This window comes from Poeciliopsis prolifica, unplaced genomic scaffold (genome assembly GCF_027474105.1).
Source record: "Poeciliopsis prolifica strain line A6 unplaced genomic scaffold, Auburn_PproV2 SCAFFOLD033, whole genome shotgun sequence".
Lineage (NCBI taxonomy): Eukaryota > Metazoa > Chordata > Actinopteri > Cyprinodontiformes > Poeciliidae > Poeciliopsis > Poeciliopsis prolifica.
In genome coordinates, this window is record NW_026562408.1 from 4,638,946 (window position 1) to 4,858,882 (window position 219,937).

The 219,937-nt window shown below is 38.6% G+C and overlaps 15 protein-coding genes, 1 long non-coding RNA gene, 4 other non-coding genes and 2 pseudogenes across 28 annotated transcripts; 14 read left to right on the plus strand and 8 right to left on the minus strand.

The window, feature by feature from the left end:
* The first annotated feature begins 2,434 nt into the window (after positions 1–2,434).
* On the plus strand, positions 2,435–8,063 carry LOC129373547 (claudin-4-like; annotated as a pseudogene).
* Positions 8,064–8,327: 264 nt separating this feature from the next.
* LOC129373384 (claudin-like protein ZF-A89) lies at positions 8,328–10,279 on the minus strand. Its single transcript, XM_055051264.1, has 2 exons — positions 10,274–10,279; positions 8,328–9,748 (listed from the first exon to the last, which is right to left on the minus strand). The coding sequence occupies exons 1-2, from the start codon at positions 10,277–10,279 to the stop codon at positions 9,053–9,055; spliced, it is 702 nt and encodes a 233-aa protein (XP_054907239.1). The 3' UTR covers positions 8,328–9,052.
* A 1,046-nt stretch (positions 10,280–11,325) lies between these two features.
* Positions 11,326–12,093, plus strand: LOC129373546 (claudin-like protein ZF-A89). Its single transcript, XM_055051539.1, is given in 2 exon segments — positions 11,326–11,706; positions 11,709–12,093. Coding segments are annotated over 2 exon segments (627 nt in total). The 5' UTR covers positions 11,326–11,408; the 3' UTR covers positions 12,038–12,093.
* A 3,139-nt stretch (positions 12,094–15,232) lies between these two features.
* On the plus strand, positions 15,233–16,025 carry LOC129373549 (claudin-4-like; annotated as a pseudogene).
* A 4,447-nt stretch (positions 16,026–20,472) lies between these two features.
* On the plus strand, positions 20,473–25,887 carry LOC129373550 (uncharacterized). The gene is made up of 2 exons (XM_055051543.1): positions 20,473–21,044; positions 24,506–25,887. The coding sequence occupies exons 1-2, from the start codon at positions 20,569–20,571 to the stop codon at positions 25,482–25,484; spliced, it is 1,455 nt and encodes a 484-aa protein (XP_054907518.1). The 5' UTR covers positions 20,473–20,568; the 3' UTR covers positions 25,485–25,887.
* A 1,591-nt stretch (positions 25,888–27,478) lies between these two features.
* Positions 27,479–30,323, minus strand: mettl27 (methyltransferase like 27). 2 transcript variants are annotated; one of them, XM_055051540.1, is made up of 6 exons: positions 30,300–30,323; positions 29,223–29,359; positions 28,356–28,484; positions 28,019–28,154; positions 27,788–27,880; positions 27,479–27,688 (listed from the first exon to the last, which is right to left on the minus strand). In XM_055051540.1, the coding sequence occupies exons 2-6, from the start codon at positions 29,340–29,342 to the stop codon at positions 27,486–27,488; spliced, it is 681 nt and encodes a 226-aa protein (XP_054907515.1). In that variant the 5' UTR covers positions 29,343–29,359; positions 30,300–30,323; the 3' UTR covers positions 27,479–27,485. The 2 variants fall into 2 exon arrangements, with proteins under 2 accessions (XP_054907515.1, XP_054907516.1); XM_055051541.1 differs by having other exon boundaries at positions 30,260–30,308.
* Positions 30,324–30,658: 335 nt separating this feature from the next.
* nf2b (NF2, moesin-ezrin-radixin like (MERLIN) tumor suppressor b) lies at positions 30,659–45,534 on the plus strand. The gene is made up of 17 exons (XM_055051548.1): positions 30,659–30,967; positions 31,151–31,267; positions 34,982–35,107; positions 35,238–35,360; positions 35,439–35,522; positions 36,760–36,828; positions 36,919–37,001; positions 37,084–37,159; positions 37,242–37,379; positions 37,832–37,906; positions 37,980–38,093; positions 38,781–38,903; positions 39,018–39,235; positions 40,395–40,497; positions 41,372–41,502; positions 41,570–41,735; positions 42,557–45,534. The coding sequence occupies exons 2-17, from the start codon at positions 31,178–31,180 to the stop codon at positions 42,602–42,604; spliced, it is 1,767 nt and encodes a 588-aa protein (XP_054907523.1). The 5' UTR covers positions 30,659–30,967; positions 31,151–31,177; the 3' UTR covers positions 42,605–45,534.
* Positions 45,535–51,396: 5,862 nt separating this feature from the next.
* Positions 51,397–64,938, minus strand: LOC129373556 (gonadotropin subunit beta-1-like). 2 transcript variants are annotated; one of them, XM_055051552.1, is made up of 4 exons: positions 58,823–58,913; positions 58,626–58,755; positions 51,943–52,117; positions 51,397–51,679 (listed from the first exon to the last, which is right to left on the minus strand). In XM_055051552.1, exons 3-4 carry the CDS (start codon positions 52,087–52,089, stop codon positions 51,479–51,481), a joined length of 348 nt encoding a protein of 115 aa, XP_054907527.1. In that variant the 5' UTR covers positions 52,090–52,117; positions 58,626–58,755; positions 58,823–58,913; the 3' UTR covers positions 51,397–51,478. The 2 variants fall into 2 exon arrangements, with proteins under 2 accessions (XP_054907527.1, XP_054907528.1); XM_055051553.1 differs by lacking the exons at positions 58,626–58,755; positions 58,823–58,913 and adding an exon at positions 64,861–64,938.
* A 27,832-nt stretch (positions 64,939–92,770) lies between these two features.
* On the plus strand, positions 92,771–127,264 carry LOC129373610 (calcium-binding protein 8-like). 2 transcript variants are annotated; one of them, XM_055051629.1, is made up of 6 exons: positions 92,771–93,551; positions 102,124–102,248; positions 109,957–110,100; positions 112,672–112,784; positions 120,032–120,185; positions 122,434–127,264. In XM_055051629.1, the coding sequence occupies exons 2-6, from the start codon at positions 102,131–102,133 to the stop codon at positions 122,559–122,561; spliced, it is 657 nt and encodes a 218-aa protein (XP_054907604.1). In that variant the 5' UTR covers positions 92,771–93,551; positions 102,124–102,130; the 3' UTR covers positions 122,562–127,264. The 2 variants fall into 2 exon arrangements, with proteins under 2 accessions (XP_054907604.1, XP_054907605.1); XM_055051630.1 differs by lacking the exon at positions 92,771–93,551 and adding an exon at positions 94,920–95,105.
* An 804-nt stretch (positions 127,265–128,068) lies between these two features.
* sdf2 (stromal cell-derived factor 2) lies at positions 128,069–132,569 on the minus strand. The gene is made up of 3 exons (XM_055051404.1): positions 132,386–132,569; positions 131,237–131,433; positions 128,069–128,932 (listed from the first exon to the last, which is right to left on the minus strand). Exons 1-3 carry the CDS (start codon positions 132,567–132,569, stop codon positions 128,633–128,635), a joined length of 681 nt encoding a protein of 226 aa, XP_054907379.1. The 3' UTR covers positions 128,069–128,632.
* supt6h (SPT6 homolog, histone chaperone and transcription elongation factor) lies at positions 132,549–148,851 on the plus strand. 3 transcript variants are annotated; one of them, XM_055051398.1, is made up of 37 exons: positions 132,549–132,704; positions 135,053–135,163; positions 135,234–135,407; positions 136,181–136,254; positions 136,369–136,546; positions 136,626–136,707; positions 136,818–137,073; positions 137,163–137,264; positions 137,564–137,677; positions 137,792–137,881; positions 138,077–138,219; positions 138,348–138,493; positions 138,582–138,689; positions 138,777–139,057; positions 139,142–139,296; positions 139,786–139,981; positions 140,122–140,261; positions 140,376–140,493; positions 140,596–140,672; positions 141,055–141,190; positions 141,302–141,439; positions 142,013–142,180; positions 142,280–142,407; positions 142,547–142,754; positions 142,859–143,006; positions 143,116–143,258; positions 143,340–143,480; positions 143,623–143,818; positions 143,896–144,041; positions 144,176–144,268; positions 144,350–144,463; positions 144,560–144,684; positions 145,016–145,128; positions 145,215–145,292; positions 146,026–146,204; positions 146,550–146,821; positions 147,232–148,851. In XM_055051398.1, exons 1-37 carry the CDS (start codon positions 132,674–132,676, stop codon positions 147,425–147,427), a joined length of 5,298 nt encoding a protein of 1,765 aa, XP_054907373.1. In that variant the 5' UTR covers positions 132,549–132,673; the 3' UTR covers positions 147,428–148,851. The 3 variants fall into 3 exon arrangements, with proteins under 3 accessions (XP_054907373.1, XP_054907375.1, XP_054907374.1); XM_055051400.1 differs by having other exon boundaries at positions 132,627–132,709; XM_055051399.1 differs by lacking the exon at positions 132,549–132,704 and adding an exon at positions 133,423–133,560.
* Positions 148,852–148,950: 99 nt separating this feature from the next.
* On the minus strand, positions 148,951–156,410 carry rab34b (RAB34, member RAS oncogene family b). Of its 2 annotated transcripts, none has more exons than XM_055051402.1 (11): positions 156,309–156,410; positions 154,930–155,018; positions 154,410–154,450; positions 153,593–153,658; positions 152,550–152,651; positions 152,269–152,333; positions 152,152–152,203; positions 151,997–152,078; positions 151,256–151,346; positions 151,075–151,182; positions 148,951–150,347 (listed from the first exon to the last, which is right to left on the minus strand). In XM_055051402.1, exons 2-11 carry the CDS (start codon positions 154,975–154,977, stop codon positions 150,292–150,294), a joined length of 711 nt encoding a protein of 236 aa, XP_054907377.1. In that variant the 5' UTR covers positions 154,978–155,018; positions 156,309–156,410; the 3' UTR covers positions 148,951–150,291. The 2 variants fall into 2 exon arrangements, with proteins under 2 accessions (XP_054907377.1, XP_054907376.1); XM_055051401.1 differs by having other exon boundaries at positions 154,410–154,501.
* Positions 156,411–156,561: 151 nt separating this feature from the next.
* On the plus strand, positions 156,562–158,588 carry LOC129373562 (uncharacterized). Its single transcript, XR_008607377.1, has 7 exons — positions 156,562–156,654; positions 156,932–156,993; positions 157,185–157,229; positions 157,439–157,517; positions 157,825–157,863; positions 158,058–158,097; positions 158,297–158,588. It is a non-coding gene; the product is annotated as an uncharacterized LOC129373562 (long non-coding RNA).
* LOC129373660 (small nucleolar RNA SNORD49) lies at positions 157,037–157,111 on the plus strand. The gene has a single exon (XR_008607388.1). It is a non-coding gene; the product is annotated as a small nucleolar RNA SNORD49 (small nucleolar RNA).
* LOC129373661 (small nucleolar RNA SNORD65) lies at positions 157,281–157,354 on the plus strand. The gene has a single exon (XR_008607389.1). It is a non-coding gene; the product is annotated as a small nucleolar RNA SNORD65 (small nucleolar RNA).
* Positions 157,670–157,755, plus strand: LOC129373663 (small nucleolar RNA SNORD49). The gene has a single exon (XR_008607391.1). It is a non-coding gene; the product is annotated as a small nucleolar RNA SNORD49 (small nucleolar RNA).
* On the plus strand, positions 157,905–157,979 carry LOC129373666 (small nucleolar RNA SNORD65). Its single transcript, XR_008607394.1, has one exon. It is a non-coding gene; the product is annotated as a small nucleolar RNA SNORD65 (small nucleolar RNA).
* A 337-nt stretch (positions 158,589–158,925) lies between the features above and the next one.
* On the minus strand, positions 158,926–166,719 carry nsrp1 (nuclear speckle splicing regulatory protein 1). 2 transcript variants are annotated; one of them, XM_055051420.1, is made up of 7 exons: positions 166,618–166,719; positions 161,714–161,804; positions 161,559–161,615; positions 161,322–161,450; positions 160,969–161,176; positions 160,508–160,610; positions 158,926–160,422 (listed from the first exon to the last, which is right to left on the minus strand). In XM_055051420.1, exons 3-7 carry the CDS (start codon positions 161,568–161,570, stop codon positions 159,609–159,611), a joined length of 1,266 nt encoding a protein of 421 aa, XP_054907395.1. In that variant the 5' UTR covers positions 161,571–161,615; positions 161,714–161,804; positions 166,618–166,719; the 3' UTR covers positions 158,926–159,608. The 2 variants fall into 2 exon arrangements, with proteins under 2 accessions (XP_054907395.1, XP_054907394.1); XM_055051419.1 differs by lacking the exon at positions 166,618–166,719 and adding an exon at positions 162,709–162,745.
* ssh2b (slingshot protein phosphatase 2b) lies at positions 166,298–187,302 on the plus strand. Of its 2 annotated transcripts, XM_055051418.1 has the most exons (15): positions 166,298–166,550; positions 170,908–170,951; positions 179,137–179,249; positions 179,341–179,405; positions 179,491–179,612; positions 179,700–179,765; positions 179,857–179,922; positions 180,052–180,246; positions 180,616–180,709; positions 180,830–180,958; positions 181,242–181,288; positions 181,473–181,619; positions 182,274–182,474; positions 182,956–183,925; positions 184,843–187,302. In XM_055051418.1, the coding sequence occupies exons 1-15, from the start codon at positions 166,488–166,490 to the stop codon at positions 186,055–186,057; spliced, it is 3,537 nt and encodes a 1,178-aa protein (XP_054907393.1). In that variant the 5' UTR covers positions 166,298–166,487; the 3' UTR covers positions 186,058–187,302. The 2 variants fall into 2 exon arrangements, with proteins under 2 accessions (XP_054907393.1, XP_054907392.1); XM_055051417.1 differs by lacking the exons at positions 166,298–166,550; positions 170,908–170,951 and adding an exon at positions 176,283–176,777.
* A 1,006-nt stretch (positions 187,303–188,308) lies between these two features.
* Positions 188,309–201,349, plus strand: coro6 (coronin 6). Its single transcript, XM_055051478.1, has 11 exons — positions 188,309–188,536; positions 192,735–192,934; positions 194,737–194,859; positions 197,193–197,322; positions 197,855–198,033; positions 198,512–198,631; positions 198,711–198,815; positions 199,051–199,196; positions 199,590–199,647; positions 199,985–200,212; positions 200,536–201,349. The coding sequence occupies exons 2-11, from the start codon at positions 192,737–192,739 to the stop codon at positions 200,656–200,658; spliced, it is 1,410 nt and encodes a 469-aa protein (XP_054907453.1). The 5' UTR covers positions 188,309–188,536; positions 192,735–192,736; the 3' UTR covers positions 200,659–201,349.
* An 84-nt stretch (positions 201,350–201,433) lies between these two features.
* LOC129373512 (von Willebrand factor A domain-containing protein 7-like) lies at positions 201,434–208,736 on the minus strand. The gene is made up of 17 exons (XM_055051475.1): positions 208,673–208,736; positions 208,533–208,587; positions 207,696–207,890; positions 207,346–207,618; positions 207,166–207,259; positions 206,948–207,082; positions 206,441–206,627; positions 206,185–206,360; positions 205,987–206,099; positions 205,774–205,890; positions 205,165–205,371; positions 204,960–205,092; positions 204,615–204,764; positions 203,624–203,716; positions 203,290–203,552; positions 202,915–203,208; positions 201,434–202,323 (listed from the first exon to the last, which is right to left on the minus strand). The coding sequence occupies exons 1-17, from the start codon at positions 208,678–208,680 to the stop codon at positions 201,937–201,939; spliced, it is 2,880 nt and encodes a 959-aa protein (XP_054907450.1). The 5' UTR covers positions 208,681–208,736; the 3' UTR covers positions 201,434–201,936.
* Positions 208,737–209,086: 350 nt separating this feature from the next.
* On the minus strand, positions 209,087–216,819 carry LOC129373513 (von Willebrand factor A domain-containing protein 7-like). The gene is made up of 15 exons (XM_055051476.1): positions 216,632–216,819; positions 216,266–216,538; positions 216,001–216,094; positions 215,783–215,914; positions 214,771–214,957; positions 214,513–214,682; positions 214,072–214,184; positions 213,879–213,995; positions 213,144–213,350; positions 212,931–213,063; positions 212,703–212,852; positions 212,523–212,615; positions 212,172–212,449; positions 211,779–212,072; positions 209,087–211,515 (listed from the first exon to the last, which is right to left on the minus strand). Exons 1-15 carry the CDS (start codon positions 216,809–216,811, stop codon positions 211,156–211,158), a joined length of 2,781 nt encoding a protein of 926 aa, XP_054907451.1. The 5' UTR covers positions 216,812–216,819; the 3' UTR covers positions 209,087–211,155.
* Between the last annotated feature and the right edge of the window lie 3,118 nt (positions 216,820–219,937).

A 219,937-nucleotide genomic window follows, 5' to 3' on the forward strand; every position in this document is an offset into this window, starting at 1 on the left:
AGAAAACTACCGGTCCCGGTTCTCTCCATTTCTTTACGGAGACGTCCTCACAATCTGGTTGTCTGTTGGAATAAAAATGAATAAACCGGAAAATCTTAGAAGTTTATCACTGAATGTCGAGATTTGAAATGTAGATTAAAGTTAAACATGAGGGACATTATAAAATCAGCAATAATTCAATAATTCATAATAATAATAATAATAATAATAATAATAATAATAATAATAATAATCCAAGAAATTACTGAAGTTAAAAAAAAGTATTTGGGAAAAAGTACTGAAAAACTGATCCAATTATCAACCATTTAATGTTTAAAAATTCATAATCAGACGGATCAAAATAGAAAGTTGATATTTTAAGAATGAAATTGACAATAGTTCATATAAGTAACAAAAAAATAAAATCAGGAAAAATAAATTTTTCCAAATCAGTAAATTTTATCATAAAACTCATGAAATGTTAACAAAAACCGCGAGTGTGTCTTTGTCTGGTGAATTTGATAGAGAATCCAGAAACGTTTTAGGTAAGAGCAGCGATACTTCATAATAAAATTAGTCAAGTAAAAGTAAAAAGTACATTCTTTTAAGTTACTCAAGTAAATGTAATGAGTTTACTGGCTAATCATGATTGGGAGCTAAATTGATTTGGTTCTTAACCCCAGTGCACAGACACAGAGGAGACAGAAATGTGAATAAAGTAGAAGATGGCGCCTCCTACTGGTCACAGTGGAGATATCCTTCATCCACAAGCTCTTTGATGTTGCTCATCATTCAAAGTAATTTCATCTGCAGTTCAAGTTGTTTTCCAGTGAAACTGTGAACAAAATATTCCTGTAGGTTCACACATCCGTGACACAATCAGCCTTCAGTTTAAACCGCACAACACACACAGAGTCTGTTTCAACTTTGACCTCCTCTTTAGATCAAACAGGCCTTTTTGTGTTCAGTTCTAAGAAATGTTAAAAATAGTCTTTTATGTGATTAAATGACATTCTGTAGGGTCAGAGTTGAATTCTTCAGGCAGTGCAATCATACTCGAAGACACTAAATCACGAACAAAGACAGTTTTTGACATGTAATGTCAAAGTTACTTGGATGTGATACACAGACTTAAAAACAGAGTCAATCATGAACTTTCTATAGTTGAAGGTACATTCAGATACATTCAGTTTGATTTTCCAGCTGGAAAAGATCTGACTTCTGAGAACATAGATAAATAGAAATAATTCAATGAAGCAGAATGTCTCCTTTATCAAATGCATTCATGAGGAACATGTAAATTATTTTGAAGTTCATAGCTCTTTTTATTAGTATTTTAGTATTAGTATTAGTATTAGTTTTGCTCTGAGTTGATTCTTCTACTTGATACCTTCAGCTCTGCATTAAGACTCAAAATGCAAACTACCCTCTAAGGATCTCAGAATAATAATTAAGTCAAAGACATTACTGATGATAACAATGATTTTCATATTTATGGTAAAGCAATGAGTTAAAATAACAACATAATAAAACAATTGTACTGAAAAATAGTGGGATTCTGTCAACAAAAACGGGTTTATCCCAAAATAGGAGAGTTAGTTAGCTTCTTGCTGTACAGCAAATTGATTTATTTTCACTCTAATGATTAAGCTTTTAAATATTTTACCAATGAAAATAAAAGCACCCAAATTGAAGTGAGAGAATACTGCTACATTAAAAGTTTTATTTATTTTAAATCCTTTTCAAATGGTTTCCAGAAGTAGAACAGTTGGAAAATGTCTAAATAAGATCATTACAACACAAACCTCATCTGTGCTTCAGGAAAAATGCATAGAAAGACACATAGCTGCTGAAATAACTTTAATAGGAAACTCACACTGTATTATGAGTGACAAACTATACATACAATTCTGAATAAAAAAGAAATTGTAAAAAACTAAAATGATCAAAAGTCTGTTACAATCCAGAAATCCATCAAAACATTCATCATTCCAGGTAAAAGGGTGACGCCATGTGATCTGATCAAAACGTCTTTCATTGTTTTTGAATGTGTAATGTGACTAAACCATGTGACCATATTTGGTCTTAGTGACGTTTCCTGTAGAAGTATTGTAACTAAAACCATCTGAATCACCTGTCGCTGAGGGTGTTGCTCCGCCCACCTGCTGTTTCAGGTGAGACTGGTTTGGGGAAGGGATGGAAAAACAACAAATAATAAAATCTTCTGTAAACGTCACTTTTTAATGGGGTGTTTAATCCCTTCTCGATGTTTTGGATTATCATTGGAAAGGGCCTTTTTTAGGAGTTTTCTAGATAAACTCTTGAAAATAGTTTAGTTTTAGAGTATAAATAGGTTGATGGTTTCCTGAGTGGGTGGAGGAGGATGTGCTGTTTTCCTCCCCAACTCCTCCCCCTTAGGCTCATGTACCAACTCTGTTGAATCGTGAGCCATTCAACAAACTCACTGGACGACAAGAGAGCAAAAAGCGTCAAACATCTTACAGAAGACACAGACAAAGACCTTTTAAAGACAGCAGCTTATTTGGAAAATAAGCAATGGTTTCTACTGGTTTCCAGATCCTGGGCTGTGCTCTGGGGATCATAGGCTGGATCGGCGCCATCATCGTGTGTGTCCTTCCCATGTGGAAGGTTTCTGCTTTCATCGGCAGCAACATTGTCACATCACAGATCAACTGGGAAGGGATCTGGATGAGCTGCGTGGTCCAGAGCACGGGCCAAATGCAGTGCAAAGTCTACGACTCCATGCTGGCCCTGTCCTCCGACCTCCAGGCGGCCCGGGCCCTCATGATCATCTCCATCTTGGTGGGCATCATGGCCATCCTGCTATGCATAGCAGGGGAAGTGCACCAACTGTGTGGAGAATGAGAATGCGAAGATCAAGGTGGGCATTGCTTCTGGCGTTATCTTCATAGTAGCTGCGGTCCTCTGCCTCGTCCCTGTCTGCTGGACGGCCCACGCCATCATCTGGGACTTTTATAACCCTTTGTTGATGGAGGCCCAGAAGAGAGAGCTGGGGGCCTCGCTCTACATCGGCTGGGGCACGTCTGCCTTGATGCTGATCGGCGGAGGAATGCTCTGCGGCAACTGCCCCCGCAATGATGCTGCCGGCCACTCCGCGCAGTACAAGGCTGGAAAATCTGAATACTCTGCCGCCAGATCCTACTACTCCAGCGTTCCAGGGAGAGTCCCTGTTTAAAATGACTCCTGCTTGTCTTAGTGGGACAGATGGACTGGTGCTGCTGGTTTGGCAGAGCTAATACGAAAAACATCATCCTGAACAGAACCACAGCTCAAGAACAAATTTAATTTTCCATATTCATTGCTTCTGTTTATGGCTATTGAATATTGTACCAACACTTTTAGGTGTTTCTTTATTAGCATATTTACACAATTATGTGTGTTTTTGACAACTTTTTAATTTAGTTCTGGTCATGTTACTGTGGGATGTTTCTTATCTACTTTTTATGACAGATGTTCTGGAAATTAACATGTTTTTGTTTATTTATGAGCAAGGCTGTGATATTTTCTTACATTTTCACTTCTCAAAAAAAAAAAACTCTTTCACTGGAAATAATAAATAAATATTTTTAGAAATCACTGAAAATTGTACTTTGTGATATTAATGTATATTTTAACACATTTATTTACTTACAGCAGAGTTTAAATCAAAACAAACTTCCATCTGAAAAGAAATATCCTCACAGTGAAGAGGTTATGGTTCGACTTTCCTGTTGATCAGGTTTGGGTGCGGCTGGAAAATCAAGCTAGGCAACAACTAATTGCCTTCACTCAAACTCTCAGCCTCTGGACAAAGAAATGTAAACTTTTGCATCAAATTCATAGACTTAAAAACTAAATTAAAACAAACCTCAAATGTTTCTGTTCACTAACAAAATGTTGACAGTTTGTGCATGCAAACCTACAGCATGCAAACCTACAGCATGCAACCTGTACCTAAAGAGATGGTCTGCATATTAAAAGTTTCTGTAAGTGTTCCCAGTGCAGTTTTGACACAATTATCTCATAGATGTCATAGAAAATTACATTTATCAATCATTTGAGTTTGTAGAAAATGAAATAAAAAATCTCAAAACCATATTAAAAAGCATCTCTGCTGTTAAATTTGAAATCAGTTTCAAATAACTATCTGACCTTAATAAGGCTCAATTGTTACAAAGGTATAAATGACTAATTTTTATAACATAGGTGATAATGATTTTAATTGATCTAAGGAGCTTTTTTGACAGAAAATAAAACAACAATTTCTCAAAAGATAGCAAAACATGTCAAATAAAAAAATAAACATTATCTAATTGTATTAATTTATGCTTTATTAAAAACTCTCATGACAAAATCATTTAGACTGCCATTAATAATCAGTGGGAACGTTTTCATTGGCATTGCAGCTGTATAATTAATTACTTATTGGTGACGAGCAACAGAAGTCATCAGGCACATCCTGGAAAGGTTGCCAGGTCATCACAAAAACGCAACTCAATTTGACCAATTAATTGAATTTGCCAGAGTATAACATGGCATAGTAATTTACCATGTTCTTACCTCATCATAATGGGAAAATTAGTCTCTGCATTTTCTCCTATGCATGTAATATTTAATCACGAGGTTAAATAGAGCAGCATTCATAAGATTCAGAAATCTTCTGATGTAACAAAATGCCACATGTGTGCTTACATTTACTGAAATGGAAGCGTGTTGCCAACCACACAGGTATGGTTTTACTTAACCAGGTGAAACCCCATCGAGATCAACATCTCATTTTCACCTGGGCAGAAAAAATACGCAACACAACAACCTGGTTACACAAAAATAAAACAACATTGAATCTACACATTGCTATTTTATAGATTACTCACTGAGACAAATAATCAGAAAAAATGCTTAAATCACAACTACATTCCCATTTATTGCACAATTATTTATTAATATTTTTGCTAAACCTTTTTTCTATGCTGCATAGGTTTAAAATTCAGTCCACGATTATTCTGTGAACAAATATTAAAAATATGTTTATTTAATTGGAAATTTCGCCCACAAAGAAACCAAGTTGAATTTAAATGGTGCAGGTGGTTAATGTAGCACCTGCACATTAACCTAGAAATGTGCAGGTATCAGCTGTGAGGCATCCACACCTGCGCATTGCAACAATTATTACAACTTTATCCAGAAGCAATAAGATAAGATTCACACTGCAGATCAATACAAGGCTTTGTATTGACTTTGCATTTGTAAGTGCACAGACACAAACACATCTGACCCAAACATCCTGGGTGAAATGTAAATACCACACATTGGTAGGGAAGTTATGGTAAGTGATCATCTATGATCTTTTTCTGAATGATGTACGTCACAGAAAATGGCCCAAATATGCGTTTGAAAAACATAATAACTTCTCCTTGTTTTGCAATAATAAAAAGAGGTTGATGTATTTGTAATTTCCCTGACTGGAAACACTTACAAGGGTTAATTGTCCACGATTGTAAAGAGAAAACAGTCTATGTTTTGTTCTCTTATCTGAAATGTTCCTACCTCATCATAATGGGAAAATAAGTCTCTGCATTTTCTCCTATGCATGTAATAGTTAATCAGGAGGTAAAATAGAACAGCATTATAGTAAGAGTGTGGCTCCAGTTGGTGTAATGTGGAGGCCAATTTGAGAAAATGGGAGGAGGGTGTGGTTTCGACACAAAGAAGTTAGATCTCTGGAGAATGTTGGTTTTAGGACATAACTCTCCTTGTTAAAACAAAAGTTAATAAAATTGCAAGACTTACAGAAGGGTGGAAAGTTTAATTACCTTCCACCTTTCCTTCTTTTTTAAAGAATCTGCCTGTTTTTAGCTAAACCTACTGCAGTAATCTTACTGTTTGTATTTGCTTGAGGCCAGAGCTGACCTATATGTGTGTGGGGGGAGGGTGCATGGACAAACACAGCTGCAAACTGCAGTCATTGTTCCCAATCTTGAAGGCTTGCTTCAAATAACAGAACGTTGTATGTCAGAGAACAATGAACAAGAGTTTGAAGGTATCAGGTCTCAGTTTTCGTCCCTGTTTTTGTCCAGTAGGACAGAAACTCCACCTCTGAACCACAACTAAGGCTATTTATTGTCAGACAACAGAAACTTTTGAAGATTCAGAGTTGAGGAACCGTGTTCATAAACAGGTGTGACTGCGGAGCATGTAAAGACCCAAAAAGAAGAATTTACGACGTGATCATCTTCGTTTCTACCAGTCATCACCTCTGGGCTCATCATGGCTTCTCAGGGGCTTCAGATCCTTGGTATCCTCCTGTCCTTTATTGGATGGCTTGGCACCATCATCACCTGCGCTCTGCCCATGTGGAGGGTCACCGCTTTCGTTGGGGCAAACATCGTCACCGCGCAGGTGATCTGGGAAGGCCTGTGGATGAGCTGCGTGGTCCAGAGCACGGGGCAGATGCAGTGCAAGGTGTACGACTCCATGCTGGCGCTATCTCAGGACCTGCAGGCCGCCAGGGCCATGGTGATCATCTCTGTGATTGTCGGCGTGTTTGGCATGCTCATGGCCATCGTTGGAGGGAAGTGCACCAACTGCATGGACGACGAGGCGTCCAAAGCCAAAGCCTGCATCGTCTCTGGAGTAATCTTCATCATAACCGCCTTGCTAATCATGACCCCGGTGTCCTGGTCAGCTCACACAGTCATCAGGATTTCTACAACCCCTTGGTGACGGCGGCACAAAGACGGGAGCTTGGCGCTGCGCTGTACATCGGTTGGGGCTCTGCAGCCCTGCTGCTTCTGGGAGGTGGTCTGCTCTGCAACAACTGCCCCCCAAAGGACAACAGACCCTACATTCCTGCAAAGTTTGGCCCAGCAAGAACCGTCTCATCAAATGTGGACTATGTGTGAGTCTCCTGTCTGCAGAGATCTTTAATTCCATTGCTAAAAGTACTTTTAATCTAGTTCCTTACTTGTAGTTTTGTAGACCTTTTGATAAATTTTGAGGTTTTAAAAAGATCTTAGCAAGACCTTTAGAGTGAATGAACTTTTAAAGTTTTCTTATAATAAATTAGCAAATAATCATTATCTGAGTAATATGATAGTTTCTCCAACCAGTAGGCGTTAAGAAGCAATCAGCTAATTTTCCCTGATTGGTCAAAATCTGATTCTCTTTTTCCATTCACAAAAGAAAAAAGAAATAATCAGAAACACAAGAGCAACAAAAAAGAGCAACTTCCTTCATTGACCTATAAATGCATCAACAATCAGCTGGTACTATGATGCTCCATTTGGGTCTAAAAACAAACAAAAAAAAACCAACAGAAATTTCTTTGTTTTCCTGTGAATTTAGAAACCAGTACTATAAAGCGATTTGATGTACATTGGATTTCTTTAATATATCTGCAAAAGGTCATAATAAAGATGTTGAAATTCTCAAAGGAAACCATGAATATTGTTTGAGAAACTGTGATTGGTGCATTTCTAATATATACTGTTGCTGTAACTTTACCTTTTCTAGACAATTATGATGTTTTACAAAGGTTAAGAAATGAGCTGCATTACATAAAGATAACAACGGATGTTTGTTATCCTTCATCTGCCCTGTCAATAAACCTGAAATTGTTTCAAGACCTTGAAACAATTTCAAGGAGAGGAATCCAGCAGGGGAACCTCGTGGGAATTTACTGTAACTGGATGAGATGTTTGCTGTGCTGTAATGGAAAGCCGTTGTGTTGAGACAGTGATTTATCGTTTCTGTCTTGAGTAAAATGGATGTCACCGGCAGAGACAACAGAGGGCTGCGTATGCTTGGATCCATGTTGCTGAGAAACCATTTTAGTTGTTCAAAGAATGGATATTTTCACCTCCCTGGGTGAAAGGACGTCTTTCAAGTCTTCTGAGGAGGACAAACCTTTAAAAATCATCTTCAGTGCTTCAGATTCAAACCTTTGAACACAAAAAAAGAAAAGTAAATGAATGTAAACCCTCAACTTTGACTGCTAGAAAATGCACATGTATAGTTGTAATGATGAAATGTGTTTGTATTTTACTTTCATTAAAAAAAACAAGCTTGACAAAAATAACATTTGCGCCGAAGTGTTTTTTTTAAGTGTCACTTTAACATTTGTCAGCTTTACCAAGAATTTAAAAGGTTACAGATTCAAACCCGCAATATTTTCTGGGACAGTGTTTCTAAGTAATGTGCCAAGTGACTGAAGGAGTTTCCTCTGGCTGTTTAGAGCATAGAGACTACCCCCCTCCCCACCTGTTGCTAAGTGTAGCTGATTAACTACCTGATAAAAGACGAAGGACTTCAGAGTTTCTGTTCACAATCAGACATTGCTTTTATTTACAAACCCAATATGAGAGTGACAACATAAAGAGTGAAAATAAAAACTAATCACAGACACTGTTAAAACCAAAAAGGTTCTTCTGAAGAAAGCAGAGTAGAAGCAAGTAAAACCCAAATACCTCATATTGACAAACATCACCAATGTAGGTAACTTATTTTTCTCAGCAGTTTTCTTGGTAAACATTTGGTCTTGATTTTTATTGACATTTTTCAGAGAACATCGCACCAGAAATAGTTCATGAAGTGTTTTCATCAGCCACTTGTGCTGCTGGAGAAACGTGTGTACCTCACTTTGAAAACCTCTCCTCTGACAATTTAATTAACAGATTTAGATTTAAGAACATTTTTCCCAATCTGAATTTTTGTGGCAGACAAATCTCCTCATTATAGTTGATACTCCAAAAACCTATTTCACTTGTGAAAAGAGCACATGCCACATTTTTGACATAAAATGTATTTATTTTAATGAAATATAGCATTGAAAAATGCATCTCAGATAATAAAAACAAAGACAAGTTAGAAAATCTTACTGATCATCACAATCCATAAGTGAGGAAATTATTGCCGAATACTGACATTTAATGAGTTAATTATCAATCTTTCTCATGCAGAAGGTCTGTTTATTTTAGTCGATGATGTTAGTCAGAATCCCCTCAGAAAGTTTGTTCTGTCTTTTGGTGAGTTCGACTCTCTGTTGCTCAGCAGCTCAGACAAACTCCTTCCCTGACGTTGCGGATTTCGGCGCAGTGTACTTTACTCCGTTGTAGTGCTCTCTTCTTGACGGGCACTGACAGCACAGCAGTGCCCCGCCGATCAGTAAAAGCCCCGCTGCCCCCCAGCCCACATACAGGCAGGCACCCAGCTCCCTCCTCTGGGCATCAGGAATCAGTGGGTTGTAAAAGTCCTTGATGATGGTGTTGGCCGGCAGAGAGACGGTCACAAGGCACAGCGCTCCGCTCAGGAGGAAGAAAACCCCAGCAGAGATGCACACTCGAGCCTTGGCTGTTTCATCCTCGATGCAGGTGGTGCATTTCCCACCGACCACAGACAGCAGCAGGCCGAAGAAGGAGAAGAGGATGGAGATGACGCTCATGGCCCGAGCCGCCTGGAGGTCTGGAGGCAGAGCCAGGAGGGAGTCGTAGACTTTGCACTGCATCTGGCCTGTGCTCTGCACCACGCAGCTCATCCACAGGCCTTCCCAGATGCTCTGAGCCACCACAATGTTGTTGCCAATGAAGGCAGAGACTCTCCATAGCGGCAGCGCGCAGATCAGGATGTTCCCCAACCATCCGATCACGGCCAGAGCGACCCCAAGAATCTGCAACCCTAAAGACGCCACGCCGTTTCTGTCAGGTTTCTTCGTCTTTCCTCTGAGCCTGGCCACCAACTGAAAGTTCGTCTGCTGCAAGAAGTTTTATGCAAGTCTGTCGGGGTGGGCTCTCGCACCAGTGTTCACATATACACATCTATTATGGTTGAGCCAAGAGGCGTTCCCCTCACATAAAGAGGCCCTTCAGTACCCCCAAAAAACAGATTGGAGAACAAAAAGAACTCACAGCCTGTGTATGAAGGACAAGCATAAAAAGACCATTTAAAACAAACCTGAGTTTTCACCTATAGGTTAGTAAAAAGAAAAATACAACAGCAAATTCTTAAAGAAAAAGTCAAAAATTGAGGCTATGTTTCCTGTTAAATGCCATCTTTATAAACGTTTACATTTTTTTACTAATAAAATCTTAACGTGTTTACAGTTATGTTCCAACTAAATTAGTAGAATCCATTTATTTGCTCTGAGAATTTGAATATTTCAGAAAATCAATAGAAAAATACTTTTAATATGAATGCTATGGCCTCAGTAAAATGCTGTACTTTGCACACTGATGGAAAGTTTAGCGGAAGGAAAAAAAATCTGGTTGAAAAGAGATGCCTCCATTCTCGAGAGGATTGTGAAGCCCTGTATTTCTAAGATTTTAGAAATACTGTGCTGTTTTCAAACACGTGATTATGAGCAGCTGGACAGCCAGGGAAAAACGAATAAACGTTTCCACATAAACCTGCTTTTCTCATTTGAAGAGCTATGAATTGATTTTTGTAAAAGGACAAAAGTTCCCCAAAGTAGAGAGAGTATAAAGTACATGAACAGAGTTCATCATGAGCTGCTTCTGCTGCAAAGAGCACTTGTTTCTGCAAATACAACTAATACAACAAAAATTGTTTGTAACACAAATGTCACTCTGATCAAACTTCAACCCAAAAAGTCTTAAATTTAGTCCAACAATTAGATAACTATGAACTTAATACCAGCTTTTTGATGCAAATTATTTCCACTATAAACTAACTGACAGTATTTGAGCTTCAACAGTCACCAAACACAAACTAAAACATTAGTGAGCCAAAATCATCCAATCAAATCTATTAAAGCTGATATTTTAAGCTGAATTACTGAAACAATATTTTGATGATATTCTACTCTATGTTATAAATCCATGATATTTCATTTGTTTGCTTGTTTTTAATTCAGTTTATATGAAACTACATGACTTCAATTCAAACTTGGCCTGTATTTTATGAATAATAATTCTCCCAACTTTAAATGGACAAAAAAAATAAAATAAAATAAATTCTTGTAAAATCTGCTGCTAACTATCTATTTGACATACATGCAGTTTAATGGAACCATATAAAGGTATTTTAAGTCCATACAAACAAGCACTTTTCCATTTCTATTCCATGTGTATCGTGAACAGAATATTTTTAAACACAGTTTAACAATCGTTAAATGCAACAATAAATCCTGATCTCATTTTAATCCCCTTTTATCTGTAGATGAAAGCAGAACCAGGTATGCTTTCATCTAAAAGCAAGCAGCCTCCAACATCTATTGAACTCAGGTGGAGCCACTCAGCTTGATTAATTCCCAGCTGTTGTCAGGCTGATCAGTTCTTGGCAGTCAGTCAGATTCACCGCTCATGCTTCCTTTACTTAAAGCTGCAGGTGAGGATTGTTTGCATTATCCATTGCTGCTGAAGAGACTTTCAACCTTTTGTGCAACTGAAGCAAAGATGGCATCTGCAAGCTTCCAGATTTTAGGCATCTTCCTTGCAAGCATTGGTTTTGTTGGTGACATCATCGCTTGTGCCCTGCCAATGTGGAAGGTGTCTGCCTTTGTTGGGAACAACATCATGACGGCGCAGATCTTCTGGGAGGGCCTGTGGATGAACTGCGTGAAGCAGAGCACCGGGCATCTGCAGTGCAAGTTCCACACCTCCATGCTGGCTCTGCCTCAAGAACTTCAAGCTGCTCGCGCTCTGGTTGTGGTCTCAATCATCATTGCTTTCCTGGGACTCCAGCTAGCCGTCGTAGGGGAAAGTGCACCAACTGTGTTGAAGATGAACTTGCTAAGAGCCGCATAGCCATCGCTGCAGGTGTGTTCTTCATTGTTGGAGGTCTACTATGTCTGATCCCAGTGTCCTGGTCTGCCAACGAGATAATCAAGACCTTCTACAACCCCAACGTGCATGATGCCAAGAAGAATGACCTTGGTGCGGCGCTCTTCGTCGGCTGGAGTTCAGCAAGCCTCCTGATCATCGGCGGGGCTCTGCTCTACTGTCGGTGCCAGCAGCAGAATGGGCGCTACTCTGTTAAGTATGCTGCACCACGCGTGGCTGGCAGCAGAGGAGCCTACGTTTAATCTGACCAGACTGTTTCCTGAAAGTCTGGTCCAGAGGAACCTGGGCTGACCTCCACTCCAGGGTTTTTATTTTAAACTTGCTGATTTTTAATAAAACCTCCTCTTTAATGCAAGTCTGTGTCTAGATATTGTTGGGTGGGGTGTCACAACTTGCAGCGGTCTACAATGGGAGCAAGTATCAGTTAAAATTGACTAATTACACAAACTCTCCAACTGTAAATAAGCTGCTGAGTTTAAGCCTGACTTGTACTGCTGCCATTGCTTGAACACTCACTAGCACCAAGCTAATGCACTTTACTGAAAGCCTGGATGCTCATCTCAACATGTGCACCTCTTGTTGTGGCGAAACCAAAATATTACTGAAACTGCAGTTTTGGTTAAATCCAAACTGGATGCTACATCAGATAGAGAAAAATAAAGCGGGTACATTGTGACTTTGAGCAGTGTAGCTAAAATATTCTGAACTGCAATTTAAAGCTCCAGCATATTAGCCTGAACATGCAGCCAGTTCAGGGTTCCTGTTGACATTTAACTCCAACTGGGTCTGTTTCTCCAACAGAAATGTTTGGAAGATAATTTATACCCAGTTTCTTCAGTGGAAATATGACAAAGTTTATCAGGAAATATCTTTTCCACACATGAGCTGGTGACTCTGCTGTTGGTGTTTCCTAATGAGCTGAGGCTAATTTATGTGCTTTGCTTCATTAGCTGAGGATTATTTACACAAAGTAGTTTGACAGTTACAAAACCGCCCAATTAAACTGGTTAAATAGCAGCCTAGACTTGTTCAGCTGTTCTCCAAAAAACAGTTTTATAAAACACTGAACACATGTATCTACCACAGACGGAAAATGTCCCAGTGTTTGTATTTTGGCTTTTGACCAAACAACCAACTGGTTAAATCCACCCAACAGTTGTTAAAACTTCTAAGTAAGTAAAGTTTAGTTCACCAGTTTTTGTTTGAGGAAACAAATGAAAGGAGTCAGAGGAAAGCCAGAGTGTATTTCACAAGAACAGAGACGTCTATTCTCTCTCCGGGCAGCAAAGGAGAAAAAACATAATTCTGTTATTGCAGCATTTTAAGAGTCATTTCCATTTGTAGAGCAGAACGTTCTTTTTGTGTGCCATCATAAAACTGTGTTGTGATTGGCTGGAAGTTTGAGGTGAATGTTGTAACTCTGAAGTTTGCTGCAGTGGGAAGGTCTTTCCTGGAACTCTGCTCCTGAATTTCTTTCTTTTTTTTTTAACTGTTCTGGCCTTAAAGAGCTTGTTCTGCCTATTGCAAACCTGAGTTTTTTCACTCAAAAGATAAAATTGTGCACACACAATTCTAAGACACCTAAAGGTTTGGCTGGCAGAGAATTTTATTCAGCTCAATCAGGAGAAAACATGAAGTAAGTGGCCCAGATGATCAGAGAGAGAAAGTTTAAATCCAGACTGTGGGAATAAACTCTTCAAATCAAGTAAAGAGTTTCCTTTATTCCTCTTCTTTTATGATCACTCTTTTCATTCTCATTGGTCATCCACTCCTCTTTGTTTCATCTTGGGGCTCCTAAGTTGGCAATTTCCTGAAGACTTCATCAACAAGTCTTTCCAATGTCATCATCCAGTGCCTCCATCCCTTCATCATGCTTCTCCACTTAACCTTAAACTCACATCATTGCAATGAAGTCCTTGATCTTGATTTGCTCTTTGATCTCTGATTGATTGTTCAACTACAAAATCACTTATTGTTGGCTGTTTTCAGGAGTGATTTTAGATTAATTTGGATCCTGCATCACTAAAACAGAAAAACTGCACTTGTATCTTCAGCTGAATTTCTCTCAAGACATTTTATGACAAACTCCAATGCAGCCTCTATTCTGAGTTGTAAGCAAATAAAAAAAACTGATTATGTTTTGGATCCCACCATTTCTATAAAAAGTGCAGAGATGCCTTTTTGCATTGGATTATCACAGTGCCTCAGTTCAGCAAAATGTATTGGGTAATTTGTTTACTTTCCAAATTCACAAGGGTCTCTGCAATCATTACAAATAAAATGTGGTCCCTATAAAACTAAATCCTTTGCTTATAGGGTTTAATTTCCAGTTTAATGATCTAAACATTGTGGGAATTATTTGGGAACAGTTCATTCCTGTTGATAAAAACTTATTAACATAGAAAAAGCATTATCTGGGGACTCAATGTCATAAAAAAATTACTCCCCAATTTCTGTTTTTATGTTATTTGCACAGGATAATCAAAGCCTTTTGTTGAAATCTACAGACATCTTCCGGATATGACACTTTGCATCGATTTGACGAATGACGTGAGTTGATGTTAATATTAACACAGGATCTCGCAGTTCAGCAAAATATAGTAGGGGAATTTTTAACTTTCCAAATACTTCCTCTTTAAAACCTTTAACCTTTTTTTTCCTTTAAAAAAAGTTTATATGCGAATTAACAAATTAAAAACAAAAATTATACTTAAATAAACACAATAGTCACATTTTTGTAAAAAGTGGATTTATGAATTGTTGTAGATGAAAACATTAAAAGGTTTTGTGCAATTGCAGTTTCTAACTTTTCTGCATTTATTGTTTTTTTATTTGGGAGTGACTTAATTTACGTTTGAATAAATGTAGGTTGATATTTGTGGTTCTAGTTTCTCCCAAGTGAAGATAAATGCAGAAACTTTGTTGTTAATGATTATTTTGTATCTCATTTTTTTAAAACAGGATGTTATTTATCTGTAGAAAGTAAAAAGTTTACATCAACATTCAATATTCACTCATACTAGAAGCAAGGATGGTGGCGGGCCGCTCAAAATCCTTCAGAGGGCCCTTAATGGCCCATGGCCGCACTTTGGTCAACTCATCTTCACTCCCAAGTTGCAGGCTGCCAGAATTTTCAGCTTTAATCAGAATCATTTAAGAAGAACCTTCAATTTTTGTACTCATATTAAATTTTCTTTTCATTTTCTTTTCCTTTTTGATGAATGATGGTTAATGTGATGGTTGCGTCCCATTTAGAGTTTTCAAATGTAATCATTGATGTTTGCGATCTCTAAGCAAGTTTTCCATGCACTACTTTTGTAAAGAGCTTTCTTCCTGAACTATTCAGGTCGAGCAGGAATCAAGACAAGCAGGAAACCTGTTTTTGTTACTTTAACCATCCAGTCCCCTCCCTCCTGCGGTTTTCATTGCTGCTACGCTGCAAAGAACAGACAGAAACACACAACCGACCGCGTTTATAACTATGTTAAAACCTGCTGAAAGAAGTATTTTTAGGTCAACACAAGGTTGAGTTTTTCCACTTTTTTAGTTTACTTAGTGGGAAACATTCGCCTCGACACAATGGGGACTCAGCTGGTTGGTTTTTGCTTGGCAATCACCGGTTTCATGGGAACGATTCTCATCTGCGCTCTGCCCATGTGGAAGGTGACGGCATTCGTTGGAGTCAACATCGTCACTGCTCAGGTGTTTTGGGAAGGCCTGTGGATGAACTGTGTGATCCAGAGCACAGGTCACCTGCAGTGCAAGGCCTATGACTCCATTCTCGCCTTGTCTCAGGACCTGCAGGGCTCTCGGGCTCTCGTCTGCGCCTCCCTTGGCGCCAGCGTTGTGGCCATCGGGCTCAGCATCGTTGGGGTTCGGTGCACCAACTTCTGCCACTACGACAGGTTGTTGAAATCCAACATTGGCATTGGTGGTGGAGTGGCGTTTATCATCGCAGGCGGGCTGTGCATCATTCCCGTCAGCTGGTCGGCTCACATCATCATCAGTGGATTTAACAGCCCACTGGCGACGGAGGCGAGGAGAGGGGTTGGGAGCCTCCATCTACATCGGCTGGGTGTCTGGAGCGCTGCTCGTCATCGGAGGAGGGCTCCTGACAGGAAGCTACAGATGCTGAAGAAGAAGAAGAAGAAGAAGAAGAATGATCTGCACTGTGCAATCCGTCGTAAACATGATGAAGGTTTTCGTGTAAAATAGCGTTTTTAATTGAAGCCCCATTTTTGTCATTTATTTCAAATCATAATTGCACTAAAATGACATCGGTTTTAAAATTATGCGTCAAGTAACTGCACAACTTCAGGACACGAAGGAAAGAATGTAATGAAATATTCTAAGCTCTCCAGATATCTGAATTTAATTTAGAAGAATTTGAGAATTATAGTTGTCTGAATGCTGAAATTATTTCTGGTATTTGTTTTTCTTTTATGAGTTTACTGGAGTTACATTAGTTTAAGTATCTGTCTTCCTTTAACTGTGAAGTCTTATTGTGACAGTTATACTTTTTAGTTTATCACTTTTGGAATTACAGAAACTTTACATGCTTTACAAATGAATGAAGGATTATGTTTTGTATGTTCTGAATAAATTTTTGGAACTTGTCTATTTTCAACACAAATCCTGCATTTAATTCTTGCTTTTAAATACAGACACACTTTTTGTACTAATTTTGACAATATAAAATAATACACAGTTTAACAGTAGAGCCTCATCTGTCATCATGGAAAAATAATATAATGATAAAATAATTTATATTACTATTTTCACCCTGTGGTTTGTACTATAAAGCACCTATTTTTCATTTAGCTTAACCAATTCTAATTATTTTTTTCTTCAAAATCGCTGAAATTTGACATTTTCCCATTCAAATGCTCGGAGGTGAGGCAGCAGCAGCCGAGCTTCACCTGGGATTGATCGACCTCTCACTGCTCTGGCTGCCATTAAATGGGAACATGCTCCTTCTCTCTGTATGTCGCCAATAAATGGCGACAAAACATTTAACGTATGAACCGATTTCCATAATTTAACTTATATAATATAATGTACAGTGTTTCTTGTCACCAACTGTGTGTGAAACGTGTTTCTTGTGCTGATGAGCGATCAGAAGGGGCAGAGAACAGATTCGAGGTGAGGCAGGCAGTTCTCCTGCCTCATGGCAGGGGGCGCTCATGATCCCAGACATTGTGACTCCACAACTGCAGAGTAAGAGACAGTAACAGCGAGCTAGCCATACAGTAAAGTGCAGCCATATATCTATAGTTTTCTCCTCTTACCACAACAATCACTTATTAATAATCACAAAATGAACATTAACTACTGTAGAGACTGAATGTTCTGCTCCTTGCGTGTCTTCTTTGTGGAGTTGTCATTTGGTGTGGCAACAAGTCTGCGAGGATACAGAGAGCGATAAAGAAGTGGCTTTGAGTTGTACTTTAACAATTTTTTCCTTTTCTTTGGATCAAAGCAAGAAAGTAATGATATCTACATGTCCAAGTTTGGTTGACTTGGAGTTATTCTACGGCAGCAGCGTGGCTATCATGACATTTCAAGAATTGTCTGTTTGCCCTCCAGCTTTGTCTGCATGCGCGAAACTTCCTTATGTAAACAATACCATGTAGGGGTCTGTATTTGTAAATCTAATTATGATTAAGTCAGTATCTCTCGTCACTGCAGTTTAATATTAGACACAAGTAAAGTTGCATCAATCCCGGCAGATCTCAAATTTTTGTGATGTTTTAAGCAAACTCTGATTTCTGAATCGTTGGCGCAAGAAAAATACCAAAGAAAAAATATCAATAGATCAATTTAGAGAGCCAAATGACTTGGTGATTTGGCACCAATCATGAATTGTGGTGAAGGGCCTCACAAAATCAATATGAGGGCCTCAAATAGACCCCGGGCCACACTTTGGACACCCAGGATCTATAGAGAATGTCCAACCCTGTGGTTTCTGAAATATCCCGTGAAAGAGGGAATGGCAGCATTGAGGCTGAACAATTTGCAGATCTTTTTGGATTTATCTGAACTCAGTGATTCGTCTCCTAACAGTAAAATTGGAGTTTCTTGAAATCAAAGGAGACATTCAAACTCAATCATAGGAGAGAAGCAGTTGTTCCAGGGTCTGGTTTAGAGTATGGTCAGGAAATTTTATCCTCCTCAATGTTAATTACACAATATTAATTAAACTAAGTTTACACAGGTATCTTAATCTGTCTCATTTTGCTATTTTACATAAACTGTCAGAAACCACGTCAGAAAGTTCACTGGAACAGATTGTAATCAGGTTTAATCAGTAGAGATGTCATCAACTACTGGATGACATCATCCAATACTTGGTGACTTGCTGTTTTGAGACTTGGGTGTGACATTTAGTGGCCATTTTGTTGTTCTGCTGAAATGTTCCTGTTGGCCATTTTTGGAGCAAAGGGTGGAGCTGGCGAGCAGGAAGCGAAACGTCACCAAGAACAAGGATTTGATTGACCCAAAGGAATGAAGCACACATGAAACGAAGACGTCATGTGTTTTGAAACTGGTTTCATTGGAACATGTAGTTTCAGGTCATGTTGTGATGACAAAATGCAACATTTTGTTGAATTTTGGTTGAAATTCTTTATTATTCTTATGTCTGTATCAGATGTTTTCCATATAAAATCCCCATTTTTGATATTTCTTGTGATTTAAATAAATTTTTCACTAACAGAAAAAGATAAACTGTGTAAAAAGCAATTAATAAAGGATGTTTTATTTTATTAAGTGAAAACGCTATCCAACTAATCCTGCTCCAGTGTGAAAAGTAATTCCCCCTTTTTTATTTTCAAGCCTCATTTTCTAGTTTATAATTTTTGCCAGACATGTCAAGAAAAAATAATTTAAATGGAACCTGCTTGGCAACATGAAGTAGGTTAAAATATCTACAAGAGGAACACATTGAGTCCCCATTCAAAAGAAATGAAAGAATAGGTAACAAAGATGAAGCAGAGAGAAAAGGGTAGAGATACAGACCTATTATCAACAAAGAAAACTAAGAACAATGGTGCATCTTCCCAGGAGAGAATCAACTGTCAAAATGACTTCAAGAGTGCCGAGATAACTCATTCAGGAGATCACAAAAGATCCAGAGCACCATCGAAAGCAAGAAAATGGCATCCAAGAGAGAAATCCCGATTTAAAAACCCCACAACAGGCCAGGAAGAACGCAAGTGAAATGATAATAATAATTTCATTTATAAAGCGTTTTGACACAAAGTGCTGATCAATTACAATTAATTGAGACAAAAATAAAACAGATTAAAAGCATAAAATACTAGAAGACAGTAAAACAGAAGTTTAAAACTAATATGACAAAGTAAACAAGTGGGTCTTAAATTTAGCTATGAAAACATCCACAGAGCTCGGCTGCCTGAAGTCCTGAGGACAGTTGATTCACTTTAGGGATTTTTAATAAGATTACAGGGAGGAAAAGTGAAAACCTGTCAGTGGAAAAGGTTAGAGATGGGAGAGAGCGCCAAAGCCTTGATGATGAGCAACAGGATCTGAAAGTCTGATTGAGCCTGACAGGCAGCCAATGACGGAACCACAGCATAGTTTTGAGTATTTCCCGGTTTTGGTCAGAACACGAGCAGCTGCATTCAGAACCGACTCTAAAGTTTTTTTTGGTAATTGTGGAAACAGACATTGCGCTAATCCAGTGATTCCCAAAGATTTTCTGGGCCGCTCTATGGATTACAATAAAAAAGAAAAACAATCAACTGGGCACACACATCGTTCAACCAGACGTAAACCTACACACATATTTTGTTTTCAAACTCCACTGAAGTTTATTTCACACTTCAGGTTGCAACAAAACACACTACAAACCATCTTTACAGTGAAACACTTTTGTGTAACTGTTTCTTTTTTGTTTTGTTTTGTTCATCCATATAATTTTTAGCCCCCACTGCAATGGCACTGCGCCCCCTGTAAGGGGGAGCGACCCACTCTTTGGGAACCACTGCAATAATCAGTGTGTGAGGACACTAACAATCTGTGATTTCCGAAGGATAAAATTTGTCTGATTTTTGCAATATTCTGAAGGTGATAAAATCTTAGTCACCTCCTTCAAATGAGGCGTGAAGTTGAGCGCAGGGTAAAACCACAATGTTACATACAGAACAGAGATTCTGCCGGAAGTTATGACGTGCAACCTTAAATACCTGCATGGCATTACACAGAGTATCGATTAGATATCCAATTAATTATGAAATATTGTGTCAGAGAGAAGATGTTTAACAGTGTTTGTGTTAAGTATCTGTATACAGCTCTCCTTTCACTAGAGGTATTAAAAATTTAGATGTCTTTTAATGAAAAAGCAGTCAACAACATTCCAGCTGACTCAATAAGGAGCTGATGATGAAACTCAGGTAGCTGTAGTTTTATGAAGTTACTGTATTTCTTCAGGTTATTGAAGATTTCAGAATTGAATTTAATCAGCAGAACAGAAACAGAAATGGCTAGTCTATCTTTATTATTGTTCTGTCAATTCCTTTCATTGTACCTTCGAAACTCTAAGCTCATTGATGTTGTGAAGAGATCCGGTTTGGGCAGAATTCTCAAAAACCAGTTTCAGCTTAGAGTCAACTCTAACTCCTCCTCTGACCTCTTGTCTCTCTTTAAAACCAGCAACTTAAACCACTACCCACAAATCTTGCAACACACAAAGCTCTTCATCTCTCAGAAGACACGACTACTTCGATTCGAAAGACAACAACAGAGCTTCAACATGGTGTCCGGCGGAAAGCAGATCCTGGGGATGGCGTTGGCCTTCATCGGTTTACTGGGGACCATCATCATCTGCGGCCTTCCAACCTGGAAAGTCACAGCCTTCATCGGTGCCAACATCGTCACCTCTCAGGTCATATGGGAGGGTTTGTGGATGAACTGTGTGACTCAAAGCACAGGCCAGATGCAGTGCAAGGTCTATGATTCTCTTCTGGAGTTGCCTCAAGACCTGCAGGCCGCCAGAGCGCTCATCATCCTGGCCATCATCATTGCAGTCGTCGGGATCCTGCTGGGCGTGGCGGGAGGCAAGTGCACCAACTTCATTCCAGACGAAAATCAAAAGACCAGAGTGGCTGTCGCTGCGGGTGTCGTCTTCATCGTCGCGGGCGTCTTGGTCCTCATCCCTGTCTGCTGGACTGCCAACACAATCATTCGGGATTTCTACAACCCAACCCTGATCAGCGCTCAGAAGAGAGAGTTGGGAGCCTCCCTCTACATTGGGTGGGGCACTGCGGCGCTGCTCTTCATCGGCGGTGGGCTCCTCTGCGCCACATGTCCCAAGAACGAGGAGGAGAAGAGCTACGACTATCGGTACTCCAAGGCTCGCTCTGTGGACACCAACAAGCAGCAATACGTCTAGAGTCGCAGAACTGAGTTGGGTAAAGATGAAACAAGATAAGATTTGCTAAAAGTCTTATATTTGGGTTAAGATACTGAATGAAACAGGGGCAGAAAGAATGAATGAAATACCGTTTTGTCGTCTTTATAGGAAACATTTATATTGTGAAAAGGGAATTAACTGTATTTATAAACACAACATTATTTAGAGATGCTTTCAGACCTTTTTTCTTGCATCCTCATCTGTTTTTTTGTTTATTTGGACAATATGTAAGATCTCTAATGTGAAATCTGATCTGGATTTTTCTGATTATATGTAATCGTCGACAATTCTGTGACTTTTTGTTGTTTTTAATTTATAATCCATAATTAAAACTATAGTCAGTTTTAATTCCTTTCTTCCTTTCTATAAATGTCACTAAGGCTCACAGTAAAGCAGAAAGTGGTGGAAAAAGTGCAGCTTGTAATGAAACGGGTGGAATCTTAACAAACAGGTTGTGGGACAATGTTCGCTTTCTGCTGAGAAACTCAGCCAAACAACAACAAGACTGAATGACAACGCTGTTTCTGTGGAGAACTCATCACTCATGGTTTATTGTCTCATAGGCCTGTGGATATCTGTAAAACAAAATTTTATATATTTTTAAAAAATGACATAAAATAAATAATTTGGTATGTTTTTATGTAATATGTGGTTTTGATTTTGCTTTTTTGGCGTATTAAACTATTTTTTGATTTACTTCTCAAAGTATGAATGGAAGTAGTAGTGAGTCTGTAAAAATTATGAATAATGTGGGGCTTAAACATAAAACTTAAAGGAAAACAATGCACAAAACAAGCAGGAGAAGATATCTATTTGTCAATGTGAATGTTTTATAGTTCATATTAGATTTTTGAGCCCAATTTTATTCCAAAACAATGTATTTTATGTATCTTAATTGAAAATACAATAAATTTTTGACATTGCATTTATTACTATTGACTCTGCATTGTAATTAAACAACAAAGTAAAAAGGGAAGGCCACTCAGAACCGGTGAGTGCTGTGGGAAGAGTGAGTTGGGTGGGCTCAAACGCTGGACACGGGCCAGCAAAGGTCAAACAAAGTGTGTTTTTTAGGAAGAACAAAAGGAGCCACACAAGCATGAATGACACACTGGTCTCAACACAAGCAGCGAACTGAAGGAACCAAAGAAACCACCAGCAACAAAGCAGCTAATCATGAATGACTAGGTGACTAAGCAAATCAGAAACTTTCAGCACATTACAGGGTGTAACAATACATCACACCCTGGATGTCCTCATTTAGGGACAATAAAGGACATCTTGCAGAAAATCTCTATGATATTCTGCTCTATTATATTCTATGAAGACATGTAAAAACCTGTTAAACAGAAAATTTGCTCCCTCTAATTAAAACACATTTTCTATGTGGTAAAAATTCCCCATTAAAAGCAGTAAAGAAGAGTTGGACTAGAAACTAAAATGAATGATTTCAGTTAGTATTAATACTGACAAAGACAACTCTAAACAGAGGGGTTTTTAACATTGATTTTAAAAAAAATGTCAGGATCTTTGCAGTCTTCTGGAAGGTTGTTCTTCTCCATGGTCACTCCAGACCGGAGTGACCTGACATGACCTGAAAGATTCATATAAGAAAGGATTTTAAATTTTTTGTGCTTTTCTTTCATCCCTGCAGCCATTCCTGAGCTTAACATCTTTAAACTTTTTAGGTTTTGAAAGCACATTTTATATTTTTGGGAGCACAATGTACTTTAATGGTTTATTTGTGTGTGTATATGTAAATAGAGCTCTGGAAAAAAAATTAAAAGACCACTTAAATTATCAGTTTTCTCTGATTTTAAGTTTGAGTAAAATGAACGTCGTTCTTTTATTCTATGAATTTAGAATAAAAGATAGACATGATTAATACCTACTGTACCTGCTATCAATTGTTAATCAGTTATTTAACTCATGCAAAACAAAATTTTTTGCATCATCGTTCATATTTTTTTAGAAAACTGACTCTCAAGATACTTTTTCAGATGTTACAAAAACTTGGCCTTTATTTTAGGTTTAATTCCATTATGCCTTATTTATCTTTCCCTTGTCACAAAATCCAGCTTGATTTTCTACAAAACTCACAAAGATCTTGTGTAAAGTACTGAGTTTCTGTCGCTACAGTCTATTTAAAGCATGGGAAATTTAAGCCGAAACCATCCAGACATGATTGAGGAAAACCACTCAAAGCTGTTGGCAATGGCAACACCAAACGAGGAAATATGATAAGAGAGAAACAAAGGAAATTTACAAATGAATTACATATGAAGACTAATCAAGAAATAAAAATAAAAGCTATCACTGACAGCATTCAAAAGATAAAAGGAATAAACATCATTTCAGGATGAATTAAAACATTTTATGTTGTTTTGTGTGTGTGTGTGTGTGTGTGTGTGTGCATGTGTGTGTGTGTGTGTGTGTGTGTGTGTGTGCGTGTGTGTGTGTGTGTGAGGGTGGAAAGGTGTTTGCATGTTTTAAACTGGTTTTTCTCCTCAGTCGATCCTGCTCCAGTTAAGCTGGTTTTGTTCCAGGAAACTCAAGTCGGCATTTCACTTGTGCTCTTCTAGAAAACATTATTTACACAGCTACTCTGAATCCCCGATAGTTTAGGGCTTTTTCTTCTTGGTTATTCAGCACAAATATGATGTGCATCATAATAAATAAGATGTTTGGTAAAATGTGAGACCATTTTACCAAAGCAAGACCAATGCTCTTAAATGGCTCTCAATCTCAATTTTGTTCATCTATAGCTAAAATGACAATTAGTTTCACCTGAACAACCTAATTCAAGGGAGACAATGGGAGCAGGGCTGCATTATGTCACTTCTTTCTGTCACCCTCCTCCTTCTTTCCCCTGTAGAAAAGGTGTGGGACATGTACGCCTGACCAGTAGCAGAGCGAGCGACGCTCAGGAGAGAAAGCAGTCGCTCAGGTGGAGGGACATGTTGAGAAGGAGGAGGACACAAAAAGGGGAGGGACACTGACAGATGGAAATATCATGTAAACAAATGAAGTACAGCTGAACTAAGACACACCTATAACTTCACAAAACGATACCAGAGGAAGCTAAACCGTCAGCAGTCTACCCTCCAGAGAAGTTCATGGTTAGAGGGGAAGGCATGTGAAAGAGGCAGCACATGTTAAGGACTGACAAAGACAGCAGAGAAGACTAATCAAAGATCGAGAGAGTGCGACACTGAAGGCAAGGATCAAGACAGGCTCTTCTTAAAGGTCTGAGAGGATTTTTTTCCAGCAGCTTCAGAGATCTTCTCATCATGGCCTCAATGGGGATGCAGCTGCTGGCCAGCGCTCTGTGCCTCCTGGGCTGGGTTGGGGTCTTCGTCAGCTGTGTGCTGCCTATGTGGAGTGTGACCGCCTTTGTGGGCAGCTCCATTGTGACCTCTCAGATTATCTGGGAGGGCATCTGGATGACTTGTGTGGTTGAAAGCACAGGAATTATGCAGTGCAAACCCTACGAGTCCCAGCTGGCTCTCAGCACAGACAGGCAGGCCGCCAGGGCGCTCATGATCCTCGCCATCGTTACAGGCAGCTTTGGCCTCCTCCTGGCCTTTGTGGGAGGAAAATGCACCCGCTTCTTGGATGGAAAAGGAAGTGGTGTGAAGGAGAAAGTGGCCATAGCAGCAGGGGTGGTGCTGATGATCACAGGGCTGCTCTGTTTGATCCCTACGGTGTGGGCGGCCGGGACGGTGATGAAGAACTTCTACAGCACAGCCATAGACGCTCAGAAGAGGGAGCTGGGAGCTTGCCTCTACATTGGCTGGGGGGCAGCGTTTCTGCTCATTCTGGGAGGGGGCCTGTTCATGAAGTCCTCTTGCCCAGGCAAAGCCCACGACACGGACAAGAGCCCCTCAGTTCGCTACGTGGTGGTCCGATCCTCTAATGGATCCTCCCGCGCTGGCTCCCATCTCACCAGGGTGCCAACGGCGCTGGGTCAACCCACCAAACCCATGTCGCCTTGGCCCCAAAGCTTTGGGGCGCCAACCGCCTATCCTCAGAAGGGATATGATGTTGAATCCCAGCAGAACATGAGAGAGGATTCAGAGAGATCCTGGGCTCCATCGACAAAGTCTCAGATGAAAAGGCCCGAGTCGAGAAAGTCCGAACACAGCGACGCACCATCAACAAAGTCCCAGTTGAAACGAGCTGAACTAGATGAAACTTTATCAGCTGCCAGTGAAAATGAAGACGCAGCAGCAAACCCTGCAACAACATACCTGTAATAGGAGCAGCAGAAGAAGGAAGACTTTAGTTTGCATTTAGTTTGCAGTTACTTAGTAGTTCCATGTTTTATAGATGATAATGTTTGATTTAGATACCATTATTTGTTGTGTTTACAATTTATTTTTTCAATATATTAGCAAAATGTGAACGAATATATTGAATATTACTTTCTTATTAGTCAGGACTTTTGTCAAAATGAAGGAGACAAAAATAAAATGTAACATTTTAAATGTGCTTGAACTGATTGTCACAAGTAAAACAAGTGAAGTATGTCCAACTTGTGATGAATGAACTTGCTTAACTTGAATTGTTGGTTTTAACTTGCCATGTTAATGTGAGATATTACAATGCATCAACTGTTTTTTAGTGTTTAAATGCACTTAATAAATATTTTATCTCAGGTTTTTGGGTTATTTATTTTTTTACCTTATTTTTCAAATACATAGCAATTTGAATGACTGTTTGATTCGTTTTTATTACTTTATAAACTTAAACGTGTGGAAATAAATGTTCTGCCTCTCACACAACAGAAGTTTCTGTAAATACTTTTCATCAAAGCATTTAATTGTGGTCATATTTTTATTTTATTTAAACGTATAGCAAAAAATGTATTGCCAATTTATTTTTCAATAGGCTGGCGAAATGTGAATGAATATATTGTATATTGCTTTCTTACTAGTCATGACTAATTAAAGAAAAAATGGCCAGGAGAATCACCTGGACTCCCGGTCTTGTTTTGATAATTAGAAGCTTCTGGACGAACTGGTTTGACAGAGATCGGAACAGAAATGTTTGGCTAAACATTGTTGATACATCAAAACAACCATTACTTTCTGTTTGTTGAAGGAGGAAGAAGCATGTTTGCAGAGGAAACTTCATTGAGTTTCAGTGAATCATGTTTGGGTTTTGCTGATTCAAATGAAAAGGATCCTACAGACAAAATGCATGTCTGTCGTCCAGAATGTCACAAATAAAGTTTGTTGTGTTCACTGTGTTATGGAGATCAATTTATAAATAACCATGTGAACTTTTAGATTGTACGGAAAAGTAAAATGACAAACTTTGAATGAACCATAACATAAACGGCCAGAGTTTATCTTTGCATTATTTATTTGTATTTATTGACTTAATTCTTTCAAAAATCCTGCTTTATGTGTTTGGTAAAGCTTGGATGTTGTCACACCTCAGGGCTTTGTTGTTTAGCCAAACATTGCTTGTACAGTGACACACTGGAGAACCATTTCTATAAAAAGGGGATGAAACAGCGACATCTGGTGGTTGGGAAACATATTGGTCTCTCTCGGATTTAAAAAAAAGTTTTGGCTTCTTAGATTGTTGATACATCAAAACAACCATTACTTTAATGATGTTAACGGTTAATATTTACAGGAAATCTGTGAAATCCGAACCTCCCAGTGTTGCTATGGTTATCTGCAAAAGTGAACCACTCGGTCAGAAACAACCAATCAGAGCCAGGAGGAGGATCTTAGTGCTGTCGATCATCCTCATGTACATGTTGTTGGATGTGAATAGTTTTTGTTATTAAAAATTATTTACAAATATTTTGATATTATTTCAATATTCAAAAATGTAACATTTAAAAATTTTTAAAGTTACAAAAATGAAAAAGTACAATTTAATAATATGTAAAAGTATAATTATATTTTACTCAAGTCTTAAGAGATTCTTAAGTAAAATAATAAACCACTCATAGTGTTTACCTGCTCATCCTTTGCTGGTTCCTATTTTCAGCTGTTTTTGGGCGACATGCGGGTCACACCCTGGACGTGTCGCCAGGAAACACCTGCACACCTCTCAGGACTATTTAAAGATACAGCCATGGTTTTGGACCGGAGTACCCATACAGAACAGCTGCAAGCACAGGGACAAACTCCATGCAGAAAGATCCTAACCTGGGATTTGAACCCACAACCTGCACCTTGCAAGGCAACAGTGATACCAACTGCACCATGCAACTCATAACCATTCAAAATAATGTGTTACAGTTTCTTATAGAGGTACACAACTCCAGATATGTAGCCGTTGTCCTTCTCTGATACAGCCCTCTCCCAGTCTTTGACCTCGGTGACCTCTAAACAAGTCCAGAGCTCCTCTTCCTCCATCTTCCTCAGCTCGCTGTCAAGGGCAGCTTTGTACTCCAAGTTATCCTGGTTACTTCTGGTTGTCATGCAAATGCAGCCACCTAGTGGAAGGATAAAACAGTGCAGTGAAAAAATTACACATTCACTACAAGACAGAAGAAATTAACTTAAAAAAGTAACAAATAAAATGATACTCTGACCTGGTTTGGTGGCATTGCACAAATCTCTGGCGATACCAATAGGGACCTGACCAACACTTAACGCTCCAACAATTACAACCACATCAAAGCTGCCTGCAGGAGGTGAAGAGAAGCTTTTTTAAAAAGCTGTCTAGAATAGTCAGAACATAAATATACAGAAGTCACTAGCAGTGAAAGTAGAAACCATCATAAAGGCCACAGAGATTAATGAGGTGATGTTGGTTTAATTACCCCACTGTACGGGGAGACGCTCCTCTCCCAGCATGCACTGCTTCAAGTCCCGGTACAAGCCGCTCTCTCTGGCCCTGCCCAGCATGGCTTCGCTTCCATCCACACCCACAAAATGTTCAAACCCGACTTTTTTCATCTGTTCAACAAAGACATATCTCTGTATCAGTCATTCTCCTGACAAAGACAGTGACTCTGTCTTTAACTAAGGAAAACAAAGACATACATATTTTTTTAAATAACATCAAGTTTTACTTATGTTAAGACTACCATAACCATACATAGTTTTTTTAAAAATAAAAATATTTACATTTTTTACCTATCTCATCAGTGTACTCACGTGTTTGGCCACCAGTCCGGTCCCACAAGCCACATCTAGCACTACGGCTGCCTCTCGCAAGCTGCTGAAATGGGACGAGATGCAGGCTGCTGCCAGACTTGGTGCACGGTAATCCAAAACGGCCACATCCTGTTTAAAAAAAATGGTAATGACTCAAAGAAAAGCCGTTTTCTTTCAGTTATTATTACATTTTTCTCATAAATGTCTTTACATTTATGAGAAAACATTGATGTAGAAAAAAAACTTAAAAGGAAAACCCAGTAGGTGTTAAACAGTGTTTTGATTGAGCTAATTATGCAACGTAAAGCTCAGAACTTCGCAAAAATTATTAAAACGGCATGCTATAAAATCAAATTATTCACCAAATATTAAATAAATTACTTTGTGAGTCTGTATCAATATGACTTAAAATGTTGGTGTTTAGCTGGCTGGTTTTCTTTTTTTCTTTTTGGCCCAAGCGGTTATTATGTGATAGCGAAGTGACAGGAAAGCGGGTTGTGAGAAACGATGAAGACATGCAGCAAAGGTCAACGAGTCGGGATTGAACCCGAGTCGAGCACTGAGGCCTCAAATGAAGGTCACCAGTGAAGCAAAGTGAAAACCTCTGTCATTTTACCAACATAGATTGGAATTTTGCACCAAATGCAAAATTAAAGTTTAGTAGGTGCAAAAGAAACTTTGGCTTACTGAGGAAATGTCTTTCACATGTAGCAAGTACCAGAAATTAACATCAAAAGAAAACCAAAAAACACTTTATTTGTCACTTTTCTTTAAATAACTGTTCATTATTTTAATTTTAGCATTTAGCTTGTCATAGCTACTAATCTTAAATAAGAAAATAAACCCACCCAATGTGTCTTTTCTCACCTGATCGTAGTTTTCTGCCCACCGGTTGTAGAAACTGATCTTTTCTTCTGATGTGGCGCTTTTATGAGCTGACAAGATAACAGCTTTTACGCTTTCAAATGTGTTACTGTCAGCAGACATTATACAAAAACGTGTCACTAATAATAAAAAAGAGAAACACAATTAATGAACATCATTAATATATTCAACATTGACACAATTTTGCAGCTTTAATTCCACTTCATCTTTAAACTAGAGATAACAATTTTCCTGATATTTACATTAATGTAAGAATTAATGTTACGATCAGCTGTTGCTGATGATGTGTAAATAAAAGAAGTGTCATAAACCACAATTAAACATGCAGTAGCAAATAATTACAGCCACATCTGCAAGGCAGCTAATGAGTTTCTGTCAGTCATTTTCAGCTTGCTATACTCCCAGCATGACCCCATTGAATATAATATATCATAACATAAATGGCAATAAATGAATAGAAATATAATTTATTATCCCACGGTGGGGTAACTCAAGTATACCAGCAGCAAGTTAAAGAAGAGTGGAAAGCTTGCACATTCACACAATGCTAAAGAATACAAAAATAAAAATAAGTGGCAAATTTACAGTAATCAATAAATTAAATAAATAACAAAACAGTTCAACTCTTCTGTATTCTAAGCAAACAAAAGCTCCTACAAAATCTCTACTACATTAATTGTTTTTATTCTGCCTTTCAAATTAACATTAGTATAACTGAAATAATCAACATTATAGAAAAATGCCTATTTGTTATTGTTTTGAAGACATAAAAACAATTGCAACAAAATGTAAATTTTCTTTGAAATGAAGGTAATAATATGTCAATATGAAACCACTGTACTTTGATTCAAGGTGATCATAAAATGGGAACTTCATATCATACTGATTTCATACACGAAAACAACTTCTCTAGACTGAGTGAAACATAACACATTTAAGCCATAATGTTGTCTTCTTTTGTGTGTAGTGATGTGCAAAGCCCGCTTCTATTTTGTATAAAAAGACACAGGTACATTTACCTAAACTCGCCTCGCTGTTTGGTTGCTGTTATTTACTTACAGGTTGCAGCGATCTGCACCAGGAAGCGAGTTGAATGGACGGTGGGTTATCTATTCCCTCAGTAAAAACTCTCAGGTTCTGAGGCGTTTAATTACAACTTGGTATTCTAAATATCCACAAGTCTTTGCTACAATCTATATTTTAAACTCTTAGAATACGTCTTTATTTCTTCATTGAGATTCCTATAGATAAACTCATTAGCAAAGTAGTTTTTTTGCTTCGGAGTTTTCTTCTACATTTCAGTGTAAAGTTGATATTTCCGATAACATTGAAGCAGACACAGGCGCAGGGCAGTGGCGTTCCTGACAGCCGAAACAGTTCATGTTCCCACCTGTAGAGCGACTGGGAGTCAAAACAAAAATCTTCTGGAAACTCCTTATGATTCTGAACAGTTTGCTAACAAGCTAAACACGTAGCACCCGACAGCTTTAGCAAGTTTTATTCTAACTTTATGAACAAATATATCAGATACATGTCCACTATGGCGGTTTCGCTAAAGCTTCGCTGTTGTTATAACTTGTTATGGACGGTGTTTGTGTCTTAACCGTTAGAAAAAGTAGCAGTTTTAGTGAGGAACGTTAGCTTAGCATTGGTCGCTGTAACACAAACACAAAGCCCATCCTCCCCTCAGGCTTGCTGGACGGGTTCAAGTTTAACTCTGCGCCCTGGTAATTAGGCCTCATCCACACGTTAATGGCTTTTATTCTCAACTCCAAGTAGCTCTTCTTCTGTGTGAAATCGACTGAAAATATCAGTTTTTGAGGCGTATTATGTGTTATTGATATGAATTGTTTTACAATTACACTGGGATTCACTTGTGCTTCCTTAAACGCAATCCATTATTTCCACAGTTCTCCAATCTGGAAACACTTATCAAAATGTCGATCCTTGGACTGAAGAAGAAACAACCCAAGACTTTCAAAGTTAAAGTCGTTACTATGGATGCTGAGATGGAGTTCAGCTGTGAGGTTAGGATTTCTTTCTACGACCTCTTTTTGTCTGTCTTTATGTTTAGTTGCACACCCCACACAAAAAGTAGTAAATTAAAAACAAGAAACAAAAACATTAGTATGAGATGAAAATGTTTGATATATAATTTCATAACTTTATCCATCTGAACAGAAACAAAACAAGTTATTATCAAAGAGGAGTGATCTTGTCGGCACACATCTTCAGTTATTACAAGTAAAACTAGTGATCAGGCCCGAAATATGTCAAAAACACATAAAGACAGTTACAAAGTCAGCCTTCTGACAAACATTTCCAAGATTAATGTACCAGAAAGATCTAGAGAAACTCATTCATATGTTTATCTGTTGTCGCATTGATAACTGGCACAGTGTCTTCACAGGTCTAAAAAGAAGCCGCATTCAGTTTCTATGCACCACAAATCTGGGACAAACTTCCAGAAAACTGCTAAACAGCCGAAACACTGAGTTCCTGTAAATCAAGACTAAAGCCCACCTGCTTTGAGTTACTTTTGAGCCATACTGAATGGAAAATTAACCAAATTATTTCATGTTTATTGATGATTTTGATGTCGGCACATATTAAAACATAATGTCTGTTACTGGGTTCACAGCTGGTGACTGTATTTATGATGTTTTTATGATTTTATTAAAAAAAAAAAAACACTATGAACCGCTAAACAAATAAATTTGATTGATGTAGAAGTGTTTTCACAATTTCTTCTTGGTCCAGCTAAGCAAAGTTTGTTTGTCTGAACACATTTTGATCAGCATTATGGTTTTAGAAAACTTACTACAGCAATTTATTTACATTTTAAACCAAAGAACAACTTTCAATGTTGGTTTTAGGTTTAATACATATTCTTCAATGGAATAATGTCAATAAAAGCAAGTACTTTGAAGCCTATTGACAAAGTATAAAGTCTTTCAAAATCAAAATATTTCTCACCATTAATGCAGTTAATGGTGAGAAAACTTAAAATGTTGTTCAATTCTTCAGTATTTTTTGGATCTAAAGAGGTCCAGGTGTCAGACTGAAGTGATAGACTAATACAAAATAGCACAAAAATAAATAGGAAGGAAAGTTATACATTGTTTAATTTTATTTATTTTTAATTAGACAATTGTTGCTCATATATGTTCTCTCTCCCCTGAGGCAATGTTTTATTGAACAATTTTTTTTGTCATAATTAGAGAGCAATTTTTCCCTGTTTTTCTTTTCACAATAGCACTAATTCCATCTGATTTGGATCTAACTTTCTGTTAGGATTTCTTGTCCATGTTTGCTGCTTCCTTCCTCAAATCTCAATATAAAACATTCAGGTTTGTGGTTCTAATGTGAAAAAGAAAAGGTTGGCATTAATCCTTTTGCACTACACAGAGTTGGTCATGAGCTGCACAGAAGTATCCACTTGAAAAGAAAATTGAAAAGAGACGAGCAATCTTGTCGTAATAAAAAATGAAGCACACCTCTCAAAACATGACTTATAATCTTCTTGGAAGTGTATTAGTCAGGTTTGGCCTCGGGAAATGGTTTTTGCAGACTTCTGTGTCTGCGCAGGTCCAGACTCATCTCGTTTTGTGATCAGTTAAAGATGGACGTTCACAGTCTGACTCTGAGCTGTTATCTGGCTGGAAGATACAAACATCTGTCTGCTGTTTGGAAAGAAATAAGGAATAAAACATTATCCACTGTTTTCCTGCTGCTTCATCACTTGAAAAAAACATTCTGTTAGTTTTTATTCATTCATCGTATTTTAAGTCGAACTTCATGTTAGGTTATTATTTACAAGTTCAGGACAACAAAACATTAGATTAGTCTGTACTAACTAAGAAATATTTTTCTTTCTACATGAAGACAAGATGAAGATAATAATCTTCAGCTGGGAGGGTTTTCTTAAGAAAAAATCTACAAAAAATGTGTGAAGCAAAACTGTAAAATAATAAAAATACATCAATCACTTAGGAATGCAAGAATAATTGGAAATGGCTAAAGAAGAGATATTTATTTAAGTGAAGAAGAACAGAGACAACATTCACATATTTTTGTGAATGTTAATAAAACTGAAACTTAAATTAATTTTACTTTATTTTTTTTTTACTGTTGTGACTTTAACACTTTAATTTTAATCAATTAATTTAATAGATTTTAACGTGTTAAATTTTTTTCATGCAGCTTATTTAATATTTTTTACACACAAACGTTCAGAGCCGGAACCTCCGTCTTGTGTTTCTGGCACGTCCAAAACTCTGAGGCACAAGCGACATCCACAAATAACATCGATGGACAACAAAGCTGCTTCTCTTGGCCCACTGGGGGTTTGCTTCGAAAAATTTTCTGACTTGAACACAGGACATGACTGTTTGTTTGTGCAAGTTGTGCTACCAGGAACTAGCCTGTCAGTGAAGCTATTGAAGCTAAAATAGCATCTCGGTGCTAAAAACGTTGCAGTAGCACAGACGTCCCAAATGCTAATAACACAGTCCACTTTTTTTGAGAAGACAAGAATGATCAGGTGGCTCTTGAAACATTTGAAAGCCGAATGGACTTTGCAGAAACTCGGGTGAACAACCTTAATGACAGAATGTCAAGTAAAAATTGTGTTATTTCTTTTAAGAATTTTATTTTAATTCTTTAGTCATTTAACGCTAGTATTGTTTAGTCTGTTAAACCATGTAGGTCAAGGAGTCTTTAAAGAATCAGTTAGATAGGTTTCCTTTTGACCTCTCCTTGGAAAAGTTTCAGTAGGTTGTCAGTAACTAAATCAGGCGCCAGTGTTTGTTAACAGATAACAATAAACAGGTTAGGTAATTGTAGTGAGATGGAATAAACCCTAAGGCTTAACAAATTCCTCCATTAATTGTCACAAGCTAAGGCTACGTGCTGAGTGCACGTACAAAGTGATAATGTTCTTGTTATGCAAAATTGTTCCATTAGTAAACCTGATTTTTGGAAATGCACCTATTTTTGAACAAAGATGTTTATCATCTGAACAATTAACTTACCCTAAGAATGGATGTTGCATTCTCTATACCCTGTTAAGAGTGACTGTGCATTAACCTGTTCGACTGGAATTGGCTCTGGGCCAGAGAGTGACCACATTGTATAGAGAGTCCTATAAATTGTGAGAGCTTGCAGCTCCAAATCAGAGCTCATTGTAGGTAGATTTTGCTCTTTGCCATTTGCCAGAGTCTCAAGCCTGATCTGTTACTACAGATTAGATATTGTTTTTTCCACAAGAAGACAATAAATATCTTTGTTGTTGAGCTCCTATGTCTATTTAGTCAATAATTTAGCAGCCAAAGGCGTTTTTGAATCACTTGCTTTATCATTTGATTCAAATGCAATTAATTAACTATTGCATTTGCAATTTGAGTGATTACACATTTTAAGCTACTTCAATTTAAGTATTTAATTTAAAGCAAGTAGGCTTTAAAAAAGTTAAAAATTAATTTTTTTAACTGAGGTGGTTGATATTTAAAGTCAGATGTACTTGATGTCTTAATGCCAAGTATTTATCTGTTTAAGTGATGATTCCACTTATTATTATACTTTTTTGCAACACATATTTTGTTAAAAGCAGAAACAAGAAAAGCTATTAATATATATTGCAGGGGGCAGAAGTACCACTGGATGCTTCTTTCTGCTTGTTCCTGAAAATCTCAGAAAGCAACAGCAGGAAAACAGTTTAAACGTCGCTCTGTTTGTCTCAGGTCAAATGGAAAGGTAAAGATTTGTTTGACCTGGTCTGTCGCACCGTCGGTTTGAGGGAGACCTGGTTCTTTGGACTCAGATACACGGTGAAGGACACCTACGCCTGGCTTAAACAGGAGAAACAGGTGAGTGAAGCGCTTCATCTGCAAGAATAAAGTCTGACAGTAGCTGCTACTTCTAATGAAAATTATTGATTGATTATTTGAGCCCAGCATTATTTAATTTTTTCCTCTTAATGTTTGTTTTTCCATCAAGGTTCTGGATCAGGAGGTTCCCAAGGATTCCCCCATAACATTTCACTTTCTCGCAAAATTCTTCCCTGAGAAAGTTGAAGAAGAACTGGTCCAAGAAATCACCCAACACCTATTTTTCTTACAGGTAGCAACAAAAATATAATGCATTTTGTGTATTTTTGTGCAAATTGCCACAAACTTGGTGTGAAACTCTTATTTTCAGGTGAAAAAACAGATACTAGATGAAGAGATATTCTGTTCCCCTGAAGCTTCAGTGCTTTTGGCCTCTTATGCTGTCCAGGCAAAGGTAGGAGGACAATGCAAAGCTGCAAGCATTACTTTTAAATTTCAAATATTTTGAGACATAAACAATAAAGGCTCAATGCTGATGATCAGTTAGCAAATTTAAAGTTCTTTGAATGTTCTGTCTTATATAAAATATACAAAATATGTACAAAATTACATGTAAATAAGGCTTAAAGGTATATAAATACTCCAACTTATTGGGTGAGTAATATTCTTTAGCAAGTTTCATTTGTAACAAATTCCCACCAAATTGGTAGATTTTATATAAAGTGTTTTTTTTAAGATTTAGCTTTTCAGCACATTGTCAGTATGGGTGAGATAAACTAAGGCAATGTCAGCATTGTGGTCACAGGGTAGAGAAATAAATATTATATATTGCTCATATTGTGATGAAGTGCAGAAATATTTTTATTGTCAACATTCTTTGAAACCAGGAGCTGGAGTTGTGAAAACTGCTTTTCTTTGTGCAGATCCTGTCTATGTCCATTTAAACAGATAAAGAATGAAATCTAAAAGCAAAAACAAAACAAAAAACAGTTGCATGCTTGATTTTTTTGTTCTAAAGGCTTACCGAAACTCTCCCAACATTTTTGTTTTCTTTGCTGCTAAATAATGCAATTAAGCTTCTGCTTAATTGTTAGCGAAGAAGCTTGTTGATGGGTAAAAAGGCAAAGCATAAGATTATAGGATAATATTAATATAAGTATAAATAGTGTAAATAAGTATAAATAATTTGTACTGTATATTTGGATTAGAAGAAACTACAGAGGAAATTTAAATGAATTTAATCAGTTCTTGTTTTAAAAATGATCTGAAGTTGTTTCTGTATCATCATTACATCCTGGAATTATTAAAAGATCAAAAATTATTGAATGAATGGTATAAGCAGCTAACCCACATATGTCAAACATAAGGCCTGGGGGCCAAATCTGGCCCTCCATAGCTTTTTATGTGGCGCTCAAGACTCCACGTCACATCAATAAGTTCTTCGAGTTTTTCACAAATCTGCAAAATTCACACAGAATTTACAATTCTCCATATTTTTTTCTGATTTCACTGCAAATCTTCTCGAAATTGATCAAAAACGTTTTAATGACTGCTGCCGCAGCCTCACTTGTTATCAGGTTATATTCTGGGACGATACAGCAATTAATTAAAAGGCAAATTATATATAGGAATATGGCTAAGAGCCACATTAATGCTTTTTATTTTTTCTTATTTCTCAATGTCCATCCCAGTACGGTGACTATGATCCAAACTTTCACAAGCCAGGTTTTCTTGCACAAGATGAACTGTTGCCAAAAAGGGTAAGCATGCTAAGCTAAGCTACGTCCAAACTTAAGTGAAAACAGGTTAATTTGTTAGATTCCTGATTGTTTTTCCTGGGAACGTTTCAGGTTCTGATGCAGTACCAAATGACTGCGGACATGTGGGAGGAGAAGATTACAGCTTGGTACGCCGAACACAGAGGCATCGCCAGGTACGGCTGACTTCCTTCAAATTAACAACAATTTACTAAAAGTCTGGGTTTTAATTTCAACGATATTCTTCTTTCTGCTCAGAGACGAAGCAGAGATGGAATACCTGAAGATCGCCCAGGACCTCGAAATGTACGGTGTTAGCTACTTTGCCATTACTGTGAGTGTTGATGACTGTACCACTATTAAAACGGTCCACAGTGCTAGAAAAGTACTTACCTTTAATACTGTTCAATGCACAGCAAAATAAGAGAGACACAGACCTTTTACTGGGTGTGGACGCTCAGGGTCTCCATATCTACAACCCCAACAACAAACTGAACCCAAACAAGTCTTTCCCCTGGAGTGGGATCCGGAATATCTCCTACAGCGAGAAGGAGGTGAGTCCTGACAGTTTTAATCAGGTTTTATAGGTTTAAAGAAACAATTTTAATTTTTAATAGATTTTGTCACATTACTATCACCACATGGCCTTTGAAGATAAACCAGACACGCCTGATGGTCAAAACGCTTTTAGTGAGAACGCAGCATTAGGAGTTTGACTTTATTCTCAGAATTTGAACCTTTTTGTTTTTCAGATTTTTTTCACTCCAGTAGAATGACTTTTGATCTTGAAAGACTAAAGTCAGAATAATTCTGGTGAATTCTGAAGAAAGAGAGAAAAAACTCTTAAGAAATAAATTCTGAATTAGTTTTTCTGCTCCTCTTCCGTTGAAAACTGCTTTTATTAAATTGATAAAGTATTATTTAACCATGCTTCAGTAAAAATTCTGAGTTTTTACTTCAAAAGCTAGGATTACTCTAGGAGAGTTTTTGTTCTCCCTTTTTGCAGTTCACAATTAAACCTCTAGATAAGAAGAAAGATGTCTTCAAGTTCTACTCGTCTCAGCTGCGTGTCAACAAGCTGGTAGGTTTTTTTTTAAAGCTAAATCATTTGTCTGTGTTGGCAGTGAGAGATCTTGCTGCTCTGTGTGTTTCAGATTCTGCAGCTGTGCATCGGGAACCACGATCTGTTCATGAGGAGGAGGAAGGTGGACTCCATCGAGGTGCAGCAGATGAAGGCTCAGGCCAAAGAGGAGAAGGCCCGCAAGAAGGTTGGAGTGGAAAAATACAAATTTTAATTTACCAGTTTTTAACAGACCGGATGGAGGATTAGGAAAAGAAATGTGTGATTCTAGATTTTATTCCTGCTTTTTCTCCTCTGTTTGATTGTCTGTCATTCTGCTTTTCCTTAATTTGGTCTTTTTTTCTTATTTCCTTTCCATCATTTGTTCCTGCCTTCCTCCTTCCCTTCCTTGTTCTTGTCATTCCTGCTGTCTTTCCTCTTGTTTTTCTGTCTTTTCCTCAGCACTACCCTTCCTATCTTCCTTCCTGTAATTTTCTCTTATGTTCACCTTTATTTTAATGCTCACTTCTTTCCTTCCTTTTTTCCTTCCTTCTTTGTCTCCTCTTCCTTGCTTGGTTCTTTCTTTCTTTGATAAATTATTTCTTTTATTTGTTGTCCTTTCCTTTAATCCCCTTTTCTCTTGTTATATTTTTATTCTCCTCTTGCTTTCTCTCCCTCTTGTGGATTTTGTCGGTTTTGTATTAAAAACTAATATCTGTTTGTGTTTTGTAATTTACAAATGGTCCAAATCACTGGTTTGAACTAATTTACTCAAATCACTGAGTAAATCTGTGATCTGAGTCCAGAATAAGCTTTGGATTTTGACTTGAAAAGTGTTTAAATTGTGACAGTCCACTTGTGGTTTTTAATTCTTTCATTTCTCTCCTTCATCTAGATGGAGCGTCAGATCCTGGCCCGGGAAAAGCAGATGAGAGAGGAAGCAGAGCGGGCGAAAGAGGAGATGGAGCGAAGACTTTTCCAGCTGCAGGACGAGGCGCGGCTCGCTAACGAGGCGCTGGTGAGAGCTCCAATGTTTCAGACTCTAACTATTCGTGACAAACCAAATGGTTAAAAATCACATTCGTGGGTCATGATTGATATTTCCTGTCTTCATTTGTTCGTCCCAATCCAGCTGCGGTCTGAGGAGACGGCAGACCTGCTGGCAGAAAAGGCCCAGATCGCTGAGGAGGAGGCTAAGCTTCTGGCTCACAAAGCTGCAGAGGCTGAGCAGGAGCGACAGAGGTTAGAGGTCACAGCCATGAAGAGCAAGGAGGAGAAACGCCTGATGGAGCAGAAGATGAGGGAGGCGGAGCAGCTGGCTGTAAAGCTGGTGGAGCAGTCTGAGAGGAGGTGTGAAATTATCTTTACTATTGCTACTCGAGTGTTTTGCTGTAATTAATGTAATTAATTATTACTTTCTCCATGGCTTTTCTGCAAATGTACCAGTTATTACATGCTTGTATCTATTTATTTACAAAAGATGAAGTGGCAGGATAAATTACCTTAACAGATTATGAACGAAACCGTCCAATCACAAATATTAGCTCGTGGTGTCTCTTTATAAGCTTCAGTTTTAAATGAAGAAGCTTTTTGAAGCCTGGAGTTGTGCTTTGTTTATATTTTTGGGGAAAATAACAATCTTTTAACACAGATTGTAGTGAATCTTTGCACCACAAACTGTTTTGTTTCCTAAAAAGTAATCTAGGACAGATTTGAGAGATACTCTGAATTGTCTGGGTGATTTTTGTACAGACAATAAGTCCACAAAGTTCTTAAGATCTTGATCAGTAGCTGCTTTAATAATCCATGATGTGTCACAAACTAACTGCACTGAAAACTAACCGCACCGCGTTTGTGTTCACGTTTTATTAAATCTGCGATTTTAGACACAAAACTACAAATATTTCGTTTTATGGCATTCATGTTTTTTTATATTATTGATATTATTTTGAGTAAAATTTTAATTTTATTTTGTTTTTCAGGATTTTAGATAAATTACTTTAACAACTCATGAAAGAAATTCTCCGTTTGTGCAGCAAAAATGTAAATTTGTGTCGCCATCATAAATATCAATACAGAAGTTTCCAGAGGTCATCAGAGGTCGACCAGCCGTCCCGCTCACATCTACAAAATCAAACAAATTTGGTCCCAATCATCTCAGCTACATGTGTGCAGCAAAAAATTTAGTTTGTGCTGCTTCTGCTTTCAAGACCTCTGCAACTTTCTCTATTAATATCTTTAAAATGATCGCAGCACAAACAAAAATCTTTGTGCTGCGATCGAATTTTGTTAGATTTGAAGAAGGTGGGAGTAGAGGCAAACAAATTTTTTCCTACTTCCTAAATATAGTCAACACTAAAATTAATAAACCATTGTACTGGAATTAATTGGAATTTTATTTTAAGGCTTTAATTTTTACGAGGGGAACCAAACAGATGTGTTTCCTGCAGATTAGCTGAGCGGTCTTAGCAATCTGTCAGTGCTTAATAAAGCCATCGTCTGTTTCCAGGCTGAAAGAAGCAGATCACCTAAAGCAGGACCTGACAGAAGCAAAGGATGCTGAGCGAAGAGCCAAGCAGAAGCTCCTGGAAATCACCAAAACAACATACCCTGTACTGCACTAATGATGCACTTCTTATGCCGTTTCCATTCTCTCTTCTCTGTTGATGTTTTTGTTTTCTTTTGAAGGTTATTACTTTGCTTTTCTGAGATATCAAAGTGCACTTCTTTTAATAGCTGATGCCTTTGAGTAGTTGTTCTGCTTTTGTGGTTATTTATGAAATTATAAAATGAAGACAGTCTGATTCATCAGAGCTGACTCGGGGATTTTAAAAACCCCAGATAGCAAATGACAGAAAGAGAGAGGAAAAAAAAAATTCTGTGAAGACTAGTAATACTTAAACGTAAACAAACAGGGTTTCTACAAAAACGCAAAATCTTATCAAGTATGTTTGTCTAGCTTCTAGTGAAAAATATGTCCACTTGAATTAATACAAAATTAACTGAAAAGTAAATTTTCAGCAAGATACAGGACATTATTTTAGGTAAATAATTCCATACTATTGATGAAAATATACTAGATTTGCATACCGTTGGCAGATCATTTCATTTATTACATGGGGAAAATGTCGTGTTAATTGACTTTATCTGCTAGTGGATCTAGTCATTTTCATCACTAAGGAATAATTTACTTAAAAGAAGCTCTTTCATCTTGCTGAAAACTTACTTGTAAGTTTGTTTTTCTTACTTCAACTGTAATAAGATACTTGCACTAAAAACTAGAAGGTAAAAAAACTTAGCAAGAGAAAGAATGAGAAGAGATAAATCAATGTTTTGAGGAAAAATATTGCATTCAGTCAGATTTTGATCTGCAGCGCAGAAATAAGAGAACTGTGTTTTCATTTGCATTCAGGATAAGTGTAGCATATGCTAGCATAATAGTTTTCACATTAAGAAAGTATGTTGCCATGTGTTTGTGTCCTTCAGCTCATAGCTGCGTACTCTTCTCCGCCTGCTCCTCCTGAAGCAGCCGACTTCAGCTATGATTCAGCGTCGTCACGCCTCGACTTCAAGGACTCGGACATGAAGAGGCTGTCCATGGAGATCGAGAGAGAACGGTGAGGCGGCGACTCAAACACAGGTGAAACGTGTTCGGCTCTGTTTGCTGATGCTGCATTCACACAGGCTGGAGTACATGGAGAAGAGCAAACACCTGCAGGACCAGCTGAAGGAGCTGAAGTCGGAGATCGAGTCTCTGAAGCTGGAGGAGCAGCAGCAGGCCAGCATGTACAGCCTCCCCGGAGAGGCCAGAGGTTACGTCCCCGAACCGGCATATGTACCTCACAGCAACGTGAGTTTACTCTGATTATCGGGGTCTGGGAGGATCGGACTGTTGGAATGTTTAGGAAAGTAAATGAGAAAAATAAACTCAAATATTCTTCCTGCCTTACTATTTTCTAAAATAGGGTTGCGCCAGTTTTTCTTAATTTTGGGACATCGGTGGTCGGTTGATACTTGCATGTGAAACCAATCATATCTATTTTTGCTATGTTTAGCAACATTTCAGACAAAACAAATTGATATCAATCAAAATTGGAATCATCAGGTCAGGCTTTTCATAGATCGGTAATCAGAGATCATTCAGAAAAATGCAATCGGTACATTCCTATTGTAAGCTTTTTTTAATGAATCTCTATGAATATAGCCAGAGTTTCTACACAGTATGGAAAATATCATTTTTCTGGAAAAAAAGAGCATTTTTACACCATGCATGTATAAACTCAGTTTTCTATTCACCAAATGAATGCAAAAAAAGTAAAGGGTTTCTCATGACCAGCAGAAGGCTAAAAGAGATTTTAGTTTTAAATTTTATTTTAAATAATATTTTATTTTAAATGATTATGCCTTATAGTTTAACATCATAACATCTAAGGTGTAAAATGCAAATAAAAATGACACTAAGAGGTTCAATCTTAGGAAAACTAATTCTAAGTTACATTAAAATATGTTTTAATATTAGTAGCAATCAACCTTTACAGCATGAAGAAGGTTATTAAAAATCTTTAGATTTAAACTTAAAACAATATATTTACATATAATAAAAACCTCCTGAATGAATGTTTTCACACAGCTTGTTTTTCTCAGATTGTTTATGTCTGTCTTGATTTGCAGCGAAACTCAGCCTACATGTCTCAGATGGCCTTCTTTGAAGAAGTGTGATCGCTGTGTTTCCAGATGAGAAAAAAGGGCATCTGCAGCTGGGAATTTGTCCTTCTGTGTTATATCGTACCTGACTGAGAGCAGCAGCAGACAGAGACCTGCCACCGCCCTGTTTGCCTTGGAAAGACTTTGAATCTGTCCTTCAGCAAACAGACACTCCTTGCTGTGCTGCAGCACCTTTACCTTTTCTCTTAAATGCAAACAACAACAGTGACACTAATGTCATTAATCCAGGATGTGGGGCTGAAGTTTTAAGTGGTTTGCTACAGCTTTAGATGATCAAATGCAGATGCCATTATGACTATCTTCCTGAGATGGAGTCTGTTGATCAGTTTGTACTTTGGAAATGTGGAAAACAGAATATGAGGGTCTTATGGTACGTAACAGCGCGACTTTAAAAAATTAGGGGAACGCTAGTAGTTTAAAAGTAATGTCTACTGTTTCAGGTAGAAGCTAACAAACACAAAGTGAAACATCAACTAGATTTTAACTGTTTTCTGTTCTGACTAGATATTTAACTACTCTTCTTATCAGAGGTGGAAGAATTAATTTAATTTGTCCTTTTAAGTGTAGCTTATTAAAGCTATAAGCGTTCTTGCAAAAACATAAAAACTTGTATTTTTGTCTAGTTTCTACTACAAATATCTTTGTCCTCTTTAAAAAAGACAAAACTAACTTAGATGCAACTTTTCAGCAAGAAAAAGGAGCTTGTTTTCATTCACTGATATTGATGAAAAAGTAGCAGTTTCATTGGCAGATTATTTCACGTATAACATAGAACAAAGTGTTTTGTTTTTTCATCAATATTAAGGAATTATTGACTTAAGGCAAACTCAAATTTTTCGCCAAAAAGTTTTAGTTTTTATTATTTGAAGTGTACTAAGATATTTTCACCAGAAATTAGAAAAAAACACTTGGCAGGATTTTGTGTTTTTGCAATGTGTCCAGTCCAAACCCAGTTTTGATTTTGGATCACAATATTCCACCACTCACCTCTATCTAAGTTTTATATATAATACTCGATCATTTAAAGGGAACTTAAAAAGAAAAAATAAAAAGAACGCACTCGAATCCTTCAAGCATATTTTTTGTACTTTGCACAAATTTTGTCTTTTCCGGTCGTTTTGACGTCCATTTTTTTTAGCTTGTTGTGTTTACACCAATGCTGCAGTTTGGGTGGCCGAACAAACCAAACCAACAAAAGGTGGTAATAAAATCCCAAAGTCAACTATAAAAGTTTTGTAGGTTGTGCTTTAATATCTGGCCAAGAAACCAGTCAATTTATTTCAGCTCTGTCTGCCAAGAATAGTTAGATCTCAAGCCAGAATTATGCCTCAGTTTTTGTTTATATTGAAAAACCCAAACTAGTGCAATTAATTTCTATTTCTGAAAGTAATTGACATTATATGCTGTATAATCAAGGCCTCCTGAAAAAAGAATTGGATAATTAAAAGTCTTAATTTCAAGTTGTAGTTCATCCCCATGACTAGTTTATGTTACAAAGGTCCAGCTGTCTTTCATATAAAGACTAAAATTTTGAAGTTTTCTAGATAGACATCACATTATGTCAAGTGTTTATAAATTATTATTGATAATGTTATGGCTTATGTTCACCACAGTGCTTTGAACATAAAGATTTGAGTCAAATTGAAGAATTTTGGTATATTTTAGATGAACAAACAGCTTTTGAATTGCAAGCTGATTTAAAAGCAAATAATATAGTAATAAGTTCACAGAGATGTCATTGAAGGTGGCATGAAACACTACAGTAATTCCCTTATTAACTGTGCCTGCATCTTCATTGCAGGCACATCATTAGGGAGAGACGATGTGTGATGGTGTTTAACTCAGCTTTTGGCCTCCATTTGGTATTTATGTTCCTCCTGAACTGTCTTTACTGATGCCACACAGGCCCCTTTTGTGTTCATAGTGCAGAGGTTTCAAGCTTATAGTGTTACATTTGGTACTGCTGATGTTATTTGAACTTTGCCTTTTTGCTATGACTGCACACACTAATGTGTTACTGAGTGTGTTGTACTTCTAGAATGAACACTGCAGAAGTCTTTGAGTGACATTGACCCAGGGTTTAATATCTTAACTTATCTACAGATTAGAAGACTGATGACATTTCCTCCTCTTTATATGCAATTCTCAGGATTAATGTTGGAGACAATCAAAGCTGTTAGAATCTCATTATTTCCCCCCTGAGTTAAACAGTGCAGTATAAAGTTCACATGGTGAATTGTAGGCAGTAAAACTGCAAAGCTGTGAAAAGTCTTAAGTATTTACATGTTTGAAAGACTTTTACCAGCTGTGGACACAATGCATCTAAACTAAACTTTTTGACGTTTTGGTTTATTAAAACATACAACCTTGTGCATCTTTCTTTGTTAGGAGCAGCCTGTCTGACTTATTTATGCAGTGAACAGTGACAGATGAGGGGTTGCTGTCGGTTCCAGAGAGCATCGCCTGCCTGGGTCCCGTGTAAATTGATTCTGTTGAAATGTGCTTCTGCTCCCAGGTTTATCAGATTTATCTGGGCTGCAGATGCACCGTCACATTTCTTGAAGTTTACAGTTTAAGAATAAATGTGTTTTGTATTGATGCTTTATTTTTCTGTATTGTGTTGTAAAATCACAGACATGGAGTGGTAAAAATTTGAGGTCAGTACTTTGTAACCTCAAGTCATGTTGTCTTTGACATTTCATTATGGTAGTAATGACTCTTGGTTGTATCCGTATTGCTTTGCTCCATGGTTGTGCACTCATTAGGCGTTGTCCTGTTAATAAGAGGATATTTCTCCCCACTTAATTTGTCGGTAAGCCGCTCGAGTGACTTCATCACTGCTACACTGTTGTCACACCAGAATGTTGCAAACATTCCTTGTATTCTGCATTTGAATATCATTAAAAAAGAAATACTGCCTGGTAGTCTCATGTGTTGGATTGTGGTGATTTGAGAAAAAAAAAGAGGACTGAGTTAATTTTATCTGTTATTTGTATGATTGAAATGCTATATATTAAAGAACATAACATGTAGAGATCCTAACCTCTCACTAAATTACTCATTTCAAAGTCTGACCTATTAAAAAAAATACTGAAATGCAGTCATACATTGCTATGAAAAAGTATAGAGTTCCTCATTTTTAGTTTCTGTCATCTAAATGTTTCTGGTTGTCAAACAAATTTCATTACCATAGTTAAACCAAATTGCACTAGATTTTATTTATGGGTGATGGAGTAAAGGGGACTAAAAAAAATGATACATGCTAAAATTTGTAGTTTTAAATTAGAAAAATATTGAAAACCAAGGATTATTCTCCTCTTTACCATTATGATCTGCTTTACACTCATACTGGTACTTTTTTGTCAATATCAAGGAATGATTTACTAAAAACAAGCTCACATATCTTGTTGAACAGTAACTTGTAAGCTAGTTTTGTCTTATTTCAAGTGTGCTAAAATATTTGCATCAGAAACTCAACCAAAAATACTTGGAGTTTGTGGTTTTAACTTGGCAAAATGTAAAAAAGTTTGAACTTTTGCAAGGTACTACTGGATAGTTGTTGCATCACTGCAACAGAAATCCTGTTACATGAGGGAGTGAGGCTCAGTTTATTATTTCATAATGTGCATCTTTACAGAAATATTTAAGCTGTTAAAGCGCCTAGACGGCAGATTTACTCTGTTTTGCCTTCGGGGTGACTCACTTTTTTCAGTGTAATGAGAGAACAAAATAATCAAGATAAAATTTGGTTGGCTGTTCTGTGTTTAAAAAATAAAGTTTCCTTATTACTGCACTGCCTTAGGGGCATGCTGCTGCACAAACTGTCTCAAAGGCAGTGATGGATGAGCTTGGATGGGATTATGGCTGCACACAAAAAAGGATTTTTAAAGAACTGAAGAAGGCAGATGCAGATAAGTGGATAAGGCTTCTTTCTCCACGTGACGTCCGGCAGCCAGGCAGTTATCGGCTTTGGGGAGAGTGAATATCATTCAGTGAGCTCAATTTGCCAGCAGATGGGTTTGCTAGCTCTTTAAGTCTGGACACCCTGATGCTGTTTCTCCCATCTGTTGTACCTGTCCCACGGCATTTGGGCACTCCGATTAGAGTAATAGGCGACAAGAGGCAGGGGCATTATTAGACTGTGAATTGCATTCTAAGCAGCACTGGGAGAGAGGGAGGAGCATGCAGGAGTGAAATCACGTCCTGCGCTGAGAGAAAGCAGCAAATGGGGCCTTTGAAGTAGTTTTGCTGTGGAGGCATTTAAATATGTGAAATAATTGGATGCTGGAGGCCTGGTATCAGCAAAAGCAAGAATGCAGACCTCATTCTTTCCCACAAGCGTGAGCTGTTCAGAGGAGGTAAATCAGCTGACAGCTGTGTCATCTAATGCAATTACATCCAAGAAATGTTAATAACTTTTTTAATTTCACTGCATTGTCCAATCAGGATAAGAAGAGTTGGAATGTTTCTTTTTAGGCCCGAGCAGCTAAGCGCTGCGAAGGCCTATTGTTTCTGTACTGTTTCTTATTATTTTAAGGTCATCGCAAAAATCCCATAAGAAATGGCTCAATAGCGCCACCTACAAATTTTCAAAGGACCCTTTGCTATTCACTTACTTCATCGTAGAGACATGAAATTTGGTACACTTGTAGAGCTCCCCAAGACGCTCAAAATTTACAATTAATGTCATAGTGCAAGTATCACAGGAAGTCGGCCATTTTGGATTGAAGGTCCAATTTTGAGGCCATTTTTGCCGTTTACAGCCTTCGTATATGATCGAACTCCTCCTAGGGATTTTGATTGATCGGCTTCAAACTCGGTCAGTCTGTTCATAAGGCATGTCCCATCTAAAGTTATCAAAACGGTGAGTTTTTGAGTATGCTGAAGGGGTCAAAGTTCAGCTACTCGCCATAAAAAAATAAACTGCTATATCTCCTACACAGAAACTCACAGAGGCACCAAAGTTTCTGTGATTGATCATCATCGGGTCTCCTACAATATTCTATGGTCAAGTGATGACATCACTTAGGCCACGCCCCCTGAGAACAGGAAGTGTCATGTTTTACTGTCAATGGTCGCTATCTGACCCCTTTGACCTCATCAACATGAAACTGTTCCCAGACACAGAAAACATGTTGGTGTATTGAGGACTCCAACCCCGACCAGCTTCAATGCAGCAGGTGGGCGTGGCGGCGTGGCGAAGTGACCTGTAACGCCATCGCCATACGTTTGGCTCTCAATTCCACATTTTCGGGCCCAGCTGCTCCAAATTCACAACGATGGATCCTCATCTACTCCCGGACAGGAATCCATCACAATATTTGGTGGGCGTGGCCTAATTTCTCTATAGCGCCCCCTAGAAAATTTTAAATGATCAGCCCCAAGCCATGCTTTAACCTACAATTACGAAACTTTGTACACGTGTGTACCTTGTCATGACTTACAAACAAGTCTCTTGGAGCCATGGTCTAAACCCCACAGGAAGTCGGCCATTTTAGATTGAAGTTTGGATTTTGACCCATTTTTGCAGTTTACAGCCTTCATATTTGATCGAACTCCTCCCAGGGATTTCGATTGATCGGCTTCAAACTCAGTCAGTCTGTTCATAAGGCATGTCCCATCTAAAGTTATCAAAACGGTGAGTTTTTGAGTATGCTGAAGGGGGGTTGGCAGGGGTCAAAGTTCACCTACTCCCCATAAAAAATAAACTGCTATATCTCCTACACAGAAATTCACAGAGGCACCAAAGTTTCTGTGATTTATCATCGGGTGTCCTACAATACCCTATGGTCGAATGATAACATCACTTAGACCACGCCACCTGAGAACAGGAAGTGTCATGTTTTACTGAGAATGGTCGCAATCTGACCCCTTTGACCTCATCAACATGAAACTGTGACCAGACACTGAAGACATGTTGGTGTATTGAGGATTTCAACCCCGACCAGCTACGATGGAGCAGGTGGGCGTGGCGGCGTGGCGAAGTGACCTGTAACGCCATCGCCATACGTTTGGCTCTCAATTCCACATTTTTGGGCCCAGCTGCTCCAAACTCACAAGGATGGATTCCCATCAACTCCCCGACAGGAATCCATCACAATATTTGATGGGCGTGGCCTAATTTCTCTATAGCGCCCCCTAGAAAACAGCAGCCCATAGGTTATGTTGTTATTAATTATTTAAATATACATTATTATAACTTTTATATATATATAAGTTTATTTTGTGGGTTAAAGTACAAACATTCATTCATTTTTGCTAGAAATAATACAAACAAAGTCATTCAGCAAAACTTATGACACAGCGAAGTAAGAACACACTTTGGTCAGTGTAGATGGAGTACCACTGGCACCTTGTGACGAAATACTGGTACTGCTAGTGCAATACCAGTATTGCGCCAGCAGGAGGCAGTGGTACTCCATCCCTGGAGTGCATATGATCGGCTCTAAATGACACGTGGATCATCGGACTGGCGACAAATTGGATACGTATGACCTTTGTTGACCTCTAAAGAGAAAAACAGCATTGAAATGTATTTTGACTACACTGCGCCCCCTACATTAATCCGCCAGCTATATTTCCTCGCTAAACCAATGAATCTATACCACATTTTTTTGCATTGTGAGGGATCGCCGCCGAACGCATAGATGCGTACCGCCTGGTGGACGGGCGCGGAGACTGCGCAACAACTTCTGTCTTAGCACGTGCGCAGCGTTGATGGAAACTGAGCAACAGCTTCCGCGGTGCGGGCGGAGGCGCTGAAAACTGCGTGAGAGCTTCTGTGGTGGCTGGCGTGAGGCGGCGGTTGCTCGTACCCCGCGGTGGCAATAGGCCGGAGCGGCGCTTGGCTGCGAGGGCCGTTCGAGGCTGCTTGCAGCTTTAATATTTCTTTTGCATTTATTTTTGCTTCCTTCAGGCTGTTTACATTGATGGAGAAACTGTTGATGTTGTTACACTAACACTGGGCAAAATAGTCCCTACCACAATTCCTTTTGGGAAACAGTCAATATCTATACCTGCTGAATTTCTCTTTGGCTTTGGTCAGCGTTTTACTTCAGGCTTTCTTCCTATAGTCTCACCTCCTTGTGTTTTCCAACTCGACACAACAAACTACAAACTTTCCAACAATTTTGTCCTGACTTGGACTCCACTTCCAAGCAAAAGCTAAATAAATTTGTTGTTGTTGTTGTTTTGTGTTTTTACAAAGAAAGTATTTCAATGTCTTAACCCTATGTCTTAGTTCACAGGTGTGACCTACCCTTTCCATTTTCAGGTGCTACTAATTATGTGACTTCTGTTAGAAATGAGTTGTACAAAATTTTATTTAGTCTTTCTGCATGTAATTCAGCTCCCTCTCTCAAGTTAAAATATTTATGTTTGGTTAGCTGGTCTCTCTAAATTTCTCTATGGTGTGTGTGTGTGCATAATTGTTTGTGTGTCTCAGTGTTGCCTTGTGACAGATACCATCCCCCTGCAACTGCATGGGGGATGAAATCCAGCTAAATGGGGAAAATGTGTGAAGTCTCAATTCACACATTTTCCTGATTTTTATTAATACAATCAGCTTAAAAGTATGTCTCATTTTCAGTGCCCTGTGTTGAAACATCAAAACCTAATAAAATGTATTGAAGTTTGTGGTTACAATGTTACAAATTGTAAAAGGTTCAAGGAGAATGGCTGCTTTTGTAAGACAGCATAGTTGTCTGACAAAATCATAGCTATCTCACAAACTGTGAGTGAGCAGGTGTTGTGAGCTGAGTGAGTACACCTGCTCATTCACAGTGAGCAGGTGTAATTGCAGGTGTAGATTTCACTCTAATCAACATGAGTGAAATCTTCCCCATCATATTAAATAAAAACAGATGATCCAACCCTTTTAGAAAACAAACATATAAAATAAGCACTAAATATGCAGCCACACTAAATAGAAGATGTTAATGGGTGTCCTTGGCTATAAATAAAAATCTGTGTTGTCAGCTGTGTTTCATATGAATATTCAGCACATCCACCAAACTTTAAATATGACCAAAGTCTCTTATTGGAAGTGAAGACTTTATCAAAAGTTTAAAAACTCAAAAGTATTTATGATGTGCCACAACGAACTAGGAACACGTTTCACAAGCAGAACAGAACATTTATTTCTTCGAAGTAAATGAAATGAACTCAATGCTGACACTTCAGAAACTCACTAATGCCTTACTATCAATTATCTAAAAAATGAAGTGGTCTACCAGACCATTCCATTTATTATATAAAGGACCATTCGCTCACATTTGCTGAAATATGATTTTTTTTTTTTTAGAGCAGTAATAACTTGCTGTACCGTTAAGTTACATGACCTGAAAAGAAGCTTTTTCTGCAAAGCATAAAAATCTACCAAAGCGGTGTTGTATTCCAGGGAAGATCCAAATTCATTACAGAAATATATGTTTAGGGCTTACTAAGCTGTTTCTGCATTTAGCGGCACCCCTGGAGAAGAGCCAGTGAGGAACAGGGACTCCAGTGGAGCTTTTAGAAATACTGCAGGCCGTATATTTTCATTTCCACCTGTCAAAAGAGGCAAGCCTTTTTTATTTTCCCTTCTGTGAACCATTTTGCCAGAATGAAAAACTGACCAGTAGAAATACGGCACTTTCAGGATTGGTCCCCTTGTTTGGGAGTAAAGGTGAAACCGATATGCGGACATTGAGTCTCTTACTTCTGATGATGATAACTTACCAGGCCAATCATTCTGGTTTAAGGCACTTTAAAACAATTGGTGTTCACAAAGAAAAAATAAACAGAAATATTAGCAGTATCTTTTTTTTATTTCAGTGTCAGACAAAAAGGTACAACAATAAGTATGCGTTTCCTGACCAAAGGAGTAGTTTAACAGTTGGGTATGTCACCATAAAAGCGGCCGCAGTCTGTGTCCTCTGTGTTACATCTGGAACAGTCGCAGTTTGTAGCCACAGGGTAAGTGATGCTTCCCGGACACCCCTCTATGTCTATGTCTTGCACCTCGTAGGACCAGTCTCCTTTGCAGATCGTTTGCACAGGCGCCACTTCAGGGTCTTCAAAGACAGGGTCCTGTTACCAAAACGAATTAAAGATTTGACTATATGAACACAATTCAGTGGAAACACTGGTGGAAGATTTTTATTACATCATATTTAATAAAACCAGTATTTGCTTGTTTTCCAATAAACATTTTCACAATGAAAACGGGAGCTGACAGAGTTGAATTCAGCACAGTTTCAAAGACAGATAAGTCTCACCTTGATATGGTTTTGTTAGTGATTACGTGCAATTGGTTATCATAAATAACTCAGACAGTTTGAATCCTTCCTCACCTGGAAGTAGCACAGCCCTTCACAGATTGTGGTGTGGATGCACACCTCCTGATCGCATCTCTTCATGAGGATGCTAACGTTTTTCAGGTTGCAGCTGAAGCATCCCTTCCCCAGGACTAGCACCACCACCAGGACAGCCAACTTCATCCTCCTCCAGGTGTAGCACAGATGTCTGCTGCAAGAGCAGTTCACTTCTTAGGTTAGATATTCAACACTTTTTAAAAACGTTTTTCAACCACTTTTATACAGCAACTTGATCAGCACAAAGCCCAAAAAAGGAAAAATAAACACCACTGGCCAGCACTATAAAACCATCTCAGCATAAGAAGCAGGAGACCGTACTCTGGTCTGGATCTTTTTCTCATTTCTCAGTGAACCAGACTGGGTCTACAGACTTGTGGTCTCACCACCAATCTTCACAAAAAGGCAATAAAAGTTTGATTAAAATTATTGTTTGACAATTTTAACAGGTATTCATGTTGTGAGTATAGGAGTGTGTTTGTCTGGCTCAGCCTGTTGGATATTTAACAGGTTTCCTACTTTGCATTACTACAAAAGTGAAGCAAACACACAAAAAATATTTTAAAGAAAATGAAAACATTGTAAGTTGGAGGAAAAGTGATACAATTATCCAGGACTGCTTTGGATATGACAAAAGCATAATAAAACTAAATTTCTGTTCCAGCATTTTGTTTTAGTGTGAAACCCTAAAATTATCTAACCACCCTCTAGAAAACTTTCAGGGCATTTCTCTGTGAATAAGATTTTTTTGTTGTTGTTTTGACTTCTTTTTCAGGTTATTTAGTGACAAATTAAAAACATGAATGGATTTAACAGAGATGATTACGTCATAAGTATCCAAGTCGTGTTTATTAACATAAAAAAAATTACAGAGCTTATTTGTTTGACTCTTTTTAAATATATTTGAAGATAGTAATTGCAGATATTTTCCTAGTGGTTTGAAGGAAAATGGTGACCAATATGTGCAAATCTGATTTCCGAATTAAAAATAAAAATTACATTTACGTGTTTTGTGTAAAATCTAATTATTTGTTAAACTTAAAACACGTAAAAATGTATTTTTTAAAATTATTTAGAACATAATAGTTATTCTTAAATATTTAATATAAATAATAGTAAAATAAGTATAAATAATATTTCTTCTACTGAAAGCAAACTGAATGTGAGAACATGTTTTTTTCTACAGATTATCCAGCAAAAACATTGTACACTTGTTGGAAAATAAAGGTTTCTAAAATGAATTGCATAATTTAACCACATAATCAATACATTTTTAAAGACATTTCATTCAATTTAAACCTCTTTAAACCAGCAGCTTACCTGTGAATCTCTTATTTGAAAATAAAAAGAAAATATCTTCTTCGTCACTCTTCATAGATCTGCAGCAGTTTGCTACTTGAAATCATCTCTGTCTTCTTAAATAGGGCTGCTCGTAATCCTTTTAACCTTCTCATTTTATCTCCTAATGCATCTTCTACCTGCTATGGCTAATCTCAAATCCACATCATTTTACCATGGAAACCATATGGTACAGGACCTTTGCTCCCACACACGGGGGGGAACAAGTCGGTAATTGAGAAGTGTTGTTTAGATTAGATTGATGGAAAGACTCAGACGGAGCACAGAAGCATTATAAGTCCTCTGCCCCCACACTGCCATGGAAAATGTTTATATGCAGTATGCTGTACTCTACATCTATTGCTTATTGTGGCATAGGTCTTGTCCATTTTCAGGATTAATGCACAATTTGTGTACCCTAAACAGACAATATGTAACCTGTGCAACAGTTTGTCCACTCTTATTTAGACTGGATGACTTATCTACCTTGATTGTTTCTATCTTGGAGCATGAACTTAAATTTTTATTTGGTCTGCAAAGTACATTTTTGTTGTCAAATTTAGCTTAAGAAAATAAATTAATGCGATTTTGGGAAATCAACCACAGCTCTGATTACTCACCAATAGGGATAAATCTCTTCAACTTGTATTATTGATTATCCTATAGATTATTTTGATGATTAACCAATGATGATAAAAAAAACCTGACACATTTTGTCAGTTTTTCATTTAACAATTTCTCAAAAAATATTACAAATAGATTTAAAAATTCAAATAAATAATTCAATCTACATGTTTCTTTTTAACAGTTTGGCTTATTATGCTCTGAGTATGTTGTTCTTTCAACAAATGGTCTTATTTTGAGTCTGAATAAGAACCATATGCTGTGGGCCATTCTCATAAATAAACTTCTAAGTTACATTATGCAGTTTGGTCTACGTTAGTGAGCCTTTTGGACAATTTCTGTAAATCTATGTTCCTTATTAATTACAGCCCTGGACACAAGGAATCAGAATACCCTATATTATACTATTTTGATGTCTGTACTTTAGTTTTGACTCATTTTAAAACTGCAGCCTGAGGTGGACAGTCCACAATGACAGTAAAGCACTTCTTTGGCAAGGCGTTATCAAAAGACCCTTTGCTTCATCCAGCAGTGCCTTAGTCTGTCTTTGCAGCCACAAGGGAGTTTATTTCTTCACCATCCTGCAGAACTGCCACACCTGTCTAACAAGACTACAAGGACTTTTAAAATGTCACCCCTGGTCCTCTGAAGTGTTGCTTTCTCTAGTTATTAGGCCCGAGCAGCTAAGCTGCGAAGGCCTATTGTTTCTGTACTGTTTCTTATTATTTAAGGTCATCGCAAAAATCCCATAAGAATGGCTCAATAGCGCCACCTACAAATTTTCAAAAGACCCTTTGCTATTCACTTACTTCATCATAGAGACATAAAATTTGGTACACTTGTAAAGCTCCCCAAGACGCTCAAAATTTACAATTAATGTCATAGTGCAAGTATCACAGGAAGTCGGCCATTTTGGATTGAAGGTCCAATTTTGAGGCCATTTTTGCCGTTTACAGCCTTCGTATTTGATCAAACTCCTCCTAGGGATTTTGATTGATCGGCTTCAAACTCGGTCAGTCTGTTCATAAGGCATGTCTCATCTAAAGTTATCAAAACCGTGAGTTTTTGAGTATGCTGAAGGGGGGTTTGCAGGGGTCAAAGTTCACCTACACGCCATAAAAAAATAAACTGCTATATCTCCTACACAGAAATTCACAGAGGCACCAAAGTTTCTGTGATTTATCATCGGGTGTCCTACAATACCCTATGGTCGAATGATGACATCACTTAGACCACGCCCCCTGAGAACAGGAAGTGTCATGTTTTACTGAGAATGGTCGCTATCTGACCCCTTTGACCTCATCAACATGAAACTGTGCCCAGACACAGAAAACATGTTGGTGTATTGAAGATTCCAACCCCGACCAGCTATGATGGAGCAGGGCGTGGCGGCGTGGCGAAGTGACCTGTAACGCCATCGCCATACGTTTGGCTCTAAATTCCACATTTTCAGGCCCAGCTGCTCCAAACTCACAAGAATGGATTCCCATCAACTCCCCGACAGGAATCCATCACAATATTTGGTGGGCGTGGCCTAATTTCTCTCTAGCGCCCCCTAGAAAACAGCAGCGCATAGGTTATGTTATTAATTATTTAAATATACATTATTATAAGTTTTTTTATATATATATAAGTTTATTTTGTGGGTTACAGTACAAACATTCATTCATTTTTGCTAGAAATAATACAAAGAAAGTCATTCAGCAAAACTTATGACAGCGAAGTAAGACACTGGGATCAGTGTAGATGGAGTACCACTGGCACCTTGTGACGAAATACTGGTACTGCTAGTGCAATACCAGTATTGCGCCAGCAGGAGGCAGGTACTCCATCCCTGGAGTGCATATGATCGGCTCTAAATGACACGTGGATCATCGGACTGCCGACAAATTGGATACGTATGACCTTTGTTGACCTCTAAAGAGAAAAACAGCATTGAAATGTATTTTGACTACACTGCGCCCCCTACATTAATGCGCCAGCTATATTTCCTCGCTAAACCAATGAATCTATACCACATTTTTTTGCATCGTGAAAGATCGCCGCCGAACGCATGGATGCGTACTGCCTGGTGGACGGGCGCGGAAACTGCGCAACAACTTCTGTCTTAGGACGTGCGCAGCGTTGATGGAAACTGAGCAACAGCTTCCGCGGTGCGGGCGGAGGCGCTGAAAACTGCGTGAGAGCTTCTGTGGTGGCTGGCGTGAGGCGGTGGTTGCTCGTACCCCGCGCGGTGGCAATAGGCCGGAGCGGCGCTTGGCTGCGAGGGCTGTTCGAGGCTGCTTGCAGCTTTAATTTTTCTTTCTTTTGCCAACAGAAAGAATAGTTTACCCAAAGGTACTGTTGTATGCTCACAGATATTGATCCATTCATTGTTAGTCTACTCCACTAGATGAAAGCCTCCCTGGGCTCATCCTGGTGGCCTGATGAAGATTGAATAAATGCCTGAGAAAGAAATGGCGGCAGAATGGCTCGGTGTGGCCTCATGACCTTTTCAGCACTGAGGGTGTAGTTAAAGGACAGAAGACCGAGAGTTTTCCTTTGGTAAATTTATTATGGCCAAAACTACAACATTACTCAAACTGATTGTTTTGAAAGTGCTATGAAGCTCTTGCAAGATATCATTTACAGCCGGATATTTAGCGCATGCGCAAAACGCTGGGCGGAAAAAAAAAATCACCAAAAAACGTTTTTATTTTTTTTACATAGCGCTGCCGTGGTATAACGATTCAGTTAACTAAGTGAAACCTGGAGATGCAGATATTATTAACTTAGTTTCCTTTTCTATTAACATAGAAAAAGAGAAAAAAATAACAGAAAAATCCTTAAAACAACTGAAAACCATTTTTTGGTGTCGGCTGCGCTGCACGCGGGCTCGTTGCCATAGCAACTGCCACAACGGTTATGTTTCAGGATCCATCGCACCTCCAGCACCACAAAAAACACGGAAACATTTCCCACTGAACAGAACATTCAGTCCGTTACAGTTTAATGTGTTGAGGCTAAACGTTTGTTCTGCGCTTATTAATAAGTGATCGGTGTGATAGGTTAGCTGCCGCTGCTATTAATTCAGCCAACACAGTTGTGGTAGATTAGGGACCGCTGCTAAGAGCTCAGCTAACACAGTCGTGGTAGTTAGCTACCACAGATGTGTGGTGGCTAACTCAGCTAACACAGTTGTGGTAGATTAGCTACTGCTGCTAATAGGTCAGCTGACACAGTTGTGGTAGATTAGCGACCGCTGCTAATAGGTCAGCTGACACATCTGTAGTAGTTAGCTACCGCTGCTAATAGCTCAGCTAACACATCTGTAGTAGTTAGCTACCGCTGCTAATAGCTCAGCTAACACAGTTGTGGTAGATTAGCTACTGCTGCTAATAGCTCAGCTAGCACAGCTGTGGTTGATTAGCTCATTTAAACACCTGCTCTTCTGTTTAGGTTGCCTTTTTCACTTTGTAACTGAACTGAAACACACCGAATTACTCATCATATAGATGTTATGGTTGTCAAAGTCAAGCAAGAATAACTGAACCACTTTCCCTCCATTTTTTTCTGAATTACCATTTCCTGACCTTGTTATCTGGTTGTAGCAGTGTTGACAATTAGTAGCAAAGTAGCACTGATTTAGGGCATTATATTGATAGCTTAGCTAAAACCAATGCTATTATTGTTGGCTAGCAGCTGATTGGGGTGGCCTACTTTGTAGAGGGTCCATTTGTTTTAAAATTTACAGCTTTTAGTTCAGTCATACAAGAACGTTTTCACTCACTTGCAAAGTAATGCTTTTAAGAACAGTTAATTGTGCCTGTTAAAAAATAGCGCCTTACAGGCACAAGACGCAAAGGCTCTTTTGCACGAGTGTCTCATTTAGATAATGCAGTAGAAGAAAAAAATTCTCATTACTCAACTCACTGATACCACGCTTCAGTAAATTCACATGCATACTTTAATCAGAATTATGATTGCGGTTTAGCTCATTTTTAGCATTGTATCAGATTTGCTACTATCAGAAACTTAATAAGACAACTAGTTTTGAACATGTTGACAGAGACTGGGGTGTGAAATATAGTTGATGTAAACGGCTTCATGGTTTTAGAAAATCAAGAAAAGTTCCTTTTAGTAAGACTGAATGCACTGACATTTCTATTTTAATGGCTTTTCATGCATGTAAAATATATTAATTATGATTAAAATAAAACTGAAGTTAAAGACTGATAATTTATTTTTAAACACACTCCTGCTGAGCACAGTTTGAGATGACAAGTTAATAAAACCATCCTCAGCTGAAATGCATTTGATTCAGGGAAGCTATTCCTGTTTATCTGTCTCATTGTGAGGATATCCACAGTTTTAAAAATGTTTTACAAGCATTTGTGACCCGACCGAGGGGCGGGGTTCCTTTTATTTATAGGACGCACCAGAACACTGATTAAAACATAATAGTTTATTAAACAATTTCTTTAAAACACCTCTCTTTTTTTAAAAACACATTTCAGGCGTACTACTTGGTCCCTGGAAGGGGAAGGGATTCTCTGAAATAAAGACAAATTAAATCATTCCAAAAGAAATAAATGAAAAACATGCCATGCAAAAAAAGAAAACAAAAGAATAATAAATCCAATAACAAATAAGCACAGACTGCAAACAAACACTTCAAACAATGGAATAATTGCTGATGTCCGATTTCAGAAGCCGCTCACAACAGGACCGAAGGAGTCACGCCCACATATCCAAAATAGCAGCAGGTTCCGTTCTGAACTGCTCACGCCACACTGACAGGACAAGACAGCAGAGCGTCCAAAGCGCTGCAATGCCCACAGCAATTGGTGCCTAAAACAGGAAATACATTACTGGATCTAGGAAAAGTAAGTAAAAATGAAAATGGCAGGTAGCTTACCCAGGAGTGGAAGCACAGTTTCCCGGAGAGGAAGCGGACCAACAAGTGAGGACTAGATGGAAGCCACACGCCGCAACAATCTCCAGCTGCAACCCAATGCCACGCCAGCAAACAATGCTGCAGAAACACGGCAGGTATAGCACCAGAACCAAACCACAATCCCAGCCAGATGGTACAAATGGCACTTACGATTTCCAGTAAGCCGATCAAAACCACAGGCCACTCAGTCAGCCAGCATGTAGCAGAGGAGACAAAGACACACGCACCTTGCAGCGGCCTGCCTGGCTATAAGGCACCTGCCCCGCCCACCAATCAACGGTGCACTTCTTGTTGCACCTGGTATGCAGAGTGAGGATGGTGAAACACCATCCCACCACATTCCACCCCCTAGTTTTGCATCGTCGCCCCGACGATGGGCTGCACACTTTAACACCAAGGACGAAAAATGGCAAACTGTGCATTGGAGACTGGCTGACCAGATCCCGCAGCCTGACCCACAGGTCGAGGAAGGTGATGGACATTCGAATGCTGTCCAGCCGTTGAACGGACAGTACGATGCGAGGGAAGGTTAACTCTCTCCAAAGTTTGAACAGGGTGACCTGAAGTGACCTGTGAAGGCAACCCTTGAGCTGCAGAGGTGGATGGTAGGGAAGCATCAGGTAGCAACAAGAACAAATCCTCCTCCAAAGAGTCATCTGACCCCCTTGTAAGCGAGGCAGGTTTTAACAGCACGGGTACAGGTGCGGGGTCTGGCCCACCCGAACCGTCAACATGTCACGATGAACATTTCGAGTTTTCCGCAAGTCATTTACAGGAGCCACAGTATAGACTGGCCCTCCAGCTGTTGGCGCTCTCACAACCTGATGAATAACCGGGTCAAAAAGGTCCTGGATTTTATGGCGACCTCCAACACTATGATCACGCAAATAAACCAACTGTCCCTCCTGTAATGGCGACTCCCTTATGCCCTGATCATGACACTCTTTTCTACGCCCTGCAGCAGCCAACAAGTGAGCCTGAGCATGATGGAAAGCCATAGTCAACCTGGTCTTATGCTCTGCTATCCAATCCTCCACCTGACCTGGTACAGGATCCTGAACACGACCCAACAAAAAGTCCACAGGCAGCTGAGGTTCGCGGCTAAACATAAGAAGAAACGGAGACGCTCCAGTACTCTGATGAGGGGTAGTGTTGTAACAAAAGAGCACTTGTGGAAGACAGGAAGCCCAATCCCTCTTCCTAGACATGGGTAAAGTGCGCAGCAGATTATGAAGTGTTCTATTAAAGCGTTCACACTGCCCATTTCCAGCAGGGTGGTAAGGGGTCGTGCGTGACTTTTTAACCCCGTACAGGTCACAGAGCTGCTGAATTAAAGCACTCTCAAAACTCCGACCCTGGTCTGAATGAATGCGGCTTGGAATTCCAAATCTAAAAAACCATTCAGTCAGTAAAACCTGAGCGACAGTAGCTGCTTTCTGATCTCGAGTCGGAACAGCAATGGTGTATTTGCTAAATACATCAGTAATTACAAGAACATTCTCCCAACCGTTTCGTGAAGGCTCTAGCAGAGTAAAATCCATGGCAACAATCTCATTAGGTTGAGAAGCCAACAGATGGCTCATGAAAGTGCCAGAACCAGAAGGTACGTTTTCAGCGACTTGGCACCTTTGACACTCTTGTACCCACTGTTTAATATCATTAGACATACCCGGCCAGTAGCAGCGCTGCCTCACCAACTCGGTGGTGCGCTCAACACCCTGGTGTCCATGTTCCTGATGTAATTGAGTCAGAACATCCTGCTTTAGAACTGATGGCAAGACAAGCTGTAAAATTTCCTCACCACCATCTGACCGATGGACTTGACGGTACACCACACCATCTCTCTCCACAAAACGACCCCACTGTTTTAAAAGAGCCAGGGATAGTTTGGGAAACTGCTTCCTTTCTTCAAAGTAGGATAAACCTGCCTCTTCCAAAAACCCAAAATGTCCTTCAAGACAGGGTCAGCTTCCTGCAAAGCACAAAGGTCAGACACAGAGTGAGATGGCAAAACAGTCACAACAGATTGAGTTACCGGTACCGGAACAGGGCATGGGGCACACTGAAGAGCCTCTGGAACAGAGGTACACAATGACTGTGCCAAGCTAGTACCCGAGGCTGGCTGACGAGAGCGCATCAGCATTGCTATTACTGCGTCCAGAACGATACTTTATCTCAAAATCAAAAGCAGCAAGTTGGGCAGCCCAGCGGTGCTCCATGGCACCAAGCTTAGCTGAATTAAGATAACTCAAGGGGTTGTTATCTGTATACACCATGCACTGGTGGCCCAAGAGATATTCCCTAAACTTCTCAGTCATGGCCCATTTTAATGCCAGCAACTCCAACTTCATAGAGCTATAATTAGTCATGTTACGCTCTGAAAGTTTAAGACCTCGACTAGCATATGCAATGGGCCTCACTCCCTCCTCTGTTTCCTGTGACAGTACTGCCCCAAGCCCACTGTGACTAGCATCCGTCTCTAAAATAAAAGGACGTGAAAAATCAGCATATGTCAACACTGGTGCAGATGTTTAATTTAGCTTTTAAAGCTTCAAAACTGTCCTCACACTCTGGTGTCCAGGCAGATTGGAAAGCTTGACTAGACCCCTTCCTGGACTTTGTGCCCCCTTGTTGTGCCACCAACCTATGGAGAGGACCCGCTAACTTAGCAAAACCCTCCGCAAAGCGCCTATAATAGCTTGCGAAGCCCAAGAATGAACGAAGCTCAGAAGTATGTGTAGGACGTGGCCATTTAGCCACTACTTCAGTCTTGGTCGGGTCTGTAGCTACACCCTTATCGGAGATGAGGTGCCCCAAGTACTTAACCTGGCACTTGAAAAATGAACATTTTTCAAGTTTTACCTTCAGACCTTCTCTCTGAAGCCGAGCGAGAACTGCTTCCAGACGCTCTATATGCTGGGAAACTGAGCCTGAAAACACAATGATATCATTTAAATACAAAAGAAGAGACTGATACTGCTGGTCCCCAAACATCCTCTGCATGAGGCGCTGGAAGGTACTTGGCTCATTACAAAGCCCAAAGGGCATTCTATTCCACTCAAAGAGTCCAAATGGAGTACAAAAAGCAGTTTAACTTATCCTGTTCCGCTACAGGAACCTGATTGTACCCACTGGCTAAATCTAGTGTGGAAAACCACTGGGCCCCTGAAAGATGGTCCAAGCTTTCCTCAATGCGAGGTAATGGGAAAGCATCTTTTCTCGTCTTGCTATTAAGCTGACGGTAATCCACACACATACGCAGGCTGCCATCTTTCTTCCTAACAAGAACAATGGGAGAGGCGTAAGGGCTGCTACTTTCCCTTATTACCTGGTTCTGTAGGAGCTGGTTGATATGTGACTTGACAGCCTCGTACTCTGAGGGGGGAATGCGCCTGTACCTCTGCCGAACCGGAACCTCATCCATCAGGGGGATGTTGTGGGAAACCAGATTAGTGCACCCCAAGTCACCTTCATGAGCTGAAAAGACAGAGCTATACTTTTGTAAAAGAGACTGAACCTGCCGTTGTTCAGTTTCAGTCAATGCAGACAAATAAGCAGATTCGATCACGCCAGCAACATGAGAAGAAACCGTATAGCGCCAGGCCTGATTTCTGTCACACCAGGGTGCAGGCTAACCACTTCCGTCCGACTCAACACACCAAGGTGAGTTCGGGGATAGAGTACAATATCAGTGGTGCCAAATTCAGAACAGGAACATAAGCAGTACCGCGCACGACCTGAATGAGACATGGGGAGGCCAACAAGCCAGCGGGTAAACCGGACTCTGAAGGCTCAAACAATAAATCTTGGCCGGCAAGTTGTTAAGGGCAGGTTGCGGCTACAAATTGCATAACCCCACCAGTTATCCTTACTGCTTGAGGGCCCCGAACCCTAACAGCGCCAGTCACTCGTACTGGGGACTTGGTTGCCGCTTGGTGACACTGCTGCAGAGCCTCCACAACCGGACCAGGAGACTGCATTACTGAAGGCAAGTCAAGAAAAGAGCCACCATGTACTCCAAAAAGTTCTTGATAAATACGATTAATTAAGTTCATTCCCAAAATACCAGGAACAGAAGAACCAGAATTAATAGTATCCTTTACAACCAGAATCCCACAGCGTGGAAGCAACTTGTCACAAAGATTGACATCCAGTTCTAAATAGCCAATGTATGGGATAGAAAGACCATTGGCTGCTCGGAGCTGCAACCAATGACATGACTGAAGGCGATCATGCCCCTGGGATGCAAAATGCTCCTGAAAACAACTCTCAGGAATAGTAGACACCATAGAGCCTGTATCCACTAAGCAAGTAATAGGAACACCACCCATAACATCAATGACTGGTCAAGATGCCAACAATTTTGACGCGGCTGCTGTTTGCGAGCCTGCTATTCCCCCACCTGAGTTGTGGCTCAACAACTCAGTGGGTGCTAGTTTTCCGCCTGGTTATCAGCTGGCCCAGCCACAGAGTTAACCCGGGCACAAACCCTCGCCATCACACTCTCTGGCAAAGTGACCTGGCTGTTGGCATCTGTGGCAGACCACCGAACCCGGACGAGGAGGCCGCGCCCGTGGTAAGGAAGTTTGCAGAGAAGCAAGGCACTGTGTAAGTTGATTAATCTGTTCCTGTTGCTGTTTTAAAAGATCCCTTAGTTCACTAAACTCAGAGCGGGCAGCAGTAGATGGAGCTAGCCGAGAGCTACCATGCACCCCATACTGCAGCCCATATGTGGATGGGAGGGAATGACTACGCTCCCTGGCACCACCTGGAAACCCCTGCCTTTCCCACCGAATCGCCTCCCCACGCACCTCCAGCAAGGTGGCAGCGGGATGACCCCGAACATACTGTTTACGTTCCCGGCGGAGAGCACTATTCAACACATGTTCCACAAACTGATCACACAGCAGAATCTCAGCATTCAGCAACCCGTCTGGAGCATTCTGCTTTACTGGTTCCATAAGGGCCATCAAAGCTAGGGAAAACTGCAACAGCGTTTCCTCCTCTCGCTGCTTCCTAGAAAAGAACGCATGCCATTTAGCCACTACTTCAGTCTTGGTCGGGTCTGTAGCTACACCCTTATCGGAGATGAGGTGCCCCAAGTACTTAACCTGGCGCTTGAAAAATGAACATTTTTCAAGTTTTACCTTCAGACCTTCTCTCTGAAGCCGAGCGAGAACTGCTTCCAGACGCTCTATATGCTGGGAAACTGAGCCTGAAAACACAATGATATCATCTAAATACAAAAGAAGAGACTGATACTGCTGGTCCCCAAACATCCTCTGCATGAGGCGCTTCACTCTGAGACAAGTGAAAGTAAGTTCAGAAAGTTTCTACAGGAGAGAAACTGACTTCCTGGTTTGACGTTCTGTCTGCTGTGGTTTCAGCTTCACTCTGAGACAAAATGGCTTCCAGATCAGACGATGATCTCTGCTGTCCGGTCTGTCTGGAGATATTTAAGGATCCGGTTCTTCTGTCATGCAGCCACAGCTTCTGTAAGGAGTGTCTGCAGAAATACTGGGGAGAGAAACCAGGAAGAGAGTGTCCAGTTTGTAAAAGGAGATTTTCTAAAGAATATCCACCTTTAAATCTGGCTCTGAAGAATCTGTGAGACTTTTTTACAGCAGAGAGCTCAATCGCAACTGAGCCAGTCCTACAACTGAACATGGGACATCGTCGGTCCCTGGGCACAACCACAAACCGCTCGGCAACTACAGCACCAGCAGGCATGGCACCACCAACCACAGCCAGGGAAGGAGCAGCGCCCGACAAACCCCCAGTCGTCACATTCTGCTGATCCACTCCATCCCCGGGTCGCTGCGCCACCCCGTCCATACCTGTAGAAAACTAAGAAAAATCTCAAAAGAAAAAAAAAATCCTAAACACACAGGTAAGTCTTCCTTTAGATAGCTACTGCTGTCTTGTCCTGTCTTACAACACCACTAATAAAAACACAAACAGTTAAAACCCTACACATTAAAACAAAAAGAATTGCAAACCTGTGTTCAATTGTGCGACCCTGCTCACAGCGCCAAATGTGACCCGACCGAGGGGCGGGGTTCCTTTTATTTATAGGACGCACCAGAACACTGATTAAAACATAATAGTTTAACAATTTCTTTAAAACACCCTCTTTTTTTAAAAACACATTTCAGGCGTACTACTTGGTCCCTGGAAGGGGAAGGGATTCTCTGAAATAAAGACAATTAAATCATTCCAAAAGAAATAAATGAAACAAAACATGCCATGCAGAAAAGAAAACAAAGAATAATAAATCCAATAACAAATAAGCACAGACTGCAAACAAACAAAACACTTCAAACAATGGAATAATTGCTGATGTCCGATTTCAGAAGCCGCTCACAACAGGACCGAAGGAGTCACGCCCACATATCCAAATAGCAGCAGGTTCCGTTCTGAACTGCTCACGCCACACTGACAGGACAAGACAGCAGAGCGTCCAAAGCGCTGCAATGCCCACAGCAATTGGTGCCTAAAACAGGAAATACATTACTGTGGATCTAGGAAAAGTAAGTAAAATGAAATGGCAGGTAGCTTACCCAGGAGTGGAAGCACAGTTTCCCGGAGAGGAAGCGGACCAACAAGTGAGGACTAGATGGAAGCCACACGCCGCAACAATCTCAGCTGCAACCGCCAATGCCACGCCAGCAAACAATGCTGCAGAAACGCACGGCAGGTATAGCACCAGAACCAAACCACAACCCCAGCCAGATGGTACAAATGGCACTTACGATTTCCAGTAAGCCGATCAAAACCACAGGCCACTCAGTCAGCCAGCATGTAGCAGAGGAGACAAAGACACACGCACCTTGCAGCGGCCTGCCTGGCTATAAAGGCACCTGCCCCGCCCACCAATCAACGGTGCACTCTTGTTGCACCTGGTATGCAGAGTGAGGAGGGTGAAACACCATCCCACCACACATTTATTAAAACTACAAACCGATAAAAACAAAAAACTTGTATTTTATAAAACTTTGCTAAAGTTGTTTGAAGACTCAATTTACATTTCTAGATTTGTTATTGTACATTTTTCAGTCAAGGCCAAATATGTATATACTTTTTGCAGCAGAGCTCAAATTACATTTTCATTTTCTGAAGATTTCCTCATTCTCTAATCTCACAAAAATACAAACTTTGTTTTATTATTTCTTTTAGTGTTTGACATATATAAAAAAAAATTGAGAAATGACTGTTAAAAATGTAACAGAGGTCTGATCTCTCCAGCTTTGAAAGTCAAGGTTTGACTGAAGGATCCACAAACCTTGAGGTCGCCTATTAGTTTCTGTAAGCCAGGCAGAAATCACTCAAGGTTGCAACACGGTGTTCAGAAGCATATTTATCAGCATATTGCATCATTCACAGAGGCAAAACGTCGGCTTCCTAATTTATCTGGGGCTGTGCATAAATGAAAACCTGCAAACTTCAATAAAATGATGCAAACTCGTGAAGAGCAGAGTTAATATTTCATCACAAGGATGAGAGACATTCCCAAGGTCAGAAACAGAACATTTTAAACTGATCCCACAAAATGTAGCTTACAAACTACTGAGACATGGAAAGTGTGTAGACATGTTTCACTTCAGCGCTGCTTCTACAGATTATTAACTGGGAGTGAAAAACTATAAAACCCATTTGGATTTGTTTTCAAACCCCAAAAGGAAATGTAAAGTATTTTCACCTTCTGTTTTTGCTTTATTGTCATGTTTAAATACTTCAGATTGTCAAACAAAAGTTAATACCAGGCAAAAAATAACCTGAGTAAAATAAAAAAAAATCAAACATTTTTTTTGCATTAAATAAAAAATGTTATTTCTCCCTAAACCTAAATATTTCTTGGACACACTTTTTGTTAACAACTGTCTTCAGTAAACAGGAGTATCTAGTTTATTTACTTTGGATCGTCATTATTAGATTTTTCTTCTTTTGCTCTTTCCTTTGGTCTCTTTCTTACTATTGAATCAACTTTCTGTAATGCTTTTGATGCTGAGTTTTGTTGTGACCTCCTGGATGAGATGCTGCTGTGTGCTCTTGGACTAATTTTGATCCAGAAAGAGATCTACACTCTTCCATGGTTTCTTTATTTTGCACAAAGCCTCTGATTTTGTCATTTTTTACTAAGCTACTAAATGTCTGTGTTTTTTTCTTATCAATTTATGAATTTCTTTAAATTTGGACATGATGTGTTGCGCTTTGTTTTTTGATTTGCTTCATGTTGTTAGACAGGTTCTGTTCAGGCAGGGAACCAAACCCAGCTTTACAGAAACAGAGAAAAGTGACAGTTAATTCATGATTTAACCAGAAATATCCACCATTTCACGTTGAGACATGTGACATTTTAGCCATAATGAAATAAATTAATTTAAAACTCCTGTTACATTTAATGATGTTAACATGAATTTCAGTAGAAGATGAAAACCATGTATACTTCTGCATGCACATACCTGTTGTGCATGTGTGTGTGAAGATGTGTGTGCGTCATTTGTCTGCCCTTGCAAGGTTAATGCTTCTCATCAATCAGCCGGGCCGATGGGAACCACTAATCTGTCAAACTCTGGCAACGGCAACCTGGATGGGACCTTCACAGAAGCAGATGGACCATCTTATATCTACAGGACACGCTGCAGTGTCATTTATATTCCTGTTATTCATACACCTGATTTGTCCAGTCAACAATGCAGCTGATGAGCCAATAAGCAATAAAACAGCAAAGTCAGACAGATTTCCTCCTAAATTGATGCACTGGGACTAATTTGAGGAATAAATGCTCTAGTTTTAGTTGTGTTGAGTTTTTACAGAGGGAGAGTTTTTTTTAAAAACTTTGTCAATGAGCAAATCCATGCGGCATGTAGAGGAGGAAAAGCCAACAGCACACAGTTACATCCACAACATTAAAGCCACGCTCTTGTCTTCAAACGCTTCCAGCACGGCAGTGTTTTAGCAGACGCTGGGCAGCGGTACACTCCTTTCTTTTGATCAGTCACTTAGCGGTTCATAAACCACCGGCGAAAGCTGCTGCACTCAGAGCTGCCAGGGCAATCCTGAGCACAAATTGAATCAAGCCAATCATCCTCACACAATTCAATCATTCTGCAACACAAATATTCCATGAGGGGCTTCATCCAATTAGAGAGAATTGCATTCCTGAGCATCATATATCCATTTCAGCTGCAGAGTTCATCACAGCCAAAGTTTTCAGCTGAGCCACTTTAAAATAAGAGATTTGCTTTGTAAATAGGATTAACGAATCAATCGCAACTGAGCAGAGAGGCTGAAGCAATTCTTATAAATTAAATCTGATCTTTTGAAAGGTAAACTTTGTTTACTTTATTTCCTTATTAAATTTGTGAGTTTTCTGCAATTTACAAACACAGTTACTGAACATTATGTGGATATTTTGAACACAGCCAGTCTTGAATTGTAAGTGAATTCAGTATTTAACATTGTTTAACATTGTCACTGTGGCAGAAAAGGATATTTCATTTTTGTGCCAGGTTGTAAATCCCAAACACACTTTGCATGAAATAAAGCAAGATTTTATTCACAAAGCACAAATGTTGGGTCATAACTAACTCTATAAAATGTGAGTGGCAGTATTTAACCTCCTGCTCCTCTTCAAGTGAGCAGAAAAGATTAGAATGGCCCATCCTGAGCCAAGTGTTTATTTATGAAATCAAACTACACTCAACACAGAAACACTGCAGAAGAAAATGACTTTTTCGTCTTTTTTCTCTCCTTTGGTCAGAGACAGAGCTCAGCGTTTGGATGAAGGTCACGCAGGGTTTCGCTTTGCTCCGCAGATCCTGTGAAGGTGACGGCTGTTTCAGATTAGATATTGATCTCGCTTGTGTGTGAAGCTTATGTGCTGGCACTCATGTCTTTTTTTTGTTTTGCCTGTAATTGATTTAGTGAAAAAGCTTTATCGGATCTATAAACTGCGGGTCATCCCATGCTTGCAAATTCTGTCGGAGAAAAGTTTGCAATTTGCCAGAAGCTTGATACACATTTGTGACCTTTTCTCTCAAAATGTGTCTGTGTGGGTCATGCATTCACAATGCAGATCAATTATTGTGGTTTGCAAAATCTGACCTTTAATTTTTCTTTTATTTGTCAATAGGATTAACGGCAGAAAATGTTGATTTGCAGATCAAAAATGAATTAAGACGACACCTCCAAAATCCCATCAGATGTTATTCTGTGATTTTTATTTAAACAACTAATAAACTTTTGTTTTTATTATTATTAACATGCATAAGTGGACGTAACAGAGGAATACATTATCCCTTTGCAAATATGTTAATAGTTAAGTATACCTGAAATTTATGTTTTTTAAATAATTTTTGTAGATATCACTTTACACCCATTAAAAAAATCACTTGAAAAGTAAAAATAAATAAAATTCAGAAGAAAAAAATTATTAAACATATTTCTAAAATACCTTAAAATACTTAAAATTTTTATTTATTTTATTTTTTAAACGTTAGAAAAATGTTACTCCATATTTTAAAAAATTACAGAAAGCAAAAAGTATTTAGAAAACCTTTTGTAATGAGCCCTAAAATATAAAATCACACAGTTTGAAAGGTATTTTTTGTGTATTTTAAGGAACTATATGAAATCATTTGAAATAGAAAAACACTTTAATTTCTCTGGCATTTAACACATAGTTTTGATCATCTTAACTTAAGTTTAGTCTGAATTCATAAAACTGTAAAGGGGAAACAAAGAGCGTATGGAAACTTCTGGTTTCAGCTGTTTGGATAATGCATAATTGGAAATTAATGCACATTTCAAATGCATTAAATTAGATATTTTTCACTTGAGTAACCCTCAGAGAATATGATTCAAACATATTATGATATGAAAGTTTAGTCAAAGTGTCTGAATTAGCAGCAGGAGCTTCAAACTGATCTGAGGAAGAATTTTACTGAAGCAGTTAATCTCCAATAATTAAAGTTTATTGTTGTGCCTCATTATTATACAAAGTGTGACTCTGTTCTCAGTTTACTGTCTGTGTTCACGCTCATTAAAATTTCACAGAGGTACACAGACTTTGGTAAACTTTGAAGCAGAATTGTCTGGGATATTTTGTTTGGATATAATTACCCAGTTTGCTGCGTCTTCACAGAGCCTTTCATGCTGCACCGTTCTTTCATTAAAATGAGAGATAACCGTGTTATATAAAGTGATATGCAGCCTTGATGCATTCTACCCCTGTGGACTGGAATTTCTTGTTTTAAATTAATAAAAACATTCATTCTCCTTCGTCGTTTCAGTGCGCCGCAGAGCCTCAGACGTGGATAACGTGTTGGACAGAGAGCGTCTTCATCAGTGTTTCTATAAAGACAATTCTTAGCCAAGAAGGAATTGCAATGAGATATGATTAAAAGTTTCATTTGTAATCCTGTACAGAAAGTATGACGGAAGATGCCAAGCTGGATGCACAAGATGTTACAAATTTTACAAGAGTGTGGGGGAATTTAATGTGAGATATATAGGAAAATATGAAAAGCCTTCAAATCAAAATCCTGCAGTTCAAGTTATTTGGATGTTTGTCTCTCCCAGTTCTGCACATCCAAAAACTCAAGATTTTGCTCATTCTTCTTCCCAAAATAACTCAGAACGGATGGAGAGTTGCTTTTATCTCATCCTCAAAGTTTTTCCTCAGATTCTTAATTCAATTTAGCTTCTGACTTTGACTGTGCCATCTAATGTAAACCTATCAGAGCTGCTATTATCGTTTTTCTGCTTCTTAAGATAATGATGCTCTATGAGACGTTCAAAGCTTAGTATGTTGTTTACTTTTTTCTATTCTCTAATAAAATTCTTTTATTTTCACATTGCAAATTCAGATTGTGGACTTGTATTTTAATCTAATTAGATTATCTGACCCCACATCAAAAGTTAAGTCATAAACGGAGCTGAATTATAGATGTTTACCTGGAAAAACAAGCTGTCACTTTGGCCTCTGCTGTTGTCAAAGGGACGACATTTCTGAAGGATTTATCTATATTTCTTTTGCCCTTATGATTCAGTGCTGCTAGAGTTTGATGACACCAATAAATGAAACACGTAGAAAAAATATAATCCAGGTGGCAGATTATCTTTAACAGATTTTGGCAGCAGATGGAAACCAGAGAAAGTGTGTTTGCACTTGTTTTATTTATCTTGTGAGAACATGTAGAGAAATTTATTCCATAATAAATACATTAAAAAAGCCCATTTGTTTTAAAATTTAGTGGCTGGCTTATGTTAAGTTTAAAATCAAATTAGAGAAGATCATTGTCCAAATTATGTCAGATTGGACGTAAATCAGTTTGAAATGTATGTGTACATATAATGTCCTAGAAAGGGATGAAAAACTATCCTCTGTGTTTGTTTGTGTTGCAGCTCAGCCGGATAAATCCTCATGCTGTTCATCTTTTCATCTGACATTTAGAAGCTTCTCCCTGTTTGGTTTGTTTGTTTTTAGGTTTTTGAAAATCACACCTTCCAAAACTTTCACCAACGATTTTGAATTTTATTGGAATTTCATGTGAGAGATCAACACAAAGTATTTTCTTTTTTTTCTTCTACAAATAAATATGTTAAATAAAATTCAGTACAACCAGTTATTTTTTAGATATAAGTTAATGATCTGAAACTCCCTCAAGTGTGACTTACTTTGGTGGAGAATATAAGTGAACGAGCAGCATCTTTAAAACCAAAGGACAAAGCAGAAGGTCAGAGAGGAAGTTGTGAAAAGCTTTAATGCTGAAAATAAAGCATTTTATAAAGCAAGTTGATTGAGAGAAGGACATGCACCTAAACTGACAGGTCATTTAAAGAGCCAAGAGAGGAAAAGAAAAAAAAAGCCATGAGAAATCACATGTTGAGGACAACACAAAAACATTTGGATGTTTTAGTTCTGCTTAGCTGTGTCAGGATCCCAGGTTGATGCAGTTTTTGTTGATGTTTATTATTCCAGATCAACCTTAATTCCTCTTTTGATTTGTCTTTTCTCATAGTGGTTTATTCATTTAGATTAGATCTGATGTTCATTGTGTTTATTTATTATGGTTAGTTTTATGTTTTCCCAGTTTCCCTGTTAGTGTTTTGCCCTTCCCAGTTCCTCTGTTCTTGCTCTCTCTCTCAGTCTGCCTTCTCCCTCTCCTCACAGCTGCACCCCGTCTCTAATTAGTCCTGATCCATTGTGTCAGAAATCAAGCTCCCAGTATTTAACCTGCTGTCCTCCAATCGCTCCTCACTGGTTCATTCCTTTCCCAGTTTTCTCTATGCATTTTGTCATGGTTTCCTGCATTTCTCATTTTTATCGAATATGACATTCGTGAGACTCCAAATGTCCCGTCTGCTCTTTCTTCCTGGTTAGCCACAAGTCAGATGGGATCAAATTTACACTTTCTGACCTGCATGCAAAACAATCTGGCAAAAACTAACATTGCACATCACCTTGAATACATCATCCTTGTTAAAAGCTGAAAACCAAAAAACACAAAGTAAAACCTGAAGAAAATATCTCAAACTTCAACAATTACTTCTAAAATCTTTTCTGTGCTGCATCACCTTTTTGTGAAAGAAATTTTAAATTGCATATCATACGTTTCACATTCCTATTGTTGCACCATTTCATTCCACTTACTAATATGTGTTGCTCCATCCTAAGATGTCAGTGAATTACTTGTGATTGTAATGTCACAAAAACTGAAAATGTTCAAGGGGCAATCATATTTCTGCAAAGCACGGTGTTTCTAAATATGCTTATGCAGCTCATTTTCTCCAGCATCTCAACTCTCCCTCTCACAGGCTGACAGTTTGTCCCTTTAATCACTTATGACCTACTTTTTTTTGATTATGTGATCAAATGGCGGAGAGGTGCAAAAGCTGCAGGTCCAAATATGCTGCAGGAACCACAGTGCAAACGGGCAACTCTCTGTTTTAATGGTCCCCAGAGAATCGGTAATTAGCCAACATTGCCTCTGGTGTGCGCGTGTGCATGTGTGTGAATGTGAGAGAGAGAGAGACAGAGTGCATGTGCGTGTGTGTGTGTGTGTGTGCTGGGATATCTGCTAAGGAAGAATTTGTGACACGCTGTTCACCCCTCTCAGTCAAAACCTTCAGTTGTTCCTCATTTACATGTTAAATACTTTAACAAGAAAGCTTCACACTCTGTCTTGTCGAGTTTGCCCTGTCTGCCATCCCCATTTGTGGCATCTTAGAGGCACACTCATTCAAATTAAAGAAGCTGAATTTCTTCCTCAAGTTAAAATAAACGCATGGCTTGTAAGGAGGCTGGTTCTTTTGTGTAAGGATTCAACTGACCTTTAAATTATGGAGCGGTTTCTGCTGGCTTTCAACGATAGCAGTCCTTCCAGAGGCCACCTACCAGGGCATTGACCAGACTTCAGCCGCAGCTTTAAAGGTGCAGGAAGAGGAAATCTTCCCTGTTGAATTAGGCCGAATGGCTGCTTGCTCAGAGCTTTTGCTTCCACTCCATTTTGTCATTGTTTTTCTCGTTTCTTTAAGTGTTATTCTTGTGCGGTTCAGTCAGCATTACTTGCACTTTATGGCTGTCTCCAAATTGTTCACTTGTTCATTCACCCACAACAAAGTGTTTGCTCTGGAGGACGAGACGACACAACTTGTTGAAACACAACTTGTTGAAACACTTCAGGCAAATGTGATTATCGCTGTTACTATGGACTAAATCATTGCAGTTATCTTTGCCACACAAACAGCGGATAATTTGCATTTTCTGTTCTTAAATAGGTTGTGATGATGTATTACTTAACCTTATTAGAATAATACTTATGAAAACAAACTAATGTGTACAGTATTTTACCTTTTTCTGGTGCATACAAGCATTTTTCCCTTAAATCTTCAATTCAATATTTTTAATGCGTATTTAACTTGTTCTGTTAACATTTATTCAAACTTCATGCTGCTTTAGTCTGATTTCATTTTTATTTGCAAACCTACACAGGCTGAATTTGAGCTAGCAATCATAAGAAAGAATTATGATATATTGCTAATGGTGAAACGGTCGTTCTCTTCTGGCTTAAAGTTACAGTATTTAACTTTTATAAATAATATATATACTTTTTTACGTATTTGTTAAAATTGTCAACACGTATGACACGGAAAATCTGTGAAAATATTGGTCTTCCTCCTGAACTGCTACTGCCGTCAGAAGAACGCAGAAACAAACGAGCAATCAGAGCCAGGAGTTTGGTCTTAGAACTGTCAGTCATCCTTGTGTACTTGCTGCTAAATGTGCTAATGACATAGAAACAACTTACTGCTACAGGGCAGCTTTTTATATGACATCATCGGTGGCCCTGCTAACATGTTTTTGGTCAAGTTTATTTTTCAAATATCTCAATTCATTTGAAATAAGAAAAAAAAACTTACAAGTAAGTTTTCAGCAAGATATGAGCTAATTGTGTTCGGTAAATAATTCCATAATATTGATGAAAATTACTAGTTCCATCACTAGTTCCACTGGCAGATAAATTCACTTATAATGAGACATTTTGCCTGTGTTATAAGCAAAAAGCAATGGGACCAACATTGTAATAAAATTTAAGGTATTATTGACTAAAAATAAGCTACTTCTGAGTTAGTTTTGTCTTATTTCAGGTTTAGTAAGATATTTACGCTAGAAACCTGACAAAAATACTTGGTAAGATTTTATGTTTTTGCAGTGCAGCACAGAGCAGTGGGGTTGGATGAGCAACATCATCCAAGATTGTGATTGACAGCGCTAACCCCGCCTCCTGGCTCTGATTGGTTGTTTGTAGAAGAGCTATTTTTTTGCAGATTATTTCTCATAACATGCTACCATCAACAAATATTTAAAAAAAATAAAAGGTAATAAAAAAGAAAATCCCAATTGTTCTAATAATACATGTGATAAGTGAGTTTAACATGAAACGCTCATTTCTTTTTTCGCTCTGCAGTTTGCTGTCAGCTCCTCTCCATATTAATATGCCCTTGATCTTCTCGCCCTTCTACTTGTATTGTTCTACATCAGCATACGAGTAAAACAAAACATGCACCACACACATGCATGAGCAGAACGATGCACAAACACACATGAAACCTTGTTCCAAATTTCCCAAACTCCAATTACCTCACACACTCCAACTCCATCATATCTGCACTCTTATCATTTCCTACTTCTTTCCCCATTATGTCGCTGACTCGTGCTCTCATTTCAAGACTCAACTAATAAGCAGGCAAAGACAGCGGATTTGGAGAAAGAAAAAACTGAGTAGACATCTCTCATTATTTTTCATTCATGGCACCAGCGGCATTGTAGGCACAGAAAAACCTCGCTGCATCTTCTTCCTACCGCACATCATCTAAGTGAAAACCCCTGGAAAGAGCAAGTGATTGATGCCTTTTTTTCTGCTCCTTCTTCAGTTTTATTCACTCCTTTTATGTTTGCGTGCATTAGCCTAACATGAAAAGGACAAATGAATATTAATCCTAAAAAGAGCTGAGGCTGCATGTACTTTTTCAAGTGACAAAACTAGCCTTTAAGTGTAAACTAGGATCTTTGTTCCGTGACTCCTCTTGTTGCTGAATCAATGCTGTGCAAATCGTCGCGCATGAATGTACATTGACAAATGAGGATACACACACGCACATTGTTGTATCAAGTCTCAGTGTTTTGACTTCTTCCTCCACTGAACAAATAGAAATCAATTCCTTCGACTTGCAGGGAACATATATCAGATGGACATCAGCTCTGAAATGTGTCACTCGATTGGATGTGTGTGAGGAGGCATGAAAATATTTTTTCTTTACTTGTTTGGCTTTTTCTTTTTTTACCATCCTTCCTCTGGTTCCTTTTAAAAAGCTGGAGCACATAAAACAGACTGACTTTGTGGTCTCAGTGAATGGAGGCGAGCTTTTTCCTGGGCATTCATCTCACATTGGTCATATTTCAGATTTAAGTAAAGTAACTCCTTTACTTAACAACAATTAGTAAAGGAGTTGTTGTGATGTTCACTCCTTTTTCTGCTATGGATTCTTCCTGGTGCTAAATGCTTAGTCTAGTTAGCTGCCAGTGATGGCAGATAAACATTTCTGTAATGATATGTTGTTTTCCCACCATTAGCACATTTAGCAGTGAGGGAATGACGTTGATTGACAGCACTAAGACCCTCCTCCTGGTTCTGATTGGTTGTTTTGGTTGGAATGTTGCAGTACTTTAGATAGTAATAATAAGTCAGGGATGAGTTGGAGTAGATTGATTATCTGTCTCATAAACGGTCATGACATGGTGACAGCTTTGACAAATATGGAGAAACAATATTTTTTTATTAAAGTTCTGTATTGCAGCTTGAATAAAATGCAACTAAATAGCATTTTTTGAGAAGTCTGGATTGCTTTATGTGTATTTTACATGTTGCCTATAACTGTTGGTCGGGGGGAGAGACACTTCAGTAAGCTAAAACTAATAGAAAAAAAATTAAGCAACCTGTATGTGGACTGTCTAATAAAAAATGATGAGGGCAGGAATTAAAAAGCCAAATATTTATTATAAAACCAGGCAGACAAACTGATAAATAAAAGGCAGGAGTTTTTTTTTTTTATTAATTTCACTGTGAATGATTTTCCTTGTCATTATAGATAGATTTGGTTTCTTGCTAATGAGTATAATATCCAGTGATTCAATAGAGCCATAAACTCTGTTGCCTCTTATTATGAATGTATTTTATTTTTAAACATTAAACTGGAAAGAAATTGAGATTCTTGAGTTTTTGTTTAAGCATCTCACTTATCTGTCATGTTTTCCATCTTTTCACATCTTTTTTTCATATTCCCTAATGAATCTAAATAAGCTTCTCTGCCTGTGTGAGCAAACACCTGCATCCTGTTAGAGATCTACTCGTTACCCATCAGTATTAATGAGTCACACACTCAATGAATCTAATTAATTACCTCTCTTCATTTTAAAGGATAGTTCTTAGTCAGCAAACATGAAACAACATGAAACACAAAACAAAGCAAATGAAAGAAACCGCTTAATATTTATGCAATCCAATTATTTTGTTAAATCACAGAGTGTGTAAAAAAACAACAACGTGGATTTAATTAGTTTTTATTAGGACAATTGGAACAAATGTTGAAAGTGCTAACTTTGTTTCAAAGGGTAAATTTTTAACACAGGCAAATATCAAACAGGTAACCAACAGAAACTATTGACGTCTGAATTTGTACAAAACAACTAACTTTCATCCTAATTTACTCTGATAATGTCATTGTGCATTTGTTATTTTAATAATCTCACTTCATCTGCTTTACTGTTTATGTTATGTAACAAAAATAAAGCATCGGATCGCTCTGGCAGTAGATGTTTTGTGAGAATTCGTCTTGCGGTCAGAAAGACGACCATCTTCCTCCTGACACGATTTGACCGCTTGACCTCTAGTTGTCTATTGATTTGGTGTGTGAGTGAGTTTATTAGTGTGACTGTTAAAAGCCTTTTGAGTGGTCAGTATAATTAGAAAAGTGCTGTATGAGTTGAGCCTATGTAACACCTAGTAACCATTTCAATCAAAGCATTAGATACAAATCTGAATGGATATTTGACCTCTACAGCATTAGGTTTATATCTCTTATTATACGTATGTGTTTGAATGTGTGCATAGAAAGTACTGCTAATAAACTTAAAATAACTGTAAGGCACAAAAAAACTAAATAAATAAGTTTACTTCAACCTATTTTTCTCAATTTCATGCAGTAGTAAATTGGTTTGTAAGCTAGCTGTTTTTAAATCACCGTCTGTGAGACCCAAGCAGGAGTGTGACGTTCAAAGACAGATTAGCTTGACTCGAACAAGAAGAAGCAGCCATGAATAAACTGATCAGAACAACTTCAGTTCAGTTCTCCAGATCCTTAGACGTCCATCATGGCGTTTCGAATGATTAAATGATGAAGTTATAAAGTTTTAATTTAGAGGACTGAAAAAAAATCAAACGAAGGAAAGCAGACATTGCACTTCCATTGTTGAAACAGGAGTTCTGATAATGTTAACATGTTTTTCACAACTGTAACTAGTTCACCACAATTTATCAAATCCCCACCTCTACTTTGCAGAATGATGGATGGATTTTCGTCTCACTATTTACCAGGGTATCTGTTGCTACTCTTGTAGTAACGGTGTTAAAAAATTATTAAGTCTGCTCTGGCTTCGGGCAGCAAAAAATACTCCATCAATTCCCACACCGTGGCAGCTCTGTTGCTGTAGCCACAAAATGTAAAACCTGTGTTGTGTGACAGAGCTGACCTCCTTTTCCACGTCTCTGGGGGTGTGTGCAGCAGGAGGCGAGATGAGAGGACTGGGTGGAACTTGAGGGAGATATGGATGATGAGGAACAGCAACTGCTGATGACAAAATTGGGTTGGAGGAGGATAATGTGATGAAACAGAAGAGAGAGATAAAATGTGAAAGAGAGAATCGGACAATTAAAGCAGGAGCGATGTGAAGGGATTGTGGTAAGAGTGACAGGTTATGGCCCATAGAAAGAGGAGCTCAGCCACTTTCGCTCTGGTTTCGGCATCCTTAGCCTCCAGCAGCAGTTGATTTAGTGCCCACTACTAAATGAAGAATCCCTCCACAGACATGTACCCCCATATTCAGTTTAGTGAAGAATCCCAAGGGGCATGTTAATACCTGACGAAACAGCTTTTTTTTTTTTACTCTGCACTGGGGGCTTTATGATGCACTTCACTCCGTGGAGGCAGAGGATTACACTGAGAAATGTATGTGGAGTTATTGTGTTTTGAAAATAGCCTCTGCTTTGCAGTAGTGGCACTCCACAGTCGTTTCAGCAGAGCATGAATAGCACAAAACAGCTTTTCTCATGATCTTGCACAACATAAAACAATTGTCTCAGACCCTTTTACTATAAAAGAAAAGCTGATGTTGCCATAAAAATGTTTTCTTCAGAAAACTGGCACGTCATCAAGAGTGCATTAGTTCAATATTTTTAGGTCAAGGAGCTGGAAGCAGATGCATGATATATTAGTGAAACAACTGTGACTGATAGAACCACATCATTTGTAGTAAATCATTATAGTTTCTATTGTTTATTTGTTGAAATGCCAAACAACTTTGAATTATTACTGGGTTATGAATTTGCAGTGGTTCTAGCTAAAGCTAATATTGGGTGAGAGCATGATTTCATTAATAGTTAAAAAAAAAAAATACTATTTTTTTATCAGGCCTTGGAATAATCAATAATATTTTATCCTGAGGGCTTAGAAAGACTATGGTGTCATGATGAGTCTGCAAACTCATTATGCACACATCGGCTAGCAAAGCTAAGCTACTTTAGAGTCAAACAGAACTTCAATCGATCAGCCAAGTTTATTTGTACGGCACATTTCAGATCAAAGTGTTTTACGTCATAAAAACACAAAGTCATAGAGAACGTGCCAAAAATTGAGACAATATACTTTTTACATTGTAACTTTAACATGGCTGATAAAAGACTGAGTTTCTGTGCTGCAGTTGGCTCAGATCAAAGTGATCAGTAATCAGGATTCGAATGATGGCTTCTGGATTCACTTGCCGGCTCTGTTCACAGAGCGCTGCTCTAGTTTAAAAGCTAATTGGCACTCTGGTTGCTACGCCGTGCTCTGTATGAGAAAAGCCTCTGATCTGCATTCGCTTTCGCTCTTGAAAAGCAGAGGAAAATGCTGATGAACTTTTCCTCTTCCACAGAAAGGTGGAAACATGATGTAAGTGCAGAAACTTCCCAAAAAAGAACAAAATTATGGATGAAACATTGTAGTTACTGTGGTGGAAAAACCTCTCAACTACTCAGAGTGACATTGGGTCAATTATAAAATTGGGTTTTCCAAATTAACCCTTTATAATCCAAGTTTCTAATCTCCTCCTGGATATTTTTGTTTATTTTAAATGCCGTGAGTAAATATATTTTCCCACTTATTCATAAAAGCTGGGTCTCTCAATATCCAGCAAGTTGTTTTTTGCAATTTGATGTCTATTGCAAGAGTGCCCCTCAGATTTATTTCACTTCCTCCTACGGTTGGGGGTGAAATTAACATAATAACTCAATAATGGCTGGAAAGCGCAGCATCTCCCCTTTCAGAAACCATTTGTAATTTTTAGATGGCGCAAAGTGACGTAGAATTACGGTACTGCAAATTTGGCTCAATCATTGGTTGAAATATGCCAGCAGATTAAACATTTTAACCTGAATGTTGCTAAACAGACTTCCCAATTGTGTTTTTCTCCTCATGGTAACAGAAATAAAGAGTGATTTTGTCTTTCTGTTTTTTTTACACACTTACACGTCTCCTTTTGTTTTCCAGAAATACAAACTGGTCAGCAACTTGCTCTGATGTGTTTGACGAGGCAAAATTGAAGCTTTATTGCCGTAAAGGAAGAATTCAGGTGTCAAAACAGCATCAGATAATGAAATCTTTACAGCTGTTCATAGCTATTGCTTGAAATAATATAGATGTTTTTGTTTGTCTTTTTACTTGTACAATACATTCAGGAGGTTAAACAGCTTTTGATCAGCATGAGCGTAATCTATACTGAAGACTTTATTCTTGTATCTTCCCTCAAAAATGGTCTCCAGAGACAGGAGTGAAATGCTGATGACTCTCTCTGCCGTCCTTATCACACTTGCAGAGATTTCCTTTCAGCTGCATTGCAGTTGCTGTTCAACGCTGTGATGTAGCTCCATAGATGGTTGGAAAATTCTGACTCTCAACCTCTTAGGGAAGTGAATCATTTCGTTTTGCTCAGGTGTTAAGACTCCTGAAGATTTGTTCAATCATCTGGATTCCTCAGAAGTCTCTATCGAACGGTCACTGATTCTCAGGGAGGTGTTTTAAACTTTTAACTCTACAATGAACTTTATTATTAAATATTATTGTCTCTTCGTCTCAGTATATATGTATTTTCTGATCTGTACAAATCCATAGGCCAGGATTAGTCCTCATTTATGGATTTTATTGTAATTAATCCATAATTTGATGTTTTATTAAAGTGCGGTGTTTTCTGTTATTTTGGCTTTAGATACAGCTTTATTTTAATCAAAATAAAAATAATTAGGTTACAATAAAAAGTCTGAAGCTTTCCCTAATTTTAAAGTTAAAGTTCCTCTGGGTGAAGTTTATTTCTTTCCTTGACTTCTCTTGTGAATTTTGCAAATGGGCAGCTGATGCTTGACATGCTGTGGGTGTTGAGAGTTTATTTTAAGTCAAGCCATGATGTTTTTCTAACCACCTACTTTTATATCCTGCTGGCCAGGTGGAGAAAGTGTCTAAAACCTAACCAAACATCACAACAATAGAAAAGAAGGAAATGTCAGGGGAAAGAAAGATTTAGTAAAAGGTAAAAGGTGTCCGAATGTTAGAATCAAAGATTTTGACTATGAAATAAACAAAGTAGAGTAAACCTGGTGTTAGCAGCTACAGAGAAAAGAAAATCAAAGGTGCAAAACATTTCAGGATGCAGATCTCTTCTATCTAAAAACAGAAAAGCAACACTCCTATTTAAATAAAATGATTAATTTCTACATGTTTTAATAGACTAAAACTTTAATCATGACATACTGTAGCTTATCAATATTAGTTTCAGTCATGTTATAATATGCAATCATCTGAATTTGAGGAATCTGGTATTTAGCAAATAGAAATAATTTTGATCATTTTAAGTAACGTAAATAAGATAAGTTTAGTTTGATTTAGTGTAATATAATGATAAAGAAATGTATAGAGTGTAATTATGTCAGTCTTATGCACACCCCTTCAAATAAAGTGATACCGAAGGATTTAAATATGCCTAAACTCATGTTTAGGTATATTAAATATGCCCAAGTAATCAATTCAATCAATTTTGAATTGAAAAAACTCTCAGCGAGGCCCAGTCTGACATTGTGTAGAACAAAATGCAGAAATCCTCAGTTGGTCTGAAATCAGTTCACATTTTAAACACATTTTACTTCTCATGCTTTCAACACAAGAAGTGAAGCATCAAATCCATTGTAAAACCTGCCAGAGTTGGTGCAGGAAGACATGCACATGGTGCTCTGGTTTCTGATTTTTTCCTGGTAATGAGCCTAACTGCAAAGTTTTGAAAGACTCCCTCCAGCCTTAAAGAATCGGGTCAGGATGTGTTTCCATGTAGACTGCAGTGCTGCTTCAGGCGTCCCGAGGAGACTCTGTGCTGAAGAGTTCGTCTTCCTCCTCATCTTCAGTCTGTGGCCACTCTCACCAACACGCTGTCAGAGCAGAGGGGAAAAATGTAGCACATACTAACTAAAATGTGTAGAAATTGCATTTACATAAATTATATTTTCATTTTTAGAGCGTTAGAAAGGTTAAAGGAGGAAAAAAATGCAGTGAAATGAGAATTATATTCAAAAACAGTTAAATAAATGTGTTATTTAAATCATTATTTAGATGAAAAACATTGAATTTGTGTTTTTTTTTTTTTTTTGACTAGCTGAATTTCACTGCTCATACTTAATCTGAATCTGATTTCGACTGGATTATCCTGGAATACATTTAGTTTATTTTTAAGTTACATTTACTGCATAATTTGGGTTTGGATTTGGATTGGCATAATTTAAATAAACTGAACTGAAAGGATAGATAAATTTTTTTCAACTGAACTAAGATATTTGCACTAGAAACTAGACTAACATACTTGGTAAGATTTGGTGTTTTTGCAGTGTGGGTAAATTTCATACTTAAGGTAAAGTTTTGAGTAAATCCAAGTAGCAAAAATATTTAAATAGCCACATCAAGCCACAGCATCCATTTTGCTCCTGTAAAGCTTCTGAATATGTAGTTTGCCACACATACAGCTCTCCACCTTTCCTCCTCACTCAACTGTTTACTCATCTCTCTTCACTCTTCTCGTAATTTACTTTCCCTTATTCCCCCTGACCTTCTCATTTCCGTCTGTCTCTATTTCCTCCTCTCTTCCACTCCACGACCTCTCTTTCACCTTAAATCCACAGAAACCGCTACCCGCCTTCCCACTTCCTCACGTCCTCCATCCCTCTGCCGTCTTTGTAAAACTCTGTCCTTTTCCTCGTCCCCCTGCTCATCAGAGATGTTTCATTTACTTTAATCTAATTGGGTGTTATTTAATTTAGAGAGCCGTGACTTGCAATGGCCCTGCAGGGATTCAGGAGTGTAGCAGCGCTCTCTCTCGCTCTCTCTCTCTTGTGTGTGTGTGTGTGTGTGTGTGTGTGTGTGTGTGTGTGTGTGTGTGTGTGTGTGTGTGTGTGTGTGTGTGTGTGTGTGTGTGTGGAAAGGCATGTGCGCGCGCTTCCAGATCTTTGCTGTGCACACACACACAGATGTGCCCACTCGGCTGAGCAGAAGTGTTTGATTTTTTGCAGTCTGGGTTTGCCTGTGAAAAAATAAACTAACTTACAATCATTGCCAAGACGGTCATCATTTATTTACACGGCTGAGGAAGAGGTGGGAGACAGCAGGAAAATCTGCAATGAACGGATAACGAGGGTTAATGTTCAGACAGCCGTAGCTGGGAAGAAATGAGGGGCGCAGGATGGGAAATAAATGATAAGAACAGGAAGAGGCTGAATAACCTTGAAGAGGCCACATAAACAGACATACTGTGATTTATAAGACTTTATGCATTATTGACAAGCGAATTATAAGCTTGAGGCAATGCTCTTCACTTGCAATCATCTCAGACTGCTTTGATTCGCTGCTATGAGGACGGGTGCAGTTCCCGCTCCACTCTGAGTCCGAAGAAAGAGATTTAAGATCAAGATAGAAGGTAATACTGTCTTTGAATTGGTCTGCAAAATAACCTGTTGACCATTAAACCTTTAGACCCTGAATGCTCTTCATGTCTATTGCCGGATATTGTTTTATTTGTACTGTGAAAATAGTTGCAATGCAGAATGTTTCACATGAAACTATTCTAAAAATACTCCCAGACAAACAATTAAAGATAAAAAAAAGTTTTTTTATCTTTAATATTTGTTTTCTGTTGCGATTCAGGCCATTTCTTTGCTACTTAATCTGTTTGTTGCTCCAGAAGCATCATGTTTGGATCTCTGTTGAAATCCTGTTAATTTAATCCCTTAAACTCTCAGTCAGTCACCAAGATGCCTGCAGCAGAATTACCATATCATGAATTAAAAGTAATTTAATTTTGCTTTAATTAGACTTCATTTGGTCTGCTAACAGCACGAGTTACAGCGTATGTGTGTGTATTTGTGAGGATGTGGACGAAGTGAATAGTTTAAATATGTGCATTTATGAGCATAATTTGCAGACTCTTAAAAGTGTACACAAGCCCTGTTAAAAAGGAAGCTTTATTTTAATAAAGCAAATAAATGTATGGAATGAAAAAAAAAAAACAAGAACTTCTTAAACTAAGATTTACTGAAGAATCTTTTGATTTTATTTGAAGATTAATTCCTATTGAGTTCACACCTGCCATCCTATTACGGTTGATGAATTTTATTAATATTTTCTCATTGCATTATTTAGCTTAAGCCATTTGTCATCCTCTGCTGTGGACAAAGGATGAAGCTGCAGGGCAGAAGTCTTTTAGTCCGAAGAAAACATCCAGACTTAGAGAAACTCAAGAGATTTTCTCACAATCTGAAACTTTTCTAAGGCAGACTGGAGAAATACCAGGTCGAGTTTTGCTGGAGGGTTTCCAGCGTCGCTACTTGCTGCAGCACCTTGATGAAAATGACAATCCTAATGGGGTGCATATAAATATGTGAGCTCGTATGTCTTCTCTTATTCTGTGCTTCTGTTGACTTCTCGTGCAGAAAAACAGGAGAACTCAACAGAAACATTTTCATTAGTTTGCTGCCGCCGTCCGCGTTCTGTGTATCGGTGTGTGCGCCTGTGTTGGAAATAAATTCAAGCTTAAACCAGACAGGATGAAAAGCAAAGTGCTGCTGCTGAACTCGCGTGTCTGGGGGGGATGATGGACTGGCAGCTGCCTGCTTCAGAGGAAAAAACAGACTCAAGCAGCTTAAACCTACCAAGGTGTGAGATTTATTCAGGCAGCGTTGTGTGTGGGCGTTTGTACGTCTGTCAGGGGGGCAGCTGATACAGGACTCTTTGTTTTTTTCAAGGCTGCTTTAGATATTTTTGCACCAAATTTTTCTAAAGCTGATATGTTCTACATTGCATCTAATCAATAGAGATTATTTCTATATATCTGCTTGATTTTTTTTATATCAGATGGACAAAACCTGACACTATTATGCCTCCCCAGCAACTCATGAAAGATTAAACTCTTCTGAGTTTTATCCTCCTGCTGAATTCTTGGGGAAACTTAGAAATCAAATGTTTTTTTTTAATTTAACAAAACGTTAAATAAATAATCGAATAGGGAGATAAAATGTGCACAGAACAGAACGATGGGTGTTTGGATCAGATGCTGACTAACAGGATCAGGACGATAAACTCAAGATATTGTGGCTACTTGTGATGTACACGCCTGCTTTTCTCGTGCATTCATAAACAGATCTATTTAAGGAAATCGATGAGTCACACAGTAATCTCCAACTACTGGTGGTATATAGACAGTGTTTCTAGGTAGCTGCACTTCAACTCTTGCTTTTTCTGTCACTCTCCTGAAGTGGGCTGTAATTCCTAATTTTATGGTCTTTGGACAGCAGGAGCGACAAAACTATGTTAAACTTAGCGTGGCTAATGTCATTACAGACCGTCAGACATATGTTATTGAGGATGTGCGACTCGGAGAACAGCAGGTAAAGCTTCATTGGCTTTCACAAAAGCACATCGTTTCCTGTTTTTCTATTACGGTTCAAATTTCATTTAACACTCCCGTACAAAGAAGATGCACACTAAATAATGAAAAGCCTCCTAATGGCCTTTGGATGGACACTATTACTGCATAATTAAGTTTTTGAAAGCATTGATTTATGAGTTCTTTTAAAACTGCTCAGGCTGAGTGTTTTAAAATTAAGAGCTGAGTTAACAGTAAGAAAAACAAAAAGAACAAAACTTTATTATTCATGTTAGAAAGCTGCAAAAATAATCCATTTATTTTTAGTTTTGCATCTACATTTTAAATAAGTTTTAAGATGTTTTACTTGCAGTATTAGTATGAATTATACACGAAATAAATGCAATTTGTTTAATCTATCTATCTATCTATCTATCTATCTATATCTATCTATCTATCTATCTATCTATCTATCTATCTATCTATATCTATCTATCTATCTATCTATCTATATCTATCTATCTATCTATCTATCTATCTATCTATCTATATCTATCTATCTATCTATCTATCTATCTATCTATCTATCTATCTATCTATCTATCTATCTATCTATCTATCTATCTATCTATCTATCTATCTATCTATCTATCTATCTATCTTATCTATCTATCTATCTATCTATCTATCTATCTATCTATCTATCTATCTATCTATCTATCTATCTATCTATCTATCTATCTATCTATCTATCTATCTATCTATCTATCTATCTATCTATCTATCTATCTATCTATCTATCTATCTATCTATCTATCTATCTATCTATCTATCTATCTATCTATCTATCTATCTATCTATCTATCTATCTATCTATCTATCTATCTATCTATCTATCTATCTATCTATCTATCTATCTATCTATCTATCTATCTATCTATCTATCTATCTATCTATCTATCTATCTATCTATCTATCTATCTATCTATCTATCTATCTATCTATCTATCTATCTATCTATCTATCTATCTATCTATCTATATCTTTTTGGTGAAATGTAATCAGGTTGTAACACCGTCAGGCATTCACAATGAAAGCAAAGGGCTTTTTGTCTTTGAACATGGCAGGATTGTTAAACCGTCCATCAAAACGAACCATCAATGCAGAGGTTAGACGAAGAAAGATCTTAAATTTGTTAAAAGATCCTGAGAGAATAAGTGAAGCAGCAGACATGAGAGAAATTCACTTTCTCTGATCTGGAGAACCTAATAAAGATGCAGGCAGATCCTCGACCCCGGCTCTTTCTGATGCCGAGCTCAGCTCAGTGACATCAACACGGCGTCTGGCAGAGAAGCTTAAAGAATGAAAGAGTTCTTCAAAAACATGATGCTGCCATCAGCCCTATTCATTACGGTCTCAGCAGCATCTTTAAAACACATATTAGGGGCCAGAAACACATTGATATGTAGCAACCTGATGTGAATCTGAATCATATGAAGGCTGGACATGGCAATCAGTTGGGGTTCAAGGTTCATTGAGCTCCTTCTGCTGCACGTCAGTCAATTAAAACACAAGCATTTATTTGTTTGTTTGCTTTCTTTTCAGCAGAAAGCAGTAGTAGCAAACAAAATGTACAGCTCTGGACCAAAATAAGAGCCACTGCACTGAAAACCTCCTGGCTGCTCCACCAAGCATCTGAACTCTGAAAACATTACTATTGTTGTTTCTAAATTAATATTTACTTGTTTTCTTTGCTTTATTTGAGGTCTGAAAGCACTGCATCGTTTTCATTATGTAGACCATTTTCATTTTCTGCAAATAAATAAAAAATGTTTGCTTGTAATTTTAGAGACATGTTGTCAACAGTTCATGGAATAAAAGAACAATGTTCATTTTACTCAGACCTATAAAAGTAAAATCAGAGAAACTGAGCATTTTAAGTGGTCTCTTAATTTTTTCCAGAGATATATTTTATTTTCTAGTTTTTGGACGCTCCTCCTTCTCATGGTGTTTTATAAACTTTTTAATGCTTTGACAAATATAAATAATTTAGTTATTACTTACTGACCCAGAGCAGGAAATCTTTAGTTCAGATCAATTCTGCTTTACAGTGAGAAAAAAAACATGCATGTGTTAAAGCAGTTTTCCGCGACCTCCTGACATTATTAGGCCGGCTGACCTTTAAACCGTGATAAATTTTTGTCACGTCCGCCTGCAGGATTCACCTGCTCTGAGCGTAATTCTCCTGATCCCTGTCTCTTTTACTCCAGCTTCACACTCCGGCACGCAGACGCAAACCCTGCATGGCTGATACTACACCTCCCTACTCACAACCCTGAGCACACAGGTGAATATGAATTAACCTGCTTACGGGTTGTTGTTTTTTTTTTTAGATTTAATTCTCGATGATGCCTATAGCGCGAAACTCTGGCTGACAGCATCCAGATTTCTCCCCACGGAAGGTCATCAAATCCTCGGGACATGAAATTACCAAGCTGGAGTGGTGGAGTGGAATGGATGATGACAAGATTTAAATGCTAATGAAAATTAGGTTGGAATGGGAGCGAGGAGGAATGTGTCACAGAGCAAGGTTATGATCTGAACGCAAAATCTTCCCCTTCAGGAGGGAAACGACATCAAGGGTTTGCTTCTGTGCAACTCTCTGCATTAGATCAAATCTTTTAAGTAGAAGAAATGTGTTTTCTACAATGTTACAGTTTCATTTCACTGCACTGAGTCCATAAATTACGTTTTTATTTCCCAACTAATGTGAAAAAACTGATCTTTTTGTGTTTATTAGCACTCAGAGGGAGAGCATTAACATGACCTTCCTGCTTGGGAGCAAAGTGCATTGATGTACCTGAACTTGAACTTTGAAATGCTAATCATCTTGTTCAGATCAATTCTGCTTTGAATTAAATTTACTTATTATGTCTATCTCGACCACAAATCAGCACAAACATGGGACAGAAATTGTATTTTGAGCCATTTTAATCTGTTTTAATGAAAAAAAAGGAACCTGGAATAAAACTTTATTTCTTTAACTCTTATGAAATGACTGTCAAATGTTGTCTGATAGCAAAGGTATTTCAACTTGATCTAAAATAAATCTACATGTTTCTGTGACTGTGAAGAGCCGGACCAAAAAAAGGGATTTATTTTGCATTTTAAAGGAAGAGATAACATCTGAAAGCATTGTAGCAAATGTCAGTTGTGTTTGAAATGCCAAGTGAAACAACTGTCCTGCAAACCAATAATCCACAAATCAGGAAAAAAGATTAGTTGCAGCAGAAAATACGTTTTGCTGAATATGAAATACGAACAGACAATTTGCAGCATATCCAGTAAAATTGTGTGAAAACCTTAAAGTAAGTTACGTCTTTTGATCTCAATCAGTAAAGTTCTTCATTTAATTTAATAAAAAGGATTAGGTTAGATTAGATTATGATTCGATTTTGCTCTATATTCGTATTTTCCTCACCAATATTTCCAGTGTTGTCTTCATTCTACATCACTACTAGCAAAAAATCAACAACACTAATCTGAAAATTCATTAATGCTTTTGAGCAACTTAATGACAAAAACATTTCCGGTCTTGTGCTCTTCTCCTTTACACAACCAGTGCCTGTGTTCCCCATTAAGCCGTCCAAGCCAGATTAGTCGGGGTTCCCATTTAAACTTTTAAGTGCATGTCATTCTGAGAAATTCTTGCCTCTCCCAGTTGTCAACAGTCTAATTAAATAACAGACAGAGTGTTGAGTCTTTCTCGCAGGCTGTGTTTTAGTCGTGGTCTCATATATGGAGTAATTAAAGCTGCAAGGCTTGGATAAAACACTATCCAAAAAAGGTCTCAGAGTCTATTAAAAAAATAAAAGTTAGACTCTGTTGACATGACTGTATTGATTTGTTGTGAGGTCAGAGTTAGTGCGCCCCACGGCTCCATTTGACAGCTCAAACTTCCTCCTGCGACTCCTCTTTTCATGCCTGCAAAACCTGATTTTTTTTTTTTTACCCAACTGGCAATTCTCTCAGGTCACCTGGCAGGTATCAATTGTGAGCATAAATCCATGTAGTACTGGGGGCAGGGGGGCGTTTCACACTGTCAGCGGGGTGGGATAGCGCTGCGGATCAACACGCTGGAAATAAGTCAACTTTATAGATTCAGTGCAAAGGTTCTTATTGTAGGAAGCACACAATAGACGCTGCTGACATTTGGTTGGGTGGTGAAGTGGTATTTGATTGAGCAACACACCGGAAACCTAATGCAGAAAATGGAATCGCTCAACCAAAGAAAAGGATTAAAATTCAGATGATCGCCCAGGCAGCCGCTCACTGCACAGGTGGGTCCTTCCCAGGAACCTAAACGAATTAATAAATCAAATAAACACAGAAATAAACCAACCATTGCAGCACATCACTTTGAGTAATAGCCTGTTATTCTGCTGCACATTTCATTATTTTATATTTTATGAAATATTGATTCAATATCAAATGCATCCTACTGATATAAAAAAACAAACCTGCAAGTGATTAAAAACCACTGGATAGTTTCAGGTGAGTGATATATGCTAAACTAAGATCAATTTGCTTCCAAGTTCATTTTTTTCCACATTTTGAATCTGAGTTTCTTCCACTGTCATCCCAAACAACACATGAGACACAAAATCAGCCTGGTTTCATCTCCAGCTCAGCCTTTAGGCTTAAATCCTGCAGGAAAGCTGCAGGCTGAGCTGAAGAGTGATGAAGAGCCCAGCAGTCTGGACAACAAGGAATGGCCAAACTTTGGAGAAGACTCATTTCTGTCTTATTGGCAAAACCAGATCTGCAGAAATATTTTGTTGATTATATTCTTTTCATATAAATTAATTAATTACATGCTAAGTTGTTCTCAGATTTTAGGAACTTATTTTCAGTGCATTTCATTAATATTTGCCCCTTACAGTGTGCCTGTAATGGGAACAGTGCATTACTAAATTCTGAAATGATAAATATTCTGTTGTCCTTGAAAATTAAAGGCGATAATTTCTAATTGATTTAATAGTCAATTTGCAAAGAAATACAAGAACAAATGGTGCAATGACAGCCATAAAAAAATCAAATTAACAAGGTGCTCATTCCTTTTCCACCCATGCAGGTAAAATCTATGAAACTAAATATTAAAGGCTCTCTTTGGAAAGTTACTAGGACTGTTTTGTTGAGTTTTTTTTTTTTTTTTTTTTTTTTTTTGCAAACATGTAGCTAAGAAACAAAAAGTTTCTTAGCTTTTGTTTTGGTTGATTGAAAGTTATTGACACACCTGTGTTTTGGTTCTCAAAAAGGTACAACTCTGATGATCATAAAGACTTTCTGCAAAATCACCTCATATCCCTGCCAATGCTGCACACCGGAGCTCTGTGTTGCATAAATAGATCTAAGTTTCAGGAAATATTCAAAATAACATCTATCTTTTCATTTTTGAGTTAAAAGCAACATTTTTCTTCCTAAGCAAATTAAATCTAGCAAAAGAAGATTTCCTTTCCATTTCCAAAGGTTCACAAATCACTAAAATGTATTTCTTTCTGACTGGGTTCCCAGAATATTACTTCATCTACTTTAGTTTAGTAGTTTATCTTCTTTAATGTTGATCAAAAAGTCAACTAAGCAATAGGTTCTTAAACAAAACAGTACAGAAGAAATCATAAAATATTATTTTGATGTATGAGAAACATAAAATTAGTGCCTCTCGATCCATGTTAACGTTTTATAAAATTAGTGTGCTGCAAGAAAACAATATTGCTTCCTTTGCTCTCACTTTGAGGACAATCTCTTTGAAGGAGCTCAGATCTTATTTGAACAACCATAAATTTATTTCAGTCAGTCTGTTTCTACAGGCTGACATGAAGCTTCACCTTCATTTGTCCTGCCTCTGCTGCGCGCCGAGAGCCTTCAGCACCACGGACAGGGCCGAAACCAGGAGAAGCAACGGTTTTCCCCCTAAAATTCACCTTTTCAGCGTGATCACTGTGAGAATGAAATCACTTTATTGATTAAGTTGGTGTAATTTGTGACTAATCTTGAGACAAATTGCTTGAAACCTTCAAGTGGCTGGTTGGATTTGCCCAGAGTGCTTTCAGGCTCACTTGTGTTGCTTCAGCTTCCAGTGAGAAACAGCAGCCTGGTGGCCCGTCACACAGTTATACCCCCCGGGGGCAAACACAACACGTTAACCCTTCACACAACAACGGCTGCTTGAATGTGCAGCACAGCTCCGTTTAATTACAACCACACAGAGGAGTGGGAAACTCGGTTTTGAACTTCAACAGCGCTGCTGCGGTCCCAGTGATGGGTATATTATGTCATTAGTATGCTGGCTGCAAATGGGATGCTGGTATGGTATGCAAATGAGGAGGCAAGAAAAGACGACAGCCAGATAAGGAGGGCAGAAGATGCTGGAGGTTGAAAAGAAGCCACAGTCCTTCCTCCCTGAGCAGACAAACCTTATTTGCATTTTATTTTTATTGTCCGAATTTGAAAAAGGAAAAGTTTAGTGCTGCAACTGTTATTTAATTATTTTTTGTTCAGGTCATCGTTCTAAATGAGATTTGAAATCTCAATTTGGTTAGATGAAGCAATAATATATGTTTATTTTATTTTTCCTCAAGTCTGTTGTATCTTCTGACAGATTTATCCCAGGATTGCTGTGTATTTAGATTCAACTCTTCAATTTTATATCAATTCTGAAGAAAAATGATCCCAATAGCATCAAAGCCACCATAATGTCCTATTAAATATAATTTTCCTTCCATTATGTTCAGCACTGTGACCTTATAAAAGCTTTATAAGATACAGTTTTGATCTTTTTGAACAAATTGATTGATTTTTCTTTCTATCTTTCACAGAGATTTGAGAATCAATATTTACATTTTTAACCAGAACATAGATTTTCATGTTTTTTAAACTTTACAGAAGCTGATCTGTCTGGTGTCTTTGGGAGAAGATTGAGATGGTTTGGTGAGAGGAAGGGAGAAGTTTTCATACTGCATGGGATCTGAAGCTGATGTCATTTCCTAATCACCATAATTGGACATCAATGCCAACGTCCAGCTGTGCAGAACGGCTGGATGAAACGCATAAGCGCAGGACTCGGTTCGGGAGAGAGGGGAGGTTCGGTCGGTGCCTCACTGATCCACTTGAAGCTTAATTGCTCGGACCTCGCAGTCTCTCGCTTTCACTCTCTCACAGACACACCTGAGATGAGCTCCCTGTGAAATCAGCTGGTTGGTTCCGATGCGGCCCCTCCTTCATCAGACTGGACCGACACATTAAATGGGTTAAGTCCGTCATCGGGAGCCGCGGGAGATCCCTTCCCTTCAATCGGCCGCTTGGACGCTCTGAGCTGCGGGCTCTCTCCTCTGGTTCAACAGTGCAGGCTGAATTTTAATCGTGGTTGTGTTTGTGGAGGGAGAACCAGCAGAACCAGCAGCAGCAGCAGCAGAGCATCTCAGACTCAGACCTGTGGGCGGCTGCGGGCGCGTCCGTCTGGGCAACACGGCTTCATCCCAACAACCCCACATCCTCAAGACATGGCGAGGAGAGGTGGGCTTTAACCTGAAACTAGATTCTGATTAATTCATGTTGGTCACCAGAGGTTTTCACCAAACCAGTTGATATTTTCCTGAACAAAAAAAAAAAAAAAAAAAAAAAAAAAAAAAAGAAAAGTGGGGGAGGCACATGACACACCGGTGGATTCCCGGAGCCACGTCCAGCACCGAGACTGAATGAGTCCATCTTCGGCTGTTGGACGGACTCCTCCAGCGGACAGGACGGATGCAAACGGACTAAACACACCTCGGCAGCTCAAATCAGCATCAGCCTCTCGGCCACCGGCGCACTAGCGGAGCGGGAGGGACTCTGACACCGGGGGAGCAGCTTCTTTGGCAGGTATGGCTGCGCTGGTTCCCTCTGAGTGAGGGGACTAAAGGTGCTGAAGGTGATTACCCACAGGTCGCTCCTCCTGATGCCCGCAGAGCCGAGCTGGTGGCTACACCTGTTGTGGATGCGTGGATGCGTGAAGCGTGCGTGTTATCACTTGCATCTGCACCTTATGCTCGTCTTAATGGCTGACAAACACGATGCGTGTGTCTGTATGTCCCACTATTTCAGCGTGTTTCTGGCCATCGCCGCACGGACGCAGGTGTGCGCAGCGCGCGTCAGTACGCGCTGCGTGGGTTTTGATCGATGTGATTAGGTGATTATAGGTCCATCACGAGCCATAAGTGTAATTACAGTGTAATTGTCTCTGCGCGCAGCGGGGTGTGAAGATCTCCATCATATGTCATGCTTGGTGGCTCTGATGTTCAGCCTGTAGCAGCTCGGCTCTGATAAATGGAGACTGACTGCAGTCCAAACCTCAACAGCATCACTGTCAACTCCACAGTCTCTGTCACATCCTGCTCAGACTCATCAATGCCAAGCAGGAGACAGACCTGAGGACAACTAGTGGACATCTGCCCACCTGGAGACCCAGTTTGTTGGTGCAAGCCAAGCCTTTTCTTTTCTTTTATCATGCGTGGGTGGGTGAGTATGAGAGAAGGACGGGTTGTTAGTTTATACACACACACACATATATTTGACATGTAGCAGCAGATTGAAGCTTCAAGCTGGGAGGCACCAGCCGTGTTCCCCTTTTCTCAAGGCCTCTGATGTCTGGTCTTTTTTCTCCCCATCTGGTGAAATCTGTCATTGTCATTTCAGACCACCTGAAAGAAGGGCAGCGATTCTCCTTTACCCAGCGCTGCTGCTTCAGCTCGTCACCAAGTTCAGTTGCAACAGAGTGAATTGTTCCACATGGTCTGATTTAAGTAGATTCTCAGTGATTACCTGTCTTGTTTTGATAACATGTTCACTCAACTTCACAGGCTAAAATAAAATTTTCATTTAATTTGTTGCACCACATTGATGGTTAAATCAAAACTGATGCCTTAACTGATCAACTGGTTTGATTGTTTTTCTCAGTCAGCATTCAGAGTTCACTACGGTGTCCCGCAAGGTTTAATTTGATGCTGTTTAGGCTTTATAATTAGAAACAACCTTAATTTCAATATCTAAACAAACAACACAAAACATGAACTAACAAGCTCTTTAACTCTGCACTGATCAGGCGTAACATTATGACCACCAAAATATCAAAAGGATGTATCTTTTGCATCTCAAATAGCCCTTACCCATAAAGCCTTGCCCCGCATTAACCCTTTCCACGTGACGTCACTCTCTTCGAAACCCCGCCCACTCCGCCATGACGGACGTCAAAATAACCTACGCGCTCCTGTTGAGCCTGTCAGAAAAGCCTGGAATCGCTTTCATTCAGTTGATTTCGCAGTAAAAATAATCACAAGTTGCTGCAAGACAGACCAGGGTGGAAAGACAAACTTGTCTGTTTATTGTAACTTTTAATGAGGAAAGATGAGGCGGCGATGGACAGCATACACGTTTTAAGTAAGTATAATTAGAAACATATCAAATATTGTGTCATGGAAACAATGCCCCAACATGATGTAGCCTAGCCTAACTGGCCTAACAGTCAAAACAACAACATTGTTATTGTTTATCGCAGTAACCTCTGGAACAATTTACTGTCCACCAAACTTTATCATGACATTTAGCCAATGTCAGCCTTGTCCTCATGTGTACTCCTAATTTCCTGCTGAATCAGCAAGTAATATGAACATTTTGGGGATTTTGCAACCCCAAAATTATTTGGGATGACCTTTTGCCTGTGAGAATGTCAACAAGAAATGACGTCAACACCTCACACATTTTATGTTTCATTCAGGGAGGATTTAAAGACCCTTTCCCCAGACTAAAGCAGAAATAGATTTATAGTTTTATTAGGCACACAGTCAGGTCTTCTGGTTCAATGTTTTAATGATGCCAAAAAAATCAGAACGAAAATCTTTTAATGAGCTCCCAGAGGGCCTGAAGGTGACTGAATGTTTCATTTTGTAGAAAACAAACTGCTGATGCATTCAAAATTTTCAGCCATCCTTTAAAATCTAAACTTTTAGCTTTTATATGGAAATACAGAATCACTGATTGTCTTGTCGATGGACTGTTGCAGCAGCTTATTTCCGCCGTTAGATTGATCCGAGTGACCGAAGCTGAAGTTGCAGCGAGGCGACTGCAGCGCCTCTCCTGAGGAAATGGTTTTATGGGTTTGATGGGTTTGGGAAAGACAGCTGAGATCACAGCTGTGCTGTGACTGCCTGGATGTGCCCAAGGTGACATCAGTATGGGACACTGACAATGTGTTGTTTTGCAGAAGGGGAAACCAAGGACACTGGGAATAATTTGATTTCCATTTATCATTTTATTATTGGTTTAAATTCTGTAAATCCAATAAAAAAGCACTTTTATTGTAGATGGTTTGTTGACGTTACACATGTCCTCCTTTGATCCATAAATTGACACTCCCTCATTTGTTTGGCTTTGTGGTTTGTGGCAAATGATAAATCACAGCGTCGGCGCTTCAACTTATGTTTCATTGTTTTCGTCACTTTGCTTGCGCTCTTATTGGTAAAGACATGCAGAGTAACATGCTGTTTTAGTCACTTGTTGCTTTAAATATTACAGGATTCAATGTAAACCTGCTTTAAACCTTCAATGTAGAAAAAGCTCAATGTAGTGCATAACTGGGATGCAGCAGAAAAATAAAAATCTGCACTGGTCTCAAGCTACTTCTAAAAGTCTTTGGAGTTTGTTTCAGTCAAATAAGATGAAGGACATTTGTGAGCAACATGTTTTTAAGCCACAAAATCTGGCTTCACTATTTTAACACATGAACATGTTTTAATCTAAACCGACCTGCAGTTTCAGAGAAAAATGTCTCTTTCACCTCTACTGAGGCTCTTAAAAGGTTTGATCCGGAGTGATACAGAAATAGAGAAAATGTCTCCTGCCACCATGTTTCCCAGGAGGAATGAAGCATTCAAAGAGATGCACAGTTATATGGCAGTTTCCAGATAGGCTAAAATATTTAATTTTGATTTCAACTAACAGGCGCACTTTCTCATTCTTGGATTTTGACAAAATTTTCTTCTTACCAGTCTTCCAAAGGCCAGATTTAAACATTTCCACAACTTTATTACTAATTTTTCTCAGAAGTTTCTTCATGTCTAAAAATTGATTGCGTATTTATGTATAATGTGGGACATATTTGGATGATACAATTGATTTATTAGTCTTCTGTTTGCCTCTTTTCAAACTGGACATGGACGTTTTCTTGTTTAGGTTCAATTATTATTATGATTTTTTTGGTTTCTTAATTACTTAGACATTTTTTATCTGAATCAGTTGCTCTGGTTTTTATTTTTGAATATCAGATAAAAAAAAGGGGGCTTCATACAAATGCATATTATAATTTTATGGTCTTTTTGTTTTTTATTCTGTCTGGGTGAGACCAACCTTTACATATTGAAGTTTGTGGTTGTGTGAAGAAAGTTTTGACAGGTATTTTTACTTTTGCAAGGTTCTGCATATCAAATGCATGTTGAGCTCAAACGCAGGTCCGGTTTGTGTTATCCTATTAGTGCTGTCTGGCTGTGATGGTCTGTGGATCTGCAGCTGAAAAAATCACAGTTCTGACCCCTTTCTGCCATTCTGGTAATGCATTTGTCTCTCTGGGGAATAATATGAGGACTGTGGAAACGGGCTGATTCTCCCCCTCAAAGCCTGTTCTCAGTCTTTTTTCCTTAATTTGAGCCTCTCCGTTGGGTGTAAATTTGTTATCACTGCAGGCTGGAAACTGGGCTCCCTGGCGTTCAGGTAACCCCACAGTTCAAACACCGTCAGCCAGCCCACTTTCGTTCGCTCTCTTCACCCCGCTCCCTCCATCCCATCCCACCTATCAACCCGCATAGCCGTCTATCTTTTCGCCGCTCTTCTTCCTAGACTCAGGCAGTGGAGGCAATGGAGCTTATCAGATGGAGGCTTTCTGCTAAAGACTGTGTCTGTCAGCTCGGATGTCCATCTCTTTGACAACGTTCAGTGATTTCACAAGTTGGTTTTAAAAAAAATACCAGAGAATAGAAAGAAAGATAACAGGCATTGACAGAGAAAGGAGAAAGGATACAAACGGGACAGATTTTGTGATTTTTGTGTGTGTGCTGGATTCTGCAGTGGCTGAGTGGGTGTTTTCTGTTCGGGGAACAATTATGAGAACAGATGGACACTGAAATACCCAAATTACTTTTATGTCATATGTCTAATTAATTTGTCTATTAATTATAATTAATTTGCACACACTGTTTAATTTAAGGTAGCTGAGTAATTTGGCAATTGCAGCACTGATGGAAATAATCCACCAATTTATGTTATTAATTTAGTGACGAGAAATGGATTCGCTACGGATGAAACATATTAAACCTTAAATGTGTAAATGAGGAGTTTTCATGCATTTATTTAATTCTTCAGTAGTTATACAGCAAAGTTATTTTCAGATGAGAAAAAAATACATGCAAAATAATGAGAAAGCAATGTACCTGGTGTGTTGTTAAATATTAATATTTTTGGTTAAATGCTATTACTAAATTAGTTGGCAATTATTTCAATAATCAAATAATCATGATTAATCTAATTAATTGTCTTTACCATATAAGAGAGTGTCATTCTTCACAGCTGTTACTTCAAAAATAACAAAAAAGTCCAGGTTATAGTTTATAAAAACACTCAGAGACAAAAAGCTTTTAATCTTTTCAGTTATATGTGAAATGTTGAAGTAATATCTTAAGAAATCAGCCAGGAAGTTTAAACTTTTTAAATATTTATGTCATTTTGAGATAAGAAAATAAACTTTGTATTATAGTTAACAGAAAGTCACAAGTTATATTAACTCAAAAGTGCAGTGTACATATAAAAAAAACCTGTGGTTTATTCATTTTTATTTCTTCTACAGTAATTGTGTGCTGTGCAAGCAGTGACTGTGACTCTTCCCTTTGAATTGATGTGTCCAAAATAAGGTTTGGACACAGTAATGCTTCTACAATTAAAGTTATATTTTTATTGAAGATTTTTGCACATCATTGCCACAGTTGTAAATGATTCTCTTTCAAATCTGTGATTTGTTTTGGAGTCCTCAGGCTTGAAAAACACTTTAGACTGCAGGTCATTTACCTTTTGACATTTTTAATATGACAAATAAAAAAACACAAAGCTTTTCTTAGGTGAAATAAACATTGCGTCCCTTGTAACCTGCTAAAACAAAGACATGCTAAAAAAAATTACCTTAAAAATATTTGAACTGTTTCTTTTTATCTTGCAACGTAGTTATTATGTTTGTTTACGCTCTTATTTTTTATTTTAGGAAGATTTTTTATCATTTTTATTTAGGTTCTGATTCCTAAATGTGCTTGGACTGTTCAGCCAAACATTATATGTCTGCAAGCACATTTACATAAACATTGAAAAGCAACTGTGACATAATTTCCTGTTTTTCTAGTTATGTAATCGTTGGTTGGTAGTGACAAACAAAGGCAGAATAGCTGTTGGCATGGATAGTAAAAAAAAAAAAATCTTACAGCTAAATTCTGCAAAACAGCAAAATGCAAAAATGCTGCACAACATAAAACTTAGTAGATAGAGAAAGTTGGAAAGATAGAGCAATAAAAACACAAAAGCAAACAGAAGCTACAAATTAAGCCTAACACAATATACTCAGAGCAAAACTTCCACATTGTTTTATAATGTTTTGAGCACTTCATTTCCTTTCAAAAACAAACATGTTGAATGAATATTTTGTAATCAAGACCTGACAGGGGTTTGAACAATTTTGGAGTCAAACGTTCTTCGTCATCTGGTTCAAACATGGAGAAAGTCGCTGCTGAAGCTAATTATGCCACACTCAGGAGGACCGCTTGGAGAGGAGTCATTAAACTCGCTCCGCAGGCGTCAGCAGATGTTTTGAAATGACAGGGAAGACAAAAAAATAAAACCTGCTTTTTTAAATTAAAATCTTTATGCTCACAAAAATACCCTGCAAGAGTCACTTTAGTGTTCATTCAATTGAACAGATGATCTTTGTAACCAGAGTGCTCACTTCATGCATTTCCTGTGTTGCTTTTTAGGTCCGTTTTAATTTTTTGCTTTTAAAAATTTACATTTTTCAACAAAATCTTCCAGCTATCATCATTGTGTCATCATCCATTGATACACTTCTTATTTTATAGGGTGACAAAATGTTTTATTTTTTTCCAGATTTCAGGAATTTTAGGTGTTTTGGGCAATTTGCCTGGATTCATAAATCATTGGGCTACAGAAAAGTTCAGTTTTCTTAATTCATGTTATTTAGGCTTTGAATTGGTAAATTTATTTAAAATGCTGCTACTTTTCCTGCATCTCATCTGCAGTTTCCAGATGAGGAACCCAGCAATAAAAAATATCAAATTCAAACTATAATGTATCCAACTGGAGGTCACTGCAGGGGGCAGCTATCGAAAAGACATTTTCTTGTGTTTCTTGTGGATTTGTATGCTATAAATGCACACAGACCACTGGAGTGGACACTGGAGCATAATGTAATACACTGCCAACTACTGGCCATCCACTGCAAATGCAATATGGCCGACCAATGGAAAAGCAACTCAAGAATATCCAGTCCCTCTTTCTGCAGTAGAAAAATATTGACATCAAGTAAACCCTAAAGGCTAATACTACTGATGTATTTTCCAAATAACAACTTTGTAGAAAACTATAACAGATTGCTTAGAAAATAAATCCTAGATTTTTTTTACAAACTTTCCCCCCCACCTTTTTTAGCTTCAAAATCACTTTGGAAAAACATCCTGACATAAAGGATCACAATTCATGAATAAAAGAGTAAATTTGTCAAGTTAAGCTTAATTGAACTACTTGTTATCATTTGAAGCAATTCCATTAAGTTGGTTAAGCTATTATAATAATAATCTGATGTTCTTTAGGTCCGTTTGAAATTTTTCTTTCAAAAAAATTTGCATTTTGTTAACAAAATCTTCTTACTGTCATTGTCGTGTCATCATCCAAGAATTCGTATTTTATGGGGTGACAAAATGTTTTTTCCAGATGACAAGAATTTTTAGGTATTCTGGTCCGTTTGCATGCATTTACAAATAACTGGGCTGCAGAAAATTTTAGTTTTATTTAATGTTGATTATTATCCTCATCGGCATTTCTGCTTCTCCAAGAGGAATCCAGCTGCTAAAGCATGGAATTGAAAGCATAAAGTATATTAGTGGATGTACTTATCTGCTTCCTGGCAGATGCTTTTGTCTTGAGAAGAGACGCATGTTGCTGTGGTGACCTGAGCGAGTTCAGTGTGCAGGTGAGGCATGTTTGACGCAGCAGCAGATGGACTGAAGAGCAAATTTCCTCTGAGTTTACGAGCTGTGTACACATTAATACCACTTCTCACACAGAGTAACACACACTGCGCTGTCTGTCACTGTCTCATTGAGACACTCAGCTTTCACACCTGGTACCCTTTACAGATCAGCAGCAGATCAGATCCCACTTTTTGTTTCGCTGCAGCTTTGATTCTGAGATCCACACCAAAATTAAGGTCAAAATCGTCTCTTGCAAGAACACAGAAGTGGTTGTTTTAGTTACCGTAGGTGTGCCCACTTCTATCCCTTACCTTTCTGTCCTGGCTCCTTCGGGATTTCTTTCTACCCCTTACCTCGAAATCTAAACTTAGGATGAATGTGACATGAAGCGTATCACCAAAACGCCAGACTGTGACACGTGGAGCAGGACAGCGCTGACAAATCAAAGAAGAGCTGCTCTGATCATGCTGCAGCTGTGGCGTCCTGCCACCAGGCCTGAGGTCTCATGTCGAGGTGTCTGGTGGTGGGATTGTCCTGCGGGACGGGGAGTCTGCGAGTTTGACAGGGAAGGTCAGAAGAAACAACAGCTGACGCGATTTTCTCCTCTGTTGAACAAGAAGCAGTAGGAGGAGAGAGGGAGCCGGAGAGACGTTTCTGAAAACGAACTCGGTGTTTGACACTAAGCTGCGACCTTTACAATCTAAGGAGCCATTTTGCTCTGAGGACGGCCAAATAAAATTCACTAAAGCTGCAAATGCCACATAACTTTTTGAAAAAATTTTTTTTTTTTAAATAGAATACTCAAAATGAGAAACATAGAAAGCACTACAATGCCTTCAAAAATTATTATTACAAATATTAAACAGTATGGGGGAATTTTCCTGCCATAATTTGAGAGAACCCATTTTCAGTCATGATTGCAGGATGCTTGAAAGCTGGACTCACTGTCTTTCTTCTCAAAACTTGTAATGCTTGTACCCAAAACTTCTGCTCTCTGTCAAATATTCACTGTTCTTTCCCAAATCATCCTGGTGCTCAAATCTTGTCTCTGCTGAGATCAAATCTCTGCTTGCAGACCTCTCTGTTCGCTTATGGCAGAAAAATGTCCCTATAATACAGTCACATGGAACATTTCTGAACAACAACGTGGATTTGCTTTGCAGGGAAAAGATGCCATTCCACCATGTGCGGGCAGGCCTGCTCTATCCGGACAACTACCTGAGCAGCTCCCTGACCGAGGGCAGCGAAGCCTTCCAGCTCACCAGCCTCTCCACTGAGGAGCTGGGAGGTGAGTGTGCCAACCCAGCAGCAGAGAGGAGGAGGAGGAGGAATGTGTGGATGCAGAACAAAGTGTGAGGTACAGACAATTAATGGGTCGCTGGTGGAACAATGCAGTTACAACGCTCCAATTCTCTAGAGGTGAAGATTTTCCATTTAGCCATTCTGTCAGAGCTTGACTAGATGCATTGGTTTCCAATTATGGAGCTTAGGAAATAAAATCAGTCAGACGACTCAGAAGGAAGTGGAGCTTGACAGAACACTAGTGTATCTATGGTGGTACCCTAATTAGTTTCCCATTCATATTTTATCTTGTGTGAAAATTGATGTTACCACTCCCCACAAAAGTTGGTTTGGATGTAATAAATATTACGGCAGAGTAACTGCGAACATCAATAATCGGCGCTAAAGTGGAGCCATTTGCTCTGTAGTTAACCAACCAAAAATGACTTCCGGGGCTTTATTTCTTATGGCTCTGCAGTGACAGTCAGTCACGGTGACGTTAAACTCAACAAAGCCAACGCAGCGTTGTCTCTAAATTTAGGTCAAATGCTGCAACAAGCACACAATGCCTCACAAAGCAGGCTGCAAACAAATTTTAAGGTTTGCTCAAAAACAGTTGAGTAAAACTAAAGCTGAGTCTGGATATAAATATCCAGCACAAAATGTAGACGGCCTCTCTGGTTCTGCTTTGATTAGCGTTTCCTGCCGGCGTTGATTGGCCTCACAGTTTGACTCTGCTTGAGCATTAAGTACAACCGCATCATTACATGACATTCAGATTAATATCACATAAAGTTGTAGCTGATGAGAAGACTTGATGGTGTTTTCTGTAATGGCTCTCTATGATTACGGTGGTGACTGGTTAATAATTATGAAAATTAATGGCCTGGTTATAACATTTTTTAAGAAAAAAACAAGCTGTAGTTTGTCTTAAAATCAGTTTGATTGGAGATTCACTGTTCATTTTGTGCTTCTTGATCAAAACAAAGAGTTGCAGCAGGCGGTGAGTGTTTCTGTTAGCGGGTTGCTCACACAGCTAATCCTGCCACAGAGTGAGGACTGAGCATGAAAGTGAGTCTGGCTGTTTGTTGTTTGTGTTCATACACGAAGCCCTGCTGCAGTTTGAATGAACGCTCTCTGCGCTTTGCTATGAAGTACTTTGTTGTACAAATCTTTTAATCCAGTGTCCCTGTTGCATGAATTGACTCAGCCCAGTCTGCAGAGACAGTTTTTCTGCACCGAAAGCCAAACTGCACCACTGACTCAAATGTGTCATCATGACTGGTGTGTTTTCAGGAGGCCTGGTCATGTGCGGAGCTTCATCTCGTTCACGTCTCTTTGAATCTTTCTGCATCTTTTCTGTTACAACCACAAACGTTTGTTTTTGCACCAAGTCCCACATACTGTGAGGTGAAAGGAAACATTTTTTTCATAAAAACCTGAAACATGTTTTTTTATTCAGCCACTATAATGACTTCAACATTTCTATGCACCAGCTTTGAATTTTTTGTCTCGTCACAGATTAGTTTAACTCAATACATATTCGTGTGTTAAAATGGCCTAGTCAAACTCCAGACGTAAAAAACTCCGTTCTAGCGCTATTATGCTGTCTCCACCATGTTTCACTGCAAATCTTGATGATGCACAAGGACAGTTTTCTGCCATACACACTATTTTGCAGGAAGTTCAAGTGTTGAAACTTAGTTACATCTAAGCACTGCACATTTAAACAGAACTTTTAATTCAACCATGACTTTCTGTTTTTTATGTTTTTATTAGCTATTTGTAGTTACACTAAATTAAACTCTGTCTGTCTGTTTGGTTTATTACTTTTAGAAATTGTGTAGCGCTCATTACCGTAGCTCAACATTTAACTTCAAACTTTTAATTTCAGAAACAAATCTAGAACAAACTTAAAAAGAACCATCTACTTTATAGAACCAAACATTTAGAACCAACATCTACTTTTATGCTTTTACCTTTTTGTATGTCTTTTGTTTTGTTGTTTTGTTTGTATTTTCTTCTAATTTTTGGAAAGCACTGTGAATTGTCTTGTTGCTGAAAATGTGCTATGTAAATAAAATTACCTTGCCTCACCTAAACTGCACACAGTATGACTTGTTACTATTTAGTAGATTTCTGAAGACATATGCTTGCACTTGTTTTAATTTAGGAGAATCAGAGTAAACGAGGCAGTGCAGATTCACGGTTATGCAACAGTTTGTGTTTGTTCACCTCACAAAGTCCCCATAAAAACATTGCAGTTCTTGGTTCTGAAGTAACAAAATGTACAAAACGAGAGGATAAAAGTTTTTTTGCAAAGACTGCATGAACTGCATTAAGTTTTTTAAACTCTAAGGTGAAGCTGCAGTGAGCCAGAGATCCTCAGTAAACAACAAGTTTGTTTGATGTGGACAAAATATCCAGGCTGGAAGCTGTTGCTGGCATAAGAAACGTCTAATCCCACTTCAGAGAGAGCCAGAAATTTCTCGTAGGTTTATCTGTTTGTATAGACAGATGAATTGTTAATAACGCCTCGAAAGAACCGCCTCAAACCTTTTCTGTAAAGCATCTCTGCTTTTCATATGCCAACATGTGCAGACCTGGGAGCTTCCTTTGCAACACCCGACCATTGGTAGAGGCAGTAGTGTAACACACACACACACACACACACACACACACACACACACACACACACACACACACACACACACCCCCACACACACACACACACACACACACACACACACACACACACACACACACACACACTGTAGAGCAACACATCAGGGACCAGCACATTTGTACCCTATTGAAAACATGGTCCCCTCTCTTGGGCTGCATACCAATGGATCGCAGCGTGTTCTGGGAGGCTGCACGCTCGGCCTCGTTCGGAGCGCCTCACCTTGCCGGTGATTCTCAAGCCAAATAAAAAATGAAAAAACGAGAGGCGGCGGAGTGGACGACAAGTCCAGTTATGAGGGGGATATTTACAGGCTGCGACTGAAATTCTGCTTAAAGCTCCAACATTCAGACTGAAAACACAGACAGACAGAGATTAGAAAGATGGATGGATGGATGGATGGATGGTTGGATGGATGGATGGATGGATGGATGGATGGATGGATGGATGGATGGATGGATGGATGATGGATGGATGGATGGATGGATGGATGGATGGATGGATGGATGGATGGATGGATGGATGGATGGATGGATGGATGGATGGATGGATGGATGGATGGATGGATGGATGGATGGATGGATGGATGGATGGATGGATGGATGGATGGATAAATGCTCTGAATTTATATTGTGCTTTTCCAGTCATTTTGACCACTCAAAGCACTTTACACTAGAGTCACATTCACACATTTATATATCAATACGCAGATCGGGAGGCAATTTGGGTTAAGTGCCTTGCCCACTGACATGTGGCAGGAGGAAGCTGGAATCGAACCTACAACCTTCCGACCACAGAGCAGTCGCCCCAGATGAATGGATGATGGATGCACATGTAGTTTTGTCTTGAAATAAGGCATAGGATCTCATTTTCAGAAAGGTATATTGATGAAAAAGTGTTTATTTCACTTGTAATAAGATATTTTTCTTCTGTCATGAGTGAAATAATCTCCCAGTGGAACAAGAACTTTTTCTTCAATACAAAAGAATTATTGACTTAAAACAAGCTCCAATATCTTCACAAAAGGTCACTTATAAGTTAGTTTTTCTTATTTAAAGTAAAAAGATATGTGCACTAGAAACTAGACCGATCACTAGTTGAGATTTTGTGTTTTTGCAGTGATTGACAGGTTAAATGTTGCAAGTTGTGGCCATTCAGTGAGAACGCTCGGAGTGTTTCTGCAGCACAAACACACTCATTCCCTCTGGGTTGTGTGCATTTAATCACAACTTCTTGTTAGGAAGAATCCTCATTTTGCGTGGGAACACGGAGTCGGAAGCGTTCTTGGCAGAGATGGCGGAGATTGTTCTTTGTGGAGGCCCCTCGAGGTTTGGAAGACATGGCGAGTATAAAAAAGATGCGAGGGAGACAAGAAAAGGGACATAGACAGGAGAGAAGGAAGGAGTTGACGCTCACTCTGATTTGTCTGTGAGAAAAGCTCCTGCACTTACAGGTAATGGGGAAGCCTGTGATCTACTCCAGGGAGTAGGTCTGCATCTCCATGCAGACCGGCTAAAATCCACCAGTCACTAATTAGATGTTTGAATTAAATGTTATAAAGGTGATAGAACATGTCATTTTTGCACAATAAGACTGGTGTTTTGGTTTGTGGGTTATTTATGGCTCATAGGTTTTCTCAACTAAAGCTTCTTTACTTCCTGTGCCGCAGTGCCACCATTTGCTTATAAATAAGGTCATTTTTGTTTAAAAGATGTTTGAGTGGCTACAGTTACACCGTGGTGGCTGTTGAACAGTTGCAGTTGAAGTTTATTTGTAATTCAACTGTCTCTAAATTTTTAATACCCACAAGCAATGTCTTTTCCTCTATTCCCAAAAAGCAGAGTTTGATTTTCTGAAAATGTTGAAAACACTAATTCAGTCTGTAGAGACTCACAGAGAAAAGCAGCAGTTAGAAAGTTTTAGTTGACCCAAAGTTCTTAGGCGCTCGGAACCGGCAGAAAACGTGCTGAGAATCGCCATGAGTTAGGATGATCGGCTCGGGGTGAAGCTCAGGGCAGCTGGCGGTGGAGAGGGAGTCTGGAAGACGCCCGGGAGGCGGGATGGAGGTGGGTCAAAGGGCGGCTGAAGCAGGTGGATCCGTGGTTGTTTGGCGTTTTGAAGGAGCTCCTGCCTGGTGATTGGCTGCAGCGGAGCGACAGTCTGGTGCTGATTGGCTGAGGCGTGGTAATTGATGCCAGTAGGCTGAAGAGAGTCTCACAGCTCATATTTATGCCTGTAGGCTACATTTGAAAACATTTGTTACAAATATTTATGTGGGTTATTGTTTTCTTTATTTTAGCTCCAGGGGTCGGGTCCCCTGGGGGTTCAGCTCTGGTCACTCACAGGGCAGCAGCTCTGCAGACGCTGCAGACCACTAAAAGTGTTTTTACACTTGAGGTTAACTGCTGCTGTGATTTAGGACTTGTTTTTCTGTCTACCAACTCCATTTCCCGCTGGAATCGGTCCCGCTCCAAAGCTAATTTGTCTGTCTGCTGTTTGGTCCCAAAGATGCTGCTGGTTGTGGGAGTTTTATCACAGAAAACGTGTTGCATCCCACAACAACCTTAAGAGCAGCGAGACTGAACCCAGAAAAATTAAATGGTGAGCTGGAACTCTGGAAAGTTACGGTATAACTTTCTGATTGGGAAATGTTTTAAGGACACAGGAATTAGGTCAGCAACCCTCACAGAAGAGTATCGATCAAAACCCATTTACGCTTTTACAGCAGCTGTAGCAACTGGGCATAAAAATATACCAGAAAGGAGGCAAATTATCTGTAATGTTTACGAGAACTGAAGTCAATAAGAACATGCAAATTATACTGTAAGACTGTTTTCTTTGTCATAATGACAATAGACTCATCATAGCATTTAAAAGCTCTTAATTGATGCGCTAAAAGTTAATGTTACCGCCTGCTGCATGATCTATATATAAAAAAATGCTTTTCATTTCCCAGATTTATTTAGCATTAATCAACAATATTTATACCTAAGTTATGGATTATGAAAAAAATCAGTGGGAGCTGGTAATTAACATAATCAAGAAGTAATGGTATTAATAACTCTGCTCAGGTCTATTTTAAAATGCTTTAATTAGATAAAAAGTTACATCAAAAATAAAAACCAAGATAATTAAATTTCTCTGGAAACTACTGCTGAGAGAGAAAATCACCTAAATAAAAAAATTATTTAGATAAATCTTAGCAACGACATAAAAAAGGATTTGACAGTCTCATAAAAACACATGACATTAAATCATTAATCTTATTGATTAGAGTAATGAGATTGGAGTACACTTATTTTACAGCAATCTTCAAAATGACACATTCAGATTGTTGTTTCTCTTGGGTTCTTCTGGTTGTTTCTCATTTTGGATTCAGAAGCTGGTATATAAATAAAACAATAATGCTCCACATTAGGCAAACGCAGCTAAAGAAAGGATGCAAAAAATAAAAACAGTTGCAACAAAAAATAAAAACAGTTACAACAACAAAAAAATAAAAAACAGTTACAACAACAAAAAAATAAAAACAGTTACAACAACAAAAAAATAAAAACAGTTACAAAACTTTTTGACTTGATTTGGTAAAACCTTTTGCTGGTTTTAATTGGATCATCCTTTTAAAAATACACTGCATGTATTTGTAAAAATGTTTATTTTAAATGTACATTTTAAATATATATACAGATGTATATAAACAATACTTTTCTGAAATTGTACTTTTGGTAATATTTTCACATAGATCCTGTGTATATTTTAGTAAACTTTAATATTTGTAAGTGCTATGTAAATACTGTCTAAGTATATAAAACACTTTCAGTTTAGGCTAATGAAGTATGCTTCAGGTTCTTAATAATCTTTTAATTAAAAGAATTAAACAATCCCTGTAGGGAAACTTGCTGTAAAGTTGTTTAACAAAGTAATAAATAACTTTCAAATTTTTTGCTGTTTTGTGTTTTTAATTTTTACTTTTTTTTTTTCTGACCAAGTCAGAACAAAGCTATTCTGTATCTGGAGATTTTGGGGAAGGAGCCATCAGGAGGTTTAGATCAGCCAATAAAATGATAGGAAAATTAATTCTGTAATATTTTTCAGACGAGAGAGAAACCAAGAATATAAAGAATCCATCTTAGAAGATAAAACTCTGGTGGATGAAAAAATGAGTAACTATTTCCAGTTTGATGCAATAATGCAATCATGGCTTATTTATGGAGTCTCAGTTGATAAATTACAAAAGTTAAATTAATTCTTTGACATGCATTTACAGATTTTCAAACAACATTATAGGTGACAGAAACATGAGCAATTGAGATGAGAATTTGTTGTTTTTGAGTTTAAAAGTAATTGGAGAATTACAGTAATTTCAAAGCCCTGCTTTTATTTCTGAGAAACAAATAACAACGGTATTCTTTGAAAATAAAACTCCTCACCAAGACGAGCTGAACATTTACTGATCTCTAAGAGAAAACAAAGACTCGCAATTGTTCAGTCTTCTGAAAATCAGTCATGCAGCACTGAGAAAGAAAAACATCTTGCACCGACAACAAGACAAAAAAAGATTTGACATTCTCATAAAAACACTTTAAAATCACAAACGAAACAAGGACATATATCAATCGAGTGCAATAAGGGATGTGCTGCAGATAATTAGAAACCAGATTAGATTTAAATTATGATAAACGGGAAAGATGTGTACCATTAATCTCCGCCACAAGAGAAACCACCAAACATATGAAAAAAGCAACGAGCAATTATTACTCATCAGAAAGAAGTGCAAAGGGGAACACCAATAAAGAAAAGATATTTTCATCCCCTGTAATAAGACGCCTTATAAAACATAGCATGCACTTAGACGTGTGAGAAAGATCAACCAGACTCTCTCACTCCAGATGCTCCATGACAGAAAAATGGCAGCATTTCACATTTTCCATATTAAATTAATAATGTGTATTTTCACAAATTCGTAGAATGAAAAGAAGCACAGACAGCGTCAGCACTTTGCGGTGACATGTTGTGTTTTTATCCTGCGCAGAGATCCGTGAGGCATTCCGGGTTTTGGACCGAGATGGGAATGGCTTCATCTCCAAGCAGGAGCTGGGCATGGCCATGCGCTCCCTGGGTTACATGCCCAGCGAAGTGGAGCTGGCCATCATTATGCAGAGACTGGACATGGATGGTGAGGCGCCACATAAGGACACACACTCCGGGGGCATTTGCAGAGCGTGCAGAACATTCTCAACCTGTTTTAATGTCTTTCTGCTTGCAGATCTTTGTTTTCTTTACTTCTGCATAGTATATGGAGGAATAATTTGCTTCATCAGAGGTATGGAGTGTTGAATAAGAATACCTCTTTCACTTGCTTTGGGTTCAAAAATTTAGATTGAACCTGTTTCCTTCAGAAATGCTTCATTGAAACACCTGATAAATGACCTCCAGTGCAGCAGATTTCAGAGACAAATTTCCCCCGAGACAATAAAGAACGAATCTATCTGCTCCTTGTACTTAAAAGTTGCGCTCTACTTGTAAATTCACAGCAGATTGCAATTACTCCAAGGCTGAACTTGCATCAGAAAAAACCCATTCAGTCTTTCAGCGGTTTCTTATCTGGCTGCTCTCGGCTCTTGATTTCACCATTTGCCATAAATATCAAAGGTCGAAGCTAAAAGCTTTTTGCTTTTGCGTCTTTGAGTAACCGGCCACCTGAAAGCAGCACTACCTTTTGTCCTGAAGTGAGATGCTATCTTTCTTAAAATCCTGTCCACCTCTGACTTTCACAGCCAACACATCACAACCTGCACTGTTTTTTATACTGATTTTATGTCATTAAATATCAGCAGCACAATTAACAGTATATCTTGAACTATCCTTCTGTAAGCCTCAATTATTTCAGATTAAATGGGCATCATTTAATCCGGCTTTGCGCTGATGAACATAATGTTAGACACTGTGCAGCAGGAGACACACAGATAGGTCTGTGATCTCTCTCCTGTCAGTTTTCATCTTTCCTGGAGCTTTCCAGTCGAGGCTGGGTAATTGGGCAACGACTCAAGGCAAAATCCAATTTCTTTGAAACCGCTGTTCAAAGTAAACCTTACCTTTTGTAGATGTGGCCAAAATAAAAGCCTCTCCAAGCTGGAGAGATCTTATGCAGAAGAAGTATTTGTTGCCAGGCTGTGTTTTGTGCAAATGGTAAAAGATTTTTTTATGCTTAGGCAAAAGATATTAGGAATTCACCTGATATAATTATTGATGACTTACTAAAGTAATAATATCCATTGAACCTAAGCCACAAAAATTTGAGTTTTATTATAAAAACATGGCATTAACCAATACAAAGTTTTACCTATTTCAAATTTTGTGTTTTTCTGCTTTATTTTACAGATAAAAAAGAAAAAAGTGTGCTTTGTAATGTATTCAGAAACCTCTTGCTTTGATATGAATATTATATTTCATATCCTTAACAGGATTACCAGGAAATCCTTAACAGGTGGATGGATGGAGCTTTGTAAACATTATTAAAAACCATTTGAACCTGGTTTTTTAAATTTTATTTCATGCTTCTTTACACGAGTAGCCCACTGCAGTGAGGTTATAAATGTTGATCCCTGAACTCTTCCTGAGTTAAAACATTAGTTTTGTTGTTTTTAAATAAATATTAACTTGTTTTCTTTGCATTAGTTGAGTTCTGAAAGCGCTGCGTCTTTTTCATTCATTATTTTTCTATTTCTCATTTTCTGCAAATAAATACATTTTTGCTTGTAATTTTGGAGACATGTTGTCAGTAGTTCATAGAATAAAAGAGCAATGTTAATTTTAGTTGGACATATACAAAGTAAAAATAAGAGAAACTGATTATTTTAAGTGCTCTCTTCGTTTTTTTCCAGAGCTGCTTGTACTTTTACATAATGGTTACTAGAGGTTATTAGAGATTATTTATTCTCAGGTCAACAACCTTATATACATACAACCAGAGTTATTTTGGAATTGCTTAAATCAAAACAAAGCGTTTTTGAATGGCCTAGTCAAAGCCAAAGATTTAGCTGTTTCCTGATTCTCACCATATATGAATGAGTTTGAGCTCCTTTTGTAGATAAAAATAAGCAAAGAATCCAGTGTATAATAGTGAAAAATTACTGTAATTATTAAGTTTGAAAACCCAGTGTTATCTTCACCATTACATTTGTTGTGTCACATAAAATCTTGCTAAAATTCTCTGCAGTTTGTATTTGCATTGTGTTAAAAGGACTTGGATACTTTTGCAAGGCAATTTACTGAACAGTTTCCAACAGTGTTGCTTTCCTGCTGAGGTTTTTTTTTTATGCTGCATAGTATAACTTAATGAACCAAAAGTTAAATAAAGCTGACAGTCGTGATCGCAGCATCTGCAGGTTAACATCTATAAATCTGGGTGAAGATGATAGTGTTTACAAGTTCCTGTAATGAAGCTGTTCAGGCTGCTGATGGGTATCATTAACTACATGCAGCAGCAGAATACATAATGCAAACATTTTTACGAGTCGTGTCTTGTGAATTTAAATTAGCCAAATATTCCCTGATCTGTCATAAGGACACCTACGCGTAAAATCTTAAAGATACACGTCTGAGTTGGCGAAAGTTTACTGTGTGTTGATAGTGTCACAAATCAAAGCATATTTAGTTATTATTCTGTCTTATTTTTTTATTGCTGTGAATATGTTCAGCCACAAGAACCATGCTGCAGGAGCCTCTCATGTGTTTCATCCTGCAGGGGACGGCCAGGTGGACTTCGAGGAGTTCATGACGATACTGGGGCCGAAGCTGCTGTCGTCCGACAACAGAGAAGGATTCCTGGGCAACACCATTGACAACATCTTCTGGCAGGTGAGAGACAAACCTTCCTCCCACCTACGGGCAGACGGTCTGCTCCTCATCACTCAGGCACCCTGTTACTTACTGACTCCATCTTTTTCACCTCATCTAGCTCACCTCTGGCTGTGCATTTCAGCATTCAGAGGAGTGCTTACATGCTTAAGCTCGGCTCTGGTTCCTGCAGGGACTCTGCACCGACACAAATAAGAAAACACACACACACACACACGCTCCAGTCCCCCCTACCTGCTCCTGCTGCCTGCCTGCCAGAAATTGTTTTTACTTAGAGACTTGAAGGAAAGGAGACCTGCAGAGAATTTACTGTGGTTTTTGTATGCGGGAGTGAGTCTGGGCTTGAGTGCGTGCGTGTGTGTATTTATCATTCACGGTGTTGAAGGAGGCATTGCCAAAATAAGGACTTTAGAGATGTAGCACTGTCTCAAAAATGTCAGAGCATGTTTGCGTTCGAGAATCCAAACTGGGCATTAGTGTTGCAGCTCGTCTACAAGCTTTTTTTACATCCTGACTTTGTTTAAGAAAGCAGCTCCAGGCAAAGAACATTCATGCATTTTGGAAATGCATGAATGTTGTGTGTACATTTGTGTTTTAAAAGCAAGGACTAGTTGAGTCTCAGGTGCTAGGAAGCTGCACTCTGCTTTCCTTAAGTTAAATGAGATGAGAAGCATTTAGAGCACAAGTGTCAAACCTTAGGGCCGTGGGCCAAATCTGGCCCACCGCAGCATTTTATGTGGGCCTCTAGACTCCAGGCAAATATGACATCAATCAGTCTCTGTAATTTTTGTAATTATGTGAAAATTCCTGCAGTTTATTGCAAATTTTCCAGAAAAATTGTCAAAAAAATTGAATTTAAGTGACGGTTAACTCCCACCTGCAGGTGGCAGTGTTTCTTACTTTTATGACTTCTGCCTCAGCCTTACTGGATGTCAAATTGTAGTCAAAAAGTCACTTTTAACGTCATATATTTTCTAAGTTAGCGCCACAAAATCTGTGATTTTAATTGCAAAAATAAAATCGCAACAAAAAACAGTCTAATTTTAAGAAGTAATTATCGACAGGTATTTATTAACGTCGTAACGGTTTAATAGGTTTAATCTGACACAACAATCCTTGACAACATTCATAATGTCTGATTTAGAGAGGAACATTTAACCACCAACGCATCTACAAAGATTTCCTTAATTCCAGATTTCATTGTGCAATCTCCTCAAGACGTATAATTTAAGAAACAACGGTGTGTTCACTCCACCAGGGAAAAATAAACTGATTTAATGCAAAAATATGCAGATTTAGAACACCTTTTGTAAATGAGACACAAAGTGGAAGAATGAAGCAGCCAGACGGGCTGGGAGAGAGAGGAGGGGTGAGAGATAAGCTGGACAATGAACAGGGATGAGAGTAGAAAGAGGTGGGAATGATGGAGGAGAGGACTGGATGCCCCACATAAAGATTTGGGAACATAAAGAAAAATCACAAAGGAGAAGAGGGGAAGAAAATTAAAGAAGTACAAGAGTCTGTGATTCATGAAGGTCGCAGACAGTGAGCATCTCTGGGGTGATTTAAAGCGCTCACCTCCCACAAAGGGAAACGGCAGACAGAAGGTAAACAGGAAGAAAAGTAGAGGAGAGCAGGAAAAGATGGAGGAAGCGTAAAATAAAAGCATAAAGCAAAAGAATATATAAGTGGAAAGGAGGCGGGAGAGGGGATGAAATGGTGGGAGGAAGAGTGTCTCTGAGGATTGTGAGAGCTGCATTTTGCAAGTGTCTGTTTATATTTCACAGAGCTCAGAGGGAGACAGGGGAGTCATTGTGTTAAAAAAGGGAGAAATGGAAGAGGCTCTCCATGATGGATACGGCACGCTGAGCCATAATGACTCAGTTCAGCGTGTTCAGATGATGCGGATCTTTGGGGAATTGGCTTGTTTTGTTCGGCGCTGGACAGAATTATCTGAATTATTAGGCGGCCATGCCTTAGAGGGTCGCTGGAAATAACAGAAAGAAATGCATTTTATTATCGTTTAAGGATACTCAACATTGTGTTGCATAAAATACAACTTTATAGTATATTTCTTGCAGAGCTACCTGTATGAGCAGCTGATACACACCTGCTATTTGTTGTCATTTTGTTTATTATGTGACATGAGATCAATAAGTTTTGACGTATGCATCATATTTCCAAACCGGTGAAAATTTCTGCTCTGGAAAAAATGAAGGGAGCATTTAAAACGATCAGTTCCTCAGATTTTACGCTTTCCAGATTTTAAGATGGAAAAAGAAAATTCACATTTAGTTAAACACAATCAACTTTTTGTTGTTTATAGGAAGTGACCGGTGGGATAAGAATTCATTTTAAATGGCTTTGGAGGAATGCAGATCTTGCAGAGCAATAAGTTTCAAATTCATATCTAATTACAGCACCTTTGTGTTGTAATCAATCCTTTTCTTTCAGCGTCTTGTGCTGGCCCACTTCTTCTCTCCCTCTTTTTAAAAGTTTTCCTGTTTGTCAAAGGCGTATTTTAACTCCCTCCAGTGGGATCTGTATTCTGGCTTGTGATTAAAAGAAACTTTTTTCTTTTTGTTCACATTTTCTGGTCTTTGTTGCTCAAACCCCCCAAGACTTTTGGCTCTTTTTAAATATTATAAATCTGGAAGCTGAGGAGTAAACAAAGTCTGTTTTAGTCAATTTGAGTGAAATTTTGGTTTAGCATCAGAAAATCAAACCCTCAGACCTGGAGATGTGCTGAAATTAAAAAGTCTGTAAACCAACAGTCTTTCACCTCCACACTGACTCCATATATAAACAAATTAAGGGCACATGAGAAGTAAAAATGCTATTTTTTCCCCTTCTGGCCCTAAGTGTCCTCTTTCACACACTATTGCAGAAAATTGCCCTTTGAGGGGCTAAACTGCACAGAAAACCTTTCCTCTAAGCTTTCCTGATCCCGACATAAACATTGAATCAAGCCTGATTCATAGAAGCTCAGTGCAAAACATCCCAGTTCATCCCTGCAGTCCGGTCCTCTGGTTCTGACTGTTCACAGTTGTTTTGGTTGGCAGTTTGTCAAATCTGATTCAGAATGGGCAAATGCCTTCCCGCCAGCCAGACTATTGATTATAGTTACTTGAGCCAATAAATTAAATGGTTTCTTTATGTCGTGTGCTCAGAGATGGATTCTGCTTTGAACTGGCACCTTGTGAATTTAGAAAACATTTCCAAAGTTAAGTCAAGGTTACAGCTTCTGGAATGATGACTTGTCTAGACAGTCTGACATTAATAACGTTGAGCTTTTAATGTATGTTTTTTTCATGGCTAAATTATTTTACAACAAAGGGCTTCAGTGACTTTTTTTAATAAAGAAAGAGTAGCTACACAAGTTTGAATGTTTTCCTGAGATATTAGAGAAGTCATGATTATTAATACACATTCAAACCATTTTAACTGGAATTAAGAGAAAAAAATGTACAAATACAACTTTTCAGCAAGATATAGGAGTTTGTTTTTAGTAAATAGTTTCTTAATATCAATGAAAAAGCACTATTTCCAAATTCACTTATAATAAGACATTTTTCCATATTGTAAGTGGAATAATTTGCCAATGGAGGAAATACTTTTTCATCATCTAATGACTTCTGAAAAAACAAACTATTTTTAAAACATCATCCAGAAGAATGAGGTTTTCTGCAGCTTTTTGTCCATTTATGTTTCATTATGTTTGAGTTTGACTCATGCAGATATGACAAAGTTCACACTTATGCATCCAATTATTTTTGAAGTTCTTTGCTGTATCGTCATTCAGCTGTGAAAGAAAAATGGTTCAGAAAAATCCATGCTGATGATCCGGGTATGCAAATTTCTGACACAAAAGTGGAAAAATAAGTAAAAAAATAAATGAAACGTGGGTGATAGAGTGAAAAGAATCTCTTCTGTTTTCATCTGTTGAAGCAATACGAAAATCTGTTTCTAATGAATCTTTTTTTAAAAACATTACATGCATGTTATATAATATCAGCCGTTTGGTGGATGCTTTGATCTGCAGTGCGGCACATTGTGTGGAAACGCTTTCAATGTGGCATCCAAACACTGTGTGGGGCTTTTTATCTTCAGGATGTTATGTTATGCTGACAAAATCTGACTTTATTCTGCAGGTTGAGATTTTTACTGCATCTGTGTGGCCTGCTGACACCACACAACATAAACTTTATATAAACTTAAGTGAGAATAGCGCAGAGAAAAACAAAAAGCATCCAGTCAGTCTTGGTGGCTTTTCGGGGTCAGCAAACAGAGCAGGTGGAGGGTCTGAGGAAACAAGCTTGTGTTGCTTGAAGGCCGGGAGGATTAGATCGGAAGGACGCCGTGTTAGCACCTGTTCCTCTGATTGATGTGTCTTGGCTCCTTCTGCATGTCGCCGAGTTCCCTGCTGGGCTCCTGGTCGTCGCTCGATCATACGCACGCACAAACACACCGCTAGGAATGACTCAGAAAAGACAAAGACAAGAAAACTCAATATTTTTTTGTCTGGCCCGTTCGTCGCTCTGTGTTTGTCCTTCAGAGACAGCAGAGGAGGAAAATAAAACATTCTGCTGGATAGCTGCAGGTAGCAGGTCTCCGCGCAGACAGACAGGAACATTGTGCGTTTTCTCTCTGCCTTCAGCTGTCATGTCATCTGTCCGGCTGCTGCTTCAAAAACTTGTTCCTCTGTTTCATTGCTTGTGTTTTGGGCTGAGACTGCTCTGACAAGAAGGAAAGCAGGAATCAAGCCGTCCCTCTAACTGCTGTTGCCACTTACTGCTCCTGTGCCCTCAGGGTAGTTTCTGAGTGCATCCTGTCCCGTGTTTTGTAAAATATCTTCTCCAGCAGAGTTGCTCTGCTGAGCAACAAGACAAATGTGAAAATCTGAGAGATCTCCTTCCCATAGAGCATCTTCTGAAAAATCAGAAGTAAAGATAATTTCATTAGTTTTGCTTAAGCTGTCATTTTGAAACCAAATTAGCAAAACTAAGATGTAATAAATTATGTTAAGTTGGTAAAAGAAACATTTCTTTCAGTGCAGAGGACATCACTGTTTTGTTTTTGCTACTAATTCTTGTTTCATGCAACAATGATTATATTTATAGAAACAAGTAGCTGAAAATCAGTCTGCAGAATGAATGTTTCTGCATTAAACCATCCATTCAGAGAAGCAAGCAGATCTTTCTGTGTTTCTCACATTAATATCTATTTGGCATAAATCAAAAATGATTACACTTCAATTAAGGAACAAAAAGCGCAAACAATTGCAACTGGTAATCAGAATTCATTTTATCATTAATCAGCCTAATGTCTCTTTGCTGATAATTCAACAGAGTAAAAAGAAACAAAAACAAATAAAATCAATCCTCCAAATACTCTGCAGCACAGATGAGAAGTTTTAGAGAAATCTGATGAAAAATTAAAAATCTTGAGCTTTCAGGAGTTTAACCCTTTAGTTATCACCCCCCAAAAATGCTTATGCCAAACAATGTTTACTGACGTTGCATTATGTTTTTTAAATTTTGTCTTTATAAAGTGTTTTGTCACAATCAAAATGAAACTGAATACCTGCCTCTTACTGAAAAGTCAAATTGTGTTTTTAAAACTGAACAGTCGTATGGTTTTCATGATGCAGATCATTCCTGGTCAAATCCTGGCTGAGATAATCATGAAGACACAGCTGCTGAAAATTACCTTGTCTTTTCTGTTTTAACCTTATTATTCTGCACAGTTCTACACTTGTTTTACGGTTGAAAACAAACTGTTTCTAGTTGTGGCTGAAGTTGATATCATCGCCTGTGTTGCTTTTTTGCAGGCTACCTCAGAAAGGGGAAATGAAGACTAGATTGTTGGAGTCTGCATTGAAATTGCTGTTTGTTAGTGACGCCTGCTGGGTTTGAAATCGATAGTATTTCTGCTTTCTTCTATTCCCATTTCTGTGTTTGTGTGGGAGTTTCCATAATTACAGAGCAAATCACTCAAAAAGGCACCAGAAACTGTAAGTTAAGACTTCTGCACAGAATGAAGCTTACATGTACATCATGATGTGAGAAAAATATCACTTTTTAACTAATATATATACATTTTCATAATGCTCACCTGGTTGATTTGATTTGTGTTCAATCAATACCTCATTTCTATTGGCTGGGCACATTTTTAAAGTCAATTGTGTTTCCAACAAAAGCACTCAAGATGATAAATTATATAAATTTCCAAGGACACAAATTATTAAACAGGAAATAATTAAATACCAAGACAAATGTTGTGCACTTATATAATCCTTTTTTAATCTAGTTGAGGTTCCACAAAGCACTTCACAATGCATTTCTCATTCACAGACAGCCTTTCTATTATGTATTTGCACTCTGGATATGTCGTCCTTTTTAATATCGTTCAGCCACTAGAGGAAGGATTTGGGAACAAATCCTCTCTCCAGTTTGGAAAACGTCCAGACGCCAAGTGATCTGTTGTGTTTGGGGACAAAGAATAATTCAGAACCATAAATTAAACTTGGAGGTTAGGTTTCCTAAAAGAAAAAAAAATCTACTTATTTTTACAGCGCAAGATGAGCAAGACTATCGTTCCCTTGCTAAAATGAGCATCTTCTCCTGTTACAACTCTTCCTCATCTCTACCACCATTGTCTGCCAGTTCTGTTTTCTCCATCTGCCTCTCACTACTTCATTCATCTGGCTTTTCTTGAACTTCGTCAGACTTTCCCTTTCTCAGCCTCCCTCTTTCCGCCATGCCTGCCTCACAGAGGCCATCTGTTGTGCTAAACCATGCGGCTGATGGTATTCCAGGTTGCCAGCGATGTAAATATTCCAGACATGCTCGCGGGTTTCAGGACGCTGGGCGGTATTAGTGGGGTCTGCTGAGAGCTTCAGAAAGCAGGTGAATTTTTTGGATCAGTGGAGGTAGAATAACAGTCTGATTTTAAAAGAGAAGCAGGTGACAGCTTCATAAATCATCTTGAACATCTACAAACAACCACGGAGACGCAAACATGTCTCTGTTTTTACTGGAATTATTGAAGCTATTAGAGGGCTTGTGCGGTTCTGCATGTTGATGTCAAATATCTAAATAACTTGCACCATTATTTAGGAACTTCTTCCTTTAAATGCAATCAGAATTTCACACAGAATTAGACTAAAAGTAGCAGCAGTGTTCCTTCACACGACCAAATATTTTCTAATTTTGCTGATGTGTCTGTGTCACTTTGTTCCCCTGCAGTTTGACATGCAGCAGCTGTCTCTGGATGAGCTCAAGCAGGTTCTGTTTCACGCCTTCCGGGACCACCTGACGATGAAGGACATAGAGAACATCATCATCACGGAGGAGGAGAGCCTCAACGAAACCTCAGGGAACTGCCCTGAGTACGAAGGAGGTGAGGAAGCAGCTCTCAGGGAAGGTTTTGGTCCTCTAATGAAGACTTGAAAAGTTTCTCAAGGGAAATATTGTGCTCTGTTGTTATTGCTGTTATTTTACAAAGTCAACACTAAGGGACTGAAACGTTTGTTATCAATTTATATGATCAGAAAACAGAGTGAAATATTGTTTTGCTCTTTTCCCAATTGGCTGATTAGAAGACTGTAAATCCTCTAAGAGAGACCACAGACCTAAAAGTGCTTCACCTAAAGAATCAGAATAAATATTTATGTTCTTCTGTTGATACTTTGCAGTCATGAACATTTTGAAAGTTAATGTTGCTGTTTGTAGAAGAAAATACAACGATCCAGCAACTGCTATTGATTTTACATCAGCAATCTGCTATTTGAATGAATACAAAGTCGTTTTCAAAAAGGGGAACAAATCAGTAATTGTTAGATGAATGTAGCACATTCTAAGAATCTGGATGTTTCACCCAAATATGAACCAAATGGGTTCAGGTTCAAAGTCTTTTATCTTGATTTATTTTGTTTTCTATGACGTCACATGAGGAAATAACGTGTTGGACGTGTTTCCTTAAAATACCTCCATTGGTGATCCTCCACACTGCAACATGCCGTATTTAATTTACAGTAAATACCCATAGCTGTGGATGCCAGAATTTTACAGCATAAATACGGATTTTCTGATAAAAATTCTGTGATTGCATGTTTGCAGAGTACAGGGTTTCCCCCAGAAAACTCGCTAAGCCTGGTGCTCAGCGTACTAGAGTGGAAGTCATCCAGGCAGCCGCCATGTTTTTGAGTTAAAAAATGTTTAAAATTGTCAGAAAAATTTAAAATATCGCCTGATAGTTATGCGTTATTGGAAGACTGGAAGATTAATACCTAAACACCAACTATAAAGTTTTTTAAAAAATGCAATAATAAATAAATGAACAATGCTAAGCCTGGTGGGGACACAAGTAAAGCCTGGGGGCCCACCAGGCTTATAATACACTGTGGGGAAGCCCTGATGCATATATATATATATATATATGAATTTTAGAAAAGTAATAAAAATCCTTTAAGAATTAATTTTCTGTGCATTTTGCATACAAAAGCAGTTCAGGGGTCTTCAGTCTTTGTCCTCTGCAGGTTTTAGATGCATGCAAAATAAAATTCTGGCATTTCCTGTTGGTCTTGGTGTGCAGACTGAGGTATTCCTCATAAAAGAGAAGGAATTAGGAATTAATGCAGAAGTGTTGGTTGAGGAGATGATAAGGGGGTAAAGGACTGGTTGTACCTTGGAGTCATTGGAAGAGTAAAATTAGGAGTTTTAAAAAGAGGAAATGAAAAATCACCCGTCTTTTTCCCCACATTAACCCTGATCTCACATCCTCCTCTTCCCTCTTTCATGCCGGCTTCTTTCCCATCCGTCCAGTGGGACCTCTGTACCTTTGACAGTTTCTCTTAGATCCAGCAGTCGGAGCTTTGACGCTGACTTATTGATGCAGTGTGTGATTCTAACAGGCTGAGACATGAGACCTGACAGAGAGGAAACTTTTGGCTTTATACTTCGACCTGTTGGAGAACACATCTGTCTCTTCTTAGCGCGCTCGTTTTAAATCTCCGGGAGGTTCTGTCTTTGGAGAACAAAAGCTCTCTCAGCCCAAACAGCAGCGGAGCAAAACTTCCTCCTCCGTCTTCCTTTCTTTGTTTTTGCTGCTGCTGTACAAGTTTGTAACCAGTCTGAGCCCGTATGTACCATTCTTTTTACATCAGAGATGATGCTCTCATAATCTGGGTCACAGACATGAGAAGCAAAACAAGGCAGCAGGAAATCTTAGCTGCTGTGTCATTTATATTTGTTTCAGTCAAAGAGCCGGTGGATCCCTGGGGAGCAAAGAAGAAATCCTAAAACCTAAAATTTTAATCTTGGTTCAACAGAAGACACAGGAATGAATTTATTACTTCGGCAGCTCTAAAATATTTTAGCATGATTATAGTTGACAGTCTCAGAAGTCTGTATTTAACATTTTATGGCTGGTGTTATGAACTCAATGGTTGTGCAACTGTGCCCAAATTAGATGAGTGAATCCTTTATAACTTTAAACACAAGTGCATAAACGTCACCATCAGATTCTCGAGTCCTGGAATCGAGTTAAATTAAGGGTATGTTTCCTATTCTCTGTTGCTAATTATGAATCACCAGGAATGACAAAACATTCTCATGTTTTTCTTTCTTATTCTTTTCATTCCTTCCAGTTCATCCTAAGAAGAAGAATCGGCAGACATGTGTCAGGAAGAGCCTGATCTGCGCCTTTGCCATGGCTTTCATCATCAGTGTCATGCTTATCGCAGCCAATCAGATGCTGCGGAACGGCATGGAGTGAAACCAGTTGCACTGTGAGCATGGGGAGCGGGACAGAAACAGCCATGACCTCACGTTTTCTCTTTGCAGCCAAAGCTGGACCAGCCACAACCCAAACACTTCTCAAAACAATCAGTTGACTTTGTTTTCCTTGTTTTTGTGTGAATTATTCGTAGAAAACGGACAGTGTGGATTAAACGTGGAGAGGTTTGATTGTTTTGCAACGAAGATGTCACCAGTTGAAGTCACTTGAATTTTAAATGCAAAACAGTTATGGTTTTCTATAAATTGTGACACTAAACAAGAATTACTTTGCTGTTTTCAAGGTGAAAACAACCCTTTAAACTTAATTTTACGATTACCAGAAATGCTTATCAGGTGCTTTGAGCCATTCTTGATTATTAAAACAATGAATACATCAGAAAGCTGCATATTTACTCTGGAAATGTGCAGGAATGTGAACTGAGTGAATGTGAGCACTCTATCCTGGCCACAGCGTTGAAATTCATACCAGTTTCCTCACATCTCATGTAGCCGTGCATCAACGTCACGTTTAGCGTGAAGCATTTGCATCTTCAGCTCAGTCTGCTGTTTGTGCTACTGCGTCAGATCTTTATGTGTATCTAGAGGAAGCACAACTCAGCTCTCAGAAAGGGACCACTGGATTCCCATCACGTCTTAGTCTGATGTTTTTGTGGTGTGGAAAAGACAATGTATATAGATAATTTACAAAAACCTCACGAGCGTTGTAAAAATAGACCAAGCCGAACTCAGTTATTATCATGTATGCGTTTGTGGGGGAAATGCCTCATATTTGCATTTCATTGTTATACAGCTCATGTGTAGGACCCCCTGACACCAGGACAGGATATATTTTGCCATTAACTGAAGATTTCCCCATAAATTTTGCTACCTAGCTTATGTAATCTTTTACTCCTCGCAATAGCAGAAAGTACACTGCAAAAACACTAAATGAGCTTTTTGGAGTCAATAATTTCTCAATATAACATGGGGGAAACATCTTGTTATAAATGAAATAATATTCCAGTGGAACTAAAACTTTTTCAACAATATTAAGGAATAATTTATTTAAAACAAGCTCATATTTCTTGCTGAAAAGTTACTTGTAAATTAGTTCTGTCTCATTTCAAGTGAACTAAGATATTTGCACTAGAAACTAGAACAAAAATACTTGCTAAGATTTTGTGTTTTTGCAGTGAACAAAGCTTTAATATTTTCCCTCTGGCCACTTTATTAGATTCCTCTGTTAACACAACAATAACATGGCAGCAAGTCGCTGCATTTTGGCGACTTTGAACCTGGCAGGATTGTTGGTCTGAATATTTCAGACACTGTGAATCTACAGTTTCATGCTCGCCCATCTCTCACAGAGAATGGCCCAAATATCCCTGGAGAAGCAGCTCTGAGGAGAAAATTTCCTGTTGATGTCAGAGGAGGATGATCAGACTGGTTTGAGATGATGTAAGACAAATGTAGCTCAAATAACATGTCTTCAGCTGCAATATTCAGCTTTTAGAAACAGAATTTGGTGTATAAAACATGAAATCACAGCACAGGCTGCTGGTGATGTAATGATGGAGAAGAGTACTTTCAATTTCGGCCCCTTGGTACTAATCTGATAATCTCCCTTCCTTTACGGGCTCAGTGGACCTATTTCCTGAAGGATACTTTCCGCAGGTTAATGGTCCGTGTGAGGAAGCTAAAAATCTTCTTAAATTGAGAAGTAGTTCAATGCAGTCCTCCAGGGGTCAATTCAACAGAGCACCTTCATATCATGGATTCACAGCTAACAAATCTAAATCAACATGTGAAGACGGACCAGAGGACCGTTTCTGACCCAAAGGTCAATCTATGCTACGGAGAATCAAGGTCCGGATCAAAACTAACAAGGTGTACCTAATAAAGTGGAAGGTGAGTCAGGACATACAGGAGGCGTGTAGTTAAGTTCTTGGAAAAGGTTTCCCTCTAGTGGTCAAAACAGAAACTAAAGCTTAATCTGAGCCTTCAGATGTGTTGTTGCGAGATTATTTTGTTGTATATCTATAAAAAATATATATATTCCCATTTTTCTATTTCTTTTTTTTTTTTTTGCTCAGGACTTAATGAAAACTGTAATATTTTCCAGGCATTTTTTTTAAAATCTGTGCCGTTTTACAAGAAAATGAACTTTGACACACTTTAAAACCACACAAGATCACCTCACACCCACAGAAATGTAACTTAAGGATGGAAATGACCAAATGAAATATCTGCTCCAGATTATAAATAATGTATTTACAAACAGATATGAAGAATATGTGGGACGTAGTAACAAAAACTTGGTTGATAGACATGGGCTGGCCTTCATTTGTACAGCAGCAGGGTATTAACACAAAAGTTTGAAATAAAATTATCTTACAGAATCTAATATATTTTAGAGTTTAGTTTTGTTCATTTAACAGAAAAGTCTCTGTTTTTCCTATACAGCAGCCTAAATGAGATTGAAGGATGCCGTTACTTTTAACTTTAACGTCATCACTGCGAAATTTTACTAACAACCAGAGATGTAGTAGCTTCATTTCAGCCAGCTGACAGCAGTGTGCAGCATCACACAGCCAGAGAAGATTCTGCTCAACCTGGATTTTTTTCTGGCAGCCCATTAACATGACTTTAATCTGGAGGAACAAAATTAAACCACATTTTTTAAAATTATGGTGCTCTGGTACTGCTAACCAGCCCATGTCTAATCAATAAATTAGTTTTTTAAAGATAATTATGTGAATATAAAGTATCTTGTATCATAAATGTCACTTCAGCTAACCTGTCCAGCCCTGTGTAGATCATTGCTCCTGACTTTGACTTCATTATATTCATGTGCAAATGAAACCAGATATCGAAATACACTGTACAAAAAAACATTACCACTTTTATCAAAATCTGACAAAAAGTCGGGCGAAAATTCTCCTGTCTTTTAAATAACAAATATGATTATGGTCAAACATTTCAGTTTAGCTTCATTCGAAGACATGAAATGTCTATAAAATCTAAGGTCTTGGTTGTTGTGTGTACAAATTATAATCTGGCATTTATGCTGCTTTTAGAGTAAATGGCTTCTTCCTCTCTGAGTGGCTTTCCTGTCCATGTCGGTCCAGGACTCATTTCCTGACTTCGGCCAGGATTTTCACATTTTTGTTTTTGATAAGCACATTTTACACCAAACCTCTGGTGCACAGAAAACATCTCTTTCCTAAACAAAACACAGATGGGCATTTCTGTTCTGGTTGGGGCGTCGGCAGTCATTTGAGTTAAACATTTTTTAAAGTTGCCAGTAAATTTGAAAACATCACTTGATAATGATGTGTTATTGTAAGATTAACTTATGAACACCAACTAAAAGTCTAAAAATGCAAACATTAAGAAAAGCTTAAATAAATAAGTAATGCTAAGCCTGGGGGAGGCACAAGTAAAGCCTGGTGGCCCGCCAGGCTTATAACACACTGGGAGAAACCCAGGCCATATAGGGAATGCTTTGTTTCACTACACAATGAACAAACTGTATCTTTTTATACAGTGTATATAAATATCTGGTTTCTACTCTGTGTGGATTCCCTAACTGCATGGTGCTCCCTTTGGGACAAACATTGGACCGGAGACTAATTGTTCCCTTTGGACAAATCTCTTACAATATTCTGCTGGGGGGTTTTTGGACTGTTGCCCATGTGGATCAAACCTGGGGCAGAACTTTCAGTCAAGCTGAAGTGCATCCATGTGGGTTTACAGGACGACTTTGTGAAAATGTAAAGAAAAAAAAATCAGCGAGAGGACGTTTTCTTTCAAAACAAGGTCAAGTATCACAGCTAAAATGTATAATACTGTAAATCAGCGAGCATGTTGTTGTCACGTCGTTAAAGGGATTCAGTTCCTCTTTCCTGTTGGTTTAAATGTAATTATGTATGTATTACTGTCACACATTTGACTTAACTATTTATACAGTAATAGCCATTTTTATAGTTTCTACCAGCTATTAATCAAATCAGAGAGCAGAAGAGGGCATTTTCATAAATATGCAAATACAAGGTCACACCGTCATCATCATCCTCATCATCATCTACGTGTCGCTTCATCTTTAGAAGAGTCTCACTGTGGATGGTTCTACTCACTGATCCAGTATGTCATGTATTTTAATAACTTGCGAGTCTAATATAATATCCTCATTGTCCTCTACAAACTTCTGCCGTTTATCTTACGTTTATTCTTGGACGTCCATTTGTCTTTGAAATTCCCGGCACATTTGACTTAATGTTTTCCTTTTCCTGTCAGCGTCACGGCCCTTTTGAAACCAGCATTACTCACTTTATCCCTGCAGTTTATGTAAATTAAAATGTTTCATTTTGAGATCATTGCATGACTGTGCAAGGGAAACCCGTTTAAGGTTCACACTATTGTACCCATGCCTCTGTAAAAGGACAAGAACCAGTTTATGGTTTCCATGTTTTTGAAGTTTGTTTTTACCAAAACATGTTTTTACCAGTTGTATATTGTACAGAGATAAAACTACACACAGATAGCTAATACAACCTCGGCATGCTGCTTATAAAAGGAGAACGAAAACAGCAATAGTTACCAACTGAATGGATATTTAAAATGCAAAGTTTAATCTGAGTATTCTAAAAATCTATATCTATATATGTTTATGCAATAAAACTTTGTTTTGATAGAAACTGATGTACATGTGTTTACTTGTCTACATTCTAAAACAAATTTGGTCCAGTTAAAGAGTTAATATCTCATGTGAAAAAGATGAATATCTGACTTATTTTCTGCTGATTTTAGATTTCTATTGCGTTGGATTTATCTTGGAAATCAGATGATGGAATGATGGAGCAGCGGTGTTCGTACTGTTCTTATTGCAAGTCAGGAAACAAATGCTAATTTCTTTGGTTCAGAAGCTGAACTTTACATATTTTCAACTGTAAACAAAAAAAATTAAACTTCCAAGTGCATATAAAATACACAACTAAAGGAAGTGGGTAGACAAAAGTTCATCTTTGGTGCCGTTTTAAATGCAAACCTGTAAAAGAGAGAAATGTTCAATAGTTCTTTCGGGGATTGAGTCATAAAGTCCATGCAGGTCATAAACTTATGTGAGTTTGAAAAGACGCAAAAAAGAACCAATTACCAAGAACTGCTGCTTAAAAAACGATGAAGTCTGTGAACTAATGCTTCACTGCACGTCCTGCATAGCAGGTTCAGCATTGGGACTCATTGTCAATGTGCAGGTCAAATACAAGTTAGATTATCCTCCTAACTGATTCCCTCATCCCCTCAAACACCATTATCTGTCAGATAATGAACCCAAACACGCCATTATCTGGACAAACAAGGCATTAGACTCGTCTAATGGTCCAGGCAGACATTAGCAGCTTGCCTCACTGGCAAAATCCTTTATTAATTAAGGGATTTATGAGGTGATGAAAACTGCTTGACATCAAATTAAAGAAAAGAAATTCACGCTGAAGACTGTTTGCATAAAAAAAATCTTTATTATGAGGTATTCATTGTCAGTTTGATGTCGTAATAAAACGTCTACGTTTGTAACACTGCACTCTCCCGAGACTTAAGAACCAATTGAACACTGACAAGTAACAACATCATTAAAAAAAAATCCTAAACTAAGTTTGTTCTGGCATGTGGAATAATTTATAAGAAAAAAGGGTAATTTTAGACAGGAACACTGTTTGAGTTTTGATCTAGCCTAAATGCCATAAAAGACTCATATATAAAATGCTTTCATTGCAATGTAAACACCTACTTCTTTTATTGGCAGATAAAGGCACAAGTGTAACTATATGTTTACCTAGAAGGCTTCCTGAGCTGCAGAGTAACAACCAGCTGCAGAGAAGAAACCTCAGTTTGGACCTAACGCAACAAAGATGGAGGGTACAAAGAAGGTTCAAATATGTCAGATTTACAAATTATTTCCAACTGAGTGTGGCTGCTGGATCTTTCATGGTTCTTATCCACAGACTAAACATGTTGGGACAGTGAAGGTGGCTGCTGGTACAGATGTAGCTGAGGACGAATAGAGGAAAGTCAGAACTCTGTGTGTGTGTGAGCAAAGTCCCGGACGCCCGCTGGGCTCTCGCTCGGCTTCATGAAGACGCCCTCCATCACCTTCCACAAGCTGTGCTGGCTGGGATTCGACATGGCGTGGACCTCCATCTGCCCGTGGATTGGCCGCCCGTACTGCTCCCCCGTCACGGACAGCAGGCCGTCGGTGGATTTATGGCGGAAGCGGACCGATTCCTCGCGCTTCCATACAGCTCCGCTGCACTGGACTGTCCACTCGTCAAGGTGGTCGCCCTCCCCTTCTTCGCCAAACGCACTCACTTCCTGCAGACACGAGCGCCACCACGAGAGGATGAGGCATGTTCATTCTGGTATTGCTTCTTGTCTTTCTTTGTTTTTTTTGCATGCAGCAAAAGTATTGAGTCGCCCTTCAATTATTTAATTTTGTGTTCAAGCAGCTAAGCTTTGTAATGTTTGATCGACATTTTCATCTGAAAATCTTTATGAGTGTTTATCCAGCGGATCCAAGATGTTACTTGGCCAAAACGTTCTGGTTCAGCCCCAAATAATCCATATTCTTCTCTTAGAGTAGTGACAACAAAATCCTATTTTAACATCCTTTATGTTACTCAAATTCAACAGGGATGAATTTGAGTAACATGTACTGAATATGTTTTGGCTGAATGATGTTGGCTGTTTCTGACTAATATTTTATTCATTTATAATTAACTCCACTTTTAGCTGTTTGGATATTCTACTTTTCAGTGTAACAGTTTTATTAGATTTTTTCCAGTATTTTTGGAGGTTCTCATTGTTTTATTGTCTTGTTTTTACCTGATTTATACATTTTACATGTATTTTTGGCTGCATTCACACTGCAGCCCGAAGTGACCCGATTCTAATTTTCTGTCAAATCGGATGAGAAGAAGAAGAGCTCAGTGTTTGTGGAAGTAAACATGGATGCTAACGGTGGAGCGTAGCTTACACATCTGAAGTTGTCCGACCAGAGCAACATATTAACATCTTAAACCTCGTTATAGTCCGTCATAGTTGTTGTTTTTCTTCCCATCTGCACCTATCAGGACGTAGAATAGTGACGTTCACATTCAGTATCAGTGACGTTCTGGTCGGATGAATGGACCTGAACTTTAGGCCACGTTTGAGTCCAATACAAATTGGATACCCAAGTGGCTGCAGTGTGAACGCAGCCATACATCACCATCTGTTTGGATTGAGATGCAGAAAGGGTAATAATAATACCAAATAACACATAAAATCAAAATATATCAAAATGAATTATTATTATTGAAGCTAGACATTTTTTAATACTTTATTGACCTGAATCTGCTTTCAGTTAAATAATATAAATTTGGCCCGGAGCATAAAGAAATTCAAAGCGCAGCTTGTTGTTATTATTATTTATTTTACATTTGCACATATTAAATTTTGACTCAGTTACTGTGATTAGTCAAGAGGCTTAAACATGACTGGTGAATTCTGGCACATTTCTGAACCACTTTATTTTCTTTAAATAAGCCTACAAATTACAGGGCTGTTTTTTTACACGTGAATGATTTTAACCAACTTCAGCAGGGAGCTTTCTGTGTAATCCTTCTCATAACTATAAATCCCCTCCGCATCACAACACACACATCTACACTCACCTGTAAACCAACACTCACTCTATTAATAATTTGGTATAAATTAATCTAAAAAATCCTCCAGTTTCACTCACTCATCAATATTTCCAACAACACTTGCATTCTAATAAATTTATAACTATAATCGTTCCATTAATTAAATCAAACTCAAGTCATTTCCATTTGCGTAAATTATTATTTTTCTCTTCCTACCAAAAACTGGATAAACTAAAGTCTTCAATTTGGTGCTTTAGTCTCAACTAGCTTTTTGTTTGAAGGACAATTTTGTTTACAGAGACTCCAATATCAATTTTTATTTGTTTTTTCTGTTGTTTTCTTCATTTTGGATATTTAAAATGTTTTCCAGTTCCAGAGTTTAAAGTTAATTAATTATTGAGAATGCGTTCTGTCATTACAATGCAAAATACAAAATCTTGCCAGGTGTTTTTTTGTGTAGTTTCTAGTGCAAATATCTTAGTTATTTTCTTGATTTTTTATTTTTTTGAAATAATAATATTAACCTTAAAGTAACTCTTCAGAAAGGTATAGGATATTTTTTAAAGTAAATAATTCATTAATATTGTTGAAAATGACCAGATCCACCATCAGATAAATTCACCAATAACAAGACATTTTCCCATGTTATAAGTGAAATCATTTGCCAATGGAACTGTTACTTTTTCATCAATATTAAGGAATTATTTACTTAAAACAAGCAGCTATGTCTTGCTGAAAGGTTACTTCTCAGTTAGTTTTGTCTTAGTTCCAGTTTACAAAGATATTTGCGCTGGAAACACAACAAAAATACTTGATAAGATTCCTGTTTGTCTACTTACAAACAGGAACTTAATATTAATTGATAATGGTCTCAAAGTCAGTATGAATATGATTGTATTTTTTTTTGTTTATATTATGATATTCTGCTGTTGTTAAAAATGAGAACTTACCTTGTGAACGTTAAATAAAAATAAACAAATGAATAAATCACCTGATTGGAGGACAGCGGCGAGGCAAAGTAGTGGCTGTGCAGGTTGCGGCCCGTGTTGACGTGAGTCAGGCGAATCGTCTGGCCGCATCTGACCGGCGTTCCCCGAGTGCAGGAGGCGCCTCTCGTTCCCCGGATGCTCCAGTAGCTGTTACTGTCCTCCACTGCAGAGACGCCCGTCACAGACTGCTGCCCACTGCCTGCCGCACAGAGTCAGAGTTTACGGCTTCAAAGACATCAAACTGACTAATTTAGGAAATAAACAGCAAGTCTATTTACATTTTAGGTGTTTCAGCATTTACTGGGAATTATAGAACAATTCTTAATAGTTTACTGTAGGTTTGTCTACTTACAAACAGGAACTTATTTGTATTTTATGTGATTTTTTATTTTTTTTTAGATAGACCAAGTCAGTCACTGCTCTCCTTATGCATTGCTATGGGCATGCCCCAACAATAATATTCTGGGTTTGAGATCATTATCAATTAATATAATAATGGCTTAATACACTTGTTTTAGATTTCTTTTTATTATTATTATAAATTCTTATAAAATATTAAAAAACATGTTTTGATTGTCTTTAATTCATAAATAATCTCGTTGTTATTTCAGACTGCCACAATAAATCCCAGTAGCAGTTACAGGCTGTAAAAAACAGAATCTAAAATCATTTAAGAGGAATTGATCTGATTACAAGGCACTGTTTACTTCTGACCTAAAAGTACACATTTGAGCACTATTTTTGTAATTTGTTTTTGACTTGAGTATTTTATTTTCAGGGTATTTTCATTTTTAACGATACAAAATGCCTGATTAAACAGTAAAACCTCATTTAAGTAAACGAAAGGTCACAACGCATTGAAGGGACAGTAAGAAACAACATAAAAAGGGTCAAAACGACACATGATCGTGGAGGAAACCTTTAAATCTGCGTTATGTTCAGTTGTGGACACAAACAACCGACAGTATGCGACATGGAGCCAATATGAAGTGAAACATGTCACACTAACCACCTTTAAACACAGAAACGGTGATATCCTATTCTGTAGAGATACGTTTACAGATGTGACTGATCAGTAAATTCGTTGCTGGTGTTTGAAAGCACGACAACATGCATTTGACACTGAATCATCCGTTGACGTTTGAACTCACCAGATCCGTAGCGAACGTCGTGCGAGTGCAGCCTGACGTTGTGCTTTACGTTTAAAAGTTTAATAACTGATCCGCACGTGACAAAGCTGAGCTCCGAGCCAACGGACAGCCCACATATGCTGGAGAGCAATAGGACAAATCTGAGTAGAAAGCCTAGAAAATGCCGACAGTTTGAGGTATCCATCCCGACAACACCACAAAATCGAGCTGTCACCGGTCGATGCCTCTTTTCAGATTTGTACCAGTTTTCGCTACGTCATTACAGTTGCACCGTATTCGTGTGAAAACATGGAAGTAGCGCCTCTAGCGACATGGAATGGTAAGGTCGGTACTTTCTGTGCATTCCGTTGTTTTTGCCTACTAACTGTCCCTTGGTAATACTTTTATGTAATTGATTAAACTGAACACATTTTCAACTTATTTCGGAATATAAGATTGCAGAGTGCAGATTATGTGTTCTGCTATCTTTTATTTCTGTATATATCTTTTCTTGTGGACTTTAAGATGAACCAGCAGGGGGCATCGTTGTTCTATCATGGAAGGCAGAATTTCCGTATGGGTGCTACAAAATATTTAGTCACCCATCTAAGTCTGTGCCTCAACTCCTGGAGGAAGTTCCTTTGCGCAATGTAATACCCATAGCCTCGGAGGTTTTCTGATTTATGTCGTTCGGTTTTGGTTACATATACATTTATTGCTGTATCTCATATGCAGATAATAGCAATAACAATAAAAAGTGCTTAAAAATAAACAGGCTACAAAAAATAACAGAAGGGATGTAAATCCTGATCAAATCAATCAATTACGATGGTGATTATTACTATTATTGTTTTTAGTGACAGTGTAAAAAAACAAAATATTTAAGTACACATCTAGTTGAATTTAATTGAATTATTGCTCATTCCCTCGAGTTAAATCGTTCGCATGTTTGTTGGTTCCAAATGAGTGTCCACTAGGTGGCGGTAATTCGCTATAGAGTTGGTGTACCACTCACACAAAAGAAGAAGATGAATCTTTTTCGGGACGCACTATTTTACATTACACCGGAATTGTCATCACGCCGCTTGTTCTCGGCCATTTTTAGTAGTGTAAGCTCAGAAACGCAAAACACAGCATTAAACAGTTTTTTTTTTTTATCAAAATCATATTCGGGCTATATCACCACACTGAGACGTGTAAGTTGAAATTCATTGTTGACTTTTCAGAAAGATGTCAACATTATGATGTATTGATAACGGTCTTTAATCTAACGCTGCTTGTTTTTGTTCAAGCTAACGCACCGCTATGCTAACGCGCTAGCTTGCTAATCGTTGCTTCCAAGGTTGGTTTCAGAAGCAACGGTTTATTTTCCGCTACCGCGAACTTGTTGCAGCTTGAGTTCTACTGTTACCTTTAGTCATTAAAATGTCAATAAAATCGTTTCGCATAAAATCGCCCCGTTGTAGAACGATTTGTCGTTAGCTAACTTGCTAACTTGGCTAGTAATGTTAGCGTAATTTAATTTTCTTGTTCTAACGGGTTGTAACCTGCCAGTTGTACTACTTATCATTCGTAAAAGGAAATATTTAATTCTCACCAGGTAACAGTATTTGCACATGTAGCTAGTTATTGTATTGGGGGCAGTTTGCATTGTGGTTAATTCCGATGTTGTATCTACGCACTGCGACATATTGGTATTACACATGTTTTTGAAGCATTGTTGTCGTTTTCTTGTTGTAATGCAGGTGTTATAATTTATTACTGAAAATAACGACTCGCAGCAATCCCAGTTTTATCCCTGTATTAATCTCTATTAATGTTAACTGTCTGTGCCAAAAATAACAATCATTTTGCAAAACTCTAAGGGCTTTGAGGGAGGAAAGGACTTTTGAATCTCAGTCCTCCATTGCAGCGAGATTATCCTCTTATTGCTGCTGCTTTCTTAGCTAAATAAATGTAATAAAAGTAATAATAATCAAGGATTCAGTTCTCTTTGTGTCCCAAGTAGTGGCATAAATATGATAGTACATTTATGGGCTGTGTTTCTTTATCATCCAAACCATAACTTTCCAAGCAGGCGATTTTCTTTCCTACATGAAAGATAAATGTGCAGAACTCTGCTGGATACAGTCAAAGAAAACTCTTCGTTACTCTGCAAGATTTTCAAAAGGATTTTAACAGTGAACATTTTAGTAGTTTTGAAACTATCTTTTTGAACCATTTTCAACATAATCAGCTGTTGCTGGCCTATCCCTGAGTCTAAGTTATTTTAATAAGACGCCAGAGAATGCCCTGTAGTAAACAGTTTCTTTGAGAGTGAATGGATTATATAATGCAAACCTTTCGCTGTCTGTAGCAACACACAACAGGTCGACTGGCTCAAAGTTGACTGATTCATTTATCTGTTATTTTCAGGCTCAAAAACATCAAAAGTCAGCCATAATAACTTCAGAGTAAAACCTCTTAAACTTTGCAAATAAATTCTGCAATTAGTTGTTATATTATCACTGTAGTAGGGATAATTGTCGCATTTCTGTTTCAAATAATAGCAGTTGGATTGTGCTACACATTAATGTTTTAAAATGTCCAAATAAAATTATTGAAAAATGACATGAGACCCTCTTGTCGACTGTTGCATGTTTAGGTGTCAGGGAAGTCATCAACGCAGAGCGTTTTGTGTTTTCCCAGGAACCGCAGCCATGTCAGATTTCATCGATAGCGAGGCCGAGGAATCAGAGGAGGAGTTTGAAGAGAGCGACCTGAAACCTAAGAAGACCCAGAGGTTCATGGAGGAAGACGGTAAGAAGTGAAAGCTTTAGCTTGAAACCCTTGAGGGTGTTCGGTTTTCTAATTTCTCATTTCACAACAGATGAAGAAGAGGATGTTGAGAACCCAGAGGAGCAGGATGAGCACGGAAATTTACGTGGACTAATTGACGATGATGATGATGAGGAGGGAGAGGGGGAAGAAGAGGTTGAGAAAAGCAACAGTGGTGGAGGAAGCGACTCAGAGGAGGAAGTAAAACATTGGCGGAAAAAGCGGAGTACGTACTGGATGTTAATTTTAATGGTGTCTACTATCACTGATTGAAGGGTGTAATTAATTGTAGATGTAATAAATGTCTTCTAACTGTGTTATTACATCGACATGAGCAGAGATGCTCTGATCAAGATTTTATGGTTCTGATTTTGACATTTGAATGGAAATATCCTTTACTTTACCGTTTAACTCTCTTTTTAATCATTGTGTTAGATTTGCTAAAATGATTAAACCACAAAGGCATTTTTGGCTATACTGTTGTAGTTTTTTTTTTTCAAAATATTGTCAGATGTATTTAGATTGAGAATGACAAATAGTAAGTGTTTGAGCAATTTGTTCTTTCCAGTTTTGACGTCCTTTTAAATTTCAGAGCTGCTACTTCTGAATATACCGCTGAAAGAAAACACAACACAAATCAGAATGCAATCATTAAAAAGACTGCTGATCCAGACTTTGGAGCTGTTTTGTAGTGGAAACATACTGCAAAAATGACTTAATAATGTGTAATTTAACAAGTCTTTCTGTTGAGAATGATCGTTATTTATTTAAAAGTGTCAAAGTCACACACCCTGCATGTAAGAGTCAAGCAGAAAGGGCTGAGCTTTTCACTTCATGTTAGAAATATTTTTTAGCTGCTGATGAATCCTCTTAGTTTGTGACTGAACAGCAAATTAAAAACATTGAAGAATCATTTGTTTATTTATTGACATAGTTCTGTAAATTCATCTCATCTCAAGTCTCTTTCCTGTTCCCAAATCTTTCTCTTTTTTTTCGTAGCTTATGATGACTGCCTGGATGACGATGATCTTGACTTGATTGAGGAAAATCTTGGTGTCAAAGTGAAAAGGAGGGTAAGAAAATGAAATATTTTCCTTCTGTGTGGTTGCGCGTTGTAGACGCGACGTTTCTGCTCATTTGTTGCCTCCTTTTTCAATCCCAAACCTGCATATCGGCTTGTTTTATAGAAGAAGAAATATGACCGTGTTAAAATGCTGGACGACGATGAAGATGATGATGAGAAAGACTTGATCGCAGATGAGATTTTTCACGTTGACGGTGAGGGAGAGCTTGAGGACGGCGAAGCTGTCGACGAACCCATTCAACAAGCAGATGAGGAAGAAGAGGGCGAAGATGAAGAGTCAGGTTGGCAAAAAGATCTAAAAGAAATCCTATTATTAATTTTATAGTTGTAACTATAAAAATGTGTGTGTTTGACCCGCAGATATAGATGATTTCATTGTGGATGATGACGGACAGCCCATCACCAAGAAGAGGGGAAAGAAGTTCTCAGGATACACAGACGCGTGAGTTCTCACAAAATTATTGTCCTAAAAATGTTTCCAGCTTTTGTATGTGAAAGGTTGACGTCAGGAATCCCTGAAAGAATGAAAACAGATTTTCTCTTTTTTTCCAGAGCCCTCCAGGAGGCCCAGGAGATTTTTGGTGGAGACTTTGACTTTGCAGACTTTGACGCAGATGCCTATGACCAGGGCGAAGAGGAAGAGGAGGATCAAGATGAAGAGGGCTGGGACCGGCCCAAGAAGCAGACCAAGAGGAGGCAGGGGAGGAAGAGCATCTTTGAGCTGTATGAGCCCAGCGAGCTGGAGAGCAGTCACATGACCGATCAGGACAACGAGATTCGCTCCACTGACATGCCAGAGAGGTTCCAGGTCTGTGCTGCTGGTTCTGTGTTTGTAAACCCGATTTTCCATGTTGAACCTGGCGCTGTTACTGGATCTGCTGCTGCTCTGTTCTGCAGTTGCGTTCAATCCCTGTTAAACCTGCTGAGGATGATGAGTTGGAGGAAGAAGCAGAGTGGATCTTCAGACACGGGTTCTCCACTCTGACCATCTCCATGCAGGTACTGGTTTCGTTCCAGGCCTCATTAAGCACAGACTGGTTATCTATCAAATTTTCTGTTAATTAAATCCAACAATTTATATAAACAGGAAAGCTGAAAGACAGTACCTACACTTTTTTGTGATAGATTTTATTTTTGCATTTTGTGTAAATACCCTGATTTTGTGGTATTTTTATTCAAGATTATCATAGAGGCAGAATCTAAAAACTTCATCCCTGTCTACTCCACTTTGTGGGTCTCATTTTTTAGCTCCTTCTTCAGATAAATTAATGTTCTTTCTTTTTTGATGACCACTAAAGGAAAGCACCGACTATCTTGATAGAGGAACGACAACAAACTTCAGCAGGAAAGGACCCAGCACCATTGCCAAAATCAAAGAGGCCCTGAACTTCATGAGAAATCAACAGTTTGAGGTGCGGTGGATTTCATTTAATCGTGAAACTTCAAATCATTAATGAGTTGTTTCCATATGTTTAGTTTGAATCTAGAACCTAACAGATTTGCTTTATATTAAAACCTTTTTTCAGGTTCCATTCATAGCTTTTTACAGAAAGGAATATGTAGAGCCAGAGCTCAACATCAACGACCTGTGGAAGGTGTGGCAGTGGGATGAAAAGGTATTGTTAGCTTCTCTCAAAGCAACTTATCACAAGTTCAACACTTCAATAATTATACTGCAAGTAAGCTAGATTATAAATATCATTTTTAATTTCCATTTGTTTATTTGTTATTGTTTTTCTCTTTCTACCAAAAACTAGATGACAAAAGTCTTCAATCTTATTGATTTATTTTTTTTTCGTTCCTCTGATCAGTGGACGCAGCTGAAAACCCGGAAGCAGAACCTGACCCGTCTGTTCCAGAAGATGCAGTCCTTCCAGTTTGAGCAGATCTCTGCAGACCCAGACAAACCGCTGGCTGACGGCATCCGTCCTCTGGACACAGCCGACATGGAGAGGTACTGCTTACTCCTGACTGGACTTCACAGAAAAACACACAGGAGTACAAAAAAGTTTATTTTTTAAATGTATTCTTGTCTACCTCTCAGTTCTGGTAAATTCAAACATCTTTCATCACATTTTCAAGGTTGAAGGATGTGCAGACTCTCGAAGAGCTGAGCGATGTTTACAATCACTTTTTGCTCTACTACGGCCGAGATCTCCCGAAGATGCAGAATGCGGCAAAATCCAAGAAGAAGAAGCTCAAGAAAGTCAAAGAAGTGTCAGAAGATGGTAAGCAGGATTACACGAGAAAACCAATTTATTGTTTCCTGGTGAGTTAAAACTTTGTTGGCCGTGTTCTGACTTTCTCTAATTTTAGGAGAGGAAGAGGAGTATGAGGTTGAAGAGGAGGAGGAGCAGAAAGGTCCTGACCTGAAGCTGGCGTCTCGTAGGGATATGTACAGCATCTGTCAAAGCGTTGGACTCGGTTAGCCACTTTGCCTGCTGCTCATACCACACACCTGTGTTGTATCAGAACAACACCGTTTTATTTCTCTTTCCATATTTCCACCAGACGGCCTGGCTAAAAAGTTTGGATTGACCCCGGAGCAGTTCGGAGAGAATCTGCGAGACAGTTACCAACGCCACGAGACGGAGCAGTTCCCCGCCGAACCGCTGGAGCTGGCCAAAGATTACATCTGCAGTCAGTTCTCGACTCCCGAGGCGGTTCTGGAAGGGACCCGGTACATGGTGGCCATGCAGATTGCCCGAGAGCCGCTGGTCAGGCACGTCCTCCGCCAGACGTTCCAGGAAAGAGCCAAGATCAACACCAAGCCTACAAAGAAAGGCAAAAAGGTACGAGAACGAGCAGAATGAGCTTTAGATGTGAACATGTGCGAAAAAATAGTTTCCTAACTCGTGTTTTTGTCTTTCCAACAGGAGGTAGATGAAGCTCATTTTGCATATTCTTTTAAATATCTGAAGAATAAACCTGTGAAAGAGCTGAATGGGGATCAGTTCCTGAAGATGTGCCTGGCAGAGGACGAGGGTCTTCTTTCCATTGATATCTGCATAGATCTAATAGGGGTCAAAGGGTAAGTTAACAATAACTTCCCCTTTACTCTGATACCCATACTTAAAATCCAGTGTAATAAATTCATTTTAGAAATCACCTAATTCGAGATAGCAAATAGTGATAGTTTTTATGTAATTTACTCTTGGTTTAAATGTGAGCGTTTTATGAAGGCATCAGAGCTGAAGAATCTGCTCAACTGAATGTTTTTAACTTTCATGTAACACATTTATGACTTCATTTGAAAAAAATAGAGAACTTTTGTTTTGCTTTTATTTTAAAAATACACACTACTTTGACATCGGTGTGTTAGCTCTACTTCAGTTTTTTTGTGCATTACTGGCAATGTTACTGAACTTATAGAGGGAAATAAAGAGATGAATAAATGATCTGAGTTTTTATGCAGCAGTTGGTTTCCTAACTCATCTCTCTTGGTAAACCTCATAGCTTTAAAGTCAATAATGATAAGTTGAAGCTCACGTTCTCTCCCGTGTTTTCATCTGTTTTGCAGGTATGCTGGAGACCAGACCTACTTTGACGAGATCAAGCAGTTTTACTACAGGGACGAGTTCAGCCACCAGGTGCAGGAGTGGAACAGGCAGCGAACTCTCGCCATAGAGAGAGCTCTCAACCAGTTCCTTTACCCCCAGATGGCCAAGGAGCTCAAGAGCAAACTGATCGCTGAGGCTAAAGAGAGCATCGTCAAGGTAACGGCTCAGAAAATCCACAATAAGCCTTTCAACATTCACTAGAGTTTTACATCAGATTACCACCAGAGCAGACTTTTTGCTGATATATTTTTCTGAAATGATTACTAAATAACTTGTTTCTCATTTGCTTTTAAAAGTCCTGCTGCCGCCGGCTGTACAACTGGCTGAAGGTGGCTCCTTACCGGCCCGACCAGCAGGTGGAGGAAGATGATGACCTGATGGATGAGAGCCAGGGGAAAGGCATCCGTGTGCTGGGTGTGGCCTACGCTCCCAGCAGGTTGGTATCCAAGTTATTTATCTTTTGTTAAAATTTATACAGTTGAGTTTGAGGGTAGGAAATCAGGTAGCGTTTGCTTTTGGAAGTCTTAAAGATTTCTGTTTCTTCTGACAGAGACACACCAGTTTTCTGTGCTTTGATCAACGGGGACGGAGAGGTGGTGGACTTCCTTCGCTTGCCGTACTTCATGAAGAGGAGGAATGCCTTCAGGGAGGATGAGAGAGAGAAAAAGGTTCAAAAGGAGAAACTTGTGTCGATTTTAGATGTTCTGATTCGGTCTCTGAGTGTGTTTTTGAAATATTCCCCTTTTTTCTGTTGTCCCCATCACTTACAGGCTTTCGATGTTGAAAATCTGAAGAAGTTTCTTTCCAGCAAGAAACCTCATGTGGTGGCTGTTGCTGGGGAGAATCGGTGAGAAATTGATTATTTTATCACATCAGTGAATATCGATACCTCCGGCATGAAGGATTTTCAATAAAGTATTAAAAATGTTTCATTTTCAACACTTAAATAACATAATTTTGTGGCCAAATAAATTGTTGTTCCTAACATTTCAGTACGTAATTTTGTCCATAACAGATTAATTTCACATCCTTTGTGTGAATCTACAGGCCATAGTTATAATTAATAGTAGGCTCCACACTCTTCTAACTGAGATCTTTATTTTACACACGCCAGCTTCCTGACAGATAAATATAACTGAACTGGAAATGCTGAGCGTACTTTAGGAAATTATCAGATTTATTAGAAGTTATGATGGATATAAGAGGCTAAAAATGAGCTTTCTGTGCAGAGATGCTCAGATGATCATGGAGGACATAAAGAGGACCATCAGTGAGCTGGAGCAGGAGTCTTCCCTGCCGGCCGTCGGAGTGGAGCTGGTGGACAACGAACTGGCCACGCTGTACATGAACAGCAAGAAGTCAGAGGTAAAGTCTTGATTAGTCCTGCAGACTGAGTTTTATGCAACATTTTAGCCATCAGTGGGGTTTTTTACAGTTGTATTGCTGGTTTTCATCAAAACCTTCTTATTTTTGCAGAATGATTTCAGGGATTACCCTCCCTTGCTGCGACAAGCTGTCTCTGTTGCCAGGAAGATCCAGGATCCTCTGATAGAATACACTCAGGTCTGCAGCACTGATGAAGACATTCTCTGCCTCAAGTTGCACCCACTGCAGGTGAGAGACCCAGGAGGCTGATTCATGAACTTTAACCCTTAAATCACATTTAAAAGGCGACTAATCAACATTTCAACTCGGTTGGACAGCACTGACTTCAAACTACTTATAAAAGTTGTTTTTATATTGATTTGTTTTTTATTTACTTCTAAATGAGACCAGATTTATGATAAATCATTTTCACCATAATTTTGTGTGCTTTTTTTTGCATTTGCTGAACATTTAGTGACCAGAAAGTGCTTGATTGCAATATGACACCTAATTTTCTTCAATGCACAACATTTCTGAAACAATCAATGAAAAGTTTTTGTCGGTGAGCTTCTCTCACGTGGTGGAGAGAGTTTGGAGACGGGAAGAGAACGGAACGCAGTGACGTTTTGGATTTTACTTGGAGTGTTTGGGATGAGTGTGTAGGACTATAATTGTGTTAGTTAATGAGTGTGTGCAGACCCACAACCTTAGAGGGCGAATGCTAATAAATAAGTTTGGATTATTTTCATGCTCATCACTTTATGCTTTGTCAAACAAACATACACATAAAGCACATATTCATGAATGATTGCTCTTTCTTAGGAACACGTGGTGAAGGAGGATTTGCTTAACGCTCTCTACTGTGAATTCATCAACCGGGTCAACGAGGTCGGTGTGGATGTGAACCGAGCGATTGCCCATCCCCATACTCAGAGCCTGATCCAGTATGTCTGCGGTCTGGGACCAAGGAAGGGAGCCCACCTCCTGAAGGTCAGGCTTTTACTGTTCATCTCAATTAAAATCAAACATTTCTTCATAATTTTTTGTCTGCAGACCATCTGAGCGCCGTGTTTGTTTTTATCTGAGCAGATCTTAAAGCAGAACAACACTCGTCTGGAGAACAGAACGCAGCTGGTCACGATGTGCCACATGGGACCCAAAGTTTTCATCAACTGCGCTGGTTTCATCAAGATTGACACGGCATCACTCGGCGACAGGTTGGTGCATTAAAATGGGATCGATAACAATAACACTGTTATTGACAAACACAAAAGCAGAAATGTTGATGTCTGGCATATTGTTGCACCAGTTTTTTAATTTTTTTAATCAACCTCTTCTCTCTGAAACTCACGACAGCACGGACTCCTACATAGAAGTGCTGGACGGTTCTCGGGTCCATCCTGAGACATACGAGTGGGCTCGCAAGATGGCCGTCGATGCCCTGGAGTACGACGAGTCTGCAGAAGATGCAAACCCTGCTGGAGCTCTGGAGGAGATCCTGGAAAACCCGGAACGCCTTAAGGATCTGGACCTGGACGCCTTCGCTGAGGAGCTGGAGAGACAGGTCAGTGAGAGAAGAGATGCTCAGACTGTGAAAACGTTGTCAGAGAGAAATAAAGCTGAGGAGGCGGGTGTGTGTCTCTTTCTGCTTTCTTCCTCTCCCTGTAGGGCTACGGCAACAAGGGAATCACACTTTATGACATCCGAGCAGAACTGAGCTGCAGGTACAAAGACCTCCGGGTTCCTTACAGAGTTCCTAACACAGAGGAGGTCTTCAATCTGCTCACCAAGGAAACCCCAGAGACCTTTTATATCGGTACACATAGACTCCCAACAATCAGCAAACCTCTTTGCAGTAGAAATCCTAAACCCCACAGGTTAAAATGTGTTCCATTGTTTACATTTCTGCACCCTTTTTCTTTAAGGTAAGCTAATAACGAGTATAGTGACCGGCATAGCTCACCGGCGGCCCCAGGGAGAGAGCTACGACCAGGCCATTCGGAACGACGCTACAGGCCTGTGGCAGTGTCCCTTCTGCCAGCAGGACAATTTCCCCGAGCTCAGTGAGGTATCAGAGCCACTAAAAGGAAACAAATGGACTCTCAGAGCCGAGAGTCGTCTTTGTTCCTGACATTTTCTCTTTGTTTAGGTGTGGAATCACTTTGACAGCGGCTCCTGTCCCGGTCAGGCCATCGGGGTTCGGAGCAGGTTAGATAACGGCGTGCAGGGATTCATTCCAACCAAATTTCTGAGCGACAAAGTGGTGAAACACCCCGAGGAGAGGGTCAAGGTGAATCCATGTTTGATGGATGGTTTGATTTGCTGACTTTTTTCTTTATGTACTTCACCTGCAAAAAAAGAACTCCACTACCAGTCCTATAAACCTTTAACTTGTGTGATTTAAAAAAAAAATTGTTTGTCTGTTGCCTCAGGTGGGCATGACGGTTCACTGCAGGATCATGAAGATCGACATCGAGAAGTTCAGCGTTGACCTCACGTGCCGCACCTCAGATCTGATGGACAAGAACAACGAGTGGAAGCTTCCCAAGGACAGCTACTACGACTTCGACACGGAGGCTGAGGACCAGAAACTGGATGAAGAGCTCAAAAAGAAACAGCAGCGCACACGTTAGTATAAACAAAAAGAGTTTATACGCACGTGCAATGGAGCTCCTTACTAATGCAGTTCTGGTTTCTCCCCTCAGCATACATAAAGCGTGTGATCGCCCACCCCAACTTCCACAATATCAGTTTCAGCCAAGCAGAGAAAATGATGGAGACGCTGGACCAGGGAGACCTGATCATCAGGCCCAGCAGCAAAGGGGAGAACCATCTGACCGTCACCTGGAAAGTAAGCGAGTCAGACGGGAACATGGGGATGGGGAAATAATTCAGCTGGTAAACAAAATAAACTATGCTTTGGATTACTTTTATTAATCATTCTTGTTTAATTTGTCTCCATTCTCCGTGTTTGTGTTTTATTAGGTGGCTGATGGCATCTACCAGCATGTGGATGTGAGGGAAGAAGGCAAAGAAAATGCTTTCAGCTTGGGCCACACACTCTGGATAAACACTGAAGTGAGTTATTTTACTTCACATTTAACGTTTAGAAATATTTTGCCACGTGTTTTAAAGACAACTTCTTGTACCGCTCTGCAGGAATTTGAAGATCTAGATGAAATTACAGCTCGGTACATTCAGCCGATGGCCTCGTTTGCACGAGATCTGTTGGGACATAAATACTTCCAGGATTGCAACGGAGGAAATAAGGAGGTATACATTGATTTTTTTTTACTATTGTCTTTAGATTGTCACTTATTTATAGTCCTCTGTCTTCTCACGCCGTTTGTTTTGTTCTGTCTTTGATAGAAAATGGAGGAACTATTGATCAGGACGAAGCGAGAGAAGCCGACTTTCATTCCTTACTTCATTTCAGCCTGCAAAGACCTGCCAGGAAAGTTTATTTTGGGCTACCAGCCTCGTGGAAAACCTCGGTAGGTTAAACTTCTTGTTGTAATAATGGCTTAGAGAAATGATTTTACAAATAACACTGAATTTTTTTTTAGACACGAACAGATTTTGATGAAAAGTTACTGTTTGAGGTAGATTCTTTGGACATAACAAACCACCATCCTCCACAGAACGTCAGGCAGAAAGCAGCTTTTAACTTTACTGAACCTCTAAAGAAAGTCATCTTTTAGTAAAAAGAAATAAAACAATAATCTGAACTATTTTAATTTAAGCAGAAGGAAAACAAAATGAAAAAAACCTTGCAAAAAATAAACTGTGTTAAAGCTAAGTGTTGTTTTTCCCTTCTGCCTGTAGGGTTGAGTATGTGACCATCACCCCAGATGGTTTCCGCTACCGTTCCCAGATCTTTCCCACAGTGAATGGACTCTTTCGATGGTTTAAGGACCACTATCAGGAGCCAGTGCCAGGTACTGAAGCAATAACTTCCACTGTAAGAGCCTCATAAATCCGTTGAAAGCATCACAGAGGTCTGACTTTTTCTCCTCCTTCAAAGGTATTACTCCCACCAACAGCAGCAGAACCAGAACCCCTGCATCTCTAAACGCAACGCCAGCCAATATTAACATTGCAGGTGAGTCCAGAGTCCGTCCACACTAAAATCCCGCTGCGTTTTTTATCGCAACATATTCCCTCCAGGGTTCATGCAGCTGCTTGAAATCCTTGAAAATGTTTTCCGGGGTTGGAAAGTGCTTGATTTCTGCGTAAAGTCCTTGAAAGTGCTTGATATTCAAACTGTACAGTTTGATTAGAATCCTAAATTTGGAAACAATATTTTCATACACCCAATAATAAAAAGTTGGATACATTTTTCATAACACTTTCTCGAGTTCAATCAGTCTTCTCTTGTTTTGACAGTTAGAACTAGCAGATTAAATAGAAGCTTGATTTTCTTTTTGTAACTTTAAATACTAAGTTCTAAGTTTTTAATTTGAGCAGGAAGGTTGTTTATTGTAACCTCATGAATATCTATTATTTCTAATGGCTCAACTGATTTGTGTAATAAAAGTTGGGTTATAGTTAAACAACGTTATTAAAATTACAGGATTTTATTGAATTAGTTCTTAATTTAGTCAGAACTAAGTTTGACTGAACTAGTAGTACTAGAAAAGTGAAATAGACTTTTCAGAACTTTTATTTATTTTTATTTACCCTAGAATGTAGAGTACTATGACAAAACAGTAATAAATAAAATCATAGTGAATAACTCAGTTGTATTTTCTCCAAAGCTGGAAAAGCTTAAAGTCCTTACAAAGTGAGTGAATTTCACAATAAGTGTCTGAACTCTGTCCCTCATCCCTCCTCAGACTTGACGCGAGCCGTCAACGCCCTCCCACGCAACATGACTTCCCAGATGTTCAATGCCATCGCCGCGGTGACGGGCCAGGGCCAGAACCCCAACGCCACCCCTGCACAGTGGGGCTCCAGCCAGTACGGCTACGGCGGCAGCACAGGAGGAGGGGGAGGCAGCTCCTCTGCTTATCATGTAACTGTTGGGGCTTAAAGCAGAACGAATAAAGCTTCATTTCATGGTTTCTAGAGGACGCAGCGGTCTATTTGTGATGATGAAAGATACAAGACGACCTGAGCTCTTGTGGTATTAGTGAACAGGAGGCTTAGAGAAAATCGCTGCAGCTCAGGATAATGTCACCTTCTGTTTATGTACAGAATTACCAAGAGTAAGTGAAACATTAGCAGCAAGACATCAGTGATCAGTTGTTGAAGCTAAGACGTTGTAACACACTGAAGCCGAGACATTTTGAGATGATTACAGCTGCACTTCAGCCATACGTATCAAAGGATTTAACTCTGAGCTATTCGTTCCTCGCAGGTGTTTGCTACACCACAGCAGCCCATGGCGACGCCCATGATGACGCCCAGTTACTCCTACACAACGCCGAGCCAGCAGCCCATCGGCACCCCTCAGTATCCGGGCTCCACCCCGCAGTCCTCACACGTACACGCCCACCCGCACCTGCCGCATCCCAGCCATCACGGCGCTCCCAGCAGCCACCACGGCCACGCCTCCGGCACGCCGTCGTCCTCCTCCTCGTCCCGCAGAGGAACGCCGCAGCAGCAACAGCCGACGCCGCCGCAGCCAAAGTGAGCTCATCTCCTGAAACACTTATTTTGTTCTCAACAGTTAATCAGTGATTGTCAATTAATGATTTGTTAGATTAAAATGAGTCCCAACTGATTAATTAATAAGTAGTCATCTAGGAGTAGCACCACTTCAACATTTGTTTACTCAAGTACAAGTAAAAAGTAGCTGTCCAAGAAATTACTCACATGTACACGCCGTCTTCGGCCGTCTTCATTCAAGAGAAAACTCAGGTTTTTTTTAGAAAATAGCTGCTTGGCGACTAATCATTAATCACTTTATATTAAATCATTAATCAATACCTTGCGCCCCTGTTCTGAACTGATGTTTTTCTGACTGTGTTGGTGTTCTGCCACTAGGTGGCGGTGGGGAACCTACAATCATGACATCCCTCTCTCTCTTCCCTCTGTAGGCCGAGCAGCAGCGCCTCCTCCTCGGCGGTCGACTGGGGCAAGATGGCCGAACAGTGGCTGAAGGAGAAAGAAGCAGAGGACAGGAAGAAGACCCAGAGGATGACGCCGCGCCCTTCGCCCAGCCCCATGATCGAGAGCACGCCCATGTCGCTCGCCGGAGACGCCACGCCCCTGCTGGACGAAATGGACCGATAGGACACAGAGGGGGGCATTGCTGCACCCCCTCACCCCCTCTACTTCATCCTTTATACTGCCTCACCTGGATAACCTTTCACCCTTTATTCCGTTCAGGTATTCATCCAGCAGTCGACATGGTGTCAACATTCATGCCACCTCTTTTCCTGCTGTCATCTCATCACAGGTGTTTTATGTCCTCTCCTTTTGCCAATCTCCTCTGGCTGCAAAGCGTTTTTGCATGTCATGCAGAAAAGTAGTACAAAGATATATATATATATATATATATATATATATATATATATAAAAAAAAGAAATACTTGAAGTTTCAGTTACATTTGGGAAATGGACCTGCACAGACACTGACAGACAAGCTGTCCTATCTTTGGTTCTGCTTTTAGTTTGATCTTTGAGCGGTTTTGGCAGAAGGGAAGCGTTGACATTTGTGGAGTTTTGAAAGCAGTTGCCAAAACAACGCTTTGCCAAGCCAATCAGGAAATTTAATATTTGTACGGAAATGCGTCAGTATGAATAAAGACTTCTTTTTTTCTTTGAATTTTAAGACTGCTCGTCACATCTGTCAAAATAAACACAAACTTAACTGTACAGGCTGATAGCGAGTTAGCGGAGTGGGGTTTCTAAAGGACAGACATGGGCTAATGCTAATTGTGTTATGATCAGCTGACTTTGGGCCCTGGCAGAAATCCCCTGATGTGAACATGAGCAACATGCCTCAATGGAAACTGGCTCCCCTTAGTTACCTTTTTGTTTTAAAAGTTGTTAATATTTTTATAGGAAACTGAGATGTTTGACAAAATCCTAGCTTTGTCAGTGACACATCTTCAAGTTTATCCAAACTCGATGCATTTTAAATGTTTCTGGTTTCACTTTACCTGGAGTTGCGTTTACCACTCTAACTTGTCATGAGAGTATCAGCAAAATGTTTCACACCTGCAGCTGTGAATTTGCCACGCTTCAGTGCATGGTTTAGTTTTTGCAACACTACTGGAAGAAGATCTGATCAGACAGAGTCCTGCCAACTCTGTTCATGTTCTGTAGTATTCCGAGCTGCACGCATTTATTTCAGTAGAATGGATATAATATAAAATAAACACATTCTGTGATCGTCTTTTTGGCATTTCAAGGCCGCTCTGCTTCCCTCTTGACTCATGTCTGTGTCCCACAGGACAAGCAAGCAGCACTGGTTTGTAATGGTGTGCTTAAATCTGCGTTGCGCAACGTATCATGGTTTCATGAGATGCATTTTCTTTTAAAATAATGTTTTTAAGTAAGCAGACTTGGTTTGAGCTGCCAGGTTACGATGCTGAACCTGAGGGACTGGTTGGTTGTCAGCAGCAGTTGGTTCTGGTAGAGAAATGTCGTCTCTGATTCTTCTGATGACCTTTTCTACCTGGTATCTCTTTAATAAAAGTGTTCATAGTAAACTCTTTGTCTTGTTCATGCCTAATTAAAAACACAGAACCTATGGAGATGGGATTAAAGTATCAATATGTTTGGTGCAACCGTTTTAACTGTAAAGTATTTGGTGATCCTTTCATGAAACCAGAAATGGAAATAAAATATCAGAAGAGCAAACACACTTGATTCTTGGGGTTTGCAAATATTAACTTATTATTGCCGTTAGTAATTCTCAGCATAAAACCAATGAGTTGAAATAAAATTGTAATGTATTTTCCAGGCACAAAGTTCCATTTTTTTCAACACAACATCAAAGTTGTCTTAAAATTGGGGTTCTGTCTCTTTAAGAAGCTCTTACTCTTTCCAATACAACAATGTTTCTCCATTAAGCCTTTAGCAATATTTTAACCTGCGTTGGATTGAGAAGTAGCTCCTATAATTAGCTCCGAGATCCATTCTTGCTGCCGCTAGTCTGGAGGGACTGACTGGGGGAAAGGATAACATAACATTTTCCCCTTTAATATCTCTGGCATAAAGAGATATTAAATATATACTTTTCCATGCCTTTATTTCTGTCAAAAACCTATAAAGCTTTAAATCTGACATTTTATTATCAAGTGATTTATTAACTTACATTTTTAAGTGTTCAATGAATTACAAAAACATTTCAATACTTTCTCCAAAGATATCCGTTTAAGCCCAAAATTATTCATACTGTGTTTTATGAGTTAATGTAATAATTTTACCTGAATGTTTCCTCTGCCTGGAAGAAATGTTAACATTGGAGGGGCTCAGTCAAAGCCTGGGTGAGAAACTTGACTTGATTAAGGTAATGGCAAGGAGGCCTTTCAACCTCTAAATCAACCAGGAGTTTGAATCATTTTGGGATTAAATGTCCAGCAGAACAGTTTATGAAGATGAAGCTGTCCTTTCCACTTTCTAGGACTCTCCCACCAAACAATCCTTCCACTCCCAGATCATATGAGCGCTTGTGTCGGACCGGAGAGAGGCATGATGGGAATGACGGTGGTCATTTGATCCGATGTATGCATCACATTAGCAAGAGCAGAGACACATGACCAGAAGTCAGCAGGGAGGAAAAGATACAGAGGATGATATTCAGACAAATCCTCTCCTAACGGGATGAAATGTAGGTTCTCACAGACGATGTTCTTGTGAAAAGCTGCTACAGTTTTGGGAAATTATCTTTATAATCCAGAATACAAAGAATTACTTGTTGCAGATCTGGTCAGCACTAAACATTCCTGAGAAACACACAGCTTGAGTCATTCTGCTAATAGGCTTATTTACAGGCTCAATTGGAGGCATTATGTTGGAGCTACTTGGATGATGGCAAATATTTTCTCAGGTGTTTTCCTGGATGCTGCAGACACAGCCCAGCTCAGGGGATCCACACCAGTTTGGCTCCAGTAACCGTGTGGCTGCACCAGTGAGATCAGGCTTTCTCAACAACAGTTGGTCTTCTTTTGTTTATGATTGGCTTCTGAGCTGTCTGTGATTCCTGTGTGCAACAGAAATACACGTCAGAAAATCTTCAGATTTCTCACAAATATCAAATGTAGCAAATCAAGAATTTGTTTTTCTGCTGCATGCATGTTAATGCCAGGTTACTGACAACAGACAGATGAAAAACAATTAGCTGCACAGGAAACAGAAAGAATAATGGATGTTATTCAATGGACCAACAGAAAGTAATGTATGACTAAAGGGGAAGAAAATGACTTCAAACCTAAAATAATACATCATTTCCAAACTGATGATTCATATTTTTTTAGCTCATTTATCATTTTATTTTAAATATTTAAAATATCTTCCACTTTAGAGTTTAAAGTTAAAGATATAAACATGCATTATAACTAAATATACAGATGTTTAATCTGACTGAGCTTAAGCAACTTTGCAAAGACAGTAAATTTATGCAAAAAGAGAGAGTTCTTCACAGGACTGATGCTGGGAGGGAAGACAGTTTTTGGGGATTTCGGTCAATAAATCTTTGAAAACAGTGAGTCCTTTTTCTTCTTCTTCAGTCACGCACCACTTTCTGCTGGTCTGTCGCATAAAACCCCAATAAAAGACACTCAGGCTTGTGATCCTGATGCGACTTTTCCCCAGTTAGGACTTCATCGGCATTAAACTAATGATTTAAATAATTTCTTTTAGCTGCATAAAAAGACATTTCTTTAAACTCTTCATGAGACGACAGGCAGACAGCAGCTAACTGAACTCACTGATTATGTCTCTGACGTGTCTCGACCCACTTCTCTCGAGCTCAGCCAAAACATTCGCCTCAAAAGTCAAAGAAGCCACACGAAGGAAAAGATCCCTGATTCCGTCTCCTGAAACAACAAAAGAAATCAAATGATTCAGATCCAGGCTTACTGGTCTGATTGGAACTACTTTATTGCCCACCTGACTTTGCAGACACGGCCCAGTACTCCGCTTTGATTTCCTCTGATAGTCTGATAGCTTCCAGTTCGGTCTCAGCCAACTGATCAGGAGACTAAAATAGAGAAATAGATTATTACTTACATCTTTCAAGACAAATAATCAATCAACTTAGGATTGGTAGAACATTTAGTGTCTTAGTTCACTTCTCTTTTTCAGCTCATGATTCCGAAAAAGTCTTTAAACGAGGCAACATTTACAGATTTACTTCAGTGCAAGAAACTTATGTTAAAATTAAAATGAAATTATAATTTAATCAATCTGGCTGTAAGTGAGAAGGTAATTCCCTGTTAACATTGCTTTAAATTGTAATAAAGAAGTTTCTACAACCGGAAATAAATCTTTGCAATTCAGACTTTAACTAGACCCCATAAAAGCATTTATCTAACCAAACTCCCACATTTGAAATACTTAACCCAGATGTAACTCCACAAGTTTTTTAAAAACAATCTTTCAACATTTTTCTAGAAAATGTGAGATGTGGGTTTGACAATTTTTTTGTGTATTCAAAGTCTCAACATTTGTCCAACTGATTATTTTATCAATAACACACATGCAATCTTTCAGACTTAGATCTGTTGCATATTGATTTTCATCAAAGACATCAAACGACATCATTTGCTCCATCTTGACTGATCTGTTAGCTAATCACATGGTTCAGCTCTAATCTCCGTTCACAGCATCTCTTTCCTTAGTTTCACCCACACTCAGGTCTTTCTTGGTCCCGACAAGGAACAGTAAAACACTGGACGGGTCATTTTCCTTCATGGCGTCCTCCAGCCACTCTCTGCACACACAAATCCACATTTTTAGATGCAGAAAGAGAAGGAAATATTTTAAAACACTGTGATGCTGCATACCTGGCATGCGCTAATGAGTTCACACTGCTCAGGTCAAACACCACCATGATGGCTGGGGACACAGTTTGATTAGATACAACTCAGCTCAGTTCAAATCAGGATTATTGCAGCACTCACCTTGTGCTCCTCTGTAATATGTTGAGGCGATGCACTTGAAGTGCTCCTGACCTGCTGTATCCCACCTGGAAAACACACTTTCAAAATAAAAGCATGCACACTGGCATCTTAAAGTCACACTAAATCAACACATTGAAGGGAATGTGGGTCAAAGTCAACAATCTAAATTGTTAGAATCTCATATTTATCCAATTATAAAATAAATTAAAAGTGAGGTCACACATTTCTTTGAGATGCATGACCACAGATGTGGCTCAATCTGTTGCCATTTCAGGACTTACAGCTGCAAACTGAAGGGAACGCCAAGCACCTCGAAGCGCTCCATCTCAAAGTCCACCCCGATGGTGGCTTTGTAGTTTCTGTCGAACGCTCCTCTGCAGAACCTGAAGAAGAAACCAGGAAAACTCAGAACTTTGCAAATAAAAGCATTAAAAACATTTGAGAATCAAAAAATAGCAATGTGTGTTTTTCTGTATCAACACGAAGGCTAATAATTTTGATGAATTAATGACACAGAGCTCACAGTAAGGAGTGAGACAACAGTGATAAAACTATCTAGAGCCAATTAAGTTATAAATGTTATGAGATTAAAGTCTCTCTTCCAGAATAATGCTTATTACAGAGAACTTGTTTTAATTTTGTTTGAAAAATTGCTTAAAATTTACCATGTTTGAGGAAAAGCCGTCTTTCAGAAGTTCCCTTTCTCACATTTTTCATTAGGATTTTATGCAACAGCCCAACACAATGTGGTCCATAATGTTGACAATTTTCCCCTTTTGTTTGAGCTAATTGGGTTTTCATTGACTGTTTTATATTTATGAAGTTTGTTACAAGAAACTTTTAGATTGACATAATTAATCCTGCTTAGTGCTTTTAAATTTAAACTAAATGTTCGTGGCCGGTTCTTTGACATGCATTTTATTTATTTGTTGTTGCGTCCTGTCTAGGACTCTATTAAAAAATAAGTTTTTTCATTCATTTATTATTTATTAAATAAATAAAAAGTACTCTGACAGTTAAGTGGAAGAAAAATGTTCAGTTTTTTTTTTAAATAAAAATCTGGAGGGTATGAATAGTGAATATAAATTAGGGCTGAAAATAATAATAATAATGCACCTTATGCAGCTTAGACATTAAAAAGCATCAGTATTTTCCTTTCCACTTCACATAAAATTTCAATATAATTCCTTGAAGTTTGCGGTTATAATGTGTGAATGGATACACAATATTTATTGCAATTTATTGCAATAAATATTGTGCACAATATTTATTGCAATTTGATTATAAACTAGTTTGTTCTGTAGCTTCGTAAACTTCGCCTCACCTGCTGATTAAACAGGTTTTCCCAACAGAAACGTCTCCCACAACAATGACTTTGGCGATATTAAAGCTGAAAGCAGAAAACCAGAAGTGTTAGAAAATACATTTAACTTTGTAAACGATCAGATTTTTGCATAAAAATTTCAACTACAGAAAATGGAAAAGTTTGTCAAATCTACAATATTTGCAATTCAATGTTAATGAGTTCAGAATGAATTTGTGAAATTGTATTTCATGCAAACCGTTCCACAGAGGGATTTATTAACACAAATTCTTTAGTTAATAGGTTTCTGAAAAACGATGCAACTGGTTTAAATATCTCAAAGGACTGACATTAAATGTGTAATTAAGTCATATTTGTCTTATTTTCAAAAAATAAAAACAAGCATCTGCAATTTTTATGACACAAGTCATAAAAATTGTTGGACATTTGTCACATTTTGGTGATGTGTTTCTACATTTATGTAAGAACATTTAATAACTGGGTGTTAACAGGAACCATGCATGGTTTGATTTTACATTATACTGGAAAATTACTCTGAAGGTTGATTTCACACAATCATCTAATCTAATGCTCCAATTACTCCTCTATCAGTGTCTTCTTTTGTATGTGGTAATTTTATTTTGCCTCTTTTTTCCTAAAAGAAATCTTCAGCCTTCTCCTGTTCTTCAGAATTATATTGTCAGATATGGAGGCTTTGCAGATGTCTATCAGCTGATCCCTGAGACACACTTTAGCGTAACTTCACGGCCCAAACCAGAGCTAATTCATTTATCTCCAACACATATCTCAGTGAAGAGACCATAAAAACGGATCTTACCTCACTCCATCCGTCTTCTGAACTTGGCACGCAGCTCTCACCTGTGGGTGGAAGCCATCTTTGGTGTGCAGAGCTGCATTTGGACTAAAACACTAAAGCGGAAGAAAAACTTAGATTGAATGAAAGTAGTTTTTCTGGCTGAAAATGAAAAGAAATGCTGATTCAATCTACACCCAAAGATTTCAGATTTGTGCTCAGATCAAGACTGAAGGCACCCTTCAACACATTGAAGATTGCGTTTGTAATGTGGTAACATTTCAAGCTACTTGTTGCAAAATGATAGATAATTACAGAGAAATGGTCAACCATAAATAATGACTTCAACCTCTGTTGTTTACTACCCCACTGTGTCTAAATTCCTTCTTAACGTATAACTACCTTTATCTAATCTGATAAAACTTCAGATTGTGTTTTTGCAGAAACGTGCAGGAAGTACATTCCCAGATTTGAGTTATCCATGAGAATTAAGGGATTTTTGAATAATTCTTGTTTTTATGGAATATTATTTGTGTTTACCAACCTTTGGAAGGTGAGTGATGATATGATCCTTCTTCACAGGAGGCAACATCCTGCCAGACTTATTTTAAAACCTGGAGAGAATCACTGCCACTTTGTAAGAGACACAAAGAGACGTATTTTAGTGCAGGTAACAGTTTCAGTTTGCTTTGTTTAGACCACAGGTGTCACACTGCAGTCCTGGCAGCCCTCTGCCCTGCAATATTTAGATGTGCCTCTGCTGCACCACACCTGAACAGAATAGTAAGATAATTAGCAGGGCTCTGGAGAACTGATCTACACAAGGAGGGGGTAATTAAGCCGTTTCATTCCAGCGCTTTGTACCTGTGGCACATCTAAAAACTGCAGGACAGCGACTCTTGAGGACTGGAGTTTGACACTCCTGGTAGACTCATAAAATGAATCCCTTTTACCTGAATTGAAGTTCAATTTAGTCTAATGTTCGTCATATTTTCTCTAAATCAATAGCTTGCAAAAAGGATCAAAATCAGCTCCTTGATCATGGGAAGCAACAAAAATCCACAGAAAGTCATATTGGGGAAAACAACTTGAGAAAACATGGAATATTAATGAAATTGGACAAACTGGGAGGCTGCCAGGAGCCTGACATTTACACTGAAGAATCTGCAGGAATTTCTGTAAAACATTGTTTTCTCCGTGTGTTTAAGGAGAAAGTTTTGGACAAAGAAACCGTCACAGGATGTTTTAAATCTCATAAAACTATCTGGAAGACCATGACATTCTCTAAATGGAGCTTTAGACCTCATTTTCTAAAAAAGGTATGCATTCAACACAAAAACAAAACGTTCTCTCCAAAATATGTTTTAACGTTGTACTTTTTGTGAAGTTTGGTGAAATCCTGAACAGCCAGTTTTGACCCAAAACTATCTGATAAAGTTCAAGAGGCATTTCTGATCGAAATCAACACAAGATTGGAATCATGAGCGAAAAGTTTTTCATGGCTTAACCAGGGTGCAGAACTGAGTCCCATGGATAATCCATGTGATTATCTGGAGAGATCTGTGACAACAGATCTCCTCAAACTCTGATAGATTTGGACAAATTTGCAAGGTGTTTCAACATATTACTACTTTAATGATGTGCAGATGGATTTAGACAGATTAATTCAATTTTTCTGTTTATAAAAACCGACATTTTTGTGGGTAATTGCTACAAGAGTGTTTTTTTCCCCTTTCAAATAAACAAATAAAGAAATAACAGCAATTTTATCCATTGTACATGCAAGAAAATTCAACACAGTCAAAACTTTCTAGCCGTTTTGTTGAATCACCAGATTGGGCAGCAAAAATCTAAATCTCTACAGAAGAAACCAAAATGATCTTTGGATTGAAATGCAATCACTAAAAGAAAAAAAAACTTTACCTGAAGCAGATTAAAAGGTGGTATTGTGAATGTGATATAACTCCAGAGATATATAGTAAAACAAAGCGCTCATAATGAAGAGGTCAGTCTCCAGAAACAACAATCCACACAGGCAAACTTTCCATATAAAGACTGAACATGCGCTCACTCTACAGGCGAGGAAGTTGTGTCAACAGCGCCCCCTAGTGGCCTTTTACTTTTTAAACGCACATCGCCTTTGGTTTCCAAGGATGACGTCATATTACAGCGACGTCTGGGTTTATAAAGCGCTCCGACTGCTGGTCCTTCCTTTCTGCTGCTGCTGCTCTCTCCGGGTGTCAGACCAGAGGAGTCTTTACTGTTTAAGGTAGAAAATTTTTCTAAATAAAATTCAAGATGCTTTATAGTCGCTGCGTGTCGCTTTAGCAGCAGGGTGTGGATAAACGTCGTGTTTTTTGTTGCTGCTGCAAAATGTAGCTTATTGGGCCTCGGAGAGCCACGTGGTGGACGACGTTAGCACGAGATTTACTGCAGTGACTTAAGATTAAATTCTTGAACTGCTCAAGTTTCCTATTCTAAATGAATTCTCAGTTTGATTGTGTCTTTTATGCTGCAGGTTATTAAAAGCTTTCTCTTCCTTTCAGGGACCATGACTCTGACTGACTCAACAACCCGCCATGTCTGGACCCAACTTTCTGTCTGAAAGGTAAATGAAAACAAAATCCTTCCAGCTGTTTTAGTTGAACTTTGTCAGTGATGAAAACTGTGAATAGGAAGTGCCGTCTGATGCGACAACTGACGATGTTTCTGTCACTGTTCTGAGCTTCAAGCCCAGATGGGTTTACATTGTGCTGTTAACTATATTCGTTCATTAAAATATTGCTTTTCCTTTACCAGATTTATCAGTTCCTGGGAGCTGAGGAGGACAGAGTTGGGATGAAGGTCCGTTCTTCTTGCGTAGCTTTAATTGGTGTAATTTAATTGTTGCTTTTGTTATGATGAAACTTGAACTAATACAGCTGGAATTACCGGCAGATTGTTCAGTGTTGATCACTTAGTTTCTGAGCGTTAATTAGCAGTAACTTATTTTATGGAGGCAGATTGACTGATTGATCACAATTTAACATTTCATTTCCATATTTTCTTTAAAGGTGCTAACATGGTGGCGAGTTAACTGAAATTGGATTTCCCTCCAAAAAACATGGAGTCTCTCATTTGAAGCAGATCTTGGTAAGTTTTAACACCTTTATAGCTATTATTCATCAGAAAATCTTTTTCTTTGTCATCAGGAGGGTTAAGACGTGCTGCGTTTTAGCTTAATGGAATTAAAGGGAGTAGAAATCGACTTTGGTTGGTCAGAGCCTAATACTGAGCATCATTTGATCAGTGATGAAAACCTGGAATAGGAAGTCAATTAGCATTAGTCAGATGCGATAACTGATGATTTTTCTGATCCAGTTTTCTGAGTTGTTTAAAATTGATCAGAATTTTCTCAGCAGGAATATTTCTGCTCTAACTCTTCTTTTCTGTCCTGCAGATGATGATGATGATGCCTCCTGAGCACATGGATCAGAAGGTAGTCATTGTGTGTAAAATGTGTTTTACTTTGCTGTATTGTTGTGATGAAAGCTAAACTGAGAAATGCTGGAATTACCGGCAGATTGTACAGTGGTGACCCTTGGTTTTCTGAACATCTTGAATAGCAGCATCAAATCTTCCTTTGAGTTTTTAGGGAGACTTAACTTCTTTTTTTTTTCTTTTCCTATTAAGGATCGGACATGCGGACTATCGCACTTTGTTCACGTCTGTGGTAAGAGATATATTTAATTCAATCACATGAAAGTGTAATGTGAGAAACAGGAAAATGTCTTGTACAGAAGGTTTCTCCTTCCAGGAATATTGAGTTTTTGCATCATAAGAATTAAAGAGGCTAAAAACAACTTCCTGTTTTGGTGCATCGGCTGTGGGATTCCTGCCTATCTGAAATTAACTGATCTCCCTTTTCTCAGGTGATGGAGCAAGTGAAGTCTGGAGAAAAATACCCGACTACCCCTATTGACATCAACCAAACCTGATTCTACAGTCTGCCATTTGGATTCTTGCTAATGCTAATTGACAGTATTGCTAATCCTTTTAGCTGTGATGTCTGAACTGTCAGGAACATCTTGAATGCTGATATTTTTAGGTAATGAATATTTGCTTCTGGGTTTCTTGATATAGGTTGCTCTTGTATGAGCCTGTTCAGTCTGGATAAAATGCTGCATAATGAATAAATATAGGTGTTTCATATTAAAGATTCAACTGACTTGTCATTGTAGTCTGTTCATAAATCCACACCTTTTTAAAAAGTATTGAAACTGGCATCTTTCCACTCTAGCTGTGATTAAATTACCACCATAACTGACACATACTTTGGATATTAAACATTTTTCAATGTTTAATGCAAAAACAAAAAAAAACTTAAGTAACTTAGGGAGTAGTTTCTAGTGCAAATATACTTGAAGATTAACTTAAAAGTAACTTCAGGAACATAAGTCTTGTTTTAAGTAAATTTTAATGAAAAAAATCTGTCATTGGATCAAGTACCTTGCCATCAATATCAAGGAATCATTCCATTAAAACAAGCCTCTATCTTGATAAAAAAATACCTTGGATGTTTTTATTTCAAGTGTGTTCAAATTTCTTGGTAAGATTAGTTTTTTTGCAGTACAATAATTGCAGAGAACTGTTTCTGCATCACATTTTCACACACGTGAACGTCAAAACACAAATAATTCAGGCAGCAGAAGGTTGAACCAGAAATTTAATTAACTCATTGCCCACTGAAGAGATGAAAAACCGAAACTTTTCCCAAGTATCCATCCAATTGCATCCTGGTAAAATATCTTAAACTTCTCTCATAGCTAATGGCGGCTGTTCTGAACCCAGGAGAATAAAACAAAACTCATAAAAAGCACTACACTTACTGGATTTTACCCAATGTGTACCGTTGGCTTTTTTTTACTGACCTGAGTTTATTTCAACCTGCATTTGGCCTGTAAACTCTTCAACAATGTGTTTTCATGTGAAGGGGGATTTTTTTCCTCTTCTGAGGGATATTTACTCATTTCTACAGTATTTTGAAAAGTTAAATAAAGTGTTTAGTTTGTGCTCAAATCTGCAGACTAGATGGTTCAAAAACTATGAGTGAAAGGAGTATTTACTGAAGTTTCAATGTTTTTTTTGTTTTTTTTTATGAAAACACTACAACCTTATTCTAAACATATGAACTCAGATGAAAGTCGAGTGAAACGCAGAGATGTTCTTGAGTTATGCATGGTGTCAGTCCTCCTCCTTCTCGATGTAGGTCTTATTTGCAGAGCGGGCCATCTGTCGGGCCATGTAGCGATCTCGCGCTGAAGTCACAGTCTGTTCGGTGCTGCGCTTTGCAAACTTGTTAGCCTTTTCCTCTGCCTCCTCACCCTCTTTTTCCTGTTTGTCATCTTTTTGCTTTGAGGCCTGCATGACTGATTCTGCATCATCGGCATCTTCCTCATTCACTCCTGCCTTTTCCCTCTCTTTCTTCCTCTCCTTCTCTTCCTCCTGATCTTTGTCCCTCCGTTTGTCTTCTTCTGAATTCCTCCTTTTATCCTTCTCACCATTCTTCTCCCTCTCTCTTGGACTTCTCTCCCTCTTCCCATGCCTTTCTTTAGGACTTCTTTCCCTCTTTCCATGTCTTTCTTCCCTCTCCGAATCCCTTCTGCCTCTGCTTCTGTCATCGTCTCTACCCCTGTCTCTGTCCCTATCCTTCCGTCTGTCCCGGTCACTTCTTCTGTCTCCATGTCTGTCGTCCCTTTCCCTTCCATGGTGTCTGTCTCTGTCTCTGTCCCTCCCTCTGTCTTTGTCTCTGTGGCTCTTCTTATGTCTGTCTCTGTCCCTCTCTGTTCCCTTCTCCTCTCCACTCCCGGATGAAGGCGACCTCTGCCTGTACTGACGATTTGAGTGACCTGAGGCTCCACCTGGTTTATTAAATCCAGTCTTTGGCTTTTGGTCCTCCTCAGAGTCGCTGCCTGAGCTGAGGATGTTCTCCTGGGCTGGAGGGGACGGAGCGGGCGAGGTCCTCTCAGCTTCCTTTGATGATTCTGAAGGTTGATTTCTATGGAGTGAAAAAATACATTAAGAGAGATTAAGATTACCAGAAGCTTTAAAAATAATAGTGCTTTAATTTAACTTAAGCTAACTTGTTAGCTGAGCGATCTGGGATCTCCTCCTCTCCAACAGTCTGATTCAGCAGGTGTCGATAGAAGCCGCTCAGATCTTTCTGCTTCCTCACGTCCAGAGCAGCTAAATGGAAAAAAACAAATATGTATAAATCATTTCATCTCTTCCATAAATATGAAAGACCCACTCACGGAAGACTGTATAGTCAGTCACTCACGCATCAGAGGGTTGACAGAAAAAAAACAGAATAGATGTTTGGGTTGTGCAACTGCAATAAAAGATTACATCAATTTAAGGCATTTAAATAACTTTTATTTATATATATTTTTACCTTTGGTCCTATTAGGTGTAGGGGCTGCTGTAATTAGCTTGTAACTCAATAAGTGAACTAAACTAAGACACAAACTTTGTTTCATTTAAACTCAGAACAATGTGATATAATAAGTGCAGTGCGAATGCAGATGGAAAGCATTATTCCAACCTTCTATCTCTGCCTGTCTTTTCTCTCTCTCCTCTTCCTCCTTCTGCTCCTCCAGCTTCTTCTTGTAGGCCGACGTTACGTAGGCCTCTTTATCAGCAAACTTCTCCCCCTCTGCCTCCCTCTCCTTCTGAATCTTCCGCTCATCTCTCCGCTCTTGTTCTTTCTTTCGCTCCTCCACCGCTTTCATTAATTGATGGATATATTTAGGCTGTAACATGACAAACAGGCAAAAAAAAAAAAAAGTGCTCTTAAGGCTTGTGGTTTGTTTTTTATTAAGCCACACCGAAATGAGACAACCGTTATAATCAGAGCAGCTACATGCATCAGACAGCGTTTAGCATAAGAGAATTTACCCTTTTGTCAGCTCCTGTCAGGACTTTCTTGCTGCTCTCGAGTTTCTGCTTTTGCATGTCATCGTAGACTGCATCGTAGTCGTAAACGGTGCTGTCCTGCTCCAGGGCCTTCTGCATCTCCAAACGAGTCTTTGAACAAAAAAAAGGGAACAAAGAAAAATGGACAGACTCCAGAAAAATAGCAAATTGCAGAGAAATGACACTTCACAAAACCAACAAATATTTTATTTCTCCCACCTGTTTCATCATCTTCTTCTTGATAGCCTCTTTCTGTAGAGTCTCTCCAACTGACGTCTGAAGAATGAAACATGACATTTGGTGTTTGGTAGAAATAAATTAAGTTTTCCCCAGCATTGGCTACTGACACATAGTAAACTCAAATGTTTACCCACTTCGTCATCTGAGTCATCTCCAAAAACTGAGTGTTTTGGCAGAATTGTGTTTTTTGAGCCTCCTTTCTTCTGGGGCAAGATTAGCCCATACCTGAAGGACAACAACAGCGTTTATTAAACTCTGTCTGGTGGTATGTGTTTACTCTAAGGGTTAATCATAAAACAACAACCGGTATTAAGAAAAGACGATGATCTTAGATGTTGTAGACAGCATACTTATTGTGAACATTGCTTTCTTCATGAAGAACTCAAACATTATAGTTAGGAGAAACTATAATGGGTTGAGTAATAGTCTATGTCTTTGTGACAATATCTTCAAGTTTTAAAGAGAAGAACGTTCAGTTTTGCAGCTATGGGCACTGTTCACGAAAAAACGTGAAGATACAATCCAAAAACAATGTGCATTTTTGTGTGTTCATATTAAGGAATTGGGAGAAACTGGCACCAGAGGAATGGATATATACACAAACTATAAATGTACACAAACAGCCCAAGCTCTTTCCTACAGTCAGATGTATTAGGAGATATTTACGTTCACTAGTTAAAACTATAAGCACTTTGCGAATTGCAAAACTAACGAAATATTCAAGCACACAATGGACATCATGCTAAACACTAACGTATCAAAGATTTGTGTTTTGCACACGATTTGTGGCTTTAGGGTATAAATGGGACTAACCCTCTCCGATTACATTCACGAGTTAGGTTACAGTTAAAAGTTACCTTTTAACTAGTTTAAAAAGAAATACACTTTTATAAAAACTGACGTTAAAAAGTCATGGTAAACGAAAGCTACCTCTCTGGTGTAGGTTAGCAGCGTAACGTTAACTGTTTTCAAACAGCAGCAATACAAATCTGCTATTTTTAATAATTCAGTGAGTCCTATATTAACATTACAAGAATAACAATATCAGAAACAACACCAAATTGATTTATTCTAAACCAGAAAAACATTCACTCGTAGCTTTAGCCTTGTTAGCTTGTTTGTAACTCACTGTTTTGTAGGGAGCGCCATCTTTACCCTGCTGTCTGCGATCGCGCACAGCAGATTCGACACACAAATGTCACGAAAGTATTTTACTGCACAAACTAATAAAAGCTATAACGCAAATATTTTGAAACATGAACACAACCACTTCAAACACGAGGTGTATTTTTAGTAATATATTTCTCTAAATAAATTAAAGGAAAATAGATTTCGGAGTACTTTGAAATTAGAAAATTCCAACAGAAATGTCCATTAGTCATTCATTTATGATTATTTGTTTATTTATTTTTTGGCTTAATGTTTTAAAAAGATCTATACGTCATATAAATTTTAGTATTGTGTAGCGTTTTAATATCTTATTAAAGGCACATGTGTTACAATTGATTCTGCCAATAGGGAGCGTTTTTGCACCAAAGTAACATGTTAATTTAAACAATATAAAGATGTTTAGATCCAAACATAATGGTAGCTCTGTGTAAGTATGACAATTTCTTTGCATTAAAAATATTTGTTCAGCATGTGAGACTTCAGGTGTTTTCTGAGGCTTTTCGTTGCTTATTGTGTGGCCACTCATACTCCTCTAAGCTGATACATGTTATCACATTCAAGGTCTAAAAGGTACTTGAGTTCATATTCAATCAATTGATGCATGTTTGTCGGATTAAAAGTACATTTTGAAAACAACATTTGAGCTGGTATTTAGCATATAATTCAATAAGGTCACATTTCTTTACTTTTTATGTTGTACAGAAGAACAAAATGTCAAGCTTTCATTGCTGTAACTGGAAAATCATCATAATTAACAGAAACTAAGACTTGAAAACATCAACTTGAGCATAATTAATCTCAGTAATCTGTTTCACTTGCTGAATTGTGTTATCAAAATAGCAAACGTTTCAATAACATTCTAATTTATTATGCATGACTCTAATGATTGGTAAGAAGAAAACAACTGCTGAAACTACAAACAGGGCTATTTGGTGCCCTATTTGTAGTTTGCCTCAACCAAATAAGGGAAACATACAGCCAGATTAGATCACAATATCTCCGTGTGGGGCCCAGTGTGAGTCCAAATCTGCATAGAGTGCACATTGTGATAAATATGATACTATTTTTATGAATTAATTTAAAATTAATTAAATTTTGCTTAAACAATTTAATTAATTTTACTTTATATTTTGGGGGACACAAATGTATTGCACAATTTATGTGCTTTTGACGATAAATTTTGTTTTTATTTTTTGTTGTGTGGTGTTGCCATTGCTTGTTCAAACATAGTGAGATTCAAACTATATCCAACAGAAATAAATGATTTAGCAAATTAAAATGATTCTAACAATCCTGCTAAATCCAGTCAAGTTTATCAAGTTAAGATGGCCACAGGTCTTACTGAACATGCATGGAGCCTGTGGTTTTTTGGTGTTTCAAATACAATAATTAATACTAACAGGAGGCCCAGGGATACAGTATATATCTGTTGAAATACTGTAAAAATTAAAAGTGATTTTTCTATCATTGTCAGAGTGGAGCAGCATGAGCAATAACAGCATCTGCGGACAGAAACTTTACACGGTTTCATTGCTGTCTCACCTGTTTCTGTAAGTGTTAAGCCATTATGTTGGGGCAGATCACAGAGCTCATGGCTCACTTGTGATTTAACCTGTGGTTTCATATTCCCACAGCTTCCTCTGAATGAGTCTAAATCCAAAGACTATTATCTCTGTCATAATCTGCATCTCATCTCCTCTCTGCACTAACTGCTAATCCCCTTGGTACAAATAGAACAAACAAAGCAGCCTGACACACGAATGAAGAGTGCTGATAGAGGGAGCTCAGATGTGAATGACTAAAACGACACGCAGGCAGTCATAAAGACAAAGGATGTTAAAAGAAGGGACAAAAATGAGATCTAAAAATTCCTTCTGATGCTTTTGAATGACGCATAAATAGAAGAGAACTGACATCAACCAGGAAATGATATGAATGGTTTGAATATTTGTTTCAGATTGGCTCCAAGTGTTGTGATTCATCGCTTTAATCTATAATTTTTTGTCATTCCTGTCTGATTATCAAAATGAAACCAGTCTGCAAACAGGTCATAGTAATAACTACAACAATTTCCTTATATGCATACTGCTGCACAGTCTGGTATCTGGGCTGTGCTGCCTCTTTCAATGACACACATACAAGTGCTTGTTACAGGCTATGCTTCCTGTTATCATCAATCTGTGCACGGCCTCAGGCGGTGAAGATAACACTGCAGCAGTACAGGTTTAGACAGACAGGCTACATCACCAGAGTTGTGAAATGTAATCCAACTTCTTATAGCCACTACACTTTGTATATGCAAATGTAAAAAATGTACGAGTTAGCAACCGTTGGGAAAACAACCATATATCTTTCAGTGAGAACTGCAATGGTTGGCTCCAGTAACACAGTTTTAAACTAAAGCACTAAAAAATAGCAGCATGCCAATGGTTATTTTTTAAAGTGATCTATTATCTGTAAATAAAGTCTTTGTGTATTATGACAATTTTCTCATAAACATTTCTCACCAGCTCTGTGGTGAACTGCAAGCTATGGTGAATCACAAATGTTTTAACTGAAGAAACGAGAAGTCACAAATGCCATCTTTGAATTTGTCACTGTTTGTACTTTCCCTGGTGCTATTGCTGTTCATTTTATTCTTTTTACGTATTTAGCAGCTGTGTCTGTTGATTTGTTTTTCAATAGTTTGCATCTCCATTGTCAGAAATCCCTGTACAGATGTTTTAATTTTTTTAAGTCTCTATAATTTCCCTAGTCATTTTTATTATTCGTGGCTTTTCTGAGCCATTTTCAGAATTTGTGTTATAATTTTGAATAAAGCTGAATCTATTGTTACCACAGATAGAAAGTGGTGGGTTTTAATACTGACCTTTGTGTGCAGTTTTTTTTTCCATGAATGCATAAGTCTTCTATTTATACAGGTAATAAGGTTTTGCCATACTTGGTTATTTAACTCCGTGGTAAATTTTGTGTTTTTGATAATTTCTCATACATTTTGTTTCAGGTACAGAAATAGGTTAAGATATTGTCACTTGCTTTGACAACTGATGATACAAATTAATTTTGCATAATATATTTAAATGTTTTCCTTCACAAAATGTCTAATTGCTTTTCGTTTGTCTGAAATGTTAGATAAGCGTATTTGTACTTCAGTTTATCAAGAATTGCATTGTGCTCCCTACTAATAGGGAGACATGCATCACTAACATTCTTCAGCCAACTGTTATTTCAGTTACCAACAATTTTCCATGACCATAAGACATAGTTAGATTGTAGGTGGACTATTAAATCCCAGACAAAGACTTATTTATTCAGTTTAATCTAGTTTTGTTCAATTATACCAGGGGTGTCTCAGGGACATATTTGTGTGTATCTAATGATTGACCGTATTTGTCAGGAAAGAAATTCAAGTTTTTCAATTGAAATTCATAACTATATTGTTAGAAGTGAGATTATTGCCAGCCTGAGGCACACGTCTCACGGCTGCTTTGTTTACACCCGGCACTCAGACGGTTAATCGAGATTGACAAGCCAGGGATAGTTGCGCATGCGCAGCTGAAATTGACAGAGGAAACAGCCGGGGAGTAGTCAAACTGTCCGCGACCAGAGAGAAAGAAGAGGAAAAACAGCCAGAGGAAACAAATAACTCGGCTTCTCCGGAGGTTTTCCCCTCTCAGGACAGCTATGCTCGTCTCGACGCCATCGCTTCCTCACAGGTGCCCCCTTCCCGGTCGCTGAATGGCGCTGGTTACCGTACAGCGTTCACCGACCCCCAGCACCAGCTCCAGCCCCTGCGTTTCGGTGAGAGCCGCTTTCATTTTTGCTCTTAATTTAATCCACCCTCCTCTTCTGTAGCTTCCACTGTCACCTTAAGCCACATGTTCCCGTCGTCGAAGGCGGCCCGCGGCTCCGTTTCCGCTGTCTTTTTTAACGGCTGCTGACTGTCTCCAAGTGCTTTGCCTTTGTACCCGTGCGCATGCGTGAAATATAGCACATCATTTTTCAGTTAGTTACTTAATGCAAAGTAAACCTGCTCAGAAATTGCCTTCTGGTCTGTGTTGGTCGATTTTAGTTTCCAAAGCATCACACTATTGGCTTCCAGAGAAATTAGGCTTTACGTAATTTCCCGTTAAAATGGCTGTTGTATGTACATTTCCAACCAGATAAAAAAGCTTATGTTCTACTCAGATCCTTAACTAAGTTCCTCTCTTTTATCTGCTCTACATGTGTGAGGCATTGTTTCGGCTCAACGAGAACAAACAAAATGCCATGGGATTTGTGCTTCCTCTTAAAGGAGTTATGTGAACTTTCTTTGTATATGGCCGAATATGGACGTGTGTCTATGTCTTTGCATGTCTGTCACCTCCCCAGACACACTCTGCACAGTCTTCCCCTCTCTTCCTGTTTCTGTGTGTGGTGTTGTGTTGTGAAGGTAGTCCCATGCAAATGAGAAAGACAGGTGTTTTTGGAGTTGTCCTTTCCTTTGGAGGTCTAAGGTCCAGAGAAACAGGAACCACCTGAAATGAGAGAGGAAGTAATCTACAAGCAAACTTGTACACACACACACACAAAATCAGGCTTGTGTGCACACTTCCTGTGTAGGTGCAGCTGTTTGTGTACTGTTTGTGACGCCTTAGGCAGTGAAGTTTACAGATTTTTTTTTTACCAGTGCATGCTTGCTCAGAAATGCGAGTGTCATTGTGTAATTTGAAAGACGCATGCAATCTGGAGAGGTTAACGTATATTTTTGCCACTTAATAAAAGTACATTAATGCACATAGTGTTAGTTATTGTAGTTATACACTTGAAGTTGTGCAAATTGTAAATTTTGAAGAATATACTGACAAAAAAAAGTTTTGTTTTTTTTTATGCTAATCACTAATCAGAGGGTCACTTGTCCGATTTTAATCTCAGGCCATTTCATTGGGTTATCTCTGCAGAAAGATTATTTTGTCTAGTGAGTGGTTGTTCTTCATTTTTTCTTAAGTTTACATAGGTAATTTGTTTGTATACCAATACTATAACTTTTCTGCTTTAAAGAAAAACAATTAGATCATCCATCCTGTGATCTGGTTCCCTTTCTCCAGCAGTCATTGGACATAAGGCAGGGTACACCTTGGACAGGTCACCAGTCCAACACAGGGCAACAAACAGGCTTGACAAACAGGTAAAACAGCCACAAGAGACAGAGATCAATGAACAGAACAGTCAAGTTTTTGGACTGTGAGTGGAAGCTGGAGTCTTAAAGAAAACCATAGGAGAGAATATACAAACACAATGCAGAAAGAGCCCAGGTAAGGATTCGAACCCGGAACTTTCTTGGTGCAAGGCAGCACTGCTGACCATTGCTTCACTGTGCTTCCTCCTGTCACATCATACCTTTGTCATTGATTTGTGGCAACACTGTGAAACTGCTGAAAGAGCCATGGCTTTCATGGTGCGAATCTCCAACACTGACCCAAACCTACGGCATCCAGTCAAACATAATTGCTAAAGTGTTTCAGAATTACAGTTTCCTTACAAGTAAACCATTATTACATCAGATTAATAATCTATTTGCTTTTCCCCTGCTATGTTCCTGAATAAGACGCTGATGATAAGTTACTTTTTAAACAGAAAGAATTTCAGTCTTAGTACAATGGCCTTGAAAATTGACCCCTTGCCTTTTGTGTTCTGAGAGGAAAACAGGTTCTGTGAGTAGGCATAGTGATAACCGCCTTGCTGTGCACACACACATTTGTCTTGTTTTCCTCAGGAATCACAAAAACAAACAGCATAGATGAGAGAATGCTGCAAATATTAGTAGCCAATCTGAGTTTTAATCTCATTTTAGAGGTTTTACTTTTGACCCAGGGAAAGAAAAGCTGCTTAAGTAATGGAGTAAATGGTAGGGAAGTGCTTTCAGGTGGAAATATGCTTTTACCTTGTGACCTATGCTCAAATACTGCAATAACAAATTGCACAGCTTCCCGTATTTGAATATATATGATGTGTGTTCTGTGAAGACGTTTAATGAAATGCCAATTAGCTGTTTGCCCTCAACATGTTTATTGTAACATTTCCTTGAACTATCCCTGAGTTAGGGGAAATCCATCGTGTGACGCACACATGCTGAAGCCATCCGTTGGCCTCTTGATAACAATCTTTTTAGTATTTTTCTAATGAAGGCAGCTAATGCAGGATGTTGTACATGAGCAGAAACTTGGGTCCAGTTTCTGTTGCCCCTTTTGCTCAGGGCTCACATTTCCATTCAGCTTGGAAAATTCTCACATTTTCATGTATGCAAAATCTTTGTTTTCTTATCCAAACAAAGCTCAGGTGGTAGCAGCATGTGACACGCCTGCATAAAAAAAACCAGAGATCCATCTTCTGACACAAAATCAAAACCTACCGTCTTTACGATAAAGTTCTTTACATTTGTGCAGTCATTCAGAGAGCTTTCTTTTTGCTGATCACTGGTATAACGGATTTTTTTCCAAAATTGTAACTTGTACAATATTTAAATGTGATCCAACCAAACGTATATGTATAAAAATTAGAGCTTTTTAGGTTTGTTCACTGATGCTTTGTTTATTTCTGTTCAAATAAGCTATGAACAGAGCAATCATGTTATTGTGCTCATGTTTCCAGCTGCTCATAGTTTACCCCAGACATGCATCTGTGCTTAGGATTTATTTTAACTGTCTCCTAGGCTGTTCTGTCTGACAGCCGACAATAGAAACCTGCGGATATGTTGGCTGAAAGAGGATGAGCACCACCCGTTGCGGTTATTTTATTAAGCTACAGCCATAGCAGTGTTGTCAGAACCGCCAATGATAGTTTAACGCGATTTTAATCTATTATTCCTAAGATGGCTTGGTCAAAATCTTTCTATCCTCTTTCTACTCTGGGATACAAAACATGCCAAGGTCATGTTTACAATTTGCATGAATGAATCAGCAAATAATACTCCATTATAGCTTTCTTCCTTGCTTCAGTCATCTTTTGTCTGTGCTCATTGTTGCCCACCATCAACCTATCCACCCTTGGCTTTTGTAAAGCTGCTGATGTTTTAGTAATGTCGTTAAGGCTAGTTAGAATAAACAAGATAAGTACCAGGCATTAGAAGATAAGCACCAAGTGTTCATCTGCTGCCAAGCCTAGGCTTTTTCATTTAACGAGGCTTCATATTACGTTTATTTACTCTTTGGCTTTCCCCATCTCCCTGCTTGTTGGTGTTTGTGTGTGTGAAAATGTTATTCTCTGCTCAGCCACACCTTAAAAACAGAATGAGATCATTTTCCTGCAGAGTGTGTAAATTGAGTTGGAGCTGAACTCTGCCCCCTTCGCATGTCTCTGCCAGGCAGCACTCTACAGATGCTACTTGTACTTTTATTCTCTTTGTGCGACTCCTGTGTGTGTGAATGTTAAAGTTGCTGTTTTTTCACCCATCATAATAGGTTATTTTTTTATGTTTGAATATAAAGTTTTTGGAATTCTGTCTCTTTTGAAACTCACTTGGTACATGACATGTATGTTTTTTTATTATTATTTTCTAAATCATTATTAAATCAGCTTAACAGTGCAATTTCATGACAGCAGTTCCAGTAGTAATTGTCTTCCTGTTTCCACCTATAAAACAGAAGCAGTGGTTCCTCATTTGGATCTGGTTTGAATGCCATTAACAACTTTGACACAATTTTTTTTATTTTTGATGTTTTCCAAACAACAAAAATTTATTACAGATCACAAATTGTGCCTTACAAAGGCTGCCTTTAGTTTAGAATAATACACTCCAGATTTGAGAATTGTGTTACACATTTTAAAATTGAACAAATGCACAAAACTGTGAAATAGTTTTTCCTTTTATCCACTGTTGAATGAAGGCCAATAATCTGTTGTTTGAATTTGAAAATGCATTCAGTTTTTAGAAAAGGACATTAATAGTTTTTGTGATTCCATATTTACCTTAAACTATAGCTTTGTAATGTTAGGAAAATGTGAAATTCCAATATCTTTGTTGTATTTTGCAATAGAAATGTAAAATCTGATGAAACCAACAAACCTCACTCTTTTTTCATTTTCACAATGATGCCATGGCTCTCCTTAGATATTAGCATGTTTAATAAAGAATGTACATTATATTTTTTAATCTGATATATTATTTGTTTGTTCCCAGGAGTCCGGTAGTGGGGAGGATGATCGCCGCTCTCAGCCGAGGAGGTAATAGTTTCAGCCCCATGTTTTTTGTCTCGGATGAAACTCATTATAAATTCTGTGTGTGTGTACAGTTTGATTTCTATGTCCTAAATCAAATGTTGTTATACCACCTTAAACTTGTGGTTGTGTGATGCGTCAGACCATCTTTCTTTGTAAATCTGATGTGACTGAGAGCTGTTGCTGCTGTTGTCACATCTCAGTCCATGGTTGCCCCTCGCTGCTGCGGAGCTAGAGAGTTGGTTTACCCGCTTTCACTCAAACACAGCTGTAACTGCTTTTGACCCAACAGTGATCAGTAATCACATCCGTTGCCAAATGTGTTTAAATGTTGAGCACTCTTACTTCTTTGTTAGATTTAATCACAAGTGAAAGCCTAAAATCCTTTGATGGTTATTTTCTGTCCGTCCTTTAGAGGGCAGCAGCGCCTGTGATGGGCTGATGTCAGTATGTGGGTCAGGGAAGCTGCCCTGCTGATCCAGGGACAGATTGGTAACCACTCCCAAATTCAGAGCATTTGCGTGTCTGTCTGGTCATCAGAGCTCTGCGCCATCCCTCTGAGAGAAATGATTGTCTGTATTTGTGCAGCTGGCATGGAAGTCTTTGCTTGCCCATAAGGGTTTATTATGTACGTGTTTACTTAGTTGAAGGTACACGATCGGATGTCATGTTAACTTTGAATCGTTTAATACATTTTACATTCAAATCCTAATAAAGACTGATATGATCTGAAAGCTAAACAATTTCTAAAAATTTGAAGATTTGTAGTAAAATAAGGCAGCATCTGGCTGATTTTATTTTTTATTTTTTTACCTCATGGTATTTGAGTTCTATATAGAGGATCTATTATCTTTTTTTATCATTTAATTTCATTCAGTTATTATAGAATGTTCAGTTTGAAGACTTGGCACTTTTCTTGACTTAAAAATGATCTCAGACCTTCAGTGATGTTTACTTCTGTTTCTGAACAGCACCATGCGATCAATAAAAATGCTTTTAGTTTAGAGAAGTAGGAGATAAAATTTCTTCTTTAAACTTGTTTAAGGGCGATGCTACAGAAGCTGATAACTGGAGGTTATCTGAAATCCAATTTTTGGTGTCTGAATCCAATAAAAATGTTCAACATGCTATTTTCCAGGTTTAATGTACTCTGATAACAGGCTTGAGAAAATGTCTGTCACTCATACATTTCAAATGTTGTTTTGAAGATATTTTTATGTTGTTTATGTCTTGGCTACTAAAATAAAAACAAAACACTGTAAAATTAAGTTTATTGAATAATCTGATGGTTATCTGTTTTATTTCTGTAAAAAGAACTGTACTGTATAAGAAATGCATACTAATTTGCTGTCAAACCAGGATTTTTATAACCAAAGGTTATAATTTCCAAATTTTCAACTCATTTACTAAACCATTGTAGATCAGTTGATCTTTCTTGGTAGTTAAACATTTGGTAAGCATCATGAAATAAATAATAACAAATTAATAATAAATGAATTAACGATCTTGATGAAGAACTTGTATTATTACACCATGTTTCCACTAATTGTGTGAATAGGCTCATATCAGATATGACCCAGGATCTAAACAAAGTAACGCGAAGCCACCTCCTGCTGATTAACAATATTGATCAGATTATAGAAAATTGTTGTAAATCACAGCAATTCAATGTGGAAATTAAGTGGCACATCATGGCTGAACAATGATGTGCCCTGGAAGATGACTCCTTTTCACACTTAAAAAAAATCAAGAATAAATTGATCAAAGGGGAAAAATAATCAAATTCTCAAAGGCTGTGATGATCACATCCACTTGTGATCTGACTTCTCTGTTTGCTGTTCATTGAATGAAAGTCTTTGAATTTAATGGGGTATTTTGGTGTGCCTGCATGCAGGTGTATATTTTTAATCGGTCTTTTCATCTTATTAAACTACCTTCGCCCAACTTGCCCTGCCCTCGGTGGGTTTTGTAAACTGGCCAGGTTGCTGTTTTGATGGTCAAGAATCCCTGACAGCTGGCATTATAATTAAAGTGCTGTCCCAACTTTTCTGCAGTCTTCATTTATAGCTCACAATAGAAACCTTTGTTTCCTCCCTGGGACTTTTGTTTTGATTTGGAGAGCCACTGTAACCAGAAGTAACTGCTGGTGGAGAACCTGAGTATTATCCTCTACCCAAAGCTGAACAACGCCAATATAAAATTCTCCAGCTGTCACCAAAATAGTGGAATCATAGTAATTATAGTCATTTAGTGGGACAAAAGTCAAAGTTTCCACATGTATGCCCATGCAGTGCAGGATTTTTAACCTGAAGTATTTCTTTTTTTTCTGTGTAAGAGTGGTTTTGTATAATATTGTTTATTCAGATAAATATAAGCATAATTTCTTAAATACACGTGTAAAGTTTTTCTCCCTGATAATTCCTAGGAGGTGGATAGACTTGTTGAAAGAGTAGCTTCACTATTTTTTTTATTTGTTAGGATGCCACAAAATAAAATATGTAACATCTGAAACATTCATCCTAAAAAAGCTGCAGGGTATCAAAGAGTTAATTTCTTTAAGAAGGCTTTTAATTTAAGTAGGGATTCATTTTGTTAATAAATAGAGCATCTTTAGAGTGCAACTGTATATCATGTTTTTTTTAAAAAATATGGCCCAGGGAAGCAAATCTAAAAAAATATCAGAATGGGTTCCGCAACATTGCGCATGATTTTGGTATAAACAGTGGGTTCATTGTGCTCATAAACAAACATAAATCTATAAAATCTAATCCCAACTATATCTTAGTCTTGGTACAACAATTCTGCAATGTTAAAAATAACACATAAATCCAATCTGACCAGAGCAGAAACAAAACCCTTGACAGGCTAGTGTTGGTCCAGCTCTGTATTTTTCCTAAATACTAATAGAAACTTTTAATTGTGTTTTTTCTTTATTCTCTTTGTCTTTTAAATCTGCATCATGATGCTCTCAGATGGGTCTTGAATCAGTCGGCATTCTGAATGAATTTTTCCAGGGATCTGAGCGAGTTTATTCCTATTGACGTTGCTGAAATGTGTGTGTCATTCAGACTCAGATGTGGTGATGCAGCGGTTGTGCCTACGTAAGCGAGGCCCTCTGCAGCGCTGCTGATTAAACCTTGTGACATCAGCACTCTATGGCGGTAGCTAAAGCAGCAGCATTCACTGGCTGACCCACAGAGGGGACATTACAAAGAGACTGAGGATTTAAAGATGATTCTCTCAAAGTTTTGATCAGTATTTGTGATCCCTTATAAGCTCACACTCTAGATGGAGAAAAAAATAGAATGAGGGTTTAATTCAGCATTTCAATTCAACCCTGTTGTAACTTGGTGTGCAGAAAGTATTTTACATCATTGATGAGACTGTTAATCTGATTTAACAGCTCCTGTGATATTCCTGCTGAATACCAATACCTAAAAGTGGTTCTGGTGCAGTAACAGAACCAAACGCTGATTCTGATTTATTTGGTCCCATAATGCTTGATTGAAGATTGGCCGTACAGGCCGTAGAGTGTGTATTCTTAAATTATATACTTAAGGCTCTTCTGTAATCAGTAAGGCCACTGTATGTATTTATACATGTGGCAACAGTTGAGTAACAGTGGAGTGTCTAGTGCCTGCTTGCACAAACCACATCCTTGCCTTTGTCGCATGTCATTGTCTGCTGTGAGTTTCAGCAGACAAACAGAGCAGTCAGGTGGAACATGAGAAGAGGCTTCAACAACACAAACACAAACATAACTCCGCTGCTGGCCTCCGACCTTTTCTAGCTCGACCTGTGATGTGTGGTACAAATAATGACATTAATACTCCCTTATCACTTGTAGAAGTGTGTAACAAAGAATCAGAGAACTATGTAAAGGCTCTTGTTTTGAGAAAAAAATAAGTATTGTTGGCCAGGTAAACAGTGTGTTTACATGTTGTTTTGGTAACTATCAAATTATGAAGGTGATTAAAGATTGCTGCAAGTATTTTGGTCTAAGCAATCTCCTCCTTGATCAAAGAAGACCTTCGAATGTCCAAAAATAAATGTCTACAGACAGACCCACTCAGTAATACATGAGCCACAGCACATAGCAGACTACTCATGTTGACTACAACTGCAGTTGTTGTTTATCCTGGGGAGTGTTTTGCTGTCAGGTGGTGACCAAGCAGTTGCCCTCAGCATGTAACGTGGCCTAAAAACTGAAACCATGTGTGATCAACAGGTAGCGTGACCCAAGTCGATGATCAGGTTTCTACTACACACATGGGAAGGCTGGACTGTCAGTTTTAATTTCTCAATCGTCTTTTTTCGTTGTTTTTGTTTTTGTTGTTGTGGAAATGCCCACGGTGTCAGGTGCAGCTGGCTAAAACGCAGACCTGCTATATGTTATGCTATTCTCCCAGTAGAAGTGATCAGGAAACACAAACATGATCAATATGTAGCTCACGCTATTCACAAGATGCTTCATGCTGAGGGAGGATGATTACTCCTTAAACAAGAGTCACAAGAATGGGATTTTCTCTTACCAGGATTGAAAACATGAGAAACATCTTAGGCAAATTTTAGAAAGTTAAAGTCGGAAGAAGCTGAAAAGTTGCAACAAGCTGTTTAAAGAAGGTAAATCTGAATATCCATCCATCCAATTATTTAAACCAGCTTATGTTTTATGTTGAGGGGCTTTATCATAATTGTGCCTGTCAACCTACCTAAAAGTTTCTTTTCCACAACAACCATGACCTGTCGAGACCTGGACTCCACTAGACCTCTGGAGGTGTGCTGTCATGGCTGACAAACTACAATCTGACATTTTAGATTTGCACTGCATTTTGTTTCCATAGTATTCCTTAGAAAAGCAGGTTTCTGCATGGCTTTTTACTGCTCTTTGGTCCAAATGTAATGCTTATATTCCCAATATTTGTCATTTTTGGTAAATGTCTGACTATTCAACCCCATTCACAAACTCTGTGATGCTCAAGATATTGAGATTTTATGGTTTGAGCTATTGTGGCTTGTTTTTTTGGGCCACTCTGCATGTGACCCTGTCACTTGTTTACCACAGTTTCTGTCGTGAACAGAAACTGTTTTAAAGAGATCCCACAAAAACAGCATTTTGTCCTTCACTCAAATCCTTACTCTTGGCCATTTTCCTGCTTTACAATACCAACTTCTTGGCCAAAATATTCATTCCCTGCCTAATATGTCCATCACCTTCAGGAGCTACGATGAAAATAGTCATATTTACATAACCTGTAAATGTTTGTTGCAATATCCTTCACAGAAGAAAAATGACCAATGGCTATGCAGCCTTTTTCAGTGTGTTGTAATATACGTTTGAAAAAGATATTTCTTAATCTAGGTCTCTTACTCAAGAGCCCCTCTGTATCATTTCTCCCCCTGATAATCCGTCATCCAGACCTCCACATGCTGCATCCCTCCCATTGGACCGTGCCGGTGTCTCCTCCCCTTTAGCGGGAGGATTTACCGCAGCTTGCCGCAGACGCATGAGAAAGGAGCCGCTGAGCAGATGGTGATGCACCTGCTTCGTCACAGTTTCTGTTAATAAACGTGTCAGCGTCTTTGCGGGATTTTTTGCGTCCTCACCGTAAAAAAAAAACGACAAAGTGTGAGTTAGCGTAGTTTTTACGTTTGCGCTAATCCTTGTGGGATTCTAGTTGGCGGTTGTCGGCAGCTAACCGCGATGCCTCCCGGAGTGGTGACCGCCCCTCGCAGCTCGTCTGCCGGCTGCTTCTGCGCCTGCTGCGGGGTCGGGATCAGACCCTATTTCACCGAGAACTCCGTCATCTCCCAGGGAGAAATCTATCGGCTGTAAGTTCTGATTGCAAATCATCAGAATGTGAGCTGCTGTAACATTTTGTACTCTCTTAAGTTGTTTTATGTATCCCACTTTAAATCTTTGTCATGCTCTTTGTGGGCTTGGATTAAAATGATTTGGAGTCATTAAAGCCATAAAGTATGCTTTCTATACTTTATAGAAAGTATGCCAGCAGCCTTGATGAAACAGTTTCTCTTGCATTTGCCTCCCTACAAACTTTCCTGCAGATGCTTCACCTGCACACATGCGCTTCCCCTCCACCCACCTCCATTTCCATGCATCTGAAGGGAGCACAGGGCAGCAAGCACACTGTGTACTGCAGACACTTCCATAGCTTATAATTAATCTGTCAGCTCTGGAGGTGAACACTCTGGATTATGCTGGCATGTATTGGTGATTTATGTGTTTGATCAACAAAGCAAGAAATATTTCCTGCACCTATTCATTATTTACACTTCCATAAGACATGTTGTGTGGGTCTGTGTGCAAACTCAGCTCTTTCACAAGACCTTGGTATGAAGATCCTGAAGGCATGCTAACGGCATTGCAGATTTATTTTTTGTTTTGAAGAGTGGCATGTGGGTATTGGCATTGCACTGTCAGTGCTGTTATTTCTGAGTGTTGCCTGTGTTTTTAGGATGTCTAATCTTTGTTGATCCTCGAAATCCTTCACAGAAAAACCAAAGTTTCTCTTAAAAAATTTTGTTTGTTTCATGAGAATACACAAAATTTTTTACAGTGGAATTTGTAGCATAAAGGTGCTTAACTGAAGCCAACATTTGTCTTTGTCACCTTTGTTTTGTAATGACTCCTCTGTCTTGATGACAGGTGGTTATATTTCCAGACTTTCTGTCTCTCCACCTCATCCTCCTCTATGTTTATGTTCTGGCTTTGAAATGAGTGACGAATACGAACATTCAGTCATCAGTGCTGACAGGATCTGCCTTCACTGTTGTCATAAAATACAAAGAGACTTGAGTTTCAGTGTTGGATTAGTCCTCAGAATGCCAACAATTCTGAGGATTGCTAAGCAAAACATATAATCACCACTATGCTGAATTTTAGTAACAATTGGCAATAAAAACACATGAGAACTTTGCAATCAGATTATTGAGTTGGGTATCTTAAGTCCATTACATAATTCAATTATTCAAAGAGGTCTTGGCTTAAGTGGCTTAGTGAGAGGTGCCAAGTTTGTGGCAGATAGCTGTTCAAGTTTGTGTGAGCAAGTAGTGATATCCCAGAAAAATTGAGAAAATTCAAAAGAAAGAAGAAACTGTTTATGTCAAAGTGCAAGTTGCTTTTATTTACTTTGTAAACCAGTTCATTTTTGTCGTGCCTCTGTCATTTTAGGGACACATAAAATCCAATGCAGCAAACATAGCTATATGTAACTGGGTTTTGTTTCACATAGCAATCTCAACTGTCTTAAGCTCATAAATCTTGCCTGCAATGGTTGTGCACAAGATTTTTTTTTTTTTAGTGAAGAACAGAAGAGGCTTGAAATCAAAACAGAACTTTTGAAGGTCAATCCCCCTTTCAGGCAAGATTTGATTTCAGAAATTTCCAGATACTGTTGAACAAATTTTTTATGGTTGCTTGATTTGGCTGGGGAATGAAAAGCCACAAAATATCTGAACTTTCAGTGAAAATTAAGGTGGCAAGTTGCAACAAACAGCTCCAGTGCTGACAACATTTAAAGACGTATATAAGAGAAAACATTTTATTACTGTAGATTTACCTCACTGTAAATAATGAAAAAAATAACCTTTTAATTCTGGTGCATTTATTCACATATAATAAAAAAAAAAAATCACTAATCGTACCATTATTCCTATCCTACATCCGGGGCTGAGCAAAAGCTGCCTAATTTTTAATAAAAATCTTTCCACATTTCAAAGAGTTCTTGACGCCATACACTCCAAGGTTCTCAGGACCTTTTGAAGGAAACACAAGCCGGTATCATCAAAGATCCTCCACCTATACCTAAAAGTGGGGAATGAGGTGCTTTTCTACATTTTCATGCTCTGCTTGTCTGCAGTGTTTTATTGCCAAAAAGCTGAATCCTTGGTCTCTCATTTGACCAAAGTAAAAAGTTTCATAAACCAAAGAATATATAAAATCAGGGATTTTTCAGCATTTTAAGCTGCAACATTGATTTCATATTTTAGGCTCTTAGCAAGTTACACCAGGGATGCTAATGAACATGGCCTCCAGTGTAAGATTTTTCTTGATCTGAATGTTTGTTGTGTAAAGTCCCTAAAATCTATAGTCCTAAAAAAGTGTTAATGTGTTTCTTTTCTAATTTAATGTTTTTTTTTTTCAACCAATTTTTATTTTGTGTCTGTGCAGCATCAGTGAAAGTTTCCTGACAGTCAAAGGAGCTGCTCTCTTCCTGCCCCGAGGAAATGGCTCTTCTCCAACTTCAGCCTCTCGCTTCACACAGCTGCGGAGTAAACATGCAGGTGAGACAAACCAAAGGTTCTGTTTTGATTAACTACCCATTTCTGTAGCATTAATTCAGTCTGATCAGACTTATTTCTTGAATCCTACCAGGAGACATCCAGCAGCATCTGCAGACCATGTTCACTCTCCTCAGGCCAGAGGACAACATCAAGCTGGTGGGTGCACAATGATGCTCAAAGCATGGTCTGCTTTAAGCACTGGTGTTTAAATTGCTTCTGACTTTAATCATTCCTCCTCCAGGCGGTTCGTTTGGAGAGCGCCAGCACTCAGGCCACGCGCTACATGGTGGTGGTCTCAACCATTGGGCGCCAGGACACGGAGGAGAGCGTGGTTTTAGGCATGGATTTTAGTCCCATCGATAGGTAAGAAAATGAAGCACCGAAGTTCTTGTTTGCAGCTTAGATGATGCCACAAAGTTGTAAAATGGTGGGTTTTTCTTCTCCTTACAGCTCATGTTCAGTTGGTATGGTTTTGCCTTTATGGAGTGACACCTTAATACACCTGGATGGAGATGGGTGAGACATTTCTAAACATGATGAAACTGAGCACAGTCTAAGCAAAGATGGCAAAATGACTGAAAGTTTGCTGTTCTTTGTTTGCTTCTAGTGGATTCAGTGTATCAACAGACAACAAAGTGCATGTATTCAAGCCTGTTTCTGTGCAAGCCATGTGGTGAGTCTAAAGAAAAACAAATGCATCCTTTTATTGCTTTAAAAGCTTTTATCCTGCCATTGTCTTTATTCCATTCTCAAAAACCCTTTCAGTGTCAGAATTGTGACACTTTCCAACTCACATCGACAGGTCGTCTTTGCAGTCTCTTCACAAGGCTTGTGAAGTGGCTCGTTGCCACAACTACTTCCCAGGCAGCTTGTTCCTCACCTGGGTCAGCTATTATCAGAGCAGGGTGTCCTCCGACCAGGCCCGCATCAACGAGTGGAACGCCATGCAGGATGTGCAGTCACACCGCGCCGACTCACCCGTCCTTTTCTCCGATGTGTAAATATTCAAATTCTATATTAGTTGACATACTCCTAATTTACACTATAATGCAAAAGTATTTTTATTTTGTATTAATATTTTCAACCTTTCTCTACCTTGTAAAGTTCTGAAGGTGTTTGTGCTGAACCCATATCACTCAGTAATTTGTAGAATTATTAGTTTTTTGCAAAATAGTTGAGCATTAAAAGCATCTGGAGAAAATGATTTTGCCGCAGATACCATGTTTCAATTACAAATGCATTCTAATTCATGTTGGAATATTATGTAAATCCTAATAACATTGAAGTTTGTGCCTTTAAAGACATTTGTTATGAATACTTTTGTAAAGCACTTTTTTGTCTAACTTAATATGTTATTTTTCTCCAGCCCCACAGAAAGAGAGCTCACAGAGCGACAAATAAAAACCAGTTTGCGGGAGATCATGATGCAGAAAGATCTTGAGAATGTCACCTGTAAAGAAGTGAGTTGCCTCAGATGCTTGGTATAAAGATCTGTCAAGCAGAAGCAGTCATTTATTTAGATGTTGCTCCAAATTGGGTTAAACTGAACAGCCTGTTCTCTGACTTAATGTGTCCCACAGATCCGGACAGAGCTGGAAATGCACATGACATGCAACCTGCGAGAGTTCAAGGAATTCATCGACAAAGAGATGATTGTTATCCTGGGCCAGATGGACAGTCCTACGGAAATCTTTGACCACGTCTTCTTGGTATTTTGGCATTTAAACATTTAAACACTACTTTTGGATGTTACTCTAGACAGAAGAAGCTTTAGCTACACTTGAACTGTTTTACTTCACTTTGTGTATTAAACCAGACCAATCTGATGCAGTCTTGTGTAATAAATTGCTTGCAATTTTAAGGTACTTGGGGCTTGTTTGGTTTGTAAAGACATACTGTACATGAGGCATAACTTGCCATGGGATTTAGGACTGATGAAAAGCTCTGAGGAAGGCCTAGAAAAACACTGAGGTTTGCTTTTGTTTCCTGTAGGGATCTGAGTGGAATGCATCTAATTTGGAAGAGCTGCAGAAGAGTGGGTAAGGAAAAGCAAAATGCAACGAAACACATTCAATGAAACATCAATAGCAGGGATCGCAATGAAAACAGTAAAGAATAAATATGCTTAAAATGAGAACATTGTAGCTTGGTGTGTTTTGAGTTAAACTGCAGTAGACAAGCAGTTGCTTATTTTCGTCTAAACTCTGTTAATTTCCTCTCCAGGGTTCAGTACATCCTGAATGTAACGAGGGAGATCGATAATTTCTTCCCCGGTGTGTTTGAGTACCACAACATCCGCGTCTATGACGAGGAAGCCACCGACCTGCTTGCTTACTGGAACGACACCTATAAGTTCATATCTAGAGCAAAGTGAGTTTCATTGGATTCCTATGCAATTTGAAAAAGTATGAAGACTGTTTTTTAAAATATGTAAAGATGTGTAACAAGAACATGGTTTCCAGACTTAATTAATTTTCCCTGTTGTAAGATGAAAATCTAAATTTCTGAAAGAGAAATAAACAAAAGTTCTTTTTAATTGGATTATTTTTAACCATCTTTGATTTGCAACATCACAACTTGGACTTTTTACAGGAAATATTTCAAAGACAAGCTGTGCTTGTCTTTGACATTAAGATGGAGGTTAATCCTGTACAGGTTTAACACATATGACTGGTGTCGATTTAAAACTTCAGCTGATCTGAGATGGTTTATAAGCAAAAACAAAACGAAATAGAATAAAGGGGAAACAAAACATTTTTTTTTGTCATGTTCAATGATTTTTGGAACTTACAGTGAATAAATTTCAACAGACAAATGTTTTGTCAGGGTGAGTGATAATTTATGATTTAGTGATTTTATTACATTTAATAAGGTAACTGATTATTTTGTATAGTTGTTAGTATTGCTCTCATCTACTTCCAAATGTTCTTGAGGTTTTTGCTTCTGAATCAGCTCATTTGTTCTACATGCCTTTTTGAAACACAAAATGGCAACGAATAACTGAATTGTTCTGGTCCGAACCAGGAAATCTGGCTCAAAGTGCCTGGTCCACTGTAAAATGGGAATAAGCCGCTCTGCAGCCACAGTGATCGCGTACGCCATGAAGGAGTACGGCTGGGATTTGAAAAACGCCTTCGATTACGTAAAGGAACGTCGGACTGTGACCAAGCCAAACCCATCCTTTATGAGGCAGCTGGAGGAGTACCAGGGTATACTGCTAGCCAGGTACACACATGCATATAACATTTTAACCACTGGATAGTTGGAACAAAACATACAAAAAGTAATTACTTAAGCAATTTAGTGAATATTATTTGGTGTATTAATATCTGTGCTGCGAAGGATTTTTACTGCTGTAATAATTTTGTCAATTCTGAACCTAAATATAATAATATATTTAGGTTTTTATAGAAGATATGTTTCTGCTTATCCAACATACAACAGAGTTTCACTAAATAAGACATTAGATGAATGCCTATTTTTTTCCTTTAATTTGATTTGCCTTTCACCAATCCTGGACTGTTGAAGGGAAAATGTTACAGTTTTACTGGTCAGTTGATGACAGAAAATCCAAATAATAATCATTTTTGCAATTTAATCATCACTGAGACGATAAGGTTGCACAAAAGGACTTAACTTTGACATGAAATTATTTGAATCAACTAATTCTGCTAAATTTTGTCTACATCTGTCATTAATTTTGTAGCAAGCAAAGGCACAACAAGTTATGGCGTTCTCACTCTGATAGCGATCTTTCTGAGCACCATGAGCCCCTGTCCAAGTCCCTCGTCCCACCCAGCAGTCTGGGTCGCGCAGACCCCCATAACCAGGCCAGCAGCATGCCGGGCCCCTCTGTGAGAGATCTGCTGGACTCACTGGGAACGTCGCAGAGCGCTGGAAAAACAACATACTCCACGAGCCAGCCTGACACCGGCACCCAGTCCAGTCGGCTCGGCTTTTCTGCCTTTGATGATGCGCCGTCTTTATCAGGTGATGCTAAAGCTAAAAGCTTGGAGGAATCTCTTCAGGCTGATACAGCTACCAGCAGGCAGCTCACCCACCCCCACCCCGACTCCACAGCTGGTTCTGTGTTATCGCCGACCCTCTCCAATGGTCTGTGTGACTCGGAGGAGCAGCCACCGTCGCCTCCCCCCTCCCAGCCAAGGGCTGCTGCAGTGGTTTCTAAACCGGAGCGGACAGACGTGGTGACTGTTGCACAAAGCGTTTTGGTGGGCCAGCCTCACCCACCTCCCTCTGTCCACCACCTCCTCCCCTCTCCAGCTCAATCAACCACAAATGAAGCCGCCAAACCGCATGTTTCCTCCTCTACCGTCCTGGTGTTGGAACCTGAGCCACCAAACACACACCAGCCTGGACCCCACTGTTTATCTGCACCAGTGCCTATTAAAGAAACGGACGATCATCAGACATGTGGCTCAGATCTGCCCTCCTCCAACGACATCAGCAGCTCTCCCACTGCGGTTCCGCAGGACAATGTTCTGCTGTTCGGCCATAGTGCAGATCACATAAACTTTTTTAGTGCCAGGGAAAAGTTCAAGGAAATGAGTCACGATGGCAAAACTCAGAGTGCTGCTGTGCAGCTCAAGAGCTGTGGCAAAGACCATCTACCACAGGAGGATGTAAACAGTGAGGGGCAAGAGGAGGAGAACAGAAAGGTAACCATTGCTTGTAAGTTTTCCTCTATACCTTCTTTCAGTCTTTGTCCTTAGTGTGAGTGAGTGAGTGAGTGAGTGAGTGTGTGTGGATTTTCTAAGAAGTTAAACTATATCTTAGAAATCCTATATTTACATATCTTTAACTTTAAACATCATTGAAAACAAGTTATTTTTCTGTAATTCGATTCAAAAAGTTTAACTCAGATTAACTCAGTAAGCACAAAGTGATACATTTCTTAATTTCTTGACGGTTGGCCATAGTTCCTCTGCGTTTAAAGTCAAATCAGTTTTCTGCCATTGATATAATAGTGACACCATGATGATTAGTCCTGGCATTGGTACTGTTAGCCATGTGGCATCAGCATCTTTCTAATGCTCATCCACAGAAGAAACATTTCTGCTCTCCATCCAGACACTGAGACCTGTAATTTCTAAGTGAAATGTAGAAAATATTTAGTCTCAAGGCGCCTTTGGACCAGTAAGCAGCCAAGTTCCCTGGTTCAGGTTAAGATGAAGAATCCTACAGCTGTGAATCTCTCCCTGCTCTTGAATAGGCTTCAGTTATCCTTGTAGCATGAATTCATTTTTCCCAACATACCTTTTTTTCTTCCACCTAACCTTATATTAGGTACTTAGAGACTCCCTGATGCATGATTTTTTTGTATAATGAACAGTATAAGTTTGACTTTTTGAATTGGATTTTTTAAATTAACGTCTCAATGATTGTTTTGTGCGTTCAAGTGTATTTTAATTTTGTATTTATGTACAAATATATAATTTAAATTATTCCGAGTAAGCGTTTAGATTATCATGATTCAAGTGTGCCCTCTAGTGGTTGTATGTAGAAAAGTTCAGACATGTTTTTATTGGTTTTACTTTATTAATATTTTTGCTTCTGAATGATCTCTGCTCTGTAGGAAATCCCAGATCCTGCGCAGGTCGCAGGAGTGAACCCGACAGAGACCCTCACCCCACCAGAACCACAAAGCTCCCACGACCAAGACGGGACAAAGTTGAATCAGGAAATGGAGAATCTAGATGCCGTCCCTCAGAAGGAGGCCAAGAGTGTAAGAGAGGAATCCAAACAGAAAGAGGATGAGGAGGCTGCACCCCCTCGCCTCTACAGCGACTGGACCAGGGGGTCTGTGCGGAGAGCTACGCAACAGCTGGAGCAGCGGATGAAACAGGAACACGAGACGCCGTTATCCTCATCCTCTGGCAGCACCTGCGGCTCCCAGCGCCATCCAAACAGAATCCACTCCATGACGACCTCAGTGCCACAGGACGCATCGGTTTCCCCGCAGGTGTCTGTGGAGGGAGGTCAGAAGGGAGAGGATGGCATGTTCAGACTGGTTGGAAGGGGGAACACGTGGAGGGTTCTGGGAAATGTTGAGAAAAGCACAAAGGGACTCAAACTCCAGCCTGCTGATACCAGATTCTTGTCTACCTCTTCTCCTTTCCAACACTCTGCACCATCTCCCTTTGCGTCCGTTAACTTCCTGTGTTTGGAAGGTGTGACGAAGCTTGAGTCGTGCGTGGACTGGGACTGTTTCGCCGAGGGACTCCACGCTGACGTCACCTTGAGAGAGACGTGGGAGACCCTGTGCGAGCTGGGTGCCTTCCTTCAACAGGTTGGCGCACCCGGAACCTGCTTCGGACAGGGCTCAGGAAGCGCTCCGAAGCAAGGCAGCAGCCTACAGAAGAGAGTCAGAGAGGTGGAAGCCAGAATCCGGCAGGCAGGCCTGACCCCGCCGTCTCTGATGAAGCGCTCGGCGTCGCTGGCCAAACTGGGCTGCCTGGAGCTCCTAGCCAACGATCTGAATGAGCTGGAGCGCAGCTGCTCCGCTGCAGCTCCGCCCTCTTCTCAAGCTCCTCTCCACGTTGCTGGTGATGAATCCAAAAAGCAGCGAGTGCACAGTTCTCCTCTATCAAGCAGCAAATATCCAGAAGCTGAGAATGTTTCTACTGCTGGAGAAGGCTTTCCATCGTCAAAAAACCTTCCAAACGCTGACCAAGACTCTCCACATTCTCCTGGGCTGAGTCTTCTGACCAACCGGCAGCAGTATGGGAAGACTCATCCGCTGAGGCAGCTTCAGAAAAGAACTGTTGGCACCCTGTACAACACCATGTGACCCTCACTGTGTGTATGCGTGTGTGTTCGTGTGCGTGCACCTCTTAAGTGGAAATCAAGTGCACATGCTGGATTTATTCAGCAAACTGAAGCCTCTTGCCTTAAAAGATAGTTTTTAGTTGTCGTTTTTGTACATTTTTTCCCTACAGATCCACCAAGAGCCTCTGTGAAATCAGCGACACCATCAGTTAAACAATAAGAACCGTCATCTGATCCGAAGCATAATCAAAACCCAAACTTGTTCCTGAGCCTGTACATCCTCCCTGTGCCCATCATTGCTCTTTTTTTTAATCGTTCTCGTATATCACAAGAAGGTGGGATGTTGCCTCTGTTGTTTCTGCCTCTTGCTAATGTTTGTCAAAACATTTTCTGGAGAGTTTCATTCATTTTGCGCCAATATTTTTGCGTAACTGTCAAAATCAGGCAGGAATCGTAATCGCCAACCGTCTCTTGAATGCAGTTTAGAAATCTGTTCCCAACGCTTCATCAGGAAGTGGAAACCCAAATTTTGGATTTTGAAATGGAAAGAGTGGAAGAATGTGTTTTTTATTTTTTGTAACACAATATCAATACCTCAACCAAATCTGACCTGCGCAGTCGTCAGGCTCTGGTTTTCTGGAATGTCCTCCTCAGTCTGAAACAATTTGAACTACACTTGATAAACTGGAGAAAATGAACTGGTGTCTTTCGTTCTCTCAGCTCTGAAGCCGCTCAGAACTGATTCCTCGTGTGTTCAGCTGTGAGGGAGGAAGGGTAGTTTTGGGGGCTTGGAGCAAAATGGCAGAGTGTATATTTATGAGTTTCCTGCTGTGATCTCTTTTGGATGTAAGTCTATATTCTGAGTGTTTAGAAACTGGGTGTTTCTTTTTTTTATAAACATCTGGAATGTGTCGGTGACTGAGTTAGTTTTATTTTGAATGGATCTCTTTAGTACAGCTTTTAGGAGTGTGCCTGTGACTGGCAAGTGAAGCTTCTCTGCAATCAGAAATATCTGTACAGGGACGTCTGTCATACATGCACTTTACTCCCTTTTTTTTACTTTTGATTGTGACTTATTTTTACATGGGTTTGCTACTTTTGGGGGAGCATGCTTAGGCTGTAGTAGGTGTTGGGTATGTGTGTGCCTGTGTGTGTGTATGTATTGTCAACCACCTTTTGGATTTTGTTTTGTTGATGTAAATATTTTGTATTGTACTTCAACTGTGACCATAAAAATGGAGATTAATAAAAGTCATGTTTTCTCTGAGTTTGTTAAAGAGACTTAAAGTCTGTTGGTAAAACGAGGGAAAAGTTTGCTTTTGATTATTTTAGCTTTTAAACGAAATAACTTTAGCCTTTACCTCCTGGGAAAAACTGGTGCAACTCAGTCAGGAAGGTCGGCCATCTTGGTCAGGCAAGCCTCATCAGCTCTGCCTCTTAATGGTCTGTCTTTGATGGTCACTCTGAAACATTGACTTTGTATTTCAGTCACTTACACAAACTTACAATGATTGTTGATTTGGAAGTTCGATTTCAGTTCAATTCCTGTTGGATTTCTTCAAATGTTGCTTTAATATTTCCAGATAACATCCTCCAGCATAATATCACTCAAAAGTTGCAAAATAGAACCATAATATATTTTGGTTATGTATATGATTTCTTAAAATGTTAAAATATCAATGTTCTTATGTTCTTTGATAAAGGCCTTTTGGTAATATAGAAACAGGAAATGTAACAAATGAATCAAAAAGTGAATGATTAGGAGAGACAAAAAATCCTTTCTTCAGTTAGATGATTTGACAATTAAATTATAAATTAAATATAAATATAGCAGAGCATTGTAAACACCAGTTAAGTTTTTCTAATGGTTGTTTCAAAAGTGTTCAACAGATAAACTAGTTCATATATAACTTTTTGTGAAGATCCTACTTATTTTTACTCATTTTATTTAAAAATACCCAAATTTACATATAATTGTTGACATTATTCAAACAATATCAAATGGATTTTTTTCTTCAATTGAGTCAAATAAATGTCACATACTTTACCTTTTCCACACACATCCAGTGCATCAGTTTTATTCATGTAATTGTAACAGTTGGTTTTAACAGTGCATCACTTATTTGGCCCCTAATAGCCAGGAGCCATCCGTGACTGACCTCTGGTCGGCAGTGTCCGCCGTGGACGCACATCCCCCCCGCCCCTCTGTCCGCGTATCGCCGTACTGACGGAGCCTGGTCTAAAATAGACGGTACCCCCCCCAGTCCCCCTCACCGTCCTGTCTTGCCTGCTCTGCCCCGGCGCTGTCTCCCCTCTTTCTCTCTCCCCCTGCCGTGGAGCGTCGCGCAGCTACCCAGTGCGTCCCCTCGCCAGGACTCCGCGCTTCAGGACAGCGGACCGCGGGACTTCATAGAACTCCTCAGCCATCAAGAGGAAGAGAAGAAGGAGGCAACACCGCAGAAGAAGTTCTCGAGGGAAGAGGGGACTCCCCAAAACCTGCGGTGAGCTGCGTGTCGGTGTTTGCTGCATTGGCGTTAGAGGTGCGTCGGGTTATTTATTGCTGTGCGTCCTGACGCATGGAGACAGAAAGGACTAAGCTCTCACAGTGACTCTGCACTGCTGCAATTTCTTTAGTGCGTTTTGCAGGTAGATCAACCGACCTCTGACGCCCTTCACCTCTAAGGGTTATGTGCGTGTTTATGCGTGTTTGCGCTGGCTGTCCGCAGCGGCTGTTTAAATTTACTGTCTGTTCATTAGCGGCAGAGCTCCACAGGGGCCGCCGCCTGCTCTCTGGGACTATTTGGGACCTTGCAGGCTGGTGGGAGGAGCGGCCCCCCGGGTGGGACGCATCAGTTTGTCATGTCTATATTAGGAAAGTGGCCGTGTCATTCTTTCGCTCTGTGCCATGCGCAGCACACACACACACACGCACACGCACACGCACACGCACACACACACACACACACACACACACACACACACACACACACACACACACACACACACACACACACACACAGGCCTTTCTCATTAACCTGTATAAGATAGAAGACAGTTTTCTGAGTTTTTTTCTCACTTATGGATAGCCTATGTCATTTACACATAATTACTGAAAAGACCTAAACAGCGCACTTTTAAAACAAATTGTTGGAGTGTTACAACAAGCTTGACTGACAGTGTTTGACATTTTATTTTTGATTTATGAAATGGACGTGCCAAACACCAGCACCACCAATAGTTTTCAAACAGCAGGACAACAACAGGCATTAATTCAAATTTATCTGCGTTCACATGTGTTTTAAACCGACAGCTCAGTTCCAATCCCTGTTAAAGAAATATTTTATGGCATTTTATATTTTAATCTATAAACATTTATTTTGGAACTTCTGCAGGTAGCAGTAGAGTCACAAACACATCTAGCTAACCTCCTGAAACCAAACATGATAGACAAAATACAAAAGAATTGATTTACTAAAACCGTAACACACTTTTTAAAATTACATTTGCTAAAATTAGAGATAACATGTAGGTCTTTGGCAAATACTGCCTCAGAGTTTAGCAGCGAAGCTAGTTGGCTAGTTTGACATTAGCCTAGCTGTGGCTAAGCTACTTCAGGCTAAAGACAAACTTAAGTTTTTGCTCCAAATCAGAGATTTGTTGTAACTTGTACATTATTGATATATTCATTCATATGCCACCCAACGTGAACACATTAGCCTAGGATTATTTTAATCCAAATAAATTAGGCATTGAATGTTTACAATTTTCTGGACCACTAGAACCAACAGTCCAGAAAGTTATATGCTCCATAAAAGGTGAAATAACTCTAATGTCTTACATTTGTTACACTTCAAAATTACTTTTTTTCAATAGTCCAGCTATAAAATTGTTAAAATATAGAAAAAACATGAACGCAAACACAGTTTGAAGGTGCTGATCTGGGGGCCCCGAACGCACCAGTTGGCAGTCTGGAATGTAAATCTCTAGATAAAGCAGAACTTCTAGGAAAGCAGCGAGAGCTTTCTGTCCTCTCATCACACTTGTGCAGTCATGTCTCCCCTCCTCTCTGAGCTCATTTCTGGATTATGTTCTAACCGACATCTCAGTTTCAGTCGACTCTCTTCAAGGTTTTATTAGAAGGAACACGTTTGTGCTGTACATTCTCCAAAAGTGTCTTTATTCTTTGGACATTGGCCGCTTGTGGACCTATTTTCCAGTCCCTGTCACAGAATATTTCCCAATTAGTAATTCAAAATGAATGGGAATTGGTCCAATACGACCACTGAGAAAAAGATTTGTACTTCATAATTAAAATGTTATTTTAAACAATTTTGCAACCACTTTGCAGTTCTGTTCTTTTCTATAAGTGGTGGCCAGGCTGCGTTAATCCCAGTCAGTGGTGATAACATTTATTTTGCGGTTTATCCAGCCAAAGGAATTGGGTCAAACTGTGTTATTAGTGATTAAGTAGTACTAGTTGCATGTTTTGTAAAATAATGCTGCTTGGGTGTTTTGAGTTTTGGAGCTACTTTCTAAAAATGTTTTAAAGGTCTGGGATTAAAGTAGCTTGATGAGCAAAAATGTGTCCTCTAAATAATCTGGGGTGAAAAACCAGAGTTCTTTAGCCAAAGTAAATATTTGAAGACCTTTAGAAATCAAATAAAAATATTGACACTTTAAAAAATTAGAGTAAAGTTACCTTCCTGAGCAACAAGGAGCATCTTTACTTTAGATTTATTTTTTAACCTCTGACCTTTGTACAGCTGTAGCCTATTGTTGTAAGGAAAACATCCAAATATATTTATCTTCTGAGCCCTCTCCCAGCTTCTATCTGCTCCATCCATAATACCTGTGTTTGCTTTTGATGTTTTGATTGTTTGCATAGTGTTTGCTGGGACAATCAACTATTAATATCTTCTCTGTTATATAAGATCCCCTGTGTTTTGGAGGATTAGAGATCTGCTGTCTGCAGTGGCCACAGGACAGCTACTTATCAGTCAACAAACGGAGCTAAAACATGCAGAAGGGCTGTTATTTCATGTAGCTAACACACGCTCAGGGTTATTTAAAGCCACTTCTGTTGAACAATGACGAAAGCAGAAGATGCTTCTGAACTAACAATCAACTTCAAAATGAAAATACTAAAGCAAAAATAAATAAAAATATACTTAAAATAACCCACCTTTTTCCTTTAAAGTATACAGAGTGTGTAAAAATAAATTATTTAATTGAAATTTAAGATTTATTTTCATGAAAACAGCAGTAGCTTTTAATATTTGTGGAGAAACTTAAATCTCTTCTTACAAAATGATCAAACTAAAATGTTTTGAAGAATCTGTAATCGGTGTAGAATAATACAAAAACAACCTTAAATGCAAACAGGAAGTTTCCATCTTTCAAACCGCGTTTTTTTTTTTTTAAATTTAGTTTTGGTTAAAGGTTTGATCAGAATCACAATTATATTTAAGATTACATTCTAGATTCCTTAACCCTAGAATCTAGACTATTTTCCTATGCATATTTCTAAGACCTTAAACTATTTAATAAAATTTGTAGTCGTCTTAAAAGCCTGTTGAATGAAATCATACTCTTCTATTCTGCCCTCTGGTGGTGGATCTCATTATGACAGTTGACCAACGCCAGTTTATCCCAAAGTATCATCCTTTAAAAAGTAATATTGACATATTACAAAGGACTTTTTTGTTGCTTACGGGAATAAAAATATTTAATTTATGTTTTTATCAGACATATAACATTGCAAAAATGAAACTCCAACACATTTCTTACTTTACTAAGGCTTGAATACATTGGAATAAATACATTTTGATTAGAATTATATTTTGAAACTTCACTAAAAAGTATGATTTTCTTATTCTTTTTTTTTTTGGAATGAGAAATTGAAGGATTGAATAATCATGAAACAGTTTGTAGGTCTATTTCAAAGGAAAACTACAAAACTGATTATTTACCAGCTGCAGTTTATGTTCATCTGCTCTGTAAAAACAAGTTTCCTAAAGAACAAACATTTTCATAGAAAGAATACAGTCAAAGACCAGATCGTCTGTTTTATTCAATAGCAAAACAGAGGTCACTTTTGACTAAAAGAACACGATTCACATGAACTGTGAAGCACGGAGGTGGAAGAGTCATGGTTGAGGGAACTTTTAGGAACTTTTACCATCAGAGAATCCACCATAAATTTAAATTCAAATTCAGTTAAAAAATGCTTTATCAATGAAAATAATTATTTAATAAAAAATAAAATAATTATTTTATTGTGTATCACAAGTTGAGATATCAGAGAATTAGGCTGAAGTAGAACCGAATCTTTTAACATTTCATGTTGAAATCCACTAACGACTTGTCGAAACTAAGAAATGGAAATTCCTGGACCGAGGAGAAAACTTCGAAGAAGCGGTGTTACATATATTCCAGGCACATTTTATAGCACAATCAAGCAGGTATTAGCTTTAGTTGTTGTTTTATGTCAAACATGCTTTAATAGATAATAGTTACTATAAGTTAAACTTATAACATTCGCCTTCATATTTGTAGCAGAATAATTTACTTCACAAGTCAGATATTTAATAGACTTTGATGTGGAGTTACTGTAAGCATTTCTGCCACATCTTATAACTTGAGCTTTGATTTATTTTAGTTTCATGAAAGTTTCCATGTCTCTGCTTCCACCTGGTCCAGTCATGAGTCGCAGCATCGTGCGGCAGAGTAAGTTTCGCCACGTCTTCGGGCAGGCGGTCAAAGCTGAGCAGGGTTACGATGACATCCGCGTCTCCAAGGTGACGTGGGACAGCTCCTTCTGCGCCGTCAACCCAAAGTTTCTGGCCGTCATCGTTGAGTCGAGTGGAGGAGGAGCGTTCCTCGTCCTGCCGCTCTCCAAGGTCAGCCCTGGGTGGGAGGGTTTCATATTGACGTTTATGAAATTAACTGTAAAGCCAAACACTGGAGCATTTCTGATGTAAATTATTAGAAATTCAAAGTTTTACTAATAAAGAATAAGTTTCTTTGTCATTCTTGACTTAAGTACTGTATTTCCTTTATTTTAAGGTGATGTATTAAATTATTAAATGTATTAAAGTGAAAAATCTACAGCTTTTTTCTTATGAGTTAAAAAATGATACAAAATAAATACTCTGATCAATTAACCAGCTGCTAGCTTGCTTTACTTGCAAAATAAAGAATACAAAACGTGACAATATTTTCATAATAAAAAATAATAGATAATCAAAGTAATAGATAATTGTTGTACCTGTAATTATGAGTTTATTTTGAACAATATAAATAAATTATTCATCTTTAAATAAAAGCAGAAATGAAATGTTTTTATTTTATGTTAATTCTACCTGCCTGTTAAATCATAATAGTTTCTTTTTTCTAATATTTATAAAATTATTTTCGGTCTTTTTACTGTTGGTTATTAAACCCTGAGATGTTTGTATCTGCTCTTCCTCCAATAATCATAAATATCTGCAGAAATCATCATAGCAGGTAGTAAAATTGGTGAGTTTTTGAAAAATGTTAAAATAATGTTGGCACACATTGTTTACTAAGGCTTCATAATTTTAAGTATCCGGCCAAAGTGATTTGTTGCCTTTAGTGGTAAAACTTCTATAAGTTTTGCGACATTTAAATCATGAGAAACACTTTCAGTTGATTTCTCTGGTTTATTTTAGAAAGGAAAATTTTCAAAACTTTTTGAAATCTGTGAAAAAGGCTAAAAAATGCAAAATAATCTCCAGTATTTTCGAGCTCACTGAAAAGTCACGGCGAACAGTTGTGCTATTTATACGCTGCAGGGTGATCTTCGCCCCCCTCTGAGTCCCCAACAGCCAACAAGAAAAACTCCCCTTTCAACAGCTTGTCATTCTATTAATACGCCTCGCTGAGCCTGTGTGTGTCTGTGGAGGCAGAGATATTTCTAATGCTCATACATGATAAGAAACACATTTCTGCTTTTCTTTTCCTTATTTAATCTGTTTATTTTTACATAGTAAGAGGCCACTATGACAGAATGTGGCCACAGTCACAATGCTTATCCAGGAACATGCCCAGAATATGCTAGTTAGCATACTTTACCTTGTTAGCATGCTGAAGTAAGAGAGAGCGACTCATTACTGCTTTCATATTAGTGTGCTGCAGCATCTAGTGCTAACACTGAACTGTCATCCATGTATATGGCAGTTAAAATGATCACTTTCTCTGATTTTACACTGTATAGGTTTGAGTAAAATGCACATTGTTCTTTTATTGTATGAACTACTGACAACATGTCTCTGAAACTACAAGCAAATATTTAGTATTTAGTTACAGAAAATGAGAAATGCTCAAAATAAAAATGATGCAGTGCTTTCACACCACAAATAAAGCAAAGAAAACAAGTTCATATTGATTTGGAAACAACAATACTAATGTTTTAACTCAGAAAGAGTTCAGCTCAGTGGGCTCCTAATTGTTTTAAAAACTGTATTTTTTTCAAAGCCGCTACACTGAACCCCAATATAAATAATCAAAATAAAACATAAATAAAAACTGAATTGCATTACTTTCTATTAGGGCCAGAATTTATTCTTTAATTATATGTATTTTGCTTTATATTTTGGCTAAAGGAGTTGAAAGTGCAGCTGTTTTATAATCTTTCTAAAATGCCACCTTGCATGTGTCAAACTCTGGGCTGGTGCTGCAGACAGGTCGAGTGGATAAGAACTACCCGCTGGTGATCGGCCACTCTGGACCCGTCCTGGATATCGACTGGTGCCCCCATGATGACAACATCCTGGCCAGCTGCTCAGAAGACTGCACAGCAATGGTAAGTACCATTTCTTTATTCTTCTCGTGTTTCGATGTGTTTGTGTGTGGGGAATAAATCAGGGATTCAAACGGTTGATTTGGCACATTGCTATTAATCTGCTGCAATTCATCTCCTGATTCATCTGCTTGTTGTCAGGAAACTAATGAGTTGGGTCAGTTTTCTACTCCTGCTGTGGGTCCTGAAATGTTATTTCATAGATTTATTTGAGTATTTTCTGGTTTGCTTTGCCTTTCTTCGACAGGCGTGGCTGAGCATGGTTGCTGAGTAAAATGTCTGATTTCTTTTTTGATACCTTCAGGGTTTAAACAGCTGCTACCATCTTTCTAATAATTCTGGACTCAGTTTCACTTCAGCTGTCAGAAGTGAACAAAATGAAATAACTTGTTTGTCAACATTTCTTCAAAATGTTGAGTAATGATGTTCGGTTTTAGACACGATAAGTGGGATGAAATTATGTGGCATATTATAAATTTTCTCCACCAGAAACTGCATTTTAACTACAGTTCATTAAAAATCTAAAAGGTATTTTTTATTCATATTACTTGAATTTGTCTCAGTAATATTTTCCTTTAAAAAGAGGAGAGCAGATGGAGGGTTTGGAGTTTGGTGGGATTCATCAGAAAATCCATCAGATTGAAAACTATTTACAAAGTTTTCCGGTCATAGATCTAGTAATAACATTGTATTGTCCGAAACCTTGATTTGTTTCTAAAAGCACCAGGTTGTAATGGAAACACGCTTTAACTGTAATTTATTGAACATTATTCAATAAATAAAGATATTTTATATCAAACTCTGCATCAGAGCAGACAAACGAAAACTTAATCTCAAATGTTTTCACTTTTAAATATCAACTGTTCTCGTAGAGTGGGTTAAATCTGTGTGCATATGTCCTGTTGTAACATTTTTTGTAGTAAAACAGCAACTTGTTTCAACACATGTGCAGCGCAGCACCTGTCACTAATCCGCCCGCTCGGTCTGCAGGAATCTGTGCGATGTGACGACTGAATTGCTTCTTCTTTTCTGGCAGCAGCTGCATGGACGCTGTTTAAGTATGTGTGTGTACAAGAGTGTCGTGCGTGCTTGTAGGCGTGTGTGTATGCGTGTGTGGGCTTTGTTTATATCAAACAGCACACAGACAGACAGTTGCAGCTGTTACTGTAGTGGATTTGCAGAAAGGCCAAAACTGTGAAGTCATTCTCCTTAATTCGGGTCATTGCTCCAGCAAACGGCACTTTAGAGAGTGTTACTGTGTGTGTGTGTGTGTGTGTGTGTGTGTGTGTGTGTGTGTGTGTGTGTGTGTGTGTGTGTGTGTGTGTGTGTATGGGGGTGTGTGTGTGTGGGGGGGGGGCTGTGTGTGTGTGTGTGTGTGTGTGTTGTTTTTTAGTGAGAGCGTTGTCAAGTAGTTCAGTCATCACTTTGGGACTGTCACAAACCAGGATTAGTGTTTTTATCGGGGTAACTTTGGGTTTTAAGGCTCACAAAGCTGAATTACGCTTTACCTGGCTCAAACTCATCACATAAAAAAATGTGATTTATTTTGTATCACTAAATGGCTCACTGTGACTTTTATTGATGCTTTTATTGATCAAACAGTGGAAATAAAAATGAAACTGACAATGTGGACAGTTTTGATTCGACAATAAATAATCTCTATTCTTTAATCAGTGAATAAAAGTTTTATCGCGATAAGAATAAAATAAATGATAAATAAATTTCCACCCTTACTTTTAAACTTGAAGATTTTGACCCGTTTGTCAAAAAGTTTGAACATAATTGATTTAATGTGAAGATATTTTAATGCACTAAAGATTTAAAAATGAACTTTTAAGGAGGAAGAGACAACAAGCTTTAACTTGTGTCTGTAACTTTATTGATGGTTTAAATCTGCAGAAAGAAATAATCATCATTTTTACCTAGAAATTTAGAAATCAATTACAGTGGGGCTGTTTGCTGAATTTAGCTGAAAAATAAAACCTTTTAGTTAAAAAAAAACAACCCAAAAAATCTCATATGTTTATATTTTTGGCATGATAAACTATTTAATTCTTAATGTTTTATCTGTGTGATTATATATTGATTTATCTGTAATTCACTTCAAATTAAATAAAAGTTACACAGCATCCAAAACAAAAAGGAATGGTTGTAAAAAACTATTTCTCCTCAGAAAGACAAGAAAAGATTGAATACTTAAATAAAAAATCTCAAAAAAGCACAACGTCCCTGTGGAAATTAAAAACCGGTAGAAACAGTTTTTTAGGATATTTGGGTTTCTATGTGCTAACTTTGCAGATCACAGCGAGAACAAAATTTCTCTCTTTCTTTTCCAGGTTTGGCAAATCCCAGATCACTCCCTGACCCGCCCCCTGTCCGATCCCATCGTGGTGCTGGAGGGTCACTCCAAACGGGTCGGCATCGTCAGCTGGCACCCCACCACACGCAACATCCTCCTCACTGCCGGTGGGTTTCGCCAACATGGACACAGATCTTCATTAGGCAGCAGACGTGAGCAGAGGCCCGAAAACTTCACTCAAATAAGAGTAGCAGTGCTTCAAATTAAAATTACAAATGAAAATTTGTAATAAATAAATTGTAGAAATAAAATTTGGGCATTTTAAGGACCAAAATGACAATAAAATACAAAATCAGGCAAAATATTTTTTTTCCAAATGAGTTTCTCTCAATAAAAATCTTATGAAACTTTTACAAAAACTGCAGGTAAATCTTTAAATGTTTGTTTTTCATTCAGAATCCAGACATTTTACTCAAGAGAGAGTAACAATGCTTCAAAATAAAATTACTCCTCTAAAAATAAAAAAGCACAGTGTCGTAAAAATACTCCTAAAAGTTAATATTTTCAAAAAAACTACTGAAGTAAATATAATGGAGTAAATAGTTACCGCCCAGCTCTGAGTCGCAGTAATGGGCTTGAACCAGAAAAGGCGTTTTGAAGATGACTAAAATCTTTCTTTTCTGTCTCTGTCTGCTTCAGGCAGTGACAATCTGATAATAATCTGGAACGTGGGAACAGGCGAACCTCTCATATCCATGGACGACCATCCGGATCTCATCTACAGCGTCAGCTGGAACCGAAACGGCAGCTTGTTTTGCACCACCTGTAAGGACCGACGCCTGCGTGTCTGTGACCCCCGAAAGAGGGAAGTGGTGGCGGTGAGTGAGCAAGTACCAACAGGTTAAACTTTTTTACATTTTGCCATCTAACAGCCACAAACTTTGATGTGTTTGGTTGGGATTTCATGTGACCAACACAGTTTGGTGTATGTTAATAGAGTGAGAATTATTATTTTTGATCAACAAAACGTGTCAAACATTACCAGAATTAATTTTGGAGTAGAATGTGCCACAGTGACAAGTTTACTAGAATAGAATAGAAAAGAATAGAATAGAATAGAATAGAATAGAATAGAATAGAATAGAAACAGCCTTTATTGTCCTATGAAAATCTACTGGGATCTCCTCCTTCTGCTAAGATTGTTTCTAACGAGACAGAAATCTGATAAATCCTTACATAGATAAACAAATATAGACTTTTTGTTGATGTGGATAAAAAAATCAGAGTTTAATACAGATTTATTTTTGTTCTTGAAGAGGTTTCTGTTGTCACATCTTTCCATGTTCTTTCTAACAGGAACGTCTGGCTCCACATGAAGGCATCCGACCAATGAGAGCCATCTTCATTAGAGACGGAAACATTTTCACCACCGGATTCACCCGGATGAGCCAGCGAGAGCTCGGCCTCTGGGATCCGGTAACCAACACATCTCCAACTGCCTTTGGGACGACAAGCCGATCATGTTTCACATGTTGGCTGTTTTTACTCTGTTCAGACAAACTTTGAAGAGCCGATAGCAGTTTTGGAGCTGGACACGAGTAACGGAGTGTTATTACCGTATTATGACGCAGACGCAAACATGGTCTACTTGTGTGGGAAGGTAAGCTGGTTTATTCTTTTAAATCATATAAGATTTCTTTAAATTCAGCTCATTTCAGTTCATCTATAAACTGAAAAAGGTCCTATTTATAATAAAATGAATCTAATCATATGGAAACTTCTAGTTTGATCCAACATATAAAGCTCTGAATGCAGCTTCTTTTGTAAATATGTCCTATATTTCTGGCTCTGATCAGGAGAGTGAGTTGTTTTAGTTTAAATGGTTTTTTGTGCAGGGGGACAGCAGTATCCGTTACTTTGAGATCACGGAGGAGCCGCCGTACGTCCATTACCTCAGCACCTTCAGCAGTAAAGAGCCGCAGAGAGGGATGGGCTTCATGCCAAAGAGAGGCGTGGACGTCACCAAATGTGAGATCGCACGGTAAGACACTCACGACTGCTGCTCTGCCGCTTTTTTTAAAAGTGAAAATATGCAACTTTCAAAATATTTGATATAGAGAATGGTTAGTGCAGGCTGCACTAAATTAAAGGTGGTGTTTTCTCTTTTATTTCTCTGTTTTCTCACTTCTCTGTTATCATGTTTGTGTTACTTACAGTTAACATAAATAAAAAGGGTTTTATTCATTCTGAAACATTTTTTCCTCATGCTGAGACTCAGAATTTTTTGTTTGCATGCTGTTACATCATGAACGCTCATTTCTGCAAATTGTTGAAAATAAATCATCCTTAAATAGAAATCAAAGTGTAAACAAACACTTTGTGGCTGATGGATCGCTCTGCTTTTCCGGTTTATCGTTCCTTTATTCTTTCCCAGGTTATACAAGCTACTTGACAAAAAGTGCGAGCCCATCACCATGACAGTTCCTAGAAAAGTAAGTAACCCTAACCATAACCCTTTTTTGCTATTTGCATGAATTATTCTCATTTTTCATCCATTAAATACCAAAATTTCCACTGAAGTTTAATTTTGTCCATCTGATGATGTCATGATGATGTCATTTTTAATATTAAATGATTGATAACTTAATCAGTTACTTGAGTAAACTTTGAAGTTGTGATACTTTTACTTGAGAATAACTTTTGGTAACTCTGCCCACATTTATTGGCAACGTAGGAAACAATGTGACAGCAGGAATCTGCAGTTTACTGTTCAAAACAAAAACAGACTAAAACACCTCTCTGCTTCTTGCTTGGCTTTGTGTGGGCCAGTCGGACCTCTTCCAGGATGACCTTTACCCTGACACAGCAGGGCCTGATCCCGCCATGGAGCCTGAAGAGTGGCTGGACGGCCGTGACGAAGATCCCATCCTCATCTCCATGAGGGACGGCTACGTGCCGCCGAAGAGTCGAGAGCTCAAAGCGGCGAAGAAGAACGTGCTGGACTCCAGACCCACCACCAGACGCAGCATGTCCGCCCTGGACACCAACAGCTTGCCTGTAAGTTTTGGACGCGTTGAGCATCCAAAGCTCGACCTGCTGATTGGTTATCATTTCACAGAAATGATTGGGATTCATTAGCAGTATTTGCTTGAACTTCATCTAAATAAATGTTTACTTTTATATGGCTTTTCAAAAATTTCCCTCTCTGTTGAACCTTTTTCTTATTGTGCACAACTTTTCCCTTCAAAGCACCCATCTCTGTTTTGGTTCAGTTTCTCACTACCCTTGACCTTTTTTTCCCTTCTTTCTTTATCATTCTCCCCCCTTTCATCACTTTCTGTTTTCCTTTTTTCCCTTCCTTCCTGTTTCCTCCTGTCCAGCCTCAGCTGCTTGAGAGGCTACTGGAGGAGATTCAGAATCTGAAGGCCACAGTTTTGTCTCAGGAGAAGCGGATCTGCGACTTGGAGAATAAGCTTTCCCAGTACGCCAATGGTACTGCCTGATGTGCATGTGAACACATCAGTTAAAGAACTGGTCTGAGTTTCAGAATCACTGTTATTATAGAAATGCATTTCCACTGCACTAGCAAGAAATCACCTTTCTGACAACTTCGGCCATTTTTCCTCCGTGGATATGTTGTTAAATAATCCAAATCATTTGTTAAATAATCAAATTCCACCAAACTCAGAGGCTTTGTGGCCATTTCTGCAAAATTGTAATCCGAGTTTGAAAAGAAAGTACTGTAATGGCAAAGGCAATGCATTTGTGAAGTCATAGCTTTATTGATTTGAATGGACTGAAAACTGTGGAGCTGTGGGACTGTGCAATTGAAGGACATAGACAAGTCAGATGAGGAAAAAAAGTTAGCAATGTTTACAGAGTTTAATGGAAAAAGATGGCAGCGCATGTGTACGCAGCGGCTCGGGGTCCTTGGCTTTTCATTCTTTCATTCTTCCCCCACAAAATAAAAATAAGTAAAGAGAGCAAAAGGAAAAAGTTCACCATGAAAAGAGCGTACACATGTTCCAGATGGTCAGATATTACCAGACCTCTGAATACATTTCAAAATGTAAATAGTGACTAAAGAAAACAAGTGATAAAATATCAAATTTATGTCAAAAGAAAATCATGTTTGTGTTCTGTAAAAGAGTAAAAATAGACACATAACCACAATAAAATCTGTTTTTTTTAAAACATGGGATCCTTCATTTTTTTCAGTGTTGCACCTTTTATCAACTAAATTTCACAATGTATGGCGTAAACATAGACTAACAGCGCATTCATTCATCTCTGCTATAAAAAAAGACAAATATCTTGGATAATTTATTATAACAAGGTCTCACAATTCAAGTAACATCACCATTCTTGAGCGTTTGCTCTTTTTACCCTATTTACAACTTCATTTGCTTTTTAATACAAACAAAAATATGTATTTAGTGCCACACTGAGCATAAAACAGTAATTTAATTAGTTTTTCACAAAATTATTCATGACCCTGTTAAAGTCAAAGTTGATTTCATTCAACCAAAAAGTTTGCTTCTTACGTTTTTTTATCGAAACTGGAGAGAAAAATATATAATATCAGTAAATATTGGTTACCAGCCATTGCAGCATGATTATTGGATATCGATTATCCAAATATTTCTGTCAGTGCATCCCTAATAAAAATATCAGTGCAAATATAAATAAAAAAAGAAAGTAATTGCATTTTAAATTCCTGAATCTCTTTCCAGATGGTTTAGCTTTGTCACAGTGGTTGATAAGTTAGACAACAGAATCATTCAGTTCATGAATTCACTCAGTAAAAGTTGTCCGAACCCCATCATGATGAGACACAGGAAGAAAGACATCGAGGCCATGCCGGACCCGGAGACCCTGGCAGTGAACTGACACGTGCCGACGTTGCCGACCCGGTCCACAACCAGCAGCTGCATGACCGGCGCACAGCAGGAGGCGACGTAGGACACCAGCGTTACGTTCTGGTTTCCGGCCTCCAGGTTGGTGTTGAAGACGCCGGTGCCCTGTATGAGGCTGACGCGTTGGACGCCCGCCCCGCTGTCGCCGTCGGTCACTCTGATGGAGGCGGCCCAAACAGACAGGCTGCAGTTTTCAGCACAGCTGGACTGCATGCTGACAAGCTGACACTCTGGTTGGGTGAAATCATTTATCTGTGGGGGAAAAAAAAGAAAAATTACATTTTTGATTATATATGAGCTAATAACTGCACAAAGGGTTTAGTAACAGTCTGTACATGAGTAGGGATGGTAACATTATTGAGTCTTGTTCAGTGTTACTGTTGCACCATTTAATGAACCCAAATAAACTTGAAAATGCAAATTAAAACAGATGAAAATTCAAACACTGTCAAAAAGAACCATGGAATACTGTGTTGAAGTTTTACCCAGTCCTAATCATGAGTTAGATACCCAAGCATAATTTTTATTTTTAGTATAATAATATTTATAGTATTATACAAACAACATAACTTTTCTTGCCATCAAATGTCTAAGAAAAATGTGAAATGATGAAAATCTTTCAGAGGGTTTACAGGTTAAAATTTCAGACCACACAGATTGGAGAAAGTTAAAAACACCAATGCAACCATTATATGCAAAGTTTCCACTTTTCCAGTGTGGAAATTTCCATTTCAGACCAAGTCAATCTGCAGAAAGTTTAAATCTAGATATTCCCAGAGAACCTGTAAACATTTGACTTGCTGAATATATTTACTTTGAAGGACTTAATTGTGCCGTTATTACCGAGTTCACTATAGAGAATCGCAGCACAATGTAGTTGGTGTCGCTTCCATCCGGCGTCTCGGCCACGATGGTCAGGATGACGTCGGAACCAGACGGGATGCTGAGCGGAGCCAGCAGGGTCACCGTGCCATTAGTGCTGTTCCCACTTTCCACCAATAAAACGGACGGAAACGTGGAGTCAAGACTTCTCGAGTTGGTGGCTCGGATGGTTATGTTTTCATCGGATCTAGTTGAGGCCACAGTGAAGGGCACAGAGGTCATTGTTCCTGCAACCAAGATGCTGTCTGGGTCGGCCTGAATGAAAGAGTTCAAATGTCAGCTTTTCTTTATTTATCAGGTTTTTGGTCTCAACTTTTATTGTTAACTTTTACTCACTGAGAGAGTCAGGTTAGAAGCTCTGAAGTTGGTGGGCGACTGTCTCTGAAAGTCAGTAGCAGAACCTTGAACTCTCCCCTTTACTCTCACTACAAACTCCACCGTCGGCATCACATCGACCTGCACTAAAAAGTCCCCGCTGCCCTGCGGCACAACAACTCCCACTGTCTCCTCCGACCCCTTCGTCGACTCCACCAGAGCAACTTCTGTCACAGCAGCAGAGTCACTTCCTGATATGGTCACCAGCAAACTGCCATTGAAGCCTTTGAAGAACAAAACAGAGTGATTTCTGCTGACCTAATGTCGGTTAAAGTTTAATTCAGCAGGTGTTGACCTGCTCTGGGACGCGTGTCGAGAGCATCGAATCCACCGAAAGGACCCTGAGACGGCTCCACAAAGTCAAACAGGAAGTCAACAGAGCTCTCACCTGCAAATACAAAAATCTAATAAGCATTTTATTGCTTTTAAATAATTTAGCAAAACTAGTAGATGAGTTAAAGTTTAACTCATTCATCTCTACTATTGTGGTTTATTAAGTTGCAGGCTGAGGTTATGCAATAAGTGTGATTAAAAGTGTTTCCTTGTCAGTTTTGGTCATTTTCTCCTACTGAAAGAGACAAATGTTGAAGTCGCAGAACAATTTAAGTGGAGGAACAAAAGAAAAATTGTAAGCAGTGAAAGAAATAGCAAATGTTTTAAAAATGCTGAGAGGTGTTATTATATATGCATAAACCACTGAGTTAAATAAACTATTTGAAGTTTGAAATTGCTGTAACTATAACTAATTTTATTAGAAAAAGAAAAAACTGATAGTTTTGCCTTATCATCACCTCTTTGTGAATTTACAGCAAAGTTAAAGTTAGACTGTGATGCTCAGACTGTCGTTTCAAATTTTTTCTTTACATTTTTGCACATTTAAAAAAAAAAGCCTTTTTTAGTGAAACATTTGTAAAACCTGTCCTGTCATTTCTGTACATCAGTAATAATGCACTTTTGTTTTGATGGTGCCTGTAAATCTGCTGAATTTTCCTCCTGTGGGACGATAAAGGCTTATATTGACCAAGAAATCCCTGGAGCATTTCTGCAAATGGAGGTTCCACACATTGCATTATTTGCAGTATTGTGGATATTCATTGCAGAAAAGAAAAATACTTAAGAAAGACAGAAAATAGTGAGTGTTAAAGTAACATTTGGGTTCTGTTGTACAGAAGTTTATTTATTTATTTATTTATTTTTGAAAAAATGACTATTATAAATAAGTTGCTTTCATAATAATTGCCCCAAATAAAATCAGATGCGAAGTTAGTATAAATGTTGAATCTCACCAACGACTCTCAGGGTGTAGGGCTTATTTGACACCATTCTTATTGCCCAGTTTCCAACTTGCTTTTGCAACCGCACCGTTATGAAGTTTCCCACAGTCTCTGAAGAAGTGATCAATGAGCCTGTAGAGTCGGTGCTTTGCTGAGTTACACCTGGGGGAAGAAAGTAATCAGCACACTGCAGGTCAAAGTTGCAACACAAGTTACCTTTATAATCCTAATTATTACATTTTGAAATTAATAAATTATTCTTTCGGTGCTTGCAAAGATATTTTTGCAAGCGTTATATTTTGAAAAACCGAAACAAAACGTTGTGTTGGCTCAAACGTAAGCAGGCGGTGGTATTACCTGTGGGGCTTGTGAGCGTGAAAGTGATGGACCTGCCGGTGATATAAATTGTCGGGTTTATAACAGTTTCGTCAACAATAAAGGTGAAACTGTCGGTTTGTCCCGGGTTCCTGGACGCCTGCAGAAGGGTCACCTAACGGATCGCAGTGAGAGGTCACACCAGGAGGCTTTTACAAAAACACATTTAGACCTGGGCTGACATTACCATTGAGCTGACAGACTGGACTATGGTTGCTGCAGCCACAGGAAGTTCGGCCTTCGTCACTTCGATGGCCTGACCGCCCGACGCCTGAGCCAGGTCTCTGTACAGCTGAGCGTCAGACTCTGAGATTAATCTCGTCTGCATTTGGTTGCTGTTTCTTCTTCTCCTGCGACGATTAGTAACGACCGAGTCTGTAATCATGAAGTTGACCTGAAATAAGAAAAAAACAGTTTAACTTAAACTGTGTGTGTTTACCTTAGGGAAGAAAAAAACTAAATTATCCCACACAAGAGATGAAAAAATATCTGCACAATCATCTAAAATAGTTTCTAAACAAACCTGCTTTCAACTATGAACATGTTTGGCGTCTCTCTTTGTCATTAAGACACTTTTAGTTCTCTGAAAAAAGTCAAAGGTTTGCACAGAATCGCCAGATTTCAACTACACTGGTCTACCAATTGCATTTGATTGCATTTTGATGCATCAGAGTAAAGGGGGTGGATACAAACACAAAATTCCAGTAAAACTTTAAGTTTCTGTGACAAAATGTAAAAAGGTTTGAGATATATGCTCTGTGCAAGGCTCTATAAAAATATGCATGCAAACACTCACCACTGTTTTGGTCCGCTCTATGAGCGCAATCACCGTGTTCTTCAAATCTTTGTCTTTAGCAGGAGCATCCGTGAAGAGAAATATCTCAGAGTTGAACGGAGCACTGGTTAATGCCAGCTGGAAGATGATGCATCCATATAGTAAAGATCAGCTTCATTAAAAACTGAGGTTTTAAAGACAGTTGGAGAGAGAGAGAGAGAGAGAGAGCATTACCTGCAGCCCTGAAAGACTCATTTCCTCATCATCTCCTCCACCATTAGTTGTTAGATGGTTCACAATGTCCTTGAAAAGTGTTGCATCCGTTGTACGAATCACTGGCCCAAATCCTTGGCAAATAAAACAAATACTTATTTAGTTTTCTTCCTCCTCAGACAGAAAATGTGTTTAGATGTGGAGAAGCTGAAGCCGTACCTGGGTCGCTGAACGGGATGAGGATGTAAACGGACGGTTCGTTCTCTGTTCCCGCCTCGATGTCGATGATGGTGGATGTGACGGTCTTCACCACGGCAATGTCGTCGCTCATGCTCTTTGAGGTGTCAGTGACAAAACAAAGAGCTTTGCTGGATCCTCGAGAGATCCCCACCATCCTAAAATTTCCAAAGCAAAATGGAACAAAATGAAGCAAAATGAATAAAAACCCATTGCTGTGCAGTTTAACCAAACGTACTGCAGGAAGGGGAGGTCTCCAGCTGCCAGTCGGATGTCGTCCAGAAGCTGGCTGGTTGCAGCCACTGCCAGATTTGCGGCTTTCGTGTGGAGATGTCCGTGGCTGGATTGAAAGGAATCCTTGTTAATCCCACCGGTCGGCTCGATCTTACTAGTTCGATCAAACGATCCTCCATGACTGCACTTTCCTTTGATTAAACAAAAGTTTGAGTATTTTTTACACAGGTGGGTTTGTTTTACAGGCATCACAAAAAAAAATAATAATAAATGAATAAATAATTTGAACATCATGTCAGAAAACAGAAGCCATAGACTGCAAAACAGCTAAAGCACTGAATGCCTTTAAATCTAGTTTAAACAGCTGGATCGTTGAGTCAGAGAACTGCTGCAAGGAAATAGTTACTCATAAACTTGAACAGGATGAATATCTGTAATGTGTTACTGACAAAGCTGTATTCAAGAAGAAGAATAAATTTTCCAAAGGTTATTGTAAGAGATGTGACTTTACCAGGTGGCTTGGTTGAGACCACAGGTACGAGCCCAAAGTAGCCAGAGGTCAGGATCTGTCCAGCGATGACGTCCTCCAGGATGTTGTTGGTGCAGTCGTCGCCGACACAGTTGCGACAGGTGACTCTGCTTTCATCTAAAACCACATTAGATCAGATGGTTTTACTCCATTTCATCCAAACGGCAGTCTGCAGAGCCATCAGCTCATGCCATCTTTACCTGCGATGTTGCCAATGCTGGCTTCTGTTTTAATCAGATTGGAGTTCGGGAGTGTGTTTCCCAGCTCCACCCAGTTGCTGTGACTGTAGAAATCCTTCAACATTGATAAGAGAAGAATTACCAGTCAATCCACAAAGATTTCAATCTTTAAAACAAAAAAGTACAAATTATGTTGAATACTTGCAAAGGATGCATGATCTCTCCCAGTTTCTGCCTTGCGGTCTCATAATTCCCCATCCTGTTGTCGGCTTTGACAGCAACCAATCCCTCTGTGATGATCCTCCTTCCCTGAACGAACTCCTCATCGTCAAAGTGGAAGCTCGCTTTGAAGAGGTAGCGGATGTCCACTCTGATGTTCCTCCGCTTGATGGATGTGATGGCCTGATGGAAAGCCTTCGATGACTGCGAGGCGCCGCAGGCAGCAGCAACGCCTTGTGCAGTGAAAGGCTGAGCCTGAAAACACACAGTGTCACCAAGACTGAAAGGAGCCAGTTTCTAGAAAGAATGATGCAACAGGAGTGTATTCCTACCGGGAAGTTGAAGTTCGTTCCTTCAGTCAGGGCTCGAGAGCGGCATGCCTGCACAGTTGCATTGAGAATCGCTTGCTCTGTAATTTCCTGGTGATTTAAAGAGCCTCCAGGCAAAATGTCAAATGCCTGAGGTCCGATGAGCAGCAGGAGGAAACAAAGCACAGCAAACACTGAGCGGATCATGGCTCCAACTTTCTGAAAGGAAACAAATATCTACAGTTTAGATCTTCAGTCACTTTTGACACTACAAATATTATTCTAGTCAGTTTTAATGCATCTTGTTAAAAGCTCAACAATAGTTCAGCAAAACTACAAATTCAGAAACTTTTAATACAAAATTGGTGAATCTTTTTCAATTTAATCCTGGATCATATTAATATATTTTCAATGTCATTTAGTTAAATGCACCCAAGCAAGTTGAAATGTTTTCTATTACGTTAAATGTTTTGGATAAATTTGTCTCAATTCTTTAATCAGGTTAGTTTGTTTCAAATCCTTCAACATTTCTGCTCAATACTTGCAAAAGATTTAAACCAGGAATGTTTTCTCATTCAGAGGCTTGAGTTTTCATTTTCACTAAAGTTGAAGTCTAAGCTGTTAAAAAAGCATAATTTTCAGTACAAAATCTGTTTTTTTTCCTGTTAAAACACCAAACTGTGTTCACAAATTTAATTTGACCTAAACTGTCACAATCAGATGAAATAAAATTGGTTTTGATCTTAATAACTGAAGAACCTTTAAGAATAAAAGCACATCATGAAGAGAAAGACCAAACAAAGAGTCTCCTGCTCCAAATGTAAAACCTTTAAGCATAAACTTTGTCTCCCGCATACTTACCAGGATTATGAACAGATTCAGTTCCTTTGGTACCATCAAGTGCAGCTTTAAAAACCTAAACGAAACATTTTAAATCACTTTGAAAAAGCCATTTTGAAACCATTAAAGTATTTATTGGACGTGATGATTAAAAGCTTTACCAAATCATAAAATATTAATCTTGGAAAGTCTGAAATTCATCCCAATTCTAGCTTTCATGTTGGATCCCTTTCATAGGAGTGAAAGGAAACACCGACTCACCTTGTTGCTGTTCAGCAAACTTTGTGATTTTGTCAACACTGACCTTATCAGAGTCAGTTTCAAGGCGGAGTCTTACTGGACTTGTCCTGCTGCTTCTGATCGCACCATTATGCAAACGTCATGTCTGCACTTTGGGATTTCTATTTTATACTGACATGGAAATTTAATGCTTACTTAAAATTTGCTGCTATAGTGAATTAAATTAAATCAGACAAAAGTTTTGGATTTATGTTCTGCTAAGGAGAAGGAAGGAAAAAACTGCAACAACATTCTTTACTTTCGTTTTTAATCATTATTCAAACCACAGCTCGATTATCTGCAATCTTTTCATATTTTCATGCCTGGCAGGTCCCTTTAGAAACAGGATGCAAAAGCCACTGAGCAAGATTCATGCATGTTCACTTTTGGTTTCTTAAGAGGCCAAAGTTCACTTTGCTACATAATTAAAATATTGGATAAATAAGTTTCTGGAAGCTTAACCAATAACTACAAGAATAACACCCCACTGCTGCTGCTGTAAATAAGGAAATCTGAGGTTTAGAAATGTGGTTTTAAGAAAGTTTAAGGAAAAACATTAAATTGAAAACATTTCATTTGAATTAATTAAATTAAAACAAAAAAATGGGAGTGTAGCATGAGAATAAGCAGGATTATTGCAGCGACATTTGAGATGCATTTGCAATATGATGCACATGTTCAGTCCACCTGGTGTTTTATTCACAATATGTAACAGAAAAACATTCTGCATTAGTCTGACAGGAGTTAAAACTCTTTAAACTCTGCAAAGTTCACATTTTATCATCTTGTAAAAACATGAATCTATTTGTGATGAGGCAAGAAAAACTTGAAACGACTGAACCGTTCACCTCCACATCCGACTTCTCCAGAACTAAATCCACTTGTATAGTTTGTTTCAGCTTTAATAAAAATATTAACTGATTATTTCATTGTAAATAATACAGATTTTTTCTGAATTGGAAAACAGGATCATGGAAATTTAGTGTTGTTATCATATCTGATGTTAAAGACAAGATCACATTTCTCCTGCTTGGTATGTTGAAACTCTTATCTGATCATCTAGAAATGATCGGATAAGTTGAACATGGACCAAACCGGTCCATATTTAAGACCAGTTGACAAGAAGCCGGCTGATTGTTTTCCGCTTCCGTCGGCAGACAGACAGACAGACAGACAGACAGACAGAGCTTCACTGGACATATTTAATAATAAACAAAAAAGAAAAATTCACAGGCGAAGTTGTAGGAACAAAAAGTGACGGACCACAGGCAGCGAGCCGAGCAATTTAACAGACATAATAGGAGGAAAAACCAGCAAAGAACAACAAACAGCTTAATCAAATTAAATATGGAGGGATGAGTGGATGAAAACATTAGATCAGGTGAGCAGATCAGGTGAGCAGATCAGGTGACTGGGATCAGCTGTGGAAAGGAGCCAAGCGGCAGGATGAAGGAAAGTAAGAACAAAACAACAGAGAAAAGGCAACAAGGAAATGATAGAAACACAAATGAAAACCAAAACTCTGCACAATATGAACACAGTGTGATTGTGTTTGAGTCAGGGATCAAATATTTTCTAGCATAGATGAGATAATTACCTTTTTTTTCTTTTTTGCTTTTTCATGTAAACAGTTTTGACCATTTTTCTAGGATTAAATGATTGACATTCATCAACTCAAAACCTCCAAAAAAACTTAAGCTTAACATTTTTAAGTTTAAGTTTGATTAATTTATTTCAAACAGGTTTTTAAAAACAATCAGTAGGACATACTTAACCAAAAATAAATAATTTGTTTACTGTTCGTTTTGAAAAAGAGTAGGAAGATTAAAATATTGTTTAAAGTTGACAGGAAATTTGAAAATATCACTTGATAATTATGTGAAAGATTGGACCTGAGCACCAACTATAAAGTTGCATATATTTTAAAAAGACTTAAATAAATAATCAATGCTAAGTCTGGTGGTTGCACAAGTAAAGCCTGGTGGCCCGCCAGACTTATAATCTCCTGGGGGAAACCCTGACTTTTTAAAGTGTACAGGAAGGTCAGGTTTCAGTGTTTTTTATAGAAGGTCTTCTAATTGGATGTACAGCTGAATTGTTTTGTACGTCAGAAAAATAAAACAAAAACTGTAACACTCAACTTTAAGTTCAGACGAACGCCTTGGTGTATTTTCATATGGGTGCCACCTTCAGACATGACATAGTTGTTTTGTTTAACAGAAATTGGTTTAGAAATCAAAAATTGGAATTTTCTGTCCAATTCTGTGAAAAGGCAAAAAAATAAAAAAGAAGCTGACATTTAGTTAGGATTCGATTTTCCAACATGGTTCATAAGTTGGGCACTTCTGATGATCACCGTCCGGAGCTACAAGGAAACTTTCAGGAATGTGAAGACAAAGGAAAGTAAAACTGAGTAATCCACTCTCGAGGACCAACATGCAGCAGAGAAACTACAGATTTCCACGTTTCCCACTTGATCCACAGCCACCAGCTGCATTTTAGAAGAGCAGCAGGAAGCCGCATAAGTCACTAAGGTTGAATTATCCGCTGCTGTGGTGATGTTCATCGTGCCGCTGCCTTCTCTGAGACTGACGCTGTCCACACCCGTCCCGTTAACGCCGTCGCTCACCTGGACGGAGACCTCCCACATGAACTGGTCGCAGTGTTTAGAGCATCTCTTCTGCGGGCTGAATTGTTTACACACTGGTGGAGTGAAATCAGTCACCTGTAAAAGAGAGACAGCAAAAATATCAATATTTACCCTCAATAATGTGGCAGAGTATGAGGGCCAGGCTAAATAAAAAAGAAAAATTCTAGTAATAGTATGACCTTATTCTCAAAACATCAGGACGTTTTTCTTGCACAGCTTCATTCTCGTAATTTTATCACTTTTTTGTCATAATTTTTATTCATTTTTTTATTAGCATGACCCTAACACTCATCGTACAATGATGTCTTCAAATGTATGAAAAACCAGAGACACGTTACTTTTGGCAGGACTGTGAGATGCAGCACAACATAGTTGGTGTCCGTCCCTCCAGGAGCCACGGCCTCGACGGTCAGAGTGATGACGGTGCCGGACGGCGTGTCGGCAGGCGCTGTGACGTTCACCGTCCCGTTGGCACTACCTCCAGCACTCAGGACTAAATTAGTTGGGTAAAACAGCGGGAGGTTTTGGTCATTGGTGGCTTGAATTAAGAAGCGTCCTCCTTCGCCGGTTGTCATCACAGAGAAAAGAACTGATTTTAGTGTTCCTGGCTCCAACACGATGTCGTACTCATCCTAAAAAAATAATACAAAGAGAGCAGTTAAGACACAAGAACAGAGATACTGATCTGTTTTAAATATTTAAAGGTTTTGGTCTTTATTTGCATCACTTACGACAGCGACAGTGAGACCGGAGGCTCTCAGGCTGGTGGTCGACTGTCTCTGGAAGATCCCTGAAGAAGCTCTGGAGACGCCGTTGTTGTTCTGGCCCTTCACAAGCACAACAAACTCAACCGATGGGATCCTGTCGAAGCGGACGATATATTGTCCTCCACCCTGGGCCTCCACGGTGCCGTTGACCTGACCAGAACCCGACGATTCGACCAGCGTGACCTCTGTCACCGGGGCAGAGTCGCTTCCAAACAGAGTCACCAGCAGACTGGCATTTCCTCCTTCGAAGAAAAGAAACGTTTTTTGGTCCAAAGCCGCTTAATTTTCACTGCATCCCAGCTGTGTTTTCATTACCAGCTGTGGGTCGATTGTCAATTACATCAAATCCTCCAAACGGACCGTCAGACTCCACAATGAAGTCAAACAGGAAGTCAATGGAGCTCTCTCCTGTAAATGCAGAAAAATACAATGAATTAAGTTATCTAACCTTTTTATTTAACCATTTTCATTTAACGGTTAAAATCAGAGTCTTACCTACAACTTTCAGACTGTAGGAATTTTTTGACACTATTCCTATTTCCCAAACTCCTGCTAGCGTCAGCAACTTCACGGTGTGGAGGTTTCCAACCGTCTGGGAGGAAATGACTGAAGATCCTGATGTAGCCACATTGTTTTGAACCACACCTACACAAAGAAATTATAGAAACTAGTTAAACAAAGCAACTGAAGTTGGCACAACTTATGAAATGTTTTGACACCGACCTGAGGGATCGATGAGCGTAAACTCAACGTTACTTCCAGTGACGTAAATCGTCAAATTTCTCACTGACTCATCAACTGAAAAGGTAAAGTTTTCAGTTTTTCCAGGGTTCCTGGAAGCTTGCAGGAGGGTCACCTGAAAAATTGAGGATAACTCAGCAGGTGAAATCTTTAAACGTGAAAATAAAACAAGTTAGTCTTAATTTGTCTTCGTACCAGAGAGGAGCTGGTGGACTCAGTCAGGATGTCGATGGCCTCCAGCAGATTACTTTTGGAGACTTTGACAGCCTGACCTCCTGAGGTCTGAGCCAGGTCTTTGTACAGCTGGCCGTCTGCTCTGGCCATGCGGTAGCTTTGTTGCTGGTTGCCCTCTCCTGGTGTTTGTTGACGGATCCCAAGAACATTAGTTATCATGAAGTTCACCTGAAACAAAATGAGGGAACCAATAAACCCGGAAATGTTGAGACTTTTTACAAACCAAAATGTGACGAAGCTGAAGTTGGTTTCCGATTGCAGATTCCGATTCAGAAAATGGCCACCAAATTTTTCCTACATTTGCATCTTTTATCTACTCTCGCTAAAAACCTACAACAACTAGACTCTTCAAACCTGGATTAGATTATTCTCAACTAATAGCAGAATATTTAAAACCCAGTTTGTTATTTGTGAAACCTTTATTTTAATTGTGAAACTTCAATAAAGGACTATTTCAGTCCTCCTTCTCTGAAATGTCCATTATTTTGCTTTCTCTCATAAAAGATGCTGACGGTAGTGAAAAAATTGGTGAAATTGCCCTTTACTGAAGTTTCACAAAGATGTTTATGAGAACACTGAATCTGTTTGGTAACAGTGATAACAACTGGGCCAATGCCATCTTCTTTTCATATCTTTCACATTGATTATTTTTGACTGGATCAATAGAATCTGCACTGCTTCTGCAGAATTACTCACCACAGATTTGGTCTGCTCAATGAGAGCGATCACCGGGTTTCTCAGGTGTTTGTCTTTGGCCGGAGCATCGGTAAAAACAAAGATCTCAGAATTGGGAGGCGCGCCAGTCAGAGCTAGCTGTATGAAGAAACAGAAGAATGCTTTAGTATTTGCTTTTCATATGTTAGCAATTTTGCAGCATCAAACAAAGCACCTGAAGTCCAGAAAGACTCAGTTCTGGAGTATCTCCACCTCCAGCTGCTTTCAGAGAGTTGATGTAGCCCTTAAAGATTTCTGGATCTGTTGTCCGAATCAGTGGCCCAAACTCTGCACATTTGATGAAAAACAAAGACATTTTCTGTTGTCCCTCTTAGAGCTTAAACCGAATGACAGAGGGTGCAGAACAGTCTTTCTGCAAGGTACTGCATGTAAACGGCCGTTTATTTGCTGTGACGTTACGTGATGTGAAAGTGTGATGCTCGCTAACCAAAGGATTGTGTTTAAATGTCCGAGTCACATTTACCAAACAGCAAACAACAAAGAAAACAGCTGTGTGTCAAGAGACTATTAATGCAAGAGACTGTTAGTTTATTGTTGGGCAATTTCAAGTTAATTGGTCCTGACACGATTTAAGAAACGCTGGCTAAGATTGTACCTGGATCACTGAAGGGAACCAGAACATAAATCGACGGCTCATCCGGTGTTCCCAGCTTGCTGTCTATTATGGAGGCTGTGACCTCTTTCACTGCAGCGATGTCATCCCCCATGCTTCCTGTTGTGTCGACCACAAAACACAACGGTTTCCCTTTGAACAGCCCCATCATCCTAAGGAATGACAAACAAAGATAGACAAAAGTCAGTTTTATGAATTATACAATGGCATAATTTCAGCAAGAAATACTGAATTTATTACTCAAGGAAAGCATTGTCCCCAGCTGCACTGCGAACGTCCTCCAGCAGCTCACTGGTTGCTGCTATCGCCATGTTGGCTGCTTGAGAGTGGAGGTGTCCATGACTGGAGTCCAGCGTATCTTTGCTGATTCCACCTTTCGGTTCCATTAAACTTGTACTGTCCAGTCCACCGCCATGGCTGCATTTTCCTGTTTGTCATCATAGAGCACAAATGATTGAACCAGTCTGAAATGGTTTTAGAAATGTACAGGTGTCAAAAAAAAGCAGAAAAGAAAGTCCAATGAGACATCAGGCAGCAAAAGCTCCTAAAAATATTCTCAAAGTTTTGAGGAATTTCTGCTCCTTCAATGTTATATGTAGTATTTGAATTTTCATGCAATGTTAGATCTTGTTGCTACGAGAAAACTAAGCTCACTCTTTTATGATAATATTGATTTTGGAGAACATTGTGCAGAAATTTTTCCATTGTGCCTGCTGCTAGCATTTGCTTGATTTAAATAAAAATCAGTAATTTCTTCTTTGAATTCCAATTTTGATTTCCAAATATTCACTTCCTGCTAAAGAGCCCCCCCTGGTGGTTGAAGAAAAATCCACAGAAAAGCCACACCTGGCTATGAGCCGCATGGTTCAACGTGTGGGAAGAAAAAGTAGCAGCTTATAGTCCAAAAAATACGGTAATAGAGAAATATCACACATTGTTCAACTAAAAATGACAAAATGATCATATATTATTTTTGGAGCAATAATGCAGCTGGTATTATTATCAGATTAATCAAATAAAATATTTGGTTAAATGATAGTTTATTTTAAAGGCACCAAATAATTATGGCAACCAAATATTCTTCTTAATCTTCTAAGTTTAATAAATGAAGAATTTTCTGTGTTTTCTCAAAGTTTAAGACCTGGTAAAAAATCAGATCAGACCAAATATATGCAGCACCATCACAGTGTAAAGTCAGAGAAATGACAAAAAGTGTCAGCTAAAAAAAATCAACCCATGAAAATATTTCTACCTGAGGGCTTAGAAAAAGGATTAACCAGACTGAAATATCCTGAAGTGAGGATGTTGTTTCGCAGAATGTCGCTCCGAATGTTGTTTCTGCAGTCGTCTCCATTACAGCTTTGACAGGTTGCTCTGGTTTTAGCTGCAGATTCAGATTGGAGCAGAAATTAATGAAAAAACAAAATTGTTATCAAACACACATTAAAGTCAGTATCATTATGTCTTTACCTGCTACGTTTCCAACACGGACGTTCGCTTTGATCAAATTGCTATTTGGGGATCTGTGGCCTATTTCCATCCAGTTGCTGTGACTGTAGAAATCCTTAATTTTCAAAGAAACAAGAGGCAAAATTACAGCTTTCATCTTTGATGTTGAATTGAATTCAGAAATACAGAATTGATTCACAAACCACTTATTAGAAGCACTTTAAAATGTTCATTTTGTGACGCTTTCTTCTGCTGTGAATTTGAATCGGAAACCATTCAGAAATACCTGTAAAGTGTGTAAAATCCTTCCAAGATTTTCCACGGCTGAAACAAAGTTCTGCTGCTTATTGGAGGCCTTGATGACCGATAAACCGTCTGTGACTATCTTCTTCCCTTCGTCCAGCTCCTCATTGTCACAGTGACGACGAGCGCTCAGGCCATATATAATGTCCGTTTGAATGTTCTTCCTCTGAATCCGCTGGATGGTTTCGATGAAACTTTTTAAGGATTTTGATGCTCCGCAGGCAGCAGCAACAGATGAAGCAGTGAAAGGCTGACGCTGCACAGACATACACACTGTGTTTTATTCAAACAGAACCTGATTGGGTTGAAAATGGGATGAAAAGACGTGGCGAGTTGGTTTGATTCTTACAGGAAAAGTGAAATCCCTGCCCTCAGACTGAGCCAGGCTGCGGCACACCTGCACTGTGACGTTTAGGACGGCTCTCTCTGTGATGGCTTCGTGGGTCAGAGACTCTCCGTTACGAAGAATACCAAAACCATGAGCGCCAGTCTGCAGAAGCAGCAAACACAGCACAGCCAAGCCGGACATCACTGCAAAATCTGCAGGAAAACAGAAAGTCTGAAGTTTAACACCTTCTCCAAAAGCAACATTTTTATATTAGGTGACAAAAAAAAAGGAAACCTTACACAATTTGCATCAAAAATGTGATATTTGAGCTGGTTTTGATGCTTTATACTCTTTTTTTTTAATTCTGAACTTTGATCAAGATTCAAGGAGTTTTTAGCAGAAATTTTTGTCATGATTTGAGTTTTCTGTGTTTGGGTTTCTGTGTCTTTTGAGTCTCCTGTTCCCAGGTGTGTCTCGCTGCCTGATTACCTTCTGTATATTTAATGTCAACTGTGTCTCTGTGTCTTTCTCGGGTCCTTGTCTATTCTGTCCTGTCCAACTTGCCGTCCATTCAGTTTCCAGTTGCCACCAGTTTTTCAGCCTTCTGCTCTCGCTCAGCTGCCTGGATTGTTGGACTTTGTACTTTCGGTATCATCATTTCATTTCCGAAACCTGGGTCCACTGAGTCTGCCTCACACCGCAGTTCATGACAATATTATATTTTTCAGATCTTTCGTCATTGTGGTCAGACTTTTTAAACGATATTCAGCACCTTTTTTTCTATTTACTTACTCATGAATCCATCAAAATTAAAACTTGTTTGTTTTAAGTGATTTTAAAGATACAAGTAGCTGAAAATTAGAAAAATATACAGGACGCCGGCAGAACTGTGTTGCATCTTTCTTATTTTCTCTCTTTTTTTTTCTACATTTAAAAATGCAGTAAACTTCAGCACAAAATTGACAAAAAACTGGTAAAATTATTCTTTGTGAAAATCTCAAAGAATTGTAACTTTTGATGAATTAGTTTTAACATTATTAACAATTTCTTAAATGTATTTAAATGAGTAAAAAAAGGATGTTTTTTGTTACGATGGCAGATTTTAACATTAAATTCAAAACGCAGTGCTGCCCTTAAGGTATCTTCTCTTCTGGGTTTCTCCTCACTTGATTTTATTTAACAACAGAATGAATTAAAACTTTTTATTTTAGCTTAAGTTCAAACATTATTCTTAAATTGTGAAATATGTTTTCATCAGTAAGAGTGTAAAGAGAAGTAGGGAAAAGCAGTTTTTACCTGGGATGTGGCGGATGTCCTGAAATGTTTCTGAAGCGTCCCTGAATCTATGATGGTTTTCTGCAGAAGGGCGGAGTCTTTCTGACAGAGATAGTGACACATTGTTTGACCAGCTCATAACTGTGACGAGTTTTTTACACAAACAAAGCATGACATGCACTCATAAAGGTTGATAAAAAACAGTCATAGCTGCTTGTTAAATTGTAACCTTCTGATTTATTTCCATGGAAGTTTCACAAGAAAATACCAGGAAAAATCTCTTTCATATGTTTATGTTTCAAATTACAAAAAGTTCAAACTTTTAAAAATACCTATGATATGTCCAGTTAAATTTTATATTTTGATTCAGTCAATTTCAACATCTAAAATTAATAGTACAAAGAAACATTTAGATCTAACAGTAAAACAAGACTTCAGTGCAATCAATGAAGTTGTGCTTATGTAAACATTGTTTTAGTAATTTTCTTTATGTATCTAATAATAAAAATAAGATGTGGTTATGGCATAAAAGGAATGTTGAGATGTTGCAACGATGTGCACCGTAATTTTATTGCGATGCAAAGAGGGAAGCAGCCAAAAGGTCACAAAACCACAAATGAGAAACTACAGATTGCAAAATAAGGAAGCAAGTTCAGTTTCCTGACAGAAAATAACCAAAAATATGAGTAATCATTTCTTATTTCTACACATAAAATCATTTAAAAACAAAATAGAATCTCTTTGAGTAACTGAGTTAATAGACATGTATCAACTTTATCTCATTTCAGACGTGAGCAACTATGAATCTGATTAAAATAGTAAATGAAAGAAGTTGCAGTTAAATGAGTTTTGATTTTGGTAATAATCTTAAACACCATATAAAATATGTACCAATTTAACAGAATGAGGAAATTGAGACATCAAGTGTTGCAAGAGTCGTAGATTTCCCAGGAAATCAAAAAAAATTTTCAGGTTTTCTAGAATATCAGGGATCTAAGATCAGGCGAAAACAAAAAAAACTCTGAAAAATGGACAGAGGAAGCAGGAAATGTTCAGATATGAGCCAAGATCAAATTAAACAGAGAAGAGAACTGAAGACTCTGTTCTGTAAAAATTATTTAACCTTTTAACTCACAGATTGTGACTCCAGATTGAGCATATCTGTGGTTTAAACCTAAAGATTACAGAGAATTTAGTCAGTCCCATCTGCATCTACCTGTTTTAAAGAAAGATCAGATATTTTTATCCTACCTTGTTTTATTTATACACAGTTTAGTGTTTGTTATGTAAACTAAACTTTCCATAAACAGAAATACTGGTAATGTAAATAAGCAGTATATGTTTTCTAATCACTTTTTGTTTATCCCTGAGAGCGAATTTAAAATGTACAAAGAAGGCATCATGTTATTTTAGGTGAAGATGTGGAATAAAATGAACAGTTTATCCTTGTTAATCCAGCTCCCCACAGAAGAACAGCACTAAACGGCTGTAAAATGCAGGACAGTAAGAAAAACTCAGTAGTGTTCCCATTCGTCAGAGTTAATCATTTTCTTGACTGAGACAAATTCACGCCTTGTACCTGTCATGAAGGTGAGGCAGCATGCAGTTCCAGCAGCAGTCAAGTGATGACGCGATTACTATTGCTGGGCAGGAAATCAACTTATAGATCTAAGCAACTACTGATGGGTGCGGACACCAGTTGACCTGAACTGTCTCACTCAGATGAGAGAAATGATTCAGGAGCCGAGGTTAAAACTCAGAAATCTAGTTAAATTAACTTAAAAAACAATGTTTAGACAACCTGTTTCCTGTTGCTAAATAAACTTAATAAACTTTAATTTCTGAGTTAAAATCAAAACAATTTTCTTGTTGACTTTAACTGCATTCTCCAGGCAGCAGGTGGACTTTCATTTTCGAGTTAAACCACCTTTAAATGTTTCAGTGAGCCGACCTGAGAAGCTTTCAGTGTTTGATGTTTTCTCTATTTGTGGACGGAGCGCTCACTGTGATTCACTGGAGTGTTTTATATCATTTATGGATATTAATGACTTT

Coding starts and splice junctions, on each gene's coding strand:
- coro6 (XM_055051478.1), top strand. CDS start 192,737: ATGAGTCGCAGCATCGTGCGGCAGAGTAAGTTTCGCCACGTCTTCGGG. Junction 194,860..197,192: donor CAGAAGACTGCACAGCAATG/GTAAGTACCATT, acceptor TTTCTTTTCCAG/GTTTGGCAAATCCCAGATCA. Junction 198,632..198,710: donor AGCTCGGCCTCTGGGATCCG/GTAACCAACACA, acceptor TACTCTGTTCAG/ACAAACTTTGAAGAGCCGAT.
- mettl27 (XM_055051540.1), bottom strand. CDS start 29,342: ATGTCTGCTGACAGTAACACATTTGAAAGCGTAAAAGCTGTTATCTTG. Junction 28,485..29,222: donor GGGCAGAAAACTACGATCAG/GTGAGAAAAGAC, acceptor TTTTTTAAACAG/GATGTGGCCGTTTTGGATTA. Junction 28,155..28,355: donor CCGGACTGGTGGCCAAACAC/GTGAGTACACTG, acceptor TTTGTTGAACAG/ATGAAAAAAGTCGGGTTTGA.
- LOC129373556 (XM_055051553.1), bottom strand. CDS start 52,089: ATGAAGTTGGCTGTCCTGGTGGTGGTGCTAGTCCTGGGGAAGGGATGC. Junction 51,680..51,942: donor AAGGGCTGTGCTACTTCCAG/GTGAGGAAGGAT, acceptor TTTTGGTAACAG/GACCCTGTCTTTGAAGACCC.
- supt6h (XM_055051398.1), top strand. CDS start 132,674: ATGGAAGTAGCGCCTCTAGCGACATGGAATG. Junction 136,708..136,817: donor TTCTCAGGATACACAGACGC/GTGAGTTCTCAC, acceptor CTTTTTTTCCAG/AGCCCTCCAGGAGGCCCAGG. Junction 144,042..144,175: donor ATCTGACCGTCACCTGGAAA/GTAAGCGAGTCA, acceptor GTGTTTTATTAG/GTGGCTGATGGCATCTACCA.
- sdf2 (XM_055051404.1), bottom strand. CDS start 132,569: ATGGATACCTCAAACTGTCGGCATTTTCTAGGCTTTCTACTCAGATTT. Junction 131,434..132,385: donor CGACGTTCGCTACGGATCTG/GTGAGTTCAAAC, acceptor TCTGTGCGGCAG/GCAGTGGGCAGCAGTCTGTG. Junction 128,933..131,236: donor CGCCGCTGTCCTCCAATCAG/GTGATTTATTCA, acceptor TCGTGTCTGCAG/GAAGTGAGTGCGTTTGGCGA.
- ssh2b (XM_055051417.1), top strand. CDS start 176,650: ATGCCTCCCGGAGTGGTGACCGCCCCTCGCAGCTCGTCTGCCGGCTGC. Junction 179,406..179,490: donor CAGAGGACAACATCAAGCTG/GTGGGTGCACAA, acceptor TTCCTCCTCCAG/GCGGTTCGTTTGGAGAGCGC. Junction 180,710..180,829: donor AGAATGTCACCTGTAAAGAA/GTGAGTTGCCTC, acceptor TGTGTCCCACAG/ATCCGGACAGAGCTGGAAAT.
- nf2b (XM_055051548.1), top strand. CDS start 31,178: ATGTCGATCCTTGGACTGAAGAAGAAACAACCCAAGACTTTCAAAGTT. Junction 36,829..36,918: donor ATGAACTGTTGCCAAAAAGG/GTAAGCATGCTA, acceptor GGAACGTTTCAG/GTTCTGATGCAGTACCAAAT. Junction 37,380..37,831: donor TCTCCTACAGCGAGAAGGAG/GTGAGTCCTGAC, acceptor CCCTTTTTGCAG/TTCACAATTAAACCTCTAGA.
- LOC129373550 (XM_055051543.1), top strand. CDS start 20,569: ATGGTGTCCGGCGGAAAGCAGATCCTGGGGATGGCGTTGGCCTTCATC. Junction 21,045..24,505: donor ATCAGCGCTCAGAAGAGAGA/GTTGGGAGCCTC, acceptor CAGCAGCTTCAG/AGATCTTCTCATCATGGCCT.
- LOC129373513 (XM_055051476.1), bottom strand. CDS start 216,811: ATGTCCGGCTTGGCTGTGCTGTGTTTGCTGCTTCTGCAGACTGGCGCT. Junction 215,915..216,000: donor CCGTGTTGGAAACGTAGCAG/GTAAAGACATAA, acceptor CTGAATCTGCAG/CTAAAACCAGAGCAACCTGT. Junction 214,683..214,770: donor GGGGACAATGCTTTCCTTGA/GTAATAAATTCA, acceptor GTCATTCCTTAG/GATGATGGGGCTGTTCAAAG.
- LOC129373512 (XM_055051475.1), bottom strand. Junction 206,100..206,184: donor CATCCCGTTCAGCGACCCAG/GTACGGCTTCAG, acceptor TTATTTGCCAAG/GATTTGGGCCAGTGATTCGT. Junction 203,209..203,289: donor CTTCTAACCTGACTCTCTCA/GTGAGTAAAAGT, acceptor TCTTTCATTCAG/GCCGACCCAGACAGCATCTT.
- LOC129373610 (XM_055051629.1), top strand. CDS start 102,131: ATGCCATTCCACCATGTGCGGGCAGGCCTGCTCTATCCGGACAACTAC. Junction 110,101..112,671: donor GCAGAGACTGGACATGGATG/GTGAGGCGCCAC, acceptor TTCATCCTGCAG/GGGACGGCCAGGTGGACTTC. Junction 120,186..122,433: donor CTGCCCTGAGTACGAAGGAG/GTGAGGAAGCAG, acceptor CATTCCTTCCAG/TTCATCCTAAGAAGAAGAAT.
- rab34b (XM_055051401.1), bottom strand. CDS start 154,977: ATGTTGCCTCCTGTGAAGAAGGATCATATCATCACTCACCTTCCAAAG. Junction 152,204..152,268: donor ATATTACAGAGGAGCACAAG/GTGAGTGCTGCA, acceptor CTGTGTCCCCAG/CCATCATGGTGGTGTTTGAC. Junction 151,183..151,255: donor GGCCGTGTCTGCAAAGTCAG/GTGGGCAATAAA, acceptor TTGTTGTTTCAG/GAGACGGAATCAGGGATCTT.
- nsrp1 (XM_055051419.1), bottom strand. CDS start 162,728: ATGGCGCTCCCTACAAAACA. Junction 161,616..161,713: donor GAGATGACTCAGATGACGAA/GTGGGTAAACAT, acceptor TTCATTCTTCAG/ACGTCAGTTGGAGAGACTCT. Junction 160,423..160,507: donor CCAGATCGCTCAGCTAACAA/GTTAGCTTAAGT, acceptor TTCACTCCATAG/AAATCAACCTTCAGAATCAT.